Genomic DNA, 204,743 nt, shown 5'->3' with positions numbered 1-204,743 from the left:
CATCATTCGCCTACATTCGCGCATGTGTGACTGTGCCTTTACAAATTGGGTGTCTCTGGTGACATTTCCAGGAATAATGCTGTATTACAGTTTTTCTCCATAATATAGACACAAAAAATGGAACTATGCACACAAAACTGAAAACTTGGCAGATATGTTTTGGGGGAAACCACACAGACACGGGGAGAATCACTCTGCCACCATGTCACCTTTGGAGAGGAGGGAGAGTGGATGGATGGGAGATGGTAGGGGGTTAGAGGGGAAGAGTTAATAAGAGGGGAATACTGAGACACGGGCAGAATCACTCTGTCACCTTGGAGAGGAGGGAGAGTGGATGGATGTCTTTGTGTAGAATTAAACCGGATCAATCGGAGTAAACCCACACAGACACGGGGAGAATAACTCAACCATCATGTCACCTTGGAGGGTGGATGGATGTCTTTGTGTAGAAGGAAACCGGATCACCTGGAATAAACCCATAAGTGAGGGGGTGTAAAGAGGTGGGATGGTGTTTGGTAGGAAGGAGGATGGGGATAGGGGAAGGGTTCGGAGGAGATAAGGGATGTTACTCCCTTCTCTTCTCCCTATCCTTCCTCCTTCTCTCATCTTTTCAGTTCCTTCTTTTTTCTCTTCTCCTGTCGCTCCTCTTTCTTCTGTCTCATCCTCCTTCTTCCTCTCCTTCAGCCTCTTTTCTACCACCTTCTCGTCTTTCTTCTTGTCCGTTTTCATGGCAAGGTCGATGCATTTCTTTAATAAGGAACTGGACCTCTTCCTCCGATTGGCTCAATTTGTTGCGCCATTCCTCCTCGGTTTGTCTGCTCTGTCGTTGCAGCTCCCTGCGCTTTCTTCAAGCTCTCGTCCTTGGCAGCCAGCTTCTGTTTTAACTGGTCTTCCAGAGCGGTGAGTTTAATAGTCCACTCTGCCTCGCTCTGGATGAGAGTCTTCTTTTCAGTTGGTATTGTGGTGATCATGTCATCCTTTTCCAGGACGACCTGACTCACCTTCTTGTCGAAGACCTCCTGCACAGATTTGAGCTCTGCGACTACCTCTTCCTGCCTCACAAGCCAGCGGTTTTCCCAGTCGGCGTTAACGTCCATCAAATTCTTCTTGCTCTCCTCTTGCCAGAAAGCAGCGGCCTGGTCGAACTTGGCACTCCAGTGTTGTTCGACCGAGAGGCCGCCGTCGTGTTCTTCAACAAGACGTTGCTGAAGAAAGCTGATGGTTTCATCCTTCTCCTTGTGCTTGGCTTTGATATCAGTCAGCTGTTCCTTTCGAAGGACTCTCTGACTGTAGAGCCTTCAGGATTTTAGCTTTCTCCTGTTGCCAACTGGACTCCTGGCTGAGCCATCTGCTCTTTCAGGGCAGCTTTTTCTGTGGCCAGCTCAGCCAGGGCTTTTTGCAGGTCCTGCAACTTGTTTGCTGGGAGCTTCAGCAGCAGCTTCTACCAGCTCTTGTCCAAGTGACTGAAAGACACAAATGCAAAAGATAAAAATACAGTCCCATCCTAACTTTGGATACACACAAAAAGACAGTTGAATGTACTGTAGCCACCTACATCTGTTTTTAAAGAGCACCGTAAAGCTACTTTTTCTTAAACAAACTGATTCTAGCCAAGTTCATCCTTACATCACATACAGTATACAGACAGAACGTTCCACATGTTTTCACTGCCAATAACTTCAGTTTTAGATCAGTTTTTGGGGATAAGGTAACAGAAAAACCCTTTGAGACCCACAATATCTGTAAAATCCAACAAAGCACAACTGTGCAGTTAACAGAGTGGCATTTACTGTACATTCATTCCACTTACTGTATTTACTTATGTTACACTATGTACTATGACTTTTTTATGATAAACTACATTATGACATACTATACAATGACTTTTTATGTCATAATATAGTATGACTTTTTGTGTCATACTATATTATGACTTTTTTCTGGATATACTTTTTACACTTTAAGTGTTTTCTAAAAAGATGTATGTGTGTCTTTATATATAAATAGTTGTGTATCCATAGAGAATGCATGAGGTTCTATGTTCTTATTTATGCAAATGAGCTGCTTCACTTTTGCCATAACTTGAGAGAACTGAGAGCAAGTGTTTCAGCAACTAACCTTGTTGAGTCGTGATTTTACATGTGATTCATTAGAAAAAACAACAACAATATGTGGTAAGCACATCTGTTCAGTTTCAAAAAGCTGTGCTATTATCATGTCGTCTTACTCAGCATTTAGTCAAACACTGAATACATTTGACAAAAATCTGTTTCAAAACATCGTCAGCGATTTGTCACACTGTTAGGCAACATCTTGCACTGAAAGAGGAGCAGTTGAGGTCAGAGGTCAGAGTCTCCCTGCCTGTCCTGTCCACCAATCAAAACCTGCTGAGCAGCCGTTCACAGCTGAACAGCTGAACTGAACATCGACTGATCGACTTCATTCCTGGGCCTAAGATGCTCAAAGACTTGAAACTTGTGTTGGACTTGCAAACAATGACTTTTGAGCATCTTTGCTTTTTAGTTCATGAAAGTATACATTTGTATATTTTAACTTATAGTACTTAGCCAATGATTTATGTATTACATTTTGCTATTTGACTTGATGATTTGTGATGAAATTAAAAAAAATAAAATAAAATGTGTTTTCGCATGCCTCTACGGTGAACGGATAATCCAAAAACCTGATGAATTGAGGTAAATTCATATCAAAACATCCTTGCACAAACTCTCACACACTTTAATAGGCTACTCTATCAAAAAGTAAACACATCTTCTTTTCTGTAGGTCTATAAGGCAAGAATACTTGTCAGTACAAGCCAAGTATACTTAGACTTTTAAGTATACTTGTCAGTACAAGCAACGTATATTTAGACTTTTCTGTATACCTGTCAGTACGAGCCAAGTATACTTAGATTTTTAAGTATATTCGTTATTATAAGCCAAGTATACCTAGACTTTTAAGTATACTTGTCAGTACAAGCCAAGTATACTTAGACGTTTCTGTATACTTGTCAGTATGAGCCAAGTATACTTAAACTTGTCTGTATACTTGTCAGTACAAGTCAAGTATACTTAGACTTTTCTGTATACCTGTCAGTACAAGCCAAGTATACTTAGACTTTTAAGTATACTTGTTATTATAAGCCAAGTGTACCTAGACATTTAAGTATACTTGTCAGTATGAGCCAAGTATACTTAAACTTGTCTGTATACTTGTCAGTACAAGTCAAGTATACTTAGACTTTTATGTATACTTGTCAGTACAAGCCAAGTATACTTAGACTTTTCTGTATACTTGTCAGTATGAGCCAAGTATACTTAAGTATACTTTTGTTAAGTATATCTCTGATAAGTACTTAAAGAGTAAACTGAAATTATACTCTCGTTTTAGGTTCAAAAGAAGTAAACTGAAAAGATGAAATATTACACTGACAGTGTGACATTTGTTGGTGTTGTTTAGGCCTGGGTGGCTGAGTGGTTTAGGGTCTCGGACTCAGTTTGACCTCAAGACAGTATTTCTAAAATCCTGTATACAAAGACAGGACACAGTCTGGAGGTTACCCACATCTGATACAGTGGCTCAGCAGCAGTAAAGTGTGAAGAGTAGTGTTTTGTAGTATTCCTGTCCTCTGACACCCACAGCTTGTTCCTGGGTGTCACCTCTTAAACCATCCGGGTCAGATTTATTGTAGCAACGACCCGTAGCAACGACCCCTAGCAACGCACCGGGTCCATGGAGACTGTCTGTCTGTCTCTGTGTGTGTGTGAAGGAATGCAAAGCGACACGGGTCAACACACAGAGAGACAACACACCGAGGAGTAATAAAACCTGACATTTATGACTTTTATGGACTTCTTTCACATCTGAGGTGAATATGGGATGCAGCAGCTCCACCAACACCGCGGTGCAGCCGATGAGACCGGAAGACGAGGTAGGTTCACTCTGACCCTGGAGGACCAGAGCCTGTCTGGTACCACTAGAGTTTCTGTCTCTACTGAGACACTTTGGTGGGCTAAACTAGCGAAATACTAATGTTAATACAACTTTGGTGATGAAGCCAATGGTGGAAGAAGTATCCAGGTCCTTTACCAAAGTAAAAGTAGCAACATCTCAGTGTAAAACATCTTTATTACAAATAAAACTCCTACATATTATCAGCAAAATGTACTTAAAGTATCAAAAAGGAGCTCATTATGCAGCTAATTTCAGAGTTTTATAGTTTCATAAATATTCTTTTGTTGAATTATTATTATTATTATTATTATTATTATTATTATTTATTATTATTATTATTATTATTATTATTATTATTTATTATTATTATTATTATTATTATTATTATTATTTATTATTATTATTATTTATTATTATTATTATTATTATTATTATTATTTATTATTATTATTATTATTATTATTATTATTATTATTATTATTATTTATTATTATTTATTATTATCAGCAAAATGTACTTAAAGTATCATAATTAAAAGTGCTCATTATGCAGACACTATGAAGCCAGGTCCCTTAATTATTTTACCTTATAATTCCATTAATAATGATATATTTGAGATATTTTAAGCTGATATGCCTACATAATATATTTATTAATAGATGTAATATTACACTTGTTTTGAAGGCTCATTATGCAGCTAATTTCAGAGTTTTATAGTTTCATAAATATTCTATTGTTGAATTATTATTATTATTATTATTATTATTATTAATAATATATATATATATAATTACTTTATATACTGTTGGGTAGTTTCGTCTATCGTATTAGAAGATATAAGGTTGCAGAATACACTGCTATACTGTAAATTAATTAGGTTTCAAACATCTTTATTACAAGTAAAACTCCTGCATATTATCAGCAAAATGTACTTAAAGTATCATAATTAAAAATGCTCATTATGCAGAAACTATGAAGCCAAGTCCCTCAATTGTTTTACCTTATAATTCCATTAATAATGATATATTTGAGATATTTTAAGCTGATATGCCTACATAATATATTAATTAATAGATGAAATATATCAAGGTAACCTGCTTTGAAGGCTAACGCGTGTACGGTTTGAGGTCTTTACCCCTTAAAACCTCTTGAACCATTCATATAATGCATTAAAACACAGTATCTCATTATGCTATCCATTAATTTTCCACATATTTGGGGTGAACCTCTGAATTTGCACCTTAATTGAAAAACCTTTATGTATTTTCAAAATGCCACTTAAGTAAGAGTAACAGAAATATTACAGGCAAAAAGTAGCTCATTATGCAGCTAATTTCAGAGTTTTATAGTTTCATAAATATTCTATTGTTGAATTATTATTATTATTATTATTATTATTATTATTATTATTATTATTATTATTATTATTAATAATAATATTAATTATAATAATTATATATATAATGACTTTATATACTGTTGGGTAGTTTAATCTATTGTATTAGAAGATATAAGGTTTCAGAATACACTGTTATACTGTAAATTAATTAGGTTTCAAAGTCCCAGATGAGGTAATTTGTAGGTGTTGCTGCTGTGTATCATTTTGTTCCTGAGCTACTGTGTTCATGACAATGTGTCAACACACAGAGGCCTCCGTAACAACATCATGTCTGGGATACCATACAGAAAGGGGTCAGAGTTTAAAAAAATGTCTTGTGCTGTCAGGATGAGACAGGAAGTAAAGTCGATGGTCGTGGAGACTCGGCCGTGTCAAAGGGCACCACAGACAGCGGGGTGGTGATGGAGAACCGAGACATCCCTGTGTTACCTGGAGCGGTGCCCAGAAAACTCCCTCCTCTAACATCTGACTGGGTCAGAGAAAGGGACGCAGACAGAATTACACGAGACGGTGAGTGAGCTGAATAAAACACAGCGTGTCACGCCGTAGAGAAAATCCAGCGCACACGACCTGAAGTGTTTTTATTTCGTCTGTCTCCCAGGACTGCTGCAGCAGGAGAGCACGCTGCAGGAGCGCCCAAAGGCCAGTGAGATCCTGGAGGAGCTGCTGAACCAAGGCATCATACCAGTGGGACAGACCAGAGAGGGCGGCAGCGGAGCTGGAGAGGCCTACAGCATCATGGTGAGTACCTGGTGCACACTGGACAAATAAGAGAAACAAACTAACACACCACTTATTGGCCGTCATTCTACAGGCTGAAATGTATGAGGGGTGGAAGTAACAAAAATGAATTGATAAAAATGGAGGTGATGAAAATGACTTGTGCTTATCCTGCTAAGACATGCCAAAATGTCCACAACACTAATTGCTGTCCTGCAGAATACACACCTAAAAATAAATTAGTACGCTTATAGCAAAGCAATAAAGTGCATTTTCATACAGGATGTTGATTTGTTGCTAAGTTATCTGTCACATGCAGGTGAGGTCAGTCAATTTCAGTGGAAGTGCGTTCACCTGTAATATTGAGATTGTCTGTTCTCTGTCTCCCCCTGCTGTATGTGTGTGTGTGTGTGTGTGTGTGTGTGTGTCAGCTGGATGACGGCGATGGGGTCAGACGAAGGCCGCCCGCCAGACTGGAGTCCCTGAAGGCCAAGAAGGAGCAAAATCTCCCCAGCAAAGAAGACATTGAGGAGAAGATAAGACTTGCTGAGGAGAGACGCAAGGTACAGTGTGTGTGTGTGTGTGTCATCATTTATCTGAACACCTCAGCTCATTCTCTCACAGTTTATCGTATTATTTGGTCTCCCACACACTCACTTTTTGCCCTCTATTGTGTCTCAGATAAAGGAAGACGAGCTCAAGACGCGTTTGAGGGCCAAGTCGGCCCGTGTTCGGGGCCCCGCTCCCACCTCCAGCACCGAGGATGACGAGGACGCAGCACTCACCCCTGTGGAGCAGCTACAGTCACCCGTCGCCCCGGATCCCCTCGATCCACTGCCTCGCAGCCAGATAACACGCGAGGCGGCCGAGGGCGGAGAGCGGGTGCGAGAGGCCGGAGGTGACGGCAGAGAAGACATGGGCGGAGCAGACAAGAGAGAAGGGAGGAGAGAGAAGGGAGGAGGGAGGGGAGATAACAGAGGGGAAGGTGCAGAGAGACTAAGTAAGGATGGTGATGGGAAAGAGGAGGAGGAGGAGGAAGAGTTGACCCAGGTGGAGGAGCTCAAGGAGGATCAGCTCCTCACAGCCTCGGGGGAGCTGGAGAGCGATTCTAGCTTTCAACATGCAGAGGACAAAGAGGAGATATTTTAACAAAAAGAACTAAGAGAGATAAGACAGGGAGGAGAGGGAGCCAAATATGATCTGTTTTTCACAGATGAAAGGTGGAAATTTGTAAAAACAAAGAGTATATATTGTATTAGAAGAAATTAAGAGATGCGATTAAGCTGCGATTGACACCACAAATGAAACTAAGCTAATGTGGATGTGGATGTGCCTTGTTTGTGCTCTCATGAAAAAGCACTACTTCCACCGCAGGGAAGCACGTTGGCCCATAAAGTGTAATAATATTGTAGCTCAGTAATAAGCGGAATATGAGGGTTTTCTTTCCAAAGTAATAATTTACCACGGTGAATTTTTAATTAATGTGACCAAGACTTCTTGCCAAAATACAAAATTCATTTAAATAATTTTTAATTTAATTGTAAAATATGATATAGTTGAGTCTCATTTTGCATATGTACTTGTTCTGTTGGACACAAGATGGCGCTGTTTCAGTGGCTTAAAATTGTATCGCAGCTCCCTGAGGTCAGTTCACCTCATCTATAAATCATCAGGAGGAGGAGGTTTTGGCAACATGTGGAGTATAAAAATGTATAAATGTAGTTGTTATTCAATTAATCAATAAAGTTTTCCTTATAAATGTGTAAATCTAAAACTTTATGAAAGTAGCTAATTTCCCAGAGTACATTTTAACTTTTAGATTAATTTTTCTGAGAGGTTGTTGAGGGGTGTTGAATACGACCTTGGTGCGATTGAGCAGTGGATGTTCAGCTGTTCTAGTGACCTTTGACCTTTAGCTTTTCTCTGCCTGACAGACAGGTGTGTGTGCTGCAGCCAAATGGATAACAAGCACAAAGTTACTTATATTGAGCTAAGATTATAAAGTATATTTCTGGTGATTATTGCTGACACATATTCACTGTGATGTGGAGTATTTCTGAAGATTATTGGAAATTAGGTATAATTAGATCTCTCATTGGGCCCACAGCCTGTCATTGTATAAGAGGATTCAGACTAGTCAGCATGCTGCACATGAACAGAAAACAACAATTGGATGCAACCTGACCGGATCCCCATTGTTGAGCCTGGGAAACTCGATACTGGTCACCTTTTTTTCGCGAGTCCACTCGGACTTTAAAGCGCGTGTGGCTGCATGAATAATATAGTGAGTGAACAGAGACAGGACAGAGAGACGCTCTATCAGGTTGCATGTCTTTGTGATGTTGAGTCCTGCTGTGGCAATTCACATTCAGACAGATGTGACAGTTTTTGTTCATCAAGAATACAGATTTTGGTTGAGGTTTTTAGTATCAGCCTACAAATGGGGATAATTAATCAGCCAAACATTTCTTTACAGACAAAAAACTATTAGATTGCTCATCAGTGTCTACCTGATATTATAAATGCATGGGCTTGAGTCACGTGACCCTTTTTAATTGACAGTACAACACTTTTTTCTACGACAGATATGACACACAATGGTGTCCCCGTGCGCACTTGTGACCGTGTTCCATGGTTAGACAGGATCTATTTGGGCCAGGAACAACGCGCTCACGGAAGCGGAGCCGCCATGAATGATTAACAAACAGACAGCAGCGTTCCCTCTCACATTACTGGGGGTGAATTATCCAACGATCCATCCAGCAGTCAGCCAAGCTTCATAAGTTATTTTAATCATTGATGTTCAGAGACTCTTGATTGAATTGATTTCTGACTTGATCCTTTCCCATTATAATAGCTGTGCGCAATTCTATGACGCACGACGCATTTGTCACTTTTGTAGTCAGTCCTCACCTGATGTAGGCTAATTATTGAAATGTAATCACCATCTTTTTTAGATAATAAGGGTTGATTCAGCTGTTTCAACTCAAGGACCCCAAAAGAGAAAGAAATGTAAATTGGAACCCTGTTTGTTAAATTTTTGTCTTAAACCTGCAGTTGCTCCGGCTGATGGGCGGTGCTTGGTATTTCCTCAACTGATCTCAACATGGCTGCCGGGTCACAAACTTTCTAATTTTACAGCTAAACAGTACACTACAAGATGTTTCGGAAAACATTTGAGGAGAGAAATAGGCATTACAGTAACAGAATATTGATTCATATTTGATCAGCGCTGCATAGTTTGATCATTTGATCGAAGTTCACGAGTGATAGACAGCTGCTCAGAGACGGCAGAATCCAGCTCGGCTCTGATTGGTTGTTTTCCTCCAGTCTGTGAAATCTTGCAGATGCCATTAGGAGCACCGGAGGACACAGAGGCACATGATTTTTTTCAGATTACCTGCTCATGCACTACTGTCAGGATATAGTGACCGTTTTATAAAAATAACTACTATAACTTAATCATATTTGTTCCAATTCTACGCACTGCAGCTTTAAGCTGTCAGGTATGTTTTTTTTTTTTTAACCATGTTCACCTTATGACCTCGAAGTGAAGGGACCATTAAAAAACGGAAAACATCTGAAGGAAAATCCACAAGTTTGACCACACTTTCAAAACTCAGGACAGAATCCTCAAGATGCCTTATGTCTGTCTGGATGGGCACATGCCAAAACTCTGTCAACCCCCAACAAGTGAACTGATCCTTCCAGCGGAGCCTTAACGCTGCACCTGTCTGTCTGCTCACTGCTGCTGCTGCTGCTGCTGGGATGTGTCCAGTCCCTGACCGGCTTTTTTAGTGCAGGAGACCTAATCCATACAAGTTTATACACTGTTAAGAATTTCCCAGTAAAATAACAGTAAAGAACTGGCAGCAGGGTTGCCTTTATGTTACTGTAAAATTAACATTATTATACTGTTGCTGAAATTTACAGCTTTGTACTGGTTGTTTTTATTAAAAATCTTACTGATTTGTTTTAATGCACTATTTAGGTTGTATTTTTTACATACATTTTAATAAACATTATTTTTTGCCTAGATGAATAGACTTAGCAGGTTACAGACATAGGAATAGTCACACTAAATACAATTAAAGGCACTTGTTAGGAAAAAGGCTATAATAGACTTGTTGACACTTTTCCCAAAATGTCTGTCTATAGCTGGCTACAAGCACAGAATGCAAACCATAACAACATGTGAGTGAAGAACAATAAAGCTAATTCACTGATTTTACAATCATGTACAATGTACAAGCCTCTCATGTGCAGATCAGGTCCCAGAATTAAAAACATACTGCATGAAACTGTTACTGATGATACTTTAGACAGTTGATCAGCAGTAAAGTGATATTTTTTTAAGAATGCATTATAGTTCAGTTAAAAAACAGCCTATGAGTGTAATTTAACAGGTTTTCTTTTGTATTAACAGTAAAGCACTGTTTTTAGCAATAACGGGTTAATAATGTTGAAATCCTGCTGTAAATTAACAGCAATTGTTTACAGTGTAGAGAGACAGAATGGATATTTTCCACAAAAAAAGTCCATGGTTTATGTTTTATCTGGCCATGCTGAGAGGAAAAAAAACAACAAATCAACAGATTTTTATTTATAAGGAAATGAAAGACACAAACATTGTAGTATATAGTATATAGTATCTTCTTTTTCCTTTTTCAAATTTTATTTTATTTATTTATTCATTATTAGCATTATTATTTGTATTATTATTTATGTTATTTTATTTTTTCTCTTCTATTTTTATGTATATGTATGTGTGTATGTATGTATGTGTATTTGTATGTGTATGTATGTTTATATATATATGTATGTATGTGTGTATGTGTATGTGTGTGTACGTGTATATATGTGTATATACGTGTATGTGTGTGTAAGTAGGTTTTAAATGTTTTTTGTTTTTTTTCTTATTATTATTTTTATTTTATGACTTATTTGTGGATACTCTCCCTGTGTTGTATTCTCTACAATTTTAATTTTATGTATCCATGATTGAGAATCAGTTAGGTCCTTTGTGGCCAGCTGTGGCTGTCTGTGTGTATGTTGTTGTCAGGTATGATTGATTTTATGTGTTGTGTCATAGGGTGAGTGTTGTTCAGAAAAACAAAAAATGAACTTTCCTTGTATAGTGACTGTTCTATTGATTATTGACAATTAATAAAAAGACCTTTGAAAAAAAAAAGCACAAACATTCACTTTGCACTTCCTAAAAAGGCCCTTCTCCTCTTTGTCCCCAACATATCACATAGTGGAATCAGGTTGTGTTGGCCTCTGATGGTTAATTAAAGGTGATTCTAGTAGAGAGGATCTTTTTTTTTGGTGAAGGAGCTCCAGAGTTTCACGCTGTGCAGGTTTCCCAGCTGTTTGTGTGCCCTGGTGGGCGGTGCAGAGATGGGACTCAAAAAGCTGGGTGGAGTTTAGGGAGCAGCGCTTTTAGGAATGGGTCCCAAAGCTATTTAGTTAGACAGCAGAGTTACCAAGAAGAGCTGGAAACACCTGATGGTCTCTGTGGGACAATCCGCTCCATATAACTCTCCTCTTAAAGATAAATCTACCTCCAGGCTGCATTTTTGTCGAGTTTTTTTGTTGTGTTTTCTCTTCTGAAAAAAGTTACAGAGCCTCTCTTTTTCCTCTCTTCATCCAAAGAAATCACTGATAAGGAGACATTGCACTATATTCTTTTTTTTCTCTATTGTTCCTATTTATTGTATTTTTTGCACTAACGATGCACACCACGCAAAAGGACACGACCTATACGAAGATTTTTGTCGGTGGTCTTCCCTACCACACCACGGATTCAAGTCTCAGGAAATATTTCGAGGTGTTTGGTGAGATTGAAGAAGCGGTGGTCATCACCGACAGACAGACCGGCAAGTCTAGGGGTTATGGATTCGTAAGTATATCACTTATTTATAACATTTCTATCACTTTTTATATCATGTTTACAGCTTATTTTGTATATTGTATATTGGTAGAAATAACATTTTTGTATTCTTATTTTATTCTAACGTTTTTATCTATTCTTTTGTTATTATACTGTTTAACTTGCACCAACAAAACCAAAGCAAATTCCGAGTGTATACCTCTCACACCTGGCAATAAACAGCATTCTGATTCTGATTCTGATTCTAATTTAGAATTGGAACTTTTACGCATGTGGGAAAACAAATGGTGCCATGACGCGTCTCTGTTAAAAGTGCGCAACTGTCTGTCACAACATCATGACTAACATGATGTTATGTGAAGTCATGAGGTGTTTATGTTTGGATAAGAAGGCTCTGCTTAAATTCGTCATTGGCTTCTGTTGCAATCTTGCACAAACCGACTTGTTGCTCTCTGGCACGTTTTAAAGTGAGCTGCCTTCACACTGACAGCTCTGGTGGGCTGAGAACAAACCTCAAGATCATTTCCTGATATGACAGAGCAGCTTTCTGACACTGTTACACTGGTTTCATCAACTCAAAGTTGTTTACAACTCAAATATTTTACTCCCACTTGTTATAAAAGCTGACAGACAAAACGCATGAGACTCAGTTGTGGAGACATAAAGCAACCAGCAGTCCAATCATCAGACAGTGTGTTTCAAAATATCTCATTTTCAAGTATAACAGATGCTTAAATATACATGTAACAGGACTGATGAGGAATCTAGACACCAAACCTTATTTGGCCTCTTCAGAGACTATTTAATAATATGTTTGAGGCACATATTACCAGTAGAGGATGTACAAAGTCACCCTTGATATGCACAGATATCTGTATTTGTATGTAGAAACTAACATTTCTCTGTAAAAACTGAGATGCATTTACTCCACAATTTTTACTTAAATCTTCTATTTTTATTGTTGTAGCATCCCCATATTCATGCATTTATTCATCCTCTTTTTCTTTATTTTCTCCTGGAAAATGCTTTCGGACAGTTGTTCAATTGTTAAAAGAGTATAAAAAAAAAATTTAAAAAAAGACAGATGAGCGGAGCAATGAAGTCTATAATAGGAGGCGATAAGGGAGCCATGTTCAGCCAGTCATGTCAGCCCGGCTCCCATTCACTCCTGATAGTTTCAACACATCCACATGAGGGTGATGGATGTGTGTTTGCTGCCAAATACTTGCTGCTGTTAATGATGGCCACACTTGCAGATATACCCACAAAAAGAGGACTAACATGCACGTTTTCCCTCTTTTACAAACACACATGCACTCTCCCATCAATCTATGATGCTTTAGTCTTTATACAGAACTTAATGTGCTGTTAAGTTAACTTCTTTCAGTGATCCACATCTTTACTCTGTGTTTTTGACTCCTCTGTAAGGTGACGATGGCGGACCGCTCGGCTGCAGACCGGGCCTGCAAGGACCCCAACCCAATCATTGACGGCAGGAAGGCCAACGTCAACCTGGCCTACCTGGGGGCCAAGCCTCGGGTGATGCAGCCAGGTAAAGACAGACAAATGAGGATACAATACAATACAATAACACTTTAATTTCCTCAACAAGCCACAGAAATGATTTGTATCCACAATTGCAGTCAGAGATGTGCAGATTTTTCAAGATGAATAAATCAGGCATCATGTTTAATCGACATAGCAAGTGTCTTTGTTCCCCCAGTGTTTGTGTTGGGATCACTAAGTGTGGAGTTGGTTTTATAGGCAAACTGGCAAACAAGAAATTCAAGTCATTCCTTCCTGAGTTTCACCTCAGGGTTTGTTTGTTTTTTAGGTAGCTGCGGCCGATGTAAGAATATGTTAGGAAGTTATTACAATGAAGTAATGAATGCTGTTATTTCCTCTGTTTTGGCAGGTTTTACCTTTGGCGTTCCCCAAATTCACCCTGCTTTCATCCAAAGGCCTTATGGGTAAGTACTGATGAGTTAACATGTATTCTAGAGGAATGTTGGGATGTGCACATTGCTTATGTAAAGACTAAATTATTCAAACATGTTTTAATTTGATCTTTTCTCAGTTTAATGTGTGATAAATTATTGATTATTATACTTTTATGTTCTTTTTCTCCTCGAACATAATTGATGGATGATAATTAGAGGTGGACAATAAGTTGAATGTAACTTTTTTTCCTTTGTCACTGTCCAGCAAAAAATGTGTGTGTGCTGAGTGGACAATGATGGAAACTTCCAGTCTGACTCAATGTTATCTATCTTTCTCTGGTCCGACAGGCTCGCTCTCGGTTAAGATAACTGTGCTGGTTTGTGGAATAGTTCTGCGAACGTAATCACAGATCAGAGAAAGGAATTACCCGTAGACTCAAACACACACAAACAAGCTCTCAAAAATGGTGATTATAGATGCATGTACGTGGGTTTTGACCTGTTTTTTTTATTTTATTTGAATAGAACTTAGAGCTTTGTGTGCGGTTATGAAGTGGTGTTGTTAGCTAAACCGTGTGCTTTCTTACTTTAATGACCAAAAAAAAAAAAAAAAGCTGGATTGATTGAATTTTTGGGGTGTTCTTCTTCCTTTTTTTGTGGAAGCGTGTTAACTTTGCCAAGGAAGAGCAAAGCTTTTGTGTTTTTTTTTTAATTTATTGATTGCTTTTAGCTTGTGGTTGACCTGTTTTGTCTAACAGGATGTGCTGTTTCATGTGTTTTCTGGCTGTCTTGTTGGAGTGAGTGAATTTTCTGTGTGATTTTTCTTCCCCCCAATCATCTCTTTACTCCCATTCCTCACATTATTCCCTCAAAATAACAAAACCCATCAGTGCTTGTGTGTGCTTATAGCATCTTCCTGGTGTTACTAGCAGTTTCTCACATTAACACAACGTAGCAGCAACAAATTCTCCATATGAAAGTGTCTCTCCTTGCCATATTACTGCTGGTCCACTCTGTCAATTCATTACAACGCTCTTGTCTTCCTTCCTGTCTCTGTATATCTTTGTCTTTGCTTTTCTCTACACCGCATATGAAAGACTTGTGGTCACATATAGCACCATTTACCACCAGAAATGTGGATGTCTTATGAATGAATAAGACAACAGTTATTATGTGTATTTATGTGGGTACATGTCTGGTTGCATTGGTACGTATGAGTATGTGCTCTTATTGTGTGTGTGTGTGTGTCTTTGTCCCAGTCGCCAGTGTGACACAAACAAATGTGTCTGTCTCTCTCTCTCTCTCTCTCACCTCTCTCTCTCTCTCTCTCTCTCTCTCTCTCTCTCTTGTTAAGGAAAACAAGCGCGCCCATTGTGCCACACAAAGCCCCGAATGCTGACGCTGCAGTCGCATGAAGCTCTGTGTTGTGTGTGTGTGTGTGTGTGTGTGTGTGTGTTGGGGGGGGGGGGTCTGGTGAGGGTTCGGGTCCATCTCTGTCTGTCATGTAAGAGCAGAGCAGGGGCCATTTAAACAGGGCCACAGTGGGTGTTTTAGGGGCCACATTAATGGACAGCCTTTCCATGTGCACATACATACCTCTTAACTGATTTCAACCAGAACCATCTGTCAGTTTATCTTTCACAATTAGCACGTAGTAAAAATGCTGCATACAAATGTATAGAAGTTAATTGCTGAGTGACAAAAGTATTGACTAAGTACAAAACAAGCCTGCGACTCCAGATCTGAGAGCGAGCAGGGACACATCGATAAGCGGAGAACGAGGACACAACAGTGAGAATAATGATGTAAGACAAATTCATCAAATAGATTAAAGGGTATCCCTCGCTCACTGTCTGTTCCTCATAAAAAAACTTTCACATTGAGTTCCAACTCCTATAAAAGCTAGGTACGTCTCATAAAATAGAGAAATTCAAGGACATCATGTTGCTAAAGACTTAACATAAACAGCCAAATGCAATAATTAGTCTAAAAGACTTAAGGAAATATGATGCTAACAGCTAATTGCTGCTAATTGCCCTCTCACATCCTAAAACTGCTCAGAAACTAAAACAACCGGAGAGCAGGTTTCAAACTTATAGGATATCCATGTCAGGATTTTAAATGTAAAACTGCCCTTATGAAACAGTACATGTGCACTCAAGCCTGATCCAAGTAGCTTTCTATGTGTGGATTATGACTCAAGTCTGGACATCAGTCCCATCTGTGTCACGGTCATAATATCAAACACACACATTAGATCCTCTCACCTCAGTGTGTGTTTGTGCTCTCTCCCTCAGCCGACGGTATGCACGATGGCAGAGAACCTTTATTTAGCCTTGAACTTTAATGACAGCCGGGTCGCGTGAACACGGCATTCCAGTAAAGACACACACAGAACAAGTCGTCACACTACCGGCATGGCTTCACGAAACAGCCTTACTGCATTTTTGATTTCCCTATTTTATGACTCCCTCCAGGGAAAAGAGGGTGCTTTCTTTTATTAGGGGCCACATTAGATGGGTCAGCTGGAGCTTTGCTTCCCATGGCCCAAACCTCTGCTTATGCTATATGTGTGCTTGTGTGTCAGTCTACCCGATCATCCGTTAGATACAGTTGTAGTGGGGAATAGGAGACCGCAAAGGCACAATCCAAAAAAGCTTGGAGTTTGATTTCGAGAGCACTGGAGATGGGTACATACCACTGGAAATCCTTTTTTAAAATGTTAAAATAGTTACTGTCTGAGCTGCAGCCTCAACAGTTAGTAATATAGAGTTACTGTTATTAAAAATTGTGCAACTAGGAATGTTAGATGTTTCTTTAAAGGTGCAGTGTGTAGGATCTGGCTACATCTAGCAGTGAGGTTACAGATTGCAACCACCTGAAACTCCTCCCATGTGCCAAGCATGTAGGAGAACGACGGTAGCCGAAGCGAAAACGTGAAAAGGTGAATGGCCCTCTCTAGAGCCGGTGTTGGGTTTGTCCTTTCTGGGCTACTGTAGAAACATGGCGGCCGGCTCCGTGAAGAGAGGACCCGCTCCGTATGTAGATATAAACGGCTCATTGTAAGGTAACGAAAACACAACAATTCATAATTCCAGGTATTTAAACACAAAAGAAAACATACTTATTAATATCATATTCCATTTCTGCCAATAGATCCCTTAATTGTTACCCACTGGTCCTTTAATATCATTATGTCGAGTCACAGTGGACAGTTTCTTTTAAAATGTAATAATTGTTGCAGCATGATATCATCAAATGCTGATCCTAGTGTTGGCTTTTCCTGTCTCAGCCTCCCGACCGCGGCCGAACAGAGACGATAAAGTAACTCACTGCGGAGCCCCGTCACTTCACAAGAAGTTACTTTATCGTCTCCGTTCGGCCGCGGTCGGGAGAAAAGCCAACACTAGGATCAGCAGTGATTCATGGAGAGACCTTCGTCTGGTCAGCTAACATTACTGCCAAGCAGCTGAAATATAGAGTGATATTGGGGTTTTAGCTGACGTGTTTCGCCTCACTGTTTTAACGGATGCTCGCTCACATTCAGTTAGCGTTCACTTTAAACCTGAACAATAATCCTCACAGTCCATTGTGAGTTTGGCCACATTTAATTTGATTTCTGGACAAAGTTTAACAGATAACTGTTTAAATAAATTAAGGTACAATATACTCATATTGTAAGTAGTTGTTGTGTTAATGTCACAACAATGTCATGTGCCAGTGTATGTGTAACCATGAGAGTTGCAGTGTGTATTGGCGTTTAACCAATCCACCTTTTTATTACATATTTGATAGTGGCCCCTCGGTGTGTCATTCTCATCCAGTATGAGGAGTTTCCTCCATGTCTGCTGGTGGTGAATAATTCAGTGATTTCACTTTTCACTTCAGATAACAGACAGGAAATGTCTCTCCACTGTTTTGTGAGGGAAGTTTAGAGATGACATCCTCTAAAATCCTCCTTGGAAATCTGCCTCGCCCTGCTGAGTTTCATTAGTGCTGCAGGCTTCGAAGGAGAGTTTTAGTGTCACATGATGATAAAAAAATACTGTTTCTGAGGATTTTCAAATTAGAGTAACACTGGAGAAAACACACAGCAGACATTTTGTTACTGGCCTTCACAAATTAGTCTAACCTTTGTGTGTGTTTAGCATTGACCTTTGACCTTTACTGACAGCCACACCAAACCCCTACATACCCACTTATTCCGTTTATTCCCTCCCTTTTCTTTCTTTTCAGTTGAGTGATTGTGCTGTGCCCTTGTTGTTGTCGTTGTTTCTGTAATCAGCCTAGTCGAGGTGGACTATTTTTATATATTTCTTCCCCTCTGACGCCTTGCTGTTGTTTTGTTTTTCCTGTTTTTCTCCTGGCCCACTGTTTTGGGTTGAGATGTGGATTGGATTGGATAATGGAGTGCTCACAATAGGGTTGCCACGATAGATCCTGCCTTTCAACCTTTAACATTTTCTGCACCTCCTCTCTTCTTTCCCAATCCAGACTCAAAAAGAGTGACCACCTGATGTTCATTTATGCAGACTCAACTGATTTTCTTTCAACAGATTTTTTGAGCCACCTTCATTCAAACTCTCCTACAGTCACATAGCTGTCGTTAGAGCTTTGTTTCTGTCATGCTTCTCATTCCATTTGAATTAAAGTGAGATTGAATTTGACTCTACTTTTATCTCTAAAGTGGCTGTTTTTTCAGGACACATTCAGAGCTTTGAAGTTTTTGTTCGTCTTGCTTCCACCTACAGTCAAAAGTTGACTCTTCACTTCTCTGAACCTTTAGTGTAAATTTCCAAAGCTCCCCTCACGCTTGCTGTCCGACTCAGTTTCCAGACCTTATAGAGTCTGGGGGAGTGGGATAAGGCTATGTCATGGAGGGCAGAATGTGCTCATTGTTCATAATAGTTTATTTAATCGAAACATCCCTCTGGGTGCGGAGCCTAGTCCCGGCTCCCCCTGCTGCCTCCCCGGCTCTTTGTCCCGACACAGAGGGGGAAATGGCCAGCAGCGTCCCTTTTTGAAAACTGTCCAGCTGTCAAAGTGGCAATGACATTTTCACAATGCCTCCCTGGGCTCATCTCCTCTGTCTGCACCCCCGCCCCCCGGCACTGTAAGCCTCCCCTCCCTCTCCTCCCCACCCATTCGCCCTCCAGCAGGGGGACGGCACCAGAGCCAAATCCACATGTGACGGACAAACGAGCGGCAGGTTACAGATCCCAAACTTTTTCTTTTTCATCTGGCCTCCCTCTGCCTCGCTGTAGTTCTGCCTCCACAACCACAAACTCAAAACTGACCAAAACAGGAAATAGGAAACCTGTTCCCATGTCGTATCCCATAAAGACCTCATCACTTCCTCTAAATGTAATCATACAAATGTGATTTTTCAGTAGATTTGAGGGACCTTAAACACCTCTGGGTGTTCAAAGTTTTCCTCACCTTCCAGGCTTCTTTTCACAGAGAGATTTCTATTTTGGCAACCCTATATTGTTCTAATCCCTACTAGCAGGCATTTCCTTGGTGTTCTTGACTGGTGGATTGGACTGGGGCTCGGTGGTGGGTGGTGGGCGGGCGCTTGGCCGCAGTGTGATGGAGTTGGGTTTGGGTTTTAGGGTGGGTGCTAGTACTCTCAGACTGGGTGAATCAAACTAATCTGTCATATGTGTGTTTGTTTCACAGCATCCCGGCCCACTATGTGTACCCTCAGGCCTTCGTTCAGCCTAGTGTGGTCATTCCTCATGTGCAACCTACAGCTGCTGCACCCACCGCCGCTTCCTCCCCCTACATCGACTACACCGGAGCTGCTTATGCGCAGTATTCTGCAGCTGCAGCCAGCGCTGCTGCCGCCGCTGCATATGAGCAGTATCCCTACGCCGCATCCCCTGCCGCCGCAGGCTATGTGGCTACCGCCGGCTACGGCTACGCAGTCCAGCAGCCTTTAGCCACAGCTGCCCCAGGCTCAGCCGCCGCTGCAGCCGCAGCCTTCGGTCAGTACCAGCCTCAGCAGCTGCAAGCTGACCGGATGCAATAGCAGCCACTGCAATCACTGGACATGCAGAGAGAGGAGGCCTGCGCCCGGCCACAGCTGATTGGTCAGGAGAAGGAGCGGCGAAGGAAAAGGAAGAGGGAGTGGCCTTAATAAGGGTGGGCGTGTCAGCGACTCAGAGGCAGAGTTGCTTTAAAAAGGTGATGATGGTGGTGGTGGTGATGATGGTGGTAGTGATGATGATGGTGAGGTGGGGACTTTTTACAGTAACTTTCCAACTTGCTGTGCTTCAACCAAAAAACGAGAAAATGAAAAAAAGTCGCAGAACAAATAATGGAAAGTGATTTACTATTATTGTTGTTGTTATTACTATTATTATTATTATCATTACTATTATCATTGTAGTAGAGTACTTATTTCTAGACAAGAAATGCAGGAACTAATCCCTGTGGTTGGTATAGGTGTTAAACTAAGCCTTTAAGTCCTATTGCTGTCTTTAACGTTAGTTTAGGAAACTGTTCTCTTTTTTTTTCACTCGTGGTTTTCCACAAGTGTTTTCGGTTATTTGATGCCCTCATAACATTTATATTTATTATTGTTATTATTACACATTGGGGGCGTCTTCTTGTTCTTTTTGTCATTTCAAGTGCATTTTTTGGAGTTAATAATTTCTGATAATCAGGGAAATGGAACCGTTTCCAACGTGTTAGCTATTATTATGTGACCTCTGTCAGGAAGTCGAGGAGTCGTAACTCGTCGTGTCACACATATTTGAAGAACTACCTTTTTATCTTCCTGATGCTGAATGTCCCTTTTTTTTTTACTCTGTGTCTCGACCTCTTGACCTATGCAAAGCGAACAAATCACCAGGAGACAAAAAAAACAAAGAAAAAGAAACAAAAAACTGAAAATGTCATCAACTCTGACTTGATTCTTGGACTAAAGGGGGACTTGGCAAACAAAACAAACGCACTGACAAAAGGAGGGAGGTTGAAAACGGCTTCAGACAATGAGAAACACTAAATCAGTCGCTTTTCCACATGTTTCACTCACACGTACACATGCATCCAGAGTTGCACACATAGCAGTCAAAGACAAAGGCAGCACAGTTGTGTTTCTCTCTGGCTCTGGGATGGAGAGAAAGAGAAAGAAAGAAAGAAAGAGGGAGAGAGCAGCTGCTGGTGGGGGTGGACAGAGCCGCTCCAGCGCCACACAGACGGATCACTCTGGAAAGAACGCATCACTTGTGCTCGTTTGTTGAGCTGTCACATTTTAATCCCCGACCGGGCCCATTTGGGAACCAACTTCGCACCCCTCCACCCAACACAGAGCCCCACAGCAGAGCCCCCACCCCCCCAGCCATGCAGCCCTGCAGCTGTCAGCACTTCCACCTCTGTGCTGCTGTAGTCTGGTGTCAGGTACACACTCACAAACACACACTTTCACCAAAGCCACCCCAACAACTGGTCTGCCTCATGTCTGTCAAGATCACCAGGTGGGGTGGAGAGGACGGGGGGTTTGACTCTTTGACGTTATGTCGGTCTGTGTGCCTTACATTTTTACTGCTATTTAAGAGAAAAAAAAACAGAAAAAAGAGAGAAATCTACTATTTAAGATATTTATTTTTGAGGGTTGACTATGTTGACGCTCTGAGAGTAGAGACTTAGTGGCGGTACTGTATTAATACGATTATTATGTACTCATCTCAAGGCATATATAAGTTATTGATTAGTTTTAGTAATAATATTATTATAATTATTATTAACATACTCAACCAAAAATGTCGATGTAGGAGTTATTTAAGATACTGTTATGTGCACTGTACTTTTATTTTTTATCTTTTTGATTCTTTAGAACATGACATTAAATATTAGCCTTTTTGTAGGGAAGAAACTTTATTTAAATGCAGGCCTGTTTGCATGCAGATTGTACTCTGCCTCTTCTCTGTTTAGATTAGAGGAAAAAATGATAATAATTTTCACAAAAAAACAAGCGAAAATGCTGCTTTCTCCACTAGAATGTATAGTCGTTGTCGAGGTTTCAGTAGCTGTGCTTCTTTTGCTTAATATTCATCAGATGGGCTATTTTACACTGTTGGGAATTTTTATACTTGAACTATTTCTTACAAGGGAAATATGAAAAATAAATGACAAAAAACTTTTTAAGGAAGCTTTTCATTGTCACTGGATGAAGGCATGCATAGGGCCTAAAGTGTTTCTATATAAATGCAAAGGTCCTGTTGATTAAAACCTTTACTTCAGAATTTCAACACCATTTACTTAAAATTGGAATAAAATGTTCTATATTTAAAAAGCTTGGTGACGTTTATTTTCATTAAGACTGCATTTAAACTGAGGTTTCATGTCAGGTTATTTGAATGTGAAACATTGTCTGATCTTTTCCTGGACACATTTATGTGATCTTCCTCCATATGTAGCCTTTCATCCATACACTCATAAATATAATTAATATATTTTCCTTTGCGCCTGCTATGTATGAAGATGTTCAATATTAAATAAATGCAAAATACATTGTGAAATGAATTAATCATATAAATAATCTGTAAAATATAAAAGTGTACCAACGGGAAAATTATTCAAAATGATTCAAACTCAACTCATTGTTATGAAATGTTATTTAATCGTTCTTATTTTTATAATAACAGATTTCATTGTTGATTTCATACTTTTTATTTCATTATAGACATTTTAAAGGGACTGTTTGTAACTTCTTACACGTATAAATCAATCCGGGTCGGTGTCCCATGCGCGCTCGCGTGTGGTTACGCTGTTCAGACTCAGACTCCAATACAAACTACACGGAAGCACCAAAACCTCAAAGTTATATCTAGTGAAGCCCGTCTTGCAAAACAGTGTTGGCCGCGGTCGGAGGACGCGGTGGAGACCGTAGCTTTGGTCTCCAGAGCCGGAGTCTCTGCTGTACTCTGCTCCTCTGCCTGCTTGCCTTCACTCACACACCGCGCCCGTTCTCGCTCTTTCGCTCCACATCACGTGCATACGCGCACACTACACACTGCAGAAGAGTTAGTTTAGCTCTGAGAATATCTAGTGAATGTACAGTGGACGTTTGTGTAGAAATAAATGCTGCAGCTCCTCCAGACCAACAGAGGTTTCCCGTGTCTTGTGAAGTGACGGGGCTCCGCAGCGAGTTACTTTATCGTCTCCGACCAAAACTCTGGTGTCTCCCCTGTTCCCTCTGGCCGCGGTCGGGAGGCTGAGGCAGGAAAAGCCAACACTAGGATCAGCAGTGATTCATGGAGAGACCTTCGTCTGGTCAGCAAACATTACTGCCAAGCAGCTGAAATATAGAGTGATATTGTGGTTTTAGCTGACGTGTGTCGCCTCACTGTGTTGAGCGATGCTCATTCATGTCTATGTAGAGCGAGCACAAGCCCGACGCTGTCTTTCATTGACTTAACGGCCACAGGTGTCGCTGTTAACAAGCATTTCTGATTCTTACAAACAGTCCCTTTAACTATGAATCAACCAACTAACTACCTCTTATCCAAGCTCACAAGCCAGTCTAGCTAGTTAGCCAGCAAGGTGGGTAGCATGAGCAGCTTTGTTAAGCTAAATAAAATCAGGTGTTAGTTATTTTGTCTGTATAGTGTGTGTATTAACAGCAGGTGCAGCTAGATGGTTGATTCAGACTTACATTGACATTGTTGTCATTCTAGCTGTTGAGCTTGCTAGCTTAAGAGCCAGGTAGGCTTCAACACTACTATGATAAAACGCCATTATGAAAAAAAAATTATGAAATAAAAATGAACACCTATAATACTGTTATTATGAAAATAATAATGATGAAACACAATTTCACTGTAATAAGTTGAACAATTTCTTAAATTGTTGTACCCATTATAATTTCATTTATATATTTTACACAACTTATTCATGTAATTATATATTTATTTAATATTGAACACTTTGGGCCTCCATAGCCTGCGTGTATTTTACTTCTCTGCCTGCAAGGCGACAAACACCTCACACATGCCAGATGCTGCATGCTCCTCCTCATTGTGAAACCATCCTTTTTGAGAGGACGATATTTGAAACACTCACATTACAGCCACACCCACAGTTTACACTGATACATCTGACACATAATAAAGTCCCTCAGGACTCAGTATATCAATGATTCATACACTCTAATCAATAAGTCATGTCATAAGGAGTGAGCTGCCCTGTCTCTGCCGTCTTTTACTCGACTCCATGGGGAGTATTTTGGTCGCTGGTGAAACATGAAACTGCAGATCGTGACACAGCATGGACACATGCAAGGCCTTATGGGTCAAATCAGCTGCTGTCATAGCAATTGAAGCTCCTACTTTATTAAACTGATGATGTAGAGCTGTAACAATGAGACTTTAAAGGGGTATCCAAGATCAGTTTACTCGTCATGGAGAGTACTACTCTTTGAAAGCAATGTCTTGGCTCTGGAGGTCCTTTCTAAAGTCAGTACTACCTTCTAATAACACACTATTCATAAAAGGTTTATAAGTTGTAACTAGTGGCTTTGTTAACGAATTGTAAATAATCTGCTAAAAGCTTTGCAGATCTGTTATAAGCCACTAATAAGAATAACAAGAACTGTCATCAGGGTTAAGCTACTTGGGATTTAATAAAAAAATATATATAACAGAAACCCTGTGTAACAGACTGGGGTTGTGTGGGATATAATGCTACATTCAGGTAAAATCAGTCAGACTGTAATTATGAGCAGTCCAGTGGGGAGTCTGAGATATCAGGGATTTCTGATAGCAATGATAGCGCTGATACCGCTGGCCACATAGCTACGAAGTCTCCATTGCTGGCAGTTACATGCAAAAAAAACAACCCCTCAGCTAATTTAAAAGAATCTACAGTTTATTGTATGTAGTTTTACTTGTTAACAAAGCACTACAAATACGTAACACAACAGAAATAGCTAATTTAAGGGTGCATCGGTGCCCAAGAGGCTGAGGCACCAACCATCTTCTCTCATTTACGGTCATCTCTCTACTGCAACTATGGACCAAATGAACAAAAATACCCAAACAATCAGTTAGAGGGACTGTTTGTAACTTCTTACATGTATAAATCACCCGGGTCGGTGTCCTATGCGCGCTCGCGTATGGCTACGCAGTTCAGACTCAGACTCCAATACAACTACACAGAAGCACCAAAACCGCAAAGCCATATCTAGTGAAGCCTGTCTTGCAAAACAGTGTTGGCCGCGGTCAGAGGACGCGGGGGAGACCGTAGCTTTGGTCTCCAGGACCGGAGTCTCTGCTCCTCTGCTCCTCTGCCTGCTTGCCTTCACTCAGCTCGCTCCACCTCACGTGTATGCGTGCACACTAAACACTGCAGAAGACTTCGTAGCTCTGAGAATATCTAGTGAATGTACAGTGGACGTTTGTGCAGAAATAAATGCTGCAGCTCCTCCAGACCAACAGAGGTTTCCCGTGTCTTGTGAAGTGACGGGGCTCCGCAGCGAGAAACGTTATCGTCCCCGACCGGGTGCCGGTGTCTCCCCTGTTCCCTCCGGCCGCGGTCGGGAGGCTGAGGCAGGAAAAGCCAACACTAGGATCAGCACTGATTCATGGAGAGACCTACGTCTGGTCAGCTAACATTACTGCCAAGCAGGTGAAATATAGAGTGATATTGTGGTTTTAGCTGACATGTGTCGCCTCACTGTTTTGAGCGATGCTTGTTCATGTCTATGTAGAGCGAGCACAAGCTCTAGCCCGACGTTGATTTTCGTTGACTTAACAGCCACAGGTGTCGCTGTTAACAAGCATTTCTGATTCTTACAAACAGTCCCTTTAAAAAAGCTAATTTGTATAATTATCTGGTGACTACGAGGCTAACTATCTTGAGAATAATACAAGAATGCTGCTACTTTCTCATTTTGACGACATTACGTGGATGCAGCATAAAATATGCAATCATGTTGCATTATGGGTAGGCACCAGTGTTTTGGAGTTTGGCCCTCTCGTTCTCGCAATATTACGACTTTTTTCTCGTAAAGTTATGACTTTAGTCTCGGTAATATTACGACTTTTTTTCTCGTAGAGTTATGACTTTAGTCTCGTAAAGTTAGGACTTTTTTCTCATAATATTATGACTTTATTCTGTAAATCTCAGATGTTTTTTCCCTCAATGTGGCCCTAATACTCCGTAATAAATTTGCACTTTGGCCCTCACTGCATTAGACTTATATACTATATACTTAGACTATAAACTGTGTTATCTTAATCACAATGATCAAATGTTTTGCAGCTCTGGACAGATTTTCTTTTCTTTTCTCTTTTTGCCTAAAATGTCTCTTTTGATAGTAAAGGTTGCTGACCCCTGACCTATACCTAACCTCTCTCAGCATCCAGGATGTAACAGCTGGCCTATCTTTGGACCAAAATCATCAGATGATATAATACTGCAGTTATCATGTTCAGAGGGAGATTTCCAAGTTGATGGTCAAACCTTTACTAGTTTATTCTCTGAGGATGAAGATGTCTTCCCTGTGAGTCCAGGTCCAGTTCCAGGTCCAGTCCCTGCAGGACCTGGAGACCTGCAGACTTCAGCACAGCGTCAACAACTCGTCTATTTTTAGCAGCCTGTCTGTCTGAGGCTGCCATGTTGCTGCCTGCGAGGTAAACGCTCGTCCAGCCCCAGAGGAGAGCAGATACTGCGGCTCTGAGTCACGGTCCTCCGGTTCTCTCTCTGCTCGCCGTGTGGCTCTCAGGTTCAACCGTGTTGCTTAATTAGGACATCCCGGAAGAGTCCCGGTGCTGTGCGCAGCTGAGTGACGGTGACGGAGCAGGGAGGCTGGAGAGGAACCGCAGCAACACAGACACGAAACCGGGATATTCACAGTCCCACAGCTAAAGAACAGCAAGAATCTACTGGTGATAGGTAAGTTATCTCTATACTGACGAGCTGAGTGTCACGTTTGGTTCATTATAAAGGGGATAATGGGGCGTCTGACTGCGCAGAAATGTCCAAACAAAGTGATCTTCACCTGCTCCTCACTCCGCCATGCTGTCTTATGTTCAGCACGCAGTGTATAACAGCACACTGTGTTGATTTTGAACTACTTCTCGTGTGTCGTTTGGAGTAACGGTGATGTTGAGATGTCAAGCATCAGATTTTGAGGATGCAGTGAAAGTCCTGTCACCATGCCAACCAACAGTGTGCCATGTCATGTTTCATTATGATGCGTCATGTTTGGCCTGAGAGTGCCTACAATGCAGTGATGAGCACCTGTAATCTGCCAATATGAGTTTCAAAATCATAGATTATACATTATAGAAAGTGATAACTTTATTAAATAAAAGTCGTAATATAACGAGAATAAAGTCATAACTTTACGAGAAAAAGTCGTAACATTACTAGAAAAAAGTCGTAATATTATGAGAATAAAGTCATAACTTTACGAGAATAAAGTCATAATATTACGAGAATAAAGTCGTACTACTGCGAGAATGAAGTCATGACTTTACGAGAAAGAAAGTTGTAATATTACGAGAATAAAGTCGTACTACTGCGAGAATAAAGTCATGACTTTACGAGAATAAAGTCATGACTTTACTGGAAAGAAAGTCGTAATATTACGAGAATAATGTCATAACTTTGCAAGAAAAAAGTTGTAATATTACAAGAATAAAGTCATGACTTTACTAGAAAAAAAGTCGTAAAATAACGAGAATAAAGTCATAACTTTAAGTGAAAAAAGTCGTAACATTACGAGAAAAATGTCGTAATATAGCGACAATAAAGTCATAACCCTGTTCCATTTAGGTGGGCTGGTATTGTGCATGTTGGCTCACTGGAATGGCTGCGACTTACTAACTAGAATGGAACCATAATTAATTATATCAATTACACCTGTGTTTACCCTGCTGTGATATGTCAAAATGGCAGTTGTGAAAAAGGGCTATCTCAGCTCAAGGTCAAGCTCCCAGGAAGAGCGCCGGGCTGGGAAGCAAGTTTTCGTTGCGGCCAAACGGAGGTACAACAACTTCTGTGTCCGTCACGTGATGCCATTGGGCCCCAAATGACTTTTCCCCATAGACTTACATTTGGAAAGAGATGTCTGTGACTCAGCAGATATTTTTTGAGGTACAAAAGTACAAACACTTGAATAGCTCTTATTTAAATCATTAGGTCTTAAAAGTTGAAAAAAAGGCGCTAATAGCAGAATCCAGTGTTATTTCCCTTCCTCTGTTCATGTGAATGAGACCCAGTCTGAGGCTGGAGCGAAGGCTGGGAGGCGGCGTTAAAGGAAACGCTACTACGTCTGTTCTATGGGCCCAATGGATGTGGAAGATCGCCGGATGATCCGGGTACTTTATCTCTCAGCAATCGAGCCATGAGCAACTCTCATAGGAATGGATGGGAGCTCGCCTACAATGCTGTATCCAGTTCTCTTTATACTTCCATGCTCAAGGTCCATTTAGTAGCATTTGAAGAATTCCTCCATGTTGGCGTAAAGGTTGAGTTAAACTATACTTAAACTCAACTTTGACTTTTTAACTCAACTTTTAATTCAACATGGACAGGAAGTCCTTAAGTGCTCAGAAAAAAATTACTGAAATGAAAATAAACCCATCTACTGATGAAAGCCATGTGGTATGATTGAAATATCCAGACCAGCTACTAAATGGCCCTTGAGGATTGTTTTGTTGACTATCTTGATCTTTAGGCCCATATTATATTGATTTAATAGCTTTTCTATTACCCACAGTATATTCAGTAGGTCATCTATACAGACAGAGTTACTTTAGCTTTAAGTAGAACTCAGTTTTATTTCAGTTAAATTAAATTATGATGCCTGCTTTCAGCTACATTTAAATCAGCAATGAAAACCAAGATGCCACAGCAGTTTTTGTAAGTGGATACAAATACCAAGACTTCCACTGACAGCTCATACTGATGATATCACAACTTCCTGTTTAGCATAAACACTATACCGATTAGTGTCACGATACTGGAATATCTAACCTCGATACAATACGTTGAAAAATATTGATATTCAACACCATTTTTGATATCACAGGAAAAAACTGTGGGTATCTTATTTTAGATTTTTATTAAAAGATAGCAGTGTGTGTGTGTGTGTGTGTGTGTGTGTGTGTGTGTGTGTGAACTCGCTGTCGGACAGGAGCGCAGAAAGCACAGCTATTACCCCTATTGATACTGCAGAAAATGAGTATTGATACTGTATGTATCGATTGATACTTCAATATTTTTGACAACACTTATACTGATAAAACAATTATTTGTTGAATTTAGGAAAGTTTACTTGTACAGTGCAACCTTATGACCTAGAATATCTTACAGTTGGCCCATAGCAGCAGGCTGTGGCCCAATATAGTCCCAAAGATCAGATACCAGGCCAGAGGGTTCGGGAGACACATGCAGGTCAGGGTGAAGTCAGTAATATCTTTCCACTGTAGGAACATGTGTGCTTTCTCAGCTGTCGGTCGGGGTCTTTACATGGCAGATGCTGTTGCCCACCTGTCTGCAGGAACAGAGGGAGGAGTGTGTTCATTTACTGGGGGATAAAGTCTGCTAATGTCTACTTAATACAACAGATGAACTTTATTGGTAGATGAAGTCCAATGACTGCAGAATTTTGTTGTTTGTCTGGTGTTGCACATTCTTTGTACCACTAATGGTTTGAACCCACTCTGGCTGTTTCCCATTCATTTTCTATGATGGGCTGAATTAATTAAGTGAAACTAAAAGAGCATCATTGGCCATGTCTTTGCATTGCCATGGAGAATTTGGCTGGTTGACAATACAATCAGTGCAGACGCTGGCTGTTTCTGTCTCATGGTTTTTAAACTCATTATTATCGAGCGAGACAGTGATTAAGTGAAGTGTGTTGGACTCGAGCAAATACAGTAGTTGATTCTTTATTGTCTATTGATGATGCAGCAACAGATTGACTGATTGTTTTCATTTATTATCTATAAAACGTCAGAAAATTAAAACTGCCCATCACGATCTCCACCTTTGCTGCAGTGATGTATAGGTGTGCTCCAGGACCCTGTGACATCACCAAGCGGCAACCACCTCCGATGCTGAGAAATGAAGCTAACGCAGAAGTGCAGTTCTTCGAATCGCCACTTGAGGCTGGCTCCAAAAGCGAGTCAATCCCCATAGACCACCATGTTAAAATGCCCAACTTTACAGCAGAAATAAACATGTTTACAGCCTGGTACAAAAAACAGTTTTAGTCTCTATAGCTTATATCGGTCATGACAATTGTACGGGGGTTTATGTGTTTATAACTCACCCTTTTAAATTATATTAAGGCATAATTGAGGGCGATGCCGCTTTGAGTTACAGTTGGGTGACGTATGGGTCGCTAACTGCTAGCTGTCTGCTCTGCTCTGCGTTCATATTTCATACAGTCTATGGACATCACCAATCAATAATGCCACAATTTGAAGTATGCTGTTTATTTATAATCTAAAACAAGGAAAGGTTGAAAATCCTCACAGTCTGAGAAGCTGGAACCATCAAATGTTGTCACTTTTGCTTTGATAATAACAAAAGATTCATTGATTATTGCAGATTACTTTTCTGATGATCAACTAATCGATTTATTGATTAAATGTTTCAGCTCTAAAAAAATTACAGTTTCAAAAAGTTAAGGAATACAGATTTATCTGAGCCCAAAGTACCACAGAGTGTCGCTATTCGAAGCACAATTTACTTGAAATTTTGCACATAAACTCTAGAGCTGCAACGATTCATAGATTAGTTTTCAACTATTAAATTAATCGCCAACTATTTTGATAATCGATTAATCAGTTTGAGTATTATTTTAAGAAAAAAAGGTCAAAATTCTCTGATTCCAGCTTCTTAAATATGAATAATTTCTGGTTTCTTTCCTCCTCTGTGACAGTAAACTGAATATCTTTGAGTTGTGCACAAAACAAGACATTTGAGGATGTCATCTTGGGCTTTGGGAAACACTGATCGACATATTTCACCATTTTCTGACATTTTATAAACCAAACAACTAATCGATTAAACAAGAAAATGATAATCGAAAGATTAATTGACAATGAAAATAATCGTCTGTTAAATGCCTGATAAACACGTTACCTGACATTATGTAGATGTATATACAATGTTATGATGACAGATGTTTCTTTTCTTTTGGTTTTGTATATGTGTTACCAGAAAATGTTTTGTTGACTACAAGACAAACTATAAATCTTGAATAGAAGGCCTAAAAGAAAGTGGTACCAAAAAGGCGAGTACTAATAATTTGATAGAAATAAGCTTATCCCTGCACAAACTCAAGAAATAAACTTGATCCCACTCAATCCGAGCAAATGTCTTGGAGCAGATTTGACATTCGTTGCTTCATATCTGACTCGTTGCACATGATCGGCCTTCACTGAGCTCTCCAGGTTTCAGAGCCGTTGTGACCCAGAGAGCAGAAATAGCAGCTGAGTCCTGCGTCAGGCATCTGGCTCCGCTGAGAGATGACTCGATGACGCCCATCAGGACATGTTTGCTGCTCACAGCACATAATTACAAGACATCATTTAAAAAGATTACAGACAGGGAAAACAATCCAGTCTAGCTGCCATATTAATGTGATCCTCTGAGCGTCCTGGTGTTTTTTATAGATCATTTTGTAAAGCAAATAAAACAGATTATAACTCACACCATTGGACTGTGTGTCGCACATGAAGGCAGCAGGTGTCAGATTAGGAAGTGTGTGTTACCTAGCAATAGTGTGCATAAACATGCCGCGGGTCGCTGGATTGAATTCCACTCTGTTGACTAATTGCCTGCATTGCCTCATGGTGAGGCATATGACTGGTCAGTGTTAAAGAAGGAGATACAATATGGTCTGTGCCGTGTTCCAGTGGCGTTCGGTTACAGCTGGAGGTTTGTTCACCTCATAGCAGCGAGCTAACCTCTGAGACAATACTGTCTGCACATTTCAGCTGAGTTTGTGTACAGTCTATATCAGGGGTCTCCAACCATTTTTACTCTGAGAGCTAATTTGACAAAATGAAAGAGCCGAGAGCTACTCATAGCACCAAGTTGTACATCGCCAATAGCAGACATCATTTCTGTCTAACTTTTATGGTCCTTTAATAACATTTCATCACCTCTATTACAATCCCACTATAGTCAAAGGGCTTTTTGTATTTCGTTAGGATGTGCGCCACTAAATGAAGCCTCTTTGTTGGCGTTCTTTGTCAGTTTGGTAAACAGAGACTGTTATCTTTTAATAGTTAAACACTGGTATCGGATCGGTACTTGGTATCGGATCGGTGCTTGGTATCGGATCGGTGCTTGTTATTGGCCGATACCCAAAGCCCAGGTATCGCTATCGGTATTGGGACTGAAAAAGTCTTTAGCGAGTCTTAGACTTTGGCGAAGTGGCGCTCAACGTTAGCAAGTTAACCGTTACATCTTTTACCGACTGAAACACTCGCACCACAAATGAGACAAACACACTTTTCATTCACATTCGTCACAAAAAAAATGTAGCCTCCTTCCTGACAAGCTACTATGACATGGTTTATACCATCATGTCGTTCCTTAGGTTTTTTAGTCTTGTATAATGCCAGGATCTTCACTCTAGCTTTAAAACTGTACTGATTTTGTGTTAACGCGTTATTATCGCGTTAACGTTGACAGTTAACGTTGAATAAATAAGACATTATCCATTCCAATTCCTCCATTGAGCTCATTATTAGGACATATTTTTCCATCCTCCTTTTTACACATAATTTATTGAAATGATTTATATTCGTTCTGCTAATTGGTTTTATTCCATAATGCCACTTTTCATCAGAAAGTTTGTTAATCAAGACAAACAGGACAGAGACAGTTATGTGATTAAAAACTGGAATTAAATTAAAATTCCATGCAATAAACTCTTCTCTAAATGTTTATTGGATTATTTCACAATTTTTTGGTTGTATTTTCTGTCTGTATATGGGATTATATATTTCATTTATTTTTTTTACTTTGACCGAAACAAAAAATATGTCTTCCTATTGTTTCTATTTCAAGATACTGTATATTTCATCAGGTATTTTCCCAGGTGTTCTTTACTTTTTTCCACTGCATTCAATTCTCTGTCTTTCCTCTCAGCCTGGCTCCAGTCTCTGTCCCTCCTTAATCTAATTGTGTGATACGTTCATGTGTTCATGGCAGAGGTTGTGACTGTGGCAGAGGGCCAGACAGCTCAAACAGAGTCAGTGTTCATATAAACCCCGCTGCATCGGCTACATTTAGTTTCACCCTGTAATGACATGTGCCAGCTTTGTGAAAACAGAGAGCAGCAGCGTGGGAAAGTTGAATAGTGATCCTGTCCTCAATAGTGATCCTCAGTGCTGATCTCTCACCTCCCTGTTGAGAGGTGGGGAAAAAAACATTTTCCAATAAGTTGAAACAACGTACTGTATCACAAAACTATACGATTAGAAAGGTCACAGTTAAGAAACCATTCTTTTGTTTCTAGGTTTGTCGCCATGGAAGGTTTAATGGAGCGGATGGAACGAGCTGTGACTCGCCTGGAGAAGTTGTCCGTGACGATGCAGGCGTCCAGCGGCTTGGCCAACGGGGACTGTGTCAACGGCTTCGATGGAGGCAAGTCTGTGCTCCAATAATACTCCGAGGTTTGGGAGACGGAGCAGCAAGTTAAACAGGCACTGGGTACAGTGAAGTGAAAGCTTTCTCCCCTTGTCTCCAGGTTTGTCTCAGTGTGTGGAGGCCTTTGAGGTCCTACTGAGAGGTCCAGTGTCAGAGTACCTGAACTACAGCCGAGCCATAGGACGTGAGGTGGAGAAACATGTAAGTTGTGTTTGATTGAGGCACTACTCAGGGCTGAAAAAGATTCTCGACACCAAAAGAATCAATTAATCTGTTCTTATTATTATGTTTCCGGGTTTTCCGTCCGTCTGTCCAATCCATTCTTGTGAACGCGATATCTCAGGAACGCCTTGAGGGAATTTCTTCAACATTGGCACAAACATCCACTAGAACTCAAGGATGACCTGATAACATTTGGTGGTCAAAGGTCAAGGTCAATGGTACCTCACGCCCATCCCATTCTCGTGAATGCGATATCTCAGGAACGCCTTGAAGGAATTTCTTCAAATTCGGCACAAACATCCACTTGAAATCAAGAATGAATTTTGGTGGTCAAAGGTCACTGTGCCCTGACATCCGTCCCAGTTTTGTGATGTCTCAGGAAAACCTTGATCAACTTTTTGCAAATTTGGCACAAACTTCCACTTGGACTGAAGGATGAACTGATCAGATTTTGGTGGTCAAAGGTCAAAGGTCAAGGTCACTGATGTCTAATAGGATACAATTATGAAGTGATGACATTTTGGAAGACAACACTCTTTACAGGAAAGATGTAAATACAACCTTATTTATTGAGCTTGAACGTTCATTAATGATCTTAGAAATTATAATTTAAACTAATTTCATAACCAGTGTCATGATAGTTTGTTATTTTCTATATTGATAAGTAAATGTACATAAATGGAGGAAACAGCATTTATATACTTCTGAAATATGTATTTTATGTACCCACTTCTGAAACTGAACCTACACCCTTGATACACCCCACATATTCAGTAGCAGTCTCACTGTTACACAAGTGTTGGATGACGATGATAAATGAGACAGACACCTGCCCATGCTCACACTCATGCATGTTCTGCAGCATCTGTGAGAAGGGCTGATGTTACCAGAGCTGCACAATCACTACAGATTTGTCAGTTTACTGTTGGAAAAAGCAACTATTGATCATCTTTTAAAGAGACTCTCTACCAATTTTACAGTTTACTCTTCATAAGGAGTACTACTGTATCAATTAAAAAAAAGATCTGTCCTCTAAACTCCCCTAACTTGGGGAAAGAGCCATACTAATGGCTGGAGTACCTATTTAACTCCAAATGTAAGTCCAAATGTTGCCCCCAATTTTGAGAAATCCTCAGTTTTAAATGTTTTGATCATTAAATGTCTACTACTACTCCTACTACTACTACTACTACTACTACTGCTGTACATGTGTTTTGTACTTCAGTATGAAGGTGGATGGTTCAAAGGAACGAGCCAAGCTCCTCTCTTAAGGGAGCACAGATGGATGCAAGCGGAGCAACTAGTGCAGTCTGTCTGTGCCAACCTTTGTTTGATTTGACGTTGATTTATAAACAATCCCACTTACAGTAGAAATGTGGAAAGCTGAAGGATAGTGATGTTTGTGCATGGGAGGTCCATGGTCCAAGATTTCCTGTCCTCTGCAAAGCTAAGGATGGGAGTATGATTGAACTCCGACCTTACTTTAATTCATCAAACCGCTAATGGAGCACCTCTTCCTATTTGGTAATGACCTGTACTCCCACTAGGACTGTAAGTGTGTTTTGTGATAAGCCAGTTGGCAATAATAGCTGTATGTCCTTTGAATAGATCCAGAATAGGAGAGTAAAGGCAGGCAGAGAGAAATCACAGCGAAATGTAAAAATGCTTGTATTTCTTCCTCCGTACCTTGAAAGAAGATCTCTATCTCTGCGTCCCATCACTGAACCGAGTGAGAAGGAGGGGGAGAATGTGAGCGAGAGCCAGAGGTAGTTTCTTTAAGTTTGCAGAGCTCCTTTTATGGACAAAGCCTCCCTGGTGGTTCCCTTGGCCCGCGACTGGAGGTCTCAAACACACACAGGACACAGCTGGCTGGGACTAGCCCAAACTCTGTGTGTGTGTGTGTGTGTGTGCGTCTTACTATAATTTCTCTTTTATGTCTAAGACAGACAGATTGCCTGCCTATGCGTGAGAAAACAAAAAGCGTAAACAAAAGAGAATGAAAGACTGTCTTCCAAACCTTTTTTTCATTACACTGTAACATTGTCTTTATCCAGTATACACAATAAAGTAACTTGCTGCATGTTACCATGTATTATAATCCTAACCTATCTGACATTGGTTGTTTATGATCGACAGGCGGAGATGGTGAACACCGCCCTGCAGACTCAGAGAACTTTCCTCAAGATGGCTGCTACACACCAGGAACCTTCACAGGTACAACACACTGACACCTACTGATGGTGTGACAGCTGTGTGTGGTTGCTGTTGAACTACAGGGAACTGTCACTCCAATGTGTTGCACTGCAATTTTTATTGATTCTTTGCTAGCCAGCACCAATCACACAGAGGTTTTTTGAACGTGTACTCAACTCAACTACTCTAGTAGTTGCATAGTTGTCCTGCGAATTTTCCGCATGACAACTATGGACACCGGGTCCAGTGCGAATTATCCACATTGCCATGTTCCATTTTCACACAGGTTTCCTCCTCAATAGTGCCGTGTCCACTCCACACAACAAAAACCTATCCAGACAGAGAATGTCTAAGGGGCTTATGTTAACTACACAATACATAAACTAATCAGACCCTAAATGTAATGCTAATGTTAGCTGGCAAGCCCCGTTCTGTGACCAACTCATAACGTTAGCAAGTGCATATCAGCTACTTTACCGTCCTCATCGTATCCCAGCTGCTGGTTGGTCTCAAGCCATATGTTGTCCTTTATTTGGTTGTTGAGGTAGTCGTCGTATTGGGTGTTGAGAAGGGGACAGCCCAACGTTATTCCGAAATACCAATAGTCAGAAAAATGTCCCATTGATCCGAAAAAAAGTCCATTTCTCTGACTTTCGTTATCCTGAAAACAAACGACCATTGTTCTGAAAATACACCTCTCCGTGTAACAAACAGAAGCACATGGCTAATTATTATGCAGAATGACAGCGATCAGTTGGAATAAAGGATTTCATTGGTCAAACCTTTCCGTCCGAATATTTTTCCCCCACATGAATGTTCCACAAAATCAGTGGAAGTGGGAAATCAGTTTTTGGAAATTTCCGTGCAAATTTTTTGGTGTGAAACCGCTTTAATTCTGTCAGGTTTATATCAGAAGGTTTGGCTAAATGTTTAATTACATATTTCATAGTAAATACAATGATTAAAATCATAAACTAGAAAATATCCCAATATACCAGTTATTCCTGACACTTTCCCCTTAACACTGAGGCCTGTGCTACACTGTAAAACTATAAGGCTTGAGGAACTTTACCGATAAATCAAAACCACTTTTACTGCATGGCAAACAGTTAAGAAACATACATAATAGTTTTATTATTAGCAACAGAAATCATTCGTGCCAACCATCATTCTCATTAACAGTTAAGGTAATATCACTTGTTGTCCACTGCCATTATTGCCGTTAACAGTTTGCTATTTGTTGGTTTTATTAGAACCCAACTGAAAGTGGTGGAAATAATAGTGTCATGTGACTTGATACCATCAATATGATTGGCTGCTGCTATTTGTGTTTCTGCTCACAGCAACAAAACCCTTCAGTTTACTGCAGCAGGTGATGCACAGTGCATCTCCTATGACATACAGTTACAAATTGCATCAAACGTTTAACATTTAACATAGAAATGAACTGTGTGCTCAGTGCTGTGTGTCAGTCAGTGTCCTCCCCTCCTGTGTTCCCCAGCAGGCCGGGCTGTTCACAGAGGGATTACGCTGCTCTTTGACTAAGAAAACGCTAATACAACACATTCCCAACATGTTCACGTATAGAGAAAGGGGGGTGGGAGAGAAAGCTATGTGAGTGTGTGAGTGTGTGTGTGTGAGAGAGCTGATATGATATCATCCCATTGGCCTTCTGTTTGTGTTGTGTGTGTGAGTGTGTGTGTGTTACAGGGTCCGTAGAGCCCACCAGGAAGTGATTACTCCCTATCTGTCAGGTCATTGGTTAAGAGGCGGTGAAAAGAGCGTTCAGTGATTGTCAGAAATGCAAACAAGGAAAGAGTGAGGCTTTTACAGAGAGGGACAGACCCAAGAGAGGGTAGGAGAGAGATAATAGGGAAGAGGAGATGAAATACTGCATCACTGTTGGCCAAATAAACCCAAAACAAGACATAGAAAAGAGATGATTAATCAAGTCTTGTCCCCTTTCCAAGTATATAATTGTTATAGAGCGCTTCTTTCATCTCACATAGCAGGGTTTTCTGTCAATTTTCTAAACTAAATTGGCATCTACTAGAGCTGAGGACTTGAGTTATGACACTTGGACTCAAGTCACAGAAGTGAGGACTTTAGATTTAACTTGGACCTGACTTCTGTGAGACTTGACTCCCTAAAAATCTGACTTGAGACTTAAAAAGCAAAAACATTCAAGTCCTTTTCGCAAATTTACCTTGTTAAGTCCTGGAAATAGAATTAGATGGGGTTTATTGGCAGAAATGGAATATAATATTAATAAGTATGTTTTCTTTAGTGTATAATCACCTGTAACTAAGAATCGTTGTGTTTTCGTTACCTCAGCATGAGCCCTTCATATCTACATAGGGAGCGGGTCCCCTCCACGGAGTCCATCATGTTGCATCGCCATGTTTCTACAGTAGCCCAGAACGGCTTGGGCCGGAGTCGATAACGTTACTCGCTCCAGTCGTCGCTGCTCTCTCTCTCTTGCTTCACCGCTCACTTCCCACGTACACAAACACTCCGCTTGGCACACAGGAGAGGCTTCAGTTGGTTGCAATCTCAACCTCACCGCTAGATACCGCCAGAACCTACACATTTTTCCTTTTTTTTGCAAAATATGTAGATGTCATGATGCAATTTGAATTATCAATTTTCAGGTTTTTCAGCAATTCAAACTGAAAAACGTGTAGCGTGACTGGTTCGCTTGAAAACTTGCCCCAAAAGACTTGAAACAGCTCTAGTATCTGGTAATACGACTGTACTGTATCGTCAAATTTGAGAATCTCATCATCATCATCAATTTGATAGCATTCTTAGCAGTCTCATGCCGTGTTCATGTCATATGGGATGGAAGGTAGCGATGGTGAAGACTTCCATGTTTACGACTTGAGAGCGTTCATATAATCGGACAACTCAAGATGGTCGTGTGAGGTTTAAAAATAATGTGCATTGACAATATAGCACTATATCCTTTAAATTTAGGTTAAATTAGATTGGAAGAGAACATTGGTTGACGTGAGGCATTCATGTTTGTTAGGCACTAGCCCCAGTAGCACTGTCAAAGCCCCATGAGAGCTGAAGTTGTTGAATGCTAACAAAATAACCAATGTTTTATCTAAACCAATTTTACACACTAATACAGTCGTAGATAACAGTTTAGCTCAGAATAAGGATGTAAAACCCCAGTTTCATGTTTCAGATTTTCTTAAAAGCTAGGTCATAGAAACTCTCTATGAGAAAACTCATTGTCAAGCTGAGGCTGCTGTAGCTTGACAAAGTTGGGACATCTCTGTTCTCTGTTCACAGTCAACATGACCCAAAACCCTTCAATGCACACACACACACACACACACACACACACTGAATTCCTGCACACACACCAACCACCACCAGTACAAACGCTGTCCTGAAAAACCTTCACAAACAAACACAAACATCTGTCGGCCTCACTCATTCATGTCTATATCTGTCGTCCTCAATACAGATCAGGCAGAGGAGGAAAAGTGTGTGTGACTCTGACCAGTACCCCCCTCTCTCTCTCTCTCTCTCTCTCTCTCTCTCTCGCCACACACACACACACATTACAAACTTCTGGCCTTTCTCTGCAGCGCAGCCCCTGCTGTGCTCTCTGACTTTTTATGGGCATGTTCTATATTTGAGCCTGTTGTCAGTGTGTGTGAAAGAGAGAGTGTGTGTGTGTGAAAGCGAGAGAGTTAGACAGAGAGAAAGAAAGTAAGCCTCTCTCTCATTTGACCTCAAGTTGGCCTGTTAGCTTCATGTTCGTGAGTGTGTGTCTGGCAGCTCAGACACACTGTAGACTTCCACAGTTACAGTTGTTCTCCATTGTCGCCATCCACTCTCCACCTTTGATCCACTGCTTGTATAGGAAGTCAAGGTTCAGACGCTGTGCTGTTGTAACACACTGCCCATCAAATAATGTGAGCCGACGTTTTTGAACCTTTTGTCGGCTCATTCTCTCTCTGTCTGTATCTCTGCCTCAGTTGACTTCTTATTCATATGGTCATATTTTCATTTGCATTTAGAAAAATGTGTTTTTTTTTATATTGAGAACTGCCTGAGAAGCAGTGGAAATTATGATTCACTTTGCTGATTCAAGTCATTTTGTTCAGCTTTGTTCAGAGATTATCATCGACTGTGTAGTTCGAATGCATCAGCGAGCAATCATATTTCATAATGCTATGACTTTAAAGGTGCTCTATGCGAAATTCAGAAGATATCTATTGCCTCCACACGGCTCTCAACATGGCGACGGCTGAGCCAGCAGCTCGCAGCTAACGGTGCTAAAATTGCAAACAACGTCAACAGTGCTGACAGAGCTAACAGTGTTTACCTGGGGGGGTACCGTCAGTCAGGACGGCGTTATCAGCTGTAACCGCAGTATGCATGCAGTGCTGAGCGGCGGCTATGAGCGAGCCAGTGGAGCACGCTCACATGCACTAACATGCACTGAAATACATGCCCGGCTATGTCAACAAAGTACAGAAAAGCTCTGATTACAACACACACGGAGGGAGAGTGACTTCATTCTCTACTCAGGTAGACATTACTCCTCTATATCTTTACAAATAGCAGTTTGATGCTATATTAATGCTCTGGATATCGTATGAAGCGTTTGATAAAAATTAGGTTCTCCAGTCTTTGTGCAACAATCACACGGTTAGTTTAGCTTAGCATAAAGGCCAGAAGCCGGGGGGAAACAGCTAGCATGGCTCCAAATGTTAGCTATACCAACCAGCACATGGACCTTCTGAGAGATGCTTTATGTAAGACCAATGTAGATTTATCTGTGCTTCGGGATGTAGCTGTTTTTGTTCCCACAAAAGCTCTGGTAAAAGTTTTATAGAAATCATAGCTTGGCCTGAGCTGGCAAATCGCTGAAGGGTCTTACATGGAAAATTGACTCCTGTTCTGACTTGATGCCAGCATGTAACTTTGCTAGAACATTTTCAGGTTACAGTGCATTTGGGAATACAGCTAATCTATTTGTCTCTCTTCTCACTGTGCAGCATGAGTGAGTGAGGGGAAGTCCACACTGACCAGTGCTCTGACTCACCGAATACAAGTCATACTTTCACTGGGAGACATGATGTTGTTGTTGTTGTTGTGTGATGTAGAAAGGGACAGACAGCACATAAATAGTAAAGCGATACGATCAGAAGACTAATATATTAGTTGAATCTGCAGCTATTTTGATAATCGATTAGTTGTTTATGTCATTTTTTTCAAGCAAAAATGCCATACATGCTGATTTCAGCTTCTCAAATGTGCAGATTTAATGCTTTTCTTTGTTGTGTATGATAGTAAAAGGAATATTTTGGGGTTGTTGGTTGGATTTTTTCATGATTTTTGAACATATTATAGACAAAAAGAATACACTAATAATAATGATAATAATAATAAATTGGACTTATATAGCTCCTTTCAGAAACCCAAGGACGCTTTACAAAGGGGGCACACAAATCATAGGGAGGAAGGTGATGGACAATCCCCTAATATGTTTTTTGTGGTTCATGATTTACACTCAAATTCATGTTGCCCCAAATAATCCTTATCATCCATACTACTAAGCAAACCCAGTATATATGGTATCTGTTTTGGAAAGGGGAAATATGTTGTTTCAAAGCTGCTCTCACACAAATATTAACTGGATTTAGTGAGAATAAAAGCAGCCTGAGGAGCAGAGAAAGGAACGTCTGTCTCAGCTTATGGAGATCATGTGCATCTCATTGGGGGAAGAAGTAGTTGGGGAAAAAGGAGAATGTCTACTTCTGTTTTTATTGCTCCTTTGCACGCAAGCAGAGGAGCTGTATTTTCATATACAACACAGCCTCACACCTACATTTACTACGTACATTATACGAAAAATACACCACAAATAAAAACAGATATGTTAATGAACACTCACTTACACACACAAATGAAATGTGGGCTGTAGAATGAACCATACACTATACAGCTAGAGATACTTTGTCAAACAAAGGACCAAAGGATTTCAGTTACAAATACGTTTACAGTTACAAGTAAGGTTTGCAGTTATACCTCTATATGTGAATCTCAAGTTCACAGCTTCGAATCGAATCTTCGGGTGCAAGTATTTTTGACCCTATTTTGACGCGTCCTCCTGGATAGCCAATGGGGATGCTCAGATTAACATATCATTTGACTATCCAATCACGGAGCCAGGGGGCCGAGCCTTCTGTGCTGTGAGTCTGTGGCTGCAACCAAACTTGACCTTGTAGAGCACCGATACCGCTATCAGTATCTCAAGATGAGTTGGGTTAACGATCCCAACGTTTTCTATGTGGAGATAAAAAAAAATATTTCCCAAACCGTAGCTAATTACGAGAAGGTTATGTGAATGAAAATAAGTTAATCATTTAGTGGTTATATGGTAAAATTGCCAGCATTCTCTGCTAATGTTACCACCGTGTTAGCTAGCTAACTTAGACTACATCCACACTAATATGTTTTTGTTTTAAAACGCATATCTTTTTGCTGTGTTTATACCTAGCGTCCACACTAATCTGACGTTTTCGAACCCCTAAAACGGAGACATTTGAAAACGCTGCTAATCGGAGCATCCCCATTGGCTGAAAACCTGTTTTGTAACTGAAAACATTTAAATGTATTTGTTCAGAACACATTTATGCATTCTTGACTGTATCCATACAAAATGTTTTCATACATTCAGATATGGTGATGCACAATTACAATACTTTTTACCCTAATTTACTTCCGTATAAACTGATATTATCAAAGAAAATACACTCTAGCATGCATGTAATCAATCAGCTACTTCATAAACAGAGCAGCGATCTGCAACTTCTCATCTGAATAGAGGAACACTTTAGTCACAGCTCATTAACAGTAAATGTTTCATATAGCAGCCGGTTCGATGCAGATCAGAACAAGGAAAGCTGTAGCAGCAAAATGAAACACTGTGTTCCTGAATCTATGTGTGTGCGGGTGCATGTGTGATAGGTAAACTGTAAACACTGGAGGAGCGGTATGCCTTACAAGGCCAGAGGGATCTCCCCATGAACCGAGGAATGTTTGTAGGAACGTTTCGACGGGGAGGGGAGCTGAGGGCTGGGAGACGAGCTATAGCTGAGATCTGGAAGATCCAATGGAAAAAAAGCTCTGGCTAATAAAATTAGTTACTGTCTTGTAGCCTAGTTTAGGAATTACTGACTGGAACAGAGAGCAGGCTGGTATGGGTGGGTGAGGGAACAACGCTGGGGTTGTAAAAATCAAAAGTATCTGAAATATGTTGAAGAAGAAAGAGGCTGTCATGTTTTGCTAAAGATGTTAATCTTCTGTGGTTGTCAAGCTCTCACGGCTTTTTGTGATTTGATTTGAATGTAATAAGTTGTTTACGAGTCCAAATATCCTACCATGCTCCCTAGCTCTTTCATCTGGCATTCTCCTCTCATTTATTAATTTTCTCCTGCATCCTTCTGCCATCCTATTCCTTTTCCTTCTTCTGCAGACGGAGCTGGACGACCTGCTGAAGCCCATTTCGGATCACATCCAGGAGATCCAAAGCTTCCGTGAACGAAACCGCGGCTGCAGCCTCTTCAACCACCTGTCAGCCGTCAGCGAGAGCATCCCCGCCCTAGGATGGGTGGCTGTGGTAAGGAAGAGTACAATTACACACTCTCATGCATGCAAACACACAAATGTATACAGGAAAACACACACAAGAAGATGCGTATCATTAAAAACATTAAAAAGTACACAACCACATGTACATAAATGGATAAAACACTCAAAAATGCTTTGAAAAAGTACAGATGCACTAATAGTACATGAACATTTGGCATGCACATGTAAAATCATCAAAAATCTACTAAATTAAACTCAATCTAAGTTGGATTAAAAAGTAAACACTTCTGAAAAATACTAAATATGAGAAAACAAATCCAAACTTTAAGTGCAATTACACAGAAACTTAAATTAAATACATAAAAACTATAATAATGTTGCATACAGACAGATAAGTATGAATAAACACAGCCTACCATGCTTTAGATACAGCATTTATCCCTCTATCTCCTCATCAGTCTCTGTTTCCCGTCAGAACAAAATCTCTTTGTCTGAGTTTAGGGATGAATATCATTTAGATTGAGACCAAAGCTTTTCCACTTGAGTACTTAAAGAAAAGCCTCTGGTCCAGACTCTGGTCAGTGTTCGTTGCTGTCAGGACGGCACTTTTCCACACAGGTCTTATCAAACATCCCTCTATGTCACTATGAGCTCTTCTGCTTTTTACTTTAAAATGAGGACAAATCTGCTGTATAAGACAGTTTTGACCTCACAGTGCTACAGCCACGCTGACCGTGAGATAAATGTTTTCTAATGAACTTTCGTGTCTCTCAGAATCAGAAGCCGGGTCCGTATGTGAAGGAGATGAATGATGCTGCCACCTTCTACACCAACAGAGTGCTGAAGGACTACAAGGAAACGTAAGTACCCTTCAATATAGTATATCTAATAGTTCCTCTACTAGTTCTTCTCAACACAACAAGTGTGCATGATTCTTGCCATACCTGCCTAGCGGCTAGTATGGCATGCCCTCAAACAAAGCTAGTTAGAGCGGAGCTGTGGCGGAGTCTGAAGAGTTTGATTCGGATGACCAATCAGAACAGAGGGGGGCAGCTGACCAATCAGAGTAGACACGTTCTAGTAGAAACCCAAAATACAAGTATGCACCTGATAATAAGCGTAATAGGTTCTCTTCAAGTTTGCATTCATTTTTGAGTGTTGCAATATCTTTAAGCGATAATTCAGTTTAAGACTAGAGTGGTTTTAACAGTTTGCAGTACATTGCCTCATAGCAATAATCTCACTTTGATAAAAATTAGTGCAGACTTGATGTGATGGATTAATTGAAGGCGTGTAATAACACTCACATTACAGAGGGGCAAGGCTATTCAAAAAGTAGTAACAAAGAAAAACGTAACATCTGCACACTCACTTCAAGAAGAACTAGACTTCTTTTGCTGCCTTTCATATCTGCTTCATTGTGTGATGTTTTGTTTACTTAATAACACAATATGCAATGTTCCAGAAAGACACGTTGGATTAACTTTTTACGACTACAATAGACAACTTCTGTCCAAGAAAGTTCATCAATAAAATTCTTCATTTTACATAATTTCCTTTCTTGACATTGTTCATGATCTTCTGCTCCAGTCTATCCTCACATCACCTTCTTTTGCATCGACTTCCTCCCTTTGTTCCTTCCTACGTCACTGCTTACCCCATCCTTCTCTCCGTTTTCATCTGACCATCATATCTTTGTCTCCCCTCCTCTCACCAACCTCCCCTTTTCTCCGACAGCGACAGACGTCATGTAGACTGGGTGCGTTCCTACCTGTCAATCTGGACCGAGATGCAGTCCTTCATCAAACAGCACCACACCACAGGACTGGTGTGGAGCAAGAGTGTGAGTACAACATACTTCTCCTCTAAAAAAAAAACAATAGATCACTCCTGTAACAACTTGTTTATTATCTTAGCTGTATTTTCATTTAGTTTCCATTCACAGGCCTTGATATTTTTATAGCAGAGCCCAAATTAACTCGTGCTTTTTGTGAATACTTCCATTTTTAGTTATGGAGCAGCTGGTTACATAAACCACTGCAGAGAGCATGAATGAATGAATGAGCTTCTCTCCAGTAGCTGCACCCCGTGGTTCTCCATAGAGCTCCTAAAACCTCGGTCACTCCCACACACACTTCTGTTTATGGATGTCTGCTCTGGGACTCCTCTTCACTCACGCTCACTAGATCCCAGAGATTATGATGGCCCGAAACCAAATCCTTCTACACACTTGACCTTTTTTTTTCTTGTTAGCTCGAAGGGTTTCTCAGCTTTATTCACTCAGGGAAAGCTGTGGTGCAATTTCCCTCTTAAAGGAGCAGTTTAATAGTTTGGGAAATACGCTTATTTGCTTTTAAGATGAGATAAAATAATCCTTTTGTCCCGCGATACAGTGTGTGACAGCTGCAGGAAGGAAGGACCGGTGGTATTTCTCCTTCACACAAACCAACGGGTGACGTCACGGTGACTTCGTCCACTTCTTATATACAGTCTATGGTCAAAACACATTGTCATCTCATTTATTTAATTTGTACAAAAAGTTTAAACACGACAAATTGAGGTTTTACGAGGGATTATGTGCGGGATTATTTCTTGGCCTGGAACAGTGATTTCCTGAAATAGTGGAAGGCGTATTTTATCTGTTTCCATTCTTCATGCTAATCTAAATTAAGATAACTGGGTGCGAGCTGTAGCTTTATATTTACCATACAGACATGAGAGGGTTATCAGTCTTCTCATGGTAAGAGGGAAATAAAATAAGATCAAATAAAAGTGAATAAGCGTATTTCCCAAAACTGTTCCTTTAACATCAAGTGGTTAAAACCTTAGGTGAAGCTAATGCTCAACAGCTGTTTATGCATGTGTGTGTTTTCTACATGCAGAAACTCGAGAGCCTGCAGTGGTTGTGTATGTGTCAGCTGTTGTCCCTGATGTTAGACGACAGAGCTGAAGTGTGTGTGAGGGACACATTGTGTGTGTGTACAAGGACAGGAGTGTGTGGTACTAAAGTGGTTAAAACCTTAGGTGAAGCTAATGCTCAACAGCTGTTTATGCATGTGTGTGTTTTCTACATGCAGAAACTCGAGAGCCTGCAGTGGCTGTGTATGTGTCAGCTGTTGTCCCTGATGTTAGACGACAGAGCTGAAGTGTGTGTGAGGGACACAGTGTGTGTGTGTACAAGGACAGGAGTGTGTGGTACTAACAGGTGGTCCTCAGGGTTTACTTGAATGGAGGTTTTCTTCACAGAAGAACCCCGACAAAGAGTCTGTGTACACACACAGCCTGCGCTGTAACCTAAACTGCAGGGCTGGTCCCCCTTTAACACAGCCGTCATCTGCTGCTCAGATCGGGGTTTAGTGACACGCTTATACTCTGACATGCACAGGCTGACATATGGAGGTGGCTTTACACACACACACACACATACACACTGCCAATCACATTAGTACCTATGCTTCAGATCAGGCTAATGAAAAGGAATTTAAAATTTCATAAAACAAAAACAAGACTGAAATCAAGATTTTTCTTATTGAATGCCATATTTTTAACAATTTGTGTCACTTGAGTTGTTAAATAATGTAATTTCTGTGCTCCTGTAGGCAATTTGTGGCAGCCTCTGACCAGTTAAGTACATTCTGGACACAAAAAATTAACACTAAAGCAGGGCTGCAAACAATAATTTTCATTATTGATTAGTCTGACAATTATTTTCTCAATTAATCAATTAATTATTTATTCTATTAAATGTCTGAAAACAGTGAAAATGGCCAACGCAACTTCAGAAATCCCAAGGTGAAGTCAAGCAACAGTCTAATACCAGTTATATACAGTAATATTCAGTTTACTGTCACAAAACACAAAGAAAAGCAGCAAATCTGCACATTTGAGAAGCCGGAACCAGTGAAATTTGGCATTTCCGCTTGAACGATAACTTAAATTATTAATCGATTTAATCAGCATTTTTTGTTGATCGATTAATTGTGACGCCCCTCAAAATCTAAAGAAAAGGACAGAAATCCCCTCTAACTAAGTTTTCTTCTGCTTCAGACAAGCATGTTTGTACACCCATACACACACAAACACACAAGCAGGAATTAACACAAAGAAGCAGTCAGACAGTTTTACAGCCATGCATAAACACACACACACACACATGCTGGTTTTAATCCAGTGGTATGCGCTGAGTTGTTTAGTGTAACAGGTCAGCATTGTTCAGCAATGATATTCACGACACATGTGCCTCGTGTCAAAGGTCAAGTAGTCTCAGCTGGACCCAGAAGCGCGTAAAGTGACAGTTGAACCGCTGTGATAGGTGCGTGCGTCTGTCTCTGGCAGCTGTGTGAGGTCTTCAGACTGTGTGTGTGTGTGTGTCTGCTTCTCCTCACTGTAGTAGTCGATAGATGGCTGGTGCACTTTTACTGTACGCAGCTCATCAGTTAAAGCAAAGTTGCTATGTGTTGTAGACACGTCAAGGTGGACCGGAGATGACCACAGCACTGATTACCTGATTGGCCTGATTACAAACTTACAATGCTCGGCCAGAAACATTTTTCAAAGCCACAGGACGTTATTTTAAATTCTAGCGGAGATCCCAAAGTTTCCAAGGAGACCAAATATGTCGGGTAGTTTTTTCGGGGGGAAATGTGTATAAAATAATGCACAAGATATCTAGAATATTTCATTAGTTGAACTGGTGCAGACATATACTGTATTTGTGGGTTTGAATATTTCACCCAGTGAAAACATCATATAGCGTCAATAAAGAGCTGGAACAAGCTGGCACAGAGTATATATATATGTGGTACTAACAAATAGAGACAGTAACGACCTTAAAGCTGCTTAAAGGGGAAATGAAAGTACTTCCCCATCATCAAAGTATCTCTTGGCACTAAAGATGAGAAGTGTTTTTCCATCTACACAATCACATACACCATGGTCTACTGGTAAAAAAAACCCTGGATTCCTGCCAACAAGCTTTAATATTTATTGTGCAATACTTCCCCCTGCTGGACACATGTGTCACTGCAGCTGTTATACAGAAAACTCCTGGCACAGCTTTGTTTTTGTCATGGTCCTAGAGGAAGCGCATGAGGGCGAGGCAGACAATCACACAGGTTGGTTACAAACAAAGGTAGGAAATAAACAAGACAAGACACAAGACAAGAGGATTTTCAAACTAAAACAGGAAACATACTATAAAAAAAAACCTTGGACCATGACTGTTGTCTCTCATTATAAGTTCACAACACCATAATGCAATGTTGCTATCCAACATTTGCCTTTCTCCACCCTCCAGGGCCCCATCGCTCCTCCTTCTCTCTTCGCCCCCCCCAGTGCTCCCTCCTGTCCACCTCCACCTCCTCCACCTCCTCCTCCCGGCCCACCTCCGGTCTTCACTGACGATGACTCCCAGTCTCAGGCGGGTGGCACGGAGGCCCAACACTCAGCGCTGTTTGCCCAGCTCAACCAGGGCATGGACATCACTAAAGGTGGGCTGGAGAAAGGTTAAACAATATGCATGTGCTCAGGGTCATACTGTAGCTACGATTGATGACACAGAGATCATGTTCTGGGGTATTTCTGTGAATTTGGGAGGTTTAATCACACAAATAGGAGTTTACATTCTACAATTATGTTGGGTTTTTTAAGGCCCATTCAAAAATGTCTTAGACTAAATATCTTAAACTTTGACTGTTTTAGACAAACAACTAAATAAATGAAACTAAACGGGGTTCAGTGTTCTCCACAGCATTACGACCATAATGTAGGGAGATGCAGTTTACAGAAAATGTAGAGGAACTGTTCAGTGTTTGCTTCATCCCTGCATGTGCATCAATCATTTCTCCTCATATTTTCCATCTGTAGGTCTGAAGCATGTATCCGATGAAAAGAAGTCCCATAAGAACCCCAATCTGCGTTCACAAGCAACACCGACCAAAACAAAGTCCCCGGGGACTGTGAACTCACCCAGGGCGGCTGTCCAGAAAAGACCCCCTCTGCTGGAGCTGGAGGGGAAAAAATGGAGGGTGGTACGTGTGTTGTTTACTTTCTATTTAAGGATTTGTTCCAAAAAGGAAGATACAATATTTGTTATATGGTGGTAAGTCACGTATTGTTGACTGAATCTGTTCCCTCGTGGTTGCAGGAGAACTTTGATCAGAACCACGACCTGGTGATTGAGGAGACGGAGCTGAAACAAGTGGTCTACGTCTTCGCCTGTAACAACTCCACCCTGCAGATTAAGGGCAAAGTTAACTCCATCATCATAGGTGAGCGGCCTGAAAACAGACTGAAAATGTGTGATTACATTCATAATTTCAGATTATGACTATCTTTACGTGTATTGACTCTCTTCAGACAACTGCAAGAAGCTGGGTTTGGTTTTTGAGAACGTAGTTGGGATTGTGGAGATCATCAACTCCAAATCAATTCAGATACAGGTGAGAAAAAACATTTACAGAATATATTAGCTTCAAAAGACACACAAATTTAGAGTCAGTTATCTATGTGGTACATACAGTACAGTAGATCTGAAGGACATACTTGCCAACCTTAGGACCCTTAAAAAATAGGTAAGATTTCAAAACCAAAGAGGGATTTGAGTTTCAGAGACTTTGTTTCCTGGATTCTGGTTTTAAAAGCGGGAAAATAGCAAAATGATGACTACATTGCAACAGCCTTTTTATGTTAAATACTTTTAATTTTACTTTTAATTCTCAGGAAAGAATACAGAATAATTTGCCCCTCTTCTGTGAATCTCTGGCATAAACTAATATTCATCAATTTTCATATGTTAACCTGTGTTAAAACATCATTGGAATCAGTTGTGTTTGTTGCTTTTTATATCAGTGCAAACTATGCTACACATCAGTAATTGCCAGATGTTTTTCTTAAGGTGTTGGGAAGAGTTCCCACCATGTCCATCAACACGACGGAGGGCTGCCAGGTCTACCTGAGTAAGGACTCCCTCAACTGTAACATCGTCAGCGCCAAGAGCTCTGAGATGAACATCCTGGTACCACAAGATGACGAATATGTGAGTGTCAAGGAGAGGAGTTGGATCTCTCTGCTAGGGTCTGAATATGTTAACCAAGTGTTTCTGTGAATCCTTCATGTGTGCAGTTCTTGTTTCACATCTGCTTTTACAGCTGTTATCTTCTTGGTTGTTCTACAGAGGGAGTTTCCAGTACCAGAGCAGTACAAGACCGTTTGGGACGGCTCCAAACTGGTGACAGAGCCCACTGAGATCGCAGGCTGATTGATGCTTCGTCGTCGTCATCACCACCAGCACACCAATCATCATCATCACAATTGATTTTTTTTTTAAAATAATAATCTCTCCGTCCGAGATATAAAAAGGGATTACTGTAACAGATTAACATTTGGTCCGCTCGTTGTTCCTGTATTTGTGATTTCATGTCTATGTAGCACTTTGAAACTGTTGATTATCCCGCTCTACAAAACACATCCCCACAGAATAAATGGATGTCTCAGGTTTAAGTCCCACAAAACTAATGTATTCACATTTTCTTACATTTCTGTGCCATAGCAATAAAGGCATTTATGTAAGAATATGTTGAAATATAAGCAATTATATTTCAACATTATGACTGTGCTCTATCCATATTCAGTTTGAGAGTCGAAGCACAGTATAGACCACAGTAGTTGCACATTTGTTTTTACAGAAGAGGCTGAAGATTACATAACATGCACATATGACATTCAGTGGCCAAGCAGACAAAAATAACATGGAATGAAGGGAAGGACTATATGGTATATTTTCTATCTAATGAAGTGTATCTTAGATATCTCTTTACATGTGTATAGTGCATGGTAGTCATGTAGTACTGTTGCACTTAGTGACATTTATGCAACACTGCTCATCATATTTTGCTTTAACAGCAGATGTCACAGTCTCACTAGTGAATGTACAGTATAATCAATCAGCTCATACACATGTAACAATGTCACATGTTCTGCAGGAGGCATCAAATCAACTTAAAATAATCAACTAAATACTTGGCTACTAATTTCTCTGAATATTAAGAAATCAAGTTACAAGCACTGCATTTGTACCCTGACTGTAAACTGACAGTAGTAGCTTTCACACTTCCTAGTCTCTATATTACTTCGTACTAACATGTAGCACATGGCACCAGCATAAGACAGAGAAGATCGTGTACACCACTAATGCTTTTCAAAACTTTTAATTTACATGAAAACAAATTGATGTAATTCTGTATCATTTTTCAAATAAAATCAAAACCCATCAGTTCTTGCTTGTTAAGAGTTATTGCAAAAGAGAGCTGCACCTTGAAAGACATTTTGGAATCATAGAGATCAAAACAAGCGTATAATACAGTGTATGGTATCACAAACACAAGCAAAGTCCAACAGGGAAATCATCCAGGAAAATACAAAAGATTTACAGATGAAGAAATGTAAGAAAGTCACAGAAAAATATCAGTATTTTTAGCTAAAAATCAGTTAGGTAATTATGGAAACAAACGAGATATTTCAGTTTATGCTGTTCAGTTTATTCAGCTCTATCAGCATGGAGGAGAGAACAGATATTTTTTTAAATAATTCAAAAAGTAGAAATCAAAATATCCACATCCAGATTAGAGTTTCAAAGGCTCCTTTCAGTGTTTGATCACCATATTTCCCTGAGAGTCTTGAGTGAAGAGCATCTTGTCTTCCTCATCCTCCTCCACAAGACATTTGTAAGCGCTCGTTCTCACCGTCCCAGAGCTTATGTTACTCTGATCTTTGAGTGGACTCCTAGCTTGCAGACCTCTGTGCGCTATCACCCTGAAGCCTTCAGAGTCCTGGGTGAACAACATGGCCAAACTGTCCTCATCAACCTCTCTGCAGGACAGCTGCGGTGCTAGTCTTTTTAGAGGAGAGCTGCTCGGTTTTGTCCACTTGAACTGTGACTCGAGGCTCTCCTCTTTATCAGCCCTTTTCCACATGCTCACTGGAATATGTTTTCGAGGTGATGCAGTTTTTGGTTCTGTCCATTTATGATTTGAAAGAGGTTCAATATGAGAGAGAGTTGAGCGCTTTCTTGGGGACTTAGAAGACAAAAACATGCTGTTTTCTTTCTCCTCATCCATCTGAGAAGAATGAAAGTGTTTAAAGGATTTTTGAGTCGAGGTTCTCCCTTCCACGTCAATCTGAATACCAAAGGGGTCCTCACTTTGTAGACTGTTAAGGAAACTTGGCTCAGAGTCTCTAAAGTTCTTTGCTGTTGTGTTTTTCTGGTTAGTCGGGTAAAATTCACCTTCAGAATATTGGCTAAAGGTGAGCAGTGGGTCCTGACTCCACGCCTGTGGAAGAGGTTGACTGTCAACTGGCAATGAGGAGGCTGCAGTGAGCCTCCTCTTACTCTGTGGTGGATTTATCTCCTCAAATTGCCCTTCTGCTGCCTGCTTCTGCCACAGTGCTGCTTCAAGCTCAGTCACATTTTCACTTTCCCACTCATGATCCACACCAGGCTCAGAGTTATATAAGTCAAACATTTCAAGATCTATTTCACGTTTTCGTTTTGTCCCTGATGCCCTTTCAGGTGAGGATGCAGTTAAGGCATGTATAGACGAGGTAGATGATGAGCAATGCTGCACTGGATCCACGTTTGGCACTTCAGAAGTAGACATCTTATTGAGAACTAAAAGAAAAAAAGAACACAAAAAGAAATGGTCATTTCAATTTATACATTCAAGCAAGTCAATGGTCAACTGTAGCTTCTGACTGATTTAGCAAAAGATGATAATAATCCTAAAAAAATGCCTTGACAACCTGATGGCAGCAGAGCTTTTGCAACGTACCTCTGCCCTGAGGTGCGAAGAAGGTTGATATAGAGCTCTGTTTGGTCTTTGGCATCTCTATTTTGGTCTGAGTGAAGTTGAGTGCCACAGCCAAACTGTATCCTCCGCCTCCAGCGAAGGGATTCAGCATTTTAGAAATGGGTCGAGCGGGTCGTTTCTGAAACATAAGCAGACATGCAGATTAAAATGGGATCCTATTAACACACTCAAGTGCAATAACCAAGTAAGAGGCTAGTGATATACTGTAAGTGGTAGTGTGTTAATAACATCTGCTGTGAACAAGTTATGAACTGTATATTCACTGCTTTATTGAGGGGGTAACAAAATAACCATTGAGTCACAATACAAAGCTAGTTTCCACAATTACCTTTTGTTTAGCTTTTCCTTTCAGTTGCACAGTATCTAGCCAAACACCACATTCCTCCTGAGCAGAGGTCTGCAGTGCTGGTTTGGAGGTCTTCATGATGGAGAGAGTGAAGGACAGATCTGTAATACATTAAAAAACATATATATAAAGGAAATATTATATTCTTGTTATAGTGGTTCCAAAGACTATTAGTACTGTTAAAGCTATAATAATACACTATACTCACTTTTAACAGTCTCTCCTGCACTATATTCACCTTTTTAAAAGTCGTGTATCACAGCTGTTATCCTGCACTACATTCAGTTTTAACAGTTTTCTTCATCTCCTTATATTTTTATATCTGGTATATTTTTTGTACTTTGCACTACTAACTTTTTTACTTCTTTTTTACAACATGTTTTTGCACTATGGAACTGTGATGCTGGAAACTTGAATTTCCCTCTGGATCAATAAAGTTATGTAGTTAAGTATTTATCTATCTATCTGTCTGTCTGTCTGTCTGTCTATCTATCAATCAATCAATCAATCAATCAATCAATCAATCAATCAATCAATCAATCAATCAATCAATCTATCTATCTATCTATCTATCTATCCATCCATCTATCTATCTATCTATCTATCTAATGAACATTGTGAAGCAGCTAACATTAACCCAGCTGCCTGTATCTGTTTCAACAGTTGTTGAATGAATGGATATTTGTCCTACATCAATGTTTATTGTTTTAAGTGATATGCAGCTTGAGCAATTTCCCGTTGACTTTCCTTATTATCAGCTAAATCACACCATAAGTTTACCATTACTCTAAGTTACAGAAGCTGGTGTTGATTATCAGTCAGCTAACTGGGCTAACAGCTAACATTAGGTGATGTTTAATAATAATCACAGTCTTACTTTAGGAGCTCCATATAACATAAATGATGACATCATGTTTGAACTGACCTCATAAACGTGCACAGGGATGTTTTCAGCTCTTCTTTGCGCTTCTTTAAACTCAGTTAATGCTCTTTTAGTCCAGTTTGTTTTGTTCTTGTGAGCTAAAGTTACTCTGGTTTGAGTCTGGCGCCTCCACGATGAGCTGCCTCTGATGTTTGCCTGAGTGGAAATATATTAAATGTGGTCAAGCCTTGAAATCTGTTCAGCTCCTTTAAAAAAATGTGAGACATACAAAGCCCAAAGATAAACCAACGTTAGTAATGTTTGATACGCTATTTTTTTTAAAAAGATTTATTATTAGTGAGGCACAACGGACACCTAATATGTTGACGTCTGCGGGTCCTCGCAGGAGGGTGTGTTTACATTGACGTCACAGCAGCTTGCCGAAAGGGTGAGTAACATGTTTTTAATTTCGTTGATTTAACACTGATATTAAACAATACTGCGATTATCCTACCTGTTATGGCAATAATAGTTACTAATGTAAACGTTAGTGTTCACAAACAACTACCTGTATGGCCCAGTTATACTAAATAATCAAAGGAAGTAGCTAAGAGCTAGCCTCCACAGCTAACTTCAGGCTAGCTTGTTTAGACAAAACAAGACATTGATAGTCGGCTCAGTTCAGCTGGAAGGTTTCCCTTTCATTCTTTTGTATTAGTAACGTTACTAATAAGCATGGCAAGCAAACTGTCCAAAGAGAAAGAAAGAGATGGAAGTCATGAAGATCAGGTCCAAGAGAAGACAAGTCACGAGATAGCAGCAGGAAGTATTATAAATGTTGTTTGTGTAAGGACATGGTTAAGTTCTTAGCATTTCTGGACATTGGTGATCAATTGTGCTGCTAAAATTGCGCCTATGATACTCTGTCCTTGATGTTTTACTTCGTAAGGTGTTCATTTGTATGATGCTAGTGGAGGGTTTATTCCTCACCTGAGGAACAGGTGTATCACAAAGAAACCATAATATCAAAAAGTATAGTAAGGCAAGGCAAAGCTTTATTTGTAGAGCACATTTCAGCAACAGGGCAATTCAAAGTGCTTTACATAAACATTCAAGAACATTGCGACAAAGTGCAAAAGAACATTAAGACATAATTAAAACAGTTATAAAAACATTAAAGATTAGAAATAAACACAAGCTTAAAATAGAATATAACACACAAGAGTAAATGCTCTAGTGCAGTATAAGATCATTATCTGGTTTAATAAAAGGCAGCAGCAGCAAACAGGCACGTTTTAAGCTTTGATTTAAAAGAACTCAGAGTTAGAGTTGGTCCTGCAGTTTTCTGGGAGCTTGTTCCAAATATTTGGTGCATAAAAACTGAACGCTGCTTGTGCATGTTTAGTTCTGACTCTGGGGACACTAAGCAGACCTGATCCAGATGACCTGAGAGGTCTGGATGGTTCAGAACAGAGCAGAAGATCAGAAATGCGGCTTGGCAGCTAGACGTTGTATTAACAGTGTTTCCCTCTATTTTTTATTTTTATTTAACCTTTATTTAACCAGGTTAGTCCCATTGTGATTAAGAACCTCTTTTCCAAGGGAGACCTGGACAAGACGGTCAGCAGCAAGAACACAAAGTTGCAGACACAGACACAAATAGAGATAAAATACAATTCACAAACACTAAAAGCACTAAAATTTGCATTAAAAGAGAACTATCTAAAGACAAATGGGGGGACAAAAACGAACTTTTCTGTGAGTCAGCTGTACAACAAGGGGGCTAAAAACATTGGCATGCCATAGAGTCTGCTTCTAAAGCCTTCATTTTAGATTTAAAAATATTTGATGTATTATAATACTTTGAGAGAAACTCACCCATAAGTCAAATCCCTGCTATGTATAACAACATTTAAAATATGACTTGAATAAATCTAATTGTGAAGTAAAACTTTTATTGATAATGGTGGGAAAGTATATGCTACTTAGTTCGATTTGGCCGGACGTATTTGGTCGCAAATAGCAGTCAGTTATTAAACACATTGTAACTTTGCTCTTTACTCAGATCAGATACATCAGCATCATGTTTCATGGGATACCAGTTACAGGAGGTGTGGGAGGAGGTAAGCCCTTCAAATAAATATAAATCTACAAGTTAGGTATTCAAATTGTCCATTCATCCTCCTTTCAGCAGTAAAGTACAGTTAAAGTCACTCAAGCAATTATTTTTTTTCCACAGCTCCGGCCAATAAGCCTGAGTTATATGAGGTAAATGTAACAATTTTTGATGCTTTAATTAAGGCTTGGTAAACAGGATTTTTAATCTGTACAAACCTTTAAGAAACATAATCATTAATTTATAATCATTAATGGAATTACAATAATCTGTTTATTTCATTCAGAAATATATGTGACATTCCACTTGTTAACAATAGTAAAGGCCTTCACCACAAATCATGTCTTTTCAGGAGGTGAAATTATACAAGAATGCAAGAGAACGAGAGAAGTAAGTGTCAAATTACCGGCCTAGTATGAACACAGAGTAACCCATGAATTCATAATGTGGCTAGTGTTGTAAAACCTCATTATTAACCCTGTTTCTGAAGGTATGATAACATGGCTGAGTTGTTTGCTGTCGTCAAGACCCTTCAAGCCCTGGAGAAGGCTTACATCAAAGACTGCGTCACACCTAATGAGTGAGTTTTACTTGAGTTTAGATTTTGTGTTTAAAAGACTGTAATTTCCACCTGTGACTTTGATTGTATGTTTTTATTAATGTGCAGGAGTTGTCTGTTTCAGGTACACTGCGTCCTGTTCCAGGCTGTTGGTTCAGTATAAGGCTGCATTCAAACAGGTGCAGGGCTCTGATGTGGGCTCTATCGATGATTTCTGCAGAAAGTATAGAGTGAGTTCTCTTTTGGAGCACAGACTTTGTTTGTGAACATTTTCACAAATGGGCCTTGCAATAGTTCTACCAGTTTTTTAGATTTAGAGTTCTTCTTATTAAGGATGTTACTCTTATCATTTTGTTTCCTAGCTCGACTGCCCCCTAGCCATGGAAAGGATTAAGGAGGATCGGCCAATCACCATCAAGGATGACAAGGGCAACCTGAATCGCTGCATTGCAGATATAGTTTCTGTACGTCCTCTCTTCTTCTCAATCATATTAAACAGTCAGCGCAAACAGGAGGCCTATTTTGGGCGTGTGCCAGAATGAAAATGGTTGCAGTCGTATTTTTTATAGAATGATTTAGTGTGTTCAGTTCAAGCACTAAGTGGCTGAAGTGGTTTCATTTAATTTAGCTCATCCTGTGGTCAGTCATTGAATAATGTGAACGGGTGTTGCCAGCTGTATCCACTGCCAACTAATATCTCAACTCATAAAATCCGACAAACATAAAATCAGCAGACAGTGTGATTATGGGAAAGACTGTGTGCCCTGTTTGTGTTGCTGACAGTAAACAAAATATCATACTTGTATTTCTTTCATACTTATTGTTTCTTATGGTCTCTTTGTTTGTTACTTTTCTTGCAGCTCTTCATCACTGTGATGGACAAGTTGAGACTGGAGATCAGGGCCATGGATGAGGTAAATAAATAAAGTGTAAAACTTGAATAATAGACAGACTTAAAACCACTGCCTCACTGATTCTTTTCTGTTGGTCCAGATCCAGCCAGACCTGAGGGAACTGATGGAAACCATGAACAGAATGAGCAACATGCCTCCAGACTCAGAGGCTAAGGACAAAGTCAGCCTCTGGTTAGTTCCACTGGGCCATCCAGTTTGCAGTGTTGATATTGTTCAACCTCATGCCAGTTCAGTGCAGGATGCTAAGTACAACTTTAGTCACAGAGACACACACGTACTTGCTTGATGATTGTGTCTGTAAGTTAAACTAATACTACTTCTGCTGATGAATACTCATGCAATCCGTGCAGCAGACCATTTCTTACGGGTAAATGCTGTGGTGACAAAAACTGAGCCTAGAACTGTAGATCTGTATGTGTTCACGCTTAAACAATCCTACCTTATTTCCCTTTAACAGTATATAATTCTAAGCTTATTAAAGGATCAATATGTTTGACTATATATAGGCTAATTAGTACCTAATTAATACCAATAGGAACTATATATTTACTATGGTAACCTACTCTATGTTTTTTGCCTCATAGTGTTACAAATTATAAAAAATTCCACAGGGTACCTGCATATTTTGTATTGTGAAAATCACTTAAACTACTTAAGCATTAAGTTTCTACATGGATCCCCAGCAGTGCTAAACTTACGCCAGTCTGTGATAAATCTTAACACTTTTGTCATAACTGTCATCTACCTTGATTTCAGGTTGACCACCCTCAGCAGCATGTCAGCCTCAGACGAGTTGGATGATAATCAGGTGCGCCAGATGCTGTTTGATCTGGAGTCGGCCTACAATGCCTTCAACCGCTTCCTCCACTCCTCCTAAAGCATCTGTCCATCATTGATCCATCTGTCTGAAATTCTGACTCTAATATCTATTAAGTTAAAAAAAAAAAAAAAAACACTCTACTTTCTCCTTCTGGCTACTGTGGGGACCGGATTTATATATGTACAGGTTTCATATCTCATATCCTTCAAATTATTTCCTGTCATTTGTTTCCTATCTTCTTTATTCATGTTGTGTACTATTGAAACTTCATCGCCTTGTATACTCCACTGTGTCTGGTACATCATGCTGCCTGCAGCCTTGCCCACCAGGCTCGCCCTGCGCTGTGAGACGCTCCATTGGCCTCTTTTCTAGACAAACTTGTGGGATAAATCCTTTAACATTGGCTGTTTATTCTGCCCTTGACAAAACAGTTTACTTCTAACTTTGTACTGTAATATCAAAAAGGTCTAATTTTATACTTAAGTTTTGCAGCGCAACAACAAAGAAGCATGATACAATTATATTGGACAAAGTCTGCACATGAAGAAAAGGTTGTAACAGCCAAAGCCTTTGTATTATTGGACAGATAAATATATATTTTCTTTTTGGTACCCTAATTCTATCGACAACCTGCCACCTGGGGTCAGATTAGCTGATTTTCTGTTCTGTATACCATTTTGTTTTTCTATCACACATTTGTACTGCAGAATCCTGCAATAGTTTTTGTTGATAGAATAAAAGAAGTTGACATAGGATGTCAGTTAATGGAAAATAAATGCAGCTTAAATAATTGTTTGGACTTAAATATTAAACTGCACTTAATTAATGATTATATTATGGTGGAAGGATTTGTTTGTGTACATTTTCTAGCTCTGTTTTCTGTTGACATACCTAATCCATATTTCCTTTAGAAGTGAGGGTTTGGCCGCATCAAGTGGGTAAAAGCAAGGTGGACACACTCCCTCTTTATTTTACTTGCTAAATACGATTTAACCCTCAAACACCATTAGGAAAACATATTCAGATTTGTCATTGTAAATAATAGTTTTGATTTTTAAATGAGAGCATGTAACACCTTTTTAGAAATAAAGATGAAAAATCTACCTCCAACTTCATTTGTGTTGTGTGTGAATAACATCACATTTGTTAAAAGTTTTGTCTTTGCATTGTCCAAAACTATTTAACTTCAATTCCAATTTTTGATATTCAAAAAGTACTAACTAGTGTACTGATTGAATGTTCAATACCCAGCCCTAATACTAACTTGCCACGTGATTTTTGTGTGTTATAATTATACATATTGACTTTTGCACAGTGCCCATATAATTTATATGACAGGGCCACAAGACACCTAATAAACACAGGAGGACCCATTTAATTATATTATCTTGAGTGGTGATTCCCTATCAAGTGTTTTATTAAAGGGATATTCCAGCAGTTTAGTTGGGGAACTTGCAAGAGACAATTTTTTAAAAAGACATTTCAACTTGTCATCTGATACCCCACCACCCACAGTTATTAAGGCATCCTATCATGTCATGTTATCTTGTTGATAAGGGGCTACACTTCAAAGTTAAGCTACATTTTGGCGAGGGAACTGTAGCATTGCCACATTTTTCTCTGTTTTGAAATAACTGACTTGAACTTTTGTGCGTTATACTCATATTGAGTATATGTGTATGCAGAATACAGTATTGCCTGGATGGTTCTATAACACTGGATTTGGAAATGGTTGTTAGAGACTCCATCTGTCACTACAGGGCTAATGGCCAAGAGCTTATTTGAAATTGCCCGTGTTGTTATTAGAGCTAATGGTGTGTTGTGGTGGTGAAAGAGGTATAACTGCCAGAGGCCATAGTTGACTCACCTTATTTGTTTTCTACTTGGTTGTTAGGACTGGTCCCAGTTTGCTGTAGAACTAAAACCAATTGAACAACCATCAAAGACACTCTACAAGGAACTTTATTTAACTTAGAACTAGGGCTGTCAATTGATTAAAATATTGAATCGCGATTAATCGCATGCTTGTCCATTATTAATCGTGATTTAATTTTTGTACCTGTTCAAAATCTACCTTAAAGGGAGATTTATAAAGCATTTAATACTCTCATCAACATGGGAGTGGACAGATAATATGCTTGCTTTATGAATGAAATGTATATATTTATTACTGGGAATCAATTAATAACACAAAACAATGACAAATATTGTCCAGAAACCCTCACAGGTACTGCATTTAGCATAAAAAGTTTGCTCAAATCATAACATGGTACACTCAAGCCCAACAGGCAACAACAGCTGTCAGTGTGTCAGTGTGCTGACTTGACTATAACTTGCTCCAAACTGCATGTGATTATCATAAAGTGGGCATGTCTGTAAAGGGAAGACTCATGGGTACCCATAAAATCCATTTTCATTCACATATCCTGAGATCGGAGGTCAAGGGACCCCTTTAAAAATCACCATGGCAGTTTTTGCCCGCCAAAATTGAGTTCAGCGTTATTTAACCTACTTCGCAACAAGCTACTATGATATGGTTGGTATCAATGAGATTAACATTCCTTAGGTTTTCTAGTTTTCATATGATACCATTATCATCACTCTGGCTTTAAAACTGAGCAACCTCCGAAAGGAAAAGAAATTAGTGTCGTTAAAACGAATGCACGCGTGCCTGAACGCGTGTTAACTTTGACAGCCCTACTTGGAACACTTTAATATATATCCTTTATTTAACCAGGTAAAAAACTCATACAGATTAAAATCTCTTTTCCAAGAGTGACCTGGCCAAGAGGGCAGCGCAGACATTGTTACAACAATAAAACAAACAATACAAGCAGACAAATACAACAGTCACACACCATGAATGAACGAGCATGACATCCAGTTTGTATGCAACACAAAAACAATTTGCTATAACACACAAACAGGTCAATTTCAAAACAAGCTGGAGCTAATGGATGCCATGATGAAAATGTGTACAATTATAAAGGAGTTTTTTTTTATAATCTCAGCCCCTCACCCATCATCTCTAATCTACAGCACTAATCTCATGGACACCACATGCCCATCAATGTGTAACCGGAAGTGTGCTGCGGCTCCTTTAAGAAACAGGCAGCAGCGTATTCGTTGCCAGGACGACAACTAATGACAAAACTCCACAGCCCGTCTGTTTGCAGCAGCAGTAGTGTGGGAGTATCCAAACTACGACTATCACCTTGACAAATAACAACGCAGTCTGCACAGTGCAGGTCAAAGACAGAGTACTTTTGTTCATTTGTCTCTAAATGGAGTTAAAAACCAACCTGCTGCTTCTGGACCAACACTGAAGGCTAAACAAGGTGAAGTCATACAGGGTCGCATGTGGGTTGCCAGATTAGATATACAAAAGTACAGAAAGACTCCTGTGTGCTCCTGTAGCCTGAAGCTGCAGCTCTAAAGGAACTGGCTCAACAAGTCAGTCATTCCTACCAACTGTTTTCAGGACATTCAAGATCTCTTTCAGGATTAAATCAAAGAGTGTGGTGATGCTTTACTGTTAAAACAACATGAGCAAGAAATACACAAACGTGACTGAGGTGGAGGACCACATCTCTCTGAAGTATGAAATCAGGAAGAGACTTGGAAAAGGGGTGAGTGACTTTTTTTGTCTTTTAATTTACTGGGTTTAATGGAAATTGAAGCTAATTTTTTTTTTTTTTTTTTAATTTTTTTAACAATGTCTTTATTGTTTTTTTTGTTATACAAACATCAGCATTATTATGCAATATATTCAATACAGGATTTACTATAACAAACATAACATACCCCACACACCTCTTAACTTTTCCCTTTCTTACAGGGCCAAAATCAATATACAGCTTCACAGTATCAAACAGACAATTAAACAGTTAAATGACACCTCTGACAAAATGAAGATACACATAAACAGAAAATAAATATATAGAAAATAAATAAAATAAAAAGATTTTCAAAAACAAGAATCCATTCCCTTCTGAGGGTCTACCACTATTTTTACGTATCATATCTTAATTATTCCTCCTGTAGAAGCTCACAAATATGACTACTTTTTATGAAATCATTAAATGATTTCCATATTTCCACATAAACAACCAGTTTGTTTTTCAAGGTATATGTTATTCTCTCCATTGACATACATTGTAATAGAAGCTAATTTACCCCCCAATAACAAAGCTCCTTTATTGCACCTTTGACATAAATCCTCATTTGCAAAAGTTTTGTGACATCTATTCTTGTACCTTCATGGTATCATAATGATTTCCTTTATCTTTGTTTTGTAGTTGCAGATTACTTTCTCAATTAATAAATTCATTGTTTGGTCTATGAAATGTCTGAAAATAGTGAAAAATGCAAGTCACAACTTCGTAAAGCCCAAGTTGAGGTCTTCAAATTGCTTGTTTTGTTCGACCAACAGTCCAAAACCCAAAGATATTCAGTCTACGCTGATATAAAACACAGAAAAGCAAAATATCCTCATAACTAAGAAGCTGGAACAAATGAATGTTTGGCATTTTGTAATGACTTTAATTATTAATAGATTATCAAAATAGATAGAGATTCTTTTTTTTTGGTCAACTAACCGATTAATTGTTTCAGCTCTAATGTAAATCTAAGCCATTATGTCCAAAATACTGTGTTTATGTAATCACATTCAGTAACACAAGTCTGCAGGAAATCTCGGCTACACAAAACGGCCTCTGATCCTAGAAACTAGAATTTCATCCCTTCTTCTCTCCGATTTATCTGCTAGTCCACCTTGTTTAACTCCTTGTGTAATTCCTGTTTTCATACCTGGAGAAAAAAGTTTTGTGAGGTACGAAACACGTTCAATGCTGTTCTGGCAAACGCCCCTGTTTACATCAACCTCCTCTGTACCTGTACATTAATGTTTACCACATTTTTAAGCCCCTTCTGTACTTTAGCCTTAAGAAAAAATCCTGAAATGATCCAGACTTAAGGTCCTCAGTGAATACCAGTGTTGCAAGCAAGGGGTTTATTTACTCTGGCAGGGCAAACTATTTCTTTGCAGATCAGCTGATGTGTGTGATGTTTCCTTAAGAGTCCAAACCCTTTTGTTTTTCTCTCCACTGTACGGTTGCCACAAGACTATAAACAGCCTGGTTTCTTTCCACTGTCTGTCCACAGAGACACACAAATTGCTGCTCTGCTTGCAATGGCCAGGTGGTAACTGCCACGTAGACACGTCATATTGTGCTAAGACATACCTGAAGGCAGATGTGACTCAAGTTACACGGCTGTTGAGCCTGTTTACAGTTGACTGGTGGGATAAATGCATAATGAGCAGTGGTGCTTCAGGGTGGGAGCCAAACAATAGTGAGCAACACTGGGCTAATTGGCTTTAGAGGGTCATAAAGTGCAGGAAAAATGCTCTAAATTGTTTTGAAACCCAATTCCCCCTGTAAATTTGCATCACTATCTCTTCTTTGGAGCCGGGGTTTGACAGAGACAACAGCCACCAGAGTCACACCAGAATCTGATCCACTGCCCCGAGTGACAGTATGTCTGTACAATAACGCTGTACTCAGCCCTGCCTTCACTGCTGCCTCTGTTATGCTTGACTTCACCGCCTTCATCAGCGCCCTGACTTTTCCTTTGGGGCTGTAGCCATCATTGAGGACACAGAGGTCATGTCCTCACCTTTTTCTTCTAGGATTATGATCATCAGAAATGCAGTTTACAGTTTTGCAGTTTTTATACCCATAATTAAACGTTACACATAGTGCGTCCTTAAAAGGCACATGCCATATGTTTACAACTTGGTGTCCTTAGATATCACATTTGATAGCCAAGAAAAAATACAGTCAGGTACAGAAACTAGGGCTGTCAATTGATTACAATATTTAATCGCGATTAATTGCATAATTGTCCATAATCAATCGTGATTAATAGCAAATTCATCACACATTTTTTGTCTGTTCAAAATGTACCTTAAAGGGAGATTTGTCAAGTATTAAATACTCTTATCAACATGGGAGTGGGCAAATATGCTGCTTTAAGCAAATGTATGTATATATTTATTATTGGAAATCAATCAATTACCAACACAAAACAATGACAAATATTGTCCAGAAAAAGTTTTTTAAATGCATCAGAAAAGGATGTAACAGCTGAATCAATTCAACATGGAAAATAAAACATTCAAAATTCATAAAACATTTTGCTGAATTTTCGGATCTCTGTTATCTGGGGAGAGAGCAGCTGCTTGGACTTATGACCTCAGTATTTCTAAATTCCTGCTACGGCCATGACCACGGTGTTTACATAATTCAGTTTTCTATAAAAAAATGACCTGGTTGACATCCTGCCTTTCAAACTATATCAATGCTTGACAGAATATAAGCCACCTCATGCATGGAGAAGAGATGATGTGATTTTGCGTTACCGTTATGTTGTATCTCTTTCAGGCTTATGGCATTGTATGGAAAGCAGTTGACAGACAGACGGGTGAGATTGTAGCTGTGAAGAAGATCTTTGACGCCTTCAGGAACAGGACAGATGCCCAGGTATGTGCTTGATGTGTCCAATCTAAGTGACTAATCATTAACTTGTTAACTTTATTAATATCATATCTACTATGTCACAACATTTTTGGCATGTAACTGATTATTTGAATACATTTTAGTGGCCTGAAGAGGTCAAATTATCCAGCAATTCACAAGACAAAAAGCAGCAATTATGGGAAGGTCTCAAAAAGATACAGTAAATATAATTTGTGTAGCAATATGTTTTTCTTCTTTCCTAGTCTGATAATTGTCTCGCAGTGGTTCCCAAATTGGCTCCCTTGCCTCCTGCTTCAATAAAAAGACAAGCTTGGCTAATGATTAAATAGAACTGGAGGCTTGTGTGTGCCTAGTTTATTGCTTAGCATGTTGTTTGTAGAGCTCATATCCTAATTGCAAATTTCTTTCCTTTTGCAGCGGACATTCAGGGAAATCATGTTCCTCCAGGTAACAACAATAATTGTGTTTGAAATAAACTGACTGTCATACTATCATTCTCTTAATTTTAAATCCTGAAAGACTGAAATATTAATAATCTTGGCCCCACTTCTCTACATTTTGTTTCCATCATTTCTGACTTTTATGTCTCTTTCTGAATGTATTATATGTACAAAACATTGGGGACACTTCATGATACACAGTGATGTTGTGTCTGAGGATACTGCTCCTTACTCTTTAGACAGTGAATGAGCTCCTCACCGATTCTGCAAAAACATTTCCACACAACAACAGGGAAATTCCCCTTATACTCCTTTTTATAAACACTTTTACAGCTAAATTGTTGTGTTATTAGGAGTCTGCTCCACTGATCCTGTTGCTGTAGTTGTACCTTGCCTTTCCTACTCTGGCAAAGCACTGTTTATTTTTCCATGACTGTTTCGTCGTAGTTCATTGCTTTATAGGCAGAAACACACTGGAAAGATTTCTAAACCGATTTTGCAGCTGTTCAGTTAACTGTGTGAAAACCATTGAGCAATGACACTGCTGGTACAGCATGGTGAAAACTGGACAGCTGCAAACTTCAACTTTGTTATTCTGACAACGACCAGCAACAATGTACCTGTCTCACATTGTTTTATATCAACATATGACTCTTATCTGCTGACCTACATTCATGTGACCTTCAGCTGTGCCTCTGCCTCCAGCTGTTGTCAACGTCCAATGTAATTCCAGTGTTGTAGTAATGGGGTTTATAGTGACCATTATTTAACCTTTGTTGAAACTTTCCCCGTTGTTTACACAACCTTTACCTGCCGGCTATTGTTGGTCAAACGGTAGCCAGAACGCTGTCTTTCTTTGTGTGGTTTCTGTTACTAAAAGTCTCTATTCTGTGTGCAGGAGTTTGGCGATCATCCCAACATCGTCCAGCTTCTAAATGTCATCCGAGCTCATAATGATAAAGACATTTACCTCATCTTTGAATATATGGGTGAGTGTTTGTACACAAACGTAGCTTCAACAAATCATAATAAAGAGTAAAGGTTAGCAGTTTAACTTGGCACTGAAAAGGCCTAGGTGTGTGTGTGTGTGTGTGTGTGTGTGAGGGTTTCTGCTTCCTTTGGCTGGCTGCACTGTCTTACTGCTGAGTCCACAGATTGGCCTCCCTCCCTCTCTCCCTCTCTGCAGTCTAATCCATGACTGTACACCAGCATCCAGCACAGACCTCCACTGTTTTCTCTCTGGCATTTCATTTTCAGGACTTGGTTGAAATCATTGTGTGTGTGTGTGTTTATGGAGGAGCATGTGTTTAGCAACTCTATGCCGAAATCACAAATAACTGAAGACAGTCCAATCATTGGTAGATGTTACTGTAACATGTCATATTGTTATACATTTTTGCTTTCTGCTTTGTACCAGATACCGACCTGCATGCAGTGATAAAGAAAGGCACCCTACTGAAGGACATCCACAAACGTTATGTGATGTACCAGCTCTTCAAAGCCATCAAATACCTGCATTCAGGAAATGTTATCCACAGGGACCAAAAGGTACGGCAGGTGGAAATATTAGGCATTAGTCATGAATTCATTTATTGGTCTTAAAAGTGTGAATGTTTTGTAATCATACAACATATCACAGTAACAAAATGTGCTCTTATTTTGATTTTAAAAAATCTATCTATACTTGTACTTTCACCGTATCATAATGATTTCATTTATCTTTGTTTTTGTAGTTGCAGATTACTTTCTCATTTAATAAATTCATTGTTTGGTCTATGAAATGTCTAAAAATAGGGAAAAATGCAAGTCACAACTTCCTAAAGCCCAAATTGAGGTCTTCAAATTGATTTTTTTTGTTCGACCAACAGTCCAAAACCCAAAGATATTCAGTCTACGCTGATATAAAACACAGAAAAGCAGAATATCCTCATAACTAAGAAGCTGGAACTAATCAATGTTTGGCATTTGGTAATGACTTTAATTATTAATAGATTATCAAATTAGATGCAGGTTCCTTTTTTTTAGGTCGACTAATCGATTAATTGTTTCAGCTTTAATGTAAATCTAAGCCATTATGTCCAAAATACTGTGTTTATGTAATCATATTCAGTAACACAAGTCTGCAGGAAATCTGCTGACACGGCTACACAAAACGGCCTCCGATCCTAGAAACTAGAATTTCATCCCTCCTTCTTTCCTATGTATCTGCTATTCCACATTGTTTAACTCCTTGTGTAATTCCTGTTTTCATACCTGGGTCGATTTGACCTCTCTGTTATTGTCCCTGTGAAGAATGTTTCTCTTGTCTGCGTTTCCCACAGCCGTCCAACGTGCTGCTGGACACCGACTGTGTAGTCAAGCTGTGTGATTTCGGCTTGGCCAGGTCGCTCAATCAGATCCAAGAGGACAGCGGGAATCCAGCGCTGACGGAGTACGTGGCGACGCGGTGGTACCGAGCTCCTGAGATCCTGCTGGGATCCTCGAGGTATCAACTGTGATGAGCATCTGTTAGTCAGTATCTGTACCACGTCTTCTTCTTGTTGTGCTCGTTCTTCACAGCAGATGATTTAATAATGATGAAGAAGCTAACCTTAAATCATTTAAGGGACAGAATACTTCTTGTCATCTTGTCCAAAGGTACACTAAAGGTGTGGACATGTGGAGCATTGGCTGTATCCTGGGAGAGATGCTGCTGGGAAAAGCCCTGTTCCCTGGGACCTCCACTATCAACCAAATAGAGAAGATCATGAGCGCCATACCACACCCCAGCCCAGAAGGTGATTTAAGAACTCCGGATTAAATTAATTTAAATCCCTCACACTTTACTTTAGTAATGGACAGCATCCATCACAAATTAATTAATTAAAAGCAATTTATTTTTCAGATATTCTCGCAATCAAGTCTGAATATGGATCCTCTGTCATTCAGAGAATGTTACTGAAGTAAGTACAGTGTTATTTATGTTGTGAAAATCCTACAGTACACAGAAGATGGTAACAATGGAGAGGTTCCTTTTTGTATATGTAGCCTACATGTAAATATAAATAACCAACAATGCATCTGTTGAATTTCACTCAGTCAACTCACATGGATTACTTTGCTTATATGTGATAACAGAGTGTGCACAGCTGCTGATGATGCTTGGCCTCTTTCTGACCTCGTCACTCCCGGGACAGAGCTAGTTTTGGGAGTGACGATAACAAATTTCCTCCCTTCCACTGGGGAGACTGTTATCAGAGCCTGGAAGTGGAGATGGGGCTGATTCAAGTACATAGTCTGAGGGCAGGAGCAGTGATTATTGCAGAGATGCAATAACAAAGAACAATGTAGTGAAATAGCAGTGACAAAGCAAAATCATAAACTAAGCAATGACAGCTTTAAAAGACCACCTTGTTGAAAAGGGTGTGTTAGACATGTGTTGCAGAGATTGATGAGATGTTTGAGTGAGCAGGGAGGGTCGAATTGTGTGCTTCAACTCGCTCCAAAGCTTTGCTATCTTTGCACAGTACAGGACAGTTTGTAAACAGCAAATATTTGTCTGTACTTTAAAAGGAACAGTATTGCTATTTATCTATTAGTCTTTATTGTTAGACATTGACAACTCAAATTTGACCTGATGTTTTCAATCATATCTCCTGTCACATTCCACTGACTTTATTCCTCCTGCAGCTTTTTTGCATTTAAAGGGGAACTTCACCTATTTTGCACATCAAAGTCTGTTTACAAGTCATGGGAAGTACTACTACATATATGAAGGAAGTTAGTCAAGTCAAGTCAATTTTATTTGTATAGCCCAATATCACAAATCACAAATTTGCCTCAGTGGGCTTAACAATCTGTCCAGGATACGACACCCTCTGTCCTTTACAGTACGACCCTGTCATCGGATGAGGAAAAACGTAACCAAAAAAAAATTTTAAAAGGGGACAAATGGAAGAAACCTCAGGAAGAACAACAGAGGAGGGATCCCCCTTCCCTCAAGTTCTCCAACCCAAACTGTTGGTGTTCAGAGATTTAGTTGCATTGTGGGTAATGTAGGCTTCAGGTTTTGACAAGGAAGACCAATGCATGGAATAAAAAAGGCGATATCTCTCGTTCCGCTGCATCGATTTTTAGCCTTTTTTAAAAGCTGTACAACGTGAGTCTGTTACAGCAGAGCAATGCTAAATCTCTGGAGTACCCTTTTAAAATATCTCTCTTCCTTTCTTCACCAGACCACAGGTGCCTTTGGAGGATCTCCTCCAGCTGTCTGTGCCTCCAGATGCTCTGGATCTGTTGAGAGGTTTACTAGTTTTCAACCCAGACAAGCGGCTGTCTGCTGAGCAAGCCCTCCAACACCCATATGTTGCCAGGTATTAAGATCAGGATCAAGAATTCTGATTAATTCATGGATTAGTAGCTGTGGTTTCCCTCACAGCAACACTAATTATAGATATGTCTTTTTTTTATTATCTTCTCTTTTGTGTGCTTAGTTGAACAGTCAATCATTTCTTCTGTATGCTTTGCTGCCTGTGTTAGATCAAGTTTAAGGAGATCAATATTTGATAGCACTTTATTGCCATTAAGTGCTATCATTTGTCCATAACTGTGTTTTCTGTCTCTGAAGGTTTCATAATCCAGCCAAGGAGCCAGCTCTTAACTATGATGTAGTGCTGCCAGTGGATGATGATGTACAGTTATCTGTGGTTCAGTACCGCAACAAACTTTATGAGGTACAAAATGAGTCATCATTTTTTATTTAATCTTTACACAGCAGATCATATTACAAGTGTATTGCAATAATAATTATTTTGTGATCCGATCTCACTGATTAAACCTCCTTTTTACCTGCAGATGATGCTGGAGAGGAGAACTAATCAGGGGATGCTCAAGCTGATCCAGCGTCCCAATGGAGACTGTGTCAGTAGCGTTGAGAAGCCCAGTGTGAGGGATAAAGTTGAGAAGGGCCCAGTGGCAGCGAGTGGGGACGATGAAGAACATGAGGGGAAAACACAACATGAGAAGACTGAAGAGACAAACCACGGGTCTTCACATACAGGCGTCACGAAACCTGGGCCTGTGAATGTGTCAACTCTGCCTGCTGTGGAGAAGACGAGTCCATTATCCAGCCCTTGCTTGGAAAAACTCACTTATAACCCCATCACACATGCCCCAAGTATGTCTGAATTACATTTTTTTCCACACAGGGCTGGGTATTGAACCTCAGTACTCTTAAAATATGTTTAAGAGAATACAAAAATGAATGATCTGTAAGATGTTATTTCTCAAAATAAGGTATCAAAAAAGATATTGTTTTGGTATCAGTGCAGAAACTCAGGTATCGTATCGGCCCCTGAGTTCCATGTCTTCACAGTGAAATCTAAACAATACAGCTTCATATATTTACATTAGGGCTGTCAAAGTTAACACAATAATAAAGCGTTAATGCAAATTTGTTTTGACGGCACAAAACACATTTACGCAACTTGCGATCGTAGCAGGTTCAATTTTAAAGCTAGAGTGAAGATACTGGCATCATATGAAACTAGAAAACCTAATGAATCCATTGGTACCAACCATGTCATACTAGCTTGAATGAGGTTAAATAACACTCCAAACTTAGGCTAAATTTTGTCACGGAAAAACTGTCATGGCCATTTTCAAAGGGGTCCCTTGACCTCTGACCTCAAGATATGTGAATGAAAATGGGTTCTATGGGTACCCACGAGTCTCCCCTTTACAGACATGCCCACTTTATGATAATAACATGCAGTTTGGGGCAAGTCATAGTCAAGTCAGCACACTGATGCACTGACAGCTGTTGTTGCCTGTTGGGCTTCAGTTTGCCATGTTATGATTTGAGCATATTTTTATGCTGAATACAGTACCTGTGAGGGATTGTTTTGTGTTATTAATTGATTTCCAATAATAAATATATACATATATTTGCATAAAGCAGCATATTTGCCCACTCCCATGTTGATAAGAGTATTAAATACCTGACAAATCTCCCTTTAAGGTACATTTTGAACGGATAAAAAAATGTGTGATTAATGGCGATTAACTTTGGACAATTATGCGATTAAATATTTTAATCGATCGACAGCTCTAATTTACACACATCTCTCAAACACATTCCCTCAAGTAGAAAATACATACTCTTCTTTTTTCCATTCAGACGGTTTTGTTCGTCCAGCTGTTCCTCCTCATTACTGTGCCTCCACTGCAGCCAGCAGGAAACTAATGGGACAGACCAGTAATGGAAGTGCAACAACATCACCAACAGAGGGCGCCAACACTAATGTAGTAAGCAACAGACCTCAGTCCACTTACTCTTCAGTTTTGTTTTCTCTTGTTGTGATGTAATCTTGTTTCGTTTTTATATCCTTCCTCTCTCCCACTCATGATTGCTCTGTCTCTTAACCCTGCCCTCACCAGTCCATGGAACAGATTCTCCAGCGTGGTCGCTCAGCCCCTCCGGCCCATAACCGCTCCTTCTCCTTGACCCTAAACCAAACCCAGAACAACCCGTTGGTTCGCAAGGATGAGTCATCCCTATCCTCTGGTCTATGTGTCACATCTGCACGCCTGGTTAGTCCACCACACCGCAGGACATGTAACATATGACTCAATGTCAGGATTAAATTTCAAGCTATTTTAATGCTTAAAATGTATGAATATATATGGATAGTTTAAAGCTCGGTGGCTTTACTTAGATCTAGATGCAATGACTGTTGTGTCATGTTTAACTTTGTTTTTCTTCCCATGCAGAACCAGCGCTCCACCCCTCAGGTTCGTGAGGTTCGTGAGGCTCGGCCACCGACACGGTTCAGCAAGAAAGTCTTTCAGAGCAATTGTAATGTGGCAGCTGCAGGCGACCCTCGAGCCAAACTGGGCAGCTATTCCCAGGCCTATGGTACCATCAACAAGACTGAACTGGACAATCTGCTTCGAAGCCGCCCTTACAACCAGTAGCTGCTGTCATGTCAGTGGTTACATTGGGGTCGGGTGACATTTGCCTTGCACTAGGATGTTAGTCACGTTGGAAACTGAAAGAGAAACTGTGAAGACTGTTACACCGCTTGTATATTAGATTGTATCCATGGAGACGTGTCTGTCGCTGTCTGTGACAATGAATGCATATTTGTAAAAATCCAGCGTGACTTCATTTTACATTTATCAAATTGTACCAGCAATTCATGAAAATATGTATTCTCACTGGATAACCAGACAAACTCCAGACCTTCAGGGTCCATTTTATGTGTCAGTAGGTTTGTGGTAATTTACAAATATCTTTGGGAATATGCACCTTTTTAGCACATTGTCAGCTGAAATGCTGACTTGTCTACCTGTAGGTCTGTAGAGAGACTGTGCCAACATTCACATGCTAAATATTCCTAAATACTTTTGTATTTTAAATAAGTATCACAAACAGTGACCCCCTGCTGATAGGGGCCCACTACAGGGTCATACCAGCCATGATTTTTCATGTTGATCTAGCTAATGACCTATATGCTCAATGGTTTATGCACATCGAGCCAGTTGGTTTCAGATGGACACAGAATAACTGTAAAATATGCAAATATTTGAATTGAATATGCAACAAGGAATTATTTTTAAAGCAATAACTTGTTCCTCTAATTTGTACAGAAATAAAATGATAAGTTGTTCTTGAACCCAGGTTATGATGTTTAACAGACATGGATGACTGTGGCAACAAACCACTATAAAGTTTAATAATGAACAGAGGTGGAAATACTCAGATCCTTGCTTTTTACTTGAAATATACTTGGTGGAACTGCTAACAACTCATAGACATCTGAGACAAGCAGAAACTGCAAAAAGGCTGGAAACCACTGGTTTAGTCTTAAACAATGTTTGTATTTTATAAGCTTATGTGTTTCCTACATGTACAATTTTAATCAGAAAAGTATTGTAACTACAGCTGTCAGATCAATGTAGTGGAGTAGCCAACAAAGTATAATATTTCCCTTTGAAATGTGGAGTAGAAGTATAAAGTAATTATTTAGAAAGTAAGTATTAGAATCAAAATAAAGTACCAAAAGTAAAAGTAGTCATTATGCAGAATGACCCATTTCAGAATTATATATTAAATAACCTAATTGTATTATATTTATTGATGCATTTATGTGTAAGCAATAAGCATCACTTTAAAGTTGCAGCTGGTAAAGGTGGGGCTAATTTTAACAAATGTATAGCCTATTGCCAGGTTGCTTAATCTAAAACAATACATCATAATTAATTTATTAATTATATTTTGTAAAACTTATATTATATATACAGTATATATTATATATATGTATATATTGTATATGTACATATATATATACATTATATAATATTTATATATTATATCAATATTATTTACCCCACTACATTTATCTGACAGCTGTAGTTACAAAATATAATATAATATATAACATATTATATTTTGTAACTACAGCTGTAGTTGCAAAAATGGGTATAGAGTACTCAAGTAAAGTATAAGTACCTCAAACTTATAATCAAGTGCAGCTTTTTCTCTCATATGACCCAAGAAGATAATATGACCCAAACGAAAAATACTGCGTCATAATGGCGCGAGCAGACAGATGAATTGTGTCACTTCGTACAGGCGGAGATTCCCACACACCACGTGACACGACGTGGTCTTGTGTTGTCGTCACCGGACTCTGATGCTCTCGACCCAGTTGTTCAGTCGGAGAGTCCAGACTCAGAGAGCAGAGAGAGAGAGACGGAGGAGGAGGAGGGAGACTTAATGTCGGCAAGATACTCTCAAATAAACACGTTAAAGGTAAGGAAGAGTTAGCTAAGAGTATGTGTGTCGTGTGTGTGTTTTTATTTGTATATATATATATATATTTTTGTGTATTAAATATGCTGGTAGTGCGGACAGAGTGAGCAACGGTTATGGTTAGTAACGGTCAGCAACATTTATGGTTAGTAACGGTTATGGTTAGTAACGGTCAGCAACGGTTATGGTTAGTAACGGTCAGCAACGGTTATAGTTAGTAACGGTTATGGTTAGTAACGGTCCGCAACTGTTATGGTTAGCAACGGTTAAGGTTAGTAACGGTCAGCATCCTACTGTCGCCAACGGTCACTTTAACGGTCAGCATCCAACTGTCGCCAACGGTCACTTTAACCGTCACTTTAACCGTCATTTAACCGTCAGTAAAGCGGTGAATTAACAGCTATCAGATGTTAACATATCAAGATACAGTTGTGGCTTTAAAAGGAGCTGACAGATGGCGCAAACGTGGTGGTGGTTTGCGGCGTGTAGTCTTCTTCGTCCTAAAACATTACTTATTGAATAGGATTCAACATGGCGAGCTGGGACAACGTCACTATCACCTAATCAACCACAGTTTATATCAATATGTTGGTACAATGGCGGCCTCGCTATAGCTTGTGGGCTAATGTGTGATGAGTTTGATGTAACAGATGCTCGCAGTGTCGCAGTGTTTATCTGCGCTGCTGAGGCCTATAACGATGCCCGCTGCAGGTGCACCATGAAAACGAGGCTTTCACTGTTTATGTTCATGTTTTCAGTCTCATATAACCTCAAATTACTGTCTTATCATCCTTTATAGGTCCAGATTTGTGTTTTTAGTTTAGTCTCCCTTGCATTTCGTTGAGTTTTTAGGTCACTATACATTGCATAGGCCTATAATAAATAACGTCAAGTGGTGCTTTTCAGCTGAAATTATATTTTTTAACAGTCCAACAATTAATCAATAATGTAGATACTCGTTAGTTTATATCCTCAAATGACATATTTACAATTTACCAGTGATTTTTTTTGGCTCAATTTTTCCACTTTCTTTTTAGAAATAAAAACAAAAATGGGGCAATAACTTCCATAAAATATACAAAGGTTTAAATTCCCAGTGATTAACAACCTGTTTATTCAAGTAACGGTCAGCATTATGCTTGTAACTCACTAATTCAATGAACAATTCATATTTTCAAATAATTAAAGTAGATAAAAAATAATATTTTTGCTGAGGCCTATAATGATGCCTGCTGCAGGTGCACCATGAAAACGAGGCTCAATGTTTCAGCTCATGTTTTCAGTTTCATATAACCTTTAAATAACTGTCTCCTCATCCTTTTAGGTCCAGATTGGTGTTTTAGTGTAGTCTCCCTTGCATTTCGTTGAGTTTTTAAGTCACTATACATTGCATAGGTCCAGGGAATGAAATTAACACCTGCCACCTGCCAAATACAGGGTACATTTTGGCTGTGGCAGGTTAAAATTGCAGGTCACCTGCCACTATGGCAGATAGCTTTTCTTTATATTAAGAAATATTATATAAAAAATATTCGAGCCGAATAAAATGATTGGACGGGCTTACAGTCTTGTGACAGCTACAGATACCAGATTCTTTTTTTTTTTTTGTCAGAGCATTTGATTTATTGATTGCTGTTGGGGTGTAATGATAATTTCAACAAATATAACAAAAAAGGTTTCTGAAGATTACCAACTCTAGCTTGAAGGTTACATGACACATTCCTACTGTCTAAACACATCTAAAATGTTCTACATACATTTCAAAAGTGGCAGACAAAAGAACTGAGTGAATGGTAGAAATTTTCAGTGACCTGCCACAGTAGCAGGTGAGGAAAAAACTTAATTTCAGACCCTGCATAGGCCTATAATTGATAACGCTAAGTGGTGCTTTTCAGCTTAAATTATATATATTTTTTCCACCTGACCTAGCATTGGCAACTATTTTGATAACTGATTAAAAGTTTTAGTAATTTTTCAAGCAAAAATTGCCAAACAGTCATGGGTTCCAGCTTCTCAAATGTGAGGATTTACTGCTTTTTTCTATCTTTTCTATCTTTGTAAACTTAATTTCTATGATAATAAACTGAATATTTTATAGTTTTCGACTGTTGGTTAGTTTCAAAGTGGGGTCACCAGGCCCCCCCAGGAATCCTTTAGGGGGTTCCAGGGGGTCCCCAACAAAAAGGGGAATAATTTATTTTCACTATAATTGTATCCATAGGTAACACAATGACATAATGTATGACTGTTTTGGTTATGGGTTTCATATACTTTCTGTAGTAAAACATCTAAAAGCCAAAATCATATCAGATGGGGGACCCTGGGATAAAATCTTATCAAATGGGGGTCTGTGGTCAATTTGTGTCAGTTAAGAGGTCCTTGACATGAAAACATTTTGGAACCACTGGGTTAGACCAAATTGAGACAAATAATGATGCCACCTTGGGCTTTACAAAATAGTGGCAAGACATTTTTCACAATATTCTGTCATTTAATAGACCAAATGATCATTCAATTAATCTATAGTTTATTAATTGATAATGAAAGCAATTGTTAGTTGCAGCCCTTGACATTTAGCTTTTCTTTGATATCAGTATTGTGATAAATTTGTATTACAATTTATGCTTCATACTGTATTCAAACAAGAGGTGTACATTTGTAACAAGAGGCACATTTGTAATGTAGATATGATCATGGCTGAGCAGGTCTTGGTCCTTTCACTTACCTAAAGTTAGGAGTGGTATATGTAATTTTATGTCATGATATTGATATGCATTATGGCTAAACAATTATTTTATTAAGCAATTAGTTAATTGGCAACTATTTTGATAAGCAATTCATTATTTAAGTCATTTTTTAAATAAAAACATACTGACTATTATCTAGTTCCAGCTTCTCTGATTTATGTTACTGTAACTGAATATATTTTGGACTAAAGACGTCACCTTGGGCTGTGATGGACAGTTCTTACAATTTTGACATTTTATAGACCAGATTAATTGATTAATCAAAAAAAAATAATGTGGTGATTAATCTGTTAATGATCTCTGTGAAAATGATCATTAGTTGCAGCCCTAACATATTTTTTGTAGTGGTAAATTTGACAGAGAGTTAACTGAGAAACTATTCATTGATTAAATAACCAGACCTGTCTGTTTTTTGGCTAAACCAGTAAATTAAATGCCTGACAAATCAAGGTACCTCAAGTTGGGAAGGATGCATAAAACAACAATATTAATGCTGCTATATTACCCATATCCTGATTCTGTGTGTGTGTTGTTGCTATCTCAGCATCAGGCCTTCTCTATTAATAATCCACACACCTCCAAATATACGCCATCTATATTAGCCAAAAATGGTCCTTTGCTATTTACAGCCTAGACTCCATATTACATTTTTTTTTATTTATAGGTTAACAGTGTTGTTGGTTGAAGTTCTCCATTTACAGTCTGGCTGTCCCGTGTTGACTGAAGCTGAAGGAGTATACCTGAGCATGACGTTCATCAGCTCAGACAGAAACCGCCTCTCTGTTCTTCCCCTGTTGTCTCTTGTTAACAGGACATGCATGATGCCATGCGGACAAAATGAGTGTGCTCTCCTTATGATACAGTTTTACAGTGAGGGATTTTGAATGAACATTTTTTCATATTGTCAAGGGTCATTTAATGGTAGAACAAATTGAGGTAGTGGATATTTCTGCTGAAGTGTCACCATCAGGCTGTGAAACTAATTTAAACTAAGTCCAGGATTACTGAATTTCTATTGCAGCCATAGAAATAACTGCCTCATCCCATAAAAAATATTTTGTACTTATTCTGTTTTGCTTTTGATGGAGTATTGGAGAGGGGGATATTTAACATTTTGGATAACTGTGTTTTGCTTACACTTCAGTTGTGTTTGGTAATATTTAGATTTTAGAAGGATCGGTGGGTTTATATTGACCAGACAAGATAAATAAAGCTGAGTTATCTTGCTTACACCACCTCCTGAAATTGGCAACTGCTTACATTGTCAGGAGTGAATAATTGATTTAAGCTGTAAGCTTGATAAATTAGCCATGCTCTGTTAGAGCTATGCTACGGCAGTGTATTGCTGCCACAAGGAAAAAATAACTTATTTCTTCTACAACATGTAGGGCTGCACAATTAATCGAATATTAATCGTGATCACCATTTTGGCTTCCCACAACTAAATGGACATGATTGACTGCGATATTGACATTTAAAATGCTGCACGAGAGACCTACAGTGAGAAGTGGCTCGTGAGAAACTTTACTGAATGTTGCGGCTGCAGTCGAAGAGTAGAGTAGAAGAGTAAGAGTACTGTATATTACTCATTTAAAGTTAAAAAGTTTTGGTACAATTATATTTTGCTTCTAGGAGTTACACTGTGAGTAAGGACCAGTCTTATTTTGATGCAAAGATTTGTACATTAACAGGAAAGTAGCACAACATAAAAATGAAAGCAGTGCTCTGTTTATTTAAATGTGAAAGTGCAATAAATATATTTTGTCCCTAAAATCTACTGTATGAATAGTCGTGATCTCAATATTGATTAAACTAATCATGATTATCAATTTGGTCATAATCGTGCAGTCCTAACAACAAGATTATTTCAATATTTCAACATTCCACCTTATTTTGATTCAACAAGAAAATGTTATCCTTCTTATTAAATTTTGTAATGAGAAACTTGAAAATTTGCTATAACAAGATAAGCTGGTATTAAAACCATAAACTTTAATTTTTTGCTTTTGTTTTTCAACAAAAAAATCTGTCCTGTTTCTATGAAGAATAATTGAGATTTAGTTCTCAATGGTAAGCAGAATGTTGCCATACTCTGCTAACCTAAAGTGCAGCCATCTGTCACAAGGAGAGGTATCTGCAGGTTTGACATAGAGAGAGCTGCTGCTGACATGATGCGTCACGATGACAAACTCTTGCCAGACTGCTGCATCGGCTGGTGGATAGGCAGACAGCGACTCAGTGTGGAATTTATCTACAGTACCAGGTGGTCCAAGTGGCAATTTCATAACAGGACTCAAATGTTGTTATCATTGAGTGATTTAAGGAGTTTGATTAAAATTCAGCTGATTCTGTGGTGAATGCAGTGTGTGAAACAACCACATGAAACTGTTTTTACAACAGAGTTAGTCACTCATCATATGACTGTGAGACAGCATTTTATTTTTTATATCACATGCTAGCCAGCTTTTAGAAGCTATTGCATGTTCAAGAGCTGTTATTAATTCTTAAAATGAGTAGTATTTTCATTTTATTTAAGTCATCCTGCATCAGAGATCACAACTTCTCACTTGTAACCTGTTGTGGCGCTACATATTTGAACACGCTGACCTCTGTATAGGCCCCTCTGCTTTGTGTGGCTGTTCCTATATTGTCACTGTGTTTCCTGGTGCTGCTCAGGCACGCACATAGCATGTTGTATATGGGTCTGTTGAGGTATTGTGCTAGCCTAATTGTGTTAACGTGGCTCTCTGGCTAGCCCACTGAATCCCCCCCTCTTTAACCTAATTCCCCTCATGATAGCTATCAGCAGAAGCCAGGGATAGTGGCACTGTCCTTATCATCGGGGCATCTCTCCTAAGAGGATTTGATATCACCCACATAATGCTTGTAAAAATCGTACACAAACAGTGCCTCAAACTGACTCACCCCCTCCACCCCTTGTGTGCACTTGTGAGATAATGGCTGGCAGAGAGGGCACTAACTTTTAATGTCCTTGAAGAGCCTAAAACTTTTTTTTCTCTCAGCGTTAGTTTTCTTTGTGAAAGACCAGGGTTTTATTTATTTATTTGTACAATTTTCTTGACTATATTAAATCAAGTACTTTTTAAGCAATTACAACTAGAATGGCAATCGGAGAGCGCAGACCTCCGCCAAGGTGCCTGACTTTAAAAACATCAAAGCTCACAGCTGGCGGTACCGTGAGTTGGTCGGTTTATTATTAACACGGTGTGTTTCTGTATAACGTATCAGCGGATGCCTCTCTCATTCAGCAGCCTTGTTATATCTGTATAACGTTACACTACGTTGTCTCTCATCCCGTCATCTACCGCTTTTTTCTTTCTCACCGTGGATGGCCAGCAGCTCCCGCACCTCGAAGTCTCGCCACACATCCACACATGTATCTCTCTGCTCTCAGAAGGAAGAAGGCGGGTTCACACGTTATCAACGCGTCATCAGTTACACTGCGCATGTGTTATACCCTGTGGTCTTAATGCTCAGGCTGATCAGAATCCGTAAAAAAAAAATCCTGAATCCGGATCATGATCCGGATCACCATCAAATTTGAATGGATTGTTCATTGTGCCACACCCCACCCCTCCAAAGAATTTCATTCAAATCCATTGCAAACTTTTGGAGTAATCCTGCTAACAGACAGACAGACAGACAAACAAACAAACCAATGCCCCTGGCCTTGGCGGAGGTAACTACATGTATCAATGTATCAGTGTCGACACATACATCTGTTGTCAAAATATCAGAGGAGAAGGCCGTCTGCTGACATAGCTGTTGTGACGCTATGCACAATTCTGACATTCTCTTGACTGCTTGGCGTGTTACTTTGGAGGAAATCCATCATACACAGATAAAAGGCTACAAACAGGCCAGTACGGATTAATTCAGTACTAAAAGTCACTTCTGTTAAACATGACTTAGCCTACAAGATCATCTTTAAGCTTCTACTACAATTTGTGAATGTTAATAAGGACCAGTGGATGAATCAATTATTGTTTATTGAATTTCTGCTAAATTAAACTTGATGATATTAGGCTATCATTCTACAAATGTCTGTTGTCCAAGCTAATGATTCACAACAAGCTGTAATTATAGATTAATACAGTTAGGCTAGTAATGGAAGTTAATATTTTGATAATCGATTAATTGGTTTGAGTAATTTTTTAAGAAAAAAAGTGTAAAAATTCTCTGATTCCAGCTTCTTAAATGTGAATATTTTCTGGTTTCTTTACTCTTCTATGACAGTAAACTGAATATCTTTGAGTTGCGGACAAAACAAGACATTTGAGGACGTTGTCTTGGGCTTTGGGAAACACTGATGGACATTTTTCACCATTTTACTGACCAAACAACAAATCAATTAATCGAGAAAATAATTGACAGATTAAATAACAATGAAAATAATCATTAGTTGCAGCCCTATAATGTTTTAACAGTAGCTGAAACGATTGATCAACAGAAAAATATTGACAATTATTTTGATAATCGTTTAAGTAACTTTTTTTTTTAAGCAAAATGCCAAGTATTCCCTAGTGACTGATAACTTCTCAATTGTGATGTTTTGCTGCATTTCTTTGTCTTTTCTGACAAGAAACTGAATATCTTTGAGCTTTGGACTGTTGGTCGGACCAAACAAGCAATTTGATGACATCACCTTGAGCTTAAGGAAATCATGAAAGGCATATGTTTTTCTGACGTTTTATAGACCTAACAATAATCGATTAATGGAAAAAGACCTAGAACACAGTTTGTTGCTTCTTACATCAGTGTGATTCTTTTACATGTGATTTCAGCCTTATTTCCCAGCCCTAACATGGATGGCAAATCCACAATCCTTTCAAGTTACAAACTTTAATGCTTTACATGGACATTGGACAGGGAGGAGATCACATGCTTTGACTGTGTGGGCCACATGATTAGTTAAGGACTCTTGGGTTATTCAATTACATCTCTGGGTTTCCTCGGAGGACAGATGTCTTGTGTTGTGTAACGCAAGCAAACAAAACCATATTGCGTTACAGAATTATTAAGTAGGGTGTTTGTCAACTCAGATGACAGTGATCCTTTAAGATAAACCGATATGCAAACATTTCACTGACAGATAAATGGATTTTTCAAGTAATTCAGCAAAATTGCTGTACTCGGTGTGCTATATATGCCCCCCTTACACAACCATTGTTGTCCGGAAAGCCGGGAGGGATTTGGCTCCTCAGATAATGATTGTAATCTGTTATGATCTTAATAGAGACTGTCAGTATGAAGCAGAACCAGCACTCGCCATGATTGTCTGCAGTCTCTCACTGCACTGTCCTAGTGATGGACAGACAGGGATCATGAGGACAACCGCTGGAGTCTGGATGCATTTGCCAGGGCGAAATAGAGCAGTGTTGCATAATGCTTACTGTGTGGCCTGGAAAGAGGGGTGGAGAAGGATAGAGGGAGTATGAGAGACAGTAAGCATGATTTTTAGCTTTCTAATCTGCCTCTGACTGAATGGATATTTCTGTACTGATGTATTTATATATTTGGTGGTGGTGCGTGCGAAAGAGTGTTTGCTTGTGTTTGCACATGTATACATACATAGCTGTACTTTATGCTGTAGTTTAAACAGCACAGGCCTATGCTCACTGTAAAGTCCGTCCGCTGCAGACTCAAGCTTTTCTTTTAAAGTCAGCAATTAGGGGAATGGCTTTTTGGCTCCTATCCAGCTCAGCATACATTTTCCTGCAGGCCTTTTATATGAAACCTGCACAGCACATTTGAAAGCACCTAATCAACCTTGTAAATCTGACCTCACTTGAAGAGAGATTTCTATTTTCTAGTGTGCAGCTCCGTGTCATGCATGTAGATGCTCCATTAGCGTTACAGATTGCAGTGTAGAGGCGTGGAAACCTGTTGACCATGTTGTGTAAGACCCTGGTGGGGGGGGCACTGCAGTAATGGCCTATATGTTAGGCCTCTTCCTGAAGCAAAGCAGATTAATAATGCATTTGGTTACCAAGGCACCACCTGCGTCGATGGTAACACTGTACGCACTGGTGTGGACAGTGTTTGCCGTCTCCTCAATTTCTCTGCTGGCTAAATCCATAAACGCCAGTGTGTGTGAGGTTGACAGTTTTATGTAGTTATGTAGGTCTGAATGAAGCCTGTCATTACTGATGTAAGTTTCCACTGAGATCAAGTTCATTCACAGCAGTAAAAAGCATCCAGTAAACCTCTGGTTGTTATTGGGAAAGTTTCAGAATGACAAAATAATGTCAAAATGACTTCCTTCATGAAACTCTGGAGGAGTTGCATAAAACCACAGTTCAGTGGTTGATTCATTTCTGCCATCACATCCACCAACACCATCACCACCCCAACCTAGCTGGGTAACATTGACATTAGAGCTGAAATGAATAGTTGATCAATCTTTAATTAATTAGAAGAAAATGTATATTTTTTTAAGCAAAAAGGTCCAACATGACCTAGTTCCAGCTTTTCCATTGTGAGAATTTGCAGCTTAATTTTTTTATTTTATGTTAACGTAAACTGAATATCGCCAATAGAGAGGTAAAGTCCATCCCCTCCGAGTGGACCCCATGGGACCTTATTTTGGAAAAACATATGTACAGTAGCCAACAGCAAGAGAGAAATATTTTTTTGATTCCATTTGAATTGTGCCATGAATCACACATATGATGTTTGTCAATTCAAAAACATATTTTTTCCAAACCAAGGGCCTATGGTGGTCCTCTCTATGGTTTTGGACTCATCTTGATCAGACCAAAACAAACAATTTGATTATGTCACCTTGGACTCTGGAAATTCTTTTACTATTTTTGACCAAATGATTGATTGAAAAATTATGATAATAATCCGTGGATTAATTGCTAATGAGAATAATCAGTAGTTGCAGCCTAAGTGACATTAATTCAAGTCAAATTTGTAACACAAATATTATATACACCCAATATGAACCATTCGATAGTGGAGTCACCCAAATATCGTTACCGTGTAGGTGCAATATTTAAATGCACACATTAAATTCACACTGTTAAGGCAAAGTAGCACATTATTATTATTGCAGTGAGGAACTGCGGTTGCTGCCAATGACACTTTTAGTGTTGTGCACTTTGTGCCTCTTTTTGCTCACTTCCCAAACCTGCAGGGTTTTGGACTGGACCTCCCCCAGCAGCCAGAAATGTGCGTTTTCAGATGTGCCTGGATAGTCAGCCACAACAGTAAAGTAGCCCTCCCCTAGCTGTTCTTCTCAGAGGCAGTGTGACGCAAGTGTCTCATCTGGTGTTTATAGTGACTTTCTAACCTGTGGCCTATTTTATGACATTAGATCACTTGCTGCTGCTGCTGCTGCTGCTGCCCATTGTTTTTCAGTGAAATACCACAGGATGAGTGTAATCTCATGAATGACTCATAACTCATTTTCTTCTCCTCCTCTCTCATCTCTGCTTCGGCAGCAGAATCAGCCTTACATTACTTTACTTTTTTTTTATCACATATTCATGATTGTTCATCATGAAACAAAAAAAGGAATATATAATACCAAACTTATTTTAATAGACATGTAATAATTCACACACATATTTATAGACTTAACCCTATTTTTAATGTTTGGATATTATTTTCTACAGCAATTTTAGTTGTGTGTGATGATCTACATTTCACCTCACTGAATATAAGTTTTGCTGATGAAATAACCAAATTTTATCACCATTTGTCATATTAAGTAGCTTACTCCATTCATGGTTCTGATGATGTAGTTAAGCACTCAGCCTCTTTCACATGAACACACTTGCATACTAACACTAACATACCCAGTTGACAACCATCTTCTTGATACCGGTTATTCCATCTCACCAATGTTAGGCCAGATAATGCAGAGAGAGCCAAACTAAATCGTGATACATGTCGCTGGATTATTATCTGAATAGACAGAGATTCATCCAGCTGCTAACTGTCTTCGTCCGACTTCATCCAAAATGTAACTGTTGTTGTGGTTAAATTATTTCAGCTGCAAATATACTTTTGCTGCCGGGGGTTTGTTTAGTGTATTATATTATATGCTTTATTTAATTAAGGCTGAAGCAAACAGAAATCATTTGTAACAATTGGATTTATAGTGCCTTCAAATGAAACTCATGAGCTTGTGTTTACAACATTGGAAGTCGTGTTTACAACATTGGAAGTCGTGTACACAATATGCTTGGTGTTCAAGTGGTTAAGTTGTGAGAACGCTTCTTCTAAGCAACGGCAATATTAACATTACTGTCGGTGCCTAGAAGCCACAGAGGCTAACAATTTAGCAAGCTAGCAAGTGGGTAACTTGTAAGTAAATGCAAAGGCATAATGACAGAGGAAAAAGATGAGGCAGGTGGGAATATCAACATTTTCCTCAGACATATTATAAAATTACAAAGAATTGCGATATACGACTAAAATTGCAATATATTAACTTATTAGGCACCGAAAAGTTTACTTCCATGGCCTCCGCCATTTCTGACGTCTACAAACACGTAACAACTGGTGAACTCGGAGCTTTCAGAAACTTTCCACCTACGAGGTCGTGAATACCACAAGAGGGGGGCGTTCATATGGACTCTTCTCGTGAACACGGTAAACACGACCCCATTTGAAGGCACCATAAATATGAACCACGATTCAGTATTAGATCAGTAATAAAAACAAACATATCTATTCATATCATTTTCTCTTTGAAGTGCTTTATTCACCAAATTCTATGAGCTGAGGGATATGGCAGCTAAAAATCTGAAGATCCGAGTTTGTAGCAGGCCAAACGGAGGCAATTGGAGCAACAGGTGACATGCCCAGATTCCACACCTGACCGTAAACACAGGATGAAGGGTATACCTCACCCCCCTCTTATTGCTGTTCTCTTTAGTTGTATTCTTATCTGTGATGCTCTGGTAGCAGATCTCCCTGATCCATTTCAAGGCCTTGATTACAGCCAGGTGCTCTCCGTCCCCGGTAACCCAGGTCTCTTCCTGGACCTGTGCCCTCTCCATTACTGCAGGTGTTGCAACAGTCTTTGTCGTAGAAAGGGCCTGTGGTGGCTCCTCTCTCTTTCTATTTTCAGCCTTTTCCTTCTGATCCCCCACACCCTAGTTTTCTCTTTGCAAAGGCCCTGTAAGCCTTGGAAGTTTCAGCATCAATGTCCATTTTTCTACTTTTTCGACAATAAGACCTGGTAAAGACCAATCACATTTGATTTTATCTCTTATAGAGTGAATAAAAGGCATATTTTAGCACAATCAAATCAATCCAAAGGAAGGTAAAACAGCATAAAATTATAATATAGCTCGGTTTTAGTTTGTGAAACAGAAGGTGCTGTAGCTCTCCTCAATACCTCTGTCCTCTCTTCCTGCAACATTTAATTGCCAGTCACCTTTTTAATCAGGGATATGCAGTGCTTGTGTCTTTTGCTAGTTTGGCATAGATACTGTTCTCAACTGAAATATTTAAACTGGCATTACGTCTTGTTGGATCACACTGATGACGGCTTATAGCTGAAACGCGTTCGTTTACGTTTGATTGCCCAGAATAAACCAAAAAAGACTCTTTATCTGGGAGTGCCGGTGATTTGTTTCTTCTGGCCTAGATACTGTACCATCATTGAGTTTTTCTGCTTACTTCTGGGACTTTTGAGATGTATTAAAGATGTTGAAATTGTATGAATATTCATACTGTGAACATTAGATCTTCTTACCTGCATGTTTGTGCTGGATACAGATGTTTTTTTAAGCAAATTAATCTTAATTCTACTTCTCCTCTTCTCATAGATTGTTCTAGTAGCAGAGTGAGCCTTCCCCCACACCATGTCTCAGGACAAGAGTGGATACCCTATTATGGGTGAGAACAACCCACTTCATAACAATGTCTATGGACGACCTCAGCCAGGTTTCGGCATGCCCCCTCCCAACTACAGCCAAGCCCCAGGGGGACCGTACCCACCAGCAGCCGGCTATGGACAGCCGGGTGTCCCCCAGGCAGGCCCAGGTTTCGCCCCTGGTCCCTACCCTCAGATGCCTTACCCTCAGATGCCCTACCCACAAGGACCCTACCCTCAGGGGCCTTATCAGCAAGGACCCGCACAGCCAGGCTTTCCCGGTGATCCCACGGGTGAGTGGTTAAACCAAAGATGGAAGGCATTTTTTAACAGACTTTCCCTTTCTAGGCCACCTTATTCTTTGTTGTTAGATACCTGAATGTGTCTCAGTAAACCATGACATAGCCAAATAGTGCCTCTATGACGTCATGTCATTTGACTCTGCTTATGCTTCATTCCCAAAAAACAATGTGCTCAGCTAAAGTTGTGGTCATTTATTACTTTTCCGAAAGTTTTCCACTCAGTTCTCCATGTGAACGTTACCAGTTTGGATGGAGTTTTCTCTATAAATGAATTTACACACTCAAGGCCTGCGAATGCTAGAAGAATTGTGTACATTATCCAGGGCAACAAGAAAACACAATGCTGGCTCCAGTTTGGATCCGACTCAACCCAGATGACTGGAAAATCAATGAGATGATCAATACTACAATCAGTGTGTGCTGAAAACACAATAAACACGTGTACATTCGTTTAACCTGTTGTCGTGTTATTGTTGTTCACCAGTACCTGCTGGCAGCCCTGGTTACCATGGTGATGGGCCTCCATCTTATTACGACAATGAGGAATTCACCAACTCTGGCTTTGAGGACAAGACCATCCGACAAGCCTTCATCAGAAAAGTAGGTCCTTTACTGTGTCAAATATATTTAGTCTGACAAAGAAGTAAATACAGCATGTAATACAACTTGTATTAATATATAAATACCACGAAAACATATTTTTTCTCCTCACCTGCTTCATTCCTCTTTCTCACCAGGTCTTCATGGTTCTCACAGTGCAGCTAATGGTCACTTTCTCCTTCGTTGCCATCTTCACCTTTGTTGATGAGGCCAAGGACTTTGTGCGGCGTAATCCATGGACATACTATGTGTCCTATGCAGTCTTCTTTGTGTCTCTGATCGTGCTCAGCTGCTGTGGAGACTTCCGCCGCAAGCACCCCTGGAACTTGGTGGCACTGGTAAGAACTGGCCCTAATTCCAAATAATAAAGAAAGTATGGATTAACTAATTAATTGTAAGAGTCTGTTTACATGATAAATAAACAGATTCATGCACAGTGTGTGCACCATATTAATGTACAATGATTCCGATTTTTAGACAGAAAATATGCAAAACAAACTGAAAGGAAAGCGGTAGATGCTCCTGAGAATCCAACATAATCTAACGTAAGGCAGGGGTGTAGTGGAGGCTAAATGCACGCAAACGGCGTTTACCCACCTTCTAAATTCTGAAATTGTGTTTAAACACAGCCTTTCCTGACTGTTTATGCACACTTTGCACCTATTAATGCACACAAACTGGGCTGCCTCTGTCAGTTTATTCTGCAAAGTCTACATGACATGACATTTTTCTGTTGTCCCATGTCCAGTGGAGACAGAAACATGAACAAAGTGAAAAAGGTGTAACTGGTTTAAGATTTAAAGAAAAAGAAGTAGGATTGACGAAAAGAGTAAGAAACAATTCAGTGATTCAAGTGATAGAGACATGACATGTGATAGAGAGACGTGTAGGCGAGAAATTCTGAGAAGACAGAAAAACTGTTTGTGTTGAGTATAAAATGATTGACAGGTCTTTTAATACAGGAGTTCACACTATATAACAACTCTATGAATGTTTTGTTTTCTTATGCTGTTTAAGGGATTTGCATCAGTAATGTTTGTAGACACAGCAGTAACATTTCCATACACTGTAGTTTCAGTTCTGATCAGTTGAGAAACACAAATTGCTTTTCATCAAATCACACTGCTCACTTACGTGTGTGATGTGGCTTTTTGTCAATAAATTAGTTCCACATCAATACGTTTTTTTTATATTCCAAACATCTATAATAATAAGATTATTCTTGATTCAAAACAGTTTTTTGAGACAGACTAATGGTCCATGTTTCTTTCATTTTACCTGAAACCACACCATATAAAGTGGGTCATAAGTGATGTTAATTTGACGGTGTGTTTTCTGTGTCTTGCAGTCCATACTGACCCTGAGCCTCTCCTACATGGTGGGCATGATCGCCAGCTTCTATGACACAGAGACTGTCATCATGGCCGTGGGCATCACTGCAGTGGTCTGCTTCACTGTCGTGCTCTTCTCACTACAGGTCAGCACACACAAACAGCTGCTTGAATAAATGTATTTAAATGTCTACAGACAAACATCGACCCTCTGGTTCAAAAGCAAAAGTGAGAATTTCTTCTAATTCGTTTTTCACAGTGAGGTGTGCAACTTAATCAATCTCAAACACTAAAGGCACACTCATACACAGGATTATCGCTGTCTTTATATATATTATAGCTGCTTGTTAACCCTCTGGACTCCGTCTATTTAATGTAAATACACTGAGCATGTTTTATTTACAGTAACAACTTTATGTATAAATCATGTAGAGACAAGCTGAGACAACAAGTTGAAAATGCTGATGTGGGGGCTTTCAAACTGCATTCCATTTATGTTTCTAGACCATTTTTAAAGCTGTAAGTTATTTTTCTAAATTATTTTTTCTTTAGTGATGTACAATGACAGAGTTTCTGCCGTGTGTGTATAAATAGTGAAACAAAATTTTTTACAACCAAAAACTCTTCTATAATATTGTGAATGATTTCGACTTAAGATTTGTACATTTTCATAGGCGCCTGTGTCATTTTTCTTGTATTTTGGGTTCCTGGTAGCTTTACATTTGTTAAATTGACAAATTGTGAGGTCAGTCTGAAAGCTGAGTTTCTGCTGAAAAAAAGAATAGCATGCATGTGGTGTAAAGAGAGTTTAAAAGATGCCAAACAAAGACAGAAATTAACCAAAATTATCTGGACTCCAGAGGTATGTGTCTTTTGAATTGTTAAGACTGCTTTTGAAGTGAATTTCTTATAGTCTCATGTCTTATCACAGCTCATATTTTCCAACATCTCATGTATTTTTTTCTCTCCTTCTTCACCACAGAGCAAGTATGACTTCACTTCCTGTCGGGGCGTGCTGTTTGTGTGCCTGATCGTGCTGTTGCTCTTCTCCATCCTCTGCATCTTCATCCACCACAGGATCTTGCACATCGTCTATGCTTCGCTGGGGGCCCTGCTCTTCACCTGCGTAAGTTTCACACTCACATCGTGTCCTTAAAAAATCACATTTATTATTTCAGTGGCTGTTGCTTGTATTTTGATTTAGCGTTATTTGGAAAATTTCTGTTTTAGTGCAACAGTAATGATCACTTGGATGTCATTACTTGAGCAAGGGCAGTTCATTTTATCAAAGGTCTAACCTGTAAGTTAATTCTCCAGTTGGGTGATTTCATATTTGTGGGGTAATGACGTCCAGACGTCTGGATACCGTAACCATTGGAGTACAGACGGTTTTCCAACTTCCAGTGACTTTTATTTTGCTTATATCTAGCTCTGATATAGATCACAGGATTTATTGGCTACACATAGCCCGGTTTTAGGCTATAATTTAAAAACATCCTTACATATTTTAAAAATATATAACCTCTAAATATTTAATATACAGTAAGTACTGCACACCCCCACGTTAACAGTTTAACTATTTTTTTGTTGTCATATACACAGATTGACAGATTGAAACGCCTAGTCTACTAAACTATCACTTTTCCACCTTGAATAACTTTAATCTAAACTAAACGTGTACAGACAAATAGACGTATAATATACATCTATTAAACGTAAAATTGCTCATTGGGTTGAAATGACTAATTCCATCCTTGTTTCTTCTCTGAAGTTTTTGGCAGTGGACACTCAGCTTCTCCTGGGCAACAAGAAGCTGGCTCTGAGTCCGGAGGAGTACATTTTTGCTGCCCTCAACCTCTACACCGACATCATCAACATTTTCCTCTACATCTTGGCTATTGTGGGACGCTCCCGTGAATGAGGCTGCACTTTAAAGAGAACAGGAGGGAGACAGAGAACGCCTCCCTTTATTGTGAAATGATGCTAACATGCTCTCCTTTAACTTTTTCTTCACTTTTTTTCCCATGATACTCTTCGTTACCTCTCCTATCACACATACACCTTTTTTTAAACAGGCAGTTGTGCTTTGGAGCAGACGCAGCCTGTCATAAAATCCAGCTGAGAGGGACATTATTTATTCAATACAAATCTTGCCATTCATGACAAAATGATCTTTTCCTCAATTTGACCACTTTGCTTGCTGTAAGTGTCCCCTGCTTCTACTAACACAGATCGCCACATTACCTATCCCCCAACTTCCAGTTTGGCTCGATTCATACAGTGTAAAACATGCTATCCTGTGGATGCTTGGCACTCAGCCTTGCCTTGCTGCAGAGATTGAAGAGAAAAAGAGCGAGGAACGTATCCGTAGCGCCTAATATTGATGCAAACCAGCTTTGCCTGAAGAGAAGTTAATGCTAGAAATTCTCTCCTCTTTCACTCCGTTTCCCAAACGTATCTCTCCCTTTGAGCCCGCTGGTGTAAAGTAACTCTGCATGGCAACACTGGAAACACAACTAAAGATGTGTTATGATTCTTTAGAGCTACCAGAGGAATCCCTCTAGCTTGCTTGTCACAGCTGTAAATAGTTAAGTGTATTACTGTATACGATGCCAGTACCCCTGTCCCCCCCCCCCCCTGAAAGGCATGCTGGAGTGATTAATATGGATGTGTTGCTTTTGGGGAAATATGTGCTCTAATATCAGAACTTCACTTACCCAGTACACTAACTAAAATCTTTTAATTGAAAAAGAATGAAGATCAATGTTGGATGTGACAAACATAAATTAGTATTTATAAACTATATATTCCCACAGAATATCTCTTCATGTTTTGAAATTATTTCTATGATTCCAAAGCTGAGATGTCCCCTTATCTTCTTCCCTTTTTCTTTACTGTCCTCCTCACTAATTTCCTCTCATCTGGTCATTAACGTGAAGTGAAAATTTAGTGCTGTATTTATTTTTTCTCATTACAACTAATGTGAACTAAAGTTGAAGTATTTGACCACTCCTATAAGCTGATTGAAGTTTCAGAACTTCTGAATTTTAACTCAACTATGATGAAGTAGATGGACAACGGACTTATAACTTATCTATTTATTGAGCTTGCTGTAGATAACAGGGTTGCTTTGAGGTTGCTCTAAGCTTGTGTTGAGGAAAACAAACGCGGACTGTTTAGAAATGTACAAAGACTTGATTGTGAAACCATCACCTACTGGTTATACTCACAAGCTAAAGGAATCAACATGCACTGGAAGCCAAAATAAGTCACTGCACATACACACACACACACACACAACTTGAATGATATATTTAACATGAGCATTTTTTTTATTCTGTAATGTCTGTTTTGATTTTTCCACCTCTTGCATGACCCTGTCCTCTCATTTGCATGTGCTGATAATGCACACTATACAGGTATTCCTGTTTTGGAGAGACACAGTGTTGTTTGGCAGCCCTGTTAGACTTTTTTTTAACTCTTGTGTTTGTATCTGACTGACGTGTACGTGTACATATAACTCCTTAGTGGTTTGATGTGTATAGATAAAGTAATTTTGGGGCTTTGTAGGTCTGTTGGCATTGTATATTTGCATTAAATCAAAATGGAACCACATTCCTCTACACTGCTGTTGGCTTTTCATTAAAACTGATACAATGTGATGGTGTCACCTTTTGTTTGTTCATTTACCCCGAACCCCTCTGAAGATATTTTCTGATAAAACTACACTGGTTGTGTTCTTGATTGAATTACTAGTCTGACCAATAAATCAGCCGATATATATATCTTATATCTGTAACTATATATATATATATATATATAGCTCTATATATATATAACTTTATATATATATATATATATAACTATATATATATATAACTATATTTATATATAGTTATAGTTATATATATATATATATATATATATATATATGTAACTGTAGGTAAATATAATATGTAAATACTGGTAAATAAATTAAGTGTGCTACTATATATATATATATGTCATATCTGTAACTAGGTAAATGTAAATACTGGTACATAAATTAAGTCTGCTACTATATATATATATGTTATATCTGTAACTGTAGGTAAATATAATATGTAAATACTGGTACATAAATTGTCTGCTACCATATATATATATATATATATATGTTATATCTGTTATATCTGTAACTGTAGGTAAATATAATATGTAAATACTGGTACATAAATTAAGTCTGCTACTATATATATATATATATATGTATATATATATATATATATATATAATATCTGTAACTGTAGGTAAATATAATATGTAAATACTGGTACATAAATTAAGTCTGCTACTATATATATATATATATATATATATATATATATATATATAATATCTGTAACTGTAGGTAAATATAATATGTAAATACTGGTACATAAATTAAGTCTGCTACTATATATATATATATATATATATATATATAATATCTGTAACTGTAGGTAAATATAATATGTAAATATTGGTACATAAATTGTCTGCTACCATATATATATATATATATATGTTATATCTGTAACTGTAGGTAAATATAATATGTAAATACTGGTACATAAATTGTCTGCTACTATATATATATATATATATATATATATGTTATATCTGTAACTGTAGGTAAATATAATATGTAAATACTGGTACATAAATTAAGTCTGCTACTATATATATATATATATATATATATATATATATATATATATGTTATATCTGTAACTGTAGGTAAATATAATATGTAAATACTGGTACATAAATTAAGTCTGCTACTATATATATATATATATATATATATATATATATATATATATATATATATATATATGTTATATCTGTAACTGTAGGTAAATATAATATGTAAATACTGGTACATAAATTAAGTCTGCTACTGTGGTGTACGAACACCTTTTGGCGCCAAACGTCGCGTTCAGTCCGGTCCTCTTGCGCACGTCCCTTCAGTCAGTAGGGATAAACAGTCGGTACTTCCGCTATCTGCAGTAATCATTTAGTGAAAGACTCCTCTGTGTCCTCTGAACTGGATAAACATGAACGAACCAGCAGGTTAGACCCAGTACATTTAAATGGAACGATCAGTTACTCTGGTGGAAAATGTAAACTGACTTTAAGATACCTACAATAATAAACCATGTAGCTGAGAGACGGTTATTTATAACGGTACTATCTGTCATCCAGCTAGCTGTTGTTAGCTCTGTAGCTATGGAGCTAATGCTAAAGCTAACCTTTACAACGCTGTTGACAGCATTGTAACGTTAGTAAATACAGAATAGAAAGACAGGGGCTACATGTTCTGTATCTTCCTTTATAGCTGGCTAATCACTCAAATATTACAGTTAAATAAGTGTCATTTAATTGTATTTGTAATGTACCTATATAGGCCAACCTGAAGATACACATTACAGCTAACACTTGCTTATAGTCCAGGGGTCAGCAACCTTTACAATCAAAAGAGACATTTTAGGCAAAAAAATAAATAAAAAATCTGTCTGGAGCCGCAAAACATTTGATCATTGTGATGAAAGTAATACAGTTTATAGTCTAAGTATATAGTATATAAGTCTAATACGGTGATGGTCAAAGAACAAATGTACTACGGAGTATTAGGGCCACATTGAGGGAAAAAAAACATCTGAGATTTACAGAATAAAATCATAATATTACGAGAAAGAAGTCATAACTTTACGAGAGAAAAAAAGTCATAAGTCTACGAGAAAAATAGTCGTAATATTACGAGAATAAAGTCATAACTTTACGAGGAAAAAAGGCGTAATATTACGAGAATAAAGTCATAACTTTACGAGGAAAAAAGGCGTAATATTACGAAAATAAAGTCATAACTTTACGAGGAAAAAAGGCGTAATATTACGAGAATAAAGTCGTAATATTGCGAGAAAAAAAGTCATATCACGAGAATAAAGTCATAAGTTTACGAGAAAAAAAGTCGTAATATTACGAGAATAAAGTCGTAATATTGCGAGAAAAAAAGTAGGAATATTACGAGAATCAAGTCATAAGGTTACGAGAAAAATAGTCGTAATATTACGAGAACAAAGTCATAACTTTACGAGAAAAAAATCGTAATATTACGAGAATAAAGTCATAACTTTACGAGAAAAATAGTCGTAATATTACGAGGGAAAAAAAGGCATAACTTTACGGAGAAAAAAATCGTAATATTACGAGAATAAAGTCATAACTTTACGAGAAAAAAAGAAAATAACAAATAAAATTACTACTTTATAATATTATGACTTTATTCCCATAATGCTATGACTTTTTTCTCTTAAATTTATGACTTTATTCTCATATTACGACTTTTTTTTATCGTAACTTCTGACTTTATTCTCAAAAACAAAAAAAATTAAAAATCCACAGGGAGCCACTAGAGAGGCGCTTAAGAGCAGCATGTGGCCCCCGGAGCCGCAAGTTGCTGACCTCTGTTGTAGGCAAAGTGGTTCATGATGGGATTGAAAACTTTTCACTTATCTAACAATCTTTTTATTTAACAGGATTCAACATTGAGGACTTGATTAATGCTACACCACTGAAAGGAGGTAAAGTTGCACAAACTAAGTACAAATTAAACTAATATTGAAAACCCCAAAACAAGGCTGATACATTTGTATGCCTTGCTGTCAGGTGGAGAAATGCAGGAGCCCAAAGTTGAACAGATGATGGGCAAATTAAGGAGGTTGCAACAAGGTAGGGATTGACTGACTTTAATTTATCACGTTTTTTGCTAGTTGCTATTAAATCTTATATTTTTAATTCTCATATGCACATTGCATGTCATATTTTAGACTGCTCAAAGTAAGTTGACATGGAGGGTATAGGTCTCTTCAGACCCAATAGCGATATCTTTCGGACAAAGAGGAGATGAGTTTTGTTTTCTTCTAGTTTAGAATTGACACACCTCCACTTCCTTTGTATGTTGTAACTTTTTTCAACATTTCAACATTTGGATTGCGTTGGTAAACTATGCAGACGTCCTCACATCATGAGTCTAACTGCTTCAGCACTGCTCCCAGTAGACCACTTACACTTACACACCAAAAACTGACAACAACCTGATATTTTCAGGTGGAATTTCATTAATTCTCACTGTGCAATATCATTTTCCACTTGTGCAATTTTGTTAATAGTCTGTTTATTGTCAATACTGTATATACTGCTTTTATACTTCCTTCTATTTAAATGGTTCATTTTGTTACACTTTGTTTAGCTCTTTTTTACTGTGTTAGCTGATACATCTTGTTTTTTGCACTATCCCCTTTGCTGCTGTACGCTGCAAATGTCCCCACTGCGGGACTAATAAAGGAATATCTTATCTTATCTTATCTTGTTACCTTTTTCAATCTACTGTAAAGCATTTCGATGAAGCAAAGAGTACAAAGTGAAGTCAGAGAAGTCACTGCCGCGTCTTTCCGCCTTCGTGTTGAATTGCGCTCGTCTCGGCGTTGTGTTACGTCTCCTTTGATAAATCGAGATTAAACCATCGTATTAAGAGATTATTAATATGAGTCCTGTAATTATACTACCGTATTCGCTATTCTATACAAGCAAGGGCGAATTTAAACGTCAAACGTAGCGAGAGCATTGTGTGGATTACATCTTGACATGTTTGTTAGTCTTTGTGAAGCTACACTTCCGCTTCCGGTGGTTAAGTTGCGCTGTGTTTTTCTTTAATTACATCAAAAACAGTTAGAAATGAGCACTAGATCGCGTGTAGCGGTGTCCTATAGAGGTAAACTGATTGTATAATGTTAAAAAATGTTCGACATGGAGGTCTGATTATCGATAAAAAGCTTTGTTTATGTGCACCAATGAGAAGGCAGTATGTGCTGTGTGTATGCTAATGAACACGTGTTTCCTTTTAGGTTTAACCGAAAGAATAGCATATAGAGCAAAATAATCTTTAAACGAATATTGTAAGGATCCGAGTTTAAGCAAAACACATTTAACTACATGTAACAAGTAAAAGTTGAATATTATTATGAATTTAACACCGTGAGTGAGACAGCTGTGTGTACTGATGATTATGGTTCTGACATCTTTGAGCCAGTATCTTCAGTGAGGTACATCCTTACCTGTTACTCCCTACCAAGGAGTATCAGAACATGATGAATGGAGACTCATGAGATATGATTAATATCTCCAGCTTGTAGGGAACGCAACACCCTACAAGACTCATTCTGACCTACTATGTTAATATAAAATAAAAAAATAATCCGAGTTGTAGAAACTGCACTTTAGGATTGATGTGGTTTGACAAGCAAAGAAATATGCAACAGTGCAATACCATGTCATATCTCACGGGTTGCTATGTCACCCTATAGCTGTCAAATATTCACAATACAACAATTATAGCAGTTGTCATGTTTAAATTACACTGTGTTTTATCCAAGGTAAAAGAGCCCTGGAAGAAGAAATAAAGGACATCAAATCAGTCAGTGACTCTTTGCAGAAAGAGCTGGCAACTTGTAAGACCCCAAAATCATCAATAATAATTGTACATCAGAACATGATGAATGGAGACTCATGAGATATGATTAATATCTCCATCTTGTAGGGAACAGCAACACCCTACAAAACCCATTCTGACCTACTATGTTAATTTAAAAAATATATATAAAAAATGAATTTTGAACTGAAGAAATTGTATTTTTGGATTGATGTGAGCGAGGAGCGTACATGCACTGCCGTTTAGAAATGTACACAGACTTTATTGTGTGTCCTATAGAGGTAAACCGAGTGTATAATGTGAAAAAACTTTAACATGGAGGTCTGATTATCGATAGAAAGCTTTGTGAATGTGCACCAATGAGAAGGCAGTATGTGCTGTGTGTATGCTAATGAACACGTGTTAATTTTAGGTTTAACCGAAACAATAGCATATGGAGCAAAAAGTGTTGTAAGGATCCGAGTTTAAACAAAACACATTTAACTACATGTAACAAGTGAAAGTTGAACACTATTATGAATTTAACACCGTGAGTGAGACAGCTGTGTGTACTGATCATAATGGTTCTGACATCATTAAGCCAGTATCTTCAGTGAGGTACATCCTTACCTGTTACTTCCTACCAAGGAGTATCAGAACATGATGAATGGAGACTCATGAGATATGATTAATATCTCCATCTTGTAGGGAACAGCAACACCCTACAAGACCCATTCTGACCTACTATGTTAATATAAATAAAAAATAAAAAATAATTTTGAATTGTAGAAACTGCACTTTAGGATTGATGTGGTGTAAAAAGCAAAGAAATATGCAACAGTACAATATCATGTCATCTCTCACGGGTTACTATGTGACCCTATAGCTGATTCACAATACAACAATTATAGCAGTTGTCATGTTTAAATTACACTGTGTTTTATTCAAGGTAAAAGAGCCCTGGAAGAAGAAATAAAGGACATCAAATCAGTCAGTGACTCTTTGCAGAAAGAGCTGGCAACTTGTAAGACCCCAAAATCATCAATAATATTTGTATTTAATCCACATACAATGTACTTATTGTACCTGTCGCTGAGATGTAGTCAAAGACGTACTAAAAGAGAACTGTATTTGCTATCCTCTAGACAACTATTTATGTTATGTACTATATATAATGTTTACTATTGTATATTATTACTAGACATTGTTGTTTTTACAGTACATACTGAAGCTTACCAACTGGAAGGAATCCATAAAGAAAAAGAAGGTACACACACAAACAATTGTACACGCATGAATGATTCTAGTCCAGTAAGTATGAAGATTTGATGCCATGCAGGGTTAATGTTTTTTGTTGACTGTGTCTGGAAACAAATTTATTACAAAAATATAATAAATATGAATAAGCTGATGAGCTGTGATGTTTTTCCTCCAGAGTTGTGCAGGAAGCTGCAGTTCCAGTGTGAGGAGTCTGAGCAGGACTCTATCAGGTGAGATCTGCACTAACCAGGTAAAAAATATTATTTTATGTCTTCAGCTGTAAGGAGTGGCCTTGAAGTGACACATGGACATTTTTGTTTCTCCATATTGCGAGACCTCAGTTGTGTGTTTCTGATATGCAACACTAGATGGCAGCAATTTACCAGAATCCTGGATATTTTTTCGTTGTGTCAAATTGTACCTGTATTTTATATTTACTATGACATATTTGATTAGTTTTCTTCAGTCCTTCTATTTGTACTGTATATTAAGACATTTTTTATGTCTTGCCTAATTTCCTATTTATATATTGATATAATTTTTAAACTTTGAAAATAATAAGAATCAACATTATTTGACAAGTATCAAGGAATTTGACTCCGGTGTATCAATGTACCGTTTTAATGATACACTTTTATTCAGTGTCATATATTGACTAGGGTCACCTCCACCAAAATGGATTCAAGATATTAAAATTAAGACATGTACTGTGTCTTATTTTACACATTATCAAAAGCCCTAAGGAAGACGTTGTTGTGTAGCATCAAGGCTTTTGAGTTTTATACCTCTGTGGCTCTTTGTTTTTCTTGTCAACTTTTCACTTTTGTAATGTTATGCTTGTTTGTATTGTTTACTGTCATTGTTATATTTAATCTAATCCCCATATGCAAGTATAATATGCAAGCACATTTCATGTATGCAGTGATAATAGACTGCATTTAAATACAGTGTGATTGATTGTAGCATTCTTAGGTAGTCATGGCTGTGACGCATTTTTTGTGTCCTGTCACAGGATCATGTGATGATGATATCCAGTATCACACACAGCAGGTTTACATTGCAGTAGACTTGTTCTTAAGGGCACATTACCTGTAGATTTACTGTATATGTATATGGGATCAAATGTTAATGTAATGTTATATGAGGAATATGCTGCTGTCTGTGATGTAATTCCTGAACAACACGTCAAAGTTGTGTGACAATTTTCAAACCTTGTGCCAAGTCTACTTTGCACACTGCAGGTCGAAGTGAAATGACAGCATTGGTGGAAATATTTTATATTTCTAGATATGTTTATATCTTGTATTGAGTGATGAATCCTGTGTTTTCTGCAGGCAGTTAAATCAGAACAAGAAAAGTGAGGAGCTGCTGGAACAGTACAGATGTGAAATTCAGGAATTCAAGCTTAAACACCGGAAGCAGAGGTACCTATTAAAATTGCTATGATTACAAAAAAATGTATCAAATATCATTATAAATGTCATATAAATTGACTTCTTGTTTTGCAGGATGAAGTTTGAAAACCAACTTCATCAACTGATAGAGCAGCATAAGAATCTGCACTCTGTCTTTGTAAGTTTGTCTATTTTACATAAAAATGAGTTGGACATCTATATCTACATCTCTAAAACAAAATGATGAAAATGTGACTTGTTGTTGGTATTGTTAATGACTGTTAACCTTCAAATTGTCACTTAGACTCCAGAAAGGCTCCCAGATGAAATAGAGAGTGCTGAGAATACAAGAAGTCAGCTGTTATCAGCTGGTAAGTACCCTCTCATAATGTATGCCCATTCTTCTGCAAGCAGTAAAACATTAATATGGTGTTTCTTTTCCATGTCCAACCCATTTGATCTGGTCCTGTTCTGTGATTCCAACAGAACAAATGAAATTGGCTCAGCTGCAGCTCCTCGATGAGGAGCTACAAGAGATGGAGAAACAGAAGCAGCCAGCGGCAACAGCTGCAGAGACTCAGGAGGAGTAAAACTGCCTGTTTGTTGGGTAGTTTTAAAGAATCAGAGGTAATAGTCTCTTGTTTTCTTCCCGGTTCGATGCACTTTGATCAGTTCTTATCAGGTGAAAACCTTATATCTCACACTTCTAGGTTTCATCAGTCCAAGGGTTGCAGGATTCTGCCAAACCCACACAACAAAAAACTAAAACTTCAGTTAAACATCAAAAAGAACAGAAAATTTGTTGACTTGTCGATTTATACCAGCGACAGCCAAGTAAAATGTTTGCCTGCCAAACTGTTTATTCCTGTGTCCTTGGCTACTTTTCTCTAAGTACTTGTGTTTTTATACGAATTGTTCTGTGAGGCATTGGCTTGTGTTGATGTATTCATGAAACCTGTAACTGGTAAATGGTGTTTTTCAGACACCAGCAGTAGTATCCCCTGTGGTACAATGTTCATCTTACTTAAATATTGTCCATTGATATAATATAAAGGTGTTCATATATTTAAAAATATAAAGTTTTTAACATGACATTGTTTTCAAATGGGATTATTTTATGAATGAAAACAGTACAACCATTCACCACAATATACACACACACTGTATATATATGTGCACACAGCCACATTCAATTTCAGTTTTAAAGAGATTTAATAAAAGACTTTTTTTGCAGTATTTCAAATACAATGTAATACTATCTGAGGTTTTTAAAAACAACAACATATTGACCCTGTGCAACTGATTTCCCCTAACTTAATGCCATTTACTTTTTACAGCCAAGACCACAAATTTGCATATTAATTAAAAATGAACACAAGGCACTTTGATGGTACAGTGAGGGTGATCATTATTATCTATTTGTTGTTTATATGCAAATGTATTTATTCAGGAAAAACCCCTTGAGATGTGTCATCTCATTTTTGAGGTGGTCCTCAATTATTAATAAGCTCTTTTATTTATATAAATATGTACAATATAATCCCGCAGAGAAAACAGTGTAACCCCTGAAGTGTCCATATGGCAAACGAGCCTCCGATCTTTTGATGTACTGTAAAAGTCGAGCTCTCGAGCAGCCTGAGAACTGTACCTTGTAACTAAATCTTTGGTTTACTAATGTTTACAGACCAACAAAGGAGTTAGCAGCAGGGCGTAGGTCTCAGATGTTAAGTGACTTATGTAAGGAGACGTGGCTCTGCTCCAGTACTGCAAAATGTAGCTGTTCTCTTCCTTTCCTTTATAGGTGATGACTGATTTAATTTAAAAGTCAAAAGATAAGAAACAGGAGCACGTTTTGGAGTTTTTTTTTTACAGTAATTCACAGCAACTGTAGTGCTTTACGTTTTTATTTACATTGCATACGACAAAAAACTAGCACACTTGGATGTTCTAACCATGAAAGCCTGTAGGCCCCTGTGTGAATAATTATTTGTCATCTTCAACCCTGAGAAGTGGGTCCACGGCTTATTAGAAAGGTACATAACGCTCTCTTGTGAGGGTAAAGTTCACTACAAGCTCTACGTTCTGCCTCAACATTAGAATTAGACATTTAAAACACATTTTCTCACTTTCTGATTTTGTCTCATTTGTTTTGTTTTCTATAATCTCACATATTTGCCCTTAAATTTTCACCCTTCATCAATTCTTCATCTCATTTTCACATCTTTGCTCTCTGGTCTGGGTTATTAATAGTCCTTCTAGTGTTGGTAATGCCCTTGGTGGTACATTGGCACACGGTGAATCCACAAGGACACTTTCTCTCTTATATTTTTCAATCAAGTCCCAGCTACACACACACTTGCAGAAGCACAAAACACTGGTATTGTACACACGCAGTCATATTCCGCCATGTTTTTGAACTTGCATTGATCTATTTTCTTATCCCTCAGGTGCAATATGTACTATCTTTCTTTTATCCTCTCTAACTCCCTCAGTCACGTTCATACAAGTTCAGTTACAGGTACATTACCCTACCTTTTTCTGTTAGGTGAAACATTAGCCCATGCAACCAGTATGCAAGTAGAGTCACTCTTCTTTCTCTCAGTCACCATATAAGGTCAAAGTAGTACCAGGTCTTGGCACACGGGCACATTCCAAACCCAATGACTTTTAGTTTATTTTCAGCATTTGTATATGTATCGTCTTTTCAAGTTTTATTACTTTGTGTGAAAATCCAGGAAAGGCTGCAGTGTTGAGCCACAGAGGTACTTTGATAGTGGCGTTGGCACATATGGGCAATGGGTCTCTTTGATCGTCTTGCATAAATAGTTTCCATATAAAAGGTGGCTCCTCCATGTCTCGTTATCCCAGGCTATTTCCCATCTGTTAACAGAACGACAGAGATAACAGTAAATGCAACAGTGTATGAACTCCCACCCATTTCCGTCTGCCCTTTCCCTCCTTCTCCTCTACTGTCAGTATCACGAGGGACACTCCTAAGTATGTCCTGCTTATCTTAAAGACTCTTAACCAGTTTACCAGTAAAGGTAAAACCAAATTAAATAGTATTTAAAATAGAATAATAATAACAATCATATAGTTGTACTAGTGTACTTCTATTGTGTATACTATATATATATATATAAATATATATAAATCAATGAACAATAGCTTGTCCACCAAAATTTATTTACACAAAAGCAAACACTATGTCAAACAATCTGTCACTGTTTGGGAATAAAAACTACTTTCAATTATACAAACAACATAATTATGTTTGTAATTATGTATAATTACAATGTATAAAAAAATATATAATTAAAAACAATTGTTTATGTACATTTCAAAGACTTATTTCCACTTTCAAACTGATAGAACAAACTAAATATCTAAATTTCGTAATACTTAAACATGTTTTTAAAACATATCTGATCATTTTTATGGCTCACAAATTTGCAAAGATATTGTTCTTTCACATTTTACTCTTATCATTGTAATTGAATACTACTAACACAAGTGTGCTGTATACTGTTGCATCTGATTTACTCAAACAATACAGGATTTATATTTTAAACAGCTGTTTTTTGTATTGTAATTTAATCCAACCCCCTGATTCCACTAATACATGTCTTTACTACTCAAATTTGTTTATATCTCTTTCCCATCCACGCTGCACACATCATCCTTGCAGTTATAGACTACCTCAAAGCGGCTGTAGACCTTCTTCTCCTTCCTCAAACTCTCTATCCTCTTCAGTAATCCCTCTCGCTCCTGGACGTTGCCCACCGGATGCAGGAATCGACTCTTTTTTACGGAGTTTTGTCTCTCCAGCCCCTTCTCCCCGCCGTCACCCCCTCCGGTTTCTTCTCGCTCCAGTCGGTTCTTCTGGCTGTTGGCCGAGATCTGCTCTAGGATGACTTTGGTGTCATCTCTTAGGTTGCTATTGTACAGAACAGAGCTGCCCGGGGTCTGGTATCGAGATGGGCCTGATGTGCCGATGGATGATTTGTGATTGGCTGTAGTTTGGTCAGTAGTGGAAGAGCCTTTATCTTTAGTTGATGAACTCAGCTTTTTGCTTGAATCTTCAGTGATCTCTCTGACCGTGCTCATGCCCCTATCTTCTCCTGAAGATTTCTTTTCTTTATCCTTGGGCCCCAGGAATCCCTTTAGCCTCTGAGTCTGCTTCTTCAAGAAGTCGAGTGTCTTACCCTCACCCTTTCCCTCACCGAGTGTGTTGATGGATGTAGTAGATCCCATAATCTTGTCATCTCGTGGCAGAGTTGAGGAACTATGAGAGCGACTCTTTTTCAGTTCACTCTTCTCTGCATCTGTAGCGTCCGTGGTCAGATACTCTTCACCAGAGGAGATGCGACGAGGATTCAGGGATTTGAGCTTCAACGGATCCTTCCTGAAGATCTTAGGTGAAGGAAGGGGCTTTAGAGACCTGAAGATATCCCTTTTTTGACCCTCTGACGCATTTTCCTCTTTATGAGGTGGAGTTGTCTCGGAAGACCTCACGTGGCTCACAGAAGTCTTGGTAGCGACTATGGGTGGTTTTGAGGAACTGAATGAAGATCTGCGACTGAGCTCTGCCAGTTTTGCAGAGATGTCTGTCTTCTTTAGTTCAGGTTCTGCTGAACTAACAGAGACTGTCCTTGGAGTTATTGACATTTTTAGGGGAGGTTTATCAGAAAGGTCTGGCTTCTTCTCAGCAGGCTCTGGGGCTTTTAACGATGACTCTGTCCCCATTTTTGAGGCTTTCCTCTTGGCAGCCAGGTCTTTGAAATACTGCAGTCTATTAGCTGGGTCATTCATGTTCATAGATAATGATGTTGTGACAGTTGATGTTGTCTTTAACTCTTCCTCTTTTGCTTTAATCTCCTCTTTCAATCGAAACTCCTTTTCCTCTTGCTGTCGCTGTTTCTCCTTCTCCCTTTCTCTCTCCCTCTCCCTTTCTCTCTCCTTCTCCCTTTCTTTCTCCCTCTCCCGCTCTTTCTCCTTCCACTGTTCTCTCTCCATCTCCCGTTCTTTCTCTTTCTCCCTGTCTCTCTCCTTCTCCCTTTCTTTCTCCCTCTCCCGCTCTTTCTCCTTCCACCGTTCTCTCTCCATCTCCCGTTCTTTTTCCTTCTCCCGTTCTTTCTCTTTCTCCTGCTCTTTCTCCCTTTCTTTCTCCTTCTCCTTTTCCTCAGCCTTCTTTCTCCACTCAAAAGGCTCACGGGACAATGACCTCCTCTTCTCGAGGATCTGGGCCACAATCGAGGAAGTGCGCACTGAGTCTAACTCCTCGTCTGTGTCTGTGGCTTGTTTGAGGCCCAGGCTACCACTGTGCATCTCTGCCTTGGAAGACGAGAATATGAGCGAGGAACGCAGACGTGAGCTACGTTGAAGGAGTGGGTTAATACGTGAACGGAATGATTCGTGTTTGGACAGGAAGAGGTCTGTATTCTCTTTCATTTCCGCATCCATCTCCCTCGCTGCACCCCTCTCTGGCTCACTCTCCCTTTCCTTCCCAGCCTCCCTCCCTTGCAGATCCTTGGTTGTTGTTGGAGCAGAGTCTTTCATGTCGCTCTCAGGTAAGATGGGCTTTCCAAAACGCGGTCTTGTGATATCTGGTCTGGGTTTGGGGAGGACAGTCGGTTGATCCCTTATTCCAAAGCGGGGAGCTGAATTTTCAGTGGCAGTTGGCTGCTGAGATGGTGGAGGATCTTCAAATGCATCAGGCCCCAAAGGTTGAGTCAGACCTTCTTCTCCACCGTCCTCACAAGTGCTAAGATAGGATTCGATTCTCCAACTCCTCATGCCTTGCCTAGCATCTGGATCTTCATCAGGCTCTTGATCAGATTGTTTGCCATACTTTTTCTTTTCTGGTGGGTGGAGATGCGTGGGTGAGCTCTGGCAGGCATACGCCTGACCTACGGTTGGCCTCTTATTGGTGAAATCTCCTCCGTACCTCCCAGCTAATGGAGGTGCCTGGTGCCCCTCAGGTCCTTTCAAGTCCTCAGATGAAAAGTAGTCTCTGCCATAATTTCCTGGTGGAGGCTCCAGATCTGAGCGATAGTTTGAATCTGAAAGCTGGTCAATGGAGAGTTGTGAAGAACGACCTCGAAGTCTGTCGTAGTGTCCGTGTCCAGAACCCGACCCAGGCCCTTCAGTGTAGAAATGGCTACTTTGCATCTGCTCCCTGTAAAGAAAGTACAGTGGTTCTTAATTATTTGATTATAAATTTGTTATGTGTAAAGAAAGACATGTAGTCACTTAAGATGGTGATACATATGACGATTCTGAATAATTTAGATTCCAAACAGTTGTAGGTATTAAAGGGTTTAACTACCTCTGGAAGTCTGTCTCATCCAGATTATTCATGACTCTGTGCTTCATGTATTGCTTCGACGATGTGTAGTTTTCCTGGGTTCCCTCTGCATAGCTGTGCCTCTTAAAGGAACTGGCACTCAACTCCATTTGCCTGGAAACTATGGACCTCCCCTGCTCCATGAACGACTGCTGCAGACGAAACTGCTGCTGGGAATACTTTCCAATTGTAATTCCTGCCGCGGGTTCGATTGTGTGACGAAATGGATCGGTCCTTCGGAAAGGAAGTCCAAGGTTGCGATCAGGCTCTCCATAGGGGAAGCCAGAGGCAATCTCAGGCTGTCTGCGGAAACCTATGGGGTTACGCAAAGACTGGGTCCTCTTCAGACCAAACTGGCTGCCTAAGTAACTGCTGGTGCTGCTGTGGTCAGAGAGAGCAAGTGCTCCACTGGATGGGTCAATCACTAGAGGCTCTGACTGAGCAAACAGAATGCGAAACTCTTCATCAAAGGTGGCAACCAGCTCCCCGAGGAAGAGGTGGGCGATGCAGCGGTGGATCTTCTCATAGGACCACATGAAACTGAAAGAAAATAAGAAAGCAAAGTGGAGGCAATTAAAGTACTTGCATTTACAGAATGAATGGCAAGAGAGCCTTGAGAGTTTAATGAAAACGTATTTACTACAATTAAATGGCTCACCTGTAGTTACCACTGAGCACAGCTCTGCTGTCAGCCAGTAGGAAACGATCTTTCACCTGCCCCTTAAATGATTTCCCCGTACGGGAATAATAGGTTATCCCTGCCACAGTCCGGACACGTACCATCTGTAAAACCAAATTGAATCATGTTATGGACACATGCAAGCCTTAGTGGAAATTATAAAGAAGTAAAAAACACAATAAATGCCAAAACAAAAAAAGCCAACTGTTAGCCCAGTCTTTTGAGCAAATGTAATGAAAAGGCAAACTCACAGGATGTTGGTCCAAGTTGACTTTGCACTGTAAGACCATAGAGACAAAGTAATGGGCGTCCTGCTCATCCAGTAGAATGTAAACAGGAACATGGCGTGATGCTGCATCCAAGAGGTCCGCAAAAATGTCAACATCTGTGAACTTGTCCATCACCACAGCAATAACCTGAAGCAGAAGCACAAACAAGAAAACTAGTCAAGATTTGATCAGTAAAATATGGTCTTTATGAGTCTAGTTTTATTATAATGATAGGTCATTTAAAATTGCAACACCTGAACATTTACATAATTTGAAGGAACTTTGGCAGTGGCGGCTGTTCATTGTGTTTATCAGCGAAAAAGAAGATAAAGCATAGAGCATTAGGCTCTCAAAAAAGGACTGTACATAATAAAAATGTACGTGTTTATGGTACTTTTGACAGGATTGCGTAAAGGTTTCTCCTGATAGTGTGATAATTAAGTAGGACGCTAAGACTAATTTATGTACTAACGTTGCTCAATAGATATGAAAAAAGAATACTGAATTTTAATATTGCAAATATTGTGCACAAATTAATGAAGTTTGATATTTCTCACTCAACTGCATTGGGTCACAAAAAATACCAAGCCTATTTCAGGTCCTATAATGACTACATGTATATTGTACAATAACACCTGGCTCTCAACCAAATAACTGAGACAAAATGGGCATTTAACTACGGTCAGTGTACCAGCAATACAATGTACGTTAATCTCTAGTAAATTTACATAGTAAACATGGTATAGAAAGATTAATGACTCCTATCTTAAAACCTGTCCGTCTTCTATGTGCATATTGAAACAAACACAGGAGAGTCACACTTGTACATTTTGTCACAGTAAAAGAGACATGTACTCTCTAAACACAAACACAGAAATGGCGGCCGGATAACAACACAGCGCACCACACCACTTGCTCGTGACATTTGGCGTGTGTTTGTGTTAATTATATTTTGAATTCAGCCAAAGGCAAGCTAGTTAGAAATTCATCTGAAAGGGAGTGGTGGCATAGTTTGGCAGTGGCAGATAAAAAGTAAGATTAAACTAACAATAAGGTAGCATAACCCACACATACACTCGTCACTAGCAGCCCTTTATCTCAACTTATCTCAACATCTGGATTTGTACCGTACATACTGATAAGACAGAGAAAGAGGATAAAAGTGGTAAGAAATACTGTTAATTTATTACATCATAGGTGTTTCCCACCCATCCACTTTTAGATAAGCTATGAAAAAGTACGGTATGTGCGTAGAAACAAAAGTAGTATATTTGTTCTTGTACACTGAATAAGTTGGAATTTATGAACATGGAATTCTTTGATCTCATCTTCAGATGACATTTTTTCTCGGAAACACCGGCTGAAAGCAAACCAGATATGCAAGTTTAACTCTCCCTCCCATCCCTCCCTTTTACTTACTTGGCGTGCATTCTTGATGAGTCTCCTGGCCTGCTCCTTGATGCTTGGCATGTCTGGGTCGGATGGGTTGACTAGAGTGGTGACCTCCGTGGGCCCCATGAAGCTTTGCTGTGGGATCGGCCAGCCCAGGTCCAGCCCCGGGGCGGCCAGGTCGGACTGCACCGGCCAGTAGGTGTCGGAGGAGCCATCAGCCTCCTGACCTCCATCATGGTATGTCAGCTCTGGGACGCTGGAGGACAGGTTGGGCGTCTGGATTGTGGACTTGATGAATTCAATTTCCGACTGTGCCAGAAAACCGACCACCTCTGCGCTCTGGAGGAACTCATAGTAACCCTGGTGTGAAAGGAGGCACACCCAAATTCATTAAATCATAAAACCGATGTATACGTCTTATTCAATTATTATATATTTATTTGATTCACATAAGTAGAAAGGTGGAGTGTTACCTGTATGTCATTTTCTATCAGGGCATCAATAGCTAAGCGGTACTCCTCTTTGTAATGTGGGGGAAGGTAGTTTGGGTCGAGGGGGTTTTCACCAATAGATGAACTCTGAGATCGGTGCGTCATGGTTGGACAGGGCTTGGGTGAGGAGAGGCGAGGGAGGAGGAATTTGAACCTGTGCAGAAAAGTCAAAAAGAAACAAAAGGTCGGTGAAAGAGAAATGATGTTGGTAAATTAAAAAATGTGATACACAATACTTTTATTTACAACTTAATATTTTCATTTGTTCAGACATCTGTTTCAGCCTGTTTCAGAGAAATAACATTACAGGTTTCTAAGAATCTCAGAGCAAACAGGTACACAAAACAATTATCTTGTCTTCAGTTACCACTCCTCCATATACAATACTCATTTTTTTTCACAACTAAATATTCCTCAAAGTGGTGAGAGGAAGAACACGTTGTGTCAGGATACACAAAAAGACAGATTACCTATAACCTCTTACACAAAGAGTCTATTGTTGTTGAGTCAAAACCCAGTGCAGTTAGTTTGACGAGTACACCTTTCATATTAACACACCTTTACCGGCACACAATACCAAATCACAGGCTTATACTCCGGCAAACGTTAACAGTTGTGACAGATTTGAATTTTTTCCCCAGCCGAGGGCCACGTTTCTAAGTTTACATTGCAAATTAATGCAGTTGAGGATAGAAAGGTACAGATTCTTTAGTCGATTATTCTTTTTTGTAATGCTTTTTTCATGCCGAATGACTTATTTCCAAGAAACTTATGAGCAAATCTATGGTAAACACAAGATTTAAAGTGGTGCTTTTGTGTGATTCTTTGTGGAGAAACGATTAGCCAACAAAATCGTATAAGTGTTAATCAACTTCTTCTTTCTTTGATCGAGGAAAACCCCACATTCTTCCACGAATCATTAACAATTACATTGAGGTTGATGGTTTATTTTTATTATTAACACTTTCACTAAGCTATAAATAACTGTTCACAACTTATGTCGTATATTATAATATTTGACTGGATGACCATGAATAATAATAATAAAGAGCAATACAAAGATATAGTTTGCAACTTCCTAAGACAAAATATCTAACCCCAAAGCATCATCATTTTCCTCGTAGACTCCATTTTTATAGTTAAACTGTATAAGTTAAGATAACTTAGTTCTCACTCATGGCATTATGCACTGTGCTTAATTGCTCGTTTAACGTAATGTAACATTAGAGTCGTAATCAGCAACTAAATATCCTACTTGTGATAGCACCAATAATTAACTGAAATTCAATCTGGCTTGTGAGAAAACTGTACATAAAGGGTCTAAGAACAAAGAAAAACAACAGCATATGGATAATACAATGGGAGTAAGGGAAAGGAGAAAGTCAAGTGAGAGAAAGGGAGGTGTAAGGGAGAGGTGGGAAAGGCATTTAGAGGTGTAGAGACAGGTTCTCTCATATCTCTGCTCAGTAAATCTTCATGCTGCGTCATGCTTCAAGCTGCTACTGAGACACACAAATTGATTTAGGAGAGCACGATGAGTATGCTGTTAGCTATGCCAGGACTTAAACTGACTTAATTTGAGGTAATAAAAGGAACATTGTTAATAACAATTTCTGAATGTGCGATTGTTTAAATGAGAACGAGAGGGTGGAGAAGTTTCACTTCGCTGATCCACAGACCTTAAGAGCCCAAAAGAGACAATAAGCCACCATGAAAAAACAAGACAGATGGAAGGCAAAGACAACTAAACCGGAAAAACAAACCTTACAACAACAAAACACAACAAGGACGGACATAATAATAATTAGGACTGCAGCAAACGATTGTTTTCATTATTTTTCCGATTAATCAATGAATCATTTGGCCATCAAATCGCTTGTTTTGTCCGGCCAACACTTTAAAACCTAAAAAAACTTCAGTTTACTATCACATAAGAAAAAAGAAAAGCCGCAAATCCTCACAACTGAGAAGCTGAAACAAGGCAATGCGTTTTTGCTTGAAACAGTAGTTAATAGTTGATTATCAAAAAAGTTGAATTAAAGCTAGGGCTGGTAACATTTAAATTCTCATTACATCCCGACAGCAATCAATAAATCAAATGCTGTGACAAAACTAAGAAAGAAATCCGGTATCTGTCACAGGACTGATCAATGATTGAACGGCCTACCTGCCTGTCTACCTACCTGCCTGTCTACCTACCTGCCCGTGAACTCATCTCAGTCTTCCACAAGCTGCTAACTTGACAGCTGTGAGCACTAACAATAGCCATGTTCATTATTTGTGTTCATTATGATATGTTCATATTCGTAATGATAATTTTTGGGGAGTGACTTTGGAGGGAGGTCTGAAAGGACGGACTGTCAGTGTTGCCGACTTTGTGACTTTCTCATTAGATTTAGGGACTTTTGGAGCCCAGTGCTGCTAGCTTCTTTAATTGTAAAAGAGTCGTCAACACTGGGCTGGGTTTTTTCGGTTGAATCATTTTTAAAGTCTAGCGTACTCTTGCTAGTTTCTCAACATTACAGACCGTAGTTTTAACTACTAGTTTCAGCTCTAATAACAAAGCTGGTTCGATCCACTTTGTTTACTGTACGTATGGCCATCATTATTTGACATCTGTGAATTATTTTTGTGGTTTCTGCTTCTAAAAGATCAGATAGACGATCACTGACAAAGGTCCCAGGCTGGATTCCTACCCACAACACAGTCATGGGTTATGCACCATCAACTGAGCCAACCAGGACACCCCCTCATTGATATTTAATGTGGTCCTGACAGCTGCATACCGGATTCGTCATCTGATGGTGGAGATCTGTGTTAACAGCCACTAAAACAGTTCCAGTATCCAAAGGAAGCTGATTAGACTCTTTGTAAATCTAAGGAATAGTGCTTGTGTTCCTTCTGCACAATGCCGCAATGCATGTGGTCAAAACAGGAAGTGTTTATGTCTGTGTGGATTATCACCACGGAAACGTTCAGCCTTAGGAACTACGGTTGATTGACAGCTTGGGTACATGATCAGGGTGTGTGTGCCTGGGGTCTGAGTGGGAGGGTGAGTGAGTAGGTGTTTTGTCAGGTTGTACCTGCTTAAGAGGCGTGTGTGAGATGTGTTTTCTGTGAACTTCCACATGCACTTAAAGAGATTGTGTTGATAGCAAAGGGCCCCAAGTCCTAACCCACAATCACTAAGAGAAGCTGGTTTAGTCAGAGGCCTGGTGAGTCACCGGGTAGCCCGGCCTGGCCTAGCCTGGGGATAACTTGCAACATGCTGCTCTCTGGTGATTCATCTGCTGGCAAAATGGCTGACATCCTGTTTCCTCGCTCAGTCCGAGCCATAGAAGTTTGGCCTTTGCGGTGTGCTGTTCCCAGTTAAAAGTTCCACAGTGGGCAGGGAGGCACGTTAGACGCACATACTGCTTGCATGGAATCATTTTACTCCTGCCAAGTTTCTAAAATGTGAGAATCACAATTATTTGATGTGTTTTGTTCTTAATTTTTAAAAGAAATCTAGCAGCCTGGGGCTTGATCTGTATACAAGTGATTTGTGCTGAGGCAGCAGTAAAGTGCATACCTGAGGACTTGTGGTAACAGACATAACTGGAGAGATGTGCACCTGCCTGTGCTCGTCATAATGCTTAAACCTCTGAAAAGCAATCTAACATGTGTGGCAACACAGTAACAGCCAAAAAAAAAGCACTGCGAGTGCTTTTCAAATTATGAAGTAATTAGTAATAGGGGTGGAACGGTACACAGAATTCACGGTTCGGTATGTAACTTGGTTTTGGGGTCACGGTTCGGTATGTTTTCGATACAGCAGGGAAAACAAATACAGTATGATAATGATGAATGTGTTTTTTTTGTCACTTCTTTTATAAATGTAAACATTTAAGAGTGGCTCATTGGCCATAATTCTTACTGTAACAGTTAAGGCACTCAAATGCTGGCATATTGTCAATAAGGAAAAATAAAAAGCTTAATGCTCGTTTACAAAGGGCAGGCACAACGGACTGACTAAAATGCACATTGTAGTGGGGCTCAAAATACTTTGACAATATGCTGGTATTTGTGTGTCAGTACTGTTTACGATCAAATGTGGTCGAATATGCAGCGGAAAATACTTGTGTTATTGCCGTTCAGTTAAAAAAATAAAGAGGACCGCAACTAACGATTGTTTTCATTATTGCAATTTTTTTTGTTTACTCCAAAAAAAAATGGCAAGAATGAAGATTGCAACTTAAATCTAAAGATATTCAGTTTATCATCACATAACGCAGAGTTGAGGAGCTGAAAGTAGGTAATGTTCTGCATTTTTACATGAAAAATTAATTGATTGATCATCAAAATTGTCGATGACTAAGAACACCCCACCCTAGAGGAACACAGTGAACCAGTGAAAACTGGCCCTGAGGTGAATATATGAGCTTAGTGGGTGACTCAGGAGCACGGTAGCACTAAAGAGAGCCCCGAGGTTTGTTCACCCTCCTGACTTCTGGGTCACTGCAGAGTGAAGCAACATAAGAAGAAGCATGGCAGACTTTCTCCGCCTTCACCTGGCTGACTGGTAGGATATTCAAACAAATACTGCTGCTTTGTTTGTTGTTATAGCAACTGCAAATATACATCAAACATTAGATAGTGACATGATGATAGGGATCTTTCTCTCTCTCCGTTCCTCCCTTAGTTATAACGCTTTCTGTTATCCACACAAGGACAAGCCTGCTCTAAATGCAGCATTAACAAAGCCGGTTTGAAACACTAAACCACCACAGGGCAGGCAACCGACCGCAGCTCTTCAAGGCTGATAAAGCCAATATTCAGATGTGCCCAATGTTTGTTCACTAAGCGTGTGAATTCTCAGCATTCCTGCCATGAGAAGAGAGAGAGAGAAACAATACGTAAAGAGCTGAGGGAGGGAACTGTTTTATCTGTCTTAACATGTAAACCAGAGAAACAAGCCTGAGGAGACGCACACTATTGAGCACAAACTATTTAATATAAAAACATTTTCCGTTTTCTCTCGCGTCTCACACACACACAGCAATCTGAACACTCCTCACTAAACAAACACTACGATTAATCCGGCATACCTCTTCGGTCTATTCATTTTGTGCGATATTTCTGTGTGAATGGAGTCAGAAACGAATACCTGAAAACAGGTTTGGAGGGATGAGCCACTAGTCTCCTGATGCTCCTGTCAGGGCCTTTCAGAGCCACTGTCGGCAGATTAACCCACACAAACATAGATAAGAGCAAACACAGAGAACGACTTGTCTGTCTGTATATCATCACACCTCAGCGCGACTGTTGAATGCCACGCAAAAGACAGCTCAAGGTCAGGTGAATGTATGCTGGATGTGAGGGCGAACGGCAGCACTTATCCTGTGTTTTGCATAACAGCACTGCTAGAAAAACAGGTCCACTGAGGTCCTCGTCATCTGTTCCAACTGCCTTAATGTCTGCGGTCTTCTTGAGTGGAAAACCAAGCAATAAAAGCATAAAAAATGCGTCTATTTGGCTTCTTGTCTCACCCAGAAGCACGACATTGCTCGTACATGAATTACAACCTGAGACAATGCCCCCTTGTGAACACATACAATGCAAACAAAGCTATGAATGGGCTGCAGCCTTGGGCATATGGCTAGTGGGACAAGAATGAAATCTATAATAAGAAGCACACTATGCAGCGGCGTGCCACAAAAAAAAAGCTGGCACTACAAACTTTTCCCCTCAAATTATAAACACATGTTGGACTATTCCTTTCCAGTGAGTCACTTTGAATGAATCGGAGGAAAAGCCTGTAAAGGTGAATCAATACGTCTCTTGTTTCGATCAAAGCTGCAAACAAAAACTGATCTGCTATAAAGATAACACGAGAGCCCAACATGTGGGTGTCTACCTTGCTCAACACACAAGGCATGCCTCACCAATCATGTTTAAATTAGAGGGATGTCAAGTTAGCCTAATGACAGCCTTGCAATCCATACATATTGTGCAACCGAAGTGTCTCTGTCTATTCAACCGTTGTTTATCACCCTCTATCCTCACAATACAGAGCAGACAATGCTCTCTACACAGTCTGACAAAAAAAAGTGGCTGTTTTTCTCTCTGTTTCTCTAATGTCTTCAAAGGTCAGAAGAAAGAGCAAGCAGCAGTTTGTCAGTGCCAGCCAGCGTGGAGCCCTCTGTGTGCTCAGACTGTAATAATAATACTGTTCAGGTTTTGCAATGCACAGCAGCAGCAGCAGCTACCTTGATGATTAATCCTCTATAAACTTCAGGCTGCTGGTGAGGAAAGTAACCAGCATTTCACTTTTTCCTTTTTTATTCCACCCACATTGATGGAGTAATGAATAGAATAGACATAACTAGGATAGAGTTAAGAGATATTAAACCAAGACAGAATAGAAAAACAGAGGATAATAAAACAGCACTTACATAGAAAAGATAAACTAAAATATAAGAAATCAGAATAAAGCAGGATATAATTAGAATAGAGCATAGGACAGAATAGACATAACTAGTTAAAAGATAATAAAACAGGACAGAATAGAAAAACAGAGGATAAAAAACATCCCTTACATAGATAAACTAGAATATAATAAATCTGAATAAAGTAGGATATAATTAGAATAGAGCATAGGACTATAGACTATATGATTAAAAGATAATAAAACAGGACAGGATACAATAGAATAGAATAGATCCTCTGTACAAATGGGTCTTTTGTCCCATTTTGCACTTGCAAACTTGGCTTTTCTTTCCACTCCATACCTCCTAACTTTGCAGCAGAACTTGTCTCCTCTCTTTGTACCGACGGGTCTCTCTCTCTCTCCGTCGGTGCGTCACATTCCTCAGTCCGGGCTGCAACAACTCCACCCAAACCCCCGGTGTGTGTTTACCCTTCACTGCACAACCGGTGAAAACAAGGCGACGCAGGGGGGCCTCAGGGACTCCAGGCCCGGGCTAACAGCTTCACTCTGCGGGGTGAGAACCTCCAGAGCCTCCCGCCACATCAGACACAGAGCAGCAGCAGGCTGAATGAGGAAGAGCCGGGCTGCTCCTCTGATAGGCAGGGCTTTCCCACCGGTCAGACTCCTCCTCTCTAAAACCCGTTGGAAGATCATTGGAAGTTCACTCCCAGTGGCCTATTTCAAAAAGTGAAGGCTGCTAATTGTTGTTTTATCTATAGCAGGGGTCAGAGACCTTTACTATCAAAAGAGCCATTTTAGGCCAAAAAAATAAATAACAATCTGTCTGGAGCTGCAAAACATTTGAGCATTGTGATGAAGGTATCACAGTTTATAGTCTAAGTTAATAGTATATAAGTCTAATGCAGTGAGGGCCAAAGTGCAAATGTACTACGGAGTAGTAGGGCCACAGTGAGGGAAAAAAAATCTGAGATTACGAGAAAAAAATTTTAATATTACGAGAAAAAAAAGTCGTAATATTACGCGGATAAAGTCATAACTTTACGAGAAAAAAAGTTGTAATATTACGAAGATAAAGTCATACTATTACGAGAAAAAAAGTCAGAAGTTTACGAGAAAAAAAGTCGTAATATTACGAGGATAAAGTCATAACTTTGCTAGAAAAAAGTCGGAATATTACGAAGATAAAGTCATACTATTATGAGAAAAAAAGTAAGAAGTTTACGAGAAAAAAAGAAAATAACATAAAATTACTACTTTATAATATTATGACTTTATTGTCATATTTTTACGACTTTTTTCTCTTAAATTTTATAACTTTAATTTCATAATATTACGACTTTTTTCTCATAAATTTATGACTTTATTCTCATAATATTACGACTTTTTCTTGTAAACTTATGAATTTATTCTCGTAATATTATGACTTTATTCTCGAAATCTCAGATTTATTGTTTTTTTCCTCAATGGGGCCCTAATAGTCCGTCGTACCGTCGTACCATAGACCTACAACAATAAATAAAACACGATAAATAAAAATGAAAATGAAAACAAAAAAACTGGTATTCATTTCCATTTTTATAAATCCACAGGGAGCCACTGGAGAGGAGCTAAAGAGACACATGTGGCTCTGGAGCCGCAGGTTGCAGACCCCTGATCTATAGCCTTCATGAAACCGAAGGTTCTCCAAACTTTACCTAAAAACACATCAACATAGATTTTGTTTTTCTGGAGGCTTATATGTGCAAATGTGGGCCCCTTGTTCACATAAATCACCTTCAGCACTCCCCCTTTAGAGTGTTTCTGTCTTGTCTTTGCACTGCTTTGCATTTGTTTTGTTTTATTTTGGCACCTTAAGTTGTATTTTTGCACTTTATGTTGGTTGCCTTGCTTGTATTAAAGGGGAACACCACCCCGAGAGGCTTCGAAGCAACACACATGGTTCTCAAGAGAAATTTGAGTGTATTTGGGGCCCAATTATTAGACACCTTGACCTTGGCTATTCTTTACTGTTCTTTCCCTGATATGACATAGGTGGAAATGTGATTGTATCTTTGTCTGTCTAGTCTAGCTATCCTGTGGTGGTTGTCTTTTTTTTTTAATTATTATTATTAGATTTTTTTTTATTTTAATTTATTTTATTAATTTTTTTATTTTTAAATTTTTTATTAGTATTACTTAATTATTATTATTATTTTTTTATTTATTTATTTATTTTTATTATTATTCTGTATGTGGGGTTGGTATGTTTCTGAATCTGTCTGTGGGAGATTGGGAGACTGATTTTATGGACCCAAAGAAAGTTTGTTTACTTTTTTTTATACGCAAATTAGCTTTATTCTATTAGTAGTGTTCCCAGTTGTGGAACAGAAAATGTTCCCATATACTCATTCAAGTGGGGTCGTGTTTACCGTTTTCATGAGAAGAGTCCATATGAACGCCCCCTTCTTGTGGTATTCACGACCTCGTAAGTGGAAAGTTTCTGAAAGCTAAGAGTTCACGAGTTGTGACGTGTTTGTTGATGATGTCAGAAATGGCGGAGGTCAAGGAAGTTCGTGCATTCTATGCATAATAAGTGAATATATTGTAATTTTAGTAGTATATTGTAATTCTTTGTAATTTAATATGTCTGAGGAAAATGTTGATATTCCCAACAACCTCATCTTTTTCCTCCGTCATTATGCCTTTGCATTTCCTGCGTTATGTTACCCACTTGCTAGCTTGCTAAATTGTTAGCCTCTGTGGCTTCTAGATGCCGACAGTAACGTTAATATTGCCGTTGCTTAGCAGCGGTATTCTCACGACTTAACCACTTGAACGCCAAGCATATTGTGTACACGACTTCTTATGTCGTAAACACGAGCTCACGGATTTCATTTGAAGGCACCATCACAACGATTCCCTGGGTGCTCTCACTGTCATCTATAACATCTCTTCATATTCATTGTCTATAAAGCAGTTCCACACTTTATACTCGATGACATCACAAGTTTGAGTTTAGCACTCAGTAGTTTTTGGATTTGGGAGAGAGTTGTTCATGTTTACTAATATTTTTGGACTGACTCAGACCATAGATATAACATGTGTGAATTTTGAAAATGAGCGTAGTTCCCCTTTAAATGTAGCACCGTTGGCCCGAGAGAACCTAGATGTCATCCCTACTGTGTGCTTATATATGGCAGCTGTTCAAAGCTGCACTTTAATTCAGACGGAATAAATAACACAGTCTTCCTCATACAAATGAAAAGTTTAATTCACAGTCAATAAAATGCACAATTTCTCAATTCAATATCCTCAGTGATTTTACTGCTACAGCCTGACTTGGTGTGGTATGACCAGTAGCTCACGGTGGCTAATGTTTACTTGTATCCTGTAATAATTGGCCCCTTTTTAGCAAATGTTACATAGGCTCACTTTAGTTTATTTGGAAACCATGCTGAACCACTGAAACACTGTGAAAATTGAGTGTAAATGATTGTGTAAATGAGCCACATGCTGATTTTCTCCATTGGAAAACACTGAATCAGCAGACTTCAACAGTTCTGCATTCCATATGAGTCCCTTGCTGCAGGCTACACTGCTCAGTTTCTGCGTCTTTATTATGGGCTGGATTTGGGAAGCCTGTTTTCCTAAAGGCCCTACAGTCACAGTGCAGGTGATACTCAGATCCAGTGACACTGTGTGTCTACTGTACGTATGCAAATCATCATTTGTAGATGATTCAGCAGATTATTCTCACACTTTTGTACAAAACGTGAATGACTATTTAATATGCTTCCTAATTTTCTGCTTGGCCGGGCTAATTCCAACGTTTATTAATTGTTTAATAAGAAGAAAACAACTTTAGTCTCAACCTTTTAACTGTTTCACTCTCTTTCTTTTTGACTTTATTTACTTTTTACGTGTCACACACTTGAAACTCAAACACAACAGCAACCTGGACATTAGAATAAGGCATTATACAGGTAGAAGTATACACCGCTGTGTGTGTGCACTTTATATGGGCCGTCCTTTGTCCTGAAACGTGTCTGACAGGACACACCTTGTTTCATGGCCTTCTGATAGCAACACACACCCACACTAGCACACACACACTTATGAATATGACTGTGTGCTCAGTGCTGCTCCTAAGGGTGTGCCTCCTGTTTGAGAGCACCCATGTCCTCGTAAGCTGTTATACACTCAAACTGCACTGAGCCGGCTCTCGCTTTGCCTGTTTGCTCTTTTCCAATTCATGCAAATGTGCAACTCTCAGCTTGACAAAGATATGAAATGAGAGTTGAGTGTTTGCATACTGTGAGTATTACAAGCAGACTATGACTGCACGCAATAATTAAGAATACTGTGTGTGTGTGTGTGTGAAATTATATCCGATGAAAGAAGTTTTGAGTGCCAATAGAGAGAAAGTGTCTGCTTACATGAGCAAGCTCTGATAACAAACACTAGCAGGTATACAGACGCCGAAACGCAGGGTGCGGCCGCTCCAAGGAATGTGCTCAAGGCATCTTACCACACCCTACCTCTTTCTCCCCCTCTCTCTCTCTCTTTCTCTCTCTCTCTCTCTGTCTTCCTCTCTCTCTCTCTCTCTCTCTCTCTCTCTCTCTCTCCTCGTCCTCCTCCCTCTCTGAGTCACCTGGCAGCCATTGAACAGGTGTACAGGTCCAGGCAGAGTCCAGGCAGCATCTAAATCCTGACCTGCATCCCAACACGCCTGGAAGAGGAGTCTGCTTTATCTGGGACAATTTTAATTTGTAGATTTATTGACATGGCTGTTAGAGTTCGATGTTAACAACTGACAAGAGCACAAACACCCCTTATGAAAAAGCAGTATACTTCAAGTTTATTTTATGACGTATACTTAAGTAAACTTCAACTTCAAGAATATATTTCACAACTTTATTTAGTAAGTATACTAATATCAATGTACTAGTAGTATACTTATAAGCGCACTGCTTTAATACTTCTTGGGATTAAATTGACCCACTTTTTAGTTTATAAAAGTATACTTTTAAATATACGTTAAGTGTAAGAATAGTAAACTTTGAGTACACAACTAGTTTACATTTAAGTTTATTTTTTACTGCAACTATACTATAAGTATACAGATAGTGCACTAGTTGTATACTTGTAAGTGTACTACTTCAATACTTCTTGGGGCTAAATAGGCCCACTTTTTAGTTTATAAAAGTATACATTAAGTGTAAGTATTGTACTGTTAGTTTACTAGTTTTATGGTAGCCCACTTTTTAGTTTATGAAAAGTACACTTTAAAGTATACTCAGTAAATTAATAGTTAAATAGTTTTTTATACTACAAGTATACTAACTTATAATTTTCTTAAGTATATCTTGATCAAAAGATTAAGTACAAGTGTAAGCCAAGTATGCTTGTCAGTATGAGCCAAGTATACTTTTATTAAGTATATCTCTGATAAGTACATAAAAAGTAAACTGAAAGTATACTCTCTATGTAAGTTTAAAGAAGTGTACTAATAGCACACTTGAATAAATTTCTTTTTGATAAGGGACATTAAGTGCATTACTAAGGCATTGGGCCACCACAAGCCAAAACAGCTTCAGTGTCTCCTCCAAAAATAAACTGGTAACTTTTAGTGTATTATATTAGATGTTAAACATGGTTTCATCTTCCTTTTCCAGAGAATAACTCGGTTGTCAAAGTGAGATGAGAGTCGGGAGACAAAAGCACAAGCGGAGTGGCTCAGTGGATCAGGAGTCACTCCACACCAACAATTTGCAGGTTTGGCCTCTCAGTTCTTTTTCAGGCGTTTTGCTTGAAGCTACTTGTAGATTGTTTTCCTCCACTTGAACTTGGCGCCTGTCTACAGCTAACGTATAACCGTCGTCCCGGAGCAGACTTACTGTAATCACCATTCACTTGGATCAACAGGAATTTACTTCAGCGCTGTAGAAAATTAATACAAAGAGGTTACTCTGTGAGTCTGCTCCTGTCTTGTCTCTCTTTTCTTTCCTGCATCTCTGTGGCCCTGTGAGCTTTCCCAGCATGCTTTTCTCACGCTGTAATGTCACACCTGAGTATAAGGTGACTCTCTGGAGCCGGGGGCTCTGAGGTCATCTTTACACCACTGTGCCGGGAGGAAAGCGCCCGTCCACCTCAACGTCATGGGTTGCTGTGTGTTTGTGTGTGTGTGAGGGGGGTGGCAGTGTTGTGTGTATATATATGGACTCTCATGTAAATGAGACAACACTACACTCCCATTACCACCGACTGTATAATGATATTTCACCTTTAGTTTCTAGTCTGCGTCAACGTGCAGGTCCTTTTTAACCCCCAACAGCACAAGATGCTGCAAATGAAGTCTTCTCAAGAGAGTAACACATGATCCTCAAAAAGTAAAACAATACTGTTAGAGAGAGAATGTGTGTGTGTGTGTGTGTGTGTGTGCGTGTGTGTACCTGATTACATAATTCCCAATATGTCGTTACGACAGATAACAACCAAATAATCACTGACAAGTACGTCTAAATGATACTTGTTTTTTGAACCTGATAACCCTTCACGTGAGTTATCGTGTGTGTGCTTGTGCGAGAGCACGAAACCTTGTCAGGAGACTCTGACAAGCATAACAATCAATTTTTAGTACTGGGTGGGGCATCATCATGAGCCATCATCATGAACAACTCAGGTAGAAGGAAAGTCCCAACAGTGTGTATACAAGATTTTTCATTTATAGTACGTAAGAAAGTGTGTATGTGTGTGTGTGCGCGCGTGTGTGTGTGTGTGTGTGTGTGTGTGTGTGTGTCTGTGTGTGAGAGTTAACCGACCGCGTCACTACATACCTGTGACAGGTGTTGTCATTCTGATGCTATTATTACCACTGTCCGGAAATGATGGTAATGATTATTCAGAAACACCATGCATAGCTTTACAGACCGGATACAAAGAGTAAAGAGTAAACAAGGGTCTGCTTTACCAAACCAGCTCGACACCATCATGCTGTTACCACAATGTCCGCTCCAAGACTTTATTACTATACTTATTAATAATAATTAGCTTGAAACAGATACAAATATTTAATGAGTACAATAACAAACGTGCAGACATTCAATAGAAAGATATTTGATTAAGATATTAAAAAATTCTGAACAAGCTCCGACACATTACAGGACTTTAAACTTCGCCAGACAGGATGTGTTCGGGGACCTCGTGGAGTACTCTTGGCTCTTACAGAAAGTTTATAAGAATGTGGTTGTGGTTGAAACCACGCATACGAGCAAGTGATGATGTCCCAAAACAGGTTTAGGTGTGAAGAGCATTTCAGATTAACAACAAGAGATCAAAAACAGTTTTACCCTCGTTCAGGAAAGGTGACCCAGATAAGTGTTTGCACTAATAACTTGGGTTTTAAATTTCCATGAATGTCATATGTGGGCTGATAGAAGGAACAGTAACAGGCAGACAGGACTGATAGAGGCGTAAACATGCAGCAATGCAGGCTGACAAAGCAGATAAAAGTCAGCTTGATGGGGGCACCTGAATGCTACCTAACCTTTATAATGTTTAGGTGTGAATTATGAGGTTCCTATAGTTAAAAACATCTGGGGGGTACAACCAGACATACTGGTAAAACTTTAACTTGATTGTTTCTTTTCAGCTGGGAAACAGGTTGAACAACATGTGTTTTAATATTAATGACACAATTTCATATTTTTTTCTGACATGGCAAAATTGTTCCTCTGGGCTACAGGCATAAATTAAAGATCCCATTTCACCAGGTCATCAGGATGACTCTAGTTGTTTCCAGTACTCAGATATTAAAAGTATAGGCTATTGTAATATCAATGGAAAGCTGGTCCAGTTTGCCTACTTCTGAGAAATGGGCAGTGGCTTGTGGGTAATCCCTGAACTCCTTAAAATACTTGTTTCCACTGTGCCACTCTTATGTTCAAAATGCACTGCAATTATGTTCACCAACATGTGGTCTGTGTGGAAACAACCAGCTGTCTTATACTGCCCCCTACTGAACTGACCTGAACTGAACTTGAGTGTTTTTGCTGGGATTTGTTTCCACTTGCAATGATGTTCCTTTAGCCGAAATGAAACAAAAACATACGTGGACATAGATGGACACGCCAATTTCATTATCATCTAAGCATAAACTAAAAATGTGGTAAAGAAAATGAGGAATGTTGCTTAATAGATATATGATTGTATGTGTGCTAAGACCAAAAAATAGGAAAGCAATGTAGCTGAAAAATAAAATGAGCTCTTAGATAAATAAAAGAGAGAAATGGGTTACTTTAATGTAATTTAAACCTGCAGTAGGCAGAATATTTTTGGCATCATTGGGCAAAACTTCAATGATAACCGTTCAGCATATTGTAATTCAACTGTTCTGAGAGATAACTAGACTTCTGCACCTCCTCATCAAAGGTCAAAGGTCAACTTTATTATCCCACAAGGGGAAATTCATATGGTCATACACGTCTCATAAAAAAACAAATAAAACCTAAGCTCTAAAATGAGAAAGTGTGCTCTGGCTGGTGTTTCTGAAAACATTTAAGGTGAGAAATAGGCATTACAGTAACAGAATATTGATTCATATTTGATCAGCGCTGCCTAGTTTGACCGTTTGATCGGAGTGATTGACAGCTGCTCAAAGACGGCAGGCTCCAGCTCGGCTCTGATTGGTTGTTTTCCTCCGGTCTGTGAAATCTTGCAGATGCCATTAGGAGCGCCGGAGGACACATGATTTTTTGCAGATTACCTGTCTCATGCACTGCTGTCAGGGTATAGTGACCGTCATATTTGCTCCATTTCTACCCACTGCTGCTTTAATAGATAAATGATTTAATGTGTGTTAAGACCAAAAAATAGGAAAACAATGTAGCTGAAAAATAAAATGAGCTCTTATATGAATAGAAGTGGAAAAATAGGCAACTTTAATTTAATTTAACTGATTGGAAGTAAAGGGAAAAATAAACGAGGTAATAAAAGTTTCATAGGCTACATGATGCAATGTCTGTTAAGCCATCCACAATTCACAATCACTGACTACAGATATTATCTGTGGTCAGTATGATGAGGTAAAATCCCCTATGTCGTAATGTTCTGCTGTTTGTGCATCACCTTGGACTGACTAGAAGGAAAACGAAAGTGCGTTGTTAAGTTTCGTTTCCCAGAGTAGCAGCAGCTGAGGGATATAAACACAGAGCCAGTCTGCAGAGCCACATTCACAAGTCAGACGTCGTTTTCTTCTCTTCTACCAGACTCTGATCCGATCACCAAACAACATGAGCAGATGCACAGGTAACACAGAATGTTTGTTTCTTTGCAATACTTTAATATGCTGTTTAATTTGGTGCTATGCAATTATTTGTTTTTAATCAATTTTGACGCTATTGATGCATTGTCATTATTTCATTTTCATAATCTTTAAAACATTTCTATTACATTTTTATGTCATGTAAATTCAGCATGTTTGATTCAAAAAGAAGGAAGAAGGGTGTGACCCTGATTATTTATTTTATTTCCTTTGTTTTCTTTTTTTACCCCCGGAAGTCTGTTATGTTTCCTCAGTGTTGAAACCTACATTTTATTGACTGTACAGCTTTTTCTGTTATTTTCTTGCAGACTGGGTTCCTTCCTTGTGGAAGGACACCTTTGATGAATTGCTGGATGATGACAATGAGCTGGACTATGGAGACCAGTGGAGTCTCAACTTCAGCTACAGCCAGACAGACACAGTCACCAAGGAGGAGAGGAAGAGAGGCTGGAAGGTCTTCTGCCACACTGCCTATGGACAGTATGTATTGATAATAACAGATAATAATGCACTATACTCATTTTTAACTTACTCTGCACTATATTCTTTTTTTAATAGTCGTGTATCACAGCTGTTACCCTGCACTATATTCAGTTTTAACAGTTTTCTTCATCTCCTTGTATTTTTATATCTGGTATATTTTTTTGTACTTTGCATTACTAACTTTTTTATTGCCTTTTTACTAACATGTTTTTGCACTATGGAACTGTGATGCTGGAAACTTGAATTGCCCTCGGGATCAATAAAGTTACTATCTATCTATCTATCTATCTATCTATCTATCTATCTATCTATCTATTGTTCTCTATTCTCAAAGTATCAAGATATATAACTGTAAACTACAGTGCCGTAATAGACATTCAGGTCAAGGAGGATAAAAATGTGTTGTGAAAACTTGTGAAACTAGTTCTACTAGTTCTAACAATGGCAGTTGGCTGAATATAGTCTACAGGAGGTCTTGTTGTGCTTTCTCAGACTGCGCAGTTTTAGTTGCCATGCCAGGTCATATGATGATGATGGTGCAATAAAGAGCAGGGTCATGTGCAGTACTAAAACAGTGTCATTCAGTGGAAATACCTGGTACTGCACCCTGCGTAAAGACTGCACAAGTTATCCTGCTTTATGGAGACTCAAAACAGCACAAGATATGATTTAAAGCTGCAGTGGGTAGAAATGGAGCAAATATGATTAAAAAAAGTTTTTTTTATAAAACTGTCACTATATCCTGACAGTAGTGCATGAGACAGGTAATCTAAAAAAATGATGTGCCCCTCTGTGTCCTCCGGTGCTCCTAATGGCATCTGCCAGATTTCACAGACCGGAGGAAAACAACCAATCAGAGCCGAGCTGGAGCCTGCCGTATCTGAGCAGCTGTCAATCACTCACAAACTCCAATCAAACAGTCAAACTAGGCAGCGCTTATCAAATATGAATCAATATTATGTTACTGTCATGCCTATTTCTCGCCTCAAATGTTTTCAGAAACATCTCGTAGTGCAGTGATTAGCTATAAAACAAGAAAGTTTGAGCAGCCGTGTTGAGATCAGTTGAAAAAATACCAAGCACCACTCACCAGCTGGAGAAAACTTTCTCATTTTACAGCTAAACCGTGCACTACAAGATGTTTCTGAGAACATCAGAGGCGAGAAATAGGCATTACAGTAACAGAATATTGGTTGATATTTGATCAGTGCTGCCTAGTTTGACCGTTTGATCGGAGTTTGCGAGTGATTGACACCTGCCTCCGTTGAATGAACAGCCAATAGGAACGCTCGCTCTCTGAAATGACCTGTGATTGGCCAAAGTCTCCCGTCACGGGCTAGATATTTTAAAGCCTGAAAACAGAGCCATGAGGAGGTGCAGAAGTCTAGTTTTCTCTCAGAACACTTGAATTACAATATGCTGAAAGGTTATTATAGTTTTTTGCCCAAAAACATTCTGCCTACTGCAGGTTTAACCAACAACGTTATGGGAAAGATTGATTCTTTTCAATGGAGATGTTAGTTTAACCATTCTAAAACATTCATAACTCACAGGAATACCTCAGGTAGAAACTCACTAACCCTGAGAAGCTCTTGACTCTCATTTATTGTCTTCTCATTTCCCTCCAGCTTCCAGTGTGCATCCTGCCAAAAGATCTGGCCTTCAGCACGGGTGGTGGTGTTGTTCCGTTACCGGCTGCGGGGTGACCGGGGGACGGTGATCATGCGGCCCTTTGGACAGGCATGTCGCAGTTGCCAGGACGATGAGTTTGAACTCTCCGGTTTTTCCCAGCAAGAGGTGGAAAAGGCCTTGCTCAGGCTGTGTGCCAAAATCCGGAAGAATTGCTACAACGATGAGGACGACAACAATGATGATGATGGCTCATCAGCAGGCTCTACCAGGGTGCGGACCAAACCGCATGAGGCGACCCTGTGTCAGGCCTGCATTCAAGGCATCTGCTGTCAGGATGATGATTAGAAGGGTGTGGTTGTGTGTGTGTGTGAGAGAGAGAGTGATTGAGAGGTTGTGTGATGCTTGGAAGCTCCTTTGCAAATTGAATGCCCCTTTTTCCTAATATTTTGGATAATGTTTTCATTATGGATGTTAATGTTCAGGGCCAATACATAATGTTCCAGTAAATATATATATTTTTTTGTATTTTTGTTGGTACTAATAAAGTCTTAAGTTTGACCACGTTTTGTTTTGGGGGTACTGATTATTTCATGGAGTATGGAGGACAAGTGGTGGAATATAACATTATAAGTACATTTACTCAATTACTTTACTTCCATTTTACACTACTTATAATTCTACTCTACAGTTCAGATGCAAATATTTTACTCCAAAACATTTATATGATAGCTGTAGTGACTTTGCAGAGAAAGATTTTACATGCAAAGGAAATCAACGTAGCTGAAAAACAAAATGAGCTCTTAGATAAATAAAAGAGAGAAACAGGCTACTTTAATGTAATTTAAACCTGCAGTAGGCAGAATATTTTGGGCAAAACTTCCATAATAACCTTTCAGCATATTGTACTTCAAGTGTTCTGAGAAAAAACTAGACTTCTACACCTCCTCATCAAAGGTCAAAGGTTAACTTTATTATCCCGCAAGGTGAAATTCATATGGTCATACACGTCTCATAAAAAACATATGAAACCTAAGCTCTAAAAGGAGAAAGTGTGCTCTGGCTGATGTTTCTGAAAACATCTAAGGTGAGAAATAGGCATTACAGTAACAGAATATTGATTCATATTTGATCAGCGCTGCCTAGTTTGACCGTTTGATCGAAGTGATTGACAGCTGCTCAGAGACGGCAGGCTCCAGCTCGACTCTGATTGGTTGTTTTCTGTGAAATAGGAGCCTCGGAGGACACATGATTTTTTGCAGATTACCTGTCTCATGCACTGCTGTCAGGATATAGTGACCGTCATATTTGCTCCATTTCTACCCACTGCTGCTTTAATAGATAAATGACTTAATGTGTGTTAAGACCAAAAAATAGGAAAACAACGTAGCTGAAAAAAAAATGAGCTCTTATATAAATAGAAGTGGAAAAATAGGCAACTTTCATTTAATTTAAAGGGACTATTTGTAACTTTCAGAAATGCTTGTTAACAGCGACACCTGTGGCCTTGAAATCAACGAAAGTCAGCGTCGAGCTCGCACTTGCTCGCTCTAAATAGACATGGACGAGCATCACTCAAAACAGTGAGGCGACACACGTCAGCTAAAAGCACAATATCACTCTATATTTCAGCTGCTTGGCAGTAATGTCAGCTGACCAGACAAAGGTCTCTCCATGAATCACTGCTGATCCTAGTGTTGGCTTTTCCTGCCTCAGCGCAGGCTCAGGCAGCGGGGCTCCTCAACGAGTTACGTTATCGCCTCCTGACCGCAGCCGGCAGCCACAGGGAGACACCGGCACCCGGTCGGAAACGAGACGACAACGTAACACATGGAGGAGCCCCGTCAGTTCACAAGACACGGAAAACCTCTGTTGGTCTGGAGGAGCTGCAGCATTTATTTCTGCACAAACGTCCACTCTACATTCACTAGATATTCTCAGAGCTAAACTAACTCTTCTGCAGTGAGGAGTGAGCGCGCATTCACATCTAGAGGTGGAGCGAGCTGAGAACGCGCGCGCTCTCTGAGCGAAGGCAGGCAGGCAGAGTTGGAGAGGCAGCGGTCACACGCGAACGCGCATATGTGAGCGCGCATGTGTGACGACCCGCTACATTAATGCGCGTATAAAGTTACAAATAGTCCCTTTAACTGATTGGCAGTAAAGGTGAAAAATAAACGAGGTAATAAAAGTTTCATAGACTACATGATGCAATGTCTGTTGAGCCATCCACAATTCATTACTGAATACAGGAATTATGTGGGTCAGTATGATAAGAGAAAATCCCCTATGTCGTTATGTTCTGCTGTTTGTGCATCACCTCAGACCGACTAGAAGGAAAACGAAAGTAGTTAAGTTTCGTTTTCCGGAGTAGCAGCAGCTGAGGGATATAAACACAGAGCCAGTCTGCAGAGCCACATTCACAAGTCAGACGTCGTTTTCTTCTCTTCTACCAGACTCTGATCCGATCACCAAACAACATGAGCAGATGCACAGGTAACACATAATGTTTGTTTCTTTGCAATACTTTAATATGCTGTTTAATTTGGTGCTTTGCAATTATTTGTTTTTAATCAATTTGACGCCATTGATGCAACGTCATTATTTAGTTTTCATAATCTTTAAAACATTTTTATTACATTTTTATGTCATGTAAATTCAGAATTTTTGATTCAAAAACAGAGAAGAAGGGTGTGACCCTGATTATTTATTTTATTTCCTGTTTTCTTTTTTACCCCCGGAAGTCTGTTATGTTTCCTCAGTGTTGCGACCTATATTTTATTGACTGTACAGCTTTTTCTGTTATTTTCTTGCAGACTGGGTTCCTTCCTTGTGGAAGGACATCTTTGATGAATTGCTGGATGATGACAATGAGCTGGACTATGGAGAACAGTGGAGTCTCAACTTCAGCTACAGCCAGACAGACACAGTCACCAAGGAGGAGAGGAAGAGAGGCTGGAAGGTCTTCTGCCACACTGCCTATGGACAGTATGTATTGATAATAACAGATAATAATGCACTATACTCATTTTTAACTTACTCTGCACTATATTCTTTTTTTAATAGTCGTGTATCACAGCTGTTACCCTGCACTATATTCAGTTTTAACAGTTTTCTTCATCTCCTTGTATTTTTATATCCGGTATATTTTTTTGTACTTTGCACTACTAACTTTTTTACTGCCTTTTTACTAACATGTTTTTGCACTATGGAACTGTGATGCTGTAAACTTGAATTGCCCTCGGGATCAATAAAGTTACTATCTATCTATCTATCTATCTATCTATCTATCTATCTATCTATCTATTGTTTTCTATTCTCAAAGTATCAAGATATATAACTGTAAACTACAGTGCCCTAATAGACATTCAGGTCAAGGTGGATAAAAATGTGTTGTGAAAACTTGTGAAACTAGTTTCTGTTTTTCTAACAATGGTAGTTGGCTGAATATAGTCTACAGGAGGTCTTGTTGTGCTTTCTCAGACTGCTCAGTTTCAGTTGCCATGCCAGGTCATATGATGATGATGGTGCAATAAAGAGCAGGGTCATGTGCAGTACTAAAACAGTGTCATTCAGTGGAAATACCTGGTACTGCACCCTGCGTAAAGACTGCACAAGTTATCCTGCTTTATGGAGACTCAAAACAGCACAAGATATGATTTAAAGCTGCAGTGGGTAGAAATGGAGCAAATATGATTAAAAAAAAATATTTTTTGAAACGGTCGCTATATCCTGACAGTAGTGCATGAGACAGGTAATCTGAAAAAGTCATGTGCCTCTGTGTCCTCCGGTGCTCCTAATGGCATCTGCAGGATTTCACAGACCGGAGGAAAACAACCAATCAGAGCCAAGCTGTTTAGCTGTAAAATGAGAAAAGTTTGAGCAGCCGTGTTGAGATCAGTTGAGAAAATACAAAGCACCGCCTATCAGCTGGAGAAAGCTTTCTCATTTTACAGCTAAACAGTACACTACAAGATGTTTCTGAAAACATTTGAGGAGAGAAATAGGCATTACAGTAACAGAATATTGATTCATATTTGATCAGTGCTGCCTAGTTTGACCGTTTGATCGGAGTTTGCGAGTGATTTACAGCTGCGTCCGTTGAATGAACAGCCAATAGGAACGCTCTCTCTCTCTGAAATGACCTGTGATTGGCCAAAGTCTCCCGTCACGGGCTGGATGTTTTAAAGCCTGAAAACAGAGCCATGAGGAGGTGCAGAAGTCTAGTTTTCTCTCAGAACACTTGAATTACAATATGCTGAAAGGTTATTATAGATTTGTTGCCCAATGATGTCAAAAACATTCTGCCTACTGCAGGTTTAACCAACAACGTTATGGGAAAGATTGATTCTTTTCAATGGAGATGTTAGTTTAACCATTCTAAAACATTCATAACTTACAGGAATACCTCAGGTAGAAACTCACTAACCCTGAGAAGCTCTTGACTCTCATTTATTGTCTTCTCATTTCCCTCCAGCTTCAAGTGTGCATCCTGCCACAAGACCTGGCCTTCAGCACGGGTGGTGGTGTTGTTCCGTTACCGGCTGCGGGGTGACCGGGGGACGGTGATCATGCGGCCCTTTGGACAGGCCTGTCGCCGTTGCCAGGACGATGAGTTTGAACTCTCTGGTTTTTCCCGGCAAGAGGTGGAAGAGGCCTTGCTCAGGCTGTGTGCCAAAATCCGGAAGAATTGCTACGACGATGAGGACGACAACGATGATGATGATGGCTCATCAGTAGGCTCTGCCAAGGTGTGGACCAAACCGCATGAGGCGACCCTGTGTGAGGCCTGCATTCAAGGCATCTGCTGTCAGGATGATGATTAGAAGGGTGTGTGTGTGAGAGAGAGAGTGATTGAGAGGTTGTGTGATGCTTGGAAGCTCCTTTGCAGTTTGAATGCCCCTTTTTCCTAATATTTTTGATAATTATGTCATTATGGATGTTAATGTTCAGGGCCAATACATAATGTTCCAGTAAATATATATATTTTTTTGTATTTTTGTTGTTACTAATAAAGTCTTAAGTCTGACCACTTTTTGTTTTGGGGTACTGATTATTTCATGGAGTATGGAAGACAAGTGGTGGAATATAACATTATAAGTACATTTACTCAATTACTGTACTTCCATTTTACACTACTTATAATTCTACTCCACAGTTCAGATGCAAATATTTTACTCCACAACATTTATATGATAGCTGTAGTGACTTTGCAGATAAAGATTTTACATGCAAATCAAATGATCAGCTTATTATACTGTATATATGGGAGTTATAGATTAACCTACCCATAAAAATGATCTCCATCTCAACCAGCTTCAACATTAAAATGCTGGTTATAAATGAATACGTCATTATTAACAACCCAATGACATAATACAGTGGTTCCTCACCTCAGGTTCATGACCTCTCAAGGGTCACACACAGAAAAGGTTAGGAACTGATATATATTAATATAACTCATAAGGGGGCATTTTTCTGCACAATGATACTTTTTGTAAGAGTATTTATTTGTTGTTAGTATTCAGTTGTTGTTTTACAAATAATAAGTAGTATTGTTTGATTTATTATTCTAGATGTGTACTTTATTTAGACTTGCTTTTTGATAGTGTTTTCTTTTGCTAGTTATGTGTTTAGTTTAATTATTTTATGACCTTAATCCACACTGTCAGACAGTATCATGTAGCCTGTTTTATTTTTTGAGAACTCAATGGCCAGCTGCTGCTTGTTAAGAGCTTAAATCTGTCAAATTTATCTGTCAAATCAAGTAAAACACAGTTCATTTCAGGAAAAAAGGTATTGAAACACTAGAATATACACCTGACATGAATACAAATATTAGGGATTTACACTTGATTAAGTTTTGACCTCTGAAGTTGGAATTAAAATCTTGGCAGGTTCAGCTGGGAGAGCCTTAGGGTCTGTTGTCAACAAGTTCAAAATATGTAAAGATCTTGGGTACTTTACTTATTCACAACATTATGATGCATATGTCTCCCCCATATTAAATTATGCTTCAGAGATATGGGGCTTCAAAGATTGTAAAATAGCAGACTCTATACAGAACAGAGCTGCACGCTGTTTTTAGGTGTTCATAAGTTTGCTCCTACTTTGGCTGTTCAGGGTGATATGGGATGAATTCCTGGTTCACTAATGCGGAAATGTGAAATGATAAGACTGTGGAATTCTTTGCTTAATATGTCAGAATACAGGGTCATAGGAATAATTCATCATGCAGTACGAACACAATTAGAAGAAAGTTACTTGCTAGATTTGAAGAAAAATGGTTGAAAGATATATTGTTAAAACCAAAATAATTAAAAACATATTCAAATCAAGCACAATTATGGCACTGAAACTTAAGTTATAACAAACTTCGAGGTCGAGGTCAAAGGTCTGTAGTTGCACAGTTAAGAACAGGAATCCTTCCTCTAGGCCTTGAAGTTGGTAGATTTAAAAACATCCAGGACGACAACAGGTTGTGCGAGTTAGGAGAAGTTGAAAATGAATCACAATTTCTTCTGTATTGTCCATACTATGATGACTTAAGAACTTCTATTTTAAATGAAATGTCTGTTCAAAATCCAGAAATGTTGTGGTGCTCGGATGATGACAAAATGGAACAGCTTTTTATTTTGAATGCTTATAAGTTGGCTATACTTTTGTTTCTCAAGCTTGGAAAAAAGCATCTCAACCGGTCGAGGCAGATGGTCGCCCACCCAGAGCCTGCTTCTGCTCCAGATTTCTACCCGTTAACGGGGAGTTTTTCCTGGCCACAGCGCGCTGCAATCCTCTTGGTTTGATCTCTTGTTGGGTCTCTAAACTATAGAGTACGGTCTAAGACCTGCTCTATATATAAAGCGTCTCGAGATAACTATTATGATTTGACGCTATATAAAAATAAATTGAATTGAATTGAATTGAAAAAAACGTCAGGATGGTTTATTTGTTTAAAATTATTTGTAATTTATATTGCTACTCTGGTATTTTTCTTTGTCTTTTCCTTATTTTCTATATTTTATTTTATTTTCTAATAAGTAATAGTGTCTATCTATATAATGTATGCATGACACAATAATCATAAAATAAAATCTATCTGTAAACAAATACATTTATACATTTTATTTCGTTATTAATTTCCAAATTTATTAAAGGGACTATTTGTAACTTTGTACGCGCATAAATGTAGCGGGTCGTCACACATGCGCGCTCGCATATGCGCGTTCGCGTGTAGCCGCTGTACCCTCCTCCTCTGCCTGCTCGCCTTCACTCAGACAGCTCAGCTCGCTCCACCTCTAGACGTGAACGCGCGTTCACTCCACACTGCAGAAGAGTTAGTTTAGCTCTGAGAATATCTAGTGAATGTACAAGGAACGTTTGTGCAGAAATAACTGCTGCAGCTCCTCCAGATCAACAGAGGTTTTCCGTGTCTTGTGAAGTGACGGAGCTCTACAGAGATTTACGTTGTCTTCTCGTTACCGACCGGGTGCCGGTGTCTCCTCTGCTCTCTCCGGCTGCGGGCGGAGAGAGCAGGGAGACACGCTCCAGAGCCCCGCTGCCTCAGCCTGCACTTAGGCAGGAAAAGCCAACACAAGGATCAGATCTAAATCATGTTCATGGAGAGACCTTCGTCTGGTCAGCTAACATTACTGCCAAGCAGCTGAAATATAGAGTGATATTGTGGTTTTAGCTGACTTGTGTCGCCTCACTGTTTTGAGTGATGCTCGTTCAGGTATATTGAGAGCGAGCAAGCGCGAGCCTGACGCTGACTTTCATTGATTTCACGGCCACAGGTGTCACTGTTAAGAAACATTTCTGAAAGTTACAAATAGTCCCTTTAAGTTTATGTCCATATAAAAAAAATATATAAACATTCACCTGTTATAGCAGCTAAAATACAATTGTACAGTATTTTTCATTTAAAACTTTATTTCGAACATGTAGAGCACAAAAAAAAAAATAAAAAATAAAAAATGAAGAAAAAGAATGATCATACCAACAAGTGGACAGTCAGAAACAAGTAGTATTTACATACAATGAAAAGCGTAAGAAATATAATTATCCTTATCAAAATATAAATTTGTTATCAATCCAGAATACCAATTCATTACTTCTAATATAACTTAATCACAATACCAATTCATTACTTACATATTTATCTTAATCATATTGACTATTTGTTATCTTTTCTCTTATATGCGCAAATTATTATTTATAATATACAATTTATAATATTACAATAAGCAAACAGTCCACACTAAATGAACCTAGACAACCGACCAATCAGAAGAGAGCTCCTCCTGTATGACAGTTGTTTCCGCGCATGCGCAGTAGTCTTTTCTCTTTGGCAGCCACAACAACATACTGAAGCGATCCAGTCAGTCTCGCCCTCCGCCGCTCCGCTCCGCTCTCTCAGCAGCAGCAGCAGCAGCATCACCGTCTCCGCCGGGTCCCGGTGGCAGCAGAGAGAGACAGAGAGGGAGGAGGATGGTTCAGCAGCGGAGAAGCAGCCGGGGATGCGAATGACAGCGATATAAGATAATGATGATGGCCCTGGATTTACGCAAGTTCCCCTAATGAGCGACTAGTGACCAAGTGAGACGAAGGTGTGAGTAGAAACCGTTGAGATTTGATGTTGTCCTAACGGCTAACAGAACGCGCTAACTGACGGTTTGCTAGCTGCTCTAACGGCTGCTTTGGGGTGTTAACGGTTACCAACGGCTCCGTCACAGTCGCGAGAAAAAAACGTTATAACACCCTCAAAAGGAAAAAGCGTTTGTTTTATATCGACACTCGCTTCTTTCCTGTTGTGTGTTCACACATACACAGACTGACAGTAGTGTTGAACAAAGGAGCTTTAACCGAGAGAGGGGCCGCATGGAACAGAAACATGAACACAGAGAGACAGAGAGAGAGAGAGAAGTCGGCTGCTTGTTTGTTTTGTGCTCCATTTTCATGCTGACACACTTCTTCAGGGATAACCAACCACACGAGGTCTGACCTCAATATGTAGCTGATTGACGGTGACCTAGCTCATTTTGGTAAAGTGCTGTTGAAGTTAACTTACACTGTATCTCCCTCTATGCAGCTGACTGACTTTATAGCTCCCACATAAGAAGTTTGATGTCTCTATTGACAACCAGTTTTTACAGAAGCATGCCATGATCCTCCCACACTTTGACTGAGGTGTCTGACTTGATGTCTATCAGGTGACTGCAAGTTTGTATAACTGTAAAGGCACCACAGTGAGTGGTATTTGTTTTTTAAGGCATGTAAGAGTGATAGTAACTGTAGATGTGACTGTTAAAGGTGCTGGCAGGTGGGGCTGAAATGCTTCATGTACCTCAGTAACATCTACAGTTAAGTCATAGCTGTAGCTTATCATAGCTGGACTGTTAAAATGCATCATAGAGCTGAGATTCAAGGTTCAAGATGTTTATTGTCATGCAGGTTATACAGGTACAAGCGTGTGAAATGCTTTTTGCTGGGAAGCTCCATTAAAAATAATAACTTATATTACAATTATGAAAGGAAAAACTTTGTACAAGGCATATTAAGAACATATACATTAAGAACATATACAGTATAAGATATATGATTGAGGTACTTTTTGTGTGAGAAGGTGTCGTATGAATTATCTATTTAAAAGTCTGATGGCCTGGGGGAAAAACTGTTCCTCAGTCTGCTGGTGAGAGTCCCGGGTGTCCTGTATCTTCTACTACATATCAGTACAATATTAATATCTGGATATGACAGACCCTGGTAGGACAGCAATTAATGATTGTTTTCATTAGATCTGAAAGGATCAGTCAATTAGATGATTGGCAGAAAAAAAGTTAATTGGCAGCTATTTAGTGTAATGACTTAATCATTAAAGTCATTTATCAAGCATAACTGTCAAACACTCTCAATTTCCATCTTCTTAAAAGTGCGGATTCATTTGTTTTATAATACTGTCAACTTAATATCTTCATTCAGTTTTTAAAGCATTTTTCACAATTTTCTGACATTTTATTGACCAAACATTAAGCATTCAGTCGAGAAAATAATTTTTCTACAATTAACATAATTGATATTTATAGCGCTAATCTGCCAATCTATTTTCCTGATTAATCAAGTAATGGTTAAAGGGACTGTTTGTAAGAATCAGAAATGCTTGTTAACAGCGACACCTGTGGCCGTTAAGTCAACGGAAGTCAGCGTCGGGCTCGAGCTTGTGCTCGCTCTACATAGCCATGAACGAGCATCGCTCAAAACAGTGAGGCGACACACGTCAGCTAAAACCGCAATATTACTCTATATTTCACCTGCTTGGCAGTAATGTTAGCTGACCAGACGAAGGTCTCTCCATGAATCACTGCTGAGCCTAGTGTTGGCTTTTCCTGCTTCAGCCTCCCGTCCGCAGCCGGAGGGAACAGGGGAGACACCGGCACCCAGTTGGAGACGATAACTTTTCTCTCTTCGGAGCCCAGTCACTTCACAAGACACGGGAAACCTCTGTTGGTCTGGAGGAGCTGCAGCATTTATTTCTGCACAAACGTCCACTGTACATTCACTAGATATTCTCAGAGCTACTAACTCTTCTGCTGTGTGTAGTGAACGCGCATGCACATGAGGTGGAGCGAGCTGAGTGAAGGCAAGCAGGCAGGCAGAGGAGCAGAGTACAGCAGAGACTCCGGCCCTGGAGACCAAAGCTATGGTCTCCCCCGCGTCCTCCGACCGCGGCCAACACTGTTTTGCAAGACAGGCTTCACTAGATATAACTTTGTGGTATTGGTGCTTCCGTGTAGTTTGTGTTGGAGTTTTGTCTGAACAGCGTAGACACACGCAAGCGCGCATATGCGAGCGCACATGGGACACCGACCCGGGTGATTTATACGTGTAAGAAGTTACAAACAGTCCCTTTAAGGTGCTGGCAGCTGGGGCTGAAATGCTTCATGTACCTCAATAACATCTACAGATAAGTCATAGCTGTAGCTTATCATAGCTGGACTGCTAAAACGCATCATAGAGCTGAGATACATATCAGTATAATATAAATATCTTGATATGACAGACCCTGGTAGAAAAGCCCAAAGACAAGAATCAAAATATCATAAATTGCGATATTTCTTGTTAAACAGTGTGATTTCCTGCTGGATTCTCGGGGAAACCAAGAGTGCTGTCTAGACTTGAGTTTTTGTCGGCAGGAGTCATCAGACAAAGATTTGCAGACAACACTCATGTGTTTGGGAAGCTCATGAGTCATTAAGACTTGATTATCACATTACCTAAATTGGGAAATACTGTATGTACTAGAGAGGTCTGTTCTGTGTGGACCAGTTGTACAAGTGTAACGTAATATTGTTCATTTTCAAACTTTCGTAAACCTACCTTTGTTCCTGGCTGGATTTACGGCTAATAGGACGAGTGTCCAGTCAACAAAGAGTGAAACACTTTCTCAGCCTCAACTCCACCCGACCACAGAATGACGTGTAGGGCTCCAAGCGCTTTCGTAATGGTAGATAATTGAGCTGTCACTGCCAAGTGCAAACCTTGCGTTCCCTGGAATTCAAAGTTCCTCCGTGTCCAGACGTCCTGTCCTTATTTAGTATGAGAGAGACTGGCGGAGATACACAGGGGAGTGAAGTGAACTGGAAGTAAACCAGTGTGCACAAAACAGAGAGCGAAGCAGACATACTGACCTAATAACTATAGTAACCCCCCCCTCCTCCCTCACCACCACCACCACCACTCCTTCAGATATACACACACACACACAAGGTCCAGTCTACTGCATGCATCACAGGAGCAGAGCTTAAAAGACTATTATTCGCCAGTGGTTGCAGCTTCTGCGCGGCCCGTATGCCTCCGTCTGTCAGTGTGTGTTTTCCCTGTCTGTGTCCCTGTCTGTCACTGCATAGAAATGGGAGGCAGAGGAGGGGAGGCATCCAGCCACGTTATTCAAATGTTCCAGAGCCCGGCCAGCCAGCGGCCAACTGTAGCCGGGCTAAAAGAGGCTCTTTGTGAGGGCCAGACAGATGGCCATAGAATGAAGACTGTAATGATACCCTCAACGGCCCAATACGCACACACAGAGACACACGCACTCACATACAGAATCCACTCATTACAGGATGTAATGGTGTGTGTGTGTGTTTGTGTGTTAAAGGCAGGACAAATTGTGTATGTCTTGTTTATATGTATGTATGTGTGTGTGAGAGAGAGAAAGAAAGCAGGAGAGGTAGGGAAGACGAGGAAGGAAATGAAGCAGAACACACTGATAAAGATAGTGTTTATGTACAATATGTGACAAGAGAGAGTGTTTGTTTCAGCACACTGTTATTACACTTTTATTGAATGTTGTATTCTTTTTTTTGTGATATTAAAAATTCTTGTCATGCCGGAAAAAGTAAATTTAGAAATGATAGGAAGATAGGGAAGCACCGATCCAACTTTTTCAGTCCCGATACAGATACCGAGTACCGATCCGATATCAGTCTTTAATTAATAAGCTGTATGCCTCACTGTGTGGAGGTGACTGGGCTCATTCTTTTATGTGTAAGGAAACATCAGGCTTGACAAACATTGCTTTCCTAACTGTGTAAAACAAAATGTAAAAAAATAAATACATAGATAGAAATTTACATAATTTTTTTTTTTATTAAAATAATAAATCTTACACCAGTAACGGTTGGTATCGGTGCATCCCTATGGGAAGATAATGAAAAGATCACGATAACGTGTGAATCCACAGGAGGTTTATAAGCTGAGAGTAAACTCTGCTGTAGCAGCCGTAGCTGTGATTCTTGGGTTTAGCGCCTGAGAGGCAAACTGGTTTTGGCCCAGCATATTAGTGCTGGACGGTTTAACACACACTCATACTCTCATATCGCCAGTAGTAGACAAGCATGTCAACAGCCTAATGTAAACAAATTATTTAGAAACGCAGGCTAACTGGACTCGCAGTGGCCAGCTGTGGTAATATTGACCATGCCTTTCATCAACTGACTAACAAATCGATGGCTTGGATATCATTAACCTTCCCCTCTCGCCTGCCCTCTTTATAATTATCTCTCTGTCTTCCTTGCTTCTTTCTTCTGTCTCTCCGTTTCCCCCTCTATTTCCGGTACGATATCATCCTCGCCACAGCACATCAGCTGATCGATGGATGGGCTGATTGATTGATACTTCTTCACTTTCCGACTTCTGTCTTGTTTTTCTCATCTTACCTTCACCAGCATTTTTCCCCCACTCATTCTAATTCTTTCCTCTCCTCACATCCCTCTTTCCACCATCCTTTTCCTCTAATCAATTTTCCCCTCTCTCTCTCTTTTACTTACAGGGCAGGAAAACACTGAACCATGTTGCTCTAAGTTGTGACCTGTGGTGAACGGGGGAGGAGGAAGAGGAGGAGGAGGGAGGCGCAGGAAGGCAGGCCGGCAGGCAGACGGGCATCTGCCACAGCTCCCTTTAGGCGGCCCTTTGCAAGCTTGAAGCCATGGGCAACACAGCCACCAAGTTCCGCAAGGCCCTGGTGGGTGGTGATGAAGCCCTGGCCTGGCAGCTGTATGAGGGCAACCCTCAGTTCAGGGACGGCCTGGACCCGAACGCATCGTACGGAGAGCAGTACCAGCACAACACGCCACTGCACTATGTCTGCCGCCACGCCATGACACGTCTGCTCAGGTAAAGAAAAACATTTTTGGTTTCGAATTTGGTTAAGAGTGCCGGAGGTGTTGATTGACTTCAACAGTAATTTCTGAGGCTGCGGCTTGTAAGCAGTTATCCAATACAGTTACAAAGGCAGTTATGCAAGTGAGTCATATTAAACTGAATAACAATTAGCAGGATGTCAGCTTTAATAGCCTTCCGAGAGTCACCATTTTCATAATTGTGTTTTTAAGGCAAGACAGAGGACTTTTTGTACAGACGTCCAAAGAGGCCAGTAAACTATGTAAATTATGTTACAGGGTAAAAAATCTCATGAAAAAAAGTCATGTTGACATGCCAGACACCGGAGAAGTGCATTAGCCATGAGGAACACTGGCAATCAGACACAATTAGACCCACACAGACACTGATTAACAAAACTGCAAACTACAGCCTCAAAATGGAGCAATTACTAAAATGAGCAACTGTGAGAGGCTCAACAAAAAGCACATGGAGTTCATTGTACTCAAACAGCTGTATAATGGTCCTCTGTGGTTCTGGAGGAAGTTTTCTAAAGTCTGAGAAAATAACTTATTGATGTCATCAGGGTTATCTCTCTCTCTTGATTCAGACTTCAAATTTATATCAGAAAGCATGTGTTACAAACTTGGGACGTAGAGTTTGAAAGACCATTTAGGAGGCAGAAAAAAAAAACTAGGGCCGGCATCTATCTCACGATTCGATACTATCACGATACTTGGGTGCCGATTTGATATGTATTGCGATTCTACAAGTATTGCGATGCAATATTACAATTTCTTGCAATTTTTGTTAACTTTTTTAACAGTAGACCATGGGAAAAAGTTGAATCATACACTTCGAAGGACTTTTATTTTGGAAAATATCTAAATTAATACAGTAAAAATATTTGATTTTCAGTGTGTATGTAGTCAGAGATGTCCTGAAGTCAAATGTATCAGTCAGTCAGGCATTAGTTATTACATTTTTTTCCAGCAACCCAAAAGAAAGAATAAAGACATTTCCCTCACAAATTAGTGGTATGGTGAATATAATCCAATCAATCTTATTTCCATGTTTGTATTTCATACAGTTCCCTTTGTTAACACCTTATTTTGAAACGTCTGTATACTTCCGCTAACCTTGACAAGTCCGTCGCTAGCTCTGCCGTCAGCTCCGGTCTCTTTATACATCCATGGTCAGCTCCATCGGGGCCGTTTGAATGCATTTAACATAAATGTCAGTATATGGGTGCTGTACAGTTGTAGCGTCGGCCAATTTGACCACGGAGATGAAAGTGGCGGATGGCTTGACCGCACGTTACCGCAATACGATAACGTTTACTGTCCATGACAGAGTTAGCATGCAGCTTTAGCCATGATGTCTAGCTCTGCTTTTCCTGGCAATGTGTGAAACCCAAAGTGTTTCCATACTTTACTGTATGTGTAGTGTTTACCATGTTGGATTTAAAATGTGAGGTTGCAGGTCGTATCCACGCGAACCATCCGCTGTTTTCTGCTCTGTCGTATCTGCCGGTTTCTACTCGCAACGGCCGGCCGACTACGGTTTGTTTTGGTGACGGATACGGAACGGATATGATGTCACGTTACTCAGACTACAACAACAAAAAGCAGTAACTTCCTTCTAGCTCTGCATAGACTCAAATGAAGCAAATATATTGATTCGGTCAGGATGTCTCTACTTCTGCTGTGTAGATTTCGACCATCTCTTATTTGTGAGTCCTCCAACTTAATGAAAGTGCAACTCTAAACCGCTGCAGTGCCACTTTAAAAGAGTGCTAATGAATTTACTGCATGGTTATTGTGCTTTAAGGAGTTTCATTGCATGTATACTTGCTTGAGGCGGGTGTACACGTACACCAGCACATCGTCCCTTGAATAATGTCTTAAGAGAAACAATAAAGAGGGGTCGCCGTGTCTTATACAACCTAAAGGGGGTCAAACTTAAAAAAATATACAGAGAACAAGACACCAGTGTGTCTTTTTACCCCCTGCAGGGATAATCAGACTGCTGGCCATTACCAAGACAGCTGATTCAGTGACTCAATAGCCGTCCTCACCTCCTCCTCTTCCCCCTCCTCTTACTCCTCGCACTCTTCCTCTCTCTTGCCCTTTCTTTCCATGATTACAGGGGGGGTCAGAGGAAGCTGTTTGAAAAGGCCAGTCAATTATCTGTGCATCTGCATGTGTGCACACATGCATGTGTTTTTTGAAGGAGGGAAAACTGTGACTCCACAACTGCTTAATGTGTCAGAGTCTGCGAATATAACACAGTGAATCCGTTGGTGAGCTATTTGTGTCCCTTTCCTACTAACCTATAATGGGCCAGAGAGGCGTGCTGAACGCAGCGCTCAGCTCCTGATAAGTATCAGAGGAAGTGCTTCTTTGTTCCAACGGCTCGATTGGACGGAGGCAAGCAGATAGACGACCAAGAAATCTCAGACAAAATAAAGACTCTTAGCGGACAAGCGTGGGCTGGTAGATACAGAGTCTGTTTTTCAGATTATTTTTAACATATGCTTCACGTTTAGTGTCTCTCTTCTAGTTGTCTCCTTGGGTCGGATTGGATAGTAATCCCATGAGATGTACAAACTGGGAAATCACAAGCAGACCTACTGGAAACTACTGGGTGTAGTTCAGGAAGTGTAACCCTTCCTCCACAACAACTGGGAACACAGTCTCAGAAATATGTAAATAACAACAGTGACTCAATTGGGAACAATTGATTTCCTGTTTTTTGAAGAAGGCCAAGACATAAAGCAGATGTCAACATACGGCATCTTAATCTCCTGATGAAGGTCCTTGTTGACCGAAACGTTGACTAATAAAGTGTGTGCGGGAGCTACAAATTTTTTTGAAAAAGAACATACAGCATCTTGCCTTTTTATTTTTTGTGTGCGTCTTCAAGTCATAGGACAGGTTTGGTTCCTTTTTTGGTCACACGCTACAAAACAAATTCAGAATTTCAGTGTGACTTTTAATGTTTTAACTCTCCCTTGAGGTTTCCTGCCCTCGTCACATTACTGTACGGTCTTGGTGTTCGACAATTGCAGCAAACCGTGACGTCCCCCAGCCTGTTGTTTCTAGTAGACTGATATTAGGGCCATCCATCCTGAACATAGGGCTTTGTGCGTGTGTAGAGGTGGGGGGTGATGGGTTGTAGTTGAGAGGGCAATAATTAGTGATTATTGCTGTGTGGGTGAATTGGCAGTGAGCTGTCATTAGGGGGAGGCTTCAGGGGCTTGTGGCTGACAGGATAAGAAGGTCAAAAGTGGAGGAGCAGAACAGCAGTGGAAGAATAGGCTGAAAGGCTGCACAATAAGGAAACATTCAAACACTAATTCAATAGTGGCTACTGCAGAGGGAGCAGAGAGGGAGAGGTTTTGCAATTTTGTTTTTTATGTGTTCAACCAGTAGACATCCTATTATTTTGTCGCTGAAGTTGCATTAGTGAGAAGGTCTTTTCAACTATTCGTGATGAAAAAGACGCAGGTTTTTTCTCTGCAGTTTAACATGCAGCTGCGTTCGGATAATGTAGAAAGGGAAAATGGAAGAAAGACAAGGGAAAAGGACATTGTAGAGGAGGAGAAAAAGAGCAAGTGTAGGGCAGAAAAGGACAGATGGAGAAACGTGAAAGAAACTTGAAAACGAAAAAACAGAATATAGGTGGAGCCAAATAAAAGAATGGAGAGCTAATCAGTAGATGGAGGTTTTGACAGACAAAGAGCAGAGAATACTATTTACTAGACAGAACTGCAACCACAGCCTGGCTCTCAGAGCAACTGGCACATCCATCACAGACCGTCTGTGTGTGTGTGTGTGTGCACCCGCCAGCCAGTATGTCCATTATCTCAGAGATGTTAAACAGAAATAGTCAATATTCTGCCATCTTTCTTCTCCTCCCTCACTCTGCTGCTCTTCTTACCCACCAACACTCATCTCACAATCCATCTCACTACCATACTCTCACTACTCCTTCCTCCACATCTGTCTCTCTCTTAAGCATGCTTCACTCTTCTCTTCCACCTTCCCTTTCACCCTCTGATTTAAGTCTTCCTCTCTTTCCACCTCACTTCTGAACTCCTCTCTTTTGTCCTTCTTCTACTTCGTATAGGTCCTTCCTGTTCAGTAAAGAGGGGAACCCCAACAAGCGCAATGTGCACAACGAGACATGCCTCCACGTGCTGTGCCAAGGGCCGCAGATCCTGCTGCTGCCGGAGGGAGCACTGTCGCCTCGACTGGCCCGACCCCAGAGGGACGAGCAGCGTCGCGCCGACTGCCTGCAGGTACAAACACGCAAACACGGAGACAGACTCCCATGAGGATGTGAGAAAAGTGTCTAGACAAGTTGACATACAAATAATGCTGTGTGTGTATTTGTGGGTTCCCTCGTCTGCTTCCAGATGATCCTGAGCTGGACCGGGGCCAGACTGGAGGGGGGCCAGTACGAGAAGGCCAATGTCAACGCCACCGACAATCACCACAGCACCTGTCTGCACTACGCTGCCGCCGCAGGCATGAAGAGCTGTGTGGAGGTGAGGGAAAGTGTGTGGACCACTCTGGAGTCTCAAACTCACATTAGGAGGAGACTTTGTTTTCTGTATGGCAGATCTGTCTGTTCTCTGTGTGATTGGATTTGGTTTTTACAGCCGGTAAAATCTGTAGACAGCGTTCTGCCAGTCAGGAGCATCTGCTCTGTGTTTCATTACTGTCAGATCCAAGCAGTGCTTCCTCCCTTGTTTTTTCAAGATTTTACAGCTTTTGAATTAGGAAGGAAATCCACTTCCTGAATTGAAAGGAAATTGAGCTCAACTCTGATATGGACTGCCTGGGGAAATGTAACCCAGATATCATCCTTTAAGATAAAAAGTTTGAACACATTTTTCTTCTCCTCTTTCCTCTTTTATTCATCTCTTTCATAAACTGTCTGCCCACACCTCAATCTTTCTCCATTTTACTAAACTTCCTTTTGAGTCTTGTTGTATTTGCTCCCTCTCCTCTCCTTTCCTTGTCATTTTTTTCTCCATCTTCTTACACATGTCACTGTTTACTTCTCTTTCTTTTATTTCTTCTCTGTTTTCTGCCATCACATCTTTCTCTCTCGTCCCCTTCCTCCTATTTTCTCTTTGTCTGCTCCACATGCCTCTCGCTTCCTTTGTTCTCTTTTGTTGCAAGTTCCTTCAATTTCTTGTTCCTTTCCATTATCCATTCCTCTCCTTTTCCTCCCATTCCTTTTGTTCTCTCTTTCCTCCCCCTTCTTCCCTCCCTGTAGCTGCTAATCCAGAGCGATGCAGACCTCTTTGTGGAGGATGAGGACAAGTTGACGCCGTGCGACCATGCCGAGCGGCATCACCACACCGAGCTGGCCCTCAGCCTGGAGTCACAGATGGTTTTCTCCTCCTCTTCAGCTCAGCAGTCAAACACAGACGCACATGGTGAAACCAACCTGCTGCAATACAAGGAGGTGAGAGCACAGTTACGAGATCTGGGGGTTTCCTGCTGGCTGGACTGTTAAAATAAATGTGTTATTTTTATGCTGAGACATGTCAGTTTTGCCTTTTTTGAGGTGAGGGACATTCACCTCACAGGGAATGTCCTTACACTGGTAGCATCTGCCTGGGAAATATTTTCCTGTCTGTAATTTTTTTCGCGGTTTGACGTGGAATGATTTTTATATGATAATGTAGATGTTTATCAAATTGATTTGTTGGTAATATGATGTAATTTCATCACGCAGACTCTCACATCTTTTACTTTCTTTAGTTTACATCAAGGACCATAATGGACTTAATAGTGTCATCCTTGATATTTCATGCTTTTGTTAGAGTTAAGGCCCAGACACACCAACCGTACATCAAAGAACTGGCGGCGACGAAGGCAGACAATTGAGTCACCTCATGTCGCCTTTGTCCTTTGCCAAAAAGTTGCACTGGAACACAGTGCAAAGACTACAGCCAGCGACCAACTACCACGTATGTTCTGCGCCAGCGTGAGATGAAATAACTTTTCCTACCAGCAGACAGCAGTCGTCTGTATTCGTCATTCAAAAAGGGGATCCGGAAGAACGAGGACGGCGGATATACAAGCCGTTGTTATGATACGTACATGAAAGCAGCATTTGCTGACCATTTTCACACCACTCTCACTCACCACTTAGCTTCATGGCCATGTCGTTGTGAAAATATCCGTGAGTTGGAGAGATCAGATGAGATGAAGATGAAAAATGAGAAGAGCCTTCGGTGTTTTTCCTCTTGACTTTATTGGCTGAAGCAATTGGCTGCAAAACCTCCGACACGGGGATACTAGAGCCCATGGTGCGGGACACACCGCAAAAACTAGGCCAACAGACGCTCACCGACGACCCCAAACTGTCCGATGGCCGACCGTCGGCTTGGTGTGTCAGGGCCTCTAATGTTCCCCTTTCATAATGTCAAATAAACTAAAAACTACAAACGTTCAGGGAGGTTAGTGAAAGGTCATGTGCGCCACGCATCGGCTTGCATTTACAAGGAAATGTGATATAGACACACCAAATATATTCATTTTCCTTTTTCTGTCTTCATAGGTCACAACTTAAACTGGTTCTTAGTATAATAACACAAGTATACACATGCACGTGCACACATCTGGCTTGCCTCATGTTTCTCAGGATCCTAGTTAAACAGAGGTTACAGCACAGACTTCCAGCCATGGATGCTGACAACTGATGGCAATTTGATCTTCCTTCCTAATGCCAAATCTATGCAAAATACTTAATTTCTCTTTCCCACCAACACCAACCCCTGCTGCCCTACATCCCTGACCTTTTCATTTTTCTTGTATTATCTTTTTCACTTCCTTAAACGTATCTCAATCCGATACTTTCCTTGTTTTTGTTAAATAACCTTCTCTTCTCTCTCTCGCTCTCTCTGTCATTTCTTGCCCTCGCCTTCTCTTTCTGTCCATCACTTCCTCTCTCTTTCATTTCTACCTCCTCTTCCTGTATTTCTCTCTGTATCTCCCTAACATTTCAGCCTTATGAGGGACTGAAGCTTCAGGACCTGCGCAGGCTGAAGGACATGCTGATCGTAGAGACTGCGGACATGCTGCAAGCCCCCCTCTTCACTGCTGAGGCCCTGCTCCGAGCACATGGTGCGTTGAAGTTGACATTCACAAGACCTTCACAAACCCTCACAGCACTGTCATTGTGATTGCAATATTCAGAGAGCGTTACATACAGTACATATTCCCTGCCTCTAAATGTGTGTGTAACCTCTCCTTCTCAGACTGGGACAGAGAAAAGCTTCTCGAAGCCTGGATGTCAGACGCTGAGGGCTGCTGCCAGCGCTCAGGCGTGACCATGCCCACCCCACCACCCAGCGGGTACAATGCCTGGGACACCCTACCCTCACCTCGCACCCCAAGGACCCCGCGCTCACCCCTCACACTCACCCTCACCTCCCCGACCGACAGCTGCCTCACACCTGGAGAGGAGGGCCTGGCTTCGGTGAGACAAACCTTGAATAATAGGGATAATAATATTGGACGGCTGTAATATCATAACATGATGGTAAATCTAATACAATCTTAACAAAGGAAGGATTTATTGCAGGTCTGTTATATTGCTTTGCATCATATTCTATATATCCTATTGCATTTCTTTTGTCCATTCCCTGTGTATGATTATGAAGACAACACAGCAAAAAGTATTTAATCTATGGATATATAGTCATTTGTTAAGTATCAGTGTGATATCAGTAAGTGTCAGACAACATCTGAATATCACGTGTTTATCTTCTGTCTCCCTGCAGTGTGGAATCTGTCTCTGCTCTATCTCAGTGTTTGAGGATCCAGTCGATATGTCCTGTGGACACGAGTTCTGCAGAGCATGCTGGGAAGGGTAGGGACCTGTGTTTGTGTGCGTAAATATCCCTGCATACTTAAATGTGTTTGAGTGTGTTTTATGTATCAATTGTCCTGTGTGTGTGTATTTGTGTGTCTCTCAGGTTCCTCAATGTAAAGATTCAGGAGGGTGACGCTCACAATATCTTCTGCCCCGCCTATGAGTGCTACCAGCTGGTGCCGGTTCATGTGATAGAAAGTGTAGTTTCCAGGGAGATGGACCAGCGTTATCTACAGTTTGACATCAAGGTAAAAAAAACCCATCCATACAGATATTGATGTTCATGTTCTCATTATGGCTCGCCTCAGCTAAAGGTATGCTTTTCATCCAACTGTAATTTTATTTTGCGTGTCTTTGTCTGTTTTCTTGCTTTGTATGCAATTGGCTTTGTTTCTGTTTGTGTCTTTCTTCCTGTTTTTTTTGCATTTCCCATCATTTCTGCTCTGTACATTCCCTCCTGTCGGTCTGCATTCTCTGCTTCCTCCCCTACCTCTATATGTCCTCTATCATTTATCTGAGTCCTACCTCTCTCTCCCCTCTCCTCCCTCCCCATTGCAGGCATTTGTGGAGAACAATCCTGCCATCAGATGGTGTCCTGCAGCACGTTGTGAGCGGGCGGTGCGGCTCACCAGACCGGGCCCTGGGGACAGTGACCCGCACAGTTTCCCCCTGCTGCCCTCCCCGGCCGTCGATTGTGGCAAGGGTCACCTCTTCTGCTGGTACACTTCATGATTTATTGGCTGTATATACATACTTGCGCACTCAACACAGCTGGAGGAAGAGGCCTCTGTGTTGTTGACTTAAAAACGTATGCAGGCAACTATCAGAAACTTCTTCTGTGCCTTTCTATGCCTCCGCGCCGGCGACAGTCGTGGCAGAAGGCATTATGTTTTCGGGTTGTTCGTACATATGTCCGTCAAATTCTCGTGAACGCGATATATATCTCAGGAACGCCTGGAGCGAATTTCTTCAAATTTTGCACTCACGGGTGAACTGATTCGATTTGGTGGTCAAAGGTTAAGGTCACTTTGACCTCACAAAACTTGTTTTTGACCATAATTCAAGAATTCATATGCTAATTATGACAATTTCACACAAATGTCTAAAACGATAAAATGATAAAGTGATGACATTTCGGACAGACGGATGTAAATTGCAACGTGACTTGTTGGAGGCATACTCCCGTGAGGCGATAATTCTAGTTCCTTCTCATCTCTTTCTGCTTCTCTCTCTTCTAGGACTCAGTGACAAATTGTCATGCTGCTTTAGTCTCAATTCATTATATTTTACTGCACCTAATTCTCTGTTATTACCCTCCCTGTCTGCAGGGAGTGCCTTGGTGAGGCCCATGAGCCATGTGACTGTCAGATGTGGAGGAACTGGCTCCAGAAAGTCACCGAGATGAAGCCTGAGGAGTGTACGTCTGTCTCTGTGTCATTTGTCTGACTGTGTGTTACTGGGGATCATTTTAGCTGCACCTCAGTTAGCTGGCACCACAACAAGGCAGTTAACAGCAGCTGTCAGACGACCTACCAGGATGTGTCTTATATATTTTTATAACATAGCGACAGGTGTTGGGCAATTGAGATCTTGCTCATGTGTGTGTGATTTTTCCACAGTGGCAGGTGTGGGTGAGGCCTATGAGGATGCTGCTAACTGCCTGTGGCTGTTGACCAACTCAAAACCGTGTGCCAACTGCAAGTCTCCCATTCAGAAGAATGAGGGCTGCAACCACATGCAGTGTGCCAAGGTATACACATTAATCTGTGTGTCATCATTTGTGTAGATACTGAGTTCTGGTCACAGACTATTAATAATTCTTTACTTTTATTTCATTATTTACTGCAGTTTGGTTAGAATTATGAACTCCACTCTCTCTCTCTCTCTCTCTCTCTCTCTGTAGTGCAAGTATGACTTCTGTTGGATCTGTCTGGAGGAGTGGAAGAAACACAGCTCATCAACAGGAGGCTACTATCGCTGTACTCGCTATGAGGTCATCCAACAGCTAGAGGAGCAGTCCAAGGAGATGACTGTGGAGGTATTAAATCACATACAAGCTCTCACTGATATAAACATGCACACAACATATATATTCACACCAACATACATATACCTGCTCACATTTCCACCTGCAATAGCAACCCCATCACCGGTCAGATGATACATCACTGAAGCTCATGTTCATGTGCCCTGGAGCATTTAATGTACTCACATAGGGATGTCACGAGAAACGATGCTTGTTTTTCTACAGTAATGTAGGCACCATTAGGGCTCAAGAGTAAGGCCGTCCAGGGGGACGCACTGTATTTTTTCCCTGATAATGCTAAATTGCGAACAACAAATACTTGTTGAAATCAGCCGGACGAGAGCTAGTTAACGTTAGCTGTTAGCTCTATTCAGGACTGTGCTGCCTACCAACAGCTAACGTTAACTAGCTCTCATCCTCTCGATTTCAACGCGGGAGGTGCCATTGATTTACATGATGATGCAGGCTCTATTCAGTAAAAATGAGTTAATAATTATATGTTTGAAGGAGTTGTTTTCACAGCAATATGAAATAAATAAACCTACACTCCTATATTACTGTTTGCACACTGGTTTTTGTTAGGAAGTTAAACAAGGTCATAATTCCCTCTCTATTAAGTACATGGGATGTTTTGTTTTACTTTTGGTGTCGACAATCGTGGAATTTCCCTGGTGTTGGTATCAACTACTAAATTCCTGGTATTGTGACATCCCTGTTGCCTCCAAGCCATGTGACTAAAATAGTTTCTTTTTGTTACAGGCGGAAAAGAAGCACAAAAGTTTTCAGGAGCTGGATCGTTTCATGCACTATTATACTCGCTTCAAGAACCATGAACACAGTTATAAGGTAATACATTCTCCACACGTACACACACATTTATAACAAAGCTGAATTTCTAAAAGGCTTCTTGAGACAATCTGCTGATCATTAAATATGTATTCTGTCCTCTCGTCTGCTAGTTGGAGCAGAAATTACTAAAAACAGCTAAAGAGAAGATGGAGCAGCTGAGCAGAGCCTTCATTTGTCGTAAGTCTCTCTTATATCATACAAGGTGTATAGAGTGTTTTAATCATAATACATTAATCCTATCTGCATTATAATACTGTCTTGTTTGGTTTAGGTGAAGGCACCCCTCCAGACACGCGGTTCATTGAGGACGGTGTGTGTGAGCTTCTGAAGACGCGACGCGTCCTGAAGTGCTCTTACCCATACGGCTTCTTCCTGCTGCAAGGCAGCACCCAGAAAGAGATATTTGAGCTCATGCAGGTAATCTAATACATATCTGTGACATGAACAAGACTAAGAACTTTAAAGCCCCTCCAGTGATCCCTAAAGGCTTCTGTGTTCATTAGCCCACAGGTTGGCTAAACTGGATAGGACAAACAAAGTATTGTTAGTGAATTCTGTGGCAATCTGACATTAGGTTTTGTATATCTAATACACAGATTTGTGTTTTGGCCCGATGGTGATGCTAGACGACAGGAGTCAACAAAATCATTCTCTCGGGCGCCTGGGTTAGCTCAGTTGGTAGAGCGGGCGTCCATGTATTAAGGCTTGGTCCTGACCGCGGCGGCCGGGGTTCGAATCCGGCCTGTGGCCCTTTCCGCATCCACTCTCTCTCTCCCCCCTTTCAAGACTCTATCCACTGTCCTGTCAATAAAAAATGGAAAATGCCCCCAAAAAAATAACTTTAAAAAAAAAAAAAAAAAATCATTCTCATCAGGACCATGAATATTAATACAGATATTCACAGAAATTCCGCCTTCAGTTGTTGAGATGCTGTATTTACTTATTCATTTACTGTATATAATTAATATTTTTTAGACATTTTGCACAAAGCTCTCCTAAACATACCACATTTTATAGTGTTGGTGCAGCTTATAATCTGTATTTTGAATGTTTCAACCTCCCTGTGCAAAAGTTAAAAATCAAGTGCATTGCTTTTGTTTAGCTAATGTTTTGTATTCTCATTACAAATTCCTTAAATAATTTATGTTTGGAAGATAGTTAAAAGGATAGTTTGGGTGTTTTGTGGGGTTGTATGAGGTACTTCACATCCATAGTCAGTGTATTACTTAAAAGTAGATGACGGTCGGCACGTCCCCAGTTTGGAGAAACAGACAGGAGTTACCGCACGGAAGCAAAGCAATACAGTGCTGTGGACAGGCCCACCTAAAAAAAAATCAATATCAGTTTAAGTGTATGCTATATTTAGAATATATTCACCGCTTTACTTTGCTGTTAGACAGCTATATAGTCTATGTTTCTGAAGGGGAACTGAAGCCGTTATCTATGCTCTCGCCAAAGCAACCAGGCTCCATTGAGAAAAAATTGGATGAAATCCCCCGTGAGGATGTCTTGTCTTAATAGTAGAATTTAAATATGAGTGGCAAATCTTTTTTTTTTTATTTGAATTTCTAGTCTCAGGTGCAGGGGGAAGTGTTGAAACATGTTGGCTTTGTTTCTTCTCAGACGGATCTGGAGATGGTTGTGGAGGATCTGGCCCAGAAGGTCAACCGGCCGTACCTGAGGACTCCCTGTCACAAGATAATCAGTGCAGCCCGTCTGGTGCAGCAGAAGAGGCAAGAATTCCTGGCGTCAGTAGCCCGAGGCGTCGCTCCCAACGATTCTCCTGATCCTCCCCGCAGGAAGTAATGACAAACACACTCACAGATGCTTCATCATCACCCCACTGGCAGGGAACACTGAAACTGAAAATGTAATCTATCTGCTTCATGTGTGTCACTGTGAGCAAACGTTGTTGTGTTTGTTTCAGCTACCCTGGAGGATCGTGGGACTGGGAGTACCTTGGCTTTGCCTCCCCTGAGGTAAACTGTCACACCACTGAAACACTAACTTATGTTCTGCTAATTATTTGGTTCATGCCTAGCTAATGCTGTTCCCTAAACCTGCGCTTAGTGACCTACTTCAGTATGAGGTCATCTAAATGCATGACTACCGCTGCAGCTGACTCAGTTTGCTTATGTGTGTTAAGATGGGGAGTCGTCACTCTGTGCTGGGGCCAGGAGAGCAAAGGGAGAGGCAGTCACAGGTAATGCACCATAGCTCCTGGCATTTTGTGCATATGCATGAGCTAAATTCTGTTTTTCTTTGCTGAAGATTGTGAACCTGCTCGCTGCAAAATAAGACCTGCAACACAGCTTTTTAGAGTTGGTTTTGTAGTAACCCAGCTTGAATCGCTTTTTGCAGGATTATGCTGACATCCAGTACCGTCGCAGACACAGACCACGGCGCAGAGGAGACATGCTGAGTCTGCACAACCTCAGAAGCAGCAGCAACACACCAGAGACCAGCAGGAGAAGTGACAACATAGGTCTGGCAAAGATTTTACTATAGCCTCATGTAAAGCCCTTTATTACAGAAAGGATTATCCATAAGGCAAAAAGGTGTACATGTTACAGTGTGGGGCATTTTGGAAATGAACTCAATGTTTCACTGTTGTCATTTGGCACGTATAGTGCAAAAAACTCTGGATCTTAATCCAGCTCCATCTTTTACCTCTATTTATAAATTTTGACTTGTCACCACACCAGACAACCAGCAAATGGGATTTTAAGTTATTGCTCTGTGAATCTGGTCTGGTCGAAGCACACAGAGGCATTGATCACTGGGATCAATTTGTAATGAAGCTTCACAAAGCAGTCCTTATTTTAATGTGATATTTTGTTGTTCCAGAAGGTCCAGAGAGAAATGAGGGCCGCAGAAGAGCACTGGGCTCGCTGGATGAAGACGATCCAAACATCCTGCTGGCCATCCAGCTATCCCTTCAGGAGTCCCGCAGAGAGCGAGGCCTGGAGGGAGGCCTGGAGGGAGGGATGGAGGGCAGAGTGGAGTTGGATCGTGGACTGGACAGAGGACAGGAGAGGAGGCCGGGTCCTTCAGGGGACCTGGGTGACATTGCGTTGCACTCTCTCAACACAGACGGTCCTCCGGGAGCCAGGGGCTCCTGCTTCCCCGCTTCTCTCCTGGATCCCCCTCGCCCCCCTAACAGGACAGACTCCACCTCCCAGCCTCCCATGTCAAACTCCCTCCCCCTCCCTCCACCACCTCCCTCCCTCAGTGCAGAGCTGCTGGAGCTGGGAGACAGCCTTATGAAACTGGGGAACATAACCACTCCTTATGACCTAGACACACACACGCAGGAGCAGCTCTGCTCTCACCACACATACAACCACATTACACTCACTGCTCCCTACGCCATTGAACCTGCTTACAGCGACTGCAGCCATAGACCAGACCAGAATGCACTGACCACTCCATACGTGCTTGACCATATTGCCATTACAGATCCCAGTTACTGCCACTCCGGTGGTTATTTGGCTGAGGCCGAACACACTGCCTCCTGTGCACTTGAACGCACCCAAAACCCTGGCCATTCTAGTTCATGTAACCGGGAACACGCAGTCAACCCAAAACCAGACGGCTCCTACAACCCCTGCCCCGAACACAGTAGCTCTTACACTCAGGAGCGTCCTGCTGCCTACGCTCTCGAACGCCCATCCAAATCAGACCTCCAGCCCCCTGCCCAGTTGTGCCTCCCGTCTCCAGAGCTTGAGCCGGAGCTGCTGCTTTCACCGGTGATCCCCCCGGGGGGCCCTTTCACCCCCAGCGACCCTCAGAGTCTAGAGCCCCTGGACCCCACAGCCAGTGCCCAGCTGCTGGACAACATCATGGCCTGGTTTAACAACAACATCAACCCCCAGAACAACCCCCAGAGCCTGGCCCTCATTCCCTCCCCGCCCACCACAGAAACTGACTCCTCCCCGGACACACACACTGAGACTGAGTCCGAGAGCCAGACCTCCAGGGACGTGACCCCCGCCCCTACCTGGCAGCCCCTGGAGGGCGAGCCAGAAGCAGACAGAGGGTCGGCGAGTCCCCGTCTAGGTGCTGCGGGCGCGGAGGCCCAGAAGACGTCGAGGCCCAGCACTCTGGATCTGGAAACCAGAGAGGCTGGCGAGGAGGGTGTGGACGCAGGGTGTGTGGCTGACCTGTCGCTGGACGAAGCGCACACACACCCGTGCTCACACTCCCAATGTGGAAACAGTCCCACACACACTGCCCTGGCCACAGAGAGAGACTTAGACCTCATCCTTCAGTTGGAGGGGGACCAATCACCTGAGGAGTGGGAGGAACAAGTACACCTGGTGTGACAGCGACATGCGGAGAGAGAGAAGGTTTTAAGTGCAGGAAGAGAGCGAGAGATGAAAGAGGAAAGAAAATCAAAGACTGGGAAAGCTAGAAAGGAAAAATACAAGATATAACGGCGATGCCTCAATGAAAGATGTAGGTCTTTGAAGTGTTTACTGTATGTATTATACTGTATCTAGAGAGGACATAAAACCCTGCGGACTTTGTCCAGTTAAGATGATGTCATACGCAGTTAGATTTTTTTTTAAGTGCTTTTGTCTTTAAAAACAAGACAAACTATTCTTTGAAACAAAAAAAGCAAAGTACATCAATGGAAAGCTACTGATATCATAACACATAAAATGCTGCACATGTTTTTTGTTTTTTTATTTATTCCCTGTATTTGTCTTCTCAGTTTGTTCAGGGTGAAGTTTTGGTGCTGATCATGCTGAAATCCAAACTTGCCTCACTTTTTATTAACACACCGACCCAACCACGAGCCTCCTGGAGCCAAATATGATGATGATAACTGTAACCATGGAGCTTGTTTAGCGTACTGTACAATCAGAGGGCCTAATTCTGATTTTTGGACCTTCATGCACACTGTGCCTGCTTTGTTAGAGAGCCAACACACTACTGATGTTAACTTTTGGTAGGCTGCAAAGATTGACGATAGACATGTCTGCTCAGTAAACGTCACGCTAGTACAACGTGCTTATCTGGATTTTGTGAGTAATAATTTGTTTGTAATACTCCAATGAGTGATCACAGAAGAGATATTGTCCTCAGCTAAGAGTGTGTAGGAATTCAGAGTCTTGCTCAAAGGGGGGAATTGAACCCCCTATTTTTCCTGCTCACTGCACCATCCTGCTACCCACTCCATAAAATTCTCTGTCTTTATCGGAGATGATCTTTCATTCAAGTGTCAAACATGTTGCTGTATTTTACACCTGCTTTGGCTCAGTTTTTACAACAAAGTGTCAAAAACTCTTTAACACAAAATGCTATAATAATCATTTTGGCCTTTTTATGAAACATTATGAAAAGCATCTTTCTTACATTAGGTATCACAGCATCATAATATTGTGTATCACTGAATTTTAATCAAATAATTAACAGAAATTCAGTGGATAAAACTAGATCCAGTCATGTTTGACAGAATAAAAATAAAAATAAGATATGCTGTGTTACTTTAAATATAGATAACTATGTCTAGGGTCTGACTTTACACTACAGTCAATGTTATATTCTTACATTTTTACCTTTTTGTGTTAAAAGGTAAGAATTTATCAAGTCAGTTTGTCTCTTTTTACTTTGAAAACTGAGCCAAAAGCAATCAGACAATGCTGTCATTTAGTTTGTTTCTATCATATCTATTTCTCTGCTGATGGCTAGTACAGTGTGCTGTTGATAGACAAGAGATGGGTTGGGTTTTTACTGTAATTTATCCTTTTTTTTAATTTCTTTTTTCCTTATTATGGAGATGGTTTTTTTCCCAGTTGAGACCAGAGTTGTTGGGTCTGTGTGCCTTTTTGTTTAAATCGTATTTGTTTATTTGTTGGTATTTATTAGTGTCATTACTTTTTAAAACATGCGAAACAAAATTGCTAATGAAAGATAATGGAGAACACACCACTACACTGATGCACATTAGTATTGTTTGTCCTCACGCCCCAGGTTTATCTCATTTTACCTTTTATCCCCCCAGAGAAAAACTGCTTTGAGGCTATGTGAAAGAAATTATTTATTCACTATAATTAACAATCGTTTTTATCTTAAATTTGTTCAAATGTTGCCTTTGATTTTTCTTGAAATGCGATGTAGCACTCTGAATCCTGATTTGTCACGCAGCCTTTCTCCTTTAACGTTATTGCCCAACTGTAATGTTTACAAGAGAATCAAACACTGCCTGTTGTGTTGAGATATGATCTGGTGCTTTTGGGACTGAAATGATAATAATGGAGTGTTTTTAATCATACTTTCATGGCAGGCCAAACTAATTGTTGAAAAATTTCTCCCTGTACTTCACAAAAGGTGCCAGTTATACAGAATGTGATATGCAATCAAAAATGCATCACTTATAATTGATAGTTTGAGTTTTAAGCTTGTTTAAAGTGTGAGGTCTGGTTTAGCTCCGCTGAAGTGACAAACCCCCTAAAATACCACCTTTCCTCTCCGTATTGAACATTAAACTGTGAAGGTGCCGATGAAGACATTTCATAAAGCCTGCTGAGATGTGAGGGCAGCTGGTGTCGCCCGTAACATTTCAGACATTGTTTCCTGAGGAATGGTTTACTTAACACTTATTTTAGGTTGCATGGTTGCAACAGGATACGCAATGGAAGAATCCGGGGTCTTTTAATTTGCACAAGCATGCTGTTAATGTGTTGCACTAATCCAGTGCTGTCGGACAAGATGTGGAGGACTGATGAGTGCGGCTTTTATTATTATTATTATTATTATTATTATTATTATTATTATAATTATTATTATTATTATTTCCTTTTTTGTTTTCTTGATTTACAATTGGATTTATGGCGTCAAAGGAATGGTCCTGTACCATTTTGTACTCCATATATAATATTTATATTTTAACGATCCCTCAACCAACCACTTCAAGATTTTAAAAAATAAAATAAAAATGAAATTGCACTCGCATAGATTATACTTGATACATTCCCAGTCGGTCCATAAGAGAGGTTTGATGTGTGGCCAAAACTGTAAATGAAAGTGTCAGTGCAAAGTTTACTCTCAATAAAAACAACTGAAAGTCTGCCGCTATGAGATTTTTTTTTTAAAGTTGCTGCTCTGTGCACAGTGATTTCCTAAACTGACTCAACAAACATCTGCAAAAGAAAGAATTATCTGATTACTAGAGCATTGTATACTGTAGATGTATGACTTGTGTATGTATTTTTGTAAGTCTGCCATCTACAGTCAGTTTTCAAAATAACATATTTTGTAAACACAATATTATACAGAAGTACAAATTGTTTAAATATTGTACTGTTGATTGCGAAGACTATTTTCAAGTAAGCTAAAAAAAAAGTGATATTCATTGATGATTTCACTCAAAACATCATGCCATGGCTGCAGGCCAGTCCTACTGCCAGTGAAAAGGGAACTGTACAGACTACATTAAATGGCTCTTTAGCAGCATCTAGTGCCAGCCAGAGGGAACTACAACAATACCGACAAACTTTTCCTCCCAACTAAAGCCAAATCTAGTGTTGGGATTTCCTACACACATTTCAGACCTACCATCTGAACTCCTACAGTATTTCAGAGACACAGAAAGAGTGTGTTTGGTATCCCTGCACAGCATATTACTCTGGGAAATATACATCTCCAGCATAGGCTACAAAATGACGTTGATGTTAGTTTAGTCTAGTATCGTAAATTTGTGAGCCTGGTTTGATAGCTCAGGGCTTATGCCCTTTTTTATCCATAGATAGGCAATCATTGGAGGGAGGAGAGAGGAGATGGAGGAGGAGCCCAGTTGGTGTTGAGGCAGCATGGCCCATGCCCGGCCAGTTGAGGAGTTCTTTTATTTTTTATTTATTTTCTTGTTTTTTATATATATATATATATATATATATATATATATATATATATATATATTTTTTTTTTTTTTTCCTTTCCTCATAACAAAATCAAATTAAATTAAATATGGATAAAACAAAATGGAGAGAAAAATAAATTAAAAAAAATAAAGAAATAAAAATAAAATAAAGAAATAAAATAAAATAACGAAATAAATAAAGAAAGAAATAAAGAAAACTAAAAAAGCCAACATAACTGGGCAAGATCTATATCATGTGACTGTGTGTGCTTGAAAGGGGTGGTGGGGTGGCTGGCTGTCAGTCAGGGTGTAAATCAAATTAAGGCAAGATTAAAAAGAATAAAATAAAATAAAGTAAAATAAATATAAATAGGTAGATATATAGCAGTAAAAGAATGATGGATAAAAAGATGATGTTTAGTCTAGTAATGAAAGTTTAAACTACTGTATATAGCCCTTTATATACAGTGTGGTTTAGCCCCTCTCTGTACATGCTGTGCATTACGTCACCGCTAGGAGGCGATGTCATCATATTCTAGCGTTTTCGGGATCGCTTCCTGTTTGCTGCCCCCCAACTGATGACGTCGCCTCCTCGCGACAGAAACGTTAACCCTACACCAGCGGCCTGTGTGTGTTTTCACTCCATCGCTGCAATTTTTTTGTCCTTTTGTGGAGGATTTATCTCTACAATCCATCCCCATCATGAAACTAGTCAGGTAAGTGGACGTTAAAGGTTATAATCTATCAAATGCTGTGATGTGATGTGATTAAACACATCTTAATACCGCTGGATGGATGTAGATTAGGTAATAGAAAGGCGGGAAGAAGAATGAATGGAGGCCGTCTCCAGGGTTACAATGACCAATGATATATATATATATATATATAGACACACATGTAGTGCTTCTACTAACTGTTGAACTTTGGATTTAGCTGTGAAGTTGTGCAGGTATTATAGTGTGTATAATGTTTAACTAGCTTTAACAAACATTAAGTTAGCTAGTTAGCTCTAAGGCCCTGCCTGTGTTTCTCTGCACAGTTCAGTTTAGTAATGAAAGTTTAAACTATAAACTGTATATAGCCCTTTATATACAGTGTGGTTTAGCCCCTCGCTGTACATAGTGAAAACATAAACAAAGAGCTGTGCCAAACATAAAAGGACAACAGAAATAACAACATAAAATTACAATAAGTAGTGTTACAGAAATAGTGTTTTTACTAATTGTTGAATTTTGGATTTAGCTGTGAAGTTGTGCAGGTATTATAGTGTGTATAATGTTTGGTAACTAGCTTTAAACACACATGAATGTTAGTTAGTTAACTAGGCCCTGCCTGTGTTTCTCTGCAGAGTTCAGTTAACACATGTAGCAGCATGTTTATAAGCCTAGCTGCACCCAGAAGTACTATCATTTAAACCCAAATCAAACCCATGCTTGTTTTAATCTCAAGCAAGAGTAATGTTTTGGTGATGAAAGCTACACAAGCTAACTCTGGCTAGGTGGTGTTAGCCTACTTTATGATGGGTAATGTTTGTGTGTAATTGGGGGAAGTTTGAGCTCAAATAACAATCTGTTCACACTGTGATCTTGTTCTATGAAGATCACAGTGTATTTTCATAGACTAAGCTACTGGAGTTACTCTGCACTATACTTATTTTTAACAGTCTCTTCTGCACTATATTCACCTCTTTAATAGTCCTGTATCACAGCTGTTACCCTGCACTATATTCACTTTTAAAAGTTTTCTTCACCTCCTTGTATTTTTATATCTGGTGTTTTTTTGTTTTTGTACTTTGTACTACTAACTTGTTTGTTTTGCACTATGGAACTATGATGCTGGAAACTTGAATTTCCCTCGGGATCAATAAAGTTACTATCTATCTATAAATCTATATCTATCTATCACAGGTTTTTGATGAAACTCAGCCATGAGACGGTTACCATTGAACTGAAGAATGGCACCCAGGTCCATGGCACCATCACAGGTAAGAAGCCAGCTGGTGCATTGTTAAAATGTGTCTCCCTATACAGGTACACTACTACAGTGAAATATTGTTCTTCACAGCCCGTACGTCATGGCTCGTGTTAAAGGAGAACCACGCCCATTTTCATAGTTATTCCTATGGTCTAAAAAACATATTAGAAACATCTCTGAGCATAATGCACTACACTGCACCCTCCAACATGATCATACAATTGAATCAACACCTCTCTAAAACTGAAACGTATAATCATCATGAAGGTAGGATGTATTGCAGGGCTTTTTAATTATACTACATTAGTTTTAGCTAGGTGCACATTATAATCTGGTAATCCCATATATGATTAATTCATACTGTATGGTGACTTGCTACTGTTTAAACTATAGGCAGAGTGGCCTTATTTAATAATGGACATGTTCTACATTGTGGCACTGTTACTTAGCGATACTTAAGGGGGAACTGTGCCCATTTTCAAAATTCGTTGAAAAATGTTATCCCTATGGGCTAAGACAGTCCAAAAGATATTAGTTAACATGAACAACTCTCTCCCAAATCCAAAAACTAGAGTGCTAAAAGTCAAACTTGCGATGTCACAGGGTATATAGTGTGTAACTGCTCCATAGACATTGGGAGAGATGTTATACTGTAGATGACACTGAGAGCACCAAGGGGAATGTTCTGAGTATATGGGAACATTTTCTGTTTCAATACTGAAGACACGACAATAGAATAAAGCTAATTTGGGTATAAAACATAACAAGTTTGAGATTTCCTTCTCTGGTTTCTGGCTTTGAGTTAGACGAGCTCATGTTCAAAAATATTGATTGAACTTTACTACGTTATGGAAATAACATGCTGGAATAATTAATTTAGGTGGTGTTCCCTTTTAAGATTTTATTTGATCACAAAGTGCACCCACATGTGATAATAAATTTACACCCAGTAGCTAATTTATTAGGTTCACCTAGCTGAAGCTAATGCAGGTTAATACAACAGTCTTGCAATAAATCATACCTTCATGAAGGTTATCTTCAGTTCTTGAAACTGTTTTGAGAGGTGCTGATTCAACTTAAGGGTCATTTTGTGGGCTGCAGTTTTTTTTGCCACAAAGCTCCTGTCCAGGCTTCAGTCAATCCTCTCCAGAAATTTCAGAAATTTGATCTGTCTACAGGAAAACGCAAGGCGGAAGAGTTTTTGAAACGCTTGAATTTTGTGGAGTGGAAGCCCTGACTTAGTGTGGATTAGAGGCTGAAATTGTGAGAAGATGTTTCCAGATTTAGCCATCTTGGTATTCTCTTACTATCACTCTCCGGTGTCATGCAGTTACTTCATTTACAGCTTTGTAAATTTGAATAAACTGGCCTATCCATGTTCAAGTTTTTCTATCCATGTTTCCTTTTTTTCCCATTTAGGTGTTGATGTGAGCATGAACACCCACCTGAAGGCGGTGAAAATGACCCTGAAAAACAGGGAGCCCACTCAGCTGGAATCACTGAGTATCCGTGGCAACAATATTCGCTACTTTATCCTTCCCGACAGCCTCCCACTGGACACCTTGCTGGTTGACATCGAGCCAAAGATCAAGTCCAAGAAGAGAGAAGCAGGTGAGGAATGTCGAAACATCATCAAGGTGTACAGTAGAGCGAGAACAGTGCACTAGGCCCAAAATGATTTACTGCAAATACCGGATAGATAGTTGATAGTTTGGTGGCGAAATGGATCGTTACCCTGACCAGCAACGTTTATTGATTAAGATGTCTTTTCACCTAACCCAATCTTGAGTGAGTCCGCTACTACAGTTGACCATGATGAAGGTTGTACAGAATACATGTATCATGGTCAGGTTTTGATCAGAGTGGCACAAAGGTGGCTGTATTTAAGTTATCTGCAAGAAAAATTCTGCATTTGTTTTTATTAGAACCAACACACTGGTTTATATTCTGATTCCTGGTCTATTTGCAAATTGTTTGCTCATCTTCATGTCTAGCAGGATTTTGTGTACACCTAGATGAGAATGCGCCGAACGTTATTGGTCGATATTCTTTCTAAATAGTTTGACCGGTGATCTCTATAAAGGCCAATCAGAAGAGCCAATCAAAACGCATCAATTCTGAATTGAAACGTTTTTCCTGCTTTCTCGTCTGCCCTTTAATTCGCTCAGAAATGGACACACGCACGCCGCTGAGGATATATTATGATATAACACACCTGAGCTGATAAATGATAAAGATTTCCCTGAGACGAGCAGACACGCATATTTAATAGACATAATATTTGCCAGGAATTTCTCCCATTTGTCCAGCACACATGGACCGGCACACATACACACACACACACCTAAAAAGAGTAGAATTACTTGTTCACCGGCGCACAGAAATGGCTTCAAATAGACCCTGTGATGGGTGATCGGATCGGCCGATTGTGTTTCCAGCTATTGGTGATCAGAGCCAGTGTTGCCAACTCTTTTCCAATGAAAGTAGCTAGCTCTAGCTCCAAAAGTTGCCAGATGACGTCATACGGCCATTTGCATGTTGGTGGCAACATTGCGCATCATTTGCATAAAGCTTAGTGGTTGTATTGGCTGACTGCTTGGCATCGTGCATGGCGCAAGAGGAGAAGGAGAGATGCCGTGCTGTTGGCAGAAGAGATGTGGACTGTGACTACTCTGAGCAGCATGCGTGGGAATGAATTACAATATAATGTAATCTGCTTTTTCCCTAATGTGGATAGGTCGCTAAATATGTCGCTAGTCGCTTTTTAGAAGTAAAGTCACTGAGAGTCTGAAAAGTCGCTAAATCAAAGTCACCAAGTTGGCATCAGTGATCGGAGTGCCCTTACTTTTAGAAAGTGACTTGATATTCAGTAGTGAGTAGATATTCACATGTGTCTAAATGTTGAATGGCCCTATATATTGATACTCAACATGTTGCTGACTGTCACTCATCTGTGTCTTCTCAGTGGCTGGACGGGGACGAGGCAGAGGACGAGGCCGTGGCAGAGGAAGGGGACGAGGCCGGGGCGGCCCGAGGAGATGATCACCAGGCCGTACGTTTGCTGGCCAACACCCCACTGTTTGTACAGGAATTTTTTCTTTTCTTTTCTCAGAGGAAACGTTTTGTGAATTTCCTTGTGTTTTTTTGTTCGGCTTTGTTTTTCTTTATTTTGTACATTAAAATCCTCAAAAGGATAAAGTGACTCTGTGTGTTATTGCAACATTGGTAACAGGGTTTGTTTTGTTTGTCTCTCAACATTATGTTTTCATTACATGGCTGAATAAAGACCCTTTGCATGGAGAGTGTTCCCCAAGTGCTAATTAGAAAGAAATTCAACATAAACTGAAACAATCTACATATGTAGTTGTTTTAATAATTGAGAGATACTTATTATTTCTAGTGACACAAGCTGAATAATTATTTACAAATGTCTGTATTTGAAACATGGTATATAAAGGTCAAAATTGCAACCAGGAGTAGCTTAACGGCACTCATCCCCCCCCATTAAACTGCAGCTGTAGTTAGATCCTATGAATCGTGAAACTGGCAGTTTGGTAAAAATCTGTTTTTGTAAATTGTATGGAATCAAATCTTACTAAACATCTATGTGTAACACTAGAGTATTATTTGAGTTATTTGAACAGAGAATTATAAGCGATTGTGCATTATTGTAGATAGAAACATGAATAGTTCAGTAATATTACGACTTTTTCTTCTCGTAAAGTTATGACTTTAATCTCGTAATATTACGACCCGAGGAGCATAATGTGATTTACTACAAAGAAAAACCTTCTCATTGACCCTGTATTCTGACATAGAGGTAACTGTCAAAAGATCATTTTACTTGTTTTTGTCAAACTTCAGACAGGCCGGTAAAGCAACATTCAGAGAATCTCGTTCCAGGTGAACAATGCCCACACATTCAGACATCAGGCATCAACACCAGGATATAGTATCAATAGTGATACCACTAGTAATAATGGTATCAATCTGCGGCCTGCAAGACACACTTCGAGTTACGCCCCCTGCTTCAAGTTTATGGAGGACCACAAGAGTCTGAAATATGAATAAAGCATTTAATTGATTAATAACTAATTGTACCATAAAAATAGGTATTGGTAATTTCTTTACAAATGTATTTAGTAACCTATGAATAAATGGACTAAATTACAACGTAATTTGTGATTTGACATTTTAATAGGCAATAAAAAGAAGAATTGTAAAAATAATTTAGAAATGAAATATTAATCCATCAATAAATAGGTCAAATTAAAAAGGGGATTTACAAAAACACCATAAAACACGGTGCCTTCAAATGGGTTTGTGTTTACTGTGTTTACGAGGTGGGAAGTTGTGTACACGATATCCGTGGCATTCAAGTGATTAAAGGTCCCATATTGTAAAAAGTAAGATTTCCATATCTTTTATATTATAAAGTAGGTTTAAGTGCTATATAAATACTGTGAAAGTATCGAAATGCTCAATATACAGAGAAATACAAACAACTCGTTTTCAGAAATTGTGCGTTTGAAACAAGCCGTTAGGATTTCTGTCTATTTGTGATGTCAGAAATATACAATATTTAGACCATTACACAGTTTTAAATGTAAACATTCTAAATGTGTCTCAGTTTATTTCCTGTTGCAGTGTATGTGAATGGCATCAGCTGACAGGAATTACACATGGACCCAAGCTGTTGCTTAGAAACGCAATTCCGTTGAAATGCACTAAAACGGAGCCTTTCAGACAGAGGGTGAATACAGGTATATTCAGACAGACAGATAGAGGAAAATAAAGTTGTTTTTTGACATTACAGCAAGTAAACATGTTCTAGTAGAAACACAAAATACAAGTATGAACCTGAAAATTAGTATTATATGGGACCTTTAAGTCACGAAGGCACCAATAGTCAATAAGTACATCATGTAAAAATATGTTAATGAATTCGTAAATAAATAATGGAATTTAAAATTATATTTGAAAATGCAGTTTAAAAAGAGAAATAAATAACTATGAAAATGTAAATGAATGTAAATTATTTTTTTATAATTCTTCTTTTTATTACCCATTAAAATGTCAAATAATGAATTACGTTGTAATTTAGTCCATTATTTGTATTGTAAAATGTGTTATTAAAAAATTAAATGCTTTGTTACTATTTACGTGACTCGTGTGGTCTTCCATACACTTGGAGCAGGGGGCGTAACTCGGAAGTGTACCATTACTACTACTGCTATAATACTATTGATAGTGTAGCTTGCTGCTGCAGCCTGAGGTCTGCAGGTGTGTGGGTTGTTCACCTGGAACCAGATCATCTGAATGTTGTTGTACCTGTCTGTCAGTCTCTGAGGAAGACATAACCTAGATAAACATCACGTTTTAGCTCCCTAGCTGTGCTCTTCCGTGTCGACCAGCCGGCGGAAACCTCACGGATATCAGAAGATGTCTGTTATGGCCACCAATTGCTTCATGTATTTCGCTTTTGGGAGCAACTTGTTGAAGGAAAGACTCCAGCTGTTGAACCCCTCTGCGATGTTCAGCACCACCGGCCGACTACAGGTAAACAGTTCAGGTCACGTGGGAATTACCAGACACCACCCAAGTGGTGACGAGCTACTTTAGTGTGTATCATTGATACAGAAATTCTGAAAAGTTATTATTAAAAAAAACATTTGTTGTGTTAAATAGTCTGCTTTGCCCGATGTTATGAAGGCTTGCATGTTGGAACAAGACAGCCGTTCACCTTATATATTCTAGTAATTTCAGTTAATCGCATTATCTTAATGTCCGTGAATGTAACGTTACCATGGTGTCACTGAGGGGTCGTTAAACGGCTAACTAGTTCAGGTCATGTGGGAATTACCAGATACTGCACCCAAGTGGTGACGAGCTACTTTTGTGCGTATCATTGACTCTGTACAGCAATTCTTAAAAGTTATTATCAAAAAAACATTTGTTGTGTTAAATAGTCTACTTTGCCCGATGTTAATGAACGCTTGCATATGGGACCAAGACAGTCGTTCACCTTATATATTGCAGTAATTTCAGTATAACTCGCATTATCTTAATGTCCGTGAATGTAACGTTACCATGGTGTCACTGAGGGGAAGTTAAACCGCTAACTAGTTCAGGTCATGTGGGAATTACCAGACACCACCCAAGTGGTGACGAGCTTACTTTTATGTGTATCATTGACTCTGTACAGCAATTATGAAAAGTTATTAAAAAACATTTGTTGTATTAAATAGTTTACTTTGCCCGATGTTATGAACGCTTGCAAGACAGTCGTTCACTTTATATACTGCAGTAATTTCAGTTACTCGCATTATCTTAAAGGTCCCATATTGTAAAAAGAGAGATTTTCAAGTCTTTTATATTATAAAGCAGGTTTAAGTGCTATATAAATACTGGTGAACTATCAAAACGCTCAATATACGGAGAAACACGTACAGTCCGTATTCAGAAATTGTGCGTTTGAAGCCATTAGGATTTTCGTTCATTTGTGATGTCACAAATACACAATATTTAGAGCATTTCTCGGTTTTAAACGTAAACATTCCAAATGTGTCCAAGTTTATTTCCTGTTGCAGTGTATGTGAATGACATCAGCTGACAGGAACTAAACATGGACCCAAACTACAACAACGCAATTCCGTTGCAATTCCATTGAAATGCACTAAAACAGAGCATTTCAGACGGAGGGTAAATACAGGTATATTCAGGCAGACAGTACGAGGAAAATAATGTGTTTTTTGAACATTACAGCATGTAAACATGTTCTAGTAGAAACACAAAATACAAGTATGAACCTGAAAATGAGCACAATATGGGACCTTTAATGTCCGTGAATGTAACGTTACCATGGTGTCACTGAGGGGAAGTTAAACGGCAGAGGGGAACGATTTAGCATTAGAATTTTTATTTTAGCTAGCTAGTTGTAACCACTTGTTGTTGGACTAAAGCCCGGTTACTTTATAGCTAATTCTAGTTACATTGGCACAGATTATATTCGTCATTTTAGTTGGTTGATATCTCATATAGCTAGTTCATTATTGAGGGTGCAACCAGCATAACGACCGTTAACCATAGCATCAACAACTACCTCTCCTTCTTGGTAAAGTGACCTGATAATGTACTTACGGGTGTGCCAATATGGAACACAAGTTGACGACATGGTACATTAGGCTATTTCCTCATAGCCTACCTAAATGATTCCTAGCTTTAGCACCAGCTGTAATAGCAGGGCTAGAGTGTGTGCTGTGGCTGGCCATGCTGTGATGACCAACAAAATGCCCCATCACTGTTCACAGCCTTTTGTCCTTTACCTCCTACCCACATCACCACCCCCTATTTGTTTGTTTGTTTGTGTGTGTGTGTGTGCAGGACTATAAGTTGAACTTTGGCCTGTGGGACAAACATGTGAACAGCACTTGGCATGGTGGAGCGGCCACCATTGAGGCCTGTCCAGGGGCAGAAGTGTGGGGGGTAATCTGGATTTTGAGCAACGAAAACCTCCCGAGCCTTGACAAGTGAGACATGCAAAACCAAACACAGCTTGTTTGTCAGTTAATGTTTGTCATGTTAACTAAACGTAGAGTGCTTCTTCTTCTTTTTGTGTTCTCAGACAGGAAGGAGTGAGTTCGGGAATATACTCTCCACGGGAGGTTTTAGTGGAGACTGACAAAGGACTCGTACTCTGCAGGACTTATCAGATGAACAATTTCCACGCCTGTCCTCCCTCTCCTCAGTACAAAGAGGTTTGTGCATGTAAACACAAACACTGGTCCAAAGACACTTGTTTTAAAGGTCCCATATCATGCTCATTTTCAGGTTCATACTTGTATTTTGTGTTTCTACTAGAACATGTTTACATGCCGTAATGTTAAAAAAAACTTTATTTTCCTCACTCTGTCAGCCAGAATATGCCTGTATTTACCCTCTGTCTGAAACGCTCCGTTTTAGCGGATCTTGACGGAATTGCAACAGAATTGCGTTGCTAGGCAACAGCTTGGGTCCATGTGTACTTCCTGTCAGCTGATGACATTCACATACACTGCAACCAGGAATAAACTGGGACACATTTAGAATGTTTACGTTTAAAATTGTTTCAAGGGTCTAAATATTGTATATTCGTGACATCACGAATGGGCAGAAATCCTGACAGCTTGTTTCAAATGCAGAGTTTCTGAATACGGGTTGTGTGTATTTCCCTGTGGATTGAGTGTTTCGATACTTTCACGGTATTTATATAGGACTTAAGCCTGCTTTATAATAAAAAAAACATGAAAATCTCACTTTTTTATAATATGGGACCTTTAAGCTATAAAACCCATACTATGTAATAAATGACCAATTTACATAGTCTAATGTTTTTGTGACTAAATCAACACATTAATTTGAATGTCTCTCTCTCTCTCTTTCTGTGTGTTTCATATAAGGTGGTGTTTCTAGGTGCAGAGCAGAATGGACTCCCAGTGGAGTACCTGAAGAAGCTGGAGGCCATTCAAACCAACAACTACAGCGGTACCATCGCAGTCTTTGATCAAATCAAAGCAGTCATGAAGTAAAGATCGAAAGTTCACAATCTTGACTTTGGAAACATCAGCTGACAAAAACAATGTCACGTCACCACAAGGTCCATTTAGTAGCTGTTCTCAGAACATAAAGAGCAAACTAGAAAACAAAATAGAATATAGAGTAGCTATTAAAGTTCCCATATTGTCAAACGTGAGATTTAATGGCATTTATATTATAAAGCAGGTTTAAGTACTAAATTATATAAATACTGTGAAAATATCAAAACTCTCAATCCATGGAGAAATGCACACAGCCCGTATTCAGAACCGGTGCCTTTTAAACAAGCTGTCAGGATTTCTGTCCGTTTGTGATGTCACAAATCCACAATATATAGACACTTTACAGTTTTAAACATAAACATCCTAAATGTGTTATTTCCTGTTGCAGTGTATGGGATGGTGCCTTCAAATGAAACACGTGAGCTTGTGTTTACAACATGGGAAGTCGTGTACACAATATGCGTGGCGTTCAAGTGGTTAAGTCGTGAAAACACCGCTGCTAAGCAACGGCAATATTAACGTTACTGTCGGCATCTAGAAATCACAGAGACTAACAATTCAGCAAGCTAGCGAGCAGGTAACATAATGCAGTAAATGCAAAGGCATAATGACAGAGGAAAAAGATGAGGCCGTTGGGAAAATCAACATTTTCCTCAGACATATTATATTATTACGAAGAAAAACAATATACAACTAAAATTAAAATGTATTTACTTATTATGTACTGAAAAATTAACTTCCATGGCGTCTGCCATTTCTGACAACGTCAACAAACATGACAACTCGTGAACTCGGAGCTTTCAGAAACTTTCCACTTACGAGGTCGTGAATACCACAAGAGGGGGGCGTTCATATGGACTCTTCTCATGAACACGGTAAACACGACCCCACTTGAAGGCACCATTAATGACATCAGCTGACAGGAAATACAGACATATTCAGGCAGACAGTATGAGGAAAAGAATGTTTTTTTTTTTAACATTACAGCATTTAAACATGTTCTAGTAGAAACAGAAAATAAAATATGAACCTGAAAATGAACAATATGGGATCTTTAAGTTAATTAAATCACTTAGTAGCAGTTCCTGGATCTTTCAACTGCATTTCACAGCCTCCATCATTACCTTTATCATGCAAGTATTAATAGTATAATGGTACTAAATTATGATAATGCAATATGTAATGAGAATGAAGGCTATGAGATTCAGTTAACAGACCGTGGAAAAAGCTAGTAACTGGACCTTGGGTTAAGTTTTTGTCAAACAGCTGTTTCTAAGGTCAAAACTGAAAGACTCCTTTATGAAATCGAATCGGCACCACCGTGTGGCCAGAAGTTGGTAGTGCATGCATATAATAATGAGACGTTTGGCTGTGCCCGACACATGTACCATATCTTTTATTTTGAGCTGCTATCAAACAATTAATGTATTTTATTTAAGTACCAGCAATGGAAGACTAAAATGTACGTGAAAGGCAGAAAATTGTTTTATTTTGGTATTTCTCAGGGAAATATTAAACATTGATGAAACACCCTCAAGACTACTCGTCAGCATTTATTATCTCTGCCAGGAGATAATGAGATCGTTTGTGTGTGTGCATCTCTGTGTCTGTCCACAGATAATCTCGCATACTGCTGCATCAAACGGCATGATAATTTGGGTGCTCATTTAAGGCGGCATGCTCAAGGACCTCTTGTGGTTGCAGTGACTCACTTTCAAAAACACCTTTTATTGGCTGTTTGATAGTGCCATTGATAACCTGCGGACTCCTCACTCACTACTCTTAATCGGCCCCCGGCTGGTAGGGCCACTAGTGAGAGACGGTGGGGAAATGCAGTTTGCTCGGTTTTATTGTTTTAGACAGTGTTTGGCTAACAGCTAACGTAACTACACACACTGCTCACTGCATTGCTGCCGCTCTGCAGCCAGAAAACAGTTATTCTGTGCCTTTTTATTGGGCATCAACCTCACGTTTACATGTGTATTGTTGAAAAAAAAGACCTAAATAAATGCTTCAAGTCGCGGTTACGCCCGTGAGAAAGATCTGAGACATGCGCCTGCAGACAGCTGGAGCACACATCTGCATAGATTACAATGAGTGTATCTGTTGTGTGAGATGTGCGTGAAAAACGCGTCTGACACACTTGCAGTCTAGATGAGGTGTTAGCCTGTTGTGTGTTTTATTCCTTCTATCAAACGTTACAGCAGTGGTCGCTGCAGACACAAATGAGGGAGATCTGCACTCCGAGTGCTCCTTTCTAGTTCTGACTTTAACCCATATGTTCTATTCCTGCTGATAAAAGAATAAAACCGGCCTTAAGTTTTGATTGATTTTCCAGGTCATTCAGTTACACATGAAAAAAAACATACCTTGGGGTGCTTTAACACAGCTTGATTTAAAATGATAGTTTTTTATTACGAAATGAAAAATAAAAATGATAGAATCATTTACGGAAAAGGAAACCACTTTATTTGTTACAACACAGTGGCCTTGGACAGAATGATAAATTGTACCTCTCCCAACGTTTTTCGATCTTCTAGGAATTATAGAAAATACAAGTGTAGTACAAAAAAAACAGCTGTCAGGAGAACAGAAGATATATGTTTTGAACACCCAATAACTTGGTTTATATTATGTTGTTGAATCTCTAGGTAAATTTCCACAAGTCTATGCAAACTTCACAATGGCACAAATCATAATTTCATCTGACAATAAAACAAAGGCTCATGCAAGCAACATGGTCAGCGATGTGTAATAATAATAATAACCAAGAGTTCCTTAACTGAGAATTCAGCAAACTGACAACTCAAATGTTCATACATTCTTAAGAATTTGGCTTCAAAACTGCAAGATGAACATTCACCTTGGTGAGCAAGAAATATGTCCCCCTTAATCTGTTTTAAAAGTAGAGGAGGGAACAATCTGAAAGACAAATAAAACAAGCTATGCACATGACACACACAGGTCCATATATGTAAAAAAACAAAAGTTATAAAAGGAAAAGCATAATATAATGATAAACCAAGTCTATGTATAAGTATGTACTTAAGTTAACTTGATATTAACAGACAAGCTATGATAGAGGAATCACAATTACAAATGGGCTTAAATAAAGGGGTGCAAAAAAAAAGCAGCTACCAGGAGCCAATCAGTGCTTGAGTCGAAGTCAGTAGCCATTGTTGAATGAGAAATTGTAACCAGCTAAATACTGTTGCAGCTCAACAGTCTGACACCATTATATCTCACATACAACACATCTGTATCTTCATTATCTTCGTGTTTATGTGGAAATTAGGATATGGACCACTGACAACATACTGAGGTCAAACAAAGCACTATTAATGTGGCCTGCATTAGGAGACGGCCCTCACTTACAGGTAACTTGTATGTTAGGTAATACATTGTATGCACTGCATGATGAACTTCTCTAGTGACTGTCAACACAAAAGGCCATCATTTTAATTCGGGGCGTCAGCATTTGTTCCATTTTCACACATTTCATAACTTATTCCATCTGCTCCACCTGTTCCCCATCCGCAACTTTCTCATTTCCACTGTCATCCATCGGTTCTGGTCCATCCACACTGTTTTCCATCTGCTCTGTTGAATCAGCGGTCGGCTGCTTTGTGGTATCAACAAGAGGCTGCTCTGTTGAATCAGCGTGCGGCCGCTCTGTGGTATTGGCAACCTGCTGCTCTGTGGTATCGGCGGGCGGCTGCTTTGTGGTATCGGCGAGCGGCTGCTCTGTGGTATCGGCGAGCGGCTGCTCTGCGGTATGGGCGGGCGGCTGCTCTGCGGTATGGGCGGGCGGCTGCTCTGTTGAATCACTGGGTGGCTGCTCTGCGGTGTCGACAGGCTGCTGTTCGGGGATTATGAGATTGTGCTTGACTTTGCTCAGTTCTGTCATGTTGAAGCCGAGGAAAATGGCGGCCGTGTTCCTCTTCAGACTCTTCATGCACTTGCTGCGCTTCTTGCTGAAGTGGGCCGCCAACTCCGCTTTGGTGAAGGTCAGCCTCCTGCACAGCTCATCGGTCTCGGTTTTGGTCGCATAGGGGTTCAGGTTGAAGTACTTGGATATGAAGTCTTTGCGCTCCTCGCCGCAGCGGCGCTCCACCGGGGTGGGCTCCAGCACCAGCTTCACTGTGGGATCGATCTGAACCACGGGCTCTGGCGGGGGCAGCAACTTTTCCTGCTCTCGCTTCTTGCGGATGATCGCCTTTTGTTCTCGCTCTCGTTTGTTGGCCTCCATGACCTCCCTCCACGCGGTCTCCAGCCTCTTCTTGGACTGCATCTCTGCCTCGGTCTCTGGACGCTGTGCGGTGGGCGCAGCTGGAATCACACGAGCTGGAGCTATAGGTTTTCTCATAGTCAGTCCTTGTGGCATCTGGAGGAAGTAGAGTGGCTGACTGAGCTGCTGAGGTGGTTTCGGTAGCTGCGGTGGTGCTACCGTGATTTTGGGTGGCTGTGGTGGTTTCGGTGAACACCGGCATCGCTGAATGTGGAGCATCACCGCTTGCTGGGTGACCTTTCCTGTGTACACGCCATTACAGTATATGCACTTGAAAGCCTCGGTCTTGAGGATGGCATGAATGGTGGGTGCTACCAAGTGTTTTTGCCTCAGGTGCTGAAGGTGTTTGGTTTCATTCTGAAACTTTTCGTCACAGAACGGACAGTAAGCACTGTTGATTTTTGTAGGTGCCGTGCAGATTTCTGGCTGGCTGGTGGGCTGCAACTTAAAGAAGATCAGGTCGAGGGAACTTGTGACCAGGGCAAGATTGACCTCGGTGTCTCCCAGGACCTCTTTTGGTGCGGTGGTGTGGACATCAAAGTAAGGGAACAGGATTCCTCCAACGCCTTTAGAGTAGACCCTGTACTTCTGCCTCAGAAAATCACAGTATGTCTTGCTCGTTGGATTGTGCTGCTTTATATGCTCAACGAGCTGTCTGATTGAAAAGAACAAGGCCGAGCAGTACAAACAATTCAGGCCGTGCAGCAGGTGTTGGAAGACGCTTTTTTCTGATAGCAGAATTTTGCACGTTAGACATTTGACAGTTTTGTCGGGCATTTTCTTCAAGAATGCTGCTCGTGCCGCCACACTTTCTGACTTGGATGTGTTGGATACCATCTGGTGAGCAACCTCTGTGTGCACGTCGAAGACACTGGAAGGGAAAAGTTCATTGCAGAGCGGGCAGGTAACCCATTTCTTAGTTTGTGGCGTGGAATTCCTCGTTTGCTCGACAGCCTTGAGAGGGGTACTTGTGCTCTGAGAGCCGGGCATTGCTACTTGCAGCGGAGCAAAAGTGTACGTGGGCATGCCATTCATCTTGTTGCCAGTCGGGATAAGGTGGCTCAGCAGGGACTGTGAAGTCAGCATGGTGCCTTGTAGGGTGATTTGTTTGTTTGGTGCCTTTTGTGTATCCACAGCGGGCTTAGACACAGCTCTGGTTCCAGCTGCCATGTGGGCCTGCAGTCCTGATGGGAGAAAGATTTGCTGCGAATGTGGAGTGTGTTGTGGATGAGCGGGAGCAGGAGCGAGAGCCACAGGTGCCGGTTTCAGAGACACTTTAGACATTGTGGGAAGATGGACCATAGATCCTGATCCTTGGGGCAAAGCACCTCGGAGGGATATCGTGGCACCAGGCTGGAGCAAACCTTTAGCTTCAGCGCTAGCTAGCTGCACTAGCGCCGACGCTTGAGGCGGCAAAAAAGCCTGGTTGGTTCCTGGGGCACAGATCAGAGTAGTACTGTTTGTAGTTCCTTGTAACTGCTGTAACTGCTGTAACTGCTGTAATTGCACCACAGTCCCAGCAGGTTGGCCGTTACTTGGTAAAACCAAGGACTTACTGTTGAACATTTGAGGTTGCTGTGGTTTCGGAGCAATGCTCGGGAATGTGACAAACATGCCATTCCCATTGGGTGTTGCTTTAATGATGAAGTTCTTGTTCTCATAAATCATACCCTGTACTTGCGTGCTGACTGAATAGTGCGACGGCTCAACCAGCATGTGATGCAACATTTGGTCTAGGTTTCCAGTGTTCACCTTGCACACCTTGCAGCAGTAGTACTTTATAGACGTAGTCCCTTGGGGGAGTAATCTGTAACCGATATACTGTTCTGCCAAAGTGGTCAGGTGCTTGAGAATGATGTGCTTCTTCATCGAAAAGATAGAGGAGGCTGGAAATCCACATTTCCGACACTGATAGCGCTCGTTTCCACGATGGGAGGGCAGGGGCTCGTCCCTCTGCGGTTGTATATAGGTGGCGTGGAAGAACAGCATGTGCTTCTTGAGAAACTTGGGGTGTCCGATGTAGACGCACTTCGAGCAGGGTACCAGCTTACAGTATGCCTGCACATATCCATGGCAGCGAGAGACGTGGTTCCTGAAGTTGTAGATGTTTTGCGAAGAGTACTTGCACATGGTACAGCACAGAGCTCGAGACCGATAGGGCCACTGAATAGAAAGAAAACCAACAGTTAAAATTTGCACACAGTGCGTACCAAGTATACAACATTCAAGCTACACATCCTTAATAATATGGAATGAATACTCTCTTCTTTAATAAGACATTGTTATCAACAAGACAGGTATGGGTTAACTAACAGCTCAGTAACAGTTTAAGTTATTTAACAAATAATCAAACTAGCAAATGATCATCCAAACGTGTCATATTCACCTTTTTCCGTCGTTTGACATTGTATCCGTCTGTGATATCAACCCACTCAGTTTCCTGAAAGACCTCTTCTTCATCTGAGTTTTTCTCAGACTTTTCATTGAGATCCTGCACAGTGAACAACACACAAACAAACAAATGTTAAAGTGGCAACAGACAACTTTCTGTAAGAATCCCAATTTGAACTAGAAACCCAGATCTCAGTGCTACGATTATTATTGTTATTATTATTGCCACCGCTGCTTCAAAATGTTATGAATTGATATCAAATGAAACAAGAATTAGCTAGCGCCTCACTCCTCACCGTTAGGAGAGTACTTTGCCGGGAGGAGAGCGGTTGCAGCTCTGACCCCGGACCGCCCCGACTGCCTGCTGCATAAGCACATTTTCTGTTGCTGCCATTACACAGGTTAGCCCACTGTCACCCCCGGCGCTGAGGTTTGCGCTGGCTCAATTTTGAGTTGCTACAGCTGCTATCTGAAGGTCCATCTGTTTCGGTTGCTCAGTGGTTGACTCACTTCCTCTGTGCTGTAAATAGAGCCCTCATTTTCCCGGGAGATTGTACCCGGTGGCAGACAGAATAGGCTCTTTTCACAGCAGCCATTTCGTTGTGTCATCACAGCGTAAACACAGGCGTAATTGATCAAATTAATTATGGTTCCATTCTATTTAGTGTCGCAGCCATTCCAGCGAGCCAGCACGCACAATACCAGGACCCTGGGCCTTAATTAGTGTTTTTAATTACACCGGTGTTTACCTTGCAATGACATGTCAATATGGCTGCTGTGAAAAGGGCCTGTGAATCGTGGAAGCGAGGTTTAAAGGGAACCAATCTTAACACTGAAGGTGTCACTATTCTATAGCCAAAACATTGTGCAATCAACATTTATTTCATAATGATAAGTTAAAGCAAAAAACTTGTCAACTGCCACTTTAAGTATCGCTTAGTAACAGTGCCACAATGTAAAACATATCCATTAAATACGTTTTTAGAGAGGTGTTGATTCAATTGTATGGTCATTCTGGAGGCGACATTATGTGCTGCAGTGTATTGCATTATGCTGAGATGTTTCTAATATTTTGTCCACCCCATTTATATCAATGAAGGGTAGAGCACAGATTAAAAGCACCTCTCTGTGTAATGCAGCACCACAACCACAAACTACAGCATCCAAAAGGACCTTTAAGTTTAATCAACGCTAGAGCTGCAATGATTTATTGATTAGTTCTCAACTATTAAATTGATCGCCAACCATTGATTCCGCTATGATTCCAGCTTCTTAAATGTGAATATTTTCTGGTTTCTTTCCTCCTCTATGACAGGAAACTGAACATCTTTGAGTTGTGAACAAAACAAGATATTTGAGGACGTCATCTTGGGCTTTGGGAAACACCGATTGACATTTTTCATCATTTTATAGACAAAACAACTAATGTGTTAATCGAGAAAATAATTGATAATGAAAATAATTGTTAGTTTGCAACCCTAATCAACACCTCTTTAAAACAGCTTCAACAAAATCTTCATGAAGGTAGAATTAATTTCATTAGACCGTTAAATTTAGGTGAATGTACCTAACACACTGCCATGTTTTACGTATACAATTTTAATCTGAAAAGTTACTAGCAACTAAAGCGGTCACATGAATATGGTGGAGTGAAAAGTAAAGTGCTTCCCTCTGAAACGTAAAAAGAATAAAATCACACAAAATGTAAAAAAAAAAAGAAAAAAAAAAAAGAAATAAAGCACCAGTGCCTCAACATAGCACGTCATTAATTTTCACCTCTGTGTAAAACCTGTGTGCTTATAGATGCAGTGTAATTGAGAACTAGTTGACACATGTTTATGGAGTGTGTCATCCTTCAAGATTTGAGTTTTAATCCTGCCTCAAGCCTAAAGTGTAAAAGTCAAAGTATAAAATCTCTGCAATCCGGAAAATAAATCCTATAAATCCAACGTTGCCTTAAAGCCGTGGTGCTCGTTGATTTGCAACATTATCCACATTAGCCCAATACCACAGACACTAGACATGACATCATATCGCCCAACCCCAACTTGTTGCCATAACAACCAAAGACCAAAAACCCTCTGAATGGTGCTCTTTGAATATGACCACCATCATCAAATCTGATTTTAATATGTTTTAAGATGGCTGTGAAAAAAGGTTTATACCACAACTTAAATAAAAAAAAATGTCCCCATAAACTGAATGATATAATTTATAAATGGTGAGGCTGCACATATTATAGTGTTGAAACATCACTGATGTTATCACCTTTAGAATAGAATAGAAAATACTTATTGTCTGCTTTTCGTGTACAAAAGGCAGAAATGTGTCTTTGGTTTGCATGTGCAAAAACTTCTATTAAAAGAGTGCATTAAAACAACATATCACATCCAGACGGATCACATTAAAACACATTCACATAAAAACACATTACGTCAATAGAAGCCACATTAAAAAAGAGCACCAGGTACCAGGACTAAATCTAGGTTAAATAAATATATATAAAGTGCTGTGTGTTGAGGTATCAGGCTAGCTTCAGAAAGTGTCTGTCCTTACATAATGTATTAAGATTTTTTTAGACATTTTTTTATATATGTTTTTATTTGCTCAGGGGATTCTGTACCTTTGCCCTGAGGGGCAGTAGCTGAAAGTGGTGATTTAAGGTACGGCTGTGGTTATCTCAGATTTTGCCACTTAAGTGTTGGACTTTGCCATGGTGAGAGGACAGTGGGGTCTGTTTGCAGCCTGTAATTGTACTGCCCAGTTTGACTACTTTGGAAAGCTTTGTCTTGCTTTTGATGAGTACTAATTGTAACTAGCACGTAAAAACATAAAATGCTGAAACTTTTAGACAGAAACACTGATGATATACATAAATCAACAAAAAAAGTTTAGTGTTTTTTGAGCTATTATAAAAAGCAAAAAAATATATATTTTAATCCAAGCTATCTTATATGAAGTGTTAATTAAAATTTAGATCCAAATCTTAAAAGGCATCTTCAATTGTTGTCCAAGATGAAACATACCTTCAACAGGTTTTGGCAGTCTTCCAGGCCGATCTCACCTAGGATGTTTTTCACCGCCTTGCGGGCTTTTCGGATCTTCTCAATATTTCCAACTGGATATTGATACATCGTTCCTCACAAGCCTTGTAGAAGAAAACAAGCTTTAATGTTATGGAGCATTAACACAAAATACTTATTCTAATATCAACAAAACTAAATCTTTTATTCTATGTACTTATAAATCACAGTCACAAGGCCTAGAAAGTAACCACTATTTGAGTAAAATGATTTTTACTGCAGCTCCAGTTTGAACTGAAACAGTAATAAATGAAGAACAGCACAGACAGGAAATGGCACATACTGGGAAGAATGGCAAAGGCAAACACAACCAATGCAATTAGCTGGGGGTCAGTTAAATATGTGCAGTATGTATACTAACAAGCAAGAATACATTTAAACAAGCCCATCATGTAGAAATAAAGTTATTATAGTGTGCCATTTTTTATAAAGTCATATTGCTAACATAAGAAAACATGCATAAAAGATGGAATGATTGTAGTAATAATGAAGTAGTAAAATACTAACTGCAGCATAAAGATATCATCCCTGGACTTGACCATACTTTGCTAAAAAATATGAAAGAATGAAAATGACAGCATGACTGTACATGGATATTATGTCTGCATAAGCATTGTGATAATGCAAATAACTTACAGTGCAACAGCTGATTTCACTATTTCACACTGTGGGTCTCTATATGAGCATCACATGATTGCAGGCCATTACTGATCGGTAGTAAAACAAACTTATTTTAGCCGAGTTAAAAGTGTTTGATTTAACAGTACATCACTAATTGAGTAAAAGGATCAATTTGAACTGAAACAGTAATAAATGAAGAACAGCAGACTGGAAATGGCACATACTGGGAGAAGAAATATATTAATATGTGCAGTATGTATACTAACAAGCAAGCAGAAATTTCATCATGTAAGTATGAGAAATAAAGTTATTATGGTGTGCCATTTTAAAAAGGTCATACTGCTAACATAAGAAACCATTCATAAAAGATAGAATGATTGTAGTAAGATTTAATAGGAAAGAATGAAAATCACAGCATGACTGTACATGCCTGCATAAGCATTGTGATCATGCAAAATAACTTAGAGTGCAACAGCTGATTTCCCTATTTCACAATGTGGGTCTCTATGTGAACATTACATGATTGCAGGCCATTACTGATCGGTAATAAAACAAACCTATTTTAGTGTTTGATTTAACAGTAGATCCCCCACAAACACTACAGCCTTGTCATCCCCATCCATGCTAACTAACACTGACTGAGTGTAATGCTGGAGTCACACTGGAGTCATTAAAAGAGCTTCTTGGTTATAAAGTCATACTGCTAATATAACAAAAACATGTATAAAAGATGGAATGAATAACATACTGTAGTAAGAATGAAGTAGTAAAAATACTAACTGCAGCATAAAGATATCATCCCTGGATACTTTACAAAAAAATATGAAAATCACAGCATGACTGTACATGGAGTATTATGTCTGCATAAGCATAATGCAAAATAACTTACAGTGCAACAGCTGATTTATATATAAATATGTGCAGTATGTATACTGACAAGCAAGCCCATCATGTAGAAATAAAGTTATTATGGTGCCATTTTTATAAAGTCATACTGCTAACATAAGAAAACATGCATAAAAGATGCATGTAGTAAAATACTAACTGCAGCATAAAGACATACTTTGCAAAAAAATATGAAAGAATGAAAAATCACAGTATGACTTGTAAATGGATATTATGTCTGCATAAGCATAATGTAAAATAACTTACAGTGCAACAGCTGATTTCACTATTTCACACTGTGGGTCTCTATATAAAGAATGCATGATTGCAGACCATTACTGATCAGTAATAAAAACAAACTTATTTTAGTGATTGTAACAGTAGATCATCCACAAACACTACAGCCATCCATGCTAATCCTGCTGAGTGTTATGCTGCTGTCCACACTGGACTCATTAAAACAGCTCCTTGGCTGCACGCTGACAACACTAAGCCGGTCATAACACCGGCCACGCCGCCTCTTCCTCCGCGAGGATGCCCTCAGCCTCCTCGCGCATGTTTACCTCGGTTAATCTTCGGTGTAGATCGTCGTTAGTCGTCGCTGTGTCTCCAACGGTTGGGCCAACGGTTATCCACTTCCACCGGCCCTCCACTGTCTGTGTGTGTGTCGGTGAGCTGCGTCTGTTACCACCTCCAGAAACTCACCCGAGCAGCATCCTCTGTCCACACACACCGCCTTGTATGAACTATATGGTGAAATAAGACAGATAATGTCTGCTGAACCGCCTCCAGAGGTGAGTTATTTTACGCTCAGCTTTTGTCCCTTTCTTCCTCCTATTGAGGAAAAAATGGCGCCCAAGTTCAGGATCTGACGTAGCTCACCTCATTTGCATACAGCCCTGAACTGACCAATGGGAGGCTTCACAGCTTAAAAACTAAAATAACTTTTTTATTCTTTCACCACGACTTAGTAATTATCCCCAGAGTGTCCAGGTGATGCATTACATGTTTATGTTTATGTATTTCATGTAATATCTCACTTTAATTGGACTTTTTTATGTTTTTTATGTATAGCTAGGTCCTGGAGGGGGCGTGGCCATGGCGACCCCCACTGGCCGTCACGTGGTACAAGTCTGAGGCTAACCAATGAGCTGTCGAGAAAATGAGCTAAATGGGCGGGTCTTTCTTGTGTGACGTCATATCATGCTACTTTTTCTAGCCAATTAAATTGAAGCACCATTTTGGCAGTGGAGGAAGTGGAATTGATAGGTCAGATGGGTTTTTAGCTAGCATAGCATCACATTTTAGGAATTTTTAATGTGTTTAACGATTAAAAAAAAAAAAAAAAGGCTAGCTACTACCGCATAATGTATAACTATAAGAAAAACTTTTATTTTAGATTTTTATGCTTTGGATACGTTCTTTTTTAAAGTCGATTATAATCGATAATATTAACAATCTTACCTTTCTACCTACAAATTTGTAAACGTCTCGCACAAATTGACAAATTGACAAATTGAGCAAGCTACCTGTCTGAATTAGGGCCCTCCAATTAACCTTTACGAAAAAAAAGGTCAGCTCGTTTGGAGACAAATCGACAATTCGTCATAGCAACAATGTGATGTTACTCCAGTCTAAAGCTTCTTTTTCGTTGGACTCGTAACTTACAATTTCTTGCGTTACCAATCTTCTGTACAATTTTTAACTGTTGAATAATTTTATTAGCTATTTTACAGTACCACAAGCCCAGATGTTAATACGGTTCTTTATCCAAACCAATATGCTGTTATTGTCCGTTACAATTCCCGCACATATGACTCGTCATTCCTCATCTGTCAAATCTTAACTTGACCACTGGAAAAGTTCTGTGTTGCATGACGAAGTTTGGTGTTAAAGTGAACAACCTGATTTAAAATTTGACTAACACGATCACATTGTGCCATCTGGTCAGGCAATGCAAACCAGGATGATTTACTTTTCTGTGCAAACAGAGGAACAACATGAGAGTAAAGTGTCAACATTCATAATGGCTGTGCTGCAGCATTTCCCCAAAAGTAAGACTGCTGACAGTTAGGTGATATCATCAAGATATTTCTCATTGTCACTGTCAGATTTCCTCTTGTCAAACCATTACAAGGTTATGTCACCAATCACAATCAACCACTTAGTTCATTCATGCTTGCTCAGTCATAGTACATAATTCAAAGGGTGTGAATGAAGTTGCTCCTCGAGTAATTTCAAACTGTGTCGTGTTGTGTGTGTGTGCAGGTGCTTGTTCTTGGCAGACTAGTCTATTTTATTATCGCAACCACTATCAAATGCACCACGACCATTTATTTTATATACACTATAAAAACACTTTGTGAACATAGAGACATGCAAGTCTGACCAAATAGGTGAACTCTCCACTCTCATTTATTAATCTTAATTTTAACCTAATTAAACATGCAGTCATCACCTTTAATCAACACTTAATTGGAGCTACAATGGCTCCTCTTGGAGCAATGTTTGAGCTAGGATCCTCTCACATACAACACCTAGGAAATGTTTCAGTGGCTGTATGAAGCAGAGGAAATCAATGGCTTCACATTAGACGCGTATACATTAATCTGCCCTTGATATTTTAATGATGTTGAGGCTCAGAGTGAGCAATGGTTAAAGCTATTACAATATAGGGCATCGGTAATATATAAATATCAGCATCATGCTTTATGAACAATCAAACAAGGATCTTATTGCAAGCAGGTGAGAGCTGTGTGTCTTGTTCAGAGACAGACGGGGCATGTCAGGAAGTTTCCATGCAGTAATGGAAATTACCAAAATTTTCCTTTTGCTCTTGAGGCAGCAGGTTACCCTGGCAACCTGATCTGAATTTCCACCTCTAAATGTATTTAATTACTGAATTTAAAGATGGCTGCTTAGGACATATTGGACGCTGAACTCTTTAATAATTAGACTGTAATTGAAGTGTTCAGCGTTTCCTGTTGTCATCAAAGCCAATGCCGTTTTTCTTTTACAACAAAACACAGCAGCAGCCGATTTCACTGATTAAATGCTCTTTTCTGGCCGAAGATAATACTGTAGTGCTCTGCTATCTTGTAACATACATCTAAACTGATTTAATTCTCTTTGGCAAAACAGATGCCATCATAAAACACATTAAAATACTCTACTAGTGTACTATTAGAATGAATTGGCCATAAAAGAGATCTCATTCCTGGCTGCAAAATCTCACTGAGCCTAAATCTGGATTAGATTGTTTCCAGAACATTCAACTACCGTGCAATCAGAACACACACACCAGATCTATAGCAGATCAGAAACACATGGTTTTGAATTATGTTGACAAAAATAGAGATTTTATGTCTAAAACTTTTCCACCCTTGACATCAAAGATCACACATACACAAGATAAATGATTTCAGTCAGAAATGTATTAAATTAATCACTTTCATTACTTTAACAAGCACAATTTACAGTCAAAAACAGGCTATGGTCCATTAGTGCCTTAGACAAGCAAGTAATTAATACATTAGTCATTTGTAACACACAAGGGCAGGATTCTTTAAAAACTGCAGGTCACCTTTAATATTATTAGACATGAGACATTTAGCTGTACAAGAGACTGTGCAGTATGTCCCTCATAACTTTAGAGAGGCATGAGGAAAAGCCTGAAATCTTACTTGTCGTTTGCACTGCCTCAGAGAGGTCTGTGTACAGCTAGCATGTCTTTCGTGTGACAGATACAGACAAGTGAGTCCACATCTGCCACATACAGATCATTTACGTTCGAGCGCTCTTCAGAAATAGCTCCTTTGCTGGTTTTTCAGATCCTGGGAGAACAGAGACCAATCCCCTTGGCAAGAGACACTAATATGAAGATCTGAAAAATCAGGGCTGCGGTGTTAAATGTCACAGTACTTATTTAACCTACAAAAGATTTTGTGCATTTTTGAACCAGATTAACCTCTCTCTATTAGAGGCAAGGAGTGCATTAGGCTGTATGCAGTTTCTCTGTATTCAAGCTATAGCTCCGCGTAGAGAAAATCTCCCACAGCAATTCCTTCATGCCTTTCGAGTAAAGGGAAACCACTGAGGTCACAAATGGCAATCACAGCACACTTAATCCATGTAGCGTTAAAAAACACATCAATATCTTATCAGGAAAAACACTGTTAGATGGGCCACAGCATAATACCTGGGCAAAACACACTGAAAGATGGAGCTTTAAATCTGCCCCCGGTAATATCTGAATCCAATAAATAAAAATGCATTGAGGTGAGCTGCAATAAAGAAATAGGTTACATCATTGTCATAATTTCATTTAAACTATGCAAAGTGAGGGGTCTGAAGTACAGAATCCACACGAGGCATTGATTCTTTTAAACACTTCAAAAATCATCTACAGACAAAATGTATTGGTGTTGAACAGACACAGGATTTACACGACTGTCAACAGGTAATCAATAGAGAACATGATCTAAATTAATTGTACATTTTGTAAACTGGATTTGATTTAGGAAACAAACCACCCCAAACATGTTTGGGGGGGTCCCATCTCCAAAGAGTCGTCCATTTTGTTGCATAATGTCATTTGAGTTCTTTTAGCTGACAGATTTCCATCAGAGGGAGGAGCGAGAATGAAAAGATTATCTTCCAGAATCAAATTTTGATGTATCGAGCAACCAATTCTTTCCCATTTTGAGAGGTAAAAAAAGCCAAATTCCTGGAAGAATAAATAGGACACTGCATTTTCCAAGGTGGCTGGAATGTTGACCACATTTAGCCCCTTGTCCCAAATACCTCGCTGACCCCTCTTCTCACATAGTGAAAGCAGAGGCTAAGGAGGATCTGTGCAATATAATACGGACAGGGGCAGAGGGTAGTTACGCACTGTACTGGACCATGGAGAAATTCTTCATGGCACTGTCCAGTTCCACGCCGGCCTCCTGCATTTCGTACCTGTGGGCAAAACCAAGCATCAGAATTCAGTTGTCTGTAAATGCATCATATTCTTACTACATTCTTACTACATCTGTATTCTTACTCACCAGTCACAGGTGGAGACAGTGTAGTAGACGGGCAGCTGGGGGGAGCCGGAGAGGCAGCTGAACTCCTCCAGGCCACACACTCCCATGTTGGAGAAGCAAAGCCAGTCTCCCACACTGAGCTCAGGCAGCAGACAGCGCTCCACCACCTGGTCCAGCTGGTCCAGTGACGGGCCCCACAGGCTGCTGGGATACACCCCCACATCCGCACACATCACATGCTGGAGAAAGAGGGAACGGTGTCGTCAAAATAGGTAACAATCAGAAATTATTTTTTACCATTACAAATAACTGATGTATCAAATTTTGAAAACTGTATTCCTGTGGTAACTAAAAAATTGTATTCATGATATCCCAACCATTCCTTATTAGCTAGCAATTAACCTAAAACTGGATAGCCCTTATCAACTAGCTAATATAGCCAACTACAACTGTTAGCTTGTAAGCATCAGGGTTCTGGGGTGTTTGAAATGACTTAAAACGGCCTTTAAAGCACCAGAACGAAATACATCACAAGCCATCTCTGTCAGTTTATTTTACCCTACATTATTAGTTAACTACAGCTCCCGTTTTATGTTGTGTAGTTTGTGTCACTTTTAATTATTTTATAATAATTTTATATGTGATTAATATCACTTTGAAAGAAAACTGTATGTTTAAATATCTCTGCTTTGTATTAAAACCCCAGAACCAATGTAGGGTCTTTAGGTCAATATGACTCACTATCTAAAGCAATTCAAGTCCTGCTTCCTTAAATCCTCATAATGCATGACCCCCTTTCCCTATTCAACTAGAGCTGCTAACGGATTCTTCATTCAGTGCTGAATGAGGTTGACTCTCTTGGGTGGAGGCCTACTAACCTTGTGCACTGACGGGGCAGCGATGGAGTTTCCTAGCAGCTTGCGGCTGAACGGGCCATAAACACCCTCATTCATGTGGTACAGGAAATCAGTATCTTCATTGTTCACACCTGTGTAAATAGAGTGGGCGACCATGTCAGAAATATAGAACATAGTTTTATAATCTATCTACCAACTGAGGTCTTGACTTCTGATTTGTTCTTCTGATCTATCTTGTTATGATTATGCAACACCCATGTGTTGGACTATACAGGACAAAGACAACCTCTGAGAGAATTGAGTAACTCACCTTGAGCGAGGCTGTTCCAGTGGCGGGTCACCACCTTTTTGCCGATCACGTTGACAACCAGGCTGAAAGCCGAGGCCACGTAGAAGCTGCCTGGCTGGGCCAACACTTGCACACCGGACAGTGGGGGGAAGTAAGCATCTAGCAGCGGCCTGACTGCAGACTCAACCTGCACACATAAAGATGCATTCAGAGGGCGTTTCCAGATAAAAAAAACAAACGTGTGCAAAATTTTTATTTTAGCCATTAGATAATTTAAAAGCTGAAATCCATTACTTTATGCACGCTGTTTGTGAGAGGCAACTGATGTGATGCTTGAGCTACAAATAGATGGCAGAGCATTCAGAGTTGAGCTTATATAGGCATCTTCCATCACTGCTGTGTCGAGCTATCTAGCTAGATGAATGGAGTCAAGCCAAGTCTTTGCAAAACATGTATATTGTGATTTGACAGTCTGATTACTGCATTCGCAAAAGTATCACAGCCGTTTACCACTTACCTGTTTGAGCTGAAACTCTGAGCCAGTAAATCCACCACCAATGTCCAGGATGTTCATGTTGAAGCCCAGATCCATCTGAAAAGAAACCGTAAATAGTCAGTTGTTAGCCTTAATGAAAAATAAAGTACAAGGGATAAAAAGACATTTAGGATACATAAAAAAAAAGTCTTGAGTTGACTCATATCAACTAAATTCCTATGGTTTAACCTTTTTATATTTTCCAGGCAGTACTCACCGCCATGTCAAACACACAGCGCGCATCTGACAGTGCATGGGTGTAGGCCTGTTGCAGGTCTTGGCAGGAGCTGGGGATGTGTAAGGTCACCCCCACCACCTGGACTCCAAGCTCCTTGGCTGCTTCCAGCAGGTGCCGGCAGCTCTTAAGAGAGAAGCCGAAGGCCATGCTGGTCTCAGCTGCGTGGGCCTCGGTGGTCAACTGCAGCAGCAACCTAGAAAAAGGAACAACAGCCAGAAATCAAAACATGAATGAAACATCCATCTATGCAAGGTAAATCCATTTTTGACACTAACAACAGCTTTCCCAATCATCTGTTTATTCTTAAGACAAAAATGTACTTACATTACATTGACACATTCTTCAGTTTTACAAAAGTGCACGAGGATTAAACATAGCCCAGGAAAAAAAGGGTTTGCGGCTTAATTTGATCACTTACTTTGCACTAGGGTGCAGGCGGGAAATCTTGGACAACTCTGCCTCATTTTCGCACACAAGATGCTGAATGTTGTTCTTGGCAGCGTGCTTGATGTGTGCCAGCTGCTTGCAAACGCCTGACAGAATGATGTTTTCTGGTGGCACGCCGTGCTCCAGCACCAGGTTCACTTCAGTCTGCGGGAAAGAGGTTAGATAAATTAACGCAACAAAGTCTAAAAGCCCCATCACAACAATCCAAAGGGTACTAAGTGTGTTGCATATGTTAAACAGGATAACAGCTGACTAGTAATCAATTGAGTGCTTGTAATGTAATTGCCCCAAAATGTCAAGTGCTTTCATAAGAGGATGAGGCACTGTGCAGTTCAAATAAATAAATAAAGCTACCTGCATTTGATTCTGTGACATTTAAAGCTTACCTTGTTGGCACAAATGAAGCCCAGGCCCAAGGAGGCTAACACCTCGATGACTGCAGGGCTGCTGTTGCACTTGACTGGGTAGTAGGGCTGGAGCTGTGGCACTGCGCTCTGCCAGCAAACATGCTGCCGCATCAGGGCACCGAGGTCACCCACCACAAACGCACTCTTCTTGACCTGGGAAAACAAGAGCAGGTTAAGGCTGCACTGAGTACAAATAGCAACTGGTTAAAACACATCAACAGGAAAATAAAAAAACATGCTAAGTGCTAATGACAGTGTCATTAAAGCTATTTGAAGCATTTTGGAAAATTTCTTCCACTGCAACCTGAATCCATTAAAAGGCCTGCAAGCTGCTGAACTGACCAGAGCCTGCTCGTAGATGTGTCCGTCAATGACATTTTCAAGGGTCACTCCTCCCTCCAGGAGTTCAATGATGTAGCTGGGTTTGTCAGCAAATCCTTTCATCTCAACCGTTTTCCGCTAAGCCGACAATCATAAAGAACAGATAAGCAAGTCAAGGGTCACGACTGAGCCAATGGGGTCCTGCCGGTATGCAACAAACTGGAAAAGGAAAGGGAAAAAAACATCATTATTAATTAGGGCTTTCAATCGATTTAAAATATTTAATCGCATGATTAATCACACATTTTTTTATCTGTTCAAAATGTACTGTAAAAAGGGAGATTTGTCAAGTATTTAATACTCTTATCAACATGTGAGTGGGCAAATATGCTGCTTTATGCAAATGTATGTATATATTTATAATTGGAAATCAATTAACGACACAAAACAATTACAAATATTGTCCAGAAACCCTCACAGGTACTGCATTTAGCATAAAAATTACACACAAACCATAACATGGCCTTCAAAAAGCCCAACAGGCAACAGCTGTCAGTGTGCTGACTTGACTATGACTTGCCCCAAAACTGCATGTGATTATCATAAAGTGGGCATGTTTGTAAAGGGGAGACTCGTGGGTACCCATAGAACCCATTTTCATTCACATATCTTGAGGTCAGAGGTCAAGGGACCCATTTGAGAAAAAGCCATGACAGTTTTTCTTCGCGAAAATTAAGCATAACTTCGTAGCGTTATTGAGCCTCCTTCCCAACAAGTTAGTGTGACATGGATATGATGTCAGTATATTCACTATAGCTTTAAAACTGAGCCCGCTACAACCTCCGAAAGATTGATTGTGTTAAAGAAATTAGTGGCGTTAAAAAGAATTAGCATTATCGCGTTAACTTTGACAGCACTACTTATAATATCACCATTATAAGCCTTTTTTTTTTTTTTTACAACAATTTAACCAGGAAAATGAAATACACAGGCATACATAGGGCTGATGAACTTCTACCTAGACGCATTTCCATTGTTTAAAACCAACAGCTATACTGTATTTATGACTGTAGTCCCTTTGAGCACACATATCATGTTATCTGTGTTTTATGAAACCTACATTCGTTCTTGTATAATTAACAAATGTGGGAAATCTACACACCTCATTGAGCTTTTATCTAAATCTATTGACTGCCTTAAAAAAACCACGTCAAACTCAGTACAAGCGTGTGTTTACTCACACCAGTTTGTATGCCAAATTCCACTCAGGACACAATACTTATGGACTTTGCTACAAGTGTATGATCATGTAAGCGAACATGCGTCTTTGGTGTGTACAAGAGACACTGAGTCACTCACATGGACAAGTCAGGAGATGGACTTGTCCCGCTATCAGCTAGGATCCCAAGGTGGCTCAGCGTTGAAGTCAAAGTGCTCCCGGTGGGGAGCCGCCCCTAGGCCCTCTGGGTAGCGCTCATACACCTGTACAGAGACAGGGGAGCCCTAAGGGAAAACACACAAATAATATTAGATATGAATACATAGGAAGCCATGTGTTTATCACAAGTGGAATCACATAAAATGCAGGGTCATTGGCTAGGCTTGTCAGTCTTATGTCATATTACAAACCCTACCACTATTATCTATGGATCCACATTTGTTGTCACTGTGGTCAATTTTCCCAGGCACAATCAATGCAGATATTACTTAAGAAACCCAGGTGGTGTAGTGCAAGCGAGCTGTTCTGTAATGCAGGTGTCAACACTTTGGTGTCAAACCTGATTTATAAGTTTATATGTCAGCTAAATGATTCTCAGAACGCCATTATCATCATGCTACTGTCAAATCCTTGTTTTATTGTTATACGATACCAGTCACCCCGGTGGAAACATTGGCATAACTGTCTTTCGCGATGATTTGCGTGGCTTGTTTATCTTAACTCCCAATAAACGCCCGGTATATTACGCCTACTAAATCATTACCCTCGGCTGACCGTTTTTTTAATCACTATTAATCCACATTATGCGTCTATAAATAAAACATGCGTGTGTGTTGTGATGGGGCAAATAAGAGATTAGATAAAACTTTATTAATTTGGGTGCCTGGGTTAGCTCAGTTGGTAGAGCAGGCGTCCATGTATCAAGGCTTGGTCCTGACCGCGGCGGCCGGGGTTCGAATCCGGCCTGTGGCCCTTTCCGCATCCACTCTCTCTCTCCCCCCTTTCCAAGACTCTATCCACTGTCCTCTCAATAAAATGGAAAATGCCCCCAAAAAAATAACTTTAAAAAAACCCAACTTTATTAATTAATTAATTATTAACATTTATTTATTGTTTCAAAATTTCCTGTATTGCGTTGTTAATTGTACTACTCTACGAGCCTCTACAATTGCCCCACGGGGACAAATAAAGTGATTTGAATTGAAGTAAAATAAAAAAGGTAAAGTAAGCTAACAAACAGAAAAAATAAGTAATATTGCACATTAATATTGCACACAATGAACAGTGATATTGCACATGAGAATGTAAAAAAGTAGTATTGCACATGATATTGATATTATATTTGTACTCAGTGTCCGGTGTTTTTTAGCTGTCCAGTGTGTCACAGGCTTGACAAATTAGGTATTATTATTCCTACTAAATCATTATCTCAGCTTTTTAATAACTATTAATCCACATTATGTGATAACTGTCTATAAATAAAACATGCATGAGTGTGTTGTGATAGGGACAACTAGTGTCACAGGCTTGACAAATTAATAATATCATGACTTTTTTCCCTCAATGTGGCCCTAATACTCCGTCTTACTATAGACTTACAACAATGATAAATAAAAATGAAAATGTAAACAAAACAACAGTTATTCATTTCCATCTTTAAATATCCACAGAGAGCCGCTGGAGAGGAGCTAAAGAGCCACAGGTGGCTGACCCCTGACATATACCAACACATTAACATTTAGCACGTAAAAGTGTAATGAAAATAGTGAAACGCCATGTGGAGGATGGTGAGATATTATTGGCAACCAGAGAGAGAGCTGCCTGCTAACTGTGTATAACACAACAAAATTACAACAAGTTCAAGTGTATAAAATAAAAAAGTACTATTTCTAGCACCAGTGCCTAAAAAAATAACAATTAAGTAAGATACATTTAGTAAAATGAGTAAATAAGATAAGATAAGTAAAATACAAAAAGGTAAAGTGAGCTAACAAACAGAAAAATAAGTAATATTGCACATGTGGGACATTAATATTGCACATGATATTGATATTATATTTGTACTCAAGTGTCTGGTGTTTTTTAGCTGTCCAGTGTGTCACAGGCTTGACAAATTAGGTATTATTATTCCAATGCGTCACCAAAAGAAAACATGAAACCCTTATACCAACACATTAACATTTAGCACGTAAAAGTGTATTGAAAATAGTGAAACGCCATGTGGAGGAAACGCTGCTGAGATATTATTGGCAACAAGAGAGCTTCTAGCTTTGGTTTTGTTGTAAGCAAGAATAGATAAAGACGTTAGAATAAAATAAGAATAAAGAAATTGAATTGAATATACAAAATAAGCTATAAACAAAAATAAACATGATAGGACAAATAGTGTCACAGGCTTGACAAATTAGGTATTATTATTCCAATGCGTCACCAAAACAAAACATGAAACCCTATATTTCAATACTGTTGACTTTGTGTACAAAAGTCTTATGTTTAACATTTTATTTTGGCCTATGTTTTTATTCTGTATTGTTTTTATCTTGATATTTGCACTATTTTAACTTATGTAAAGCACTTTGTAACTATGTTTGAAAAGGTGCTATACAAATAAAGTTTTTATTATTACTATTATTATTATTATATACCACACGTTAACATTTAGCACAAGTGTATTGAAAAGAGTGAAACGCCATGTGGAGGATGGTGAGATATGATTGGCAACCAGAGAGCTGCTAGCTAACCCTGAGCTACCTGCTAACTAACTGTGGAAGGAAGAAGCTTCTGTTAGCACCACATTTTGTGTTAATATCACATCAAATATGACACAAAAACAGGAATAAACACAACACTGAGTTGCTAAGGTTGCTAATGTACTAATCCCTTAACCATTAAGACATGTTAAAAGCACATAATTGAGTGAATCTGAGTGTGAATGTGAGGCTTTAGAGCAGCAGGAGAAGAGCAGCCCGCCATGTTATAACGTGTCTCCTGAAGCCAGAACCAGAGAGGAAACTCAACGTCGCTCTACTTACGTGAGATAACGGCCACAATGATTTGGAAAATCGTCTTCTCTTTTTCGGCGGAATTTTTAAAGAGTAGTGGGCACAACGATGTAAGAAAGAAAGAGGGCGGTTTCAGCCATATGGTTAGCTATTAGGGGGGATTTATGAGTAAGGTCTTCTTCTCTGTGTATCTCGGTTGACGGGTGGAGGACGACTAAAGCCGAGCACAGCGGAGGAAGTGGAAAAAGTAATCAACGGCCCGTGGGCGGGGCTTCACTTCAGTTCCAGCCAATGAGCGCTCTGCATTTTTGAGAGCATACCATATATGTAATTTCCGGATATTTTAGGCAGGCCGCTGTAGATTAGTAATGGGAATTACAGCTCTTTTTAGTGAGCCAGATCTTTTGGCTCATCTCACCAAAGAAGAGCCGGCTCTTTCGGCTCCCAAACTCCCAAAGCTATTCATTTTACCACTTCTGCCTTTTTATAATTCAGCCAAGTCTCTGCTCCTCTTCCTGCTTACCTTCACTCACACACCGCGCGCGTTCTCAGATCAGAATCAGAATCAGAATCAGAATCGTATTTATTGCCAGGTGTAAGGGGTATACACTAGGAATTTGCTTTGGTTATGTTGGTGCAAGTGAAAAACAGTATAATAACAGAAGAATATATAAACGCTAGAATAAAATAAGAATACAAAATTGAAATTCTACTAAAATACAATATACAAAATAAGTTATAAACAAAAATAAACATGATAAAAACAGATAGTGCAAATATTCCAGGAGTGCAAACAATCAGGTATCAGAGGGAGAGAGAGGGATACAGTAGGGGGTGGTATTGAGAGTGTGTGTGGGGGGGGGCAGTAGTGTGTGAGGGAGAGAGAGTCACAGGGGGGCGGAGAGGCTGTTGGAGAGCCCCACTCCCATGGGGAAAAAACTGTTTTTGTGGCGTGAGGTTTTGGTCCTGATGGACCTTAACCTCCTGCCAGATGGCAGAGTCTCGCGCTCCACTCTTACGTGCATGCGCACACACTCCACACTGCAGAAGAATTATTTTATCTCTGAGAATATCTAGTAAATGTACAGTGGACGTTTGTGCAGAAATAAATGCTGGAGCTCCTCCAGACCAACAGAGGTTTTCCGTGTCTTGTGAAGTGATGGGGCTCCGCAGCGAGAACTGTTATCGTATTCTGATTGGGTGCCGGTGTCTCCCATGTTGTCTCCGGCCGCGGTCGGGAGGCTGAAGCAAGAAAAGCCAACACTAGGATCAGATCTAAATCATGTTCACGGAGAGACCTTCGTCTGGTTAGCTAACATTACTGCCAAGCAGGTGAAATATAGAGTGATATTGTGGTTTTAGCTGACGTGTGTCGCCTCACTGTTTTGAGCGATGCTCGTTCTTGTCTATTTAGAGCGAGCACAAGCGGGAGCCCGACGCTGACTTTCGTTGACTTAACAGCCACATGTGTTAACAAGCAATTCTACAAACAGTCCCCGTGGCGCAGAGAAGATCATCCTATCATTCTGCCTTGATTTAATTAAAACATTTTTTTTTTAAAACGGCTCTCGGACGGGAGCCGGCTCCCATCGTTCACTTAAAAGAGCCGGCTCTTTGAACCGGCTCGTTCACTAACGACCCATCACTACTGTAGATCTGTGATGTTTATTCTGGTTACATAACCATAAACTTTCCGTAGATGGCCACTCGTTTCAGTCAGTCCAAGGCCTCTAGTTTTTCCTGGGACGAGTCAGATACACTTGTTGTTGTTGTTGTTGTTTTAAAAAAGTCCACTTACAGCTCTATAACCATTGGCTATGTGTTGAGCCTGTTAAAGCATAATGGTTAACAAACTGTTACCATACCATACCAAATATGTATTTCCGGATATCTCAGGCAGCTGTAGATCTGATATGTTTATTCAGGTTACATAACCATAAACTTTCCCTGATACTGCTGGCACATTTTTTCATCCATGCATCCAAATGGGAAATGAAACCCCTATTTTCCATTTGTAAAAGGGACCTTGTGGACAATCATCTCAGTGCTTTAAGACTAGTGAAAGGACAAGTGTCTCCTCAGAGTTTATGAAGAACTGAACATATATGATGATGACCCCTAGAGCTACTATGGAAGAGTGCAGTCTTATTATTTATTTATTTATTTATGCATTTCTTTTTTGTTGCTTGAATTATTTTCTAGCCCCTCTTTTATTTTTGTTATTATATTATTTTTTTTATAATTTAAGCTATCTTTCCTGTCAAATTGTGCCTTGTATGTTAGAAGTATTGAGTTTAGATTAAAATGCCTTAATGTTTGTAAATTAATCTTCTTCAACCAAAAAAAACCCCCCAAAAAACCCATAAACTTTCCGTAGATGGCCACTCGTTTCAGTCAGTCCAAGACCTCTTGGAAACTTTTTTTTTTTTTTTTTTACCTTCATTTAACCAGGTAGTACTCATTGAGATTAAGAATCTCTTTTGCAAGAGAGACCTGGCCAAGACAGCAGCATTTAAACATACATTAAAATTTCAGACGCCACAACGTAAAACAAATAAATAATAAAATAAAGTACACAGCATAATATCATACAAAACACATTAAAATCAAGTGTTTGAAGCCAACGTTAAAGTGAAAATATTCAGAAACACATACAGCTCCCGATTGACTCTGCTTCTAGGTCTTACATTAATGTTTTAAATTCATCAAAAGTAATCAGATTTCCCAGTTTCAACTTAGCTTGCAGTGTATTCCAGGAAAAGGGAGCGGAATAGTTAAAGGCCATTTTACCTAGTTCTGTGCAATGTAATATAAGTTCTTCCACCAATGTATATGATATAGCCCATACACAATTGTACAATTTATTAGTGTGTACAAAACATAAAACCATTAATTTTGGAATATTATTTAACATGCAAGCAGCATTTTAATATTACAGCTGGTGGAGATGGAGCTCATTTGAACTACTTTATACACTGTTGGATAGTTTAATCTATAGAACTGCATCATCTTTTATAAATTGATCATATGTTTTGTGAAGAAAACCTAATGTTTACACGACTAAGCATTCTTTGAACACATTTGGGCATTCATAGATGCTTGGAGGATATTTGTATTTTTCTTGTTTAATCTTCTTTCCAAGTCTGTCTGAGAATGCAACAAGGCCATATTTTTGGCCTTGTTTTAAGTCACATGCTGTGATAATATGTCCTGCGCCCACCATGACGCTAATTCTATGAGTTATGAAGTGCTTTTACATCTTTACATTCAGTGCACAAAGCAATATTCATTTTCATCCCTATTTTTTCAGACATCATTCATGGGCATTGTGAGTGCATAAGCACATGCTTTATGTGGCTGGGAAGATTATGAGGTTCAGAAAGTCAGTGGGTCAAAAGTTTTCTTATTACAACAATTTCATGGTATTACTGTTTGCACAACCTTGCTGAACTCAACTATACACCTTTCTCTGGATTTGCATGGAGAGTTAATCAATTAAAAAAATGGTGTGGCACTGACAAACTTTCACAAGACAAACAAAACATACAAAATATGCCTCTGTCTAGGTAGTGGATGTTTTGTCTCATGGAATCTGGGGGATTATTAAGATTCAAGAGATTATTGAATATTTTGTTGATTAGTCATTAAGCCACACTTTGTCAACTGTTAAAATTGAATGTTTTGCGCAAGTCAGTTTGATGGAAAGAAATTCCTTTTGAGAAATTTATCTCATAAAGCATGGTGGTCAGGAGTTCAGTACAACACTGAATGACTGGCACAACAACTCAGCCTGCAGCCACCTTAGTCATATGACTTGTTTTTTTCTGTGACACTGGAGCAACACGCCGCATGGCTTCATCTGTGTGTATGTAGCTGTTTGGCCGTCCTATGGCTCTTATCTTTGTTTTATGACAGTCACTCCGAGGGACACTGTGTTCACAAAACAACGTGGCCTAGAAAACCTTGGTGTCTTAACAACAAGGAAAGTCCAATATGAAAGCACTCTGACACTGATATGTTCAAGTATCTCAGCTGGCTTTACTATGTTTAGAGACCGAGTGACTGGGTTAAATGTATGGATTCACACAGTGCAGTCATGCTAATGGCCCTGAGGTACACACTACAGGAATAGCTAATCAAATTGGACCATGCAGTTCACATATCTGAGAAAGAAGATATTAGTTAGCTTCTATTTGGAACAAGTGAAACAGTCGAGTCAAGGCTTATTTGCATAGTAATTATGTGCAATGTGTGTTTAACAGAGTCATAAGAACACTGTAAACAATTGCTGTTAATTTACAGCAGAATTTCAACAGTATTAACCTGTTATTGCTAAAAACAGTGCTTTACTGTTAATACAAAAGAAAATCTGTTAAATTACGCTCATAGGCCGTTTTTTAACTGAACTATAATGTATTCTTAAAAAACAGCACTTTACTGCTGATCAACTGTCTAAAGTATCATGAATAACAGTTTCATGCAGTATTTTTTGAATTCTGGGAAGAGCATTTCACCTGATCTGCACATGTGAGGCTGGATCCGTTCTTTTCTTCATCCATCCCCATCTTACTGATTATTGGTGAGTAGTAATTTTATTTAATTAATAAATCTGTGCAAAGTTTATCAGTGATGTTTCCAGTTAGTTTGCATTACAGAATATGTGCATGTCATGATAGAGGGATTCAACAGCTAGCTAGAATTTCACAGATGATTGCACATTAATCGGACAACACAAGGAGCTCATTTTAATTTCTATGTATTCAAGTTAATATCTAAGTTAATGTGCTGATACATGTATTTTGCCAGTGAATTCATGCATAACGACGGTGTATACATTTTACAGTCTATGGAAGTCCCTTCAACATTTAAAGTAACATTAAGACTTCAGTGCATGTTGGTTATTGGGTGGTAATTCAGCAGAGCAGATACAAAATTGAAGGCAAGTTTATTTACTAGCTAACTAGTGTTTTTGAATGATATCTGAAAACCACATGTTCTATAGATCAGATGGTCAGAATATTCATAATTGATCAAAAAACGGTTTCTCAACCAGTAATGCACACCACTCAACACAATTCATTTCAAACATTGACTAAAAATCCATGAAGTTGACTGAGGAAAACTCTTTCTAAGTTTCAGGTGAAACAGCAGGAAGCTATTGGCGCTGGATGGTCAGCCTTGAGGGCCACTTCATATGTGAGGGGATCCAGCCCACCTTCTTGATGGGGCTTGCTGCATTATTTTCCACCTTCTACACCTGCACGCTCAAATTAATCTCAAGGTTAGATACTTTCAGTAAAACCTGTATTTTTATTGTGGCATTAATCTAAGTGATTCACACAACTTGATCTTTACACAGTACCTGAAGAAACACTATCATTTTTCAGGTGCACCGTAGGAATAAACCCTGAGAGAGGCACCAAGGATGGACAGGGCAAAGTCTTCTCAAAGAAAACTGGCAAATTCACGAGCTACAAGACAAGACTACAACCGTATATCCACATGTATCCACTCTGCTGATGGGACTCATGGACTTGAGTGGGACTTCATTTAAAATGGTGAGTTTACATTACATACATGATAAGAGGAAATGAGGGCTACACACGCTGATTTTGTATGTGAGAAGTTACAATGAAAGTTATGTTGGAACTCATATATCTCTCTCTCACACAGTCAGCGGGCTACCAAGGCTGGATTGAGAGAACTGGTGTCTTTGAGTGGGCCATAAGTCATTCGCTAACTCACTCCCCCATTATCGCCCAATACTTGGACTTCCACACTTATCCATGTGCCTTGTTAGAGCCTGAATATTCATACTTGGACATGATGTCACATGTCTGGTGGTGTTGGTGCTCATTAGTATATAGACAAATTATTTTGTATTTAATGTTCATTTTTTTTTTAAATTTGTACCACTGATATGCCTTAAGGCTCAGCAATATATTCAGTATATTCACATGTTACATGATATAAGGCAAAATATTATTTGAGAGTTTTGTTTTAACTCTATGATATAGCTCAACTCTCTGTAACTGTTCCACAAAGTAAGGTTAGTAAGATTGACAGATGTCTTCAGAAATGCTATTTCTTCTGAAATTTGGTTTGTTATCTGTGTCAGGTTTTTGTTGGCGCTGTGTTGAACTTCATATGAAAATAAAAAATAAAGTGCAATAAGATAAGCTGTAGATTTTCTTTTCTCACACATTGTACACGATTGTAAAATCAGTGAATTAGCTCTGTTCTTCACTCACATGTTGTTATGGTTTGCATTCTGTGCTTGTAGCCATATAGACAGACATTTTGGGCCTTATAGCCTTAATTATAGTCTTTTTCTTAACAAGTGCCTTTAATTGTATTTAGTGTGATTATTCCTATGTCTGTAACCTGCTAAGTCGATTCATCTAGGTAAAAAATAATGTTTATTAAAATGTATGTAAAAAATACAACCTAAATAGTGCATTGAAACAAATCAGTAAGATAATGTAAAAGAAAGGTGAAAAACAGCTATATAATGTATCCTTAAACAGTAAATTAACTGTAAAATACTGTGAAATTAATCAAAAAACCAGTATATACTGTATTTTTCATTAACAGTACAAAGCTGTAAATTTCAGCGACAGTATAATACTGTTAATTTTACAGTAGAATAATGGCAACCCTGCTTCCAGCTCTTTACTGTTATTTTACTGGGAAATTCTTAACAGTGAAGGTAAACTTTGCTAAAGGACACCTCGGCAGTGCCTGGAGGCAAACGGACATCCGTCCAGCTCCCAGTTCACACTCAATACTTGCTCCGTGCAGGGACTTGAACTAGAGACCCAAGCAAAGACCCCACAGAATTAAATCACAGACAGATAACAATAAAAACAAGGTGTGCATAAAAGCAAGAAAATCATGTTTATCATCATTAAAATGTTAATGTTCCTTCTCAGAGTAATGTTTTCATTCTTTCCAGCTAACAGAGAACAGATTTTTGGATTATGAATCAAAGTAATCAAGACTGCATGGTGAAAATTAAAGCATTGATAATTATTTTTAAATGGGTATAATGTGGTTTCCTTTAATATTCAACAATGAACAAAGTATAAAGTAAAAAAAAAAAAGTCAAGTATGTGCTTCAAGGTTCACATCAGGGTCCACGAGGACAGGAGGAAATTTGATTTTGTGCTTCAGTTCCGCTGAGTTCAGTTAAATGCCGTGACTGTCATCAGGAAGTAAACCCAATTTGCCGTAAGGAAAAAAATATGTTATCAAACAACTGCATAAATAATCAATTCTCAATACTCTCAGGAAACTAACACATCCCAAATTTTTTTTTTTCCAAACTGAAGAGTTCCGTAAGACAACTTACCTAAGTGTAAGGGATGTTAGAGTTGCTGGGCAGATATACAGTATCCACCAGTATCAGCTCATATTGGTATCTGTATGTATGACAGCTGATAAGTAACACGGAAATATCAGTAAAGAAATGCCCAAAACATTTTGTCTCCATTAAATAGTTTGTCATCAAGGAATACTGACTATTAATAACAAGGCCTACTATTTTTCAATTGTAAAATGTCCTGCATTGTAGGCTACTATGTTGTTCACAACAGGCCTTTCTTTTTACAGCAAACATTTGAACTTGTCACAGTGGGAGATAACATTAATTTAATTATTTACACATGTGGTTTTGGTGCTCTGAGGCTACTTTGTCAAATTTGTTTCCATGAAAAAGGCCTATTAAAAAAAAAAAAGATAAAAAGAAAAAAGATTAAAGGATCCTCATAAAAAATCTGCATTTTATTTGTTGAATCTGCAGACATACAGTCCTTTTTAAAATTAATTTTCAAGTATTTATATCGGTGTCAGCCTAAAAAATCCAACATTGACCAGGCTCTATAGGCCAACTTGTCACAGTGGGAAATAACATTAATTGCATTATTTACACATGTGGTTTTGGTGCTCTTAGGCTACTTTGTCACAATGTTTTCTGTGAAAAAGGCCTTATCTTAAAAAAAATAAATAAAGGATCCTCACCAAAAATGTTGCATTTTATGTGCTGAAAAACTATCTGCAGATATACCGTCCTTTTTAAAATTAATATTTAATATGTATATTGGTGTCAGTCTAAAAATGCAGCATTGACCAGGCTCTTGTATAGGCCAATAGTAATTCCAACCCTAACTCTAGCAGTGGTGTATTTTTCTTACCCTGATCCTAACTGTCGATTTTAATTCCTAAACCTAATATGTATTAGATTCCTACAAGGTTTTTCTTAACCTAAAACCTAACTGTTAATTTTCATTTTTATTTATTATGTGAATAAACACCACTACACCACTGAACTCTAGTGATACCACTTTTAAACATATATACAGTGCAGCTGTATATATAAGATCATCCTTGGTTTATTTCATATCAGGATAATGAGCAGGGATTGTTGAGAAATCAAAAACCGCTGAATAAATCTACTCTAATGAATGAATTGGTTTACACTATTTCACTGTCACCTAAAGGCAGGGACTGTTGAGTAATGTAATAGTTACATCTTACCAGAAGAGGTCAATATTGAGCACTGACTGAGCTGTCAAAACAAACACTCATGTGTTCACAACATACTGCCTTTGATCAGTATCGGAAGTACTATAATTACTATTTTATCAAAAAATTATTCAGCTGAAATTGATCAAAATGTCTAGCAATGTGAGGGCTTTATAAGAGAAGATAAATAATAATACATTTTAGAAGATTAATAAATAATATAAGATGAATACTAGCTAATATTTCTATAATAAAGCAACAGGTGAATTAGCCTAATGTGGGACATTAGGATATGGATGCATTATGTATAATTATTAAATAACCTTTAATGCATAGGCATAAAAACAACAACAAAAAACAACAAAAACAACAAAACTCATAACTCAATTTTAACAGAGATGCAGCCACCCCTAATTATGGAATATAATTTTCACTTCACCTCAAATATCTTAAATAATGCATTAGAAGACTAAAACCCTATAATTAACCATTATTATCATGCTGTCCCACATTTCGAAACCATATTTCCTGAAGTGGGACAATGGAACATTTGATTAAAATAACAAATATAGAGTATATTTACACCATATTATGATATTATTTGATGAACAAACATATCATAAACATATCCTGATAAAAACTAGCAGGATTATTTTATTTATAATATATTTATAGCCTTAGCATTAAGTTTGTCTAAACACTATGTTATTGACCTTTGGGTGGTCTTCACACAGGGCACTTCCAGTTTGATGATTGCTATAGACCCTAATCTATGATTGAACATTTGAGATGTCATGTGGTTTTGATCACTTGACACCACAGCTTGTGTTAACCAATAATTTTATTGACTTTTTATTTGTTTGAGGAAGACCTACACCAACTGGAGCTTAGGTGTCTCACATTACTGCAACTCACCCTACAGCCAAAAACTACATTGTTTTTGTACTAATACCACTTGTAATGGCAGAAGCTGGGCGTATCAACCATTTGTCCATCACTTTTAACTATTTCAACAAATTATCTATTGACGTTACTTTTAGCTTACTCAATTTATCAATTAAAGGTCCCATATTATGCTCATTTTCAGGTTCATACTTGTATTTTATGTTTCTACTAGAACATGTTTATATGCCGTAATGTTAAAAGAAAACTTTATTTTCCTCGTACTGTCGGCATGAATATGCCTGTATTTACCCTCTGTCTGTAACGCTCCGTTTTAGCGCATTTTGACGGAATTGCAACAGAATTGTGTTGCTAGGCAACAGCTTGGGTCCATGTGTACTTCCTGTCAGCTAATGACATTCACATACACTGCAACCAACGCCTATGGAAAGGAGGCTGGGTCACGGGCGGACATGGGTCTTGGGGTTATGGGTATGACACATGCGCAGTGTAACTGAAGCTGCGGTCGTGCGTTGCGATTGGCTCAATTTCGGCGAAGGCAGACCAGATTTTACTGCGCATGTGTTATACCCCGGGAGATATGAAGCGTGACCCAGCCTCCTTTACATAGGCCTTGACTGCAACCAGGAATAAACTGGGACACATTTAGAATGTTTACGTTTAAAATTGTGTCAAGGGTCTAAATATTGTATATTTGTGACATCACAAATGGGCAGAAATCCTGACAGCTTGTTTCAAATGTAGAGTTTCTGAATACGGGCTGTGTGTATTTCCCTGTGGATTGAGTGTTTCGATACCTTCACAGTATTTATATAGGACTTAAGCCAGCTTTATAATAAAAAAAAAACATGAAAATTTCACTTTTCTATAATATGGGACCTTTAAATGATGCATACATGTGGTGATTAGGTGATGTAGCTGACTCATGATGTATGCGGATACTGTTTTTTAATCAAACCACTGTTTTTAACGCCTTCCAACTGCTATTGTGCAATAATTATATGATGCTGTGCAATAATTATATAATTATCTGACTGAC

General features: G+C 39.6%; 16 protein-coding genes, 1 long non-coding RNA gene and 3 other non-coding genes across 32 annotated transcripts; 16 read left to right on the top strand and 4 right to left on the bottom strand.

Moving 5' to 3' along the window:
• The first annotated feature begins 3,709 nt into the window (after positions 1-3,709).
• On the top strand, positions 3,710-7,349 carry stmnd1 (stathmin domain containing 1). Its single transcript, XM_037793965.1, has 5 exons — positions 3,710-3,934; positions 5,683-5,866; positions 5,958-6,097; positions 6,508-6,639; positions 6,758-7,349. Exons 1-5 carry the CDS (start codon positions 3,878-3,880, stop codon positions 7,223-7,225), a joined length of 981 nt encoding a protein of 326 aa, XP_037649893.1. The 5' UTR covers positions 3,710-3,877; the 3' UTR covers positions 7,226-7,349.
• Positions 7,350-11,182: 3,833 nt separating this feature from the next.
• rbm24a (RNA binding motif protein 24a) lies at positions 11,183-22,208 on the top strand. 2 transcript variants are annotated; one of them, XM_037795328.1, is made up of 4 exons: positions 11,183-11,978; positions 13,398-13,521; positions 13,885-13,939; positions 19,589-22,208. In XM_037795328.1, the coding sequence occupies exons 1-4, from the start codon at positions 11,811-11,813 to the stop codon at positions 19,938-19,940; spliced, it is 699 nt and encodes a 232-aa protein (XP_037651256.1). In that variant the 5' UTR covers positions 11,183-11,810; the 3' UTR covers positions 19,941-22,208. The 2 variants fall into 2 exon arrangements, with proteins under 2 accessions (XP_037651256.1, XP_037651257.1); XM_037795329.1 differs by lacking the exon at positions 11,183-11,978 and adding an exon at positions 12,226-12,436.
• A 4,308-nt stretch (positions 22,209-26,516) lies between these two features.
• On the top strand, positions 26,517-50,889 carry cap2 (cyclase associated actin cytoskeleton regulatory protein 2). Its single transcript, XM_037794416.1, has 13 exons — positions 26,517-26,809; positions 33,405-33,532; positions 33,636-33,736; positions 35,894-35,971; positions 43,455-43,598; positions 44,345-44,430; positions 45,308-45,413; positions 48,867-49,059; positions 49,436-49,599; positions 49,716-49,839; positions 49,928-50,010; positions 50,466-50,606; positions 50,745-50,889. Exons 2-13 carry the CDS (start codon positions 33,415-33,417, stop codon positions 50,826-50,828), a joined length of 1,422 nt encoding a protein of 473 aa, XP_037650344.1. The 5' UTR covers positions 26,517-26,809; positions 33,405-33,414; the 3' UTR covers positions 50,829-50,889.
• Positions 50,890-50,897: 8 nt separating this feature from the next.
• LOC119503006 (aurora kinase A and ninein-interacting protein) lies at positions 50,898-54,875 on the bottom strand. The gene is made up of 4 exons (XM_037794417.1): positions 54,708-54,875; positions 53,765-53,883; positions 53,398-53,554; positions 50,898-53,237 (listed from the first exon to the last, which is right to left on the bottom strand). The coding sequence occupies exons 2-4, from the start codon at positions 53,858-53,860 to the stop codon at positions 52,213-52,215; spliced, it is 1,278 nt and encodes a 425-aa protein (XP_037650345.1). The 5' UTR covers positions 53,861-53,883; positions 54,708-54,875; the 3' UTR covers positions 50,898-52,212.
• A 139-nt stretch (positions 54,876-55,014) lies between these two features.
• vps28 (VPS28 subunit of ESCRT-I) lies at positions 55,015-60,163 on the top strand. 2 transcript variants are annotated; one of them, XM_037794420.1, is made up of 10 exons: positions 55,015-55,092; positions 56,710-56,767; positions 56,884-56,912; positions 57,113-57,150; positions 57,251-57,340; positions 57,444-57,549; positions 57,682-57,783; positions 58,180-58,233; positions 58,313-58,404; positions 58,990-59,128. In XM_037794420.1, the coding sequence occupies exons 2-10, from the start codon at positions 56,728-56,730 to the stop codon at positions 59,108-59,110; spliced, it is 672 nt and encodes a 223-aa protein (XP_037650348.1). In that variant the 5' UTR covers positions 55,015-55,092; positions 56,710-56,727; the 3' UTR covers positions 59,111-59,128. The 2 variants fall into 2 exon arrangements, with proteins under 2 accessions (XP_037650348.1, XP_037650346.1); XM_037794418.1 differs by lacking the exon at positions 55,015-55,092 and having other exon boundaries at positions 58,990-60,163.
• Positions 60,164-62,183: 2,020 nt separating this feature from the next.
• On the top strand, positions 62,184-73,687 carry mapk15 (mitogen-activated protein kinase 15). Of its 3 annotated transcripts, none has more exons than XM_037795949.1 (15): positions 62,184-62,391; positions 62,556-62,682; positions 65,497-65,595; positions 66,010-66,039; positions 66,931-67,021; positions 67,450-67,580; positions 68,354-68,517; positions 68,670-68,809; positions 68,917-68,974; positions 70,247-70,384; positions 70,639-70,744; positions 70,866-71,187; positions 72,190-72,317; positions 72,450-72,602; positions 72,783-73,687. In XM_037795949.1, the coding sequence occupies exons 2-15, from the start codon at positions 62,599-62,601 to the stop codon at positions 72,984-72,986; spliced, it is 1,848 nt and encodes a 615-aa protein (XP_037651877.1). In that variant the 5' UTR covers positions 62,184-62,391; positions 62,556-62,598; the 3' UTR covers positions 72,987-73,687. The 3 variants fall into 3 exon arrangements, with proteins under 3 accessions (XP_037651877.1, XP_037651875.1, XP_037651876.1); XM_037795947.1 differs by having other exon boundaries at positions 62,535-62,682; XM_037795948.1 differs by having other exon boundaries at positions 62,184-62,682.
• Positions 73,688-74,671: 984 nt separating this feature from the next.
• grinaa (glutamate receptor, ionotropic, N-methyl D-aspartate-associated protein 1a (glutamate binding)) lies at positions 74,672-93,324 on the top strand. The gene is made up of 7 exons (XM_037795000.1): positions 74,672-74,826; positions 87,383-87,722; positions 88,216-88,331; positions 88,469-88,669; positions 89,680-89,808; positions 90,645-90,788; positions 91,434-93,324. The coding sequence occupies exons 2-7, from the start codon at positions 87,419-87,421 to the stop codon at positions 91,581-91,583; spliced, it is 1,044 nt and encodes a 347-aa protein (XP_037650928.1). The 5' UTR covers positions 74,672-74,826; positions 87,383-87,418; the 3' UTR covers positions 91,584-93,324.
• A 1,288-nt stretch (positions 93,325-94,612) lies between these two features.
• Positions 94,613-101,899, top strand: si:ch211-199g17.9 (uncharacterized protein LOC108180085 homolog). The gene is made up of 11 exons (XM_037795228.1): positions 94,613-94,756; positions 96,223-96,267; positions 96,353-96,415; positions 98,119-98,193; positions 99,373-99,420; positions 99,589-99,643; positions 100,748-100,837; positions 100,922-100,985; positions 101,112-101,178; positions 101,294-101,434; positions 101,518-101,899. The coding sequence occupies exons 1-10, from the start codon at positions 94,741-94,743 to the stop codon at positions 101,395-101,397; spliced, it is 627 nt and encodes a 208-aa protein (XP_037651156.1). The 5' UTR covers positions 94,613-94,740; the 3' UTR covers positions 101,398-101,434; positions 101,518-101,899.
• On the top strand, positions 97,778-97,910 carry LOC119504038. Its single transcript, XR_005210484.1, has one exon. It is a non-coding gene; the product is annotated as a U8 small nucleolar RNA (small nucleolar RNA).
• On the top strand, positions 98,208-98,315 carry LOC119504040. The gene has a single exon (XR_005210486.1). It is a non-coding gene; the product is annotated as a U8 small nucleolar RNA (small nucleolar RNA).
• On the top strand, positions 98,761-98,894 carry LOC119504039. Its single transcript, XR_005210485.1, has one exon. It is a non-coding gene; the product is annotated as a U8 small nucleolar RNA (small nucleolar RNA).
• A 1,842-nt stretch (positions 101,900-103,741) lies between the features above and the next one.
• fam83hb (family with sequence similarity 83 member Hb) lies at positions 103,742-117,035 on the bottom strand. Its single transcript, XM_037795229.1, has 8 exons — positions 116,755-117,035; positions 109,967-110,138; positions 109,521-109,853; positions 108,084-108,248; positions 107,812-107,936; positions 107,136-107,693; positions 105,900-106,985; positions 103,742-105,761 (listed from the first exon to the last, which is right to left on the bottom strand). Exons 2-8 carry the CDS (start codon positions 110,087-110,089, stop codon positions 104,453-104,455), a joined length of 3,699 nt encoding a protein of 1,232 aa, XP_037651157.1. The 5' UTR covers positions 110,090-110,138; positions 116,755-117,035; the 3' UTR covers positions 103,742-104,452.
• Positions 117,036-125,544: 8,509 nt separating this feature from the next.
• On the top strand, positions 125,545-132,857 carry LOC119503041 (receptor-transporting protein 3-like). 2 transcript variants are annotated; one of them, XM_037794530.1, is made up of 4 exons: positions 125,545-125,699; positions 126,024-126,195; positions 127,827-128,200; positions 132,656-132,857. In XM_037794530.1, exons 1-3 carry the CDS (start codon positions 125,684-125,686, stop codon positions 128,173-128,175), a joined length of 537 nt encoding a protein of 178 aa, XP_037650458.1. In that variant the 5' UTR covers positions 125,545-125,683; the 3' UTR covers positions 128,176-128,200; positions 132,656-132,857. The 2 variants fall into 2 exon arrangements, with proteins under 2 accessions (XP_037650458.1, XP_037650457.1); XM_037794529.1 differs by lacking the exon at positions 132,656-132,857 and having other exon boundaries at positions 127,827-128,393.
• Positions 130,193-145,333, top strand: LOC119503042 (receptor-transporting protein 3-like). Of its 4 annotated transcripts, none has more exons than XM_037794534.1 (4): positions 130,193-130,320; positions 130,641-130,812; positions 132,302-132,665; positions 145,301-145,333. In XM_037794534.1, exons 1-3 carry the CDS (start codon positions 130,305-130,307, stop codon positions 132,648-132,650), a joined length of 537 nt encoding a protein of 178 aa, XP_037650462.1. In that variant the 5' UTR covers positions 130,193-130,304; the 3' UTR covers positions 132,651-132,665; positions 145,301-145,333. The 4 variants fall into 4 exon arrangements, with proteins under 4 accessions (XP_037650462.1, XP_037650460.1, XP_037650461.1 ...); XM_037794532.1 differs by lacking the exon at positions 145,301-145,333 and adding an exon at positions 140,010-140,047; XM_037794533.1 differs by lacking the exon at positions 145,301-145,333 and adding an exon at positions 140,006-140,039.
• On the top strand, positions 136,171-159,326 carry LOC119503040 (ankyrin repeat and IBR domain-containing protein 1-like). Of its 3 annotated transcripts, XR_005210241.1 has the most exons (22): positions 136,171-136,430; positions 141,149-141,492; positions 145,609-145,780; positions 145,898-146,029; positions 146,767-146,958; positions 148,508-148,625; positions 148,760-148,980; positions 149,285-149,373; positions 149,480-149,624; positions 149,935-150,095; positions 150,705-150,793; positions 150,996-151,126; positions 151,280-151,414; positions 152,162-152,248; positions 152,362-152,428; positions 152,523-152,668; positions 153,875-154,053; positions 154,179-154,230; positions 154,398-154,454; positions 154,613-154,736; positions 155,099-156,709; positions 156,969-159,326. XR_005210241.1 is itself a non-coding variant. In XM_037794528.1 (21 exons), exons 2-21 carry the CDS (start codon positions 141,305-141,307, stop codon positions 156,574-156,576), a joined length of 3,957 nt encoding a protein of 1,318 aa, XP_037650456.1. In that variant the 5' UTR covers positions 136,171-136,430; positions 141,149-141,304; the 3' UTR covers positions 156,577-159,326. The 3 variants fall into 3 exon arrangements, 2 of the variants coding, with proteins under 2 accessions (XP_037650456.1, XP_037650455.1); XM_037794528.1 differs by having other exon boundaries at positions 151,002-151,126; positions 155,099-159,326; XM_037794527.1 differs by having other exon boundaries at positions 136,171-136,432; positions 155,099-159,326.
• A 1,331-nt stretch (positions 159,327-160,657) lies between these two features.
• snrpd1 (small nuclear ribonucleoprotein D1 polypeptide) lies at positions 160,658-165,286 on the top strand. The gene is made up of 4 exons (XM_037795983.1): positions 160,658-160,831; positions 162,023-162,099; positions 163,509-163,700; positions 165,055-165,286. The coding sequence occupies exons 1-4, from the start codon at positions 160,818-160,820 to the stop codon at positions 165,129-165,131; spliced, it is 360 nt and encodes a 119-aa protein (XP_037651911.1). The 5' UTR covers positions 160,658-160,817; the 3' UTR covers positions 165,132-165,286.
• Positions 165,287-167,289: 2,003 nt separating this feature from the next.
• On the top strand, positions 167,290-170,960 carry ggcta (gamma-glutamylcyclotransferase a). The gene is made up of 4 exons (XM_037795007.1): positions 167,290-167,648; positions 169,473-169,618; positions 169,714-169,846; positions 170,528-170,960. Exons 1-4 carry the CDS (start codon positions 167,532-167,534, stop codon positions 170,654-170,656), a joined length of 525 nt encoding a protein of 174 aa, XP_037650935.1. The 5' UTR covers positions 167,290-167,531; the 3' UTR covers positions 170,657-170,960.
• A 2,095-nt stretch (positions 170,961-173,055) lies between these two features.
• On the bottom strand, positions 173,056-182,791 carry adnp2b (ADNP homeobox 2b). 3 transcript variants are annotated; one of them, XM_037795006.1, is made up of 5 exons: positions 182,497-182,788; positions 180,371-180,492; positions 177,340-177,444; positions 174,448-177,116; positions 173,056-174,399 (listed from the first exon to the last, which is right to left on the bottom strand). In XM_037795006.1, exons 2-5 carry the CDS (start codon positions 180,476-180,478, stop codon positions 174,171-174,173), a joined length of 3,111 nt encoding a protein of 1,036 aa, XP_037650934.1. In that variant the 5' UTR covers positions 180,479-180,492; positions 182,497-182,788; the 3' UTR covers positions 173,056-174,170. The 3 variants fall into 3 exon arrangements, with proteins under 3 accessions (XP_037650934.1, XP_037650933.1, XP_037650932.1); XM_037795005.1 differs by having other exon boundaries at positions 173,056-177,116; positions 182,639-182,791; XM_037795004.1 differs by having other exon boundaries at positions 173,056-177,116.
• Positions 182,792-185,347: 2,556 nt separating this feature from the next.
• On the bottom strand, positions 185,348-194,511 carry azin1b (antizyme inhibitor 1b). The gene is made up of 11 exons (XM_037794231.1): positions 194,309-194,511; positions 191,417-191,560; positions 190,079-190,276; positions 189,716-189,889; positions 189,301-189,473; positions 188,862-189,075; positions 188,627-188,701; positions 188,131-188,296; positions 187,842-187,951; positions 186,985-187,202; positions 185,348-186,895 (listed from the first exon to the last, which is right to left on the bottom strand). The coding sequence occupies exons 3-11, from the start codon at positions 190,178-190,180 to the stop codon at positions 186,820-186,822; spliced, it is 1,308 nt and encodes a 435-aa protein (XP_037650159.1). The 5' UTR covers positions 190,181-190,276; positions 191,417-191,560; positions 194,309-194,511; the 3' UTR covers positions 185,348-186,819.
• A 4,897-nt stretch (positions 194,512-199,408) lies between these two features.
• On the top strand, positions 199,409-200,443 carry LOC119502929. The gene is made up of 3 exons (XR_005210217.1): positions 199,409-199,559; positions 199,666-199,836; positions 199,952-200,443. It is a non-coding gene; the product is annotated as an uncharacterized LOC119502929 (long non-coding RNA).
• The last annotated feature ends 4,300 nt before the right edge of the window (positions 200,444-204,743 follow it).

Source organism: Sebastes umbrosus, chromosome 15 (genome assembly GCF_015220745.1).
Source record: "Sebastes umbrosus isolate fSebUmb1 chromosome 15, fSebUmb1.pri, whole genome shotgun sequence".
Taxonomy (NCBI): domain Eukaryota; kingdom Metazoa; phylum Chordata; class Actinopteri; order Perciformes; family Sebastidae; genus Sebastes; species Sebastes umbrosus.
The sequence above is the reverse complement of the archived record's forward strand: the minus strand, read 5'-3'. Positions and strand labels throughout refer to the sequence as shown.

What these genes read in the sequence shown, in the direction of transcription:
- ggcta (XM_037795007.1), top strand. Translation starts at nt 167,532, where the DNA reads ATGTCTGTTATGGCCACCAATTGCTTCATGTATTTCGCTTTTGGGAGC. An exon ending in GCACCACCGGCCGACTACAG is followed by an intron (nt 167,649 to 169,472) that starts GTAAACAGTTCA and finishes GTGTGTGTGCAG; the next exon opens with GACTATAAGTTGAACTTTGG. An exon ending in CCTCTCCTCAGTACAAAGAG is followed by an intron (nt 169,847 to 170,527) that starts GTTTGTGCATGT and finishes GTTTCATATAAG; the next exon opens with GTGGTGTTTCTAGGTGCAGA.
- grinaa (XM_037795000.1), top strand. Translation starts at nt 87,419, where the DNA reads ATGTCTCAGGACAAGAGTGGATACCCTATTATGGGTGAGAACAACCCA. An exon ending in GACAAGCCTTCATCAGAAAA is followed by an intron (nt 88,332 to 88,468) that starts GTAGGTCCTTTA and finishes CTTTCTCACCAG; the next exon opens with GTCTTCATGGTTCTCACAGT. An exon ending in TCGTGCTCTTCTCACTACAG is followed by an intron (nt 89,809 to 90,644) that starts GTCAGCACACAC and finishes TCTTCACCACAG; the next exon opens with AGCAAGTATGACTTCACTTC.
- LOC119503041 (XM_037794530.1), top strand. An exon ending in TGCCACACTGCCTATGGACA is followed by an intron (nt 126,196 to 127,826) that starts GTATGTATTGAT and finishes ATTTCCCTCCAG; the next exon opens with CTTCCAGTGTGCATCCTGCC.
- stmnd1 (XM_037793965.1), top strand. Translation starts at nt 3,878, where the DNA reads ATGGGATGCAGCAGCTCCACCAACACCGCGGTGCAGCCGATGAGACCG. An exon ending in GAGAGGCCTACAGCATCATG is followed by an intron (nt 6,098 to 6,507) that starts GTGAGTACCTGG and finishes TGTGTGTGTCAG; the next exon opens with CTGGATGACGGCGATGGGGT. An exon ending in TTGCTGAGGAGAGACGCAAG is followed by an intron (nt 6,640 to 6,757) that starts GTACAGTGTGTG and finishes ATTGTGTCTCAG; the next exon opens with ATAAAGGAAGACGAGCTCAA.
- snrpd1 (XM_037795983.1), top strand. An exon ending in GGTCCATGGCACCATCACAG is followed by an intron (nt 162,100 to 163,508) that starts GTAAGAAGCCAG and finishes TTTCCCATTTAG; the next exon opens with GTGTTGATGTGAGCATGAAC. An exon ending in GTCCAAGAAGAGAGAAGCAG is followed by an intron (nt 163,701 to 165,054) that starts GTGAGGAATGTC and finishes GTGTCTTCTCAG; the next exon opens with TGGCTGGACGGGGACGAGGC.
- azin1b (XM_037794231.1), bottom strand. Translation starts at nt 190,180, where the DNA reads ATGAAAGGATTTGCTGACAAACCCAGCTACATCATTGAACTCCTGGAG. An exon ending in GCTGTGTGTTTGACATGGCG is followed by an intron (nt 188,702 to 188,861) that starts GTGAGTACTGCC and finishes GTTTCTTTTCAG; the next exon opens with ATGGATCTGGGCTTCAACAT. An exon ending in ACTGTCTCCACCTGTGACTG is followed by an intron (nt 186,896 to 186,984) that starts GTGAGTAAGAAT and finishes TTTTGCCCACAG; the next exon opens with GTACGAAATGCAGGAGGCCG.
- vps28 (XM_037794418.1), top strand. Translation starts at nt 56,728, where the DNA reads ATGTTTCATGGGATACCAGTTACAGGAGGTGTGGGAGGAG. An exon ending in TACAGGAGGTGTGGGAGGAG is followed by an intron (nt 56,768 to 56,883) that starts GTAAGCCCTTCA and finishes TTTTTTCCACAG; the next exon opens with CTCCGGCCAATAAGCCTGAG. An exon ending in GCATTGCAGATATAGTTTCT is followed by an intron (nt 57,784 to 58,179) that starts GTACGTCCTCTC and finishes CTTTTCTTGCAG; the next exon opens with CTCTTCATCACTGTGATGGA.
- mapk15 (XM_037795949.1), top strand. Translation starts at nt 62,599, where the DNA reads ATGAGCAAGAAATACACAAACGTGACTGAGGTGGAGGACCACATCTCT. An exon ending in GGAACAGGACAGATGCCCAG is followed by an intron (nt 65,596 to 66,009) that starts GTATGTGCTTGA and finishes TTCCTTTTGCAG; the next exon opens with CGGACATTCAGGGAAATCAT. An exon ending in ACCACACCCCAGCCCAGAAG is followed by an intron (nt 68,810 to 68,916) that starts GTGATTTAAGAA and finishes TTTATTTTTCAG; the next exon opens with ATATTCTCGCAATCAAGTCT.
- LOC119503040 (XM_037794527.1), top strand. Translation starts at nt 141,305, where the DNA reads ATGGGCAACACAGCCACCAAGTTCCGCAAGGCCCTGGTGGGTGGTGAT. An exon ending in GGCCCTGCTCCGAGCACATG is followed by an intron (nt 148,626 to 148,759) that starts GTGCGTTGAAGT and finishes TCTCCTTCTCAG; the next exon opens with ACTGGGACAGAGAAAAGCTT. An exon ending in AAGGGTCACCTCTTCTGCTG is followed by an intron (nt 150,096 to 150,704) that starts GTACACTTCATG and finishes CCCTGTCTGCAG; the next exon opens with GGAGTGCCTTGGTGAGGCCC.
- LOC119503006 (XM_037794417.1), bottom strand. Translation starts at nt 53,860, where the DNA reads ATGAAGACCTCCAAACCAGCACTGCAGACCTCTGCTCAGGAGGAATGT. An exon ending in AAGGAAAAGCTAAACAAAAG is followed by an intron (nt 53,555 to 53,764) that starts GTAATTGTGGAA and finishes CTTATGTTTCAG; the next exon opens with AAACGACCCGCTCGACCCAT. An exon ending in CTTCGCACCTCAGGGCAGAG is followed by an intron (nt 53,238 to 53,397) that starts GTACGTTGCAAA and finishes TTTTTCTTTTAG; the next exon opens with TTCTCAATAAGATGTCTACT.
- fam83hb (XM_037795229.1), bottom strand. Translation starts at nt 110,089, where the DNA reads ATGACGCACCGATCTCAGAGTTCATCTATTGGTGAAAACCCCCTCGAC. An exon ending in TGATAGAAAATGACATACAG is followed by an intron (nt 109,854 to 109,966) that starts GTAACACTCCAC and finishes CTTTCACACCAG; the next exon opens with GGTTACTATGAGTTCCTCCA. An exon ending in GATGAGACAGACTTCCAGAG is followed by an intron (nt 106,986 to 107,135) that starts GTAGTTAAACCC and finishes CTTTCTTTACAG; the next exon opens with GGAGCAGATGCAAAGTAGCC.
- LOC119503042 (XM_037794534.1), top strand. An exon ending in TGCCACACTGCCTATGGACA is followed by an intron (nt 130,813 to 132,301) that starts GTATGTATTGAT and finishes ATTTCCCTCCAG; the next exon opens with CTTCAAGTGTGCATCCTGCC.
- adnp2b (XM_037795005.1), bottom strand. Translation starts at nt 180,478, where the DNA reads ATGTATCAATATCCAGTTGGAAATATTGAGAAGATCCGAAAAGCCCGC. An exon ending in ACTGCCAAAACCTGTTGAAG is followed by an intron (nt 177,445 to 180,370) that starts GTATGTTTCATC and finishes TTCACTGTGCAG; the next exon opens with GATCTCAATGAAAAGTCTGA. An exon ending in ATGTCAAACGACGGAAAAAG is followed by an intron (nt 177,117 to 177,339) that starts GTGAATATGACA and finishes CTTTCTATTCAG; the next exon opens with TGGCCCTATCGGTCTCGAGC.
- cap2 (XM_037794416.1), top strand. Translation starts at nt 33,415, where the DNA reads ATGGAAGGTTTAATGGAGCGGATGGAACGAGCTGTGACTCGCCTGGAG. An exon ending in CCCTAGGATGGGTGGCTGTG is followed by an intron (nt 43,599 to 44,344) that starts GTAAGGAAGAGT and finishes CGTGTCTCTCAG; the next exon opens with AATCAGAAGCCGGGTCCGTA. An exon ending in TACCACAAGATGACGAATAT is followed by an intron (nt 50,607 to 50,744) that starts GTGAGTGTCAAG and finishes GTTGTTCTACAG; the next exon opens with AGGGAGTTTCCAGTACCAGA.
- si:ch211-199g17.9 (XM_037795228.1), top strand. An exon ending in ATTAAGGAGGTTGCAACAAG is followed by an intron (nt 96,416 to 98,118) that starts GTAGGGATTGAC and finishes GTTTTATCCAAG; the next exon opens with GTAAAAGAGCCCTGGAAGAA. An exon ending in TCTGAGCAGGACTCTATCAG is followed by an intron (nt 99,644 to 100,747) that starts GTGAGATCTGCA and finishes TGTTTTCTGCAG; the next exon opens with GCAGTTAAATCAGAACAAGA.
- rbm24a (XM_037795328.1), top strand. Translation starts at nt 11,811, where the DNA reads ATGCACACCACGCAAAAGGACACGACCTATACGAAGATTTTTGTCGGT. An exon ending in AGTCTAGGGGTTATGGATTC is followed by an intron (nt 11,979 to 13,397) that starts GTAAGTATATCA and finishes CTCCTCTGTAAG; the next exon opens with GTGACGATGGCGGACCGCTC. An exon ending in GCCTCGGGTGATGCAGCCAG is followed by an intron (nt 13,522 to 13,884) that starts GTAAAGACAGAC and finishes CTGTTTTGGCAG; the next exon opens with GTTTTACCTTTGGCGTTCCC.